The 288,358-nt window shown below is 43.7% G+C and overlaps 1 protein-coding gene across 1 annotated transcript; it reads left to right on the top strand.

Annotated features, from left to right (window-relative positions):
* The first annotated feature begins 50,901 nt into the window (after window positions 1-50,901).
* LOC126195606 (E3 ubiquitin-protein ligase TRIM9) lies at window positions 50,902-233,230 on the top strand. Its single transcript, XM_049934230.1, has 10 exons — window positions 50,902-50,946; window positions 60,068-60,163; window positions 62,813-63,046; window positions 67,366-67,522; window positions 107,098-107,130; window positions 117,865-118,004; window positions 149,311-149,449; window positions 201,846-202,070; window positions 229,816-229,988; window positions 230,441-233,230. The coding sequence occupies exons 1-10, from the start codon at window positions 50,902-50,904 to the stop codon at window positions 230,558-230,560; spliced, it is 1,362 nt and encodes a 453-aa protein (XP_049790187.1). The 3' UTR covers window positions 230,561-233,230.
* The last annotated feature ends 55,128 nt before the right edge of the window (window positions 233,231-288,358 follow it).

The raw sequence follows: 288,358 nt of genomic DNA, 5'->3' as shown, positions 1-288,358 counted from the left end.
GTCGGGGATTTGATGTTTTACAGTATTCCTGATATTCACGGTACACTCGTGAAATGTTCAAACGGGAAAATCCCCACTTCAACGCTACCTCGGAGATGCTGTGTCCCATCACTGGTGCGCCGACTATAACATCAGGTTCAGACTCACTTAAATGTTGATAACCTGCCATTGTAGCAGCAGTAACCGATCTAACAACTGCGCCAGATACTTGTTGTCTTATATAGGCGTTGCCGACCACGGCGCCGTATTCTGCCTCTTTACAAATCTCTGTGTTTGAATACGCGTGTCTATTCCAGTTTCTTTAGTGCTTCAGAGTAGATATGAAACACTGAAAGTCAAATTCTTGTTCCTTCAAACCATCACAGAGGCAACCTGCAAGTGGCGCTGAGTGACCGGGTGAGCGTCTCATAGTAACAGTAAAGTAGATGTAGTGGTTGGCAGATGCACTGCGTGTGACTTAGTGGACTGGTGCAGCCGCTGGGTATGGGGCGGCCATTGTGGCGGGGTTAAAAATGCCGTCGACTCTGGCGCGCCCGTTTCACGCGCAGACAATGAGCGGCAGCGGAGGCCCGCAGAGCTGCCGGTGCATCCATTAGAGACGCCGACAATGCTGGCACGGAGCGGCTGTCCACACAGGACTGTAGCGCGGCGCTGGCGCGTGCCGCTGTAATCCGATGCGTGCCTGTCCGACGGGCTTCCGATTGGCGCGCGTCCGTCCGCCACCGGATGACGTAATTGGAGCACAACGCCTCCCGCAGCTGTCGCGCTGCAGTGTCCGCTGGTCGGCGCTCGCAGCCGACGCGCTAATGCCTTTGTAATGACAGCCCTTTCCGGGATGAACGCCGCGCGCTGATTCCAGCTTGTACCTGCCCGTCACGTCACCCTCTCAGTGTCTGGATCCTAAGAGCCGGGATACTCGTGGGAATTACTTATCTCAAAGTATCATTTATTTAAAATGACCGGTTTCGGCACATACAATAGGCCATCTTTAGACTGATAGCACTGTAAAGATTTTAAAAGTACACGTTGTAAGACGTCGTGGTCTCCTTACCTTCATTGCCTCCATACTCCGCCCTCACAATCATATTCCGCACATCAAGACGCTACATTCGAACCCAAACTCTATAAGATAAAGTCAATGTTGTATGAATTCATGTAAACGATATGCAAATAACAAGTAAGCGCACCGTGGTTGAAACACTCGAGGCTGGCGTACACACACACATTCAAGACACGACGGTCGCAGGGGCTTGCTTTTAGTTCGGGAGATGCAAACCGCATGCCGGGGGGCCGGTCCATTCAGAGGACGACTCAGCCTATCTATGTCGGCCGGTGACAGCACCGTAGATGGTGGTGGTTAGTGTTTAACGTCCCGTCGACAACGAGGTCATTAGAGACGGAGCGCAAGCTCAGGTTAGGGAAGGATTGGGAAGGAAATCGGCCGTGCCCTTTCAAAGGAACCATCCCGGCATTTGCCTGAAACGATTTAGGGAAATCACGGAAAACCTAAATCAGGATGGCTGGAGACGGGATTGAACCGTCGTCCTCCCGAATGCGAGTCCAGTGTGCTAACCACTGCGCCACCTCGCTCGGTCAGCACCGTAGAGCAAACAGCGTTGTTCCGAGTGAAAAGGGGGAACGACCCCGTGTTCGGCTTAAAAGCGAAATCCGCTACATCGTGTGGGAGCGGCCAGCCTACGCATTCTTTACACATAGTATGCAGTTTTAGAGATTTTCACAGAGAGACAGAAAACGCCAAACGCCAATGCTACGGATTTCCGGATTGGTCGCCTTAAATGAAACGTCATTCTCCCGTTTTAGAAGAGCAATGCTTATTGGGAGACGATATTTCTGACGCCTTGAGCTGAAGGAGTAATGGAAGAGACCGAAAGATATACCCCTTCATGTCTGGTGTGGAGAGGGGCCGTTCCGTTGTCGCTCTTGGAGCGAGAACATGTAACGAGAGCGTGCGCGCTCGTATGTGTACTCAAAGAGCGAGGAACAAGTCTCTCCTCAGTACTTCACTGGGAAAGCACCTCTGTCGAGAGTGAATCGAAGTGCGACTCTATATTGAGTCCTTGCGATTAAGCGTTGTTCACTGTGTTGGCCGACACACTTATTGTGCGGTGTGAACGGACAGAATTATAGTTAAATGCCTGCGAGCGAATTTTTGAGTGGCATCGCTGTGGACTGGTTATCTGACCGGTGTACCATGCCAATAGCTAGACTAGGGGCGAATACGAGTCCTTGACTTCATCAAGGCATAGGGAGAGTTTGATTGGCGAAGGTCAATCCAGATAGAACGAGAGTTATCTTATTTGTCAGCAGCGAGCGGCGCAGACAGCAGTCATCGCAGCTTACGGTATTGTGCGATACAGCTGTTGCGAGCCCCATACTTCCTCCACGACAGTATCCTTCACTGCATTTCACACGTGACAGCCTCGACCCTACCTAGCAACATTCTAACGGATAATTATTCAAGTTGAGTAGACGCCGCTCTCAGCCATTCTGCCAAGTCAATAACAATCTTAAACTTTGTATAGAAATTTCATTTGCGAGTCCTATCCATTCCGAAAAGAACCAGGATATAACTTGTTCAATTCATAACTAAAAGTGCCATTGTGATTTCTCAGAATTTTTGCAAAATAAATTATAATTTTCGTTAGTTTCATGTTTTTCTTACACTAACTAGCACTACTCCAGTACCCAAGTATCCCACTAAATGGCTCTGAGCACTATGGGACTCAACATCTTAGGTCATAAGTCCCCTAGAACTTAGAACTACTTAAACCTAACTAACCTAAGGACATCACACACACCCATGCCCGAGGCAGGATTCGAACCTGCGACCGTAGCAGTCCCGCGGTTCCGGACTGCAGCGCCAGAACCGCTAGACCACCGCGGCCGGCAAGTATCCCACTAGTTACGTAAGAAATTTTGTAAATTTTTGTGTCATTTCCTTACAGCGGACGACTCCAGAAGATATTTATTGCTGAAAGTTTTTCAGGCATTTCTCTTTAGAACGTTAGGAGCGTCTGTCTGACTTCTGTAGTAGTGTGGAGGTGGAAATTGCATCTTGCAGAAGCCACAGGGTAAAGGGTACATCTCAGATCAATCCCACGCTCACAACGTTTTCTAGAGTAGTCAGTCTTGCGCAGCATGTACAAAGATTAAGCTAACAAGACGTGATGTTTTATCCATTTGCACAAGCTGGCGATTTGCTGAGCAGCTGCATGTTGTTAAGACGGTAACTGCTGCTAGTGGCTATACTGCTATGCTTTAAATAGCGCTCGATGGCGCGTCAATTTGCTGCATTGCGTTAGCTACAGCCAATGGGGTCTTACTCGACATAAAAATATTTATGACGTGCGAATGAAGTATAATACTTACAGTACAGTTATACATGCGATATTATACAAGTTCTACTGTTTAAATAAATAGTGCAGGTCATTAATAACATTTACTTAACTTAAGTGAACTTTAAATACAAGTTCTCCGAAATAGAATGTTGTCGAACGTCGAACGTCAGCTGATGGTGCCTGTTGGGGCCTCAAAGCGACGCCGTTGCCATGAAATGACTATGTGTTGGCCGTTGCCTGTCAAAGACCATGCTCTAGCACGCTGTCGCCTAGGCGACGTTGTATAGTGCCTATTGCCGACCGAAGATGTATGTAGATTACGCTATTCCCCTGCAGAAGTTGTCCAGGTGGCCTTTACTTTGACTGAATTGGCGATTTGCTCGAAACATTCAGCAGTGTACTTGGAGAATACCGTGATTTATAAAAGACTGGGAGAATTAGACGACATTTGCAATAAATATAATCTATGAGGAAATCAGTGTAACGTGAAGACAAAAAATATGTTTAGATAATTAATTAAAATTTGAAACACGTATGTTGTGCGGCAGCGATGCTGAGACATGCAACTGCTCTGGTCAGAGATTCTACAATGTCTCAGCATCGCTGCCGCACAACATACGTGTTTCAAATTATAATAAGAGTTATGAGGGTATTACAGTCATAAAATAAATACAACTGTGTTTATAAAAGGTTTTTTTTGCTGTAACATACAGCACCAATATTCGTAAAACGATTTAGAAAATAAAATATAAAAACAGTGACGGAATCAATTGGTTACATTATTTCTTTAAAAAGATCGAAAAAGGCAGTTTCCTGAAAATCTAGTTGTTCATTTAAAAGAAATGAAGAATTATTTTTTCCGTGAATAAAAATTTGAAGCTCCTCAAGTGCGATCAAGAGTAACGTGTGTAATATTGCGAGGCAGTTGGTGTCGTCAGCTTCTGTATGTACTTCATTTACAATGTGTTATCCAGACATAAATTTATTTCCTGAGACTCCTGAGATATGTTCCATAAAACGCGTTTTAAGATTACGTCCAGTCCGTCCAATGTATATAGTCTACATATACCAGAGCGATAAGTAATTATCACAAGTAAGATCGCTGACACTCCCAACCATGCTGGTTAAAATATGCCTGAGTCTTTTGCTGTCAGATAATTTGTTTCTCTCAGATTGTACTGGTAGAATTGTTTGCGCTAGGGGCGAATTCTAGCTGATAGTTACTGCCTGATAGTTGTTTGCTAATACTTTCTGTACGTGTCTGGAGATACTTGTTGGTGCAGTCCCTGACTATGTGTAGAGAGTGTCTGTGAGAGCTGAGAGATCACTCACCACGAAATTTGTCTGTCGTAGTTGTGTGCGTGGAGGAAGAGAAAAAACCTAAACGAACGCGTCCTTGTTGGATAAGAGAGTGGATTAGGTGGCGAGATGATTTTGGAGCAAGCAAGTATCTCACTGTAGAGTTTGTGATGGAAATTCATAGCATCATTGAAATTTCACGAAAATGACAGCAGAGGAGAGGAAAGAAAAAATGGATCCAAAATTGCCAATCTAGACATCGTTATACGTAAATCCATTACTGTTAAAGACAGACTGCTTGTGATACCAATATTTCTAGCATCAGTTGCGTTTATTCTCTTTAATATTTTGTAAAGTAAGAATTAAAATGAAATAACATTAAATCAGTTTCATCTCGATACCCACAGACGCCCGAAAGCCAAATAGAGGGGATAGATGGTAGATGATTTCCGGACGTACATTTCTTTGAATGTTTTTACCTGTATTAACTTAACTAACCATTCGTAAATCCCTGAAGGTCTCTTCTTCATCACCCAATATAATAATATAAATAAATACAACGTCAGAACAAATTATACATACAGCTGTATTACGAGAAGTTAAATGTCAGTTGTCCGAGTTCCAAAATGATTACTTTCAAACATATCCTCACTTTTTTCTGTATGTTAATTAATCTTTGTTATAAAACTGCTTTGCTTGATTCCTTGACTTGAGAATATTGTGCTAAATTTCATCTGTGGACGTATTAAAAACTAGTTATTTCAACCAACCCAGTTTGCTTCTCATATCTGTTCCTGTAATCCAGTACCTGTACATTCCATAACTCTGCACTTTCCCCATACAAACTAATTAAATGCACAACTTTGTTCTGAGTCCATTTACTGGCAGCTTACCTCATTACTTTTTCTGTCGACACATGGCTGACATTCACTTACAGTGCGTATCCATTGCGACAGTATTCTCATCTGATCCGACAATGTCGATAAACGATTTTAGAGCGGCTCGTTGCAGTTTTGATGTGGCACAGAGGGTAGTGCGTGGACTTATATATTTAAATGAGTGTGGCTGTACTTAAATTGCTGAGTGACTGAGACTCACAATATCCTAGCGCAACGTAATCTGACTGCTCAAAAAATAAATAAATAAATAAATAAATAAATTACAACCTGACTTCAAATAATTAATACAAAAGAAATGGCCCTGCCAGAGCGGCCTATATGGCTATATAGAATGTAAAAGTGATTTCGTATATTCCTCTCTTTTCGAAAACAGATGTGGTGTCTTTACCAATGGGTAAAAGATGTCCAGTACTGTTGTAGATGTAAAACGTTTTTTTTAAAGATCGTAGATTTAACCTTTCTGGCCACATTCTGGAATTTTCCTAAATATGCAACTGCAGTCAATTTACTGAGATCCTGGGAAGAGGGAGAGGATCGATAACAGAGTATAGAAGATTGGAAACCTTGTTCAGTTGGCACCTCCTCTTCCTGTCATCCCTGGTCTAGTGGCTAGCGTTGCTGCCTCTGTATCACGGGGTACCAGATTCGATTCTCGGCCGGGTTGGGGATTTTTTCGGCCCGAGAACTGGGTGTTTGTGCTGTCCTCATCATTTCATCATCATCATCATCATCATCCTCGACAGTCGCTAGATTCGATTGTATAAAAACTGGACTGTGTGAAAATTGGGGCTATGTATGGGCGCTGATGACCGTGCAGCCGAACGCCCCACAAACCAAACATCATCTACGCCATCCAGATCACTTATCCTAAAATTTACACCGTGATAAATTTCTCCAAACTCACGACGGCTTTTGTCGGTTGCAACATTTACGTCTCTCTTCTGAAAATAAAGACATGTGTTTACTTTGCTGGAATTCTGGCCTGTTCTCATTTATCTTTCGGAAGGCCACACGTCTTCTATCCACTACGTCCAACCTGAAAAAAAAAATTTTTATGCAATATGATGTCCACCAAGGCAGTAGTGTGACCATTGTGGTCTCACCAAAGTTTATTTTGCTCAGTTTATATATCTTCTCTGAAGAATTGTTGTAATTTGTAATGTAGTCCACTATCTCAATGTGTGATACATTTTATCTAAGTTAAATATTTTTTACTTCATGTTTTTACTGAAATAATTCTCCTCTCTTTAGTCTTATATCAAACGTTATTGCTTGTCATCTTTGACAGCCAACTGAGAGACTCTTTCAATACACCTGGTTCAAAATCTTTGGTCCCACAAGATTGACAGCACACATGTTTATCTTCACACCTGATGATAGTGTAACAGTAGGAAACCGATTAGTCAAGAAATAATGAATATTGTAGAATGTTATGCAAGTGTGGCGTGTTTTTCATTCACAATGTATAAAATACTCTACAGTGAACTAACCGAACAACCAGTTAAAGCAAAGATGTCTCCATAATGTCTTCAGTTTCCTCACATAAGTGAATGCATCAGCATGTGACTTTGAATCGTGTTATTGTTTGCGCCGTCCTTTGGAAAAAAAAGTTTCCAAAACATATAGCGGTGATACGTTTTCCGGAGCAATTAAACCAGTCTTCTGTGAACACTGAAATCCCTTTCAACTTTTTATTTTCTAACACAACTTTCGTTTTATTGTTAATGTTTAATTTGCTGGAATTTAATTCTTCCGTATGTGCAGAACGCTCGAGCAATCGAAGCGGGGGGTTTGTAAACTGGAAATAAGCTTTGCTGCATGTGAAATCAGAAAATACGTTTTCCCTGTCGTTTCGCGTTTTCATTAAAGAATTAAATTCGTCCCGTCAGCCGCCAGGGACAATTTCCTGCGTGGCCGGATAGAACCCTTCCCGGAGCGCGTGATTAAAATGTTTAAATGAATAACTGGATTTCGATTAATTTTCGGACATGAAACGTGTATTAAATACTGTTTGTGGTCACGCCAGTACTCAGACGTAGCTGATACGTCGCTAATACGGGGACTGATGTAATTCTCCCAACACAGCGCGTCTCGGTTTTGTAAAGTGAATGTTTGGAATTATTTTTCTTGTTCATGATCACATTTACAATGCTATCCGCTAATTCGACAGATAATGTATTATTACACCGAAAACACTCCGTTAGCATAGGCGTTTGTATGTTTGTCGCTGTCTCCATTCACAACTGCTTTCAATTTCTTGTATATGAACTTGATTATGGTAAAATTACATGTATTCATTTGAATGTCGTCCTTTCGACGCACACGTTTATCCCTGCGCTTACTGTTTTCCACTCCTAAGAGTGAAGCGGGCTGTTCGAGTTCCGGCACGTTAAAGAGTCGCAGATCTATTCTGCCAAGCAGGTATTGTATCAAATGGGATATCGCTGTTGAGAATAAATGGGAGGGGTTTCCAGCTGCGGCATACTCTTTACAATCTAGGGAAACCTCAATAAAAGTTAGTCAGAATCGGGGGACTGGAACCATACTAATATATTTATCTCATTACATCCTTCGTTGAGAACATTGTTGTGTATGTGTTAAGTGCTTATATATTTTGAAGCGATGTGTTGTGACATCAAAGCACATGTTGTTTTCATCATCTGAAATGAATGTTACGACTGCGGGAAACGCAAGTTGTGCACTACAAAGACACAATAATTACTTTCGCAAATGGCTTCTTGTTCTTTTTCTCCTGGTCTTCCAGAATAGGGTAGGACAACTCTGCTTCAGTAACTCATTATTGATGCTTGTAATTTACAACCGTGCGTCTTTCTCGATTTGTCACAACTGCTTCTTCTGTTGGTCGTTTTTATTTGAATAAGTAGTGGCTCTATTGTAATTTTTTATCTAATTTTGACACCGCTTTTGTCTTTATGGGGAGTATACCAAAGGAAGCTTCTCAGACAGTATGTCTGCTGTTTGAATGTGGAACTTGTCGTTCTCTCTGTCTATCCTACTATAGCTCTGATCGTTAATAATTGGAACAGCAGCTGCTATAATAAAAGAAAAATTTACGCTCTTTCTTGTGGAGCTTATTGAACATCGCGTCCCTGTATCAAATTAATTACAGTTACCATTAGTTGAAATGAGGTAGTCACTGAAATATTTCTTTATTTTCGCATCTAATTTCGAATCACTTCTGTGGGAAGCGTGCCAAATAATCGTTCTTGCTGGGCATGGCACTTAAAGAATAGTTTTGTAAGCCTTCTGTACTCTTAACTTGAATAGGAGGATAATATGACCCGAAGTTAATTTTGTAAATAAACCAACACTTCATAACGTGATTGCTTGCCGCTAACTGTAGCTATAATTAATGAAAGAAAAAGAAATTGTGCCTCAGATTGAAATATAGTGGATAATAGCAAAGATTTCTTGCGCTTTTAGTGACAGTATGATGAAAGCAGGGTATAAGATGAACATCAACAAAAGCAAAACGAGGGTAATGGAATGTAATCGAATTAAATCGGGTGATGCTGCGGGAATTAGATTAGGAAATGAGACGCTTAAAGTAGTAAATGAGATTTGCTATTTCGGGAGCAAAATAACTGATGATGGCCGAAGTAGAGAGGATATAAAATGTAGACTGGCAATGGCAAGGAAAGCGTTTCTAAAGAAGAAAAATATGGTAACATCGAGCATAGATTTAAATGTCAGGAAGTCGTTTCTGAAAGTATTTGTATGTAGTGTAGCCATCTATGGAAGTGAAACGTGGACGATAAATAGTTTAAACAACAAGAGATTAGAAGCTTTCGAAATGTGGTGCTACAGAAGAATGCTGAAGATTAGATGGGTAGAGCACATAACTAATGAGGAGGTATCGAATAGAATTGGGGAAAACAGGAGCTTGTGGCACAACGTCACTAGAAGAAGGGATCGGTTGGTAGGACATGTTCTGAGACATCGAGGGATCACCAATTTAGTATTGGAGGGCAGCGTGGAGGGTAAAAATCGTAGAGGCAGACCAAGAGATGAATACACTAAGCAGATTCAGAAGGATCTAGGCTGCAGTAGGTACTGGGAGATGAAGAAACTTGCACAGGATAGAGTAGCATGGAGAGCTGCATCAAACCAGTCTCAGGACTGAAGACCACAACAACAACCGAAGGCTTGTGCACCATTTGTACCTGATGAAGAAATCGAATGCAGGAAGAGAGAGAGAGAGAGAGAGAGAGAGAGAGAGAGAAGAAAAATAACGAAATAATGAAACATATGAATGATAAACTACGATTCAGTAATTTACGTTTATAAAATCTGTAATATTTGCGACTTGGTAGACATCGTAAGAAATATAAAGTAAAGCTGCCCCCAGTCTTTGAGCTAATTTATCACACCGTATTTAAGGGGATCTGAGTTTGACGTAGATTGAGAATACGGCCAAAAGTCACTTGCCTTTTTCAGATACACATGTCTTTCCCAGAAGTGAAGAAAGCGCCAAAGAACCGAAATAATTCGTGGACCAACAGGAAGATTGAACCCTACAACTTATAAGTTGCACTTTGTTCCTACCGGAAAACATGGACTTACAATTTAACGTGGAATTTTGACCACACATTTTTCCAGCGAATTTTCATATCGTTGATAAGATGAAGGCTAAGGTTATAATGAGACTGAGAATTCCGTGGTCCCACCGGGATTCGATCTAGTGACATTTCTGTTTCCAGACATCCGCTTTACCGCTTGAGCAGCTGAACCGACATAATAGCATTAAGAAAAGAACGACAGAGTATTCCATGCAGACCGGTACACTGTAGAACGGCCGTCGCTATTGGATTGGAGTGTAATGCTGGCGCCGCGAGGCAGCAATAGAGGTATAATTTGCAGCTGTGGATTAGATCACAGTAAGTGGACCGAAGTCATGGCGCCTGTTCTTATGGCAACCTGCGCTACACTCGCTCCTTGGGGCGTAGTGGCTGGCGGCTAGTGGCGTGACGAGGGCTGCTCCACATCGTCGCAGTGTGAGAATGTGATGTTAATGCTGCTCATAAGGAGACTGATGCGTTTGCTCTCCGTAGCAACGGTGACACTGAAGACATACTAATTCCCAAAAACTTCCAGTAGTCGGCTTGCCGTTACGAAAAATGTGCAAGGTCAGGCGCTTGTCGGTAGAACAGTGAATACACTTTCAAAAGAGAACGGGAATTTTGTAATTTCGCGTGTTGTTTCAGTAAAATTCACGATGATTCATCGTTGCTGTGTTGGTAAACATGTCTGGAAAGTACATGTACAGTATTAGCCGCACCTGATGAATAGTATGTTGTTAATAGTGTCAGCTATTATTTATTTATTTTTTTATAAGTAGATAAGAAATGTTCTATCAAACTTTATTACAGACCTGAACACGGAATAAAGTTAAGTAACATTTCAGAAATGTAAAATATTGGTTTTCGTTAGTTTTCTTTCAGGAAAAGAAGCAATTACGAATGGTACAAGCGTTTCAAAAAATGCCGTAATAACGTTGAGGATGACGAGCGCTCTGGTTACCGCAGCAATCATGAACCGATGAAATCGTGGAAAAATTGGAAAAATGATCGTGAACGATTGCCGATCATAATCAGAGATGTATCTGATGATGCTGGCAGTCCTGAAGAGCAGCCGAGATGTCAGGCGCTATGAACATTTTTCACCCCACATCTCATCGCTAACGAACTAACCGGCAAGAAAGCTAGCTCATGTTGTATTGTCGTCCAGTTCTGAAACATGTTTAAAATTTCAAGTCTCTGGCTCAGTGATCACACAGTATGCTTATGAACGTGTCAGCTGCCAGCGTCGTATCCAGATGCATCACGGGTCCAATATCACTCCAACTGCACACGCCCCACACCATTACAGAGCCTCCACCAGCTTGAACAACCCCCTGCTGACATCCAGGATCCATGGATTGATGGAGTTGTCTCCATCTGCTCAATACAATTTGAAACGAGACTCCTCCGACAAGGCAACACGTTTCCTGTCATCAACAGTCCATTGTCGGTGTTGACAGGCCCAGGCGAGGCGTAAAGCTTTGTGTCGTGCAGTCATCAAGGGCACGCGAATGGAACTTGGGCTCCGAAAGCCCCTATTGATGGTGTTTCGTCGAAGGGTTTTCTGTCACTTTGGATGATTCTCTTCAGTCGTCGTGGGTCCCGTTCTTGTAGCATCTTTTTTCGGCCGCAGCGATATCGGAGATTTGATTGTTTTACCGGATTCCTGATATTCACGGTGCACTCGTGAAATGGAAGTACGGGCAAACCCCCACTTCATCACTACCTCGGAGATTCTGCGTCCTATCGCTCGTGCGGCGACTATAACACCACGTTCAAACGCACTTAGCCGGCCGCTGGTGGCCGAGCAGTTCTGGCGCTACAGTTCGGAACCGCGCGACCGCTACGGTCGCAGGTTCGAATCCTGCCTCGGGCATGGATGTGTGTATTGTCCTTAGGTTAGTTAGGTTTAAGTAGTTCTAAGTTCTAGGGGACTTATGACCTCAGCAGTTGAGTCCCATAGTGCTCAGAGCCATTTGAGCCATTCAAACGCACTTAAATCTCGATAACCTGCCATTTTAGCAGCAGTAACCGATCTAACAACTGCGCCAGACACTTATTGTCTTATATAGACTTTGCTGACCGCAGCGCCGCATTCTGCCTGTTTACATGTTGTTGGTGTAGTTGTTGTTGTGGTCTTCAGTTCTGAGACTGGTTTGATGCAGCTCTCCACGCTACTCCCTCCTGTGCAAGCTTCTTCGTCTCCCAGTACTTACTGCAACCTACATCCTTCTTAATCTGCTTAGTGTATTCATCTCTTGGTCTCCCTCTACGATTTTTACCCTCCACGCTGTCCTCCAATGCTAAATTTGTGATCCCTTAATGCCTCAGAACATGCCCTACCAACCGGTCCCTTCTTCTTGTCAAGTTGTGCCACAAACTCCTCTTCTCCCTAATCCTATACAATACCTCCTCATTAGTTACGTGATATACCAATCTAATCTTGAGCATTCTCTTGTAGCACCGCATTTCGAAAGCTTCTATTCTCTTCTTGTCCAGACTATGTATCGTCCATGTTTCACTTCCATACATGACTACACACCATACAAATACTTTCAGAAACGACTTCCTGACACTTAAATCTATACTCGATGTTAACAAATTTCTCTTCTTCAGAAACGCTTTCCTTGCCATTGCCAGTTTACATTTTATATCTTCTCTACTTCGACCATCATCAGTTATTTTGCTGCCCAAATAGCAAAACTCCTTTACTACTTTAAGTGTCTCATTTCCTAATCTAATTCCCTCAGCATCACCCGACTTAATTCGACTACGTTCCATGATCCTCGTTTTGCTTTTGTTGATGTTCATCTTATATCCTCCTTTCAAGGCACTGTCCATTCCGTTCAACTGCTCTTCCAAGTCCTTTGCTGTCTCTGACAGAATTACAATGTCTTCGGCGAACCTCAAAGTTTTTATTTCTTCTCCATGGATTTTAATACATATTTGAATATGCTTGTCTATACCAGTTCCTTTGGTGCTTCAATGTACAAGAAAATCGAAGTGGACCTCTTCCCAAGATAGCCCTTTGTGACAAGAAAATCAGGCGTGTACAACGGGCGTTGCATACGAAGAAGCTGCTGAAACACAGTGCGGGACACAGTGGCAGCGAACATTCCGGCGACAGTCTGCACCGGTTGCACCGCCCTCCGACACGGAATCAACCCCTACGGAGTCCTCAGAGCGGGACTAATGTCGGGACAGCAGTAAACCGCGCTGCGGAAACCGCGCGACATGGTCGCCGCGTCCGCAGGGGTGCCAACCCCACCGCATTCCTCCACCCGACAGGCTGGCCAGTGACTGACAGGACGATGGCGGCGCGCAACGTTAAACAGACGCGCTCCGCGAATTCGCCTGCGCGCTGCTCCCCAGTGGGAGCGAGTGCGTGTGTGCGCCGACTAATAACAATAAAGGGGGAGGCAGGGGGGCGGGCGGCGAGAGGGAGAGTTTTAAGTGGGTTATTAGCCGACCTGACAGCGCGCCAAATGAGAACGCGCACCCTCTGCGATGCGTCCCATTCCAACAGCGCCGCGCGCGGATCGTTCCGCCACGCGCACGCATGGACTGGACTGGAATAACGACTCGCGGGTACGGCAGTTTATGAATGCGTCCAGCCTTTGTCTTCCTTCTTCATTCGTTCTGTGTCATTAGATACATATTATTTGAGGGTTCTTCATGAAGTGGTGCAATACATTCGAAATTTTTAAAAAGATTGGTGTGTGCAGAGAGGAAGACGGGTAATATACAGAGTGTACAGGAACCAATAAGGAACAGTAAGAATGGAAGACCAGAAAGTAGGTGTATATTAGAGAGGAAGACAGGTCATGCACAGTATGTATAGGAACCAACATGGAACACTATAAATGAAAGACCATGAACGAAATTCTCAGATTGAAAAGGGTACAGGGCAAGGAAGTACTTTTCCCCATATTGTTCAATCTGTACATCGAAGAATCAATGATGTAAATAAAAGACAGATGCAGGTGTGCAATTGCCGCGCGGGATTACCCGAGCGGTCAAAGCGCTGCAGTCACCGACTGTGCGGCTGGTCCCGGCGGATGTTCGAGTCCTCCCTCGGGCATGGGTGTGTGTGTTTGTCCTTAGGATAATTTAGGTTAAGTAGTGTGTAAGCTTAGGGACTGATGATGTTTGCAGTTAAGTTCCATAACATTTCACACACACACACACACAGGTGTGCAATTAAAATTCAGTGTGAACGGTAAGATTCGCTATGACATGTTATCCTGTCTCGTCCGAAACGTGGGATTTGCCTGGGACTGGTTTACCGGGTTCAGAGAAAGGGTAATAGTCGGTTGGGCTAAGTGAGGGGGAGCCTTGACCTGGCTATGTTGTTAGAATTCTCTTATTAGAAAAGTAACGATTGGAGTTAGTACTGAATGACGAATACGACGAGTATTTTATAACTTCTGACTGTGCTCTAGATGAGTTTTATGCGTGAAGAACCAAAACTTTACACAGAGATGGTGAGTAACTAGCACTGTTACGTTCATTAAAAGAACCTGTCTGTACTAACTTCGTCTGCGCCCACGACACGCACGAATCGTCAGCTACCCTGCTAGAACTCCATCTACTATTCCAAACTACTGCAGATAATTCTGCTCAGCCCTACGCGGCTAATAAGCTTCGCCTGCTTCTGCCAGTAATGCTATCTCTCCACTTCCACTAGGACCAGCCTGTCCTTCTGTGCTCTACTCTGCTCTACTCTTCTCTGCTGTAGCTGCCGTGACTCTCTCTTCGTGGCGTCTGCTTCCGAGTCTTAACCAATTTCCCGTTTGCCCCCACCAGTCTCTGACGTGGCGTAATAATGAAGGGCCCTCGCCTTCCCATTGGCTCTAATTATTCTTTGCTTTTCAGAGGATGAATGGAGGGAGGGAGGCGTCTGTGTAAAGTCACGTTCTGGACTTGCTATAGGCTCTTCATAAAGTCTTTCTGCCTTTTCCACAGACTCTTCCGCTTACCTCTATCTTGCTCTAGTTCTGAAATGATATTTACGGCTTACGGTGTAATTTCTTAAGCGCGGCTGGCGTCTCTGTGGCGCCATCCGCTAAAAATACTTCCTTCTACGTGACTTACAGCGTCTTGACATTTTATGTAAGCTTGTTCTGATACTCTGTGCTCAATACTGCCTGTCTGACTCGTACCTTTTCCCTTATTATGCTGATGAATCTTTCTCCTGCTATTTACTCTTACGACTGGACTGTCATTTTGGTGAATACAAGGCAATCGTAAGTGAAAGCTAGAACTAATTGCAGAACGTTGTGAACGAAATGAACACTCTATTGAATACAGAATGTGGTCTGAGAAGAAACCGAAGAAAGGCGAAAGCGGTGATGAGAAGCACAAATGAGATTACTGATAAAGTTAAACTTAAAAATGTGGATTCACGAAGAAGATGTGAAGGAATTCTGTTATCTAGGAAGCAAAAAAAAAAAAAATGGTTCAAATGGCTCTGAGCACTATGGGACTTAACATCTATGGTCATCAGTCCCCTAGAACTTAGAACTACTTAAACCTAACCAACCTAAGGACATCACACACATCCATGCCCGAGGCAGGATTCGAACCTGCGACCGTAGTAGTCGCGCGGTTCCGGACTGAGCGCCTTAACCGCGAGACCACCGCGGCCGGCTAGGAAGCAAAAGAACAGGTGACAGTCGAAACGAGGAGAACATAGAAAGCATACCACCACGGGCAGAGAGGACATTCCTGACCTGTGGACGTCTGCTGGTATAACACATTGACCTTAAATTGAGGAACAGATCTCTGGGAATGTACGTCTGAATCACAGCATTGTATGGAAGTAAATCATGGACTGTGGGGAAAACTGAAAAGAAGAGAATCGAAGGGAGACGTGGTGCTATACAAGGATGTTGTAAACACAAATGAGATTACTGACAAAGTTAACCTTAAAAACGTGGGTTCACGAAGACTGATAAGAAATGACGAGATTCTCCACAGAATCGGCGAGGGTAGAAATACGTGGAAACCATTTACAAGAAAAATGGACGGGATGATAGCACATCTGTTAATACTTCAGGGGAATAACTTACACGGTATCTGAGGGAGCTATAGAGGGTTAAATCTGTAGTGAAACGCAGCGACTGGATTACATCCAGCAAGTAATGGAGTATGCTGGGTATAAATCTATTCCAAGATGAGGAGTTTGGCACAGTCAGATGAATGATGACTAAAAATAAAAGTCATAAAGTTTTAGTTACCACCTCGTACAAAAATCAAGCTGCGACCATTAAACTTGGTGATGTTTGTCTTTCTCTACAGTATGTCCAAGAAACTGCAAAAAGGTGGGAATTTAAGGAGATGGGACCTGGATAAACTGAAAGAGGAGGAGGAGGAGGAAATTAGTGTTTAACGTCCCGTCGACAACGAGGTCATTAGAGACGGAGCGCAAGCTCGGGTGAGGGAAGGATGGGGAAGGAAATCGGCCGTGCCCTTTCAAAGGAACCATCCCGGCATTTGCCTGAAGCGATTTAGGGAAATCACGGAAAACCTAAATCAGGATGGCCGGAGACGGGATTGAACCGTCGTCCTCCCGAATGCGAGTCCAGTGTGCTAACCACTGCGCCACCTCGCTCGGTAAACTGAAAGAACCAGAGGTTGTACAGAGTTTCAAGGAGAGCATAAGGGAACAATTGACAGGAATGGGGGAAAGAAATACAGTAGAACATGAATGGGAAGCTTTGAGGGATGAAGTAGTGAAGGCAGCAGAGGATAAAGTAGGTAAAAAGACGAGGGCTGCTAGAAATCCTTGGATAACAGAAGAAATATTGAACTTAATTGATGAAAGGAGAAAATATAAAAATGCAGTAAATGAAGCAGGCAAAAAGGAATACAAACGTCTCAAAAATGAGATCGACAGGAAGTGCAAAATGGCTAAGCAGGGATGGCTAGAGGATAATTGTAAGGATGTAGAGGCTTGTCTCACCAGGGGTAAGATAGATACTGCCTACAGGAAAATTAAAGAGACCTTTGGAGAAAAGAGAACCACTTGTATGAATATCAAGAGCTCAGATGGAAACCCAGTTCTAAGCAAAGAAGGGAAAGCAGAAAGGTGGAAGGAGTATTTAGAGGATCTATACAAGGGCGATGTACTTGAGGACAATATTATGGAAATGGAAGAGGATGTAGACGAAGATGAAATGGGAGATATGATACTGCGTGAAGAGTTTGACAGAGCACTGAAAAACCTGAGTCGAAACAAAGCCCCAAGAGTAGACAACATTCCATTAGAACTACTGACAGCCTTGGGAGAGCCAGTCCCGACAAAACTCTATCATCTGGTGTGCAAGATGTATGAGACAGGCGAAATACCCTCAGACTTCAAGAAGAATATAATAATTCCAATCCCAAAGAAAGCAGGTGTTGACAGATGTGAAAATTACCGAACTATCAGTTTAATAAGTCACAGCTGCAAAATACTAACGCGAATTCTTTACAGACGAATGGAAAAACTAGTAGAAGCCGACCTTGGGGAAGATCAGTTTGGATTCCGTAGAAATATTGGAACACGTGAGGCAATACTGACCCCACGACTTATCTTAGAAGCTAGATTAAGGAAAGGCAAACCTACGTTTCTAGCATTTGTAGACTTAGAGAAAGCTTTTGACAATGTTGACTGGAATACTCTCTTTCAAATTCTGAAGGTGGCAGGTGTAAAATACAGGGAGCGAATGGCTATTTACAATTTGTACAGAAACCAGATGGCAGTTATAAGAGTCGAGGGACACGAAAGGGAAGCAGTTTTTGGGAAGGGAGTGAGACAGGGTTGTAGCCTCTCCCCGATGTTATTCAATCTGTATATTGAGCAAGCAGTAAAGGAAACAAAAGAAAAATTCGGAGTAGGTATTAAAATCCATGGAGAAGAAATTAAAACTTTGAGGTTTGCCGATGACATTGTAATTCTGTCAGAGACAGCAAAGGACTTGGAAGAGCAGTTGAACGGAATGGATAGTGTCTTGAAAGGAGGATATAAGATGAACATCAACAAAAGCAAAACGAGGATCATGGAATGCAGTCGAATTACGTAGGGTGATGCTGAGGAAATTAGATTAGGAAATGAGACACTTAAAGTAGTAAAAGAGTTTTGCTATTTGGGGAGCAAAATTACTGATGATGGTCGAAGTAGAGAGGATATAAAATGTAGACTGGCAAGAAAAGCGTTTCTGAAGAAGAGAAATTTGTTAACATCGAGTATAGATTTAAGTGTCAGGAAGTCGTTTCTGAAAGTATTTGTATGGAGTGTAGCCATGTATGGAAGTGAAACGTGGACGATAAATAGTTTGGAGAAGAAGAGAATAGAAGCTTTTGAAATGTGGTGCTACAGAAGAATGCTGAAGATTAGATGGGTAGATCACATAATTAATGAGGAGGTATTGAATAGGATTGGGGAGAAGAGAAAATTGTGGCACAACTTGACTAGAAGACGGGATCGGTTGGTAGGACATGTTCAGAGACATCAAGGGATCACCAATTTAGTATTGGAGGGCAGCGTGGAGGGTAAAAATCGTAGAGGGAGACCAAGAGATGAATACACTAAGCAGATTCAGAAGGATGTAGGTTGCAGTAGTTACTGGGACATGAAGAATCTTGCACAGGATAGAGTAGCATGGAGAGCTGCATTAAACCAGTCTCAGGACTGAAGACCACAACAACAACAACAATGTCCAAAAAGTTCCTGTACCCCTTGGTCAAAACAATTTATTGTATAATGAAGCAGTTACATTTAAAAACTATGTATCCAGCACCATGATAGGTTACATATGCGTTTCCATATCATTCTTGACATAATGCGGACTATTTCAGGAGTTAATACTTCGAAACGCTTTTTCAACACTTTTGTTCATTTGATTTGTATTGTCTAACGTTGAGCTACATGGGACTTTATTATTCCCCGTAATGATATGAGTGGCGTGATAAGGTCGATGTTTCGTGGTGGCCATTTCAATGGGGCTGTGGAAGTCGTTGGACCATGTCCAATTCAGTAGTCTGTAACTGTTCATCAAGGAACTCGCATAACGGAATGGCAAAGTGTACTGTCGCTCCGTCATGTATAACTACGTATGATCGATGGTTTCCTGTCCTGGAATTGAGGTGTAAATCACGTTTCCGACATGTCCAAATAAGAATTTCCATTTACATACGCTTCAAAAACTATTGTCGAACAGGTTTCGTGAGGACATCCCGTCTCATGGCATAACATGATGTGGATTCCTTTTCAGCCGTTGCACTTAATGGGAATTTTCCTAAAGCCAGAAAGCCACACCCTTCCGTGTGAACTGCTATACATCGCACATTTATAAGAAAATATCACTCTCGAGCAACACATGCATTTTAAATTTTGCCGACAAACCACAGCTGGATACAACTCGCTGCTCCACATAATTCAATCACAGATACCGGCCAAAATCCGTTCTCTTTCAGGTGGTTTTGAGTGTGGTCATTAACTAGGCCTGTTGACTGTTGTCCTTCAAGTTCAACTTCTTTTAGATTAGATTAGATTAATTATTCATTCCATAGACCCATAAAAGAGGAAATCCTCCTAGGTGTGGAACATGTCAGATAAACACATTACAAAAATGTAATTAGAAAAACTTGAGTTTCATTAATTTTAATGATCCTCAGTCAATAAACAGTAAAATTATGTACATGAATTAAATTTAAACTTTTAATATTTACAGGCTTAATACTTACATCTGCTTTCATTAAAACCATCATTCGGACATGTGCTAGTTTCTTGGCTATTACAACCAAGTATTGTCAAAAATTAAAGTAAATTATTGATTTCAGTGATCTTCAGTTAAGAACAGTCAGATTATGTGCAAGATTTAAAATTAAACTTCCACTATTTACAGACTTACATCTGTTTTCCATACATCCATCATTCACACAGTAGGTAGTTACTTGCCTGTTACAAACAAGTATAGTCAAAAATTAAAGTATAATAAATTTTCATTATAATAAATTTTGCCAGCGGATTTACTTGGAGATGGAGGCACACGATTCTCTCGCCCTTTTTATGTCCACGACCCGTGTTTGACATTATCTGGGACAAAAGCACGTTTCTCCAATTGGACAGGGATTGTTTTATGAGGTAAGGCCACGCCAAAGGGACCCCAGTGAAACCATTATTTATGAAATTCATTCACAACTGCGAAATCTTTCTGGCATTAGCTGCCTGAGGTATGAAGATATTATCTATTGGCGGCACACAAAAATGCGTGCCGGACCAATATCTGGACACGGATTTCCTCGTTGTAACGAGCAGTCGCCTTAACGCAGCTAATGTCACAAAGATTCCACAAATGGGAGTATTCATAAATTTAGTGCAGCTACAATGTCTGTATCTTCAGACATTGTAAAAATAAGTATTACAAGCCTCTTAATACTAAGGTTTAGTACGTTTATCTTCTTGAAACCCCGTGGCAGGAATTCAGATAAAGTTGCGTTCGATGGGGTGGCATACAGTGTGACATATGGGAATTTGGTTCTGTCTTGGAAGCGTGCTCGGATAGCCGAAGTGCTTAAGTCCACTGCTCGCGACACGCAGGAAATCTGGGTTCAAGTCTCGGCTCGGCACAAATTTTCGTGTGTCGACATATCTAATGCAGCTAATGCCTGAAAGATTCTGCAATTGCACATAAATTTCATAATTTTAGCACAGCTGCAAGACCGTCACCAGTGTCTCTTTCTTCAGTCATTATTAAGAATAAGTAAACTGTTCCAGGATGAGATTTTCACTCTGCAGCGGAGTGTGCGCTGATATGAAACTTCCTGGCAGATTAAAACTGTGTGCCCGCGAAAGGCAAAGGTCCCGAGTTCGAGTCTCGGTCGGGCACACAGTTTTAATCTGCCAGGATGTTTCAAGTAAACAGTTATCTATTTCAGTAATTGTACAAAATCAACAGGTGTACGTGGGACTTCTCGGACACCCTGTACACATTCACCCTTCGATGCGAATTATTTTTGCGAACCGAGGATGAACCGGTGGAGACCTTGTATGTAGGTCTGAATTTTGGACGCTCAGGGGAAAGTGCCATCTCGAAAATTACTTTGTAGTGCTTCTGCAAATGGCTGCCACGTAACAATTTATCCACCAGAGGAAACAGGAAGAAGTCACTAGGTGCCAGGGTCAGGAGAATACGAAGGGTATGGCAAACTCTGAGATCCCAAAGAAGCTCTCCCTGCAGCGTGGCCTGGGCGTTGTCATGGACTGGAAACAGCCCCTTGGAGAACTTCCCGCGGTGCTTTATGTTGGCAGCCCTTCGTAAATTCGTCAGTTGGTTGCAGCAGCTATTGCAACAGTTTGCACCTTTTCAACATAACATTTGAGCACTACACTACGGCACTTAAGAACTACGCAGCACTTTGCCAAGTGACGGATGGGTCTTCACCTGTTTTCGGCAGTGACGAGTCATTTGTCTTAGACCCATACGGATACTCCCAGTACTCATCTACGACGATTAGGCACTGGTCACGCAGGCATTTTCCGCTTTCGCTCTCTGTGCGAAGTAACGACTTTGAATTGGAACGTGGCTGTACCTAGTCACGTGAAAAGTTGGTTCCCGCTACGGCTGAGACTACTGGGCGAGTTGACTAACCTCGGTCGAAAAGTAAGGTAACCAAAGTCTCACGATCACGGCTAAAAGTAGGATGCATTTAAATTGTCTCTGCGATGCACCAACGTTAATCGCCAGTCAACAAACAGTCACGAGCCAACCGTGCATTTGACCAGGATTAACTCCACGTATTGCAATGGAAGGCGCCCTGGAGGTGCAAGGATGTTAACAGAGATATGAATTTGCACATGACCGTCCATGTGCATAAGTTCTCTAGACAATCGCTGGTGAACGACGTCATTGTCACATGCTCCCACTTTCGTCAACATGCAGAAATATGTTTATACCTCACCAGTAGTCTGTTTGGCAAAATAGAAAACTATAGAAGAACACCAAATTTTTCGAGTATGAAGTGGATATGCTTCTGCAATTGCTCAGTGCGAATGCATTAATTCTTCAGAATAAAAGGACGGACGTCCGCAATATAGAATAAGAAATGTTCAGTGCCTCGTTTCAGTCATAATTGTTTTTTTTTTTTTTTCAGTTCAATTTGAACACCTACATCATTTAAATATAAAAGTCGTCAAATGTATGCTAATTAAGGTCTGTAATTGTCATTTGTATGAAAAATGCAAGTCGTCTTATTTCTAATTATACAGTGCTCACAAAATTCCTATTTTTGTCACAAACAGAAATTCTTAGTTACCAGTCTTTTATAAAATATTGCTAATCACGAATCTATGATTAAAAATGCAAATTATTTTTTTATCTTTTTGTAATTTATAATTTACACCTCACATTAATGTCATGGAACATGCACTTTTGTTTAAAAATTTTGAGCCCATCTGGAATCTAACACAGGGCTGCCATACAGCCACACTACTTGTCGAAAAAAATCTTATTGTAGCATATTACACATGGCCAGAAAGCTTAGAAGTCTATTTTCTCGAGAATTTTTGAGAGTAATATCGAATTGCTTTGGGAAAGGTGTATATGAATTTCGAAATGCGATTGCCAAAAATTTAAAAACAATTACATCAAAAATGGTTCAAATGGCTCTGAGCACTATGGGACTCAACTGCTGAGGTCATTAGTCCCCTAGAACTTAGAACTAGTTAAACCTAACTAACCTAAGGACATCACAAACATCCATGCCCGAGGCAGGATTCGAACCTGCGACCGTAGCGGTCTTGCGGTTCCAGACTGCAGCGCCTTTAAAAACATTTACATGTATCCGGTTGTCGTGTGGTCCTCTTGTTACGAAAAAAATAGGCAATGTGGTCACATGGGGAGGCAAAGTTTAGTTCTACTCCCTGTAAGTTTGATTTATAAATTTATTAACATTCTGGTTCTATAATACGTGTATAATACAGTATATGATGCCTTGGGTCTGTCTCAGTTGATCTAAGCACGATGCCGTCTTAATTTCATGTATTCATAATACCCAGGTCATCTCTAGAAAACTGGGCCTGAACCTAGGTCAAGATTATCCACCGTCAGCATTCTCGTTTAACTTTGATTGAGGTCGGTTCAGTTTTGAATCTGTCTCAGTACATCGAAACGCGTTGCCGTCTTAATAGCGTACGCTTATAAATCCATGGTAGTCTCTAGAAAACTGGGCGTGAGCCAAGGTCAAGTTTAAACGTGGTCATCTCCCTTGTTTAACTTTGATCGCGGTTGGTGCACCAGAATTTTGCGTTAAGCAGAGTTAAAAGCCAATATTTTTGCTGTTAATTTTTAACTGAGGTTGGTGCAATGAGCTGTACGGTATGGTTTGTCGAGTTATCGTGTAGATGGTTCTTATTGTGATATTAAATGGTCTCAGTCAGTGGCACTCAGCGCCTTTTGTTACCTCCTGCGCTACGGCGGCAGCGCGACGTGGGCCTCCGCGTCAGCGTGCTCGCAGGTAGCCAGTTGGGCCCGGCAGCAAGGCGTGCTGTCTTATCACGGGACAATTCAATTACTGCAGCAGCTAGCGGGGGCTGCCGGCCGTAGTTACGAGGGCCGCCGCCGGGACGTGCTAAGGGGTGATTATTAATTACGGCACGGCACGGGCCACGCCGCCGGCTGCGACGTTGCCAAGCTGCCGTCTATTCCACATACCCGCACTCCACTCCCCTCTGCTCTCGTCAGCCGAAATTCGCCCACGTTCGTGCATCGGTACAGGAGCAAACGGCACCCCAGTCACTTGGCAGATATTGCAGCACACCATACATCAACAACTAAGGGACAAACATGAAACAGTCTCTTAAAAAAGGAAATGCTTCCGGTCCATATTGTATACCAGTCAGGTTGGTATCAGAGTATGCTGATGAAATAGTTTCACACCCACCGAACCTATACGAGTGTTGCTCAGAAAATAATTCACCGAATTTTTTTCTTCGACTATTCTTTATTTAACATAATGAGAATTACGATCACGAAAGAATGGTCTTTCACCTACACACCTTGTTTTTCCACGTAATCTCCATCCCGTTCCATGGCCTTCCTCCAGCGCGCTACAGGCGTGTATGCCCTGTCGGTACCTATCCCTGTCCTAGTGACGGAGCCAGTGTTTCACTGTGTGGTTCAAAATGATTCAAATGGCTCTGAGCACTATGGGACTTAACGTCTGAGGTCATCAGTGCCCTAGAACTTAGAACTAGTTAAACCTAACTAACCTAAGGACATCACACACATCCATGCCCGAGGCAGGATTCGAACCTGCGACCTTAGCTGTCGCACGGTTCCAGACTGAAGCGCCTAGAACCGCACGGCTACACTGGCCGGTTTCACTGTGTGACTCACCTCCTCATCGTCTTCAAAATGTCTTCAAAATGTCTTCCATGAATGGCATCCTTTAATGGCCCAAAGAAGTTGAAGTCCCAGGGGGCTAGGTCAGGGCTCTAGGATGGATGGAGTAACACTCAAAAAAATGGTTCAAATGGCTGTGAGCACTATGGGACTCAACTTCTGAGGTCATCAGTCCCCTAGAACTTAGAACTACTTAAACCTAACTAACCTAAGGACATCACACACATCCATGCTCGAGGCAGGATTCGAACCAGCGACCGTAGTGGTCTCGCGATTCCAGACTGTAGGGCCTAGAACCGCACGGCCACTCCGGCCGGCGGAGTAACACTGCCCAACCCTGTTTTGCGATGTGTTCAGCAGTCCTCAGACTTGTGTGGGGCCGAGCGTGATCGTGTTGCAGCAAAAATGTCCTGGGTTGCTGTGGCGCCGAAGTCGCCGGAAGCGCGTCTTGAGTCTTGTTAATGTGCTGACATATGCTTCTGAATTAATGGTTCCGCCGCTTGGCACCACATCAACGCGAATCACACCTTCACCGTCCCACAACACGGTCATCATGACCTTAACGGCGGAAGCAATTGTTTTGAATTTTTTCTTCTGTGGGGAGTGGGAATGGCGCCATTCGATCGACTGTCGTTTTGTTTCGGGCTTGGCAGGGGATGTCAAATTGATCCCATGTTCTTAAATTTTCAGAAGGCTTTTAACACCGTTCCTCCCAAGCGATTCTAATCAAATTGCGTACGTACGGACGGTCGTCTCAGTTATGCGACTGCATCCGCGATATTCTGTCAGAAAGGTAACGGTTCATGCTAACTGACGGAAATCCATTAAGTAAAACGAAAGGAATATCTCTTGTTCCCCAAGAAAGTGTTATAGGTTCTCTGCTGTATCTTAACTTTATAAACGATTTAGCCCTCTTACATTCTTAGCTCATGATGTTGTCATTTAACGTCTAGTAAAGTCATCTGAATATCTAAACCAATTGCAAAATGACTTAGACAAGGTATCTCTAAGGTGTGAAAAGTGGTAATTATCTCAAAATCACCAAAAGTGTGAGGTCATTCACATGAATGCTACAGGAAATCCTCTAAATTTCGGTGGCAGGATAAAACAAACAACTACATAGTTAGGGATTACAATTAGGAATAACTTAAATTGGAACGACGACATAGATAATGCTGTGGGAAGCAAACCTAAGACTGCGTTTCATAGGCAGAACACTTGGAAAATGCCAAAGGTCTACTACAGAGATTGCTTGCACTATGCTTGTCCGCCCTCTTCCAGAGTTGTGCTATGCGATGTAGAATCCGCATCATATAGAATTGACAAAGGACATCGAAAAAGTTCCAAGAGAGGCAGCTAGTTTTGTATTGTACGACATAGGGGAGAGAGTGTCACGGATATGATACGTGAATTGGGGTGAAAATCATTAAAACCAAAGCGATTTTCGTTGCGGCAGGATCTTCTCATGCAATTTAAATCACCAGCTTTGTCCTTGGAGTGTGAAAATATTTTCTTGGCGCCCACTTGCATAGGGAGGAAGGATCATCATAATATAATGAGGGAAATCGGAGCTCGTAAGGAAAGAATTACATGTTCGTTTTTCCCGTGCGTTGTTCGAGAGTGGAACGGTGGAAATTGCGTGAAGGAGATTCGATTAACCCTTTCGTACTGTCACTGAGGATAGCAATGTCACTGGCGGATCTTACCGTTGATAGTTTTTGGCCCTCAATTTTAATCCCACTCTTCAAAATTACAAAAAGGCAAAGACTTTATCATATTACCAGTATTTTCGTCGTCCTTCTAAAGTCAGGGCTGTCGTTGTGTCCAGGCCAAGAGTCCAACAAAAGCAATGAATTATTATCTGCAAATTGTAAGAAATCGTTTCGGATGTCCTTTTTTCAAATTTATGGTGGTAGTTTGCGTTGATGTTCCTGAATACAGAGATAAGGTTGTGGAAACAGTAATCTAGTAATATTTATCACTGGCAATGTTGTATACGAGTGCCTCAAAGCATTCATCGACTGCACAAGTGATTCTGTCTTTTCATAAAATGGCTCTTAGCACTATGGGACTTAACTTCTGAGGTCATCAGTCCCCTAGAAGTTAGAACTACTTAAACCTAACTCACCTAAGGACATCACACACATCCATGCCCGAGGCAGGATTCGAACCTGCGACCGTAGCTGTCGCACGGTTCCAGACTGAAGCGCCTAGAACCGCACGGCTACACTGGCCGGTTTCACTGTGTGACTCACCTCCTCATTGTCTTCAAAATGTCTTCAAAATGTCTTCCATGAATGGCATCCTTTAATGGCCCAAAGAAGTTGAAGTCCCAGGGGGCTAGGTCAGGGCTCTAGGATGGATGGAGTAACACTCAAAAAAATGGTTCAAATGGCTGTGAGCACTATGGGACTCAACTTCTGAGGCCATCAGTCCCCTAGAAGTTAGAACTACTTAAACCTAACTAACCTAAGGACATCACATACATCCATGCCCGAGGCAGGATTCGAACCTGCGACCGTAGCAGTTCCACGGTTCCAGACTGTAGCGCCTAGAACCGCTCGGCCACTCCAGACGGCGATTCTGTCTATGCTTTCGCTTGAAATGATAAAGTGCGGTTTGCACGAGACCTGGCCTAACAATCACGTCAGCTACGATTTTCTCCATAGTATTACCTGTTAATGACATCTCTATACATTTGCTTGAGGTAAACTACGGAATTTTGCGACTTCCTTTTTCGTATAATTCCCTGACTCTATTTAACCAGATCGAAGAAACTTGGAAATCAGTAATGTTCATCTCACTTGCAGTTCAGGTTTACGAATTCGTCAATACACGGTGCACCCCCTCCATCAGCATGCCAATGCGAGGCACACACGAGCGCTGCGACATCTGCAGCAATCTGACGCCTCGGGTTGACTGCCATCGATCGTCTTCCATAGAGTCCCGACTTAGCCCCATCTGGTTTTTATCTCTTTCCATATCTTTAAATAACACCTTCGAGGACTTACCTTTGATAGTGATGACGCGGTGCAAGCAGAGGTGAGGTAGTGGCTCTGTCAACAAAGCCAAACATTCTACAATGACGGTACCAAGATATCTACATCTACATTTATACTCCACAAGCCACCAACCGTGAGTGGCGGAGGGCACTTAACGTGCCACTGTCATTACCTCCCTTTCCGTTCCAGTCGCGTATTGTTCGCGGGAAGAACGACTGCCGGAAAGACTCCGTGCGCGCTCGAATCTCTCTAATTTTACATTCGTGATCTCCTCGGGAGGTATAAGTAGGGGAAGCAATATATTCGATACCTAATCCAGAAACACACCCTCTCGAAACCTGGACAGCAAGCTACACCGCGATGCAGAGCGCCTCTCTTGCAGAGTCTGCCACTTGAGTTTGTTAAACATCTCCGTAACGCTATCACGCTTATCAAATAAACCTGTCACGAAACGTGCCGCTCTTCCTTGGATCTTCTCTATCTCGTCTGTCAAGCCGACCTGGTACGAATCCTACACTGATGATCAATACTCAAGTATAGGTCGAATGAGTGTCTTGTAAGCCAACTTCTTTGTTGATGGACTACATTTTCTAAGGACTCTCCCAATGAATCTCAACCTGGCACCCGCCTTACCAACAACTAATTTCATATAATCATTCCACTTCAAATCATTCCGTACGTATATTCCCAGATATTTTACAGAAGTAACTGGTACCAGTGTTTGTTCCGCTATCATATAATCATACAATAAAGGATCCTTCTTTCTGTGTATTCGCAATACATTACATTTGTCTATGTTAAGGGTCAGTTGACACTCCCTGCACCAGGTGCCTGTCCGCTGTAGATCTTCGTGCATTTCGCTGCAATTTTCTAATGCTGCAACCTCTCTCTATACTACAGCATCATCCGCCAAAAGCCGCATGGAACTTCCGACACTATCTACTAGGTCATTTATATATCGGTATACTGTGAAAGGCAATGCCCCCATAACAGTCCCCTGTGGCACGCCAGAGGTTACTTTAACGTCTGTAGACGTCTCTCCATTGAGAACAACATGCTATGTTCTGTTTGCTAAAAACTCTTCAATCCAGCCACACAGCTGGTCTGATATTCCGTAGGCTGTTACTTTGTTTTTCAAGTGACAGTGCGGAACTGTATCGAACGCCTTCCGGAAGTCAAGGAAAATTGGGTCTACCTGGGAGCCTGTATCTAATATTTTCTGGGTCTCAGGAACAAATAAAGCGAGTTGGGTCTCACACGATCGCTGTTTGCTGAATGCATGTTTATTCCTACAGAGTAGATTCTGGGTTTCCAGAAATGACATGATACGCGAACAAAAAACAGGTTCTAAAATTCTACAACAGATCGATGTCAGGGATATAGGCCTATAGTTTCGCGCATCTGCTCGACGACCCTTCGTGAAATCTGGGACTACCTGTGCTCTTTTCCAATCATTTGGAACGTTCCGTTCCTCAAGAGACTTACGGTACACGGCTGTTGGAAGGGGGGCAAGTTCTTTCGCGTACTCTGTGTAGAATCGAATTGGTATCCCGTCAGGTCCAGTGAACTTTCCTCTGTGGAGTGATTTCAGTTGCTTTTCTATTCCTCGGACACTTATTTCGATGTCAGCCATTTTTTCGTTCTTGCGACGATTTAGAGAAGGAACTGCAGTGCCGTCTTCCTCTGTGAAACAGCTTTGGAAAAAGGTGTTTAGTATTTCAGCTTTACGCGTGTTATCCCATGTTTCAATGCCATCATCATCCCAGAGTGTATGGATATGCTGTTTCGATCCACTTACTGATTTACCGTAAGACCAGAACTTCCTAGGATTTTCTGTCAAGTCGGTACATAGAATTTTACTTTCGAATTCACTGAACTCTTCACGCATAGCCCTCCTTACGCTAACTTTGACATCGTTTAGCTTCTGTTTGAGAGGTTTTGGCTGCGTTTAAACTTGCGGTGAAGCTCTCTTTGCTTTCGCAGTAACTAACTTTGTTGAAGAATGAGATTTTCACTCTGCAGCGGAGTGTGCGCTGATATGAAACTTCCTGGCAGATTAAAACTGTGTGCCCGACCGAGACTCGAACTCGGGACCTTTGCCTTTCGCGGGCAAGTGCTCTACCATCAGAGCTACCGAAGCACGACTCACGCCCGGTCCTCACAGCTTCACTTCTGCCAGTATCTCGTCTCCTACCTTCCAAACTTTACAGAAGCTCTCCTGCGAACCTTGCAGAAATAGCACTCCTGAAAGAAAGGATATTGCGGAGACATGGCTTAGCCACAGCCTGGGGGATGTTTCCAGAATGAGATTTTCACTCTTCAGCGGAGTGTGCGCTGATATGAAACTTCCTGGCAGATTAAAACTGTGTGCCCGACCGAGACTCGAACTCGGGACCTTTGCCTTTCGCGGGCAAGTGCTCTACCATCAGAGCTACCGAAGCACGACTCACGCCCGGTCCTCACAGCTTCACTTCTGCCAGTATCTCGTCTCCTACCTTCCAAACTTTACAGAAGCTCTCCTTGCAGAACTAGCACTCCTGAAAGAAAGGATATTGCGGAGACATGGCTTAGCCACAGCCTGGGGGATGTTTCCAGAATGAGATTTTCACTCTTCAGCGGAGTGTGCGCTGATATGAAACTTCCTGGCAGATTAAAACTGTGTGCCCGACCGAGACTCGAACTCGGGACCTTTGCCTTTCGCGGGCAAGTGCTCTACCATCTGAGCTACCGAAGCACGACTCACGCCCGGTCCTCACAGCTTCACTTCTGCCAGTATATCGTCTCCTACCTTCCAAACTTTACAGAAGCTCTCCTGCGAACCTTGCAGAAATAGCACTCCTGAAAGAAAGGATATTGCGGAGACATGGCTTAGCCACAGCCTGGGGGATGTTTCCAGAATGAGATTTTCACTCTGCAGCGGAGTGTGCGCTGATATGAAACTTCCTGGCAGATTAAAACTGTGTGCCCGACCGAGACTCGAACTCGGGACCTTTGCCTTTCGCGGGCAAGTGCTCTACCATCAGAGCTACCGAAGCACGACTCACGCCCGGTCCTCACAGCTTCACTTCTGCCAGTATCTCGTCTCCTACCTTCCAAACTTTACAGAAGCTCTCCTGCGAACCTTGCAGAAATAGCACTCCTGAAAGAAAGGATATTGCGGAGACATGGCTTAGCCACAGCCTGGGGGATGTTTCCAGAATGAGATTTTCACTCTGCAGCGGAGTGTGCGCTGATATGAAACTTCCTGGCAGATTAAAACTGTGTGCCCGACCGAGACTCGAACTCGGGACCTTTGCCTTTCGCGGGCAAGTGCTCTACCATCTGAGCTACCGAAGCACGACTCACGCCCGGTCCTCACAGCTTCACTTCTGCCAGTATCTCGTCTCCTACCTTCCAAACTTTACAGAAGCTCTCCTGCGAACCTTGCAGAAATAGCACTCCTGAAAGAAAGGATATTGCGGAGACATGGCTTAGCCACAGCCTGGGGGATGTTTCCAGAATGAGATTTTCACTCTGCAGCGGAGTGTGCGCTGATATGAAACTTCCTGGCAGATTAAAACTGTGTGCCCGACCGAGACTCGAACTCGGGACCTTTGCCTTTCGCGGGCAAGTGCTCTACCATCTGAGCTACCGAAGCACGACTCACGCCCGGTCCTCACAGCTTCACTTCTGCCAGTACCTCGTCTCCTACCTTCCAAACTTTACAGAAGCTCTCCTGCGAACCTTGCAGAAATAGCACTCCTGAAAGAAAGGATATTGCGGAGACATGGCTTAGCCACAGCCTGGGGGATGTTTCCAGAATGAGATTTTCACTCTGCAGCGGAGTGTGCGCTGATATGAAACTTCCTGGCAGATTAAAACTGTGTGCCCGACCGAGACTCGAACTCGGGACCTTTGCCTTTCGCGGGCAAGTGCTCTACCATCTGAGCTACCGAAGCACGACTCACGCCCGGTCCTCACAGCTTCACTTCTGCCAGTATCTCGTCTCCTACCTTCCAAACTTTACAGAAGCTCTCCTGCGAACCTTGCAGAAATAGCACTCCTGAAAGAAAGGATATTGCGGAGACATGGCTTAGCCACAGCCTGGGGGATGTTTCCAGAATGAGATTTTCACTCTGCAGCGGAGTGTGCGCTGATATGAAACTTCCTGGCAGATTAAAACTGTGTGCCCGACCGAGACTCGAACTCGGGACCTTTGCCTTTCGCGGGCAAGTGCTCTACCATCTGAGCTACCGAAGCACGACTCACGCCCGGTCCTCACAGCTTCACTTCTGCCAGTATCTCGTCTCCTACCTTCCAAACTTTACAGAAGCTCTCCTGCGAACCTTGCAGAAATAGCACTCCTGAAAGAAAGGATATTGCGGAGACATGGCTTAGCCACAGCCTGGGGGATGTTTCCAGAATGAGATTTTCACTCTGCAGCGGAGTGTGCGCTGATATGAAACTTCCTGGCAGATTAAAACTGTGTGCCCGACCGAGACTCGAACTCGGGACCTTTGCCTTTCGCGGGCAAGTGCTCTACCATCAGAGCTACCGAAGCACGACTCACGCCCGGTCCTCACAGCTTCACTTCTGCCAGTATCTCGTCTCCTACCTTCCAAACTTTACAGAAGCTCTCCTTGCAGAACTAGCACTCCTGAAAGAAAGGATATTGCGGAGACATGGCTTAGCCACAGCCTGGGGGATGTTTCCAGAATGAGATTTTCACTCTTCAGCGGAGTGTGCGCTGATATGAAACTTCCTGGCAGATTAAAACTGTGTGCCCGACCGAGACTCGAACTCGGGACCTTTGCCTTTCGCGGGCAAGTGCTCTACCATCTGAGCTACCGAAGCACGACTCACGCCCGGTCCTCACAGCTTCACTTCTGCCAGTATCTCGTCTCCTACCTTCCAAACTTTACAGAAGCTCTCCTGCGAACCTTGCAGAACTAGCACTCCTGAAAGAAAGGATATTGCGGAGACATGGCTTAGCCACAGCCTGGGGGATGTTTCCAGAATGAGATTTTCACTCTGCAGCGGAGTGTGCGCTGATATGAAACTTCCTGGCAGATTAAAACTGTGTGCCCGACCGAGACTCGAAATCTCATTCTGGAAACATCCCCCAGGCTGTGGCTAAGCCATGTCTCCGCAATATCCTTTCTTTCAGGAGTGCTAGTTCTGCAAGGTTCGCAGGAGAGCTTCTGTAAAGGTTGGAAGGTAGGAGACGAGATACTGGCAGAAGTGAAGCTTTGAGGACCGGACGTGAGTCGTGCTTCGGTAGCTCTGATGGTAGAGCACTTGCCCGCGAAAGGCAAAGGTCCCGAGTTCGAGTCTCGGTCGGGCACACAGTTTTAATCTGCCAGGAAGTTTCAACTAACTTTGTTGTTGAACCACGGTGGGTTTTATGGGAAAAATTTATTTGTTACAAGGGTGGCTATCTTCAGAAATAAATGTGTAGACATGAAGAATGAAGATATAGAATGTTAGTAACGTTTGGTTTACTTGAAATGCTTTAGGAATTTTCACATTAAAAATTCGAAGATGTTAAGCTTCAGAATGCCCTCCAAAAGTGACCTGGAAAATAGTTGATGCAGCTTAAGATACGCGGCCCGCCTTACATTACCTGCATTTAGGCTAGGTTATGTAAGTTGCGTGCGTGAAATATTTTACATGTCAATTTTATTTTGTTCACTGTTCGCAAGCTTCGTTGCCGGACGCACCTGTTTGGCGGAAAACGCGCTGCTCTACTTGACCGACACGTTGCGGAATTAGAGTAGGAGGCCACCGCACTCTTCCTCGACCTTTCTGAGTTCCGGAGTTCATGTCTGCTCTCCGTCACGCCTCAGCTCGTGGAGAGCCCGGTAGTTCTTTCCGATCAGAGCCCGCCGGCGCGTGCGAACACCGTGAGGCGACGGGCCGCAGATAATGGCTACACTCTGTGAATCCGGCCATTAATCATTTCGCGGGCGCCAGCGATGGCTGCAGTTCGGCGGAAAAGATGCGCCTAATCCAGCGAGGGTCGACGCGGAGTCTTTTGCGAGCATTATGCGCCGTTGATATGGGTGGGGGGGAGGGGGGGCTCCTTTCAAGGCCGCCCCTACCCTCCCGTCCCTGCGCCAATCTAGATGGATGCCCGCCCCTGCTGGTCCGGGATTACACCCTGTCTAATCAATTACGGTAACCGGCCCTCAGATGGCCTATCCTGCACCCCCTCTCCCTCTCTGTGCCGTCATACCGGTGCCAAAGCGCTCCTTCCTCACACCCGTCAATACTCGTGGACGGTGGCGGTTGCCCTTCAGGGCAGACCGGCGTCGGGTCTGCTGATTGCCTTGGATTGAAGACGTCGTAAGAAAGGCAGCTTGGTCGTTAGGTGCGAACCAGATACCTCTAAGATCTCTGCAGTTTCATCACGGAACTTTGTACTTTATATTGAAACCTGACTTCGCAGCGAGATCTTTAAAGAGTTTCTCAAGTTTCCAAGCATGTGCGTCCGTTTTAAATCGATCAACGAAACTTCTCGTTGCCATTACAACATCCTTCGTCGTGATGCATTTTATCTGGTGCGTCACGTTTTTTCCGGTGCATTAGAAACAGAACGCATATTACCTGCTTATGTAGCGCAGCACTCAGTGCGGCAGTTAAACTAGACCCACAATGAATACGTACGGTGGATCAATGACTGTGGATGGTGCTCCAGCTAGACAGAGTGTGGTTTTCAGGCGATTTCTCACGGTCTCTTAGCCAAATTCTGGGCTGGTTTCCAATTTCCGCCTGGTGTAATACGATACACACACAGTACAAATGCTACCACACACACGCTTCAAGCACAGGTGGTGCACATGTCGCCCGTCCCTTAGGTAGCTGTGGGCTGTGGTGGCAAGAAAGGCATCCAACAGAAATATATATATATATACATATATATATATATATATATATATATATATATATATATATATAGTGTGTCCCAGCTATCTTGTCCACCCAAAATATCTCTGGAACAATAACAGCTATTGGAAAACGACTTTCACTGGTATCAATGTAGGGCTGGGGCCATGAATGTACATATTTGGAAACATTCTAAAACGAAAGCATATGTGTTTTTTAACACAAACTTATGTTTTTTTAGATGGACCTCCTATATTTTTTCTTCAGCAATCCATAGCATGACAAAGCACATACACAATGGCGTTGATTGCATCGCAATATTCCCATTACATCCCGAGACATTAAGACGCGAAGTTGATGCTTGAAATACCCGACATGCGCTGCTAGCGCACGTCCTGAGGCTCAGGCGTGAACCCCATGCTGCACGTAATCGAACATCGAACCACCTTCATGCTATTTCTCCAGCTTTCCACTCTCGAGCAGGGATCGGGAAAAACCAACACTGTAATTTTTCTCTCCATCTGCACCATCATCATCTCCTTCCTTTTAACCAGTGTGGCTTCCGTCCCTCTTTCTCTGCTGATGATCAATTCTGAACGTGACCCACCTCTTATCCCAACAGCTCAACAACCGTCTTTGTCTCCCTTGGCCTGGAGAAAGCCCAAGACCGCTTATGGCATTCCGGTCTCCTTTTCAAGCACCACACGTATGCATTTCCCTTCAACTGTGTCCGCCTTATTGCATCCTTCCTCTCCAATCGCCCGCCCTATGTCCTTGTTAACAACACCAATTACCATACCTTCCACCCCAACTGCAGGAGAGCCCCAAGGTTCCATTCTCTCCCACCTCTTTGACCTCATATACGCTGCTGGTATGCGAAACCACTTCTTCCCATCCATCTTCTTCAGTATACTGATGACACCGCTTTCCTCGTCCTCTATCCTACACTCGAGAAATCCCAACGATCGCTCTAAATCCCCGTCAATCACTTTACCTTCTGGTGTAACCAATGGCTGCTTAAGATCAACCCCTCCAAAACTCAGGCAATAATTACACGACGCACTGTCCTTACTTTCCGTCTCCATTACTTCTGCCTCACCGTTTATGACCGTCCCATCCAGCTAACACACTAAAATGCCTTCGACTAACCTTCAACCGGCAACTAACATGGGAACCCCACCTACTAACCATCCAACAGAAAGACCACAGTAGATTATAAAAACTAAAACTACTAACTGCCCGAACTTTGGGACTACACCCCTCCACTGTTCTTCACATGTACAAATCCCTAATCCACACAACCCTTTGTTAGGCAAATGTTGCATGGATATTCGCCCCTCCCAAGTTCTGTAAGTCCCTCTAGATCCACGATTACCTTCCCCCACAAGGATCCTTTACCAAATCATCACATTCCCGCCTCTCCACACTCACACTGAACAGCTCCAAACAATCTACACCATCTGCAAACTCGACTCCAATAATCCTATCATTTCCCCTCTGTTTCTCCAATCCTCATAGGCTGCCATGCCGTTACCAACACATTCCACCAACCCTCCACCTAGACATCCTCCACATGCTCTCCCGATGAGACTTCAACCATCGCCCCCTCCCCATAACGTGAACACTGCCCCGACATTTATCCATCCTACAAGCTATAGGTCCACCTCATTGAATCCACCTTAGCAGGACTTCCTCTCTTACCCCTCCAAAAATGGTTCAAATGGCTCTGAGCACTATGGGACTTAACTTATGAGGTCATCAGTCCCCTAGAACTTAGAACTACTTAAATCTAACTAACCCAAGGACATCAAACACATCCATGCCCGAGGCGATTTCGAACCTGCAACCGTAGAGGTCGCGCGGTTCCAGACTGTAGCGCCTAGAACCGCTCGGTCACCTCGGCCGGCCTCTTACCCCTCCCCAAACATCATTACCCCCTTTTTTCCCTTCTGAATTTCTTTCCAAACCCCCATTTTCCTAAAAATATTAGTGTCATCAATTCCTCTGTCTACTCCACCCCCTCTTCTGTCCCAGCAGCCACTCGTACCCCATAGCCGCAATGCGCCAGTCCTCGACCCTTACACCACCACATTCCTACCCTCTTCATCAGCCAACCTTTCCCTCTTCAACAACTGACTCCCTATTCCGTGGCAGATCCTTCCAATTTCTAGTGACAGAAAAGTGCTTCTTTTACATATCCGTGTTTCTGCAACGCGCTATAAACTTTTTAAATTTGCGCATTTTGTCTATGATTTTACCCTTTATTATTGCTGATTTCAACTGCCATTGCAAAAAGTCATCCATCCTATGTCTAAATCTTCCATTTTATTTTTCACCCTTAAAAAGTTTTAAGTTTAGTGTAAATATCTCCGCTGACTGTTTCTTGTTTTTTCATATAATTTATCATTCTGCTGTCCATTGGCTGAAGATCGGATTTCGTGTACCACTGACAGCCCACGCCTACTCCCCCCCCCCTCCCCCCACCAATATGAGGCGATGGGGATGAAATAACAACAAAGAAAACAATTGTTATGATGTTAATTCCTCTCTGCGTAGGTGGGCGCCAACAAAATACACTCCTGGAAATGGAAAAAAGAACACATTGACACCGGTGTGTCAGACCCACCATACTTGCTCCGGACACTGCGAGAGGGCTGTACAAGCAATGATCACACGCACGGCACAGCGGACACACCAGGAACCGCGGTGTTGGCCGTCGAATGGCGCTAGCTGCGCAGCATTTGTGCACCGCCGCCGTCAGTGTCAGCCAGTTTGCCGTGGCATACGGAGCTCCATCGCAGTCTTTAACACTGGTAGCATGCCGCGACAGCGTGGACGTGAACCGTATGTGCAGTTGACGGACTTTGAGCGAGGGCGTATAGTGGGCATGCGGAAGGCCGGGTGGACGTACCGCCAAATTGCTCAACACGTGGGGCGTGAGGTCTCCACAGTACATCAATGTTGTCGCCAGTGGTCGGCGGAAGGTGCACGTGCCCGTCGACCTGGGACCGGACCGCAGCGACGCACGGATGCACGTCAAGACCGTAGGATCCTACGCAGTGCCGTAGGGGACCGCACCGCCACTTCCCAGCAAATTAGGGACACTGTTGCTCCTGGGGTATCGGCGAGGACCATTCGCAACCGTCTCCATGAAGCTGGGCTACGGTCCTGCACACCGTTAGGCCGTCTTCCGCTCACGCCCCAGCATCGTGCAGCCCGCCTCCAGTGGTGTCGCGACAGGCGTGAATGGAGGGACGAATGGAGACGTGTCGTCTTCAGCGATGAGAGTCGCTTCTGCCTTGGTGCCAATGATGGTCGTATGCGTGTTTGGCGCCGTGCAGGTGAGCGCCACAATCAGGACTGCATACGACCGAGGCACACAGGGCCAACACCCGGCATCATGGTGTGGGGAGCGATCTCCTACACTGGCCGTACACCACTGGTGATCGTCGAGGGGACACTGAATAGTGCACGGTACATCCAAACCGTCATCGAACCCATCGTTTTACCATTCCTAGACCGGCAAGGGAACTTGCTGTTCCAACAGGACAATGCACGTCCGCATGTATCCCGTGCCACCCAACGTGCTCTAGAAGGTGTAAGTCAACTACCCTGGCCAGCAAGATCTCCGGATCTGTCTCCCATTGAGCATGTTTGGGACTGGATGAAGCGTCGTCTCACGCGGTCTGCACGTCCAGCACGAACGCTGGTCCAACTGAGGCGCCAGGTGGAAATGGCATGGCAAGCCGTTCCACAGGACTACATCCAGCATCTCTACGATCGTCTCCATGGGAGAATAGCAGCCTGCATTGCTGCGAAAGGTGGATATACACTGTACTAGTGCCGACATTGTGCATGCTCTGTTGCCTGTGTCTATGTGCCTGTGGTTCTGTCAGTGTGATCATGTGATGTATCTGACCCCAGGAATGTGTCAATAAAGTTTCCCCTTCCTGGGGCAATGAATTCACGGTGTTCTTATTTCAATTTCCAGGAGTGTATTTTCACACTCTGAGGAGAGAGTAGGTGATTGAAATTTCATGAGAAGATCCTGCCGCAACGAAAAACGCCTTTGTTTTAATGATTGCCACTCCAATTCAAGTATCATATCCGTGGTGCTCTCTCATCTATTTCGCGATAGTACAAAAAGAGCTGCCCTTCTTTGAGCTTTTTCGATGTCCTCTGTCGGTCCTGTCTGATGCAGACCCCACACGGCACAGCAGTACTTCAGAAGAGGGAAGACAAGTGCGGTGTGAGCAGTCTCTTTAGTAGACCTGTTGCATTTTGTAAGTGTTCCACCAATAAACCGTAGTCTTTGATTTTCTTGACCCACAACATTATCTATGCGATTGTTCCAGTTTCAGTTATTCTTAATTGTAATCTCTAAGTATTTTGTTGAATTTCAATATTTAGATTCGTGTGAATTTTAGTGTAACCGAATTCTGCGAATTCCTTTTGGTACTCATGCGGATGACTTCACACTTTTCATTGTTTAGAGTCAGCTGGCGCTTTTCGCACCACACAGATGTTTGGTCTAAACGTTTTGCAAAATTGTTTTGGTAATATGATGACTTTATAAGTCGGCAAATGGCAGCATCATCTGTAAATAATCTAAAGAGTGCTACTCAGATTCTCTAATAAATCGCTTATGTAGATCAGGAATAGCAGAAGGCTTGCAGAACCTTGCAGAACACCAGATACGACTTCTGATTTACTCGATGACGTCTCGTCAGTTTCTACGAACTGTGACCTTTCTGACAATAAATAACGGATCCATTCGCACAATAGAGGCGTTAGTCCGTAGGCACGCAATTTTATTATAAGTAGCTTGTGAGATACGGTGCGAAAAGCCGTCTGAAAATTTAAAACATGGAATAAATTTGTCATTCTCTGTCAACAGCACTTACTGTTTCGTGAGAATAAAGAGATAGTTATGTTTGACAAGAATGATATAATGTTCAAGTACACTAACGTTCCAAAATCCTACTGCAAATCGACGTTAGCGATATGGGTCTGTAATTTAGCGGATTACTCCTGTTTCGCCTCTGTTTGAGGCGTCTTGCCACGGTTCGCGCGACTGCCCCCGTCGGTGGTTCGAGTCATCCGTCGGGCATGGGTATGTGTGTTGTCCTTAGCGTAATTTAGTTTAAGTTAGATTAAGTAGTGTGTAAGCCTCAGCAGTTTGGTCCCATAGGAACTTACGACAAATTTCCACTTAAGCCTATTGTCTTTCTTAAATAGTATTGTGACTTGTGAAACTTTCAAGTCTTTAGTTACAGGTTGTACACGATTGCTTAGTATGGATCTATTGTATCAACATATTCTGAGAGGAAGCTGAGTAGTATACAATCAGGAGCGGAGATCTTACCTTTATTAAGTGATTTAAGCTGCTTTGCTACACCGTGGATATCAACGTGTAACAGAGAGCTACTCATGTTGGGAGTTATTTAGTCTACTTAGCCACCTTATTTGGTGAAGGAATTTCGCAAAACCATATTTAGTAGTTCTGTTTTAGTGGCACTGTCATCAGTAAAATCACCATTATTCCACGCAGTGAAGGTATTGGTTGAGTCTTTCCGCTGTTGTTCTTTACACACGGCCAGAATCTCGAGACAGATATTCGTTGTGGAAAGATTAAAAGCCTCTCGCGTTGAAGATCGCGCTACATTTAGAGATTCTCTAAAATTTCTCCAGTCTTGAGGATTTTGCTTTCTTTTAAATTTAACGTTCTTTTTGCGTTGCTTCTGCAACAGTGTTCCGACCTGTTTAGTGTATAGTGGAGGACGACGCATTTATGTTGCCGGTAAATAGAACGAGAAAAGTTCAAACAGACGTTCTCTATTCAGTCTTCTTCTTGTGTTTAACGTTACGGATGGCGCCCAGCGTGGAGACTGAGACTGATGAATAAAAATAAAAACGGAGAATTGCTTATTTGCTTTATGCTGGTTCATTTAGGAAAAGATCGATAGGCACCTACGGAAATATGGGATCCCATGAATTTCGCTTCAGTCAACAAAGATAAAAAGTCTTCTTTGTAATGTTGAATGGTTATAGCACTCCGATGCCGGGCGTGCACCGAATTTCCCGGCAATATGGCATGTCTTACATGAGGTAGACTATCAGGAAATTTGACGAGATACGCAAGGAACATTAGCGGCAGGTCCGGCTAAAACAACCAAGCAAATCTGCTGTCACCAGGCCCTGCATCGAGCATATCCTTGAAGACGAGTATGAATGAGACTAGCTTCGTGGAACCAACCCCAAGTTTCTGGGACAGCCTAATTAAAGGGTTTAGCATAGTTTACTTGGTAGCCGCTGCACAACAACACGGAGGCATCATGTGCTAGTAGCTGGAGCCGTTTCTTGCCACGGTTATGTGGTGCGTAGCAACTGCGCTGGAGGCAATGTCTGCACGCGGCCAAAACTGCTAACGACCCTCTAATTACAGGGCTACCTCTTCACTATCAGATGGGCCGAGCTGTTTCCCCACCTACCGGAGTAGTCGGGCAAGCCTTCCCTCTTTACACGGTACCCTCCCTCTCTCGGAACCGCTCCTGGCTTATCTGTATTGCAGCAACTGCCTTTTGTTCTGGCCTTTTTTCCTGAATCACACTCCTTCCAGCCGTCCTGCCTACACTTTCTCCCGCTTCATGTAGCATTTGTGGGGAAAATGCCTCGAAGTCATTTTTCTGTGAGCAGTTCCTCTTTAACCGTTACTGAATTTGCCAGCACGGGAATAAAAATTCCACGCGGATAAAATGCTTTTTATTACTTTTTTCGGTGGGCTGGCTCGCGTTTTGTAACGTACAGAGCGCTAACTCTCGGTACAGCGAGGTGAGCGAAACCAGGACCGGATCCGCTCGTGAGATCAACAAGTGCTGGAAAATTAAATATCCTAGCAGGGGAAGTGGCGAAAAGTCTTGGAGATCTGATGCTAGAAAATGATGTTGAACATTAGCTGGAGAGATAGAGTTAGTAATGAGGAAGTACTGGGATGAATACGGGAAACCACATCTGTGTGGTTGCACATCCAAACAAGAAGAGACAAACTCGTAGGACGAACTTTAAGACACAATACGTCGTTGGAGTAATAGCAGAAGGAGCTGTCGAGGGAAGAAATTTCCTGGGACCAACAATGAAGTCATACATGATACAGATTAGGAGGGATGTAGGGTGTGCTACGTATGTGGAAATGAAGAGTAAGGCAGACAGAAGAGTGTAATGGCATACTGCAGCAAATCAACTATTTTATTATCCGCAATTTAGCTGTAAAATTTGGATTTTGATCATCACCTTTTATGTTTTCCGTCGTTCCTTAAATTCTTCGAGTGTTATCTGTCTGTTCAACTACATGGAGGGGTATTTGTGTTGTGCCATACGCGTTTCGCTTATTTTTACTTATGAAGCATCTTCGGTGACATGTAATACATGTGTTTTTATATATACAGCCTGTTAGGAGTATAAATGCAGATATTTTTATTGGTGACTGAGGTCGATGTACCGGACAACATCACATCAGTACTTAATTCATTTGCTGTCTACTAGTTGTAGCTATTAAGTGTAGTATGATTTTGGGTTGGATAGTACCTCCAAGTATATGTGGCAAGAGCAGGCCATTAAAGCTTATTTTTCTCCTGGGCAGCGGGTCAGTTGTTGAAGTGTGGACACATGGACACAAAACGCTTAGTCTATACAGACAGGTGTAATACAGTTAATAGTGCAGTGACGATCTTGTTGAAAACATTTGGTAGTAAATTATGTGACGTGTTTACGAGAAAACTGTTAGACGAAGAGATAGACAACTTACACACTGAGCTGGATAATTATTAAGGTACGAACGATCACATTATCTGTACTTCTACACTAACACCCAATATATTAATTGCTTTGTATAATGATTCCCATTAACTTTCTATAATTATATGTTGAAGTGATTTTTTCTTTCTCTTAGATAAGAAACTACCTTTTGGAGCGTAGGTTTCGTAAGGTTCTACTTACTATTTTATGACCTTATTGTGCTATATCTGTCGTCCTGGAGTAGTAGTTACTTGCCCTGCGTACACTAGAATGCCAAGTTATAGACGTTTTCGAACACATTTATTCGATAGAACACTTCTCCTTCACGTTTTCACTGTGTGTTGGTCGTATGTGTTTACTTCATATTATGTTTCTAGCAGTCGCTGTGTATCAGTATTTTATTTGTGTTGTGGTGTCTTTGTAAAGTTCCATATGAGATTGTTTCTTAAGTGTTGTGGGGACTGCTCTGGGAAAAAAGGAGAAATTTGAGTGGATTGAATCTTAAAACCTTTTAGTTTCTAATGTGTCCGCCCCCCGTAGCTGAGTGGTCAGTCCGGCTTTCGCCGCCGTGCAGTGCGGACGTGTTGTTGTTTCCGCCTGCGGAGCGCGCGCGCTCGCTGTTGTTTACATTTTAACGGCCGTCACTTACGTGTCGCTCACGTGCATTAGAACCATGGCCAACCGTTTTAGAAAATAAACTTTACGATTCACCTTCCGCAACGACTACGCACGACCAAAGGCCTTGGAAGTGGAACGCTTCCTACGCGACGTTGCTAAGATCCCAGCTTCTGACATCTTGGGCATCCATTTGTCCATATTAAGCATTACGGTGTACGTCCAAGTCGTCAGTGACGCGGTATGTGAACGAATACTTCGTGGCACCAACCATGGATTACGCTTTTGCCACGCCGACGGCAATGTCGGAGCGGTCACCGTCGACCACGCCGGCTTAGGAATGCGCACCGTACGAGTTTTCGAACTCCCGTTCGAGCTCCCGGCGGAAGACGTTATCGCGGCTTTCCGCCCATATGGCATTGTACATGGCCACACTGCCGAACGCTGGGCGCAATTCCAAACGTACCCCGTTCTTAACGGTGTACGGCAGATCACCATCGATGTCCATCGCCACGTGCCATCTTACCTGCAAATTAGCGGGTGCCGCGCGGTTGTCATATACGACGGCCAACCCAAGACCTATTCCGGGTGCGGCAAAGAAGGCCACCTCAGATCTGAGTGTCTTCAGCGACGAATCACCCAATTGCCAGCCGCTACCGTGGCACCACCGGCTCCGACGACGGTTTTACCGATCACCTACGCATCAGCGCTCTCTTCTCCTCCCACCGACCGCCGCCCGTCGGACCATGTACCGGTGACCCTTCCAGCTGCTACGGATACCGCCGGGGCCGACACGTCGCGCTCAAAGTCTGGCGCTACTCCGGCGCCACTACCAACAGCGACGACTTCCGACCCCCACCGGCCCGACCATATGGACGCCCCTTCATTTGACGTTCCCGCGACGGCCTTCCTCTCAGAGCGACGCGACTCCCTTCCGTCTTCCGACACGGAGGGACGAACCCGCAAACAACGTTCACCTAAGAGGCGCAAGAAGAGGCGCCGTACGGTCTCGGAACGAGACGGATCACCTCCCCCTGATGCTCCAGAGGCCGTCCGACCCGACGAGGCCTCGGAGAACCTACACGACGATACGAATGAGGACAACATGACGCCGACTGTGACTGTGTCGATGCCTACTCTACTGGCTCGCCCAGGTGCTCCTGAACCAATGGACTCCACCGCTGCGACTGCCGCCGAGACGTCCTCCGCCCCTACGATCGACGTGGAACGTACGACCATCACAACGACAGCGCCTTCAATGGTGTGGAGTGAGGACGTCGATGAGGACCCGGACCACACGCTGGGGACAGAGTTACCCCAGACGGAAGCATCGTTACGCCGCTGATAACGTTGTCAGGTGGCGTACGGCACGACTCGCCGTTACCTCGCCCCTCTTCATCCTCCGCCGGTGGAGTTCCCCTCCACGGCGGGGTACGGCTCCAAACCTACCGAATAGCGACGATCAACACTAACACCATTAGCTCACCCGTGAAACTTCAACTGCTGCGAGAGATGATATGGGCGTCGGACGTCAATATCGCACTACTACAGGAAGTACACTTGGCCACACTTCCAGACGTCGCGGAATATAACACTTATCCTTCTCCTGGTGACCACCTGGGACGCGGCGTAGCCATCTACGCCAGAGAAGGCATTCCAGTGACCGATATCACATACCTTCCATCTGCCAGAGGCATAGCCGTCACCGTCATGGGGACGCGTATCGTCAACATTGACGCTCCGCCAGGCCCCACCCGCAGACGCGACAGGGCACTCTTCTATTCAGAAGAAATCGCTCCTTTGTTCCTTGGACGCTGCGACCACTACTTGCTTGGGGGTGATTTTAATTGTGTCTTGCACCCCTAAGGTCAAATGCCCCACTACAACACCTGTAAAGAACTGCGTCTTGTCGCCCTCGATCTGTTGCTCCGCGACACTTGGGAAGTTCGGCACGGCGACGCGCCTGGATATACTTACCAGACGAGTCACTCCGCGAGCCGCCTTGATAGGATTTACGTCTCTCGGGAACTCACACCTGCAGTCCAAGGTGCAGAACTTTGGCCCCTGGCCTTTTCGGACCACTGTGCCTACATCTGCAACATTCTCTTCCCAAGCAAGTGGTCTGGCGTAGTCGTGCACCGTGGAAGCCAAACACCACCCACCTTCATGATTCCGAATGTCTTCAACGTGTTACCGAGACATGCGCCACCTGTGAACGTCGCTTACCTACATACTGCACGACCTTGACCTGGTGGCTGGAATGTGCCAAACCTGCCATTCGACGTACTTTGATTCAGTATGGAAAGGAAGTAGCTGCGTGGCGCCGGCACACTACCGACTATTTCTACGCCGTTCTCCGCGACCTGGACGCTCAACCGCCCACCCCCGACACCCAGAGGGAACGCAGCAGGATTAAGGCGCAAATTATAACGTTGACACGCCGTAGACTGCAGGGGACTACAGTGCGAACCCGATGTCAAGATTCGGCGGAACAAGAAATCCCACCATGCATCATATCGCCTCCGATAGGAAATATCGACGACAACAACTCATCACCGAGATCAACACCTCTCACGGCCAGCACGTCACTTGCCAAGCTGAAATCGTCAGTGCCTTTGTCGACTACTACCGCACAATGTACCAGGAGGAGACTACCGACAACCATGCTGAGGAGTCTGTGTTACCACACGTAACTCGCACCCTCACCAACGACGAAGCGGACGAGATGATGGAGCCAATTACGCGTGACGAAGTCCATGATGCAATCAAAAAAGGCGCTCTGAATAAGTCACCTGGTGTCGACGGATTGCCGATAGAATTTTATCGCGCTTTCCTCACACTAATGGCGTCACGGTGGAGAACGATGTTTCATGAACTGCTGACGATGGGGAAAGCCGTACCGCCGTCCTTCGTCTCGGGAATTATTATACCCATCCACAAACCGACACCAGGTGTGACGACAGCACATTACCGTCCACTGACCTTGCTTAACGCAGACTATAAAATTTTTACACGCCTACTGGCAACGCGATGCCCCAAGGTCCTGCCTAGCATTCTATCCCCGGAACAGACAACTCCGGGCGGCTCAGTTAATATACAAATGGGCACAGGGGAATGTCGCGATTTAATTGCACTGGCAGCGGCGTGCAGACTCCGCGCCGCAGTGGTTGCCATTGATTTTGACAGCTCATTCGACAAAGTGCGGCATCCTTTTCTGTTCTCAGTGGTGAACCGCATGGGTTTTCCACCAGCCTTTATCGACGTTATCCGGCGCCTGTACGGCACCGCCGAATCGCTGATTCAGGTTAATGGCCGTGTGGCGGGACCAGTGGCGATCCGGCGTTCCGTACGGCAAGGCTGCCCACTTTCGACCCTACTCTATGCCATAAGCCTGGAGCCACTCATCGGGAGTCTGACGAGCCACCTTTCTGGTCTCACTTTGCGACAGCACAGTTTTCGATGTCGTGCGTATGCGGACGACCTCCTCCTCTTGATCCGCTCACGGAGTGAAACACACACGGTACTTGATTCGATATCAACGTACGACACTGCAGCGGGCAGTAACATGAATGTGGCTACTTCCGCGGCGATGCCCATTGGACGCGGCCTCTCACACGACGACTTAGCACCTCTCCCGTTTGTACAAAAACTACGATACCTTAGTATCATTTTCACCTCCACCGTGCGCCGCTCCACTGCCATCAATTTTCTTCGTGCTCTCCAAACTTTCCGCACGACGGTGCGACAAAATCTTCTCCGACGACTCGATTCTTTACAACGTGTCCAATACCTCAATCAACATGTGGCGTCCAGAATGGTCCACATCGCACAGGTCCTCCCGCTGCCGTCAACTATTGGACGCAGCCTCCAGGCTGCCTTCGGGTACTTCCTTACGGCCGGCACGCTCTTTAAGGTCCGCTACGACACGCTCACCCTTCCCATGCGAGCGGGAGGCCTCGGCCTTGTCAATGTGCGACTCCGAGCGGAGTCCTTGTACATGTCCACCATGCACAAGCAGTGGCACGGGGGCACCTCTCTTACGCGCAGCTTGCTGGAAATTCTTGTGCCCGCGACCATAACACCACCAAGATTTTTACACCCCACTGCTTCGTTCCATATCCAGCAACAATACCGAACTCAGACATCCGTCCAAGCGGTGGCCCACGGTTTGGCGTCATATCCACCAGCCTTTTCTTCCCTCCAACGTCCGGGCAACATGGTACCAAGTCGCAAATGAAAAATTCGCCACAAATCATCGCCTTCACGTCATCGGACTAATGGACTCACCACTTTGTTCCATTTGCCACCTCGTGGATGACGATGTCCATCAACTGACTTGTGCTGCCACAAGTGACGTCTGGAAACTAGCCCGACAGTTCGTTGCCTGTTACCTCCGCGTTCCGCCGGACTCGATTGACCCATGGACTTTTATCCATCCTGAGAATACTCATTTCCCCGCCGCCAAAAATCATGCGATTGTATGGGTCAAGGGATGGACGACCACCTACATGTATAACGATGGCGACAAATCACGCCTTGATTTCTGGCAGTACTTACAAACCGCCCACAGTCAAGTCGAACACCGACCGCACTACCGCGCCTTCTTCGCCAATTACCTACATGCGATCTTTACGTCACCCCCGCTCAGTTGGATGGTGCCACACGCCGACAACACTCCCGCCTCCCCCCCCCCCCCCTGCTGACATCTGAGACTCCCCGCGCTACGTTCTATGTATATTGTAACCCACAGTGGAGTAGGCGCATGGACACGCGCCTCCTTTCTTTTATGCAATGTACCAGAACACACTGGTTTTTCCCTCACTCCACTGTATATTGCTTCACACCTCTTAGCTTACATCAGTATTATTATTCTTTTTTACCTACACCTTGTTCATAAAAACAAAACAAAAAATTGCTCGCCTTGTACGAGTATACTGACTTGTGTTATTTTCGCCGGAAGGATGGCATTTCTGTTGTATTTCAGTTTGTACCAATAAAGATCTTTTGTTAATTTCCCTGTTCCTGGTAAAAAAAATAATAATAATCATGATAATAAAATAAAAATAAATATAAAAGCTACTTTGAGGGAGTGATTCAGGGACGGGAGGGGGGAGACATCGCGGCCAGGCCTCGGGTTCCGACCCCCGCCGCCTTGTCTCCACCTACTCATAACTGAACACTCTTAGTAAAAAAAAAAAAAAAAAAAAAAAAAGTTGTCAGCGCGACGGACTGTCAATCCAAAGGGCCGGGGTTCGATTCCCGGCTGGGTCGGAGATTTTCTCCGCTCAGGCACTGGGTGTTGTGTTGTACTAATCATCATCATTTCATCCCCATCGACGCGCAAGTCGCCGAAGTGGCGTCAAATCGAAAGAATTGCACCAGGCGAGTGGTCTACCCGACGGGAGGCTCTCGTCACACGACATTTCATTTTTTCAGTTTCTAATGTGTGTTGTACGAGATTAAGTTATTATATAGTCTGGTCTTATATACATTTCTTTGTTTTTGTTTCAGTGGATAACACGATTAGTGAGTTGAGGAAAGGGGGGGGGGGACAAAATAGGGAAACACCACGAACACAACACATTGCTAAGACTAATACGGTGTAGAAAAACAGTTGGCATTCAAAATAGCTAGCATATCTCTCGGACAAATACAGTTTTTCGTGGTTTTCAAAGGAATCTTATACTATACTTTCCACATAGTAGTGGCAAGTGCATAATGGAGGTGAATAGAGGTCATGTATCTTTCTCTCTAAAGTAAAGTAAACCGCAAAACTTAGTAATATTGACCGTGGTGGTCAGGGGAGAAGCGACAATTCAACCTCGTGCTTAAAAAACAAGCTGTGGACGTTACGGGCTGTGTTAACAGGGGTCCTGTCGTATGGAAAACAGCATCACCACTGGGGAACACACATTGTACCGTGGAAACGACCTGTCAGCCAGAATGGTGACGTACTCATAGGCACTAATGCAACGTTGCAGAGTAACCATGGGGGCCAGGCAACTCCACCATATAGCTGCCCAAACCATCAGCGAACCCCCACCGTGTTTCACTCTTGGGACGTAAACTCGGCTAGGAGTTGGAAAGAGTCGGAGAAAAGACTCATCCGACCAAATAACGTTCTTCCATTTCTCAGACTCGGATCTAGGGGAGGGGGGGCAAACTGGGATATGTGCCCTGGGCGGCAATTTCAGGGGGCGCCAAATTCATATTCTTGAAGAATACCTTGCTTCACAAAGTGCCTAGTGCCCAGCGCACGTTAGTCTATCGATTATTCATGTGATTTAGAAACGCATCAATGCTAATTTTTGAACATTTTTGAATACATTTAAGTTGATTGATGAACGAATTGTAAGCTGATTTTTGAATGTGTGCATAGTGTAGGTGATGTCTCTTCTAGGGGAATCCCCGTCTCGTCAAGACATTAAAAAAAATTTCCGCAGGCAAAAGGGGAAGGAGCTATACGAGCTCAGCCGAATAAAACCACCGAACGGGTGTATGCAAATCGCTGTTTATGTGGTTGACTGGGTGTACAAATGATCAGCGTTGTTATAAAATGGTTCAAATGGCTCTGAGCACTATGGGAATTAATTACTGTGGTCATCAGTACCCTAGAACTTAGAACTACTTAAACCTAACTAACCTAAGGACATCACACACATCCATGCCCGAGGCAGGATTCGAACCTGCGACCATAGCGGTCGCGTGGTTCCAGACTGTAGCGCCCGGAACCGCTCGGCCACCTCTGCCGGCAGCGTTGTTATAATTACTAGCGAAATCCATAGATTCAGACTGTCAGAGTGGAACTGAACGACAAACGGGAATGACAGGTAAAAAAATTACATGTTGATCTTCTCGGTGTGTCCGTCAAAATGAAATCTTGACAGAAAATTTTTGACAGATCACTAAGTTACTAAGCGCCAGTTGTACAGTCCTATTTAGTAGCCGCTAAAGTTCTAGTGCGGAAAACGCCTTGTACGAACACGTAATAACGCCTAACCGGAGAATAAACGAGGGATATATAAACTGTTGATTCTGGCAGAATAAGTTTTGACAATGGCATGAATAATCATAGAAATGGTGATGATAAGATCGTTTGTTAGAACGAGGAAGGGGAAGAAACGTAGACGTCACACAAATTATGTAGAAGAATATGACAATTACAAATTTATATAAAAATTTCGTACTGCTACTTTTCAATCTCATGCCCGAGAAACTGGAGCGTATGAATGATATGTAAATCTGTTTCCAAACACAAGACTTTTCGCTTGTAGTAGGCCTATTAGGCATTCGATATTGGTATATCGTCAATTATATTCTGTCGTGTTATTATGTAAATGAGGTAGATAAAATGACCATTTGAGGCAAAACAGTCTCGCTTATTTGGCCTGTGTTACAATTGCTGCAATATTAGAAAGGATTTTTTCGTTTTATCTAGCACGAAAGAGAAAGTTATTAGTTAATAGGCCAATTCTCTGAAGAGTTCTTATTCTCCCGGTTACAAATAATTCCACCTAGTAGTAATTGTGAGTTCTTTTTTAAGGGGAGGGGGGGGGTTAGGGGAGGTAGGATGTCAAATGGTTCTGAGCACTATGGGACTTAACATCTGAGGTCATCAGTCCCCTAGAACTTAGAACTACTCAAACCTAACCAACCTAAGGACATCACACACATTCATGCCCGAGGCAGGATTCGAATCTGCGACCGTAGCGGTCACGCGGTTCCAAACTGAAGCTCCTAGAACCGCTCGGCAACACTGGCCGGCTAGGATGTCAACCGGTTGACTGGGAGCAGGAGAGGCACCACACGACATTTTAATTACAACTGTCCTGTATAGATTTGATGGCTTCCACTACAAAATATACACGCTTGAATTCCACAGAGCGAAATACAGTGAGGCGCGACAGAAGAATGCTGTGTGAAGAGGCGTGGCACTGCACTTTGGCACACTTAAGACCAAATATCATGTCTTAGATATCCTCGAACATGTATGTTTTATACCACAGTCTTCAGAAAGGTGTGCGGTACAAAATGAATATATTTTTGAAAAATAGAACTTTTATACTTTTTGACAGCCTGTCTTAAACGCTCGAGGGGGCGGGATGGGGATGGAGGAGGCGCCAGTATCAAGTTTTTGCTCTGGTTCGGTAATATCGTAGATCCGGAGCCGCCATTCCTCTACAGCTTCAGCACTACGTTTTCCTGTTACTGCCACTTTCATCGCTGTAGAGTGGTTTTGGAATTTCTGGTCGCCGTGCAGTTACCTGCATTTGGAACTCTCTTCGTGTTCCTTGGGTGTTGATAGGGTTCATGAGTGCGACATTCAGTTCTGTAATGACTATTGCAGCTGTCGTCCCAGTCCTCTTCAGTGACTGTCCGTCACGATCGCTCAGCACACACTTTCGTCTACTTTACGACTCAGCGAATGATTTTTTCCGATTTTGCCGTATGGGACATAATTCTTAGGTACGGTGTCTCTTGAACATCAAACACTTCGACTATATTGGTCACATCATACGAGCATCAACACTTCGCCCACGTACGAACTCACTTAGCTCTGACCACTTGCAGGCTGTTGAGGACATTGCAAAGATGCCGTTCCTGAACAAATACAACAACGTAACCGGTGGGTTTGCCTTGGATCTGTATGCATTTTTCGCTATGCTCCTATATTTTTGTCCATCTCCTGTACGTTGATTTTGTCATTTATTACTTTCCTGTTCACTGCACTGGAATTTATTGTATCCATACATCGATACATATTGTAAAAATGAATGTATGTATGTAAGTGTATACATTTATGTATGTATGTGAGAGTTCCAAATCTCCTCGTAAACTAGAGGGCCGATTCCAACCAAACCGGTACACGTATCACTTACTGTCTGGAAAGCATCGCTATAGGGATAAGAACCACGTACCTATCATCGGGGTGGCGGCGAAGAAGCAGTGTAGCCCATGACTCTCGAATAGCCATAAGTTAGTCATCCAATATTTGAGAATGAAAGCGCTTAGTGACTTGCAACAAACTTTGCACGTAATTTCAAACCATTACCAAGCTTTTTCTCGATGACGACCCCCACAAAATGATGAAAGGAAAAAAAAAATTATCACTTACTACATTTCTGATGTGCATGCAGATGACGTTTTAAGCTATTAATTCTTTAATGCTAATTTTACTCATGACAAATTATCATAAACACTAAGATGCACGAAAAACTGCCGCATCATGCAAGACGTTTAAATTTATTACTTCGTTGCTACTGACTATTCGCAACAAATTTGGCAGACAATATACACTTAAGGTGCTCAATGTATCTACAAAAACATATCATTGTAGGACTCACAATTCAGGAGACATGACATCAAATACTAAGATGTTTGAAAAACTATCGCACATTCCATGATGTTTTAATTTATTACTTCTTTGCTACACGCTCTATTCCAAGCATATTTCGCAGATAGTATGCAAATATTCCGCTTATAGTACCTAGAAACAAATATAGTTGTACGACGTATATTCCAGAAGATAGGACGTCATAAACACTGAAATGCGTGAAAGCTACCGCATCATGCATGACGCTTTAATTTTTTACTTCTTTACTATTAACTCTGTGCACAGCATATTTCGCAGATGGTTGAAACATTTACCATTGCCTATATCTGCAGACTTATATCATTGTATCATCAAGAAATCGACGTCATAAACGTTGAGCTGCATGAAAATGAAACTTCAGGATAAAGTTCGCTGGAGATACAGGTGAAATACGTATACAAATACGTGAGAGATATGTTAAATATATGTGCAATATGTTAGACATGTGCGTACGCGCGAAAAGCCACCGGAAGAAAGCTGATTTTGAACCCCTGGAATGCTTTCAGCCAAATTTGATTCACATGTTAGTAACGATCTGGAAAGAAATACTTTGGTGGTATGAACCACCGGTCTCCTCTTTGGGTGAGCGTGTTACTGTGGAGAGAGAAAGCGGCAGGAGGTGGTGACCAGAGGAAGAGGAAGAGGAGGAGAAGGAGGTGGACTGAGGGCGAGGAGCAGATGGTCAGAGAGAGCGGGGAGGGAGAGAGAGGCAAAGAAGAGGGCTAGGAGGGACGGGAAAAGCCGACCGGGTAAAACCGACACCGTTATTTTAGTTCTGAATAACCGGTGCTTTTCGGTATTTGTTTGGTCTCGATTATAACAGGTATTTCATTTTTATTTGTTAGTAAGCGAGTAAAAGAAACGAAACATTAATTAGCCATAGCGGCAGTGATAAAATTTTTCGTTTTTCGATAACCTGTACGGTAATTTTCTGTAGTCGCCGTTCATCCGTTGTGTATTAAAGAATGGCACCAATCCTAGTCTAGAAATAGTTTTAGGAAGTGACATACCAAAGAAGTTCAATGCTTGATTTGCTTTAAAGGATTAAGAATTTGTCTACCATTTCCATGAAATAACAAAAGAGGAAGGAAACTATGGTAAGAGTCATAAATTAAAAATTTGACAATTCATTCATAGTATAAAATAGAAAGTAGCTGACTTGCTGCCACTGTCCAAATACATGTCTTTATCTGCTAGCTGCCCTTAAAAAAGGACAAATTACCAAATTAACACGAAAAACAGAGTTCTTTGAACTCAGTTTTCACCGTTTAGCAGTGATTATTCGTATCGCCCAAGTAGTGGTACGATCCTCCATTAATACATGATTTTGGAGGAGAGTTACAAAAATTAGTATCAGTAGGAGCTTACTAGCGCTTCTTCGTAGTATTCAGCCATTTATCGCTTATCGAGAAAAGCAGCGAACAGTGGTTCAAATGGCGCTGAGTACTATGGGATTTAACATCTAAGGTCATCAATCTCCTAGAACTTAGAACTACTTAAACCTAACTAACCTAAGGACATCACACACATCCATGCCCGAGGCAAGATCCGAACCTGCGGCCGTAGAGGTCGCGCGGTTCCAGACTGAAGCGCCTAGAACCGCTCGGTCACACCGGCCGGCCAGCGAACAGTGGACGGACTAAGTTATGTTTTATTTTCCTACGTAATGTAATATTTTCATTAAGTGTCTCGTGAACCTGAGATAGCCACAATTTTTCAGTCTTTCTCAGATTTCTACGTTAAATACGGGGAATAATAGGAATGAAGAACCGAAAATAGGTTATTTTAGAAACCGACCACATTGAGCGGTTTTAATAACTGGGTCAAACTGGCGTGAAAAAATAAAAGACGATATAATAGAAAACCGGATGTTTCAGCGATAACCGCCATCCCTAATGGTGTGACAATGGAGGGTGTAAGGGGGGGGGGGGTCGAGGTGGTGGATAGAGGGAGGGAGTGTAGGAGATGTACCGGGTGATCAAAAAATCAGTATAAATTTGAAAACTGAATAAATCACGGAATAATGTAGATAGAGGGGTACAAATTGACACACATGCTTGGAATAACATGGGGTTCTATTATAACCAAAAAAATACAAAAGATCAATAATGTCCGACAGATGGCGCTTCATCTGATCAGAGTAGCAATAATTAGCATAACAAAGTAAGACAAAGCAAAGATGATGTCCTTTACAGGAAATGCTCAATATGTCCACCATCATTCCTCAACAATAGCTGTAGTCGAGGAATAATGTTGTGAACAGCACTGTGAAGCATGTCCGGAGTTATGGTGGGGCATTGGCGTCGGATGTTGTCTTTCAGCATCCCTAGAGATGTCGGTCGATCACGATACACTTGCGACTTCAGGTAACCCCAAAGCCAATAATTGCACGGACTGAGGTCTGGGGACCTGGGAGGCCAAGCATGACGAAAGTGGCGGCTGAGCACACGATCATCACCAAACGACGCGCGCAAGAGATCTTTCACGCGTCTAGCAATATGGGGTGGAGCGCCATCCTGCATAAAGATCGTACGTACCAGCAGGTGTTTATCAGCCAGGCTGGGGATGATGCGATTCTGTAACATATGTAACATATCGACGTACCTCTCACCCGTCACGGTAGCAGTTACTGACGTTTTGCTATCCAGCGCCATCAGTCGGACATTTTGTGAATTTTTTTTTTAGCTCTAATAAAACCCCATGTCATTCCAAGCATGTGTGTCAATTTTTACCTCTCTATCTTCATTATTCCGTGGTTTATTAAGTTTCCAAATTTATACCGACGTTTCAATCAGCCTGTATATAGACGGGTTTCGGAGGAGATGGACAGAGAGAGGGGAAGGAGGAGGTGGGCTAATAGAAGATTAGAATAAATATATAACCGGGCAACGCCGGGTGCTTAGCTGGTGTTAAAATGTAATCGTCTGTACTAAAATGTTTTGCTGTGGAGTCCCTCTCGGACGAGAGCCTGGGTGGAGCCAGTGCGGGTAGTATACCGCGGGAAGAGAACGGAAGAAGAAGAAGGAGAAGAAGAAGAGGAAGATGCGGCACCAGCAGACAGCAGAGGTGTTCCTAATGCGAGCGAAGATGCTTTCAGGGAGGCGTCAGCAGGTCGCTGAGGTATTAGCAACAGCCCGAGAGCGCCAGCCAGCTAGCCAGCGGGGAGTTTTTGTTTGCGGGCCGGCAGTAGAGAGGGAGATGAATGGTGCGGCGGCACGCGAATTCGCGCTTAGAGCGGGATTTTGCCGCGCGGTCCGCCCCGGGGACGCAAAGCCCGCTTAGCGGCACTCCGGGGGATCAGCGGGGGGCCTTAACGAGAGGCGACGTCGCAGAAAACAAGCCGGGCCGCAGTGGTGGCCTTCTTAAGGAGCTCCCGCGGGAACCGCCACGCAAATGTCGCGGCTCCGGCTCCGCTACCTGCCGGCTCTCTCCCGCTCAGCTCTCGGGTTTCTTAACGTCCGCATCTGATAAGTTCCTCGTTATTCCGGCGTCGCGTGTTTACTGCCCGGCGGTGCGTGCGCACCTGTATTAGGCGCGTCAGATGCGTGTGCGTCGTTCTCGTGTTGCACTCTCTGCAGGCGGGGGGGGAGGTAAGAGTTTAACGCTTCATCGACGCCGTAGGTGGTCCGCTGTTACGTTTATAAATTTACTTATTTACCAAATATTAATTCGGTTTTTAGAGCGACCGTGTTTCCTACACCAAATAAAAATCATCTTGTCGACAAAGGGGTTCATTTATTTAATTGTATGTGGGTGTACTCTCGTTTCTTTTTCACTGCTTGAGAAATTAATTAAAAAACGACATTAGTGCAGGTTTTCTTTTTTACCAACATGACAGAGTAAAAAGATGGTACGAGAATGGTTGCGACGACGACGACGATTAACGTTTTTATATGACCGGTTACAACTAAATCAAACATTTTCCACGGACTGACAAAGAGATAAGAAAGTTCCAGAGAGTCACCATAAATAAAAATTTTCCCTCACGCAATTTATACCTACATCTGCATCTGCATTATTAATCTACAGTTTACAATTATGTGCCTGGCAGTGGGTTCATCGAATAACCTTCAAACCATTTCTCTACTATTCAACTCTCGAACAGCACGCGGAAAAACAAAGACTTAAATCTGATTTCTCTTATTCTATTGTGATGTTCATTTCTTCCCATGTAGGTGGGCGGCAACGAAATATTTTCTTATTGTGTAGAGAAAGTTGACGATTGAAATTTCGTGAAAGCATCTCGTGGCAAAGAAAAATGCCTTTGCTTTAATAATTCCCACACCAATTCGCGTATCATATCTACATCTACATCTACATTTACACACCGCAAGCCACCCAACGGTAGGTGGCGGAGGGCACCTTACCTACCACTGTCATGATCTGCCCTTCCTGTTTCAGTCGCGTATGGTTCGCGGGAAGAACGACAGCCGGAAAACCTCCGTGCGCGCTCGATACTCTCTAATTTTACATTCGTGATCTCCTCGGGAGGTGTAAGTAGGGGGAAGCAATATATTCGATACCTCATCCAGAAACGCACCCTCTCTAAACCTGGACAGCAAGGTACACCACGATGCAGAGCGCCTCTCTTGCAGAGTCTGCCACTTGAGTTTGCTAAACATCTCCGTAACGCTATCACGCTTACCAAATAACCCTGTGACGAAACGCGCCGCTCTTCTTTGGATCTGCTCTATCTCCTCTGTGGACCCGAGCTGGTACGGATCCCACACTGATGAGCAATACTCAACTATAGATCGAACGAGTGTTTTGTAAGCCACCTCCTTTGTTGATGGACTACATTTTCTAAGCACTCTCCCAATGAATCTCAACCTGGCACCCAGCTTACCAACATTTAATTTTGTATGATCATTCCACTTCAAATCGTTCCTTACGCATACTCCCAGATATTTTACAGAAGTAACTGCTAGCAGTGTTTGTTCCGCTATCATAAAATCGTACAATAAAGGAATCTTTGTCTGTGTTAAGGGTCAGTTGCCACTCCGTGGGCACTCTCTTCCCTATTTGGCGATAACACGAGATGCACTTCTCTGGAGTTTTTAGAGGCGCGCTGTCAGTCCTATCTGATTCAGATCCCAAACCAGACAGCAGTACTCCAGAAGAGGACGGACAACGTAGTGTGGGCAGTCTCTTTAGTAGATCTGTTGCTTTTTCTAAGTGTTCTGCCAATAAATCGAAGTCTTCGGTTCACTTTCCACACAACAGTATCTTTGTGAGCCTTTTAATTTATTTGTGATTCTAATCGCAGAGTATTTAGCTGAACTGACATCGCGTAGATTTGTGTGACTTACCGTGTACCGAAATTTAGCCTGTTCCATTTAGTACTCATATGGATGAGTTCAAGCTTTTCATTATTTAAAGCCAACTGCAACCTTTCGCACAATACAGATATCTTGTCTAAATCATCTTGCTATTAGTTTTGATCATCAGAGGACTTCACGAGACGGTAGATGGCAAACAACTGAAGAGGGCTGCTCAGGTTGTCCCCTAGATCGCTTATACATATCAGGAACAGCAGAGATCCAGTAAGACCTTCTTGGGTAACGCCAGATTTTACTTCTGTTTTTCGCGATGCATTTTCGTCATTAATACGTACTGCTACCTTTCTAACAGCAAATGACGATTCCACTCGCTAAACTGAGACGATGTTTCGTAGGCACTCAATTTGATTGGAGACCATTTGTGAGGAACGGTCTCAAAATCTATCTTGAATCTAGAAATAATTAGCTACTTGTGTTTCACAAGAACGATTGTTTGTGAACCCGAGCTGAGAATGTGTCAATAGATCGTTTTCTTCGTAATATTCGAACACATTATATGTTCCAGAATCGTACTCCAGATCGATGTTAGTGATATATGTTAACTGAATCTTCCGTCTTTCTTGGTAGAACAACATTATAATAAATGAAAAGCACTAGTTTGGTTTTGTTCTACATTATTACTTTTATTGTGTTAACCGGTTTTCGGCTTACAAGGCCATCATCAGACATTTACTCAGTATTGTCACCAAAGAAGTTACAACGTTTGTAAACAACATTGAAAGAGAGCCACACCCTCACACTGAAGCAGGAACACACAGTAAGTAACATTTTTGATAGTGTGGTGGTAATGCAATGTAAAAAGTAAAAAAAAATTAAACAGTAAATAAATAAAAATAAAAACGGAGTAGTCAGGAAAATACTTTAACATTAAGAAAGAACAGGATGCCTACATAACAGTTTCTATTAATAAACAAAACTAATAAAATAAAATAAAATTAATACTTGACAAGCCTACTGCAGGAGGTAGAAAACATGGAGAGTGTTACACAAACCAATTAATAGAAGAAATAATTCAATGTTACTTATAGTCCGTCTTGATTGCAAAATATTTATTCACATGACCGGTTTCGGTTCCTCTAGAAGCATCTTCATGCTGCGTCACATGTGAAGGTTGTTGAGTGTGGACTGGTTACTCCTGTAACCGAAATTGCAGATCTGAAGATGGTTCTAGAGGAACCGAAACCGGTCATGTGCATAAATATTTTGCAATCAACACAGATTATAAGTGACATTGCAGAAAAGGGGATTGCGGCATCCCTGCAGGCATTATGTCTGTTTTTGCGAAGAAATAATTATCAATGTAACTACATAATATATATAAGAAACTTAAGCAATATCACTAAGATAAACAGAAATGAATAAATGCAGGAAAATGGAGAAGCGTGAGGGAACATGCTGTAAATGCAATCTTTGAGAGTGTGGTGGTACTGCATTTCCTGGAAAAACTGTTTGCTCCTTTTGTATTTGTGTATTTCTCAGTCTGTTTTACTTTTTAAAATGCAGTACCACCAAACACTCAAAGATTGCATTTACAGTATGTTCCCCCACACTCCCAAAGTATGTAACTGATTTTCCGATTACAAATTTTTGTGTTAGAAAATGTTTTAAAAATTACTTATAGCTTAATATGGAGGTGAAACGTGAGAGATAAACATTATTTATAACACCAAAATTTCGTCATTCAAATTTCCCGTCGTTTATAGCTTTTTTTGCCTTTATTTTCTGCAAACTTCATTACTATTTAAACTGATTTATTATACGAAAAAGTATCATATACAAGGAATAACATGCGTGATAAATTGCAGTCCAGTTATTTGTTTTTATAGTTTAAAGTCTTTTCGTCTTGCTGCTAACAACTTCTCGAGTATCCTGACAATTGAAGGGATCGGCGGAAGTAAGTGCTACGGTAACCCTCAATTTAGCAAGGATTAATTAGTCTCATCTTGGAATTTATTACCATTTTCACCGACCCTTTCAGTTATTAATAAGTTAACCTTTCCCCATGAATTGTACTTGCAGAGAAGTAAATCCATTTTTCCTATCTTCAGTTTTCTGGCTGGTTATTTCTAAAAATTTATAAATTATTCGTGTGAACGGTTTGTTACCGAAATGATGTAACTCACGTGTCACTATACAGTATGTTGTTGTTCAGTGACGAACTGTCAGCAGCGCTAAGGATAAACTAAATAAATTAAAGAAATAAATTAATTTTTAGATTCATAATACATTGTGTGGGGAATATAAATCCACGGTAGCTCGTATATCATATCTCCACAATACTGTATTCACATCATGATTCTGTTAAACGGCCGTTAGAAAAGGACTGGAGGTTGGCTGTGGGAGGGAAAAGTCAAGAAATTATTTACGATGTGTGTGTGTGTGTGTGTCTTGATGAGTTTTTAGTTGATGAAGGCGGAGGTGCTATTTTGACACTTGCATGTAATTGTTAATTAACTTAAATTTTTCTTTGTTTGGGGAGATGTAAGTACCATTTTAGTTGCGGCGACGAATGCATCGTCAGCACCGTGTTAACATATTTGTCTTTTTGTCTTGCAGACGGAGCTGTCGCAGAACCTGCAGCAGCTGTCTGAGAAAGCCCGATCCACCACGGAGTTCATACAGCGGCTCAAGGGCATGAGCGATAAAGTGAACGTGAGTACTCACACCTAACATGCCTCTCATATGATGTACATACAACTAGTTGATTTGATGCTGAAATACACTGATAAGCCAAAACATTATAGCCATTTACTCAATACTGTGTTTTTCCGTCCTTGGAGCACAGGACAGTAGCTATTTTGCGTAGTATTTGTTCGACAGGTCCTTGGCATGCGGCATCACATTTGTAAGCACAGGCCACGCAGTTTCAGTAAACTATGGGTTAATGATTTGTGGGAACGGAGCTAGAACACTATAGCGACCCAGACGTAGTCTAGCGTGTTCAGATCAGGCGAATCTGGTGGCCAGCACATCAAGTGAGTTCACTATCACGCTCCTCAAACCACTGTAACACGATTCTGGACTTGTGACACGGACAGTTATCCTGCTGGAAAATGTCAACGCTTTTAGGGAAGGCATCAAGCATTATCGGATACAGGTGGTCCCCAATAATGTTCAAGTTGTCCAAAGATATCCTGGTGTCTTAGATTACTAACACAGGTACCATGGAAGCCCAGATGAATATCCCCCTCCGCATAATACTTCCCTACCGATGTTTCAAGTAGCTGTTCGTGAGGACGACAGCCTACCACAGCTTACCTGGGCCCAACCATCTATCTGGTGTAACAAGAAACGTTATTCATTCGACCAGGTGACACGTTTCCATTGATCCATGGTCCAATTTCGAGGGTCCCATGTGCATTGCAATCATCTTTGCTATATCACTGGGTCACCATAAGAAAATGGGGGTCGTCTACTGCAGACCCCACGTTCAAAATCGGCGCCGATCTCTGTGTTTCGGAACAACCGTGCCTGCACCAGTACTAAACTCTGTTGTCATACCTGCCACTGATCGCTGCCTATTCTGCTATACCTAGGAGGCAACCTCTGCGTTCTATGATGAGGCCTGGACCTCCAGTATCTTGTCACCTGCCCATGGTTTCACTGTCCTTAAACCAGTTTCCACATATGCTCACGACAGTAGCACGTGAGGAGCCAACCAGCTTCGTCGTTTCAGAGATGCCCAATTCCAAGTGTCGAGCCATAACAATCTGTCCGGTGTTAAAGTCGCTTATATCGGTGGATTCTCCCACTTGAGGTCCGTACCGTCGCTAGAATGATTTTCCATCCGTCCACGTTCGAGTTTGTGACAGTTGTGCGAGTGACACTTGTGTGGAGATACAGTGTGTTGACATTTCTGCAGAGTCCACGATACTACAGGTGGTTTTTCGCTTTCATATTCGTTGGCCTTATCTACTCACAACCAAACTGTCATATGCTAAGGTAGAATATTCAAACTTTCTAGGTGTATGCATTGATGAGGGGTTGAACTGGAAGAAACACACTGAGGATCTGCTGAAACGTTTGAGTTCAGCTACTTATGCTATGAGGGTAATTGCAAATTTTGGCGATATACATCTGAGTAAATTAGCTTACCACGCCTATTTTCATTCTCTGCTTTCGTATGGCATCATATTCTGGGGTAACTCATCATTGAGTAAAAGAGTGTTCATTGCACAAAAGCGTGTAATCAGAATAATTGCTGGAGTTCATCCAAGATCATCCTGCAGACACTTATTTAAAGAGCTATAAATCTTCACTGTAGCATCACAATATAGATATTCATTTATGAAATTTGTTATTAACAATCCGAACGAATTCAAAAGTAATAGTAGTGTACATGGCTACAACACTAGGAGAAAGGATGATCTTCACTACTCAAGGTTAGATCTAACTTTGGCTCAGAAGGGGGTAAATTATGCTGCCACAAAAGTGTTTGGTCACTTACCTAATAGCATGAAAAGTCTGACAGATAGCCATATAACATTTAAAAGGAAATTAAAAGAATTTCTTAATGGTAACTCATTAGATGAATTTTTGGATATAGTAAGTGGGTAATTTCCCAACCACCACAAAAAAAAAAAAAAAAAAAAATATTGCGTGTCATGTAATATTTCGTCTAATGTAATATCTTGTATAGACACCTTTTATTAACCTGACACGTTCCACATCATTACGAAGTGTCGTATTCATGATCTATGGAACAAGTTCTAATCTAATCTAATCAAAGTAACCTAGACCTCGGTCTAAGCTACACACCAGTGTGTTACGACAACGAGGATTATTCCGTGCACATTCATTGGCTACACCAACTAAAAACAGAACTGCCACATTCTGACCAAACCTAGACCTCTCAGTAAACTACAATCAGTCTGTCACCACAACCAGATTTTTTTCTTTCACATTCAGTGGCTTCGTCAACTCATAGACAACAAGCAATAAGCTCCTTATCCTTGAAAGAGCGCCAGACTCTGCAGAAATGTCTGTCCATAGAAATGTCACCCCATAGAGGTTAATGTTCCAAGCCCTCTGTTCCACTTCTATATTTTCATTTTCTTTCCCTACTGTGTCATGTACCCCATACACCACTATGCTATGGGAAGTAGTAGTTATGTTTTCACTCAGTGTTGTACATAATAATAATAATAATAATAAGATATTAAAAATGAAAAAAAGCTTGTGTATTTGCCGAAAGACCGCCAACAGGCCACTTGCTTTCTAGTTTGCCTTCGCTGGATTGTGTGTGATAGTGCACATCGAGAAAAGGCGTTGATTGTGTTGTCCTTCGCTTGTGCCTACCAGGAGAACTGTGCGGAGTTCGAGGCGACGGTGTCGGCGCAGTGCGATGCGCTCATCGAGGCGATCGAGGCGCGGCGCGCTCAGCTGCTGGAGTTCGTGAGGCAGCAGCGGGAGCTGAAACTAAGGGCGCTGCGGGACCAGGTGTCGGCCTGCACGTGCCGCCTCCAGGGCACCACCGGCCTCCTCCAGTTCTGCATAGAGGCCCTCAAGGAGACCGACTCCGCGGCCTTCCTGCAGGTCAGCATACTGCAAAACTTAGTACATCTGTAAGTAATGCCTTTATGCTTACGTCTAGGGCGCATCAACTTTTTTAATTTGCTAATACAGAATGGTCCTTAGTGGTAACGGACTGCTGGTAATTGATTTTTCCATCCTGCAGAAGATATTCTGCAGAATTGTCCGTTGCTCAGCTATCTGTTGCCTAACTGTCAGTTGCTTAACTGCCTGTTTCTCAACTGCCTGTTTCTCAATGAGATGTTACTCAACCATTTGTTACTCAACTGTCTATCACTCAACTGTCTATCACTCAACTGTCTGTCACTCAACTGTCTGTCACTCAACTGTTTTTTGCTCAACTGTCTGTTGCTCAACCATCTGTTGCTTAACTGTCAGTTGACCAACTGTCTGTTGATCAACTATCTGTTACTCAACCATCTTTTGCTTAATTGTCTGTTGACCAACTGTCTGCTGATCAACTATCTGCTGATCAACTATCTGCTGATCAACTATCTGCTGATCAACTATCTGCTGATCAACTATCTGCTGATCAACTATCTGCTGATCAACTATCTGTTGATCAGCTATCTGTTGATCAACTATCTGTTGATCAACTATCTGTTGATCAATTGACCATTGATCAGTCAACTTGTTGATCAGTCACTTGTTGATCAGGCATCTGTTGATCAGTCATCTGTTGATCAGTCATCTGTTGATCAGTCATCTGTTGATCAACCATCTGTTGATCAACCATCTGTTGATCAACCATCTGTTAATCAACTGTCTATTGGCCAGTTAACTGTTACACAATTGACCATTGTGCAGACACCCATCTCTCATGTAGCTATAAGTTTGTTGTGAAACTGTCAGCAGTAGAACTGACTGCCTGTTGTCGTGATTTCCTTTTGTTGTGCAACAGCCTACCTGTTGGGGAACTGTGTGATTTTTGCACAAGGCTGTTGGGAAATTGCTTTCCTAGTGCACAACTGTCTCTTCTGGAACCATCTGCCTTGTTGTGCAACTGTTTTGGGATGTTTTTGCTATTCTTGTAGTTGTTTCAGCACATGACAAGGTAGTCATACACTGGTGCGTATCATACTATAAAATAATCAGGTTGTATGGTAGTAATAAAATAACAAATAATGTCTGTTTGAAAATACTTGAAGTGCTATAGGCACGCACATTTTCTTCTTAACAACTGCCTGCATCTGTCAGACAACTGCCCACATCTGTTTCATGACTGCTTACATAAATTATAACTGATCTGTGGACTACTTTCTCCTTAGCGAACTGGAAATGTCACTACAGAATGTAGGATAACGATGTTTCTCTACCACAACTGCTGCATATGATGGGTCCTATCAGATCAATAGGTAACCAAGTGTAGTGTGGTAGATGCGACACCAGACTCACATATGGGGATACTGACGTTCAAGTCTTTGTCTAGTCACTCATATTTATGGTTTCTATAGTTTCTGTAAATGCCACATGGCCAGTTTCCAAGAGCTGTGCTTTGAAAGGGCCACAGCCGATTTCCAACCCTTACCCTTTAACATTCTGAGCTCCTGCACCGGATTCACTAATGACCTCATCATATTATTGTTACCACGCATCGTATGACTGTGTCTGTAATGGAGGCGAGTTGGTGGGACTACGTTTTTACCTGGATGCCTGCAAGGAATCATAGCTGGCTGCACCAGTTGCAACTTGCTGTCCGTTTGTCGTGAGAGCTACTTAAGGCGTTTTATCTCCTCCAAAATATCTAACTGCGACCATGATACACTGTAAATCCACCCTCCAAGGAGACACGTTTTTCCTGATGATGGCTGACTTTGTGGTGACTTTTATTGTAGAATTCTGCATATTCATCGTTCAAGAATCGTGTCGTTCCAGAAATTACTGCCAAGCAATGGTTTCCTCGTCCGAGGGAAGAGGAAACAGTCACGGTGTGCTTCATCAGGAGGCAAAATTTGGTAGCGCAAAGAAGCTTCATCTGTAACGGTGTTCTGTGCAGAATTAGCTGGGGCATTGTCGATGGCGTCGAAAATTGTGGATGGTACTTTTTCGGCTGCAGTGGATCAACATCTTTCCACTGCTTGTTTTGTTGTTTAGTATTGGGGTCGTAGCGATGCACCTAGCACTTGCCAATGATGATTTTGCGGCTAAAGAAGTCATCTCTATTGGCTTGACACAGCTGCAACATTTCCGATGTTACCTCGATTCAGCGGACTTTTTCAGTGGGTATTGACTGTCACGGAACACGGTGAGCTTCGACATTCATCATGTTCAAAACGTCACGCAAGATATCGAAAACAGATCCATGCATGATTTTCACTTTTGTCTCATTTGTGATTTGCTGATCTACCACCAAGGCCTCCAATTCTCTTGTGATTCTTGTTTCTTCACAGAGAGATAGTCGGCCACTTCTTTCTTCGTTATTCGAACTTTTCTGACCACATTAGAAGCGTCTGCATCACTTGACCACTGTATCATATTATGCTACAGTGTTGCTGTCCACTTTCACCAACTAAATATGAATTTTTCGTGATGAATAAATCCGCTCCAGTTATACCGGACAAAATCGTTTATTTAGATAAAGTAACCCGCGTTTCAGGATGTAAATACCATCTTCATGCACTACAAAACAGATGAGAAAGTAAGAGAGACACTATTATTAAAATTCATTTAAAAGGATTCATAAAATGTAAAAACCTTGATTGCGCATGAGAAAATCGTACCAGTCATGTAAAAAATCCACAAATTTATCGAGTAGCATACGGGATTCAGTGCAGGTGAGGCATGAAAAGGGTTTCTGGGACAAGCAGTACCACACTGGATGAATGAGGCCTACCTGAAAAAATCATGAATGTATCAATAAACACTCATTGCCAGCCTAATGTAACCTACAAACTGCTTTGAACGACCAGACTTAATAAAGTAAAATGAAGGCATAAATGCCATAGAATGCCAATCTGTAAACCTCAAAAGTAGCTTACCGAGTATGTACCCAGACCGTCGCATGTTGCAGACGTGCAGTGAGACGGGTCAGCTGACTGACACATGAACTGCAGGGAATCGCCTCAGTATACTTACGTGGTACGTTACTTCTGAGGTTCACAAATTGGCATTCTGCAGCATTCATGCCTTCTTTTTCTTTCTTAAGTCTATGCCTCATGTCTGGTCGTTCAAAGTCGGTTTGTAGGTTACATTAAGCTGGCGATGAGTATTTACCTGTTGATACATTCGTGGTTTTTCCGATTAGGCCCAGTTTACTCGTTGTGGTACCAGTTAGCTCAAAGAACCTTTTCATGCCTCACCCACACAGGATCTCTTATCCTGCTTCATAAATTTAAATTTACTGGATGTTTTACGAGTGGTACGTTTTCATACACGCAATCAAGGTTGTTGTTGTTGTGGTCTTCAGTCCTGAGACTGGTTTGATGCAGCTGTCCGTATGTAACCTGATAGTCACATTTAAATGGACCCTCTTAATGTTAATTATATGTCGTATCTCTCACGGTTTCCTTCTTTTTTCTGCAGCGCCTCAAGATGGTGTTTACATCCTGAAACCCGACCGTGTGTACGATTTTATCCTGGTAAAAAATTTGTTAAGCACAACTACAGCAGATTTATTCAACATGGAAAATTTTACCAACAGTTGTGGATGCCCTGCAAAGAGTTGATTATGTCATCATGAACTCTTGCAGCGTTTTTCCCCTCCAAATGCAGAAAACGAATTACCACGCGGTACTCAACTATATCATCGGGCACTGGGCTGTACAGTTTTGTTTTGGTTCCTCTAGCGGCGTGGACTGCAGGCATGAAACTGGAATAAAAAGGAAAACACACACAAACACACACACACACACACACACACACACACACACACACAGAGAGAGAGAGAGAGAGAGAGAGAGAGAGAGAGAGGATGCGAAAGTTTATAAATTTTTATGTCTGCGCTTCGTATTCTGACCACACCAATGAAATGTTGCCAGTGTAGCATCATCAGGCCTGGTGGTCTAGCACTCGTATCAAAGATCGTGTCTGGAAACTGTGAGGTCGCAGATCGAATCTCAGTGGCATCACGAATTTTTCTGTCTGCATTTTAGCCTAACGTTCAGCTCTCAATGATATGATAAATCGCGTGGAAAGATATGTCGTTAACATTCAACGTTAAACTGTAGGTCTCCTTACTATTGTTGGGTAACTGGCGTAGCTTAGAGACACGCAAGACATGGCACGGATGTGGCGTCCAACCGAAAGACTTGCACCAGGTCATCGAGCCACACGAAAATATTATTGTTTGAGGGATGCATTTACTTAGGTGTCTCTTTCCACAGGTGGGATCGATGCTGATCAACCGCGTGGCGAACGTGGACATCACGTGGCACAAGGACGTGGTCGCGTCGCCCCGCCTCAGCCACGAGTTCGACCTCACGCTGGACGACAAGTCTGTGCTGCGAGCCATCGAGCAACTCAACTTCATCCAGATGAAGCGTAAGTCTCCGCTGCCCACTTGCACCCAAACAGTGCGACGAGTGGCTGGCCAGTGGGACGGAGCGTCCAGTATCAGAGCATACTTAGTGAAACTTCCTGGCGGGCTTAAAACTGTACGCTGGAGTTGGATCCGAATCTGGACTCTTCTGTTTTTAGGGAAATACCCCTAACTACCGCTATGTCCAGGCACCATTACTTTCCAAACTGCACACTTGCTCTTTGGGACTAAGCTCTAATCTGTCAGGAAATTTCAGAAAAGCATTCATTCTTCTCCAGAGGCGACAATTCGTGAAGAGTATTTGAAAACCCTGAAATACTTAAGCAAGATTTCCTACGAAATTAACTTGTCACATGGCGACTTAACGATGGAGCAAGGTTTAGTTAATAAATACCAGCAATCCCCTATTAAAGAATGGAACTCTCACGGATTAAAAAGACCATAAAATGTCGGATTACTTTAAAAAACAATTAATGTGTTATATATTTAATGTTATGTATGTAAACCATCTATGAAGACGCAGAACACTAATTATATTTATTTTATTAACTCCTTGTTAGTCACCGATAATCATTTATGCATAAAGGACAAGTTTTGGAAAGGTCCTAAACCATGTTTCAAGAAGGTTAAAGGTCGTTAAGTACTATCATTAGTACTCTCGTAAAGAGCGCTTCGTTTTAAGAACGTTCCACGTATCTCAGTGTTTATGACACCATATCTCCTGAAAAATGTGTTGTACATTGATGTAATTTGGCAATTACACTGCGGTAACAAGAGTCATGAGATACTCTTAATATCGTGTTGGACCTTCTTTTGCCCCGCGTAGTGCAGCAACTCGACCTGGCATGGACTCAATAAAGCTTTGGAAGTCCTCTGCAGAAATACCGAGCCATGCTGCCCCTGTAGCCGCCCATAATTGTGAGAGTGTTGCCGGTGCAGGATTTATGCACTAACTGACTTTTCGATTATTTTCCATAAATACTAGACAGGAGTCATGTCGGCCGATCTTGTTGCCCAGATTCAGGGAGTTGTCCAGAATGTTCTTCAAAACAAATCCGAATAATTGTGGTCTGGCGACATGGCGCAATATCATCCATTAAAATTCTATTGTTGTTTAGGGACATGAAGCCCATGAATGGCTGCAAATTATCTCCAGGTAGCTGAGAATAACCATTTTGAGTCAATGATCGGTTCAGTTGGACCGGATGACACTGTCAATTCCATGTAAACATGGCCCATACCGTTATGGAGCCACCACCAGCTTGCACAGACAACTTGGACCATTCGAACCCTACCATCTGCTCTTAGCAACTGAAATCTTCACCAATTTCACCACGCCATGAACTTCCAGTTGTCTCGGATCCAACCGATATGGTGACGAACACAGGAGAGATGCTGCAGGCGGTGTGTCTGTCGTCTGCTGCCGTAGCCCATTAAACGCCATATTTCGCTGCACTGCCCTAACGGACACGTTCGTCATAGTCCCACATTGATTCTGCCATTGATTCACGCAGTGTTGCTTGTCTGTTAGCACCGACGACTCTACACGAACACTGCTGCTCTCGGTCGTTAAGTGAAGACTGTCGGCCACAGTGTTGTCAGTAGTGATAGATAACATCTGAAATGTGGTATTCTCAGTACGGTCTTGACACCGTGCATCTCGGAATATTAAATTGCCTAACGATTTCCGACATGTAATGTCCCATGCGTCTAGCGCCGACTACTATTCCGCATTAAGAGTTTGTTACTTCCCTCGTGCGACCATAATCGTATCGGACTTCTTTTCACATGAATAATCTGAGTACAAATAACAGCTCCGCCAATGCATTATTAATTGGACACTATATATCGTGGCAGTCGGCCACGGGCGTAAACAAACGAGGACTGCGGCCGTAGAGGGGGAAGAGAGGCGCGCCCCCTTCTCACAGGGCGTCGAGTCTACACCCGTGTGACACGCTTCAGTGAAAGCAGATGTGAAGCATGGTGTTAGTGAATGCCGAAACTAGGGAGAGATCTATCGTTAAAAAGTGCGTAACAGGTATCAGAAATGATATAAATTACAGACAAACACAGTTACTACAGAAAAACGATGTAATTCAATTTATACCACCTTCACATACTGCATGAAACAGTTTGAAGAATTATTTTGGCCACTTTCACCGTCACTCTCGACTGTGTCGGTACGTGAAGACTCATTACCTGCGGTGTCCGTGCGGGATCAGCCCTCCTGTCTGTATTAGTTGAATCGTAAGTGGAGTCATTACCACGTATAATAATGTCGTCAATTGCAATCACTACTAGGCCATCGCGACTCCTGCAATCATGCTCCACCTTTTGCACTTTTGTGCAGTACCCTTCCCAGTCTTTTGCAGTGACAGAATTGAATGCATTGTCCGTTACCTGTTTGAGATTGGCTGCAGAAATGCAGTCAGAGATGTTGTGCTCCCTCACGTACTGTTCAATTTTCGCCCATGCAAGTTCAACTGCGTTCAGGTCGCAGTTGTACGGCGGTAGGCGAACCACAGTCTTTTCACTCGGCTTATTCGCCTGCACAAGAGCGTACAGATCAGCCTTTGTCATGCTGTCATTGCATTTAACTTTCCTTTCTCGCAATCATTCTACCATCGCCACCCTCGGATGGTATACTGAATTTGTTGTTTTGTCCACCAGTCTACAATGATGCGACGCATTGTCCATAACAGTGACAGAATTTTGCGGAAGATTTGGAATTAACATCTCCGAAAACCACTTCTAGAAATTCTCTGAGTTCATTTAACCATGATAATCTCCTTGCGTCGATTTCGCCCAGAACTTTAGCTCCTTTCTCTTCTCTAACCAGTCTTTCGAGCCGATACTTGCCACTATCATCCTTCTGGAGGCACTTCCCACATCCAAACAACCAATAAATCTTGTGGCCTCTGCCAGTATTTGCATGTCAGATTGCTATCAATCCACGACTCATCAAGATAAAAAATATTTGTTGAGCTTTCCTGATGCTCCTCATGTGTGCAAGGACGGCCAAATTAAAATGTCACCACGTTGAAACAAGAGATTTCGATTGTTCATTATGGATTTCCACAAGAATCCCATCGACTCAAGTAAAGTTTTTAATGAGGCACTGCCCCATCTACAATTTATCTTCTCACGCAGCACTGGAAGAAGTTTTGCCACGCTAGGTACTACTTTCTATTGTGTGCAGAACTCCGCTATGGTATTCCTTTCAACTAATTTAATGAGTTCGACGACTTCTTCTTGAGTATCATTGCGTCTCTTCCTATGTGAAACAAAATAAAAATGAAGTAATTTCAACCTAGCAGTTGCCTGGTTGGAAGCATTGTCGAATATAAACAGCTTTACACTTGTACAGTACAAATTACAACGAAATCTGACGTTTTCTTTCCTGGAATATCAGGCGATTCGCCCGGATGACAGCTTGCAAACTCCCTAATCCTATCTAAAGTTCGTACACTTTTGCCGGTGTAAGTGGCAGCTATCTTACGGGCTTGAGTGATAGGGTATAGCAGCTTTCTGCGTTCAATTCCACCTCACCGCCCTCCGTCACACTATGCATAATTTTACGAGCACCACTTCGCACTAAGAATCTCCATTTCCTTTTAGTGGTCGCGGGAGTAGTACTCCAACCCTGTGATAGATCTGGAGCAGCGTCTTCACTCATTTCAAAATACGACGCGAGCAACAAGCAACGCACAACACAAAGCAAAACAAAGCGGAGAATACACGAGGCATTCGGTAATGGTTGGTAGAACTGTAAAATAGGTGGGACAGGCCCGACCTCTACCGGTAACTTCAGCAACCATAAATCAAACTACCCCACCTAAAACTCCCACGATGTAAAGTCCGAACAATACCCTGTTATCTCTTGCGTACTCGACACTACCGCCATCTGTGTAGGACTATATGCATATCGCTCCGCCATGGTTGTTGTCATCTCAGTCTACACTCAGTGCTGTATGTGGATACTGTTAGCGAATTTTGTTTGAAACGGAGTTAGTAGCAAAGAAGTCATAAATTTTATCGTCATGCCAGGAGCTGAGGTTGTACTGCATGACTACGAAAATGTATTAAGCGATAAACATTTGTCATTTTTCATTTCATTATTTTACGGGGTAGGGCGGTGCCAGCGAGAAAAAGTTTCAGAAATGTCTGCAATCACGTGTAAGGTTTGTTAAAAGTCGGTAAGCGCTCTGATTCTCAAATACTGGATGCATTCAGGATGTTTCAGAAGTGATGGTCAATAATTCACACATGGAAAGTACAGGCCAAAAGTAATTAAAAAGCTCCAATAAACATGGGACCACAAATCAACCGTTGTCGAAATACAACACATTTTCTGTTGCGCTTCATCAGTGTCTAGGAACTATGGCATCTGTAAACGTTGAAGCAGGTGTTCGAAATGTTCATGCCTCTGAATGTCTGTATGGAACACTGTAATCGTCTCTGAAATGAGTTGCGAATCCTCTCAGGCAGTCCTGGGGAATTCTGTAAATGCTTCAAGGCGGCTTCAATTCGCAAATGTAATTCCTCACGAGAGTTGACCTCGGTAGCGTAGACCAGTCTTTTGACATGACTCCACACACTGAAATCCGTGAGATTTAAATCCGGAGAACTTGGAGGCCATGGCACAGGCCCTCCTCTATCTATCCAATGTCGACCATACGTCCGAGTTAGCAGCCGGCACACTCGTAAATGAAACTGTGCTGGAGCTCCGTCATGCATGAACCACATTTTCATGTATTGGTTCAGTAGGACGTCATCATGTAAATCTGGAAGTAGAGTCCGCAGAAACCGCATGTACTGCTGTCCGGTTAGTATGAAGTGGGGTCCAATTATGCAGTGTCCGAGCAGTCCTGTCCAGACGTTCAACGAATAACACTGCTGATGTCGTGATACGTGTGTTACATTAGGATTGACATCGGCGCAGATGTGCAGTTATGGTTGATAATAATACCGTCACGGGTATATCCAACCTCATCCGTTAACAGAATACTGCTTACAAACAGGCGATTCAGGCTACACTGTTGTTGCACCCATTGGCAGAAATTGTCTCCAGAAGGAAAGTCTGCATTGTTGAGAACTTGATCTCACTGGAGGTGATAAGGAGAGAGTACTTGCCGATGTAAAACCCGCCACACACTGCGGTGGCTCAGGACACGCTCCTCCTTGTTGAAGTAGTCGGTCGTTCGAGTACAATGCGTAACGCCCTTTGTTAATGGATCTGGGTCGACCTTCTCGTACGTGGAGTGGGAAACTCCCGGCTTCTCTAAGGCGCTCATGTAACTGGCTAAATGTACGCCTGTCGGGCTGCCTGCAGAGAGGAAAAGCTTCTCCATACTATCGTGCAGCCTCAAGGGCACTGCCATTAGCTTTACCATACATTAAGTGCATGTCAGCGTACTCTTCATTGGTCCATGGTGCCTTCACATTCGGAACTGATTGTGAGGCTGGTACGGCACAGTGCACGGAGGGGGAAAGGGAAGTAGTTGCGCGTGCTTAAACAAACAGAATGTCTATCCCAAACCATGAGATACCAACGTAAATATCGCGGTATCCGGAGGTGTTTACAGTTGGTTCCCAACTCGAATTAATGCGCTACCTTGGCAACGGTTGATCTGCGGACCAACGTGTATTGGAACGTGTATTTTTGGCCTGTATTTTCCATGTGTTGATTATTGACCATCTCTTCCGAAACATCCTGTATAGTATGGGTCATTTGCGTACCGTCAATTATGATGCCTCAAGGCATGTACACAGTTTGTAACTTTAATTTCTAACTTTAATACTTGACTGTATGTTGAATATTTAACGTCAGATTGCAGCTCTGAATAATCAGGTTATGACAGCATTTTAAATATTTAAATTCGGTCAATAATTATGTGAAATACTGAAAATCAAATGTTTGTAATATTCTACAGGCTATAGTTTGGCAATAGGGTACGAAGCGTTTACTTTTTTGTGGCTGTAACGTACAGTGACGGAAGCAGCTTGCGGACACATGTGTGATACTATACTTACTATGTTTCATTTAAGTGCACAGATTTTGTTAAGGCTGTAGTTGTTTAACTGTTGGACAACACTCTTTTCTTTTCACGTGTTCGTTGCAGCGCTTCGTTCAAAACTTTATTCCACGCGGCACCGACCTCAGTACGTCTGCGTGCAAAAAATTACGTGAAACAGAAATGGTATAATAAGCCGCTTCTGGTGATGCGAAATTTACGTGCAGCATCCACAGTATGTATACAAGATAATGGCGGGGCTTCACAAGTTCGTGTAATTTCTTTCTTCGCTCCAGCTGTGTCAGTAGCATCTGCCCAAGATTGTCTCTCTAGTTATAATCACAGTTAGCAGCGTATGCAGAGTGTGTTTCATGGCGCACACGCACACGGTAATCACATTCCCACCAGACACAGTGGGGCGTATCCTCTGTGGCGACGTGCTCTGCATTTTATTCGGTCACAGTGTCTCCGAAGGCGGCTGAGTCTCACTGCTACGAATACACTCTGGTCAACGTCTACGCCAAGCGTTCGAATGCTTCGTACTGGAGGCGTACAGAAATCGAAAAACGTGGGTTTCCTATCTGCAGCATGTTCACTCAAAGCCTGTCGTCAGTTTTTCTTAGAACGAACTTTCACATTTATAAAACGAGGTAATTCAGCAGTCAAGAGCTGCTGATCAATAATAGTTAATTCACAACCTGTTTCGGCCCTCAAATCATTTTCGCGTTATACGTAAGATACTAAAACTGTCAAATACCGTAAAAGTCATCCAAAATTAACTGTAAATTTCGTTACTTACTACAATCAGGGTCCACTTTTTAGTGTGGCTCTTTTTCACATGAACTAATGAGTGCTATCGATAGGTAACATAGATATTCAGAAGGCTTATGACACCATAGCTCACGGGCGGCTTCTAATCAAACTTCGTATGGGGTATCACCGCAGCCGCCAGTCTGGATTCACCATTTCCTGCCAGAAAGGTCAGTAGTTCGTAGAAATTACTGGAAGTCGTCCAGTGAAAGAGAAGCGGTACCTGATATTCTCTAGGGAAGTGTTGTAATCTTTCTGCTTAACATATACGAGGCCTGTTCAGAAAGTAAGCTCCGATTGATTGCCAAATTGAAACCACAGTGAACATCAGAAATGTTTTACTTGTAACAATTAGCTACACCTTTCAGCTACTTCTCTACGTAGTCGCCGTTCTGACTTAGACTTTTGTCATAGCGTTGTACCAACTTTTCAATAGCCTCATCATAGAAGGCAGCCGCCAGTGCTTTCCGCCAATTCTCCACGCTGGCCTACACCTCGTTGTCTGTGTCAAAATGTTGTCGTCAAAGACAGCGGTTCATGTGACCAGAGATGAAACTCAGGGTGAGACAATTGCGGACTGTATTGTGGGTAATCTAACATTTCCATTTGCAAACGATGCAGGAGCATCTTCATTGCCCCTGCAGAATGCGGCTGAGAATTGTCTTGAAGACGAAACAGCACGACAGTTATGTAATGTTAGCTGCATAGCTTCAGGCGAAATTTCTCACCAGGCCCTCGTACTTGGCGGCAGACACTATTTTCTAGACATCTTTACGCACTCACTGCGAGCTCAGAAATGAGAAGAGCGACGTGATGCTAACTGGGGTTATACTAGAGACACTACCCAACACATCTGTGCAAAGCTTTATCGGATTTTCATAGTCGTTTCCATTTCGCGACCGATCGGAGCTTACTTTATGAACGCCCCTCGTATAAACGGCCGAGCGAGTTGGCGAAGTGGCTAGGACATTGGACTCGCATTCGGGAGGAGGACGGTTCCATCCCGCGTCCGGTCATCCTGATTTACGTTTTCCGTGACTTCCCTAAATCGCTTCAGGAAAATGCTGGGATGGTTCCTTTCAAAGGGCACAGCCGACTTCCTTCTCTGATCCGGTGGGATCGATGATCTCGATGTTTGGTCCCTTCCCATGAACCAACAAACCAACAATACATAAACTACTAAGGAGACAGTGTAAACAACCTTCTTAGATTTTCTGTATGTGATGCTGCCATTTACCGTCTAGTAATGTCATCAGAAGATTTACAGATCGGTCCATTCTGCAGTTACAGATCGTTCTGACTACTCGCCCTTTTTATCAGAGAGAGAATACTACCAATTAAATATGAAGTATGCGTTAAGATTTTTGTAGAAAATTTAATATAATGTGAAGCACTGTTTAAGCCACGCGGTTATCGTAATGAGAGAAGTGATGTTCAGTCAGTGTTTCGATAATGTTTATGTTCGCATCCTTTCCCGCCAAACTAGTTTCATTACGTTACCTATAACCTTTATTTAAATCCGAAAGACACGAACCATGTGCGGTAAGGAGACGATCAAAATTCTGCTTCCCATTGTTTTTCTCCTCTGTTATTTCCGTCTTATAAAACTGAAGTCTGTTAGTACGAGGATGCAGAGAAACGAGGTGAATTTACAATCGTTCTGATATCTGTGTTGCCAGAGTTTGGTGTTTCGTGCAGACGGTGCTCCATCATGAGTCTTTTGTTCTAGCCGGAGACTCCCACTCGGCATGTAATGGTGCGCGGTAATCTACGATCCGTATTGTGCTCGTGTCTTCACGGACAGCTGCGTCCGTATCTCTTCATCTACGTGCACCCACGGCCACCGAAATGCATATCAGCAAAGTAATATGTGTCGCTGATGGTATCTGGGTCTCACGTCCTTTCTGCTGCTAGCCTGAACAGAGATGGGTGAAACCACAATCGTGAACATATCAACGACCTGTATTGTGTGGCGGAGCAGGTGTGAGAACCTATGGAAGAGTCAATGGAGAGACTTACGACTGCTTTAACTCGTAAGAATAAATTCACAAATTGCGATTGTAGTTCCGGATCAGCTGTAGAATATTTCAGAACAAACGAAAATTTGAGCTGGACCGGAACAGGAATCAGGATTTTCCGCTTGTTGGGAGCGGTCAACTCCGGCTATCCTAGCAAATCTCCAAATATCCTCGTCATTGTCTTGCTGTGGCATGAGAAATTGCAGTACACTGTCTGATATACTGCGTCGACAGTTAACAGCCGCTTTTAATTATGAAAAACCCATAAACTGCGGTTGTGGTTCCGCATCAGCTGCAGAATATTTCAGAACAAATGAAATTTGTTGGCGACTAGGACTGGAACCAGTATTTCCTGCTTGTCGCGAGCGGTCGCCATAACCATTTCGGCTATCAGTAGCGGCCCTGATCTTCATTTACCCTGGTGCCTACACTCCCTTGTGCTTGCTCTACAGTACCAGGTTTCCCACAATGACGACACACTGTCTTCTCTCGTCATTGCCTTGCTATGGCATGAAATACTGCAGTGCAGTGTCTGAGAAACTGCGTTGACTATCAACAGCCACATTCAATTAAGAATGATGCGGCACCATAATTGCAATTTACGAGCTCATTCTTAGTTGAAAGAGGCTGTTGATCATGAACGCAGTGTCTCGGACAATGCGCTGCTGTATTTCACGCCATAGCAAGGCAATAACGCGAGAAAACTGTCTTACCCTGTCCGGGAATCAAGGTAATATGGTGCAAGCGCAAGGAAGAGTAGACACCAGGACAAATGAAGATTTTGGCCGCTCCTGGAAGCGTACTCGGATAGCCGAAGTGGTATTGAACGGATGCCATATGACGTCCACCCAGACCAAACGCAACGAACAATATCGAACAAAATAAAAAGAAAGTTGTTAAGGCTGCCGCTAGCGAAGTGGGAAATTGGGGTTCGAGTCCCAGTCCGGCATAAATTTTCATTTGTTCTGAAATATCTATAGCTGATGCGGAAAGGTAATCGCATTTTGTGAGTTCATCGTTGATCGTCAATGCAATGTCTCAAGGTGCTAGACTGCAGAATTTAACTCGCTATTGACACCTACGGGATAATCTTGACCTGGTGCCACGTGTCGTTTTCACGGTGATAGGAAGGACTTCCCCGACAGACTGTCCACATTCGGGGTTTCTTTGGTTTCCCTGAGTTTTGAAATATATTCCGTGTTGCAACATTATGAAGTAACATGAAGAGAAAGATATTTTGACATATAGCCAACATGGACTCAGAAAATATCATTCTTCTGAAATACAACTGGCACTTCATTCATACGAAGTAATGAGTGCCATCGACAGGGCGTTCCAGATTTCTAGATTTTTAGAATCCTTTTGACACCTTGCCTCCCAAGCGATGTGTAATCATATTGAGAGCCTATGGAATATTGTTTCAGCTGTTCGACTGGATCCGTAATTTCCTGTCGGAAAGGTCACAGTCCATAGTAAGTAACGGGAAGTCGTCTAGTGAAACAGAAGTGGTGTCTGAGCGTCCCCACGGATTTTACAGGCCCCCTGCTGTTCTTAACATACATATAAACCGGCCGAAATGGCCAAGCGGTTCTAGGCGCTACAGTCTGGAACCGCACGACCGCTATGGTCGCAGGTTCGAATCTTGCCTCGGGCATGGATGTGTGTGATGTCCTAGGTTAGTTAGGTTTAAGTAGTTCTGAGTTCTAGGGGACTGATGACCACAGATATTAAGTCTCATAGTGCTCAGAGCCATTTTTTTTCTAGGGGACTGATGACCAAAGAACTTAAGTGACCTTAGTGCTCAGCGCCATTTGAACCATACATATAAATAAATGAATTAGGAGGCAATCTGAGCGACGCCCTTAAATGTTTGCAGATGACGATTTTATTTACCACCAAGTTAAGTCATCAGCAGATCGAAACAAATTGCAAATGATTTAAAACAAGACATCTGCATGGTGCAAAAAGTGGTGATTGACACCAAAAAATGAAAAGTGTGAGGTTCTCCACAAGAGGGCTACAAAATTCAGGTAAATTTCGGTACACGATAAATAACAGATTTAAAGGGGGCAGATTCAACTATATATCTAGGGAATACAGTTACGAACAACCTAAACTTGAACTATCACATGGAAAATGTTGTGGACAAGGGAAACGAAATATTGCATTTTACTGGCAGTATATGTGGAAGATTAAACAAATCCAGTTAATAGCATGTCTACACACACTTGTTCGTTCTCTTCTGGAGTATTCTGTGTGGTATGGGATCATTACCAAACAGGGTTGACGAAGGACATTGAAAAAGTTCAAAAAAGATCAGCGCGCTTTGTATTATCATGAAATAAGAGTTATGTTAAGCGAAATGGGGTGTCTGTCATTAAAACAAAGGCGTTTTTAACTGTCGTAAGATGTTTTCACGAAATTTCAATCGGCAACTTTCTCCTTCGCATGCGTAAATATCTTGCTGGCTACCGCCAACTTGGGGAGAAATATATTTCTTTTATTTCAGTCTATGAGCACAATTTTTTTTTTGTCAGGCAGGTTTCGGTCATCGCTAACCATCTTCAGATCTGCTTGAAACATGTGCTAATATAATATAATGAGAGTAAAAAAATAAAAAAAATCGGCTAAGCGGTGTCGAAGATAATTAAAAATATGGTGCGCAATAGGTTGCAGTGATGGCATAGTCATTATGTGAACGGCGGTAGTGTTTATAACAACATCATTTACTATATTAAATTTTGCTATAGGAAAGGAATAAAGCGCAGAAGGGTGTTAAATATTGCTTTTGGTGTGTCTACCTGGGTTTTATGAGCGTTATAAGAGTTTTGTACAATCCCATGAAGACGTTGAAGATGATGTGAGCCCTGATCGCCCCAGCACATTATTAACCATTGAAATCATCGAAAAAGTGAAATAAATGGTCATGAGCGCTCACCGTATCACAATAAGAGTTAATGGTGGCACATAATTGGCTCATGCTGAGAAATTATTTTCTCGGATGTTTTGGGTATGAAACGTCTGACAGCAAAACTTATTCTAAAGTTATTAAATACCTAACAAAACGTGCCAGAATCAAAGTTGCTCAGAATTCGATAGATGAAACAAACAAAGATGCAGAACTACTGAAATGTGTATAATAGGCGATGAAACATGGGTTTACGAATACGACCTTGAAACTAAGGGTCAATCGTCCTGATGGAAGAATTCTGGATTGTCAAGTCGTAAAACCGCCCGACAAGAGCGGTCAAATGTGAAGGTAAAATGTAAATGTCGTGTGACTAGGGCCTCCCGTCTGGTAGACCGTTCGCCGGGTACACCACTTTCGATTTGACGCCACTTCAGCTAATTGCGCGTCGATGGGGATGAAATGATGATGATTAGGACAACACAACACCCAGTCCCTGAGCAGTGAAAATCTCCGACCCAGCCGGGAATCGAACCCGGGCCCTTAGGATTGACATTCTGTCGCGCTGCCCACTTGTTTTTTTTTTCATTTTGTTCTATGTTGTTCGTTGTATTTGTTCGGGGCGGACGTACGATGACACCCGTTCAGGTTCTTTGTTGATCCGTTCACTCAGTTTTTTTTTTTTTTTTTTTTTTTTTTTTTATTACAGAGGGTAGCTAACACTCTGACCGAACACGCTGAGCTACCGTGCCGGCACCACTCAGCTACCGGGGGCGGACAATGTGAAGGTTATACTCACTAGGTTCTCGATTTTAACGACGTAGTACACTTTGAGTTCTTGCCAAAAAATCAGTCCGTAAGGAATACTACGTAACATTCAAGTACCTAGAAACTGTATCGAAGCAATTCATGGTTCTTTTACCACGATAATGCACCTGTCCACATTTCTTTGCCTGATCGCGAAATTTTAATCAGAAACAGTACTGTTGTCCCAGTCTCCATGTTCAACAGACATGGGCCTGTGCGACATTCTTCTGTTCTTAAAAATGAAGAAAACCTTAAAGGACCGCCGTTCAAAAGTGAGAATGAGATTAAAAACACATAGCTGAGAGCTAAAAACAGTCTACTCAAAGATCGAAGTCCAAAAGCGTTTCAGGGAATGGGAAAAAGTGCAGACATAAGTATGTAATACATCGATGGTAGGCAATGAAAACGTCGTACCTCCATTTTGATAAATTTTACAGGAGAAGCAAAGACCTTTCTTAAAAAAATATACAAAGTGAAATAGATAAATTTGCTACATTAGCAGCAATATAGTGGAAGCCTAGTGATTTAATCATTAGAGAAATCTTTGAACTTTAAAATCTCCCTTTGATAATGGAGTTACTGGTTACTGGAAATACGAGGTTTTGCCAGACGAGGTCTTCATGGCCTACCATCGATATAGTGTGATAGGGGTGTAAGTGCAGATATAGTGATCATTGGTACCTTAGTATGTACCCACTTCGGTGTGTTAGTTATTTCCTCCGTGCGACTAACAGTCTTCCCGCAGGCGCTTTACATAATTTGGTATCTGATCTTTTCTACACGGTCGTAACTGCAGCACTAAGTGGATTATGTCTATCAGTGTAGACTAACCATTGCTTCCACGCATATGCACTTCAACATCTGACCTGCTGCCCAGGGAAAAATAAGCGTTAATGCTTTGCTCTTACATGTACTTGGAGGTAGTAACCAACTTAAAAAATTCTGCACCTAATAGCTATAATTATTAGTCTAAAAGTGAAATAAGAACTGATGTGTGGTTCAGTACGCTGTCCTCAGTCACTACTAAAAATATCTACACTTATACCGCAAATACCATGTATAATGGGGACTATTCTGAAAGGGACAGCGTTGATTTAGACGAATAAATAAAATTATTTGAAAAAATCCAAATTTCTATATTTTTTGTACACGGCTCGTACAGAATACCTAACTTACTTGTGGAACTGAATGCCACTTCCTGTCGTCCATCGATTACTGCATCGGGAGGCAACTCTACTTCTAACAATTTTTGTCCAAAGATGCACACATTCAATACAAAGTCGTGAGGAGTGGAACGAAAATTAATTCTGAAGACTCCTCGCTAACATGGCGGCTCCAGAAAAGGCCGTCACAGTTTTCTAGGCAAAAAGTCTTTTGAATAGTCTGTCCAGTGTAGTACTGAGCTCACTTACAGACCACTGATAGTGATCCACATGCAGTGAGCAAATACATATCCCAGGCCAGAGATAGCAGAAACATATACATTGACATCAGAACAGTCCAACAATGTCTTAGTTTCTCTACACGCCGCTTCCCGCTTGTCATCACTCCTACAGCAGACACTCTCTCTCCGCCCAAAACGCGCGCGCTCATACACACACGCACATACACACAGACACACACACACACACACACACACACACACACACATCTCTCACACTCATTCTCCATTCTGGTTACCAATGCGCTGCTGCAGCGTCTCGGCCGTCCACAAAAAAGAAAGCGAAGCAGCCCTTTGTGTAGTCCTGACGAGACGCCTTATTGTGAAGGCAGCTGGCCTCAGCTTGAATTGTGTTGTATCTCTATCACATTGACATCTAATTTACATTGCGCTCCGTGCCCGCGCTCTTCGTTCTGCTTTGTGTGTTGTCCACAGCGGTGCTTTGGGACGGGGACCAGGGAAGCCCATGTCTTCCTGCGCACCAATGGAGCTTTTGATGCCAGTTTCGTAACGCCTTTATACACATAGATACACATAGGTACAGGGCCCAAGTGATTTTCATGAGCTCAAGGGTGTTGGCCGAATACTAATCATATTGATACGTTCAGCAGTATACCACTTTGTTGTGTTACACTTTACATCAGCTGTTACGTGCTAGGTCGTTCCTGACAGAGGGAAGTGATCAGATATTCATTACCATTTGAGATATACATGGCCGCCTCATGAGTAATTAATTGACTTTATGAAATAATGATAAACGCCCATAAAACCATACGAATAAGATTATTACCTTCGAAGAAAACCACGCCGCTGTTAAATATGCTGTGATACTGTAAGCAGCAACGACCGAAAAATACACTACTGGCCATTAAAATTGCTACACCAAGAAGAAATGCAGATGATAAACGGATATTCGTTGAACAAATATATTATACTAGAACTGACATGTTATTACATTTTCACGCAATTTGGGTGCATAGATCCTGAGAAATCAGTACCCAGAACAACCACCTCTGGCCGTAATAACGGCCATGATACGCCAGGGCATTGAGTCAAACAGAGCTTGGATGGCGTGAACAGGTACAGCTGCCCATGCGGCTTCAACACCATACCACATTTCATCAAGAGTAGTGACTGGCTTATCGTGACGATACAGTTGCTCGGCCACCATTGACCAGACATTTTCAATTGGTGAGAGATCTGGAGAATGTGCTGGTCAGGGCAGCAGTCGAACAGTTTCTGTATCCAGAAAGGCCCGTACAGGACCTGCCACGTGCGGTCGTGCATTATCCTGCTGAAATGTAGGGTTACTCACAGATCGAATAAGGGTAGAGCCACGGGTCGTAACACATCTGAAATGTAACGTCCACTGTTCAAAGTGCCGTCAATGCGAACAAGAGGGGACCGAGACGTGTAACCAATGGCACCCCATACCATCACGGCGGGTGATACGCCAGTATGGCGATGACGAATACACGCTTCCAATGTGTGTTCACCCCGATGTCGCCAAACACGGCTGCGACCATCATGATGCTGTAAACAGAACCTGGATTCATCCGAAAAAATGACGTTTTGCCATTCGTGCACCCAGGTTCGTCGTTGAGTACACCATCGCAGGAACACCTGTCTGTGACGCAGCGTCAAGGGTAACCACAGCCTTGGTCTCCGAGCTGATAGTCCATGCTGCTGCAAACGTCGTCGAACTGTTCGTGCAGATGGTTGTTGCCTTGCAAACGTCCCCATCTGTTGACTCAGGGATCGAGACGTGACTACACGAACGTTACAGCCATGCGGATAAGATGCCTGTTATCCTGACTGCTAGTAATGCGAGGCCGTTGAGATCCAGCACGGCGTCCCGTATTACCCTCCTGAACCCACCGATTCCACATTTTGCTAACAGTCATGGGATCTCAACCAACGCGAGCAGCAATGTGGCGATACGATAAACCGCAATCGCGATAGGCTAGAATCCGACCTTTGTCAAAGTCGGAAACGCGATGGTACGCATTTCTTCTTCTTACACGAGGCATCGGAACAACGTATCACCAGGCAACGCTGGTCAACTGCTGTTTGTGTATGAGAAATCGGTTGGAAACCATCCTCATGTCAGCACGTTGTAGGTGTCGCCACCGGCGCCAACCATGTGTGAATGCTCTGAAAAGCTAATCATTTGCATATCACAGCATCTTTTACTGTCGGTTAAATTTCGCATCTGTAGCACGACATCTTCGTGGTGTAGCAATTTTAATGGCCAGTAGTGTATTATGGCTTTCGGTCGCTAGAGAATCACTTTTTTTAACAGAGCAGCAGAAATATAAACTCAGTGCCCACGTTGTCAGTTAACAGGGGACAGCAGAACAAGCTGTGATGTAGAACTCTAAACGTATAAGAGGCAGTCGAATGACAACCTAAGACCCACCACAAGGAGACCATGGGATGATTCCATTGAAAAATAATCACCACACACCTTAAGACATTTATCCCACAGGCAATCTGGACGGGCCTGTTTCGTATAATGCCATCAGCCGCTGACAAATCCACAACAGGACCCACTTTTGCACTTACTGGTCGGAATGAAACCGACGTCCACGCACTTCTTTCTGCAGACCATCAAAGATGTGAACATCATACTGCGAAAGATCAAGGTTGTACGGAGGATGTAGCAGCGTTTCCCAGCCATATCGCCGAAGCGTAGCCTTCGTCCGATTGGCAGTGTGGGGGTGGGCCTTATCGTCCATCAGCATAATTCCCGTGATAGTCGAGTTCCATCGGCGAGGAACCACTATCAATGTGCAGCGCTATGAAGACACTTTGCAGAAGATGCGGCGCGCCATGAAACAAAAACGCCCAGCAATACTGCCTGACAGAATCATCCTGTTACACGTTAACGCCTGTCCCCACAATGCCAATAGGACGTAGGCTACGCTTCAGCGTTTTGTTTGGGAAACACTGCTACATCTTCCATACAGCCGAGATCTTTCAAATGGTTCAAATGGCTCTGAGCACTATGGGACTTAACTTCAGAGGTCATCAGTCCCCTAGAACTTAGAACTACTTAAACCTAACTAACCTAAGGACATCAGACACATCCATGCCCGAGGCAGGATTCGAACCTGCGACCGTAGCGGTAGCGCGGTTCCAGACTGTAGCGCCTAGAACCGCTCGGCCACCCCGGCCGGCCCAGATCTTTCAAGATGTGATTTTAGCATCTATGGCGACCTGAAGAAAGACGTACATGAACGTCAGTTTCAGTTGAACGAAAAAGTGCAAAGGTGGGTACGGTTGTGGATGTGTCAGCGGCCGACAGCGTTCTACGAAACAGGAATTGGTCGTCTCGACTCCCAGTGGGATGAATGTCTTAACATGTGGGGTGATTACTTTTGAATGAAACCATTCCATGGTCCCGTTACTGTAGGCGTTGACTACCACTTATAAAATATGCCAACGTCACATTGTTCTCTCTCTCTCTCTCTCTCTCTCTGTCTAGAGCGACGGTTCGTAGTAGTGATCACCTCATTGTTCCAAATCAAGTCAGTGACTGTACCTACCATCGATAGCTGACCAGACTCCTTTGACAGAATGAAATATTAAAATATTAATGCAGATAATACCACATAGAAGTATGAGGCCTGTTCGTCTATTAAGGTCCGATTAGTCGCGAAATGCAAACCGCAGTCAAAATGTGATTAAGGTTTGCACAGATGTGTTGGACAGTGACTCTAGTACGCCCAGCATGCTTGTGAGGTCATTGACCCCAGTGGTTCAAATGGCTCTGAGCATTATGCGACTTAACTTCTGAGGTCATCAGTCGCCTGGAACTTAGAACTACTTAACCCTAACTAACCTATGGACATCACACACATCCATGCCCGAGGCAGGATTCGAACCTGCGACCGTAGCTCGGCTCCAGACTGTAGCGCCTAGAAACGCACGGCCACTCCGGCCGGCGATCCCAGTGGTATTAGGAGTGTTAAACGATTGAAACCACCTTTGAGCTGTGCTACAGGGAATAACAGACTCTCCATAAGCCTCCTGTAACATTGCATAGACGTCAGCTGATGGTCTGTTGAGACGAAAACAGTATTTCAAAGCCGCATGTCACGTCCGCTGTTGCGGTAGGCGATAGTGAATATGTCTCAGCTTGCTCCCCTCTTACAGGTGTGAACCAGCAGTACCAACAACGAAACTACTATGTCGTGTTTGCTGCACATTAAGTTAACAGAATATAATAAGATTAAGTTCCAGCGCGAGACATTATGACCGTAAAAATTATGTTTATTCTTCCAAGAACAGCCCCAATATTAGTATGGTGTCTGGAATCCGTGTCAAACAGGCATGGCAATGGTCATCGAACGAATTGAGATAGGCGCTGATAGGGTGGCAAAAGATTGGCGTAACCCACAAGAAAGGATAACAGAAATTTTCTGGGAACTCAATGGAAATTCTTGCAAGAAAGGCAATAGTGTTTTCTCCATACCCTTTAGAGAACCTATATTGAAAGAAACTGTGCGACCACTTCGCTGTCGCCATTGTAAACCACACTAACATAAAAGAAATAAGGGCACGTGTAGAGGTAGCGTGTACAAGGATAGGACAAAAATGTGGAAAGATGGCCAGATATGCATGCTTGATCATAAATGCAGATGCTAGACAGGCCTGCAAGTTGTGTTCATGTATCTCACCACGAACGGAACTCGAAAATTTGTCCTCAATACGTTGCAAGCGTCAGTTGTGGTTAGAACAGTGTCCTGTACAGTTGTGAGTGAACTATGTCGGAGCTACGTCGGTTCGGAACGAGGGCATATTGTTGCTGTTCGTATGGTGAGTGTTTCCGCAACCAAGATACCGGATATATTTGGAGTTTCAAGAGGCACCGTATCGAACATTTATACCTCATAAAGGAAAATCCGAAAACCATCATCCGCCAAATCACAACGCGTACGAAAGTGCGACAGACGGTTACTGAAGAGGATTGCGACGAAAAATAAGAGGACGATGACTGAAAAAGCCACTGCAGAAATGAATGTGGCACCCTCGATCTCTGTCAGCGCCAAAACAACTCTAAGGCAGTTTCATAAGCAGAAAATTGCAAGGCGAACTGAAATTCCAGAACCACACATCAGTAATGTAAATGCTCGTAACAGAAAAACGAGGCAGCGAAGCCGTAAAACTTGGACTTTGGAGCAATTGAAGGAACCCATTTGGTAGAATAGGTCGTGTTTCACAATTTTTCAAATTATGGTCATGTTTAGCCCCATGACGGCGGAGGTCTGGTGATCATTTGATCAGCAATATTGTGGTATTTCGTGGACCCCATAGTTACTCTACAAGATGGAATTACTGCCAAGTATTATATGACTATACTGGCTGATCAGGTCTATCCCATGGCACAATGTTTGCTCCCCAATGATGATGATGGTGATTGATGATGATGGTGTGTTTCAAGTCGACAGGGTCCCTGCTTACACAGCTCGTATCGTCCAGGCCTGGTGTGATCACGAGGATGAACTGTCGCATCCCCATGTCTACAACAGTCTCCAGACACAAGATTATTCAGACTTTGTGGTTTACTTTGGAGAGAAGGGTGCGTCAGCGCTATCCACCTCCGCCATTCTTACCTTATCTGGCCTGTATTTTGCAGGACTTATGGTATAAGATTCTCTTGAATCCAACACAGGATCTGTATTTATCCATTCAGAGACGACTGGGTGCTGTTTTGAATGCCAACGGGTTTCCTGCACCGTATTAGGCAGAATAATGCGTTGTGTGTGTGGTGGTTCCACATTTTCGTCCAACCTCTGTAGGTTGTTATTTTCCGTCGCTTAGTACGCGTATAGAATGGGAAAGAAAATCGATAATACTGGTACGATGTACCCTTCGCCATGCACTGCGCAGTTGGTTGCGGAGCGTATATTTAGATGTGGATGGAGCCCAGGATGCATCGTGTAGCCCACGTTCCTTATTAAAAACGTGCGCTATGTGCCTCGCAGTACCCGCCTAATTTCACCATGTTCCTCCACGGTCACGTTGTTCAATGAAGTGAGAGGAACAGCAATAATAAAAAAGCGGCCTCTTTTGCGCCTCGGGAGCAATTGGCCGACACCCCAGAGTGCGCCGTTGTTCACGCGAAATGTACACCATTAGGAGGGACTCCTTACTGCGGGACAAATGCCCCGCGGGCTGGCATTTGCATAGTGCCCGGTTGGGTGCAGTTTTACGCCTCACTTGAGACAAAATCGATTACGCCCTTATTGCCCATATAAATTACCTTCATTACCTGGGCAAACTCCCTCCTCCCCGCCCCACCCCCGCAGGCAGCCGGGCGTGGCGAATATTGCTCCAGTGTCATGAATATTGCATCCCGAATGTCTTCCCGTGCCGATTTGTCAGGCCACCAACGGAAAATGGATTTCCTTAACGGGGCCGGCGCTCGGTCGTGCAAGGAATTAAAATTTAATAGTAGCGAGAGAACCGTTACACGGTTTCATTGTGTCTGACGTAAGGTGAACGTTATTTCACTGGGCAGCGTGAAAGAGGATACGTCATTATCACTACATGCCCACTCCCAAGTAAAACTGTGCCGTAGCAGGCTCCCCACGTCGTTTGCTGCACATGACAGCTTGATACTTTTACAACGACGTCACAAACAGCAGTCGACAGATGGTCCAGAGTCTTATTTAAATTAGAGCAAGTTCCCGACTACGCAGCTTGCAGATTATCCGGCACAGTTCGGCGATTTTTGAGAATAAAATAAGAAAAACCAAACCTGGTATCACTTTTTGAAAGAAATATCAGAAATTGCCAGTTAACGGGGAACACAATTTGAAGCGTGTGATTTGGAATGAAAGAAATGCAGGAGTGACAGAGAGGAAACCGGCAATGTCACATTGTTTAGGCTTAGTCTCTCTCTCTCTCTCTCTCGATGGTACAGTGGTTAAAAGTTCCTCTTTTAGTTTTTCCATGGTTTCCCGGGACCGCTTAAGTAAATTACAACACGGTTTCTTTGAAAACGGAAAGGCCGCTTTCCAACTGCATCCTTGCCTCTGTCGCTAATGACCACATCGTCGACGGAACGTGCAGCTCTAATGAAGGAAGATGTGACATATTGCCCTCCAGATAAATTAACTGATTTGCGTTCTTTTATTTTTATATTTGTTTTTCGAAACAATCACATAGAGATTTCGCAGTGCAGTTAGCAGTTTCCACCACCCAGTTTAGCGTTTCTTCCTATTACAGTAACATACGGAGCAAGGGAAGAATGAGTGCTTTAATGCCTCTTTGCGGGATGAAATTAATCTGGTGTTTTTTGCGGTAACTACGGGAGAAATAAATAGGAAAATGCAGAATATTTCTAGATATTCCACTGAATTCTGGTTCTCGGAACTTTGTAAGCAGTGTTTCGTGGGATGATTGGTGTCTGTCTTCAAGGGCCTGCCAATATAGTTTTTCCAACATTTCCGTGACCCTATTCCGCGAGTCGCACAATTCGTATCGTCCTTCATTGTACTGTACATGTTCAACGTCCCAAGATAGTCCTGTGTGGCATTGGTCCCACACACTTGAGAAATATTCTAAGATGGGACGCACGAGTCATTTTTAAGCAGTGTCTTTCGAAGGTCTACCACTTTCCTCACCTACAGCCAGTTCTTGCCGCTCCAAACTAAACCTCAGAATTAGTGGCCACAAACTAGACGAGGTTAAGAATTCTGATACTTTGGAAGAAAACTAACACAGGCGGACGAGGGAAGGAAGACGCAATAAGGAGATTGGCACGGGCAAAAAGGGCATTCGTGGCAGGAAGAAGTCTATTAGGGTCAAATATAGCTGTAACTTGAGGAAGAAATGTCTGAGAATGTATGTTTGGAGCACAGGATCTACGGTAGTGAATCATGGACTGTGGGGAAACCGGGAGAGAAGAGAATCGCAGCTCTGAGATGCCTTGCTACATAAAGGTATTGGAAATTAAGTGGACTGATTAGATAAGAAATGAGGAGAGTCTCCGGAGAATCGGCGACGAAAGCAGCATTTGGTGAACATTGACAAGAGGGAGGGATGGGATGATTGGACATGTCTTATGTCATCAGGGAATAACTTCCAATGAAAAGAGGGAGCTGTAGAAGGTAAAAACTGCAGGGGAAGACAAAAATTGAAATATGTCCAACAAATAATTGGGGATTTGGGTAGCATGTGCTAGCCTGAGGTGAAGAGGTTGGCACAGGAGAGGAATACGTGGTGTGTCACCTCAAAGAAGAATGATGACTAAACAGAAAAGAAAAAGTACAAATTGTTAAGCTCGGTTCTCACAGTTGTGGTGTCACCACCAGACACCACGCTTGCTAGGTGGTAGCCTTTAAATCGGCCGCGGTCCGTTAGTATACGTCGGACCCGCGTGTCGCCACTATCAGTGATTGCAGACCGAGCGCTGCCACACGGCACGTGTAGTCTAGAGAGACTCCCCAGCAGTCGCCCCAGTTGTACAGCCGACTTTGCTAGTGATGGTTCACTGTCTACATACGCTCTCATTTGCAGGGACGACAGTTTAGCATAGCCTTCAGCTACGTCATTTGCTACGACCTAGCAAGGCGCCATATTCAGTTACTATAAACTGAACAGATAATATTGTGAATCATGTACCGTCAAGAGCGACGTTCATCATTACTGGATTAAACTTAAGTATCAAACTAATTATGTCCGCTTTCTGAATTCTCATTCCTTGTGTTGTTCCAGACCTCACGTCACTATAGTTCTTCCCTCTTCACGCCAGCCTGCGTGAGCTAAAACGCGTGCATTTCGGCCTCCACTAGTAACACAGTGTTGGCTCTTCTGCCAACAAAACAACAGTGGTGATAGGATATGCTATACAACATGTTGCAATAAATGTCGCTAAACGCGACGATTATTTGTGGGACACTCATGTGCATTCAGTCGTGATATGACAAGTAACAACACACAGCAGGCAGCAATAGCTTCGTGTGTGGCGTGTTGCTGCCAGACTCGACACGGACAATTTGCAAATATGTACCTTATTTACTCTACAATGGAAAGACACATGACTCTCCTTCCGCCGGCCGCTATGGACAGGAGGTTCTAGGCGCATCAATCTGGAACCGCTCGACCGCTACGGTCGCAGGTTCGAATCCTGCCTCGGGCATGGATGTGTGTGATGCCCTTAGGTTAGATAGGTTTAAGTAGTTCTAAATTGAAGGGGACTGATGACCTCAGATGTTAAGTCCCATAGTGCTCAGAGCCACTCTCCTTCCAGCGTTAAAAACAATTTCGATATTCTAGATAGATAATTTTGGTACACAGCACTGTACGACCTTAAACGCACCAAACGTAAACTGACTAGCGACTACATTTTTTGCCGCAAGCAAAAAACAATATTGGCTGTTTTGTACTAAAATTCGAATTAACTATGAGAAACAGCAAAAAGAAAACAATTTCATTACCAAGCCGTGATATCACACTGTAAGATGAAAAAAAAAAAAAAGATTGTGTAGTTAAAATTCCTCAAGATCGAATGAGAAAAACTGGCTGGTTTGTGGAGAACATGCATGAATGCTAAAAGAGTGATTTTTCATTTTTTATGCAAAAAGTAAAAGTTTTACTGAGAAGTTAACAACAGAGGAGGAAGTAGCATTGCTTCATGTACACAAAACATTTTTGTAGTCGCATTAGATGACTGGATACAGCAACCAGCGCTCCGTGTTGCGCTGGGCGATATGACAGGAAGTCATGTCGGTGTTGTGTCGCAGTTGTTCCAGTGTGAACCAGTTAAGTCGCTGCCACAGATTTTCTATCCGCCCCACCGATGCGGGTTGCTTCTGCGTCGTATCACGATTGCATCGCGTGTTTTTGAGTCACCAGTCTTCTGCCTGGTTTGATGGCGGCTCGCCACGAGTTCTTCTCCTGTGCCAGCCACTTCACCTCAGAGTAGCCCTTGCAAGCTACGGCCTCAATGATTTGCTGGACATATTCCAGCCTCTGCCTTCCTCTATTATTTTTATCGCCCACAGCTCCCTGTAGTACCATCAAAGTTATTCCGTGATGTCTTAACAGACGTCTTACCATCCTGTCCCTTCTTCTTGTTAGTGTTTCCCATATATTCCTTCCCTCGCCGATTGTGCGGAGAAGCTCCTCATTCCTCACTTTATCATACTGCATATCGCATCACGTCAGTGAAAAACACGCCCTTCACCAAGCTGTGCATACAAATTTTGATTCCTGCTGTGACTCATTCATATCATAGTCGTGAAATACAACGTTTGTTTCTTTCGATTTCTGAAGGGCACAATTTTACATTTCTGTTGGTTTAGAGTAAGATGCCCACCACTACACGGCTTTGAAACCTTACTTGATTGTTGAGGAGCTTTTTTTCAGGTAGTAATTCTTTATACAGGGTGTTTCCGTAAGAGCGTGTATAAGTTTACCGGGACATAGATGATGCTCCACTGGAACAGTTTGAGGTAGGGAACTTGGGGTTGGAGAAGCCAACTTAAGCAGATAATAGGAATAAAATCACAATTCTGTTTGTAAATAAATTATACGCAACTGCAACCAGTCACTTTTTTCATTAATAATGCTTTATTACATTAACCGGTTTTCGAACCCTTTCAGGTTCATCTTCAGATGATTTCGGGAGAATCCGGGAAGTTACATAATTACTGGTAGTAGCATAATGCTGGGTGCTGGTTCTATGGCAGAAAGATGGGTCACACTTTAATGTATCGCCATGACTATAGATTAAATGTCGATATGGATGTGAATTTAGTTTTTACTTACTGCGACAGTATAGGCGGCTTTTTTCGTATCTGTCTGCATCCATTTTGAAGTCCAGAACACTTTCACACGAACTATATTAGTTCACACTTTAACATTGACACTTCACCAGCATCCAGCATGCGCTTTACAACTGTTGCTTATAACAAAGATCTTGACAGAGAGATATGGCATAAGCCTACTTTGTACAGAGATGAAATTTGTTGTTCTTTACATGTGTTAAGGTCGATATAAGGGCAAGTTTTTTCATCAGAATGGTGATAACATGAGAGCACTAGAGAAAATAATAATAAATTACTACAAGAATAAATTTCAGGTGATCTGTTATGTTATTTCTATTTGTATGTTACAGGCAGTTTTTTTTTAACCATGAACAAAAATTCTTTAGCTGTTGACTTATTTTTATTTTAACATTAGAGTGATCTGGGATATTGGTAAAGGCAGCTTATGTTTGTTCTAGCTAGAATTAATATGTATACAGTACTGATTTATGTTAGCAATGGAGGGCTTCAACATTTAGAGATATGGTACATGCCTTATTCTGTGGTAGTATATTACATTGACACCAGTGTGGTTAGGATGTAAGGAGACGGGGGGAGGGGGGGGGGGGGGTCATTGGGAGGGGGGGTTGGGGAGCTCATGGTTAAAAAAAAAAAAACTGCCTGTAACATACAAATAGAAATAACATAACAGATCACCTGAAATTTATTCTTGTAGTAATTTATTATTATTTTCTCTAGTGCTCTCATGTTATCACCATTCTGATGAAAAAACTTGCCCTTATATCGACCTTAACACATGTAAAGAACAACGAATTTCATCTCTGTACAAAGTAGGCTTATGCCATATCTCTCTGTCAAGATCTTTGTTATAAGCAACAGTTGTAAAGCGCATGCTGGATGCTGGTGAAGTGTCAATGTTAAAGTGTGAACTAATATAGTTCGTGTGAAAGTGTTCTGGACTTTAAAATGGATGCAGACAGATACGAAAAAAGCCGCCTATACTGTCGCAGTAAGTAAAAACTAAATTCACATCCATATCGACATTTAATCTATAGTCATGGCGATACATTAAAGTGTGACCCATCTTTCTGCCATAGAACCAGCACCCAGCATTATGCTACTACCAGTAATTATGTAACTTCCCGGATTCTCCCGAAATCAGCTGAAGATGAACCTGAAAGGGTTCGAAAACCGGTTAATGTAATAAAGCATTATTAATGAAAAAAGTGACTGGTTGCAGTTGCGTATAATTTATTTACATTAATATACAGTCACGGTTCTAAAATATCCGTAATGGATAAGCATAATCTAACAATTCTGTTTACTTCTCTATTTACATCAGTTAACTGCAAATACCATCAATGACACAATGAACCTACCATCTTACAAAATGTGCTGAAACTGACGGCCATCACCCTCAGTGGAAGCATGACATCGGCAAATAAGATTCTGACGCACCCTGACACATATCCCTGGTGTGATTCGAATCACATCGCATCCAGCCAGAATTCTGGCAAAGAATTCCATCTCCGTATTCACTCGGGTCTGATACACAAATGACTTCAGATATGCCCGTAGGAAATAATCAAGAGGATTCAGGTTAGCCGACCTCGCAGGCGATGGCATAGGACTTCCCTTCCTGTCCAGTGACCAGGAAATATTGTACCGGTGCTGTCCCATCGTATTGTACTCTGCGTCTCTGAAGAGCACTGAGTAATGAATGTGCCTGTCGTTCATTCATAGCAAGTTGTGACATAGGACATGTAAATACGATATAACAGACCCACCTTAAGACAAGTAATGTAAACAAAACTTGCGTCATGACTTCTTAGTAATCAGGCTTGTTCTCCTCGTTTCATTGCAGAAAATAAAGAATGCACATGTAAATAAACAGCACAGTACGCTTAAACTTATACGTATGTTAGTTGTAAAGAAGCTGGAAAGCAGTAATACTAGGCAAAGCGGTACACAAGTTTACCTCCATATCTCCTTAAATTGGCCGAGCGGCTCTAGGCGGTTTAGTCTGGAACCACGCGACCGCTACGGTCGCAGGTTCGAATCCTAGTTAAGTCCCATAGTGCTCAGAGCCATTTGAACCATTTTTTCTTCCTCAAATTAAGGCCTATGTTTCATACTAGTAGACTTCTCTTGGCCAGGAATTCCCTTTTTTCCATTGCTAGTCTGCTTTTGATGTCTTCCTTTCTCCGTCCGTCATTGGTTGTTTCTCTGCCTAGGTAGCTGAATTCGTTAACTTCATCTACTTCGTGACCATTAATCCTGATGTTGAGTTTCTCGCTGTTCCCATTTCTGCTACTTCTAGTTACTTTCTTCTTTCTTCGATTTACTCTCAATCCATATTTTGTACTCATTCAATTGTTCATTCCTTTCAGCAGATCCTGTAATTTTTCTTCACTTTTACTCAGGATAGCAATGTCATCAGCGAAACGTATCACTGATATCCTTTCACCTTGAATTTTAATTCCACTCCTGAACCTTTCTTTTATTTGCGTCACTGCTTGTTCGATTTACAGATTGAACAATAGGGGGGGAAGACTACATCCCTGTCTTACACCCTTTTTAATCTGAGTACTTCGTTCTTGGTCGTCCACTCTTATTATTCCCTGTTGGCTATTGTACATATTGTATATTACCCGTCTCTCCGTATTGTTTACCCCTATTTTTCTCAGAATTTCAAATATCTTGCGCTTTTTACCTTGTCGAAGGCTTTTACCAGGTCGACATATCCTATGAACCAGTCTTTATTTTTCTTTCGTCTTATTTCCTTTATCAACCGCAACGTCATTGTCTCTCTCGTGTCTTTACTTTTCCTAAAGCCAAACTGCTCGTCATCTAACACATCCTCAATTTTATTTTCCATTCTTCTGTATATCATTCTTGTCAGCAACTTGGATACATGAGTTGTTAAGCTGATTGTGCGATAATTCTCGCACTTCTCAGATGTTGCAGCCTTCGGAATTGTGTGGATAGTATTTTTCCGAAAGTCAGATCCATGTCACCAGACGTTTTGTTGCCACTTCCTCCAATGATTTTTGAAAATTTGATTGAATGTTATCCATCCCTTCTTCCTTGTTTGATCTCAAGTCCTCCAAACGTCTTTTTAATTCTAAATCTAATACTGGAGCCCCTATCTCTTCTAAATCGACTCCTCTTTTCTATAACCTGAGAGAATCTGTATTCGAGGAAGACTGTGGGAGCGTTATGTCGCCACCAATGTATATCTCACGTGGAGATCATAAGACTAAGATAAGAAATATCTGTACACGTATAGAGCCATATAGACAGGCAATTTTCCCTTACCCAGTACATGAACGACATAGGGAAAAAAATCGCTGACATTGGTACGACGTACCCTCCTCCGTCATTGTAGGTACAGTGGCTTGTGGAACATATATCTGTGTTTTCAAGAAGAATGTAAAAGATACAAAAAATATACCTTCATTCGTTTTCAAATTAATTCTCTTTTGCAATAATACACTATCTGCAACTTTTATAAAGCTGCTGTAACTGTCAGCGAATACTGATTTAGAACAGAACGAACAACTGACGTCGCACGTCGTTTTAAGGTTGTCGAAATGTGTGTGATAATGACAGTTGGTAAACACTGAACTTGCTGATACCAACCTCCTTCTTTGGCCACTGAGATATCATGACATAACAATTGTTAACTTCGCCGATTCAACCTGACGTGGACTTAGGTCTACGATACTGATCAGTCTGCGACCGCAACCTACATCGAAAAAATAAATACGGAAATAAAATAAATATTGTCATCGTTGTGTCTCTATTTGCACACGTATTACGTCACAGGGCACTTCAGCGTTACGTCAACAGTTGTATTATTTTCTACGGTTCGGTAAGAGTTTTATAAGATCAAGCAATGATGCGCGAAATGAAAGCTGTAAATCAGATTAGTCAATTACGGTTTAAAAAATTTCGTTATTATTATGTCATTTCTTACACGATCACCAGTAATTTAAAAATTCACGACGTCTGAAACTGCCTATATGTTACGCTTTTCGAGGAATTCTTTCACACTGAAACGTAAACTCAGGCACAAATCCTACAACAATTAGTAAATCCAATATCGAACTTCCCACCTCAAACCATTCTTAACGTGACAATGTGCCATGAGTGGCAGCCTCGAGAACATTTTCCCACCCAAGCGACATATTCGGCGCACCATGGCTCGGAGCACTATGGGACTTAACATCTGAGGTCATCAGTCCCCTAGAATTTAGAACTACTTAAACCTAGCTAACCTATGGACATCACACACATCCATACCCGAGGCAGGATTCGAACCTACGACCGTAGCAATCGCGCGGTTCCAGACTGAAGCGCCTAGAACCGCTCGGCCACACCGGCTGGCGGCGCACCACGTCCCTCGCATTCTTTCACTCGTGTCAGCTCTTGTTGCTAATTATGGTACATTCTGTATCGCAATTTTAAACTTGAGTGGGCGCTTGTGAAGCTTGGGTCTCAAAGCAGCCCTTGGTGCCGTGGGACACATATCGATGCGACCTCACTTCGTGAATGCTACCAACCAACTGTACTTGGCGAATGCAGCTCACTCAGGTCTTACGCCCAGGGCACACACAGCGGCAACGCCAGTAAAACTCCGCGAAACGTTGTCGACAGGCAAAGGTTATTTTGCACCACTGGGCACAGCTTGATCAGGTGTAGCTGGATGACTACGATACATAAAAATTGATGCAACTACAGCAAATAATGAGCTTCATAAAAAAAAGCACACCGTCTTCAGGCCGCAAGTGGCCCATCGGGACCATTCGACCGCCATGTCATCCTCAGCTGAGGATGCGGATAGGAGGGGCATGTGGTCAGCACACCACTCTCCCGGACGTTATGATTGTTTTCTTTGATCGGAGCTGCTACTGTTCGGTCGAGTAGCTCCTCAATAGGCATCTCGAGGCTGAGTGCACCCCGAAAAATGGCAACAGCGCATGACAGCCCGGATGGTCACCCGTCCAAGTGCCGGCCACGCCCGATGGCGATTAACTTCGCTGATCTGACGGGAGCTGATGTATCCAGTGCGGTAAGGCCGTTGCCAGCTTCATAAGAAAATACCAAAAATTACAGTGACCTATGACGTGTGAGGAAGTAAGATTCTGATAACTGCATTTGCGCTTAAAGGTAATTAAGCGGTTGGGAAGACTGAGGATTTTTAAGCATTTATAGCTGGAACAATTGTCCTATTCACTGTGTTTGGCGGTCACTGACTTCCACCTATTTTTACGTTAAAAAATGGTAGCTGGAAACTGCTTCGTTCGGAAGAAGAGATTGTTGAAATAGTTGATGGATATTTTTACGCCGGCCGCGGTCTCGCGGTTCTAGGCGCTCAGTCCGGAACCGCGCGACTGCTACGGTCGCAGGTTCGAATCCTGCCTCGGGCATGGATGTGTGTGATGTCCTTAGGTTAGTTAGGTTTAAGTAGTTCTAAGTTCTAGGGGACTGATGACCACAGATGTTAAGTCCCATAGTGCTCTGAGCCATTTGAACCATTTGGATATTTTTACTGACGTTCCAGAATTGCATATCGGGCGTGGAACTTAACGCATTGTCAAAAACTGGAGTCATATGAACCTTCCGATACCGTATGTCTCTTGACGTAATGCTGATTTAGCACGCGAGGTTGTACGCGTTCATGCGCAGACAGAATTTGAGAAAGACGTTGACGAAATATTTTGCATTAATACTATTTTTTGGAACATAGGTTTTGTTGATTGACTGATCTGTACAACAGCCCTAGGTATAGCTTAGGCTGAAAGGTGATAGTTCGCTTGTGAGTTGGTGAAGCGGTATCGAAGGCTTCAGTTAATGTGAAAATTGGTAAAAGTGTCCCAGAGGTATTCTTGCTCGTTCCTGTCAGCAAATTCTAGTCAATCTGGAGAGAAGTAATCCAGTTTCACAGAAAAACAGCAAGGGTGTGAGGCGTAAGCAAATTTAGCGAGTTAAACGCACGGGCAGGACAGTTTATCCCGGTGCTCCGAACAGGAACGCCTGGCACGCACACGCAACCCGCACCTGCGGACACGAGGCACGGCGACGCATTCCGTTCCAGCGCTTAACGGCTGCCTGGCACGCGCCGGGGCGCAAACGTGGCGCCCTGTGCCCGGCGGCCGCGTCTGTCACCTGCTAGTCGTGCGGAGGCGGCGTGGCTGCCGCGACTACTGGCCGCGCGGGGGAAACACTGTCTGACCAGAAGTACCCGCACATCCGTATGTAATACGAGACTGACCACTAGTTGCCACGAGAGGTAGACCCGCCGTTTTAAAATGTGGTGGGGAGAACTGTGTTGCCAGTAGGGAAGCAGTAACAGTGGAAAAGGTCAGTCACGATAGCTCAGTGACTTCTAAGGTGGACTAGTCACTGAGTGACTTTTCAAACCTTCTAAAACTGCCCATGTCGACTGTTGTTGATGTGATTATGAAGCAGAAACGCGAAGGAACAACCACAGCTAAACAAAGACCTGGCAGACATCATCTACTGAAAGGTAGGGACCGTCGGGCATTGCGGATGGTGGTTGTAAAAAAAACCCTCATGAAATCAGCAGAAGAATTCACTCTTGAGTTCCAAAGTACTACCAGCAGTCCATCCAATACAATGACTACCCGTAGGGATTAAAAGAAATGGGGAGGAATGATCAGCTAGCGCCTCATATGCCACACCTTCGTGTCATCATCATCATCTTCATCATCAGCCAATTCAATCATTAAATGATGTGGCCTCTTCGAGTCGTGGATTCAAGTAGGCTTTCAGCAGTCTTATCCAAGTGGGACGGTCTTGGGCAGTTCTCTGACAGGTGTTACCTGCTATGTTCTTGATGTCTTTGTCCCATCTGTCTGGTGGTCTTCCTCTAGGCCTCCGGTGCTCTCTCGGACTCCACTCCAGAATTAGCTTCGTCCATCTGTTGTCTTTTCTTCTTGCGACGTGGCCAGCCCACTGCCATTTCAAGGAACCTACTGTCTCTAAGATGTCGTTAAACTTCGTCACAGACCGGATGTCATCTGCCCTTTTCCTATCCTTTCTTGTATAGCCCAGCATTGATCTCTCCATGGCTCTCTGTGCTGTCCTAAGTTTTCCTTTTGTAAATGAGCTCAGTGTCCAAGTCACACAGCCATACGTCATCACAGGAAGAACGCATTGATCAAATACTGCTTTCTTCAGATTTACTGGCGTTTTTGATCTGAATACTATTGAATTCTTCCCAAATGCTTGCCAGCTAAGCTCGATGGGTCGATAGATTTCTGGCCTTATGTCTCTCTTCATATTTATAATCTGGCCAAGGTAGACATATTCACTGACCTCTTCTAATAGACTGTCCTTGACTTTCACATCTCGAGCTGGGACCCATTTGTTGGACATTACTTTTCTTTTAGAAAGGTTCATGTTCAAGCCAACCATCTGACATTCCGATGCAAGATCTGTAACTAAGTTTTGGAGCTCTGCGAAGTCTTTGGCCAGTAAGGCAATATCATCAGCAAATCTCAAGTTGGTATGCCTTCTTCCATTAATTCTAATTCCCTTACCTTCCCAGCTCACCTTTGTGTAGTCACTGCTAATTTACTCTTGAGCTTGTTAGAGGGCGATGAGGCTGAACAGTAGGTGAAGAGCGATGACGATGAACAGTAGGTGACTGGAATCGAATAATGTAGCATGATGAACGACGCTGTTTCCTGTGGAAATCCGCTGGAAGGGTTAGGTTCGGCGAATGCCTAGGGAGTGCTGCACCACCCCATCATTTAGTGCCGACAGTAACGTACGGAGGAGATGATGTTATGTATGGACGCGTTTTCGTGGTTGGGGTGTGGTTTCCTTATTGCGCTCGAGAAAACACTGAATGTGGAAGAATACGAACATATTTTTCACCATGGTGTACTTCATACAGTAGAAGAACAGTTGGGAGATGATGGGTGTAAAAGCCAAGACAATATACCCCTGTCGCTGAGCAGCATCTATGAGGCATTTGTTTGTGGACAGTAACGTTCTTGAAATGGACTGGCTTGCCTAGATTCCCGACCTGAATCCAATATAATATCTTTGAGATGAGTCAAAGTGTCGACTCCAGATCCTAGTGTCCTTCATCACTGCCTTATCTGGTTTCGGCTCATGAGGAAGAAGAGGTTGCCATTCCTCCACAGACTTCCAGACACCTCACTTAAAGTGTCTTCATCAGAGTTCAAGCTGTCATAAAGACGAAGGGGTGAACACATCCCATATTCCGGAATGAAATTTGCACTCTGCAGCGGAGGGTGGGCTGATATGAAACTTCCTGCCAGATTGAAACTGTGTGCCGGGCCGAGACTCGAACTCTGGACCTTTGCGTTTCGCGCACAACTGCTCTACCTATCGGGCTACCCAAACCACTCACGACCCGCCTTCAGAGCTTTACCTGGCCAGTACCTCGTCTCCTACCTTCCCAACTTTACAGAAGATCTCCTCCGAAGGTAGGAGACAAGGTACTAGCGGAAGTGAAGCTGTGAGGAAGAGTCTTTAGTCGTGCTTCGGTAATTCCATCGGTAGACCACTTGACGGGGAAAGGCAAGGGTCCCGAGTTAGGGTCTCGTTCAGGAACACAGTTTTAATCTGCCAGGAAGTTTCACACCCTATATTAATTTCCACTACTAGGGGTCCGGATACTTTTTATTTGATTGTGTATCTACGAGTTCTATTTGTTTATTACGGTCCTATCAATGGAAATCACAGTGAAAATTAAAAATATTTTTTATTTGGAACAGTTAGCTACATCTTCCAGCTACTTCCCTACATAGTTATCAGTCCGTCGTAGACATTTGTCGTATCTTTTAACCAACAGTTCTGAACAACTCAGTCTCAACTTGTTAACTGACACCGAGCAAGGACTTGTGTATTTAATTTGTTGTCGTCGATTGTTTCCACTTTTACTTCCGTAGTATCGAATACTGTACAGTTATTGTGGAATCGGAGATGCGGATTAATAAGGGCAGCATAAACGAGGTTCCAGTACAGTTTTCATGATAATGTGTTTTGTGGTAGTGATGCGCCGTCTTTCTTTAACACGTTGTTGGTATCCCACCGCTGGATGGTGTATCTAAAGACATGTCTTCGCTGGTCATCGAGGCTCAGTACGAAGTGGGACTCATCACTGGAGAAAATTCTACTCCAGTCAATGAGATTTCAGGCCTCCGGCAGCGGTGAGATACCAACCTGATTGTCGCCCACTATACGGCCCGCCAACCAGAAATGATGTTCTGCGGCTATCATCCTCGGCACCCTTACAGCACAGCAGTAGATCGAAGATAGTCTACGTCTTCATTGCGAGCCATCCCGGACTTACATTTCAACAAAATGATGACTGCCCGCACACGACGAGAGTTTCTGCCACTTGCCGTCGTGCTTGCCAAACCCTATCTTGGCCAACAAGATCGCCAGATCTCTTCCCTTCTGAGAACGCTTGGAGCATTATGGGAAGGGCCTTCCAACCATCTAGGAATCTTGACGCTCTAACCCGCCAATTGGACAGAATTTGGCACCATATCCCTCAGGAGCATGTCCAATAACTCTCTCAATCTATGCCAAGCCGAATAACTGCTTGCATAGGGGCGAGAAGTGAACTTGTTCAATATATGACTTGCTCAGTATGTGAAGCTCTTTGCCTTGTATAAATTATCAATTTTTCTGATATTTTAAGAATCTCTTTGTGTATATCTGTGGCCGGCCGCGGTGGCCGTGCGGTTCTGGCGCTGCAGTCCGGAACCGCGGGACTGCTACGGTCGCAGGTTCGAATCCTGCCTCGGGCATGGGTGTGTGTGATGTCCTTAGGTTAGTTAGGTTTAAGTAGTTCTAAGTTCTAGGGGACTTATGACCTAAGATGTTGAGTCCCATAGTGCTCAGAGCCATTTGTATATCTGTGCATTACATCTCCCGATTTCCGATTAAATTCGAGTAAATTATTAATGGTGCGTCGTTTTTCTTTCTTTTTTCGTGGTAGAGTGTAATTGTTATTCAGTTAGCGGTTTGGATCACTCTGATTATCCTCAGATTGATCTAGATACAGAAACGGGCAAATGGTATAAAAATGTGCATAATGGTAGGCTATCAACTGTAAGAAGCCGCATCATAATATACATAGACTTCATGAACTTAATAGAGAAAGCAATAAAAATAAAAATAGTTGTAAGTGGCATTGTGACGTAGAGTTAAATCATGATAAAATAGTACCATACAAGTCGGGTCATCGCTTGCGTATTGTGATTGCAACACCGTGCAAACAGCTAAGGAGGCTTGGGCGACAGACGTAAATGGCCGACTACAGTTTGCCAAGGCATAATACAAAGTTAGAAATGTAATCTTACACTACGTCTGGGTACATATAAAGTGAATTCATTAAAATACAACTAAAATGGACCAAGAGTTACAGCGTGGTTCAACAGAGAAGTATTAGTTTAAATTCTAAAGGGTAGCTGCAAATAAGTGTATGCGCCATATGCATTACAATCAAGTTAATTGACTGCAGCTTGTCAAACGATAAAAAAGTCGCCGGCACAGTAGGCATACCAAAATCAGATACGAGTAACTGTTGGCAGCACGGAGCCAACGCATAATGAAAATGGACAGAGTGAGTAATGAAATTAATAAAAGCTCCACGGCTGGAAAAAGTATGACATTGAGCTATCGTTAAAATGTATCGTAAAAGGTAGCGCTTAAAATCGGATTGTGACATGTACAATACATAAATAAGTGAACTGTAAGCAGCATATCGGCCCAGGATAAAAAGAATGCAGGCACAGCAGATTCGCCGAAACCGAGACAAGAACAATGTGTGCAGTAGAGGGAGTAGCGTATCTGTACCAGGTTATAAAACCTGCAACAGCTTCTCATATAAAGAAAAATAGGCACTGGTCGTGAATTCACTATGTTCATTAAGAAGTTTAGAGGGGTCAAGTTTCCTACTCCCATAAATTTGTATCTCCTCTTTTAGAAAAGTTTACTTAACTCTTAAGTTTATCACTATAGATGACATTTTCGTCACGAGAGAGAAGAAAGTGCCTTTCGTAGACTAGATCCCTTTCAGTTCACGCCTCAGCGATCGTATCAGCAATTTAAAATCAGCAAAATCTTCTTCCTTCCCTTGCAAAGTTTACAGAAGATCTCCAACGAAGCCTGCAGTACTGCCAGGACTGCCCGTATAGCTCAACTTCAAGACTAAAGCCGGCGAAAGACTGGAGTCTGAGTTTGACTGCCAATATTCGGCAGATGGGAGAAGTCCTGTCTACAGAAACAAGTGTTTAACTGTTAGCTGCTCCAGGTATTTCAAATTGTCTTAGTAGGCAATAGTCTCCACCAGTAGTTCCCAACTTGAGGATAACAGCCCCCAGCGGAAAAATGTTATTTTCTGAGGAGGAAAAACAAAAATTCAGTTCTGTTTCAGTAACGAAATTAAATTTTTAAGAAAATCATTACTGTTATCACTATTTCGTGAAACTCTAGTCCTGATTACATACGTTACCAATAATTCCTTTGTTTCAATGCGTAACACAACGTGGTTGAGGTTATACCTCGTGAAACAAATGTACGAATATCTTCCTCTCGTAGTCCGCCCACTACGCATATACTTCGTACCATGCATGTATGACACTGAAAACGAGATACACTGAAGAGCCAAAGAAACTGGTACACCTACCTGATATCGTGTAGGGCCCCAGTGAGCACGAAGAAGTGCCACAACGCCACGTGCCATGGACTAGACTAAGCAGGACTGTCCATAAATACGCAAGAGTACGACCTCTTCTGAAAAGCATGTTGCAAGTTATCCCAGATGTGCTCAGTAATATTCATGTCTGAGGAGTTTGGTGGCCAACACAAGTATTTAAACTCAGAAGAGTGTTAGTGGATCCACTCTGTAGTAATTCTGGATGTGTTGCATTGTCCTGCTGGAATTTCCCAAGTCAGTCGGAAAGCACAATGGACGTGAATGGATGCAGGTGATCAGACAGTATGCTTACGTACGTGTCACCTGTCAGAGTCGTATCTGGACGTATCAGGGGCCCCATATCACCTACAGCTGCTCACGCATCATACCACTGCAGAGCCTCCACCTACTTGAACAGTCCCCTGCTGACATGCAGGGTCCATGGATTCATGAGGTTGTCTCCATAGCCGTACACGTCCATCAGCTCGATACAATTTGAAACTAGACTCGTCCGACCAGGCAACACGTTTCCAGTCACGAACAGTCCAACGTAGGGTTTGACGTGCCCAGGCGAGGCGTAAATCTTTGTGTCGTGCAGCCATCAAGGGCACACGAGTTGGCTTTCGGCTCAGAAATCCCATATCGATGATGCTTAGTTGAATGGTTCGCACGCTGACACTTGTTGATGATCCGGCGTTGAAATCTGCAGGAATTTGCCGAAGGGCTGCACTTCTGTCATTGGTCCCGTTCTTGCAGGATCTTTTTCCGGCAGTAGCGATGTCGAAGATTTGATGTTTTACCAGATTCCTGATATCCAAGGTACACTCGCGAGATAATCGTAAGGGAAAATCCCCACTTCATCTCTACCTCGAATATGCTGTGTCCCATCGCTCGTCCGCCGACTATAACACCACGTTCAAACTCACGTAAATCTTGCTAACCTGCCAATGTAGCAGTAGTAACCGACCTAACAACTGCGCCAGACACTTGTTGTCTTATACAAGCGTTACCGACCGCAGCGCCGTATTCTGCCTGTTCACTTATCTCTGTATTTGAATACACATGGCTATACCAGTTTCTTTGGCGCTTCAGTGTAAACACAGGCTATTTCACAATTAATGTTACATACTTACAGAGGCTGTAGAGGGGACTCAGTATATATATATATATATATATATATATATATATATATATATATATATATAGAGAGAGAGAGAGAGAGAGAGAGAGAGAATACGTGATATTACAAACTTTCTAGGATGATGGAGAATGATAAAGGTATCAATTTGAGGTAAGGGTCTCTGGTTCGGAAACGAGCGTGACGAAAGTTAAAATCGAAAATTATTCTGATAACTCTGACAGGTGAAGACATGTACCGATACTATTGTTGCTAAGAATGTAAGGTACGCAACTTCCTCAAGTTGTGGTATGGACCAAGACAAGCAAAGAGTCTAGAAAACATGGGCTCTAAAATGCATACCTTAGGAGTTATGAGTATGTGTTCATCTTCGTTGCTGTGAAACAACCTTCTCAATTGAACACTTGCTAATAGCTCTTACGATGTGCATTGTAGAGCCTATGGTTTGGAGACATTTATCTTTTCTTGGTCCTTACTACTACCTCTGCAAGTTGAATACGCTGTAGTTCAAATGGTTCAAATGGCTCTGAGTACTATGGGACTTAACATCTATGGTCATCAGTCCCCTAGAACTTAGAACTACTTAAACCTAACTAACCTAAGGACATCACACACATCCATGACCGAGGCAGGATTCGAACCTGCGACCGTAGCAGGCGCGCGGCTCCGGACTGAGCGCCTAGAACCGCTAGACCACCGCGGCCGGCAATACGCTATAGTCCTAGCAACAACACTATCATTACTTGTACTCCACTGTCAGACATATCACAATGGATTTCGCTTACAACTTTCGACTCGTTCGTTTCCAGTACAGGAAGCCTTACCTCAAATTAATACATTTATCCTTCATCATCACTGAATCACTCTGTATATACACACTCATTTACAGTCGCCGGAGCCCATAGCTTTGAGTTTATATAGTCTCCTTGGATGACGTTTCCGTATATGGGTCCCTATGTAAAACGTGACGTACTAAGTCCTCTCTACAACCTCTACAAGTGTGTAACATGAATTGCGAAACACCCTGGACATCACAAATGCTTAAATGTCTCCTGAAAATTTCTTCTCCTCGTTGTAGGTAGTTTCCGCAATACACTAGGAACTGCTTTATTTTTCACTTTGCAACAACATACGAACTAATTGACAACACAACAGTAACTATGAGATGGATACCACACCGCTGTAGAGACTACACATTATTATTATTATTATTATGAATGGCAATCGTAATTTCTTTCAGTTCAGTAGTAAAGAGTTCAGCAGTGAAGCGATTACACACAGTAGACCTAAGCATGGTGGACACATTTTAATTTGGTTGGTTTTAAAGGGGGAAGCAGGGTGTGGGCGAAGCACGTGCCACCGTGGAGATGAGTGGTGCGGAAAATCATGTTTTGTTACAAGTGTCTACCCCCAATATGACTAGTTAACTGTACTTTGTTGAGGAGGAATTGAAGGTAGCACTGGCAATGCGCTGAAAATTGCTTTAAAATTCTATTAAAAAAAGTTATTAGAACGAAGCAGCAGCAATTGTCTCACTGGCTTACTAGTTCGTGGTGTAACAGAATAGTCAAAAACTAAATATCATTTATCTTTAGTTATTTTAAAGAAGAAAGTGTTCAAAGAAAATTCTTTTTCATTCTATAGTGTCGTTAGGTACTAATAGTCAAGATTATGGGAGTAATATCTAATATCTGATTGCACTCAGGAGTAAGGGTTTCAGAAAGGTTGGAACAACTGGTCTATACCAACACTAATGTCGTTATTATCATATAAACTACATCCAGTCACTCGTCGCACTTGAAGCGCAAAGCGATAATTTTATGATTGAAATTGATCTGCTACGCAGTTTCTTTCTAGTTCTTTGCTACGCATGATGACCTCTCTCGCACCTGTCGCTTTATTGCCCCCTTTCTATAATGTGTGTTTGTTTTCTTCTCTTCTGGGCCGCAGCTGCCGCGGAAGGAGAGGAGAGGCTTCCTGCAGGTAAACTAATGTTCTCTTGTCTGCACTAACACGTAGCTGTAGTCTGTAGCGTACAAGTATGCAGTGTGAGTGCATATCATATGTCAACTGCTTTGAGGAAATGTGATATCATTTGATAATCACACTCCTGATGAACTTTTCTTCTAGGAGTAATTGTGTATCATATTTGGCATTCAGTATGTCTTGAAATTTTCATTGATATTATTTATTTATTTATCAACATAAAATATAGGAAGCACTTTTTCACTCACTGCTAATGACGTTGTGTTGGTATATGCTTTCAGTAGAATTTGGAAAACGCAGTATATTAGCACCATAAAATTTTTTACGTAGCTGTAAATTCGCACTGTTAAATTTCTAATTTTCTAGTTAGGAATGTCGTTGACTCAGTCCACTCTAGGATCTTACTGTAACGAACCTAGAGTCACTTAATGGTCTGCCCTGTCCATTTGTGTGGCGACTGAGATGTGTCAAAGTATAGGATGAAGACAGAATCATTATTGCTATGTGAAACATTTTCCCGCACATTACTTGTGAGCAATTTGATTTGATAATCCTTTTAAATCTGTCACATCAATAGGATTAAGGTGTCGTATTGTACGTATGCAAGCTACTCACAGATTCATTCTTTTATGGTTCTCGACCTAAACTCTGAATCTGGCTGATATCTTTGATTACGATAAATGCCACTTTTCCAGAATGAGATTTTCACTCTGCAGCTGTGTGTGCGCTGATATGAAACTTCCTGGCAGATAAAAACTGTGTGCCGGACCGACACTCGAACTTGGGGTCTTTGCCTTTCGCAGGCAAGTGCTCTACAATCCGAGCTACCCATGCACGTCTCACGCCCCGTCCTCACAGTTTTACTTCTGCCAGTATCTCGTCTCCTACCTTCCTAGGAGACGAGGTACTGGCGGAAGTGAAACTGTGAGGACGAGTCGTGAGTCGTACTTCGGTATGTCTTTCGGTAGAACACTTGACCGGGAAAGACAAAGGTCCCGAGTTAGGGTCTCGTTCCGGAACACAGTTTTAATCTGCCAGGAAGTTTCAATGCCACATTTAAAAGCGGCATGTGTTCAGATCGCTTTGAAGATCTCCACACAAATGATATTTTCAGAGTAGGTTGTCTAGTAGCCGGAAGCAACATTGTAGTAGTAAGTCCGACGTTACGATTGGTATTGGAGGGGGGGTTTGGGTGAGATATGCCCTTGGCCCAGCACTGCTGCAGGGTAGAAAACTTTTTGTAGTCCTCTGTCTTATACTCAACATTACAAAGGCAACATCGTGAAGCAACACTAGTCAAAAGCCCATTACGTAGCTATTTTGTGTAGCACAAGCTGTGGGCGTATCAGTTTTGTTTCCAAAAAACGATGGTTTATCACCACAGCTGTTACAGATATTATTGATGAGGCATTAACAGCTTCTGAGATTAAGTAAGAACTTGGTATCGCATGTTTTGAATGATACGAGCAAAGCATGTGATTCAATTTCATCGCACACCTTACTAGCAAAATTGGAAGTTTTGCGACGTACGTAATAACGCACTGGCAGTAATGGCATAATACACTGTCCAGTCACGTTAACTAAAGCACTTGTCAAAAGCCTGAATAGACGCCTTTTATAGTTCGGACCACTGTGAGACGTGCAGGAAGAGAGCAGTGAGGCTGTGGAAGGTACCGACATGGATGAGGAGCCATGTTGACACCAGTGCAATGATCAACTGAGCTACGTTTCTCGATTGAGGATCAATGGCGCGCACAGCCCGGTCGTGGTGGCCCTACACATTCTCGATTGGGCTTAAATCCGGGAAGTTTGGTGGCCAGGGAAGTACAGTGAAGTCACGTACAATTCGAGGTGTGTGACGCGTTGCGTTGTCCTATGGGTGGATGGCATCGTGCCGCGGAAAAACAAACTGCATGTGGCGGTGGACAGTGTCTCCAAGGATACGTGCATATTTGTATTGATCCACTGCGCCCTCCAGAAGCACAAGATTACCCAGGGAATGCCCTCTGGCCTGGATACTTCCGACGACTATTTCAGGGCCGTACATCTGTCAAAACGTGATTCGTCTGAAAAGCCCACCTCTCGCCGTTCAGTGAACGTCGGTAATTGTGAGCAACTTCCAGCCTTCGTCGCCAACGGTCAGCAGTCAGCATGGGTGCATGAACCAGGTGCCTGATGCACAGGCCCATACGCAGCAACGTTCACTAAACGGTATTTGAGGAGACACTGTTGATGGCTCCTTGGTTCATCTGGGCGGTCAGTTAGTCAACAACTGCACGTCTTTTCGCCCGTACACATCTCCACTGCCGTCATTCACACTTGTCGTCTATGGCCCATGTTCCATCACAGTTCCATCTGCGCCGATTTTGGATAGCGCCATTCTGTCATGCGTGGAACTCTTTTACCTTGGCGGCACGCGATCAGTTTAGTAACTTAGCCGTATAGTAATTTTTTCCAACCTTGGACCGAAAACTAGTGATCATGGTCTTTTGGGCGTCAGATAAATCGCTTCATTACCGCAATACTACAACGAGTGCACTGTTTTCCGCGCTCCAGATACGCTTTATATACTCTCCACTGCTAGTGCTGCCACCTGTCATCTGTGAGTGATTATTGCACGTTGGCGTTGAACGTAAGCTGTTGTCACATTCATTTGATTGGGCCTAGTATTTAGGTAGCAGAAGACAATTGGAAAATTCCTGGCAGATTAAAACTACGTGCCAGACCGAGAGCCGAACTCGGGACCTTCGCCTTTCGCGGGCAAGTGCTCTACCAACTGAGCTACCCAAGCACGACTCACGCCCCGTCCTCACAGCCCCACTTCTGTCAATACCTCGTCTCCTACCTCCCAAACTTGCAGAAGCTCTCCTGCGAACCTGTGGTAGAGCACTTGCCCGCGAAAGGGAAAAGGTCCCGAGTTCGAGTCTCGGTACGGCACACAGTTTTAATCTGCCAAGAAGTTTCATATCAGCGCACACTCCGCTGCAGAATGAAAATCTCATTCTAGAAGACAGTTTGTCTCATCAAAAATAGGCATTCCCACAATTTGAACTGAGAACTTGAATACCACAGATTAATATTCTCGAACCCTGCGTATTTTATTACTGTGATTAAAGATTCATCCGATTATGTGGCTCAATCGTTTTGCTCTCCTCTAACAGAATACCACGTGATAAAACAAAGCTTCTTTTGGCGTATTTATTGTTTGATTGCCGACTTACGAAAGATTTCAAGCACTTTTTTTAGTGTAATAGCTTTCCATCGGCTTGGGTAGCAGCACTCCAATAGGAGCGCAGATGAAAGTGCTTTGGTGGTGTTACCAAAAGTTTGACGCTATCCCTTGTACGGGAGCGCAGAACATTCAGTTCAATGATGTACCGCCGCACTCGCTCTCTCGCACTTATAAAAACATACAGAGATGAGGAGCACCTTCTGACTGGCGCTAATGACCTCCGCAAGACATCGACAAGAGGTCAACGACCGTGAAGGCGAGAGAGCTAGCGGTCGTATACAGAGCCGGCAGTCTTCCGGTGATTCCGGCCGGCGCCGCCAGGGTCGCAGCTGTGGCGTCGGCTCATCGCTTGTAAGGCGATATGTATCGGTCGGGGATTAGCACCGGAGATGCAGACGTAAGCAACATGACCCTCCTTCAAAGGCTTCACTGCTGAAGGCTATGTGATCACAAGACACACACACACACACACACACACACACACACACACACACACACACAATCACAAAGAGAGTGAGTGAGTGAGAGAGAGAGAGTGAGAGAGGGGGGGGGGGGGAGAGAGAGAAGGGATGACATCATCGATAAGCTTTATCCTGGGTAGGACGAGACACGAAGAATCGATGATATTCGACGTCATTCTAGGATTAGGGCATGTCAAGATTTGTACGGGACTAAGAAGAAGCTACAGTGCCGAAAAAAGGCTCAGTCGTTTCTTTAGACAGCACAATGGAAAAAACGGACATCCATCATACTTGAAGCTTCCAGTAGTGGACCTGTACCTTTCAGCAAATGAGAAGCATTCAGTTAAGGACTGTTCGAATAGTAGGACCTAAATTAGACAGGTGAGGTGGAGTTTACGGCGAAAATTGTCAATACATGTGATCTGGCAACACTAAGGATTTGGTTAATATTGGTATAGAAATAAGGAAATAAAAGAAATTTGTGCGTCTACTGAGCCTCTTCGCTCACCCGATAGTGGAGTCGACTAAAACAAGGAGTAGCTGATACTGGAACAAGACACACCCCACTGTGTTCTGCGCAGTGGTTTGCAAAGAATATGCAGGCTGTCCCGTCGATCTTGGAATAACTTTTTGTGAAGAAGCAAAATAACGAATGTATGAGGCAGATATTGTTTAGCTTCGAGGGGGACAATAATAAGCATCATTGTATCTCTTGCCTCTTTGTTCGTTACGAGAATATGAACAATTGTACATCTTTTTCAAGCAGCACCCTATCTTTTTTAGTTAGTATTCCATTTTTCCCCCTCAGCACATGTTCAATAACGTATTACATATTCACAACATTCTACATAATAAGAAACAGAAACGACGATCTTTAATACTACTTTGTCGTACTGTAAACCACTGCGGACACGAAATGGTTGAAAGGTGCTGAAAAGTGGTGATGATGGACAGTGGTACAGTGGTCCAAGCGATGGATGAAAGAATTCATCCCTGCTTTCAGTGTTGCCTGGTGAAGTGAACTATGTAGAAACAATCACGACACTTCCCTTCATCTTCTCTGGAGTCTTTGAAATATCGTATCCCTAAGGAAAAAAAGCCGAGAGGAGTTGCGTCAGTAGTCTAAAGTAACAAGGCCAATTACTGTTCCTCTACGACCAACCAGTCTGCCAGGTTACCTTCGGCTCAATAAACGCCATACACAGAATTCATTATGTCCTGGACATCCACCGTTTTGGTACCACATAAGCGTTATTGATCTTAGCGGCTTTTCATTCAGCAGACGAGGAAGAATTAACTTGAGAAAGTTAGCGTGTGACCCGCTGTTCAGGTTACCATAGGTGACATAAGGGCTGATAATAGCAGTACTGAACTGATCATCTCATTTAAGACATTATCTCGCCATTGAGTTTGATCTTCAACCTCTTAAAACAAAGTATGTTTTCACTCGACCAGTATTGTACGTTCTTTGTTTGTACCTGTTCTTTGTTTCGGAAGGAACATTCATTGCTAAAAACATCGGAGATGGTGTTCTGGCTAGTGCGGATTTGCTTCTGTGTCCACTGGAGGAACTATATATGATTCTGGAAACGACTCCCGTGCAATTGCATAGTACAAGGTCCAGTCACGTTAATAGCACCCCTCTCAAAAGCCTGAATAACTACTTTTTGTAGCGCGGATGTGCAAGAAGAGAATCAGTCGGATTCTGGAAGCTACTGACACGGATGTAGAAACATGCCTACTGTAGTGTCTTGACCAGCTGCGCGAACGGGCCGATAGAGATAGTCAAACAGATTCTCGATTGGGTTTAAATTGGTGGGTGTGGTTGCCCGGGGAGTATGGTAAACTGATCCTGGTACGGTTCGCACAACGCACGTATCCTGCGAGTTGCTTGACACGCTGCGTTGCCTGCTGGTAAATGCCAACGTGCCGAGGAAAAACAAATTTCATTTAGGGATGAACTTGGTCCCCACGGATAGATGCAAACATGTGTTGGTCCATTGTGCCTTTCAGAATGACGAGATCACCCAGGGAATCCTACGAAAACAATGCCCAGGTCGGAACACCTCCTCCTCCGGCCTAGACCCATCCGAAAGATTGTTGCAGGGCTGTACGTGCCAAAGACGATCTGTTGCATGGAGCACCAAATGTGATTCATCTGGAAAGGTCCCCTCTCGCCACTCAACGGAAGTCTAGTTGCGGTAATGGCTTGCAAATTCCAGCTTTCGCAGCCAATGAAGAGCAGTCAGCTTGGGTGCAAGAAGCAGACGGCTGCTGCCGAGACCTATACCCAACAACGTTCACTGAACGGTCGTTGGGGAGATACTGTCGATAGCCCCGTTGTTCACCTTAGTGGTCATTAGCTCGAAAGTAGCGCGTCTATTCGCCCGCACACATCTCTGCTGCTGCCGTCATTCACCCCTGTCGTCTGTGACCCGTGTTGTGCACAACAGTTCCCTCTGCACCGGTTTTGGACAGCACCATTTTGTCATCCACGGTATACTTTAACGATGGCGACATGCGAACAGTTTGCAAATCTAGCCTTTTCGGAAGTGCTTCCACCTTTGCCCCGGAAGTCAATGATAATGCCCCCTAGGATGTCAGATAAATCGCTCCATTATCGCGTCAAGACGACGACTGCCCTCTTCTCATCGCCCCCTCCCCCTCCCCGTTCCCCGCGCCCGACCCCCCCTCGCAGCCCCATACACTTTAAATATCCCCCTTCTGCTACTGCTGCTGTATGCCGAGTGATTATTAAACGTTGGCGTCGAACATATACGGTGGTCGCATTAATGTGAAAGAACCGTCTAACTATGGCACTGGTAACGTGTTAGACTGCGACGTACAATGGTTTTAGCAGCAGAGTGCTCACGTGCGTATTCAATGCAGCAGAAGCGAGAACACATAACTTCGGTGGCTCCATCCGTGCTAGAGATACGACTATCTCGTTGCCTTTGGTCGAAACTCCCAATCTGTTGAAGCACCACTACAAGACGAGAAAATTATCGTTGGTTGGGAAGATGGGTTCTAGTCAGGAAATCGCCCTGTTTAGACTTCCTTTCCCTTAGCAGCATTACGGCTATCTTCAACCACAATAAAAGTAATGATGCAGTTTTTAGTCCAGGACAGCCTTTCCTGTGCACAGCATATCTTTTAAAGAGCATGTTCCAGTCACGTTAATGTGACAACCGCCCACGTTTGAGGTCAACGTACAATAACTACTCAGCGACGGCAGATGGTAGCACTAGCAGTGGAGTGTATATAAAGCGTGGCGTGAGTACGCGGAAACAGTGCAGTCATCGTCGAAATGAGGAAACGGAGCGATTTATCTGATGTCCAAAAGGGTATGATCATTGGCTTTTGGGTCAAAGATGGAAGCGTTTCCTAAACGCCGGTCAAAGTATACCGTGCGTGTCAAAATGCCGCTATCGAAAACCGGCAACGAGGCAACCGTGGCACACCACGGGCCGTGGATGACAGGGGTGAACGGCAGCTGTGGGCATGTGTATGGGTGAACACACGCGCAACTGACCACCTTGATCGATCAATAGACTATCAACAGTGTTGCCGCAACGACCATTCAGCGAACGTTGCTGCGTATGGGCCTCCGCAGTAGGTACCTGGTTCATACACCGATGTATGTGTGCATGGAGACGGGGACGTAGAAAAATGGCTCTGAGCACTATGGGACTTAACATCTGAGGTCATCAGTCCCCTAGAACTTAGAACTACTTAAACCTAACTAACCTAAGGACATCACACACATCCACGCCCGAGGCAGGATTCGAACCTTCGACCGTAGCGGTCGCGCGGTTCCAGACTGAAGCGCCTAGAACCGCTCGGCCACACCTGCCGGCGGAGAGGCTTCGTCCCGCCATAGCCCTCAGTGCTTTACCATCCCACTAGGCCACAGCAATCCACCCACTTCACCGCCGCCCCAACATAACCCATGGTTATTGGGCCGTCCGCGCTGTAAAAGGTAATTATTCGATCTTTTGACAGGTGATTGGACAGCGTACTACAGTACTGTATACTACAGTTGGTGTACCTTGAACTCACACAAACCTCCATTTGTGCGTCAACTCCTGCAAGTCGACGAGTTACGTCATCCCGGTTATCTGTTCTGCGTGTCACTACAGGAGAGTAAAAGTCTGTTTTGTGTTACGTTTCCAACAAGTCATGTTTACGTGAATTGTACGTCGTGATGCCTTTCTGAACTGGTGGAATACCAAATAAAAAACGTACGGTGCTATCTGCAAAAGACCCACTGCTATACGTATCTTCCTAACAAACAAAGATACGAGAAAGGCAATCATATTGGTTAATTAACTTCTCATGGTTGGGATTCACAATCACATAATATTTCTTAAAAGACATCATAGTCGCCGTTGACTGTATAAAATATTTATTGTCACTATTGCAATTTCGGCCTTATGGCCATTTTCAAGTAACACTGCAGTAACTTTCCAGTGTTACTTGAAAATGGCCATAAGGCCGAAATTGCAATAGTAACGATAAATATTTTATACAGTCAACGGCGACTATGATGTCTTTTAAGAAATATTGGTTATTGTTACCCTGGTAATTAAACAGCGTTTGGTCGATACAATTTGTATGCTGCCTCTGAACAAAAAAACTTTTTGGGGTGGTCAAGGTAAGTGGGACGCTCTATGTATTGATGTGGAATCAGGATAAAGAGAACAAAGAAAAAGTGTATATATCATGGAATCCGCGATACAAATGATTTCAGCCTCTACTATGCACGACAAATCAATGTTAAATAAAAGCCGACTTCAGTTACAAAATGCTTGTTTGTTGATTCTACAGGGGTCCGCTTTTGAATCATGTGGCCCTGTCTTTCGGTGCTAATTGTAGTCACAACATACCTTGGCATTGGCTGTAGAATTTTTGTATGCGTGTTACAGAAGTATTTCTATGATTATATATGTCTATATCTTCCGTGGTCGTTTATCATTGAAGGTAAACTCTTCTAAGTTGGTTAGCTGAGACGTGTTACTTTTCAAATATCTTCCCTTCAAATCGACGACCCGACCCGTTTGCCGGCGCCTTCTTCGTGACATTGTGGTGTACCTGTTTAGCTCAACTGTGTCATGTGACAGCTAACTTTTCCGCGCATGTTCTGAACTAGTGAAGTTACTGTGTAAAATTTTTCCAGGCCATTGTCGCTGAGCTGTTGTCATTGGTAGCGACACAGGCAGAGGAAAACAGGAGAAATGTTTACACAAATATTATTGCCGTGACGTAGAGGTGGCTTCCGGATTCCTCGCGCACCGTGCTGCATATTTGCATTCTACATAGCCACGACGCTCTAACTGGGGGCACCAGAAGATCCTGAAAAATGAACCCCTCACAGATGGGTGAAGAAGAAACACGCTATCTGATCGAAAGTATCCTCTCACTTATTAATAGACGTTAACAAGGAGTGTGTCCGACCATTGCTTCTATGACAGCTGGAATTCTGCTGGGGAAACTTGCAGTGATGTGTCTGGATGTCTGTGGAGGAATGGCAGCCCATTGTTCCTCAAGAGCAGAAACCAGAGTACGCTGGGGTCTGGAGCGAAGACGATGTTCCAACTCATCGCAAAGCTGTTCCATTGGGTTCCTGGCGGAGCTCTGGGCACCGTAGTACATAGCAGGAATGTTATTTGTCACAAACCATTCTCTCACTGAGTTTGCTTTATGACGTGCATTGTCAGGCTGATAGAAACAGTCATCGTCTTCGAGCGTTTCCTCTACAGCACACAGAACACAATGCTATAAAATATGTTAATAGCCTTCCCCATTTATCGTTTTATTTGGGACCATACCCTAACCACAGAGATCAATCTCATGCCTTAACACCACCTTCTCCGTACTTCACTACATATAAAGGCATTCGTCGAATCCTAACCCTTCCATTGGTGCGCGATAGACTATAGCGTGATGCATCACTACAAACTCGTTTCCAGTCATCCACTGTGCAGTGGTATGGCTCTTTGGACCACTTCAAACATCACTTAATACTGAATACTGAAATGTGTGGCTTACGAGGAGCTGCTTGACCATTGTAACTCATGCTCTCTAACTCCCTACGCACAGTCAATGTTCCGCCTGGACTGCTGGTAGCACTCTGGAACTCACAAGTGATTCTTTCCCCTAATTTCATGCCTTTCTTTTTTTTACACAAACCTTTCGCAATGCTCGACAGACCCTGTCCTTCATTACAGGAGGTCTGCCTTGCCTTGATTTATTTAGCTGTGGTTGTTCCTTCGCGTTTCGATTTCAGAGTCACATCAACAATCAATTTTGGGTGTCTTTAGGCTTGAAATGACCCCGATAGGTTTGTTACTCAGGCGACAGCCGGTAATTATTCCAAGTTCAGAGTCGCTGAGGTCTCGTGACCGACCCATTCTGCTATTACTTCTCTACTGAGAATAGAATACACCGTGCCTGGTTTTAGACTGTCGGGTCCGCCTCTCGTGAATCTGGTGATAATGAGTGAGGTGGCGCAGTGGTTAGCACAGTGGACTCGCATTTGGAAGGACTACGGTTCAAACCCGCGTCCGGCCATCCTGATTTAGGTTTTCCGTGATTTCCCTAAAGTGCTCTAAGCAAATGACGGGATGGTTCCTTTGAAAGGCCACGGCCGACTTCCTTCCTCTAACCCAGTGTGACCGATGACCTCGCTGTCTGCTCCGCTCCCCTGAATCAACCAAACAGCACCTAATGGTAAATTCTCCATTACGTAGTCCTGATAGTTTTGATCAGATAGTGAATGAAGAGGAACGCAACGCGTCCTGACAACCTAGACGATTTCACATTATTTGGTTCTATGCATGCAGCGTGCTCGTAGCTGATTTAAATCTAAAGTGTGGAGCACATTTCCCGTTTGGTCTCAGTCCGGTTTTCGTGCTTGATTGTTAACAAGAGAAACTATTACAACTGTGCAGCGTAAATCGGTAACAGTATATCACCTGTGTGTTTCCAGTGTGCACTGTGAATGCTGAAGTTGACTTATTCTCGTGTTGGTTTCGGCAGCTCCCGCGGCGCCCATCATCATTCCCGAGGAGTGCAGCGCCGAGAACAACAGCGTGACGGTGGCGTGGCAGCCGCCGCCCACCTCCTTCGTCGAGGGCTACGTCCTCGAGCTGGACGACGGCAGCGGCGGCGAGTTCAGGGTGAGTGCCGCCAAGCTCTGCCGTCACGCCCAGGAGGCCGCGCAGCCGCCGTGTCATCCCCTGCCAGATAGGGGCATTAGGGTGCGGTGTGGAAGGGCTTAGGATCAACACATGTCAGCCCTTGTCAGCGTCAGAGCCCCTGCTTCCCATTCAAGTAGTTCCTTAAAAAAAAAAAAAAAAAAAAAAAAAAAAAAAAAAACCTGACAGTACCGAGAATTGGACCTCTGTCTTCAGCAAGGAAATCAGGTGCACTGACCGTTAAGCTCTCTGATCTTTGGTTTCTTGTATTTGTAAATTTCTGTAAATGTGCAAGATCCGCTCCTGAACTAAACCTCAATGCGTCTTTCTCAGTATAGCCACGAGTCCGTAGATGGTGAAGCAGGAGCAGTTGAGCTAAACTCAGCTTGTTTTTTTTACGTGAGACAGCAAGGAAAGAATTACTCGCTCTCGTGTTATTTTCATTTTATTTTATTTGGTGCCATTACAAGTGACCTACCACCTTGTTACTAAGACAGGCCGTATTTTCACAATATGAAATGTGAATCTTATTCTCCTCATATAAAAGTGGATGCATGTGTGTTTGTTCCACATCTCCTCCTAAACCACTGAATCGATTTCAACCAAACTTGGTACACATCTCACTTACTGTCTGGGAAGAGCCACTGTGGGAGTAAGAACCACCTACCTCTCAGACGGGTGGGGATGACGGTGGAAAATAGGCTTAGATGACGACTCGTAAATAACCACACTATATTCACCCACTATTTGAGAATAAGAGCACTTGGTAACTTTCAACAAATTTTACGCATAATTTCAAACGTATACGAGAATTTTTCTAACTAATACCTACTCCTAAATGATAAAAACGAAAAAAGTTTATCGCTTATTACATTATCACTGTTCATCCATCAGGCACGACCTCCCAACTTGTTACTTCTTTAGTACTAACTCTGTTAGCAACGTATTTTGCTGACCATATTCGCATGTGCCACTTAATATACCTGTAAAATTATATCGTTATGCGGCACATAGTCCAAGAGGCATGACGTCATAAACATTGATCTGCCTGAAAATAAAACTGTAGGGCGAAATTCGCTAGAGATATAGGTGGAAAATGTGTACAATATTTGTGAAATTTGTTAAAATATGAAATACGCGTGACACGTGCATACCCGGGCAAACCACGAGTAAAAATCTCCCCCTAAACCCTTGGATCGATTTCCGTTAAACTTGGTACTCATATTACTTACTATTTGAAAAGAAATACTGTGAGAGTAATAACTGGCAACCTGCTGTTGGGGTGGGGGCTATAACGTGAAGCTAAAAGGGAGATGCAGGGATGGACGTACAGAGAGGGGAAAGGAGAAAATGGACGAGTGTGGGAGGGAGGAGGCCGTGGACAAATAGAAGGGAGGGGGAAATGGACACAGAAAGGGAAGATGAAGTGATGGACGAGAGAGGGTAGGACTAGATGATGGAAGTAGAGGGGAGGAGGAGCAGATGGATAGAGGCGGATGGTGCAGCTGGACAAAGGGGAAAGAATGGAAGGGAAGGGGCGGATGGACAGGGAGAGTGGGAAGGAGGAGACCGACTAATAGAATTGGAATAAATACATACCCAGGCAACGCCGGATACTCAGCTAGTATTTTAATAACAGTAAAGAATCTTTAATAACTCCTAGACTCCCCCTGCCACTTGTTATGTTCAAAGTGGCTTCTTGTTATTAATATTTGAGACAGAAAAAGTAGCTGTTACACGCTTGCATGTCGGGTACCACGGCGTGTATAACAGCTCTGCTAGATACACTCTCATGCAATGGCCGGTTCGTCATACACAACAGCTCTGCTAGATACACTCTCATGCAATGGCCGGTTAGTCATACACAACCAGCGCCATACGGAGATAAACGACGCGACCATTCTCCTTCGCCACTTGCCGACTGTGCAAATGGCCTCCCTATTCTTTGCAGTACCACTCTATATTACAGCTCATGATAGCAACTTATCCACCTTACGTAACGTCCACATATAATGCTAAAAGTGGTAAATAAATGATGCCAGAAATAAGATGTCACTAATGGTTTTCAAGAGGATGTCAAGTTAAACGCTTTTCAGCCATCAAATTTCCAACCTTTTTTTATTTGGCAACCAGTTCCAGCGTTCATCTTCAGGCCCCTGACCGACGTCTAGGAAGAATCACCTCGGTTGTGATCAAAACAGGGACCAGGAATATTGGTATTACTCGACATTTGCTACAGTGATCACTTCAACCATAACCTGCCGACTGAGTCGACAGGTAATGGTACTCAGTCGGCAGGTGATCACTGTAGCAAGTATCGACTAATACCAATATTACTCAGTCGGCAGGTGATCACTGTAGCAAGTATCGACTAATACCAATATTACTCAGTCGGCAGCCATCAGTGATCACTTCAACCATCACGTGTCGACTGACTCGGCAGGTGATGGTTGTAGTATCGGCTAATACCAATATTGCTGGTCCCTGTTTTGATCAAAACCGAGGTAGATTCTTTCTACACGTCGGTCAGGGGCCTGAAGATGAACGCTGGAACTGGTTGCCAAATAAAATAAGGATGGAAATTTGACGGTTGAAAAATGTTTAATTTGACATCCCCTATCGAACAACCGAGTCCCGTAACAATCTCTAAAAGATGGACATACAGAGTCACTAGCAGTTTGGTTTAGTTCTTCTCGGAGAGTCTCCAGATGGGCTTATAAGGGAAGGGAGGACTGTCTGGAAGGCTAATTTCTGCCTGAAAATTGCAATAAGCATTTCAGGAATGTGGCCATTTCCTACATACAATGACTGACACCCACTTTTCTTATTATTTATTTATTTATTTTTATTTATTTATGCATTTATTTTACCTGGCAAGATTAGGGCCTTCAGGCCCTCTCTTACACCTAACCAGGCATACTCAGATTGAACGAATTTCAGTTTGTACAGAACATTATGGACATACCACGTGTTATACAGTGTTAATGTTAAAGAAAAAATAGAGATTATAACTGTAGTACAAGGATAATTTCAACAATCAAAAAATAATTATAACAATCAAGAATAATAATAATAATAATAATAATAATGCCTATGTATATGAAAGTAAACATATTTTTCTTTTATGAATGTCAGCCCTATTGCTAGTTGGGAATTTTCTCTTTATGTTCTTGCAGATTGTGAGTTATTCACATCGAGCAGAGACATAAGAAGATAGAATGGGGTGAAAGAGATATAGAAGAGGTAGCTAGGTTAGAGGAAGAGAAATAGGATGGTAAAATTCGAAGCTATGATGGAGAGGAGAAAGAGATGAGAGGGGCACAACAATGGTGGCTATACCGTCCCTAATATGTAAGTTTTGAGTTCCCTCTTGAATGTTGAGTGGTTCTGGATAAGACGCAGATCACAAGGCAGCGCGATCCATAGTCGTATGGCTGAGATGGAGAATGACACGGAGAAAGATTTTGTGTTATGTAAAGGTACAGCCAAGATGCTGGACGTATCCGATCTGGTATTGCGGTTGTGAAATGATGGTAGGTGTTTAATGTGAGAAGATAAGTATTGGGGGCACCAGTGACTAAGAAATCGATGAAGTAAGCACATCGTGTGGAGATCGCGTACCTTATGTGGGCGCATCCAACCTACCTGGGAGTATGAAGGACTGATATGATCATACAACCGTATATTGCACACGTATCAAACGCAAGCATTCATCACAAGCTCGAGGTATCTCGAATTTTCACTATTTGTGCCGTGTTGAACTACATCACAGTAGTAAAGATTATGCAAGACTAGTGTTTGGACTAATTTTTGTTTAACATGGGTTTGAAATATTTTTCTAAATTTTTGGATTGCATGTAGGGAGGAGAGCGATTTCCGGCAAGCTGTGACTGTTTGTTATTCCCAGTTTAGGTGTTCATCCAAGATTATTCCAAGGTCTTTTACTGTTTTTTGGTATGGTAGTTGGGTACCATTGAGGAGTATCTGAGGGACTGTTTAGCGAAAGTACCGGCTGATTTTTAATCCATAAACTAGGGACATTGGATAATAAATTAGTCATACCCAGGAGCCATCACGCTAACACCTTGTATGACCGCCAGGAGCAGAGCTACTGGTATTCAGTTCGTCGAGGTCGGGGATTCACAAGTTTCTTCAAGCATGCTGAAATTACTCTTTGATGATTAGATTTCGTAGAGTTATCATACTCTGCGGATGAACCTTCCTGGCAGATTAAAACTGTGTGCCGGACCGAGACGCGAACTCGGGACCTTTGCCTTTCGCGGGCAAGTGCTCTACCATCAGATCTACCCATGCACGACTCACGCCCTGTCCTCATAGCTTTACTTCTGCGACGATCTCGTCTCCTACCTTCCAAACTTTGCAGAAGCTCTCCTGCGAACCTAGTTCACTTGCTCGCGAAAGGCTAAGGTCCGGAGTTCGAGTCTCTGTCCGGCACGCAGTTTTATCTGCCAGAAAGTTTCATATTAGCGCACACTCCGCTGCAGAGTGAAAATCTCATTCTGTAAACTCTGAGGATGTTGATTGCTACGTTTCACCCACTGTTCACAACAGTTCCAGACATTTTCTGTATTGGGTGATCTAGTGGGCCAGGCAAGGTGGGCTACGGTGACTGAGTGTTTGTTAAACCAGGAATGAAAGTGCAGAGTTCTGTGAACACCTCTGTTGGAGGACGGAAGCGCCCACAGCTTAATCGTCAAGCAGATGTAAGAGAAAGGGTTAGATTTGGTTACCAAGAGTTTTGTAATAAACGTTCTGTTTGATGTTCCTTGTAAGGTAAATGAGTGAGCCCAAGTATCGGTACAAAAAACAGGTTCAGAGTTATCTAAAAACTACTCCCACTTGGTGAGTTTACCGCCTTATTGGGCTGTTGTAGCACTCGACTCTTTGTGTCTGAAGAGTGGAATTGCACTCGGGTGGGTGAGTGGCAGTGGTGATGGGCCGAATGGCCGTGTGGGAGCACTGCTGACAATAAAGAAGACTTTGTTCAGTATTGATACATGCTCCATCATGGCTTGGTGAGGCAAAACATGCCTCACTCGGTTGACCCTGACCGGCCCTGATATACGGTCGCTGGCTTCCATGCTGACGAGAGAATGGTGCGTAGGCACCCCGCAATGCTGACAGGAGGTCCATCGACGACCGGTAACCAGTGCAGGCCATGGTCACGATGTCAGCTGCACACTCCTCCTCCGTCGTTGATGACGCCTAGGACGGCCCCTCGACTCCATATGTGGCCACTGCAGCGGCGTGTGAGGATTGCTGCTTGCGGGATCCGACCCGTTGTTCACTGGCAGGAGTGAGACAGCGGCTGCAGCTGTGGCATCGTGTCCCGGGGAGTGAACTCAGCGCTGGCGGCAACAGGAGCGGACGCAGGTTGTCAGTGCTGTGAGGAACTTAGTGCTGGCAACGGCAGGCACAGTTAGGTCTGAAATCAATGGCTGCTACCGGCAATGCTCAGTTGTCTGCTGTCCAGTGTGTCCCTGGCACCCTGGGCTCTGGCGACGAGAAGCGCTACTGCCCCAAAATCCAGACGTATTCATATCGCAACGAGACGCGTTTGTTTCATTTATTCTGACCCACATGTCGCCATACTGCAGCTAGAGTTCGTGCAGAACACTGTGACCGGCAGATACGCATACGCCGGGGCACGTGTCGGGAGAGCGGTAGTTGTAAATGTTTAGTGGAGCCCCTGCAAACCCACACGTGCATGGTCACCATTAAAAAAGACCCACTACCACCTCTGCTTTGATTAGTATCTAGAAAGAATTCCGCTGAAAATGCTATAAAAGCAGCGGTATATTTTCGCCTATTTTGTTAACTATTTCTAACTGTCAGAGAAGTGTCACTAGTGGCGAATTTTGAGTAAAAACTACACATTTCTCTTGTTGCCGTGTTAAAACTTACCCTCTTTTGGTAAAACACAGCAGAGTTTATACAGTCTCACCTCACTAACATTGCGAGAGAATTCTGAGGCTGGCTGGTGTGGCCGAGCGGTTCTAGGCACTTCAGTCTGGAACCGCGCGCCAGTTACGGTCAGAGGTTCGAATCCTGCCTCGGGCATGGATGTGTGTGATGTCCTTAGGTTAGTTAGGTTTAAGTAGTTCTAAGATCTAGGAGAATGATGACCTCAGATGTTAAGTCTCATAGTGCTCACAGCCATTTGAACCATTTGAGAATTCTGAAATAGTCGTTTAGTAAGTTTATTAAATAAAGAACTGAGGAAAAATAAGGTTAGTATCTGAAGCAAATCTTCAGTACAAAATAAACGTGTTCTCCCAAAACATAGAATTTCTTGTTTGACTGGCTATCGATGACTCTTAAAAATCACATTCTCTCATCGAAAAAATCTATAGTTAGTAGAAAAACACGCTAGGTAATGAAGATTTACTTAATAATTATACCGAAAAATACTCTCCTCCTTGCATGCTATCATTTGCCAAAATCTCATTTCGATATCTCAAACCGTTTATGAAATATGAGGAATGTTGTGGTTATTTCACTCTCGCTTTATCGCCAGCGCGGCGCGGTCGTGGGTAAGTGTGCTATAGATCAATTTTTCGAGATTGGTGGCAGATATGGATCTCCACCCATGTGTAAAGCAAAATTCATTATGTTAGCTAAATTTCATATGCAGTATTTTTTTCTTTATTGTTATTTCACTCCGCAGAATGGGGCGGGCTGGCAGCGGCACAATATACCACTCTTCAGCCAAGAGAGTTACAGAGAAAACGTAGACAAATGAGAAAATAACACATACATAGAATCGTATAAAGTGATGAATAAACAAGAACAAAAATAGATGAGTATAAACGGTAAATTTAAAAACAACTTAGACAAGAGCCACACACGCATGCAGAGAATGAACACTGTGAGTCGACACGAAAACAAAGAAACACCACAGTGGGAACACAAATGAATAACGCTGGCGACACTGTTGGTGCTGGTGGAACGTGCTACTGCACACGGCACTGGAGTAACACTGACACCACAACGAAAACGTTAAAAATCACTGGACTGAAGGAGACCTACCACTGGGTGAAGGGAGGAGGGGGCGAAGATAAGGGGGGGAGAGAAGGTAGGGGGAAACCAGGAGGGGGCAGATGAGGGGTTAAGGAAAGGAGCTGGAAGCCCAAGGGGGGGGCGGGGGGTGACAATGAAAAACGAAGTGTTCGGCATCGGAAAAGGAGGAAGAAGGGGCCCTGAGGAGAAGGGGGGAGGGAAGAAGGAGGGATTAGATCTGGTAGGAGGGGTAGATGGAAGGCACAAGGACATCATCGGGGAGGAGTTGGTGGAAGCCACATTGGGCGATGGTATGGAGCGTGTGGTGATGGAGACCACACGGGAACTATGGTACAGGTGCAGCAGTGGGCTAGGGTGGGAGAGGATGGAGGAAACCAAAGGAGGGAGGGGGGATTCAGTTTGCAGGAGACATATAGGATTCGTATTCGTCATATGCAGTAACAGTAACAGTAACATATCATGCAAAATACATCAAACGCAAAATCATACTTCCTATTTTTCATTGCAAACTTTTTCGAATCTTGCGCAGTGTCTTATTTTCACGTAAATATTTTTTTTTTTTTTTTTTTTTTTTTTTTTTTTTTTTTTTTTTTTTTGCTGAACAGTTTCTGTCAAACCGTTTGAAGAAGATTGCAGGGCGTGTGCCTCGATTCTGTCACCGCCTACCTGTCGGAAGGTGGCAGGCAGTGTCGGCCGGCCCTTCCGAACAAACGAATGAACTCGCTCAGCGCTTTGGAAGAAAATTGGTCACTGCGCATTGGCCACTATATCCTGCGCGGACTCTACCAGCCTGCGGCTTCTGATGCAATACTTCACACTGTCCTTCTCACTAGTTTTACCGAAACACTTGGTAATGATACTACACGTAATTGACAAGAAGCAAAACTGCAACTCTTGCTACCGCACCTCATGCTCCAAGTCAGCCACTGTATAGTTTCTGTGCTGTCTGGCTCAGTAAACGTGCAGCTTTACGTGTCACTTTAAGAAACAGTGGCTTTTTGGGAGGCACACGAATCCAGCTATTTATTACAAGCAGTTCCCTTCGCTATGTTTGCTGAGAAGCTGGTTGATGGACTGACATTCTTTCACAGCAAAAAATTTCTTTCAGGTTTGATTTTGATTTTCCTTGAGAGGAGTGACACTCTCTTCTGTTCCAGTCCATTAGGATCATATTACAGCCACTGGTCTTACGTTGTGTTACATGGCTCTGTGGGATAGACTATTCCCACTGTAAATGTTGGACGGTTCAACGTTGCTACTCAAGAAAATCTGGCACGTCCAAACACGATAGCTGATTTCTGCCATCTGTAACGTCTCAGTGTTTGTTGTTGATACGCATCAAAGTCAAACCGTTCAAATGGTTCAAATGTCTCTAAGCCCTATGTGACTTAACATCTGAAGTCATCACTCCCCTACACTTAGAACCACTTAAACCTAACTAACTTAAGGGGATCACACACATCCATGCCTAAGGCAGGATTCGAACATGCGACCATAGCAGCAGCGCGGTTCCGGACCGAAGTGCCTAGAACCGCTCGGTCGCAGCGGCCGCCCATTCAGACCGTCTCACAACATTTATTTGCGCCCGTTATATAGCGATGGCGCATGTGACAAATGCTGATATGAACCATATACGCTCACATCCTTTTTACTTTCTTTATTAATGTTAGCTACTGCTGTCTTTTCAGTGTCTTAACCGTTTGATAATGACTTAAAGTCGAAATTACAATTGTCCAAATTATAATGAATATAACAGTCGATGGCGAAGACGGTATCTTTTGAAAAAGTGACTTTGCTATGTGTGAGGGCGTGCTGAAAAGCAAAGCCTCCGAACTTTTTATACTGTTTCGATATCGGATGAGGTACGCTGTTGACTTTCCCGCTTCGCTGATCCAAGTTGCAACTCACCGCTGCTAGCTGGCTCCGAACTGTAACGTGTAATACGGCAGTGTGTAACGTAATGCTGTTGGAGCGCGAGAAAGAGTGAGGTGTGTTAGAAAATGTGCTGCCAACTGAATACCGTAGAAGAATGAAAGCTATGCACAGTGATGATTGTATCAACAGAAGAAATTTGCGATTTTGGGTTGTTCGTGCTCGTAATGAAGGAAACGGTGGTGATGATCACAACGTGCGTTACAGAGCTCGGAGTAGACAATCGCGTAAGGCAACCGACGACAATCATCGGAATCGGGTTGATGGACTCACAGTGCTTATGGATGTTGGGGTTGTGGTGTGTTTGGAATTCATGTCTAAAGGCAATACAATAGGACCGTTGCTATTCACAATATACATAAATGATCTTGTGGAAGCCGGCCGGTGTGGCCGTGCGGTCTAGGCGCTTCAGTCTGGAACCGCGTGACCGCTCCGGTCGCAGGTTCGAATCCTGCCTCGGGCATGGATGTGTGTGATGTCCTTAGGTTAGTTAGGTTTAAGTAGTTCTAAGTTCTAGGGGACTGATGACCACAGATGTTAAGTCCCATAGTGCTCAGAGCCATTTGAACCATTTGATCTTGTGGATAACATCGGAAGTTCGTTGAGGCTTTTTGCGGATGATGATGTAGTATATCGAGAGGTGGTAACAATGGAAAATTGTACTGAATCGCGGGAGTATCAGCAACGAAGTGACGCATGGTGCAGGGAATCGAAATTGAATCTCAATGTAGACAAGTGTAATGTGATGCGAATACACAGAAAAAAAGATCCTTTATCATTTAGGTACAGTATAGCAGGTCAGCAACTGGAAGCAGTTAATTCTATAAATTATCTGGGAGTAGGCATTAGGAGTCATTTAAAATGGAATGGCCATATAAAATTAATCGTCGGTAAAGCAGATGACTGAAATTCATTGGAAGAATCTTAAGGTTCTCTGCTTCGTGATGACTGGGTGTTGTGTGATGTCCTTAGGTTAGTTAGGTTTAAGTAGTTCTAAGTTCTAGGGGACTGATGACCATAGATGTTAAGTCCCGTAGTGCTCAGAGCCATTTGAATCCTAAGGAAATGCAGTCCGGAAACAAAGGAAGTAGGTTACAGTACACTTGTTCGCCCACTGCTTGAATACTGTTCACCGGTATGGGATCCGCACCAGATAGGGTTGAAAGAAGAGATACAGAAAATCCAACGGAAAGCAGCGCTTCGTTACAGGATCATTTAGTAATCGCGAAAGCGTTACGGAGATGATAAACTCCAGTGGAAGACTCTGCAAGAGAGACCCTCAGTAGCTCGGTACGGGCTTTTGTTGAAGTTTCGAGAACATACCTTCACCGAGGAGTCAAGCAGTATATTGCTCCCTCCTACGTATATCTCGCGAAGAGACCAGAGAGATTAGAGCCCACACAGAGGCATACCGACAATCTTTCTTTCCACGAGCAATACGAGACTGGAATAGAAGGGAGAACCGATAGAGGTACTCAAGGTACCATCCGCCACACACCGTCAGGTGTCTTGCGGAGTATGGATGTAGATGTAGATGTATAAAATGTGCACGGTACTTCGAGACCCTCGGAAAACTGGAAGGACGTATTCGACAAGTTCGTCCTTATATGGAGTACCCACTCCTTCAACGTGACGCTACCAGACTACACACGAGCGCAGCGAAATCTGCTACAATCCGACGCCTTGGGATCACCGTCATCGATCATCTACCGTACAGTCCCGACTGGGGCCCATCTGATTTTCATCTGTTTCCAAAACGTAAGGTACAACTTCGAGGACTTCAAAGTGAAGAGGTGCAAGCAGAGGTGAAGTTGTGGCTCCGTCAAACATTCTACCAGTGACTGTATCAACAAACTGGTCTCTCGTTGCAGGAAATGCGTTCGTCGCCGGGGTGACTATGTTGAACAATAAATATGTGGGCATGAAGAAAAAAAATGTAGAATGTTAATAACAGTTGTTTTGTTTAAAAAGGTTGAAGAGCTTTCACAAAAAAAAAAAAGAAAAATAGGAGGCGTTACTTTTCATCAGGCTTTCGTATATCAACACGCTTGTTTGCAACCTCATCAAATGAGAGCTGACAGCAGTATTCGTTTACTTAAATAGAATCAGGGATTCTTTGGGTATTTCCATTATGATATTACGTTTGTGCCTCAGCGATAGCGCACAGGGACACGTGTTATATTTCTTATGCGGCAATTTTCCCAACGGGTACCTCATTCGACCTGGACGTATTCAGTCTTTCACGATAAAATATTCCGACACTTTAATGGGTGAAAGCTGACGGGACAATAAAGCCGGAGCGAGACGCCACCTCATTACGCACTCTACCGGCACGAGGTTCCGCTGCGCTATTCATATGCAGGAGGCGGGCGGATAGCTGGCCTTCAAGAAAGAAGACGCAGCGGCGCGGAATTGATCGGAAGGTGCGTAGCCTTTGCGTGTAATCAAAGCCGTGATCAATGGAAATGACAGGGCTCCGATAATAGGAAACCGGCGTGAATACCGTTAAAGATATTATCTGCTTTCTGCGTGAAGGGAGTGCCGCAGTGTAGAGCGGTACCGTGTAGAATAAACAAGGCTTCACGGGATGGTCCTCACTTATTGTTGGATGATGTAAGCTGTTCTAGTGCGGCATGGAGGGGGCGCACTAAGCTATAAACGAGCGGCAGGTCTGACTTGAAGGAGGGTGCCGCAAAGAACCGACTCATAATGCAGCACAGGCGGCATTAGATTCCGGTCTATTATCGCCATCCAAAGTTAGAGGTACAAAGTGAACATTCGGGGTGTCGAGATAGTATTCAAAACTTCTAATCACCACCAAAAACACAATGATGTGGCATAAATTTCACTGAGACCAAGAAACTGGGCAAACGAATCAGACTGGTAGTAGGGAAGGCGAATACTCGACTTTGCTTTATTGGGAGAATTCTGGGAAAGTGTAGCTCATCCATAAAAGATACAGCGTATAGAACGCTAGTGCAACCCACACTCGAATACTGTTAGAGTGTTTGGGATCCCCACAAAGTCGGATTAACGGAATATATCTAAGCAATTCAGAGGCATGCTGCTAGATTTGTTGCCGATAGGTTCTGTCAGCACGAGGTGCTATCTTCATGAACTCAAATGGGAATCCCCGGAGGGAGGGCGATGCTCTTTCCGCAAGGCACTACCGCAGACATTCAGAGAACCAGCAACTGAGGACGACCACAGAACGATTCTTCTGCCACCAACGTACATTTCACGTAAGGACCATGAAGATGAGATACGAGAAATTAGAGCTCATAGGGAGGCATTTCCGAGGCCGTTTCTCCTTCCCTCCATTTGCGAGTAGAATATCAGAGGAAATAACCAGTAGTGGTACAAGGTACCTCCGCCATCCACTGTACGGTGGTTTTCGGAGTATATACGTAGATGTAGATGTGGATGACTTTCAGAATATGACATGGCTGCTAGTTCTCTACGTAGCCACAAGTAGCCAGCCTCTGTAACCGAGCGGTTCTAGGCGCTTCAGTCCGGAACTGCGCTGCTGCTACGGTCGCAGGTTCGAACCCTGCCTCGGGCATGGATGTGCGTGATGTCCTTAGATTAGTTATATTTAAGTAATTGTGAGTTCTAGGGGACTGATGACCTCAGATGTTAAGTCCCATAGTGCATGCGCCACTTGAACCATTTGTAGCCACAAGTGGAATTTGTGTCTTAAAGAAGTCCACTAAAGCTCACGTATTTGGACCTCCATTTTTACTGTTGTCAGTTTGATGGCACTGTATTAGTTTGAGCCACAATTTCGTCGTATCCCGTTAACATCGAAGGACTGACAAATAAGAAAATCCTTTCTTCAATAAAAAATGGATTATACTTTAGGCTTTTATGTATACTTAATCCTAATCCGATAACGAGTAAGTCATATAATCCACCAATTTTCTGTTGTTTATGCCCAATATTACAAAACGGATTTTTAACCAGTTTACTGATAGGATAGCCCAAATAGCCGAACACGTGAAGCGCCCTCTTCCGTGACACAGCACTAAATCGAATCCGCCCAGCAGTGTGGAGGCCACACTGGATTTAGTTTTTAGGTTGTTTTCCACATGAAACTAGGTGAATAACGAGCTCTTACTCACGTCTCGCCTCAGATAGTCAATATGCACACATTTAGAGAAACGGAATCATACTTGAAGAAGAGGTTTTCACTACACGTAGGCTGATGGGGTATACGCACAAATTCCGTCCCCAGGGAGAGGCAAGGGAGAATGGGGGAGGGTGTTGGTGTCAGGAAGGGCATGCTACAATCAAATTACCATTTAAGATGCTAAAACCATATACCAAAAGCCGATCCCGTAGAACAACTGGACAGAGCAAAGAAGAAGCCAATTTAATGATAAATATATACTTTCAACTAAGAATATTAATTGTGAATTGTATTTTAGGGCAAGAAATCAGTATTGGTCCAGAATAAACTGGCCTGAAAGAAAATCTTTATTAAAGTGTATAGAGAAGAACATTTTGCGCAATAAGTTCATGGATACAAAAAATATGTTACTGCCCCTGTACGTTAAGATGGGCCTAATGAAACAGTACATGAAAGCCTTACCTAAATATGTAAAATGTTTCCACTCACCTAAAAGACGTCTGGTTTTTTTACTTGACATTTTAAAAATGACGTTCGATTCTTACTGTGAGTCAAAAATTGCTACGCACGAGACGGAGGCTTGGGTTTATTCAGTGAGGTGAATACGGAATTCTAAGACAGCAGGAAGCACCCACATTAAATTATAACGCTGCTGTTACAGCCAATATGCACTTTGACGAGTTAGTCTGTTTGGTGAGCCTGAAGATTTACGTTTTTGAACGCTCACCTCGATTCTTCACTCCGAAAATTTAGGTGAGTTCAATGAAGTAGAAGGCGAGGATAGACTTCATAGTGATGGATATGCGAGTGTCGGTATCAAGGCCGCTGGAGTACCTGTGCGATGGGAGACTGCTGCTGTTTGAGAATGAATTCTCGCTTTTCTGCGGAGGAGTGTGCATTCAACGAAACCTGCAACTGGAAATTCAAGGGGAATAAGCTATATTAGGTTCTATAAGGGAAAGGCGAAAACGAAATGTAATTCAATCGGCAAACAATTCACACCTAATAAACATCAATTTTTTATGTTTATTTGGTAAAACACTGAAGTATTGAAAATAGTATTATGTTACACTACAATTAAGCTTCTTTTTGTAATTTCCTTTCCTAGTTAATGACGAAATCACATAGTCAGAGAATCCTCCTTGATAAGAAAACAACCGAGTTCAGATAGGGATTCACTGCTGAAAAAAACTGTACAAGTAAGCTATTACGTAACAAAAAGTATATGTTGTCAGTGGCCTATGTAACTGACGACAACGACGCTGTGGACACTGTGTCCTAAAGTGAACTGTGGTGCGCCTCCACAGCACGACATGTGTCTGTCACACAGAGGACTCCTCGAAGGCTAACTGTGAGCTACTTGAAGCAGAATTGGTGACTCCAGTTTAACGGTTGATGAAGTGATGCGCTGACCGTACACACTTCCGTTGCTATCAATCAGTGACACCTAACGAACAGAATGAAACTGCAGTCATTCACCCTAAGCCAACAAAAGCACCTCCGAGGAGTTTGGTATTCTGACTTTCACCACAGTCTATGAGACCGATGATCACCCCAGATTTGGGAATCATCGGATACTTAATTCCACTTTGCTGCGGCTGTAAAACGCAATACATATAGACGAACGTAAACACAATTGCCGGCCGGAGTGGCCGTGCGGTTATAGGCGCTACAGTCTCGAACCGGGCTACCGCTACGGTCGCAGGTTCGAATCCTGCCTCGGGCATGGATGTGTGTGATGTCCTTAGGTTAGTTAGGTTTAATTGGTTCTAAGTTCTAGGCGACTGATGACCTCAGAAGTTAAGTCGCATAGTGCTCAGAGCCATTTGAACCATATGTAAACACAATTACTGCGTTGCCGAATCACCAGGTTTAAAAGTTATCTGGCATATTTGGTCGATTTTGAAATAGATAGCACCCAGTTGCATAATTTCTACTCCAACATCGCTCACCGAAATAAATTTGCCCTCTGTATTTATGTATAAAAGCCTTTCTACTTTTAGATAATTATTTTCGAGGTGTATTTTGAAACGAAAGTTCCACCGTCAGGGTTTTCGATATTCGCTTGCGGCTTTTCGTTATGACCTTGTGAAGCAGTCATGCTGAGGAAGAGTCTCAAGTGAATAGTGGACATGCTGACTACGAAACTTTCGTTCCGTAATACATATTGGAAATAAAAGTGTAAAAAACCGAATTTCTGACAGTCCACAGAATTTCATTCTTAAATGTATATCTTGGTCGTTTCCGTTGATACCCCTCCGGGTTTGTTTTCCTTTAAAGACTGCCAGTGGTTCAGCATTCCCTGGTTGCTTTACGGGCTCCGCACAGCAGTGGGGCTGCCAACTCACTGCCTCTCAGTCTGCAGGATTTGCCTTCCGGGCTTTCTCCGCCAGGGAAGTTGTCTCCTCTACGCCTATAGAGACTGACCAGCCGCGATTTCCGAACACCGAAAAGTTTCGGAAGCCAATATCGGTTTAGGAATGAAAAAAATGGAGAAGAACTGTATAATGAAGGGATAGACAACACAGTAGAGAAATACAGAAAAAGGTGGAAAGAGCATGTGAGCAGAATGCCAGAAGAAAGATTGACGAAACGATTATGAAGATATAGTGTGAGAAACAAGAAACTCTGGTAGGACCAAAATGGGGTGGGCTCAGCAATAACCATTGAAGAGGAAACTGGTAGAGAGCCTAGTTCCTGGAAGTGTTCGTGATGGTGGTTGTGGTCCTGGTATTGATGATGATACCTTAGATTCTCTGAATACTATAGATTCTTAAAGAAAGGAAGAAATACCACGTTGCTCTCCTTCAGGACTGATACATATACGGTCCAGTCACATTAGAGTGGAAACTTGCCAAAAGCCTGAATAACCACCTTTTGCAGCGCGGACTGCTGCGAGATGAGCAGGAAGAGAGTCCGTGAGTTTCTGGAAGGCACCAACAGGGATGTGGAGCCTTGCCACAATGCAGTGCCAGCTGCCCTAGGTTGCTCGGTTGGGGATCCTTGGCGCGAAGAGCCCGACTGAGGTGATCCCACAGATTCTCGACTCTGTTTAAGTCTGGGGAGTTTGTTGGACAGGGGAGAACAGTAAACTCATCCTGGTGCTCTTCTAATCACACATGTACACTGCAAGCTTGTGTGATACGTTGTATTGTCCTGCTGGTATATGCTATCGTCCCAGGGAAAAACAAACTGCATATAAGGCGTCAACATAGTCCCCAAGAATAGATGCATTCTTCCGGGATGGCGAGATAACCAAGGGAATTTCACGAAATCATTCCCGAGATCATAACGCTCCTTTCTCCAGCCTGGACCCTTCCGACGATTGCCGCTTCATCTGGAAAGGTCACCTGTCGCCTCTCAGTGAATGTCCATTTGCGGTATTGGCGTGTAAATTCCAGCCTTCGTCGCCGATGAACAGCAGTGAGCATGGGTGCACGAAACAGGCCCATATATAGTAATGTTCGCTGAACGGTCGTTGAGGAGACACTGTTAGTAGCTACGTGGTTCATGCGAGCGGTCATGCTCAAGAACTGCACGTATATTCGCCCGTATACATCTCACCAGCTGTCGTTCACCGCTGTCATGTATGCTCCTTGGTGCACTGCAGTTGCGTCGGCGTCGGTTCTGGTTGACGCAATTTTGGCTAAAGCCAACGACCATGGCCTTGTGGAAGTTAGATAAATCGCGCATTTTCTGCATTACAACTGGAACTGCACCGTTTTCCTTCTCCGTGTTCTCCCCTCCCCCGACACGGTTTATACAACTTCCACTTCTGCTGCTGCCACCTGCCGTCTGTAAGTGGTTATTGCACGTCGACTTCGAATATAGACGGCGGTCACATGAATATTACTGGGCCGTGTAATTTCTCCGTGGGAAACCTACGATTGGCGCGGTTACATTAGGTGATATTCGCTACAGGGTACTGGCAGTGCAGATTCATGTTAATAATGATCAATGTCTACAAATGTTTGTAACTTTCCGTTAGAAACTTTTTGAATACATCATAAGTAACAGCTCTGCTTTCACATTAGACTCGTCGAGACTGTTACATTCCCCGCCACAATAACGTCTCAATTGAGTCCCGAGCGCCGTGCTATGCCGCTAGGAATCCGCCCAGTCACGGCATCTGCTCGTGGGGAACGTAACCACACCGGAAGATGGGAAGGAAAGACGCCCGCATGCCTTCACTGCCGACGCTATCTGATGTCTGCCCGCATGCTGCCTAGAAACGGGACTCTGACCTGGCTTATACTGATGCGTACGACAGGGTCAGTACCTGTCAAACAGATGGGGGGAAGGCTGTTGGAATAAGGATAGTTCTTCATTGCACGACTTCCGGCGGCATCTACTGCGAGGCAAAGGGGTTTTATCTAGGTTACGCTGGAAAAAGAATGTCACCTTCAGAAGGGCAGTATAACTAGGAAGAGCGTGGGTTTGGTAAAATATTGTTTGTTATTTACTCGGGATGCAGAGTCAACCACTTGCGAAGACTCCAGGCTTTCGTTGAATTCGGTGAATGTACTGAATCAGACGGCAAACGTGCATGTAGAATCCATAAATGTGTCATCTCTGTAACAGATATACGAATTTTAGATGAACTTTGAGAGGAGGAATGTAGTTTGATAGCCACGGGTTATTCTTCGGTCCCATTGCGCCTCCACGTATTTACCCAGTGCCCCTGACGCTTTGTTATCCCTGTAGAACGGAAGTTTTCCTTCTGCATTAGCAAATACACTTCAACAGAGAAATTAGCGTCATCATAGGCGGCTCACGGGTGTTTAGAGCCGGCCGCTGTGGCCGAGCGGTTCTAGGCGCTTCAGTCCGGAATCGCACTGCTGCAACGGTCGCAGGTTCTGATCCTGCCTCGGGCGTGGATGTGTGTGATGCCTTAGGTTAGTTAGGTTTAAGTAGTTCTAAGTCTAGGGGAGTGATGACCTCAGATGTTAAGCCCTATGGTGCTTTGAGCCGTTTGAACCATTTTTGGCGAATATATTCAAATTGGAATCAAACGGTATGGTATATGACAGAATGGGAATACGTCCGTGTCAAGTTGACAAAGGACATAGTTACGTGCATGAGTATCTGGAGTGTGGAGTAAAATCCTTTCTATAACAAACAAGGTGTGATGAAAAAATACGGTGAATAATTGTATTAGAAACAAAGTAATAAGCTCACATGGAATTTAATTTCATCTGCGTCACAGTGCTGTTCCACTCTAGCAACGTACTTATCCCAACCCTGAATTTATGACTGGAAGCATTTCTGGAAGGCTTATTTTGGAAGGGTGTTCAGCTGCTCTGTCGTGGCTCTCTGCGTCTCAAAAAGTTTTCCTTTAAGTACGGTTTTAATTTTTGGGAAGAGCCAGAAGTCACATGGTGCTACATCGGGTGAATACGTTGGATGTAGAGAGACAGGAACAACACTTGTTCCAGACAAAACTTGCTAACTAAAAGCGAGGCATGGCATGGCGACTTGTTGTGATCAAGAAGTAAGCCATTGTCCCATTTTTCTGGTCTCTTTCTTCGTTCATCGTTTCGCAAACGTTACAGTACACCCTTCTAAAATTCGTATTTTACAGTTGTTGCCCTTTTAACTAACTCTGATCGGACCAATCCCTCAGTATCGGCAAAAAAAGAATGAGTATGACCTTGATATTCGATTTTGACCAATGTGCCTTTTTCTTTTTAGGGTGACGAGTTTCGCTGGTTGTCAGTTGGGAACTCTGAATTTTCGTGTCAAGGTCAGCTCCAGTTACAACTTAGGGCGTAAGTTCGGATCTGAATGAAGACGATCTTTCAACTTCTTGCCAACTGACATACTATTTCTTTCTGTTCATCACCCGAAAGTCTGGGGACAAATTTTTCACTCTCTCGTGTCATTTGCAAATTATCGGTTAAAAGGCTCTGCACGGACCCCTACAGAACGCTCAGTTCTTCGGAAAGGTCTCGAATAGTTATTTGCCAGTTTAAGCGAACAATTGTTGCAACTTTCTGCACGTCTTATTCTGTTTTTGAGGTTAATGGACGTCCTGAACGTTGCTCGCCTCCTACTGAATCCTTTCTGCTTTTAGATCGCTCTTACTACTTATAAACAGTCTTCAGAGCTACAGCATTATCGTCATACACTGATTTCAATATTTCATGAGTTTCCCCGGCAGTTTTTTCGCAATTTGAAACCGAACATATCTAAATCCATGATGCGCGACAGACGCAGTAAATACAACCTCACCCTAGCGTATTCAATGAGCTGTGGATGAAGCCCGACCAACAGGCATTACATGCATGGATCAAAAATGATAGTGCATTGAAAATGGCTAGTTACTAGCTGAAATCTAGATCTGCCAATAAAAAAAATTAAAAAGGACGACTGATAGCTGAAATCTATTATTTACAAGTCAATATAACAGTCGCTGAGTGCAACAGCCTTGTGAATGGAAGGCAACCCGAAGTCAGGACGTGTTCGAACTTGACGCCGCCTGTCTCAACGCATCAGGCTGACGGAAAAATTACATCATATGGTTGTAACGTGAGCAGTTTACGCTAAAAAAAATCCATTCACCGTAGTTTTTGATCACACCTAGCATGGACGACAGAGAGAACCTAAAGAAAAACGTTTAGGAAACGCTAGAGGTTTACGAAGATGCTCATATACTCCCGTGGCAGACGCTACAAGACAGCTGTTGTGATGCACGGAGTTGTTTACTCTAAAATTCCGGGAGGAGACTTTCTAAGAATACTCAGGCAGAATATTACTTCTTCCCAATTTACATTACGAAGTGTACACGACAATAAAATAAGAAAATTTAGAGTTCACACGAAGGCTAACCGACAGTCGTTCTTTCTTCACAAAAATGGCTCTGAGCACAATGGGACTCAACTTCTGAGGTCATTAGTCCCCTAGAAAGTAGAACTAGTTAAACCTAACTAACCTAAGGACATCACAAACATCCATGCCCGAGGCAGGATTCGAACCTGCGACCGTAGCGGTCTTGCGGTTCCAGACTGCAGCGCCTTTAACCGCACGGCCACTTCGGCCGGCCTTTCTTCACACCATTCGTTAATGGAACAGGAGGGACTGATGATACTGACCGCGAAAGTGAGTGTCACCACACAACGTAAAGCTGTTAACAGAAAATAGATGTTGATTGAAAATTTTATAATTGTCTGTTTGTTTATATTTTTTGTACGGTTGCAACTCCACCCTGAAGAATAGCGCCGGCTGTTCAATCAGACTCCAGTTATTTTCAACAAAACGCCAGGCAATGTGGTAACAGGGCAGAGAGGTCCAATTTGGTAATATCACGGAGTATTTCCATTCCCGGCATTGAATTTATGAACGAGGTAATCTCCCGAAAACGTTTGGCGGAACCGGAAGATTAGACACATTTTTAAATTATTTTGTGGAACATTACCTCCCACAGACAAACATGCCGGCCGGAGTGGCCGAGCGGTTCTAGGCGCTACAGTCTGGAACCGCGCGACCGCTACGGTCGCAGGTTAGAATCCTGACTCGGGCATGGATGAGTGTGACGTCCTTAGGTTAGTTAGGTTTAAGTAGTTCTAAGTTCTAGGGGACTGATGACCTCAGCAGTTAAGTCCCATAGTGCTCAGAGCCATTTGAACGATTATGAAGGCCTGTGGTCCGTACGGGCAAAGAAAACCCCGGACAGTGTACATGGCCTTGGTGCAGTTTCTTCCCGCGTCTACCACACAGTGTACATGGCCTTGGTGCAGTTTCTTCCCGCGTCTACCACAGAGGTGAAAGTATGTCAGTGAAAAGATTCATTGATGGCATAGCCATTCTGAGGGAAAATAAGGATGGGCTGCAGGGCCTGTTGAACTGAATAAACAGTCTAAAGAGGACGCTCTACGGTTTGATAGTAAACCAAAGAAAGACGAAAGTAGTAAGGAGTAACAGAAACGAGTTTAGCGATAAATTTGACACAAACTGAAGGATTAAGGAAAACAAACAGCTTGACCCATTTTTGAGTTTTCAAAAAAAAAAAAATGTTCAAATGGCTCTGAGCACTATGGGACTTAACATCTGAGGTCATCAGTCCCCTAGAACTTAGAACTACTTAAACCTAACTAACCTAAGGACATCACACACATCCATTCCCGAGGCAGGACTCGAACGTGCGACCGTAGCGGTCGCGCGGTTCCAGACTGCAGCGCCTAGAAACGCTCGGCCACCAGCGGCCGGCTTTGAGTTTTCACCGGAATATGAAAGTATGAAACAGACCCAAAACTTCTTACTATAGTAAGTGCGAAAAAACAAGCTCATTCATACTGTAAATGAGCTTTGGAAAGAAGCTGTACAAGGAAAGGAAGAACTAAGTGCAAATGGAACAGGGAAAACAATGCTTAGTCCAAGAAGTGCTGGTCTTTAAAGTAGGGACCAGGCAATGATACAGGTTGCAGATCTGACAAACATTTGTTCTCAAACATTGTTGTCATTCTGTGCATTATTTGGCACATTAAGTATTTACGTAGAGGTCTTTATGCAATGGACCAATGTTCCCGGATTTTTGTGAAAATGCTGATATGGAAGATGAGCCACCGGGTGATGCTTGTAGTGAAAGTGTCAGGTTAACAAGAAGATTAATCACTGTTCCATGAGTTGGGACAAAACTGCCATTGTACGTTACAAAAGTTTTGACAACGAGCCTGAAGATAGCAGTCAACTTATTTTAATAGAATTCAGCTTAATGGAAGCTGTAGATCTGCATAATGCTTATTTATATGATGTCATTTATGTACTTAAAATACACGCACAAGACCTAGGGGAGGTGAATGTGGAGGAAGTTTTAACAATACACCTTACAAGCAGAACTCGAGAACAAACAGGAAGTGACGTGAAAGAAGCTGTAGTTACCGTAACATGTATGATAGTGCACAGAATATCAAAAAGGAAGCTACACTGTTTAGTTTCTAGTCTTCAAACTGCTGGGAATGCCCCTATAATAAGAGAAGGAAACACGGAAACAGGCCTAGGAAATTAAGTGATGAAGCAGTTAATACTATAAGCAACAGACTGCCCCCTTTACGGCCATAAATAGTCATTACGGGTAAAAAACATACAGCTAACGTATATCATATTAACAGAATCTTCCGTCGGTTCTTGTTAGAACAACATTATAATAAATTAAAAGCATCAGTTTTTCATTTAATATAAGACACCCCAATAGACATATAAAATCATGCGCAGACTCAAATGAGAAGTTATGTCAAAATTCCAGAGGAATCGGAAATTTAATATATCGAACAAACGAGCTTGAGATTTTTTTACTAACAACGTATCTCCATCGTCACCTTACGTCTCCCAGCGTCACCTTGCGAGGAATGACCGTTAGTCAAACACACGCACGGTGCATGTAGTATCAGTGATCGTGCTGTCTGTGAGTACAATGGAGAAGGCGCGCAATCTGAGTTTGACCGAGGTTAGATTGTGATGGCCCGGGGTTCGGCACGAACATTTTGGAAACAGCACGACTTGTCGAGTGTTCAACACGTGGCGAAACCAAGGTAAAACCGCTTCCAGAGGTCGTCGGGTTGGGCTGCCACCCCTCATTACAGATGTCGGACGTCGTAGGCTGCGCAGACTGTTAAATCAGGACAGGCAGCGAACTGTGGCGGAACTAACATCAGACTTTACTGTGGGGCAGAGTACAAGTGTGTCTGAACACACAGTGCACCGAACAGTCCTAACGATATGTATCCGCAGCCAACGACCCTCGCATGTGCCAGTGTTAACACCACGATATCTGCAGCTACAACTGAAAGTGGAAGGTGCACATCGGCACTGGACGTTGGCGCAGGATCAGAGCGTTGCACGGCTTGATGACTCCCGATACCTTCTTCACCACGCCGATGGGTGGGCGCAAATCCGTCATCTTCCAGGCTCCTTGACACCTGTACTGTGGGCTGGAGACAAGCTGGCGGCAGCTCCATTATGCTCTGGGGAACACTCACGTGGGCATCCATGGGTGCAGTGGAGTTCATAAAAGGCACGTGACGGCCAAGGATTATCGTACATCCCTTCATGACTGAAATGTTTCCCGGCGGCAGTGGCATTTTCCAGAAAGATAATGCGCCATGTTGCAAGGCCATGAATGTGATGGAGTGGTTCGAGAGAAAAACACTAATAGGTGACTGATCGTGGCGCCACAGATCATCGCCCCTTAGTTTATGGAAATTAGGTGACTTTTATGTGACGGTGTGGTGGTAACTCCCTCCAGCGATCTACCAAGGCGTCATTGCTACCACGCCACGTCGCGTCGCCGTTGTTATCCGTGCCAAAGGTGGACATACCGGATATTACGTAGGTGGTATTAAGGTTCTGACAGATTAGTGTATACAGGGTGGTCCACTGATCTTGACCGGGCCAATCTCACGAAATAAGCATCAGACGAAAAAACTACAAAGAACGAAACTTGTCTAGCTTGAAGGGGGAAACCAGATGGCCCTATGGTTGGCACGCTAGATGGCGTTGCCATAGGTCAAACGGATATCAACTGCGTTTTTTTAAATAGGCACCCTCATTTTTTATTACATATTCGTGTAGTATGTAAAGCAATATGAATGTTTTAGTTGGACCACTTTTTTCGCTTTGTGATAGATGGCGCTGTAATAGTCACAAACATATGGCTCACAATTTTAGACGAACTGTTGGTGACAGGTAGGTTCTTAAATTAAAATACAGAACGTTGGTACGTTTGAACATTTTATTTCGGTTATTCCAATGTGATACTTGTACCATTGTGAACTTATCATTTCTGAGAACGCATGCTGTTACAACGTGATTACCTGTAAATACCACATTAATGCAATAAATGCTCAAAATGATGTCCGTCAACCTCAATGCATTTGGCAATACGTGTAACGACATTCCTCTCAACAGCGAGTAGTTCGCCTTGCGTAATGTTCGCACGTGCATTGACAATGCGCTGACGCATGTTGTCAGGCGTTGTCGGTGGATCGCGATAGCAAATATCCTTCAACTTTCCCACAGAAAGAAATCCGGGGACGTCAGATCCGGTGAACGTGCGGGCCATAGTATGGTGCTTCGACGACCAATCCACGTGTCATGAAATATGCTATTTAATACCGCTTCAACCGCACGCGAGCTATGTGCCGGACATCCATCATGTTGGAATTACATCGCCATTCTGTCATGCTGTGAAACATCTTGTAGTAACATCGGTAGAACATTACGTAGGAAATCAGCATACATTGCACCATTTAGATTGCCATCGATAAAATCGGGGCAAATTATCCTTCCTCCCGTAATGCCGCACCATACATTAACCCGCCAAGGTCACTGATGTTCCACTTGTCGCAGCCATCGTGGATTTTCCGTTGCACAATAGTGCATATTATGCCGGTTTACGTTACCGCTGTTGGTGAATGACGCTTCGTCGCTAAATAGAACTCGTGCAAAAAATCTGTCATCGTCCCGTAATTTCTCTTGTGCCCAGTAGCAAAACTGTACATGACGTTCAAAGTCGTTGCCATGCAATTCCTGGTGCATAGAAATATGGTACGGGTGCAATCGATGTTGATGTAGCAGTCTCAACACCGACGTTTTTGAGATTCCCGATTCTCGCCCAATTTGTATGCTACTGATGCGCGGTTTAGCCACGACAGCAGCTAAAACACCTACTTGGGCCTCATCAATTGTTGCAGGACGTCGTTGACGCTTCCTGTTTGCTTAAATAACGTAACTATCCGGCGAACGGTCCGGACACATTGATGATGTCGTCCAGGATACCGAGCAGTATACATAGCACACGCACGTTGGGCATTTTTATCACAACACGATGTCGACCTTTTCGGCAATTGGTAAACGGTCCATTTTAACACGGGTAGTGTATCATGAAGCAAATACCGTCCGCACTGGTGGAATGTTACGTGATACCACGTACTTATACGTTTGTGACTGTTACAGTCTCATTTGTCACAAAGCGAAAAAAGTTGCCAACCAAAATATTCGTATTTCTTTACGTACTACACGAATATGTAATAAAAAATTGGGGTTCCTATTTTAAAAAAAACGCAGTTGATATCCGTTTGACCTATGGCAGCTCCATCTAGCGAGCCAACCATTGCGCCATGTGGTTTCCCCCTTCAAGCTAGACGAGTTTCGTTCTTTGTAGTTTTTTCGTTTGATGAGATATTTGGCCCGGCCAGTATCAATGGGGCACCCTGTATATTTAAGTACCATATGGTGCTCTAGTAGATGTATAAAAACATGCATGTATTCGAATGCAACGTTGTTTAAAATTTGAAAGCAATCGGCGAAGAACTTTGAGAAATTTAGGATTTTGTACAAACGAACATCAATATTTTTATTTATATAGAAGATATATGTACAATATACTTACCCGCCGTCATCAGCAAGTAGCTGTACATAGCTAGTGTAAGATAGACTTGGTGATGGAAGGTGACTGCTACGTTTACAGCCTGTAGGCCTGCACGCAGCGCATTGTAATGAGAGACGGCCGGGGTCATGCGGGACCAACACCTGCCAGTTGTTACGAGCACGGAGGGTCGAGCGGAGCCGTACCGACACTCACAATGTATTAGCCACATCTATCGCCGCCGGCCGCTTTAAGTAACAGCATCTCATTGTTTGTTATTCTACCCGTCCGGGCGGACAATAACCGCTGCCCGTTGTTGTACTCGAGGCGAGATAACACCGTTGTCTAAACGTAAATGGGGAGTAAAAGGTTAATTCGTCGCCTTTCTTTTGGGACGGAGCGGTCCCGCAGGCTCTGCGAGCGGGATCGTTAATGCCAGCCAGCCAGCCCAGATTAAGTTGCTCCGGCGAGAGGTTGGGCCGAGGCGACGGAGCGGCGAAGGAGCGGAGGGAAGGCAGCGAGAGGAGGTGGAGCCGTGTTGTACCTCGCCTAGTGGGCGCCGGAGAGCCAGAGCCTGGTCTCGCTGTGCGAGGGCGCAGGTGCTGTTTCCCTGCTGCGGAAATGCCTCGCTGGAGACCCGCCACAGTTATATCTTCTCGAGCGCTCCCTTTCCCAGCTGTTTCGTTTAAACCCCCGGCAGACACTCTGCAGGTGTAGTGGCGGTAGTGTCGCAGCAGCGATTCCTTGTCGAGATTTTCCACTGCTGTCTTTGCCGCTGCTGCTGTTGTTGCAACTACTTTAGCGTGAAGTAACACTGGCTACGCGCCGTGTGTGTATGTAACAGCAAGCTCTTGCTTATCCGGCTTGTGAATTCTGCGTACATGGATCTACGAATTTGGGAAAAATATATGAAGTATTCCGTAATAACATTAATTGAATTTTCTGTCAGTATTCGTCAGAACAGGCCAACGGCCTGGCCGCAATGGTAAAACCGGTCCCCGTTAGATCACCGAAGTTAAGCGCTATCGGGCTGGGCTAGCACTTGGATGGGTGACCGTCCTGTCTGTTGGCAAGCGGTGTGCACTCAGCCCTTATGAGGCAAACTGAGGAGCTACTTGACTGAGAAGTAGCGGCTCCAGTCACGAAAACTGACAACGGCTGTCGGTACCGTAGGGGCTTCCAAGGCCTCTTCGGACAGAGAATTCGTCAGAATACGACAATAGTATTAAATAGGAGACACTTAATAATGATCTGAGAAACTGTATGTACCGAGTGCCTCAAAAGATACGGTACCACTGTAGAATGTTAAAGCATACAAACTAATTAAGGTACTCATACCATGTTCAGCTTATGTAACGTAGTATCTCACAAAGTTTTTATGCCATTTATCAATTCCAGCATATACGCATTTGGTGATACGCATAACATCCAGTGTTTATTCATGCTCTATCCACACTCGGCGCAGAATGTCCCTATCAAATGCGGTAATGGCAGCAACAGTTCCGTTCTTTAAATTACTAATTTGGTCGACGGGCATTTGGTACACTCCATCCTTGACCTACCCCCATAGAAAGAAGTTGGTTCAAATGGCTCTGAGCACTATGGGACTTAACATCTGAGGTCATCAGTCCCCTAGAACTTAGAACTATTTAAACCTAAGGACATCACACACATCCGTGCCCGAGGCAGGATTCGAACCTGCGACCGTAGCGATCGCGCGGTCCCAGGCTGAAGCGCCTAGAACCGCTCGGCCACACCGGCCGGCTTGAAAGAAGTCCATCAGTGTAATGTCAAGACGACCTAGGAGGCCAGGGAATTGGACAACCCCTACCAATCCACCGATCTGGAAACATCTGATCCAGAACACCTCGAACAATCTTAGCCCAAATTGCGGTGCGCCATCTTGTTGGAAAGCGACTGTGTCTTGGCGGTCAGCCAGTTGTGGTAACGCAAAACATGGTAATTGTTAGAATTAACTGTTTTGTTCGAGAAAAAATTATTCCACAATGCGATCAGCCGTCAAACATCACCACATATTCACTTCCGGGCTGTCACGTACATCTTCTGTCACAGTATGCGGGTGTGTTGTGCCCTAGAGGCGAACATTGTGTTCGTTTACCTTATTACACAAGTGAAATGTTGCTTCACCAGAAAATGCTAAGTTGTTTAGAAAATTTCTATCCTCCGCTATACGGCGAATGACGTCCACGGCGAACTGCATAAGCTGTGGCTTATCGTCTGATTTAAGTGAGTGCAAATGTTGCCGTCGGTATGGATACATCTGCAAAAGCGTGCGGCGGGAAACGGTGCATTGTCGCCTTAGGGATTCGCGGCTCTTGCGACGCCCTCCGAAGAAACTTCTGCGATGAACTTTGCAAGGCCAACCGTGAGGCTTCAATTGTTCCACGTCGTCCAGTATGATGTTTGACATCAACGCTTCCTGTGTGCATAAAGTTCCTGTACGACCGGCGTATCGAACGCCGCGACATGGGTGCTTCCTATACCGTATATGGAAGTTCCTTTGAACCTGAGGGTTATACGTTTGTGAGTATTACAGCGCCATCTATCACAAAGAGAAAAAAGTGGTCCAACTAAAACATTCATATTTCTTTACGTACTACACGAGTATGTAATAAAAATGGGGGTTCCTATTTAAAAAAAAAACGCAGTTGATATCCGTTTGACCTATGGCAGCGCCATCTAGCGGGCCAACCATAGCGCCATCTGATTTCGCCCTTTAAGCTAGACGAGTTTCATTCTTTGTAGTTTTTTCGTTTGACGCTTATTTCGTGAGGTATTTTGCCCGGTCACGATCAATGGACCACCCTGTATATAAATATTATTTGCTCACGAACTACACTCCTGGAAATGGAAAAAAGAACACATTGACACCGGTGTGTCAGACCCACCATACTTGCTCCGGACACTGCGAGAGGGCTGTACAAGCAATGATCACACGCACGGCACAGCGGACACACCAGGAACCGCGGTGTTGGCCGTCGAATGGCGCTAGCTGCGCAGCATTTGTGCACCGCCGCCGTCAGTGTCAGCCAGTTTGCCGTGGCATACGGAGCTCCATCGCAGTCTTTAACACTGGTAGCATGCCGCGACAGCGTGGACGTGAACCGTATGTGCAGTTGACGGACTTTGAGCGAGGGCGTATAGTGGGCATGCGGGAGGCCGGGTGGACGTACCGCCGAATTGCTCAACACGTGGGGCGTGAGGTCTCCACAGTACATCGATGTTGTCGCCAGTGGTCGGCGGAAGGTGCACGTGCCCGTCGACCTGGGACCGGACCGCAGCGACGCACGGATGCACGCCAAGACCGTAGGATCCTACGCAGTGCCGTAGGGGACCGCACCGCCACTTCCCAGCAAATTAGGGACACTGTTGCTCCTGGGGTATCGGCGAGGACCATTCGCAACCGTCTCCATGAAGCTGGGCTACGGTCCCGCACACCGTTAGGCCGTCTTCCGCTCACGCCCCAACATCGTGCAGCACGCATCCAGTGGTGTCGCGACAGGCGTGAATGGAGGGACGAATGGAGACGTGTCGTCTTCAGCGATGAGAGTCGCTTCTGCCTTGGTGCCAATGATGGTCGTATGCGTGTTTGGCGCCGTGCAGGTGAGCGCCACAATCAGGACTGCATACGACCGAGGCACACAGGGCCAACACCCGACATCATGGTGTGGGGAGCGATCTCCTACACTGGCCGTACACCACTGGTGATCGTCGAGGGGACACTGAATAGTGCACGGTACATCCAAACCGTCATCGAACCCATCGTTCTGCCATTCCTAGACCGGCAAGGGAACTTGCTGTTCCAACAGGACAATGCACGTCCGCATGTATCCCGTGCCACCCAACGTGCTCTAGAAGGTGTAAGTCAACTACCCTGGCCAGCAAGATCTCCGGATCTGTCCCCCATTGAGCATGTTGGGACTGGATGAAGCGTCGTCTCACGCGGTCTGCACGTCCAGCACGAACGCTGGTCCAACTGAGGCGCCAGGTGGAAATGGCATGGCAAGCCGTTCCACAGGACTACATCCAGCATCTCTACGATCGTCTCCATGGGAGAATAGCAGCCTGCATTGCTGCGAAAGGTGGATATACACTGTACTAGTGCCGACATTGTGCATGCTCTGTTGCCTGTGTCTATGTGCCTGTGGTTCTGTCAGTGTGATCATGTGATGTATCTGACCCCAGGAATGTGTCAATAAAGTTTCCCCTTCCTGGGACAATGAATTCACGGTGTTCTTATTTCAATTTCCAGGAGTGTATTTAAAATACGCCGATGTTCAGATTGGACCTTTAAGTTGTGTGGAGCTTGTACTTCGTTGGAACAACACGAGTTCGAAAACTGGGACGCCTGTGTGTTTTTACTTTGCATTAAAAACTGTTCTTTATAAACGACGCCTTTGTTCATCTTTCAGTTTTAATTTGATGCGGATGTCTTTTCATAATGGAACCGGCCCAGTTGGAAAACTGGATAGTAATTATATGTTTTTAATTTAGATTACAATCTTATCTTTGTACTTTACACTCTTATTATTGTTCTGTTATGATAGTCACGCTAATGTTAACTTGGACCTTTTGTAACTGCTGCTGGCTGTATAGTGTTCGGCTTTTAGTGTTTCAATTTTACATTAAGAACTTATGTTTGTACTTCGAACTCTCTTTACTATTCTACTTCGGTAGCTGTAGTTATTTTAACATGGCACTTTCGTAACTACTGTTGGCTGTATGGAGTACAGAGGGGTCCAGAGAAATCTAGACACTCTTTGATAGTATTAATGGAGCTAAATGACATACCATTACAATTCTTGCACGGAGGGAAGGTTATTTCATGTGTTCAAAGTGACCCCCCATTAGCAGCCAAACAGCGTCGATGCCGCTGAACTATTGACCGAACTGTGTCTGTCAGTGTTGCCAGTGTGATAGCTTCACAGGACGCCTCCATGGTTTCTCGTAGCTCGAACAGTGTATCTGGCTTCTGTTGATAAACTTCATTTTTCAAGGTCCCCATACACAGAAGTGAAGAGGTGTAACGTCTGGAGACCGTGGTGGGTATTCAACAGCTCGTCTTCGACCTATCCATCATCAAGGTAGATTTTCATTCAAGAAGGTTCTGACATCTCTGTGGTAGTGAGGGGGAGCCACATCTTGTTGCAGGTAAAATTTTTCATTTCCAAACACCTCTCGGATAGTACATAAAATGGATGCTTGCAGCGTATGAAGGCACACCTCACTGGTTACGGTACCTTCGAAGAAGAATAGGTCAGTCAGACTGCAGGATGACACTTCACAGCACACATTAACACCCAGTAGATAACATGTTTCTCCATGTGAGTATGAGCATTTCCAGGATCCCTTTACACGCAGCTGTGGCCATTTACAGTCGAAGAAACAGTGCGCTACGCTACTGCGGAAAAATTGGAACCATATGTCATTTTGTTCCATAGATGTTAAATATCAAATAGTGCCTACATTTTTCTGGACCACTCTGTACTTGATAACTTGAACATCCGCAACTGAGAAACATATTTGTACCGTAGGATAAAAATCTGATTCAGTTGCCAGTGATTTTGTAAATTTACTCCATGAGCGGTTTCGAAGCTTAAAGCTTCATCTTCAGGTGCCTCTACATAATTATGAAAACACATGTTGCGGTCGAGCCGGTCAGTGACTGGGAATCACACGCCCGTCAAACGCATGGGAGCATGTCGTGCTGTCCAGGCGGCCGCTGTCGTTACTGGTCCTCCACATTTAAAAAATTATATGAACACTAATCTGTTGATTGTAGCGATTTGTGTCTGTGTCCGCAGGAAGTGTACTGCGGCAAGGAGACGATATGCACCGTGGACGGTCTGCACTTCAACTCCATGTACAACGCGCGCGTCAAGGCCTTCAACAGCACCGGCGAGGGAGACTACAGCGAGCTGATCGGCCTCCAGACGGCGGAAGGTGAGTCCCACCCTTCATTGTCGCTTCAGTCGCTTCCACCAGACCAAGTATGGATCCGTGGCCAGGTTATGGGTCTCGTGACTTAAACCACGAACAGACTGTGAGTCTGTTCGTGGTTTAAGGGGATATTGGAAACATATTTCCAGCGTTTCTGTGAAGGGAAAGTGGGAACAGGGTAACGCTTAACCTCCTCCAGCAAGATTTTATTGTTGTTAAGTTTGTGAACTACTTTGCCTGACAAAAAATGTGAAGTGCCCATAAGATACAGTCGATGTCTGTGTAACGTCGAATACGTGCACACTATCGGTGTGTAACTCAGTGATTAGAGTTGAATTTCTCTGTGACTGATAGAACGACACCAGAGTGTGTTAACTTTGTTCGTGTTTAGAGTTGCTGCATGATCTTGTAGGGTATATAAAGAGTTTGAACATCGTCAGATGTTAAGTGACCACTGGGAAGGAAACAAATGAAACCTAGCTTTATTATCAATTAGATTGATGGCGATTTTTTTAAATTGCAGTGGCTCCACTTACAAACAAAAAAGGTACGAACACTCTTTTCGGATATTCTGTCTCAAGTTTCTGTTGTTTATTTCGTTTTTGTTCTCATTATGAATTCGTAGGCTTTTTTTCTACGGTAGGAGTTCCTTCAAACTATATGTGTAATTTATTACAAATATCACTTACACGTGAGGCTTAGCGTTCTCAATTCCCAAGCTGAAATAAATTTTCTTTCTACGAGGGCTACAGTTTTTTCAAGATTTGATCGGTCGCGAAATTAAAATCACAGTGGAAACCCGCTGAAGCTTTGGACCGATGTGCTGCACAGTGTCTCTAGCATGCCCATCCATCTCGTAACATCGCTCTTCTCAGTCCTAAAAGCGCAGTGAGCACATGAAGAGGCGCAGAACGGTAGATCTCCTGCCAAGTGGGGTAACGACCGTGTGAGGGCGAGTATTGCCGTGTATTCAGTACTGAAGTATGTGCGATCAGTACTGATTCCGGAAAAAATATGTTCAGTAACACCAATACACAGAGAGCATGTTAATGAGAGTGACATCGGTTTTACAATTCGCCATTTTGTTGTTCATATTTTTGTACGTTGTCTTCACATAATATAGCTGATATATACTATGTTAAAGTGAATCAGACTTTTGAACTTCTTAAAATGAACGAATCTGTGGTGAATTAATTTATTTAATGTTACAGAAACAATCCACGCCAACACAAACAGTCACGAAAAGATTTCTGTGCCTGTTTAAAAACGCTTGCTAATAGTGTTTGTGGATATTAACACGTTCGAATGACGTGCCTGTTGCCGAACGCCACAGAGTTCCTGCTAATTGCTTGTCGGATGGATTGCCTATTTGATGGCCATATTTTGTTTTTCTGTACTTCCTCGTATTAAGATTAGCAAATAATTCTTGTGCATCATGGATGCATAAAAACACTGCAGCTGTTGAAATTTAAAGCAATTTATAAAGAAGTAGCCGCAACCACTTCCTTTCATAGGCGTTAATTTCTGTTTGATGACATTTCAGTATGGCTAACACCTCATCTTCAGATGTTTATATTTATTTACGTGTTGTCAGCATTATTTATTTAGCAACGGGTTTGCCGAATTTTGCAACGGAAGTTTTTAAGACAGTTGTTGTAAATCGTCGTAAGCAACAAACAGCGTTCACGACGCTTAAGTAAATGTAAATACTGAAGATCGGGTGAAAATAAAATGAATCTATTTTAAGGCATAATTTGTCAGCGTGACGTACCGAGAAATGGGTGACATTCATTAAGATACGTTAAGCTTTACATACACTATGTGATCAAAAGTATCTGGACACCTGGCTGAAAATGACTTACCAGTTCGTGGCACACTCCATCCGTAATGATGGAAATTAGTATGGTGTTGGCCCACCCTTAGCCTTAGCTAAGTGTCAGTTAGACCGTCAGCGAGAGCGCATCGCTAGCTCCTGCTACTACTAAGGCGAGTACACCGTTTGCTTCTTACATATTTTACAAACAGCAGCGACTTATTTTCAGTTATCTGTGTAATTACTAGTTTATTTTTGTAATTTCTTGCGTGTTCGAGTGCTTACTAGGTAGAACCTTTTATTTCAATAACAGTGTTTTTGTACTTATTTGCTGCGCTTAGCTTTTAAATAGTTTTTCTGGGAAAACCTAGCGTAGTTTTCGCGTCTCGTATTTCAGTGAGTGTTTCTTGATTATCAGAGTAGCTCATCAGAAGATTATCTTGGGAATTTGTCACCGTATAGAGTAGGGTAAACATAGTCATGTGTAGGGACTGTGGTTGTTGTGAGCGGACGCAAGGAGAATTGGCCACTCTTCGGGGACAGGTGGAGGCTTTGTCTGTTAGGCTCATCGAGCTCGAGGCGCAGGCGTCGGCTCGTAGTGGCGTTGGGGCAACTGTGGTGAGACCTATGCCTACTTCGGTGGCCTTGGAATCACATGGAACCCCTGATGTCGCTGCGTCTTCCGGCAGTGAGCATCTTACCGGTCAGCCATCACTCCAGGGTGAATGGCGGACAGTGGTGGGCTCGCGCGTGCCTGGCCGAAAGGCGAAGGTGGGATCTGGCCGCGTGGCGGCTGCCTTACCCCTTTCCAACAGGTACGGGGTGCTTCCTAGTGGTGATGACATCGTTTCCGAGCCACCACAGGATGCCTCGCCTGTTGGGCCAGTGGCCGATTCTCCGGCAAGGTCCCGACAGTCACAGAGGGCGGGCCTATTAGTTATAGGGAGCTCCAACGTTAGGCGGGTTATGGAGCCCCTCAGGAAAATAGCGGGTAGGTCGGGGAAGAATGCCAGTGTGCACTCGGTGTGCTTGCCGGGGGGTCTCGTCCGTAATGTGGAGGAGGCCCTTCCGGCAGCTATTGAACGCACTGGGTGTGACCGGCTGCAGATAGTAGCACATGTCGGAACGAATGACGCCTGCCGCTTGGGTTCTGAGGCCATCCTTGGTTCCTTCCGGCGGCTGGCTGATTTGGTGAAGACAACCAGCATCGCACGCGGAGTGCAAGCTGAGCTTAATATCTGCAGCATAGTGCCCAGAGTCGATCGCGGTCCTCTGGTTTGGAGCCGTGTGGAGGGTCTAAACCAGAGGCTCAGACGACTCTGCGACTATAATGGTTGCAAATTCATCGACCTCCGTTATTGGGTGGAGAACTGTAGGGCCCCCCTAGACAGGTCAGGCGTGCACTACACACCGGAAGCAGCTACTAGGGTAGCAGAGTACGTGTGGCGTGCACACGGGGGTTTTTTAGGTTAGAGGGACCCCCCCTTGGGCGAAACGATAAAATACCTGACGGCTTACCAGAGAGAACATTATCATCGTTGATAAAGAACGTCCGTCCTCAGAGACCAAAAACAGGAAAAGTTAACGTAATATTGGTAAACTGCAGGAGTATCCAGGGCAAGGTTCCTGAATTAGTATCTCTTATTGAAGGAAATAGTGCGCATATAGTATTAGGAACGGAAAGTTGGTTAAAACCGGAAGTGAACAGTAACGAAATCCTAGACACAGAATGGAATATATACCGCAAGGATAGGATAAACGCCAATGGTGGAGGAGTATTTATAGCAGTAAAGAATTCAATAATATCCAGTGAAGTTATTAGCGAATGCGAATGTGAAATAATCTGGGTTAAGTTAAGTATCAAAGGTGGGTCAGATATGATAGTCGGATGCTTCTATAGGCCACCTGCATCAGCAACCGTAGTAGTTGAGCGCCTCAGAGAGAACCTGCAGAACGTCGTGAAGAAGTTTCGTGATCATACTATTGTAATAGGGGGAGACTTCAATCTACCAGGTATAGAATGGGATAGTCACACAATCAGAACTGGAGCCAGGGACAGAGACTCTTGTGACATTATCCTGACTGCCTTGTCCGAGAATTACTTCGAGCAGATAGTTAGAGAACCAACTCGTGAAGCTAACGTTTTAGACCTCATAGCAACAAATAGACCGGAACTTTTCGACTCCGTGAATGTAGAAGAGGGTATCAGTGATCATAAGTCAGTGGTTGCATCAATGACTACAAGTGTAATAAGAAATGCCAAGAAAGGAAGGAAAATCTATTTGCTTAACAAGAGTGATAGGGCACAAATCGCAGAATATCTGAGTGACCACCATCAAACGTTCATTTCTGAGGAAGAGGATGTGGAACAAAAATGGAAAAAATTCAGAAACATCGTCCAGTACGCCTTAGATAAGTTCGTACCGACTAAGGTCCAAAGCGAGGGGAAAGATCCACCGTGGTATAACAATCATGTACGAAAGGTACTACGGAAACAAAGAAAGCTTCACCATAGGTTTAAGAGTAGTCGAATCATAGCTGATAAGGAAAAGCTGAACGAAGCGAAAAAGAGCGTAAAGAGAGCAATGAGAGAAGCATTCAACGAATTCGAACATAAAACATTGGCAAACAATCTAAACAAGAACCCTAAAAAGTTTTGGTCATATGTAAAATCGGTAAGCGGATCTAAATCCCCTATTCAGTCACTCGTTGACCACGATGGCACCGAAACAGAGGACGACCGAAGAAAGGCAGAAATACTGAATTCAGTGTTCCGAAACTGTTTCACTGCGGAAAATCGTAACACGGTCCCTGACTTCAGCCGTCGCACGGACGCCAAAATGGAAAATATTGAAATAAACGATATCGGAATTGAAAAACAACTGCTATCACTTAGTAGCGGAAAAGCATCCGGACCAGACGAGATACCCTTAAGATTCTACAGTGATTATGCTAAAGAACTTGCCCCCTTTCTATCAGCAATTTATCGTAGATCTCTGGAAGAACGTAAAGTACCTAGCGACTGGAAGAAAGCACAGGTCGTTCCCATTTTCAAGAAGGGTCATAAATCAGATGCGAATAATTATAGGCCTATTTCACTTACGTCAATCTGTTGTAGAATAATGGAACATGTTTTGTGTTCTCGTATTATGACGTTCTTAGATAATACAAATCTCCTTCATCATAACCAACATGGATTCCGCAAACAGAGATCATGTGAAACCCAGCTCGCCCTATTTGCCCAAGAAATTCACAGTGCCGTAGACACTGGCGAGCAGATTGATGCCGTATTCCTGGACTTCAGGAAGGCATTTGATACGGTTCCGCACTTACGTTTAGTGAAAAAAATACGTGCTTACGGAATATCGGACCAGGTTTGTGATTGGATTCAGGATTTCCTAGAAGAAAGAACACAACATGTCATTCTTAACGGTTCAAAATCTGCAGATGTAGAGGTAATTTCGGGAGTACCGCAAGGAAGCGTGATAGGACCTTTATTGTTTACAATATACATAAATGACTTAGTTGACAACATCGGTAGCTCCGTGAGGCTATTTGCAGATGACACGGTTGTCTACAAGAAAGTAGCAACATCAGAAGACTCGTACGTACTCCAGGAAGACCTGCAGAGGATTAATGAATGGTGCGACAGCTCGCAGCTTTCCCTAAACGTAGATAAATGTAATATAATGCGCATACATAGGGGCAGAAATCCATTCCAGTACGATTATGCCATAGGTGGTAAATCATTGGAAGCGGTAACGACCGTAAAATACTTAGGAGTTACTATCCGGAGCGATCTGAAGTGGAATGATCACATAAAACAAATAGTGGGAAAAGCAGGCGCCAGGTTGAGATTCATAGGAAGAATTCTAAGAAAATGTGACTCATCGACGAAAGAAGTAGCTTACAAAACGCTTGTTCGTCCGATTCTTGAGTATTGCTCATCAGTATGGGACCCTTACCAGGTTGGATTAATAGAAGAGATAGACATGATCCAGCGAAAAGCAGCGCGATTCGTCATGGGGACATTTAGTCAGCGCGAGAGCGTTACGGAGATGCTGAACAAGCTCCAGTGGCGGACACTTCAAGAAAGGCGTTACGCAATACGGAGAGGTTTATTATCGAAATTACGAGAGAGCACATTCCGGGAAGAGATGGGCAACATATTACTACCGCCCACATATATCTCGCGTAATGATCACAACGAAAAGATCCGAGAAATTAGAGCAAATACGGAGACTTACAAGCAGTCGTTCTTCCCACGCACAATTCGTGAATGGAACAGGGAAGGGGGGATCAGATAGTGGTACAATAAGTACCCTCCGCCACACACCGTAAGGTGGCTCGCGGAGTATAGATGTAGATGTAGATGTAGATGTAGCTTCCACTCTCGCAGGCATACATTCAATCAGATACTGGAAGGTTTCTTGCAGAATGGCAGCCCTTTCCTCACGGTCTGCTGCACTGAGGAGAGAGGTATCGATCTCGGTCGGTGAAGCCTGGCACGAAGTCGACGTTCCAAAACATCCCAAAGGTATTTTATAGGATTCAGGTCAGGACTCTGTGTAGGCCAATCCATTACAGGGATGTTATTGTCGTGTAGCCACTCCGCCACAGGTAGTGCATTAGTAACAGATGCTCGATCGTGTTGAAAGATGAAATCGCCATTCCCGAATTGCTGTTCAACAGTGAAAAGCAAGAAGGTGCTTACAACATCAATGTAAGCCTGTGCTGTGATAGTGCCACAGAAAACAACGAGGGGTGCAAGCCCCCTCCATGAAATACACGACCACAACATAACACCACAGCCTCCGAATTTTACTGTTGGCACTACACACGCTGGCAGATGACGTTCACCGGCCATTCACCATACCCACACCATGCAATCGGATCGCCTCATTGTGTACCGTGAGTCGTCACTCCACACAACGTTTTTCCACTGTTCAGTCTTCCATTGTTTACGCTTCGTATACCAAGCGAGGCGTCATTTTGCATTTACCGGCGTGATGTGTGGCTTATGAGTAGCTACTCGACCTGAAATACAAGTTTTCTCACCTCCCGCCTAACTGTCACAGTACTTGCAGTGGATCCTGATGCAGTTTGGAATTCCTGTGTGATAGTATTGATAGATGTCTGCCTATTACACATTACGACCCTTTTCAACTGTCGGGCCGGCTGGTGTGGCCGAGCGGTTCTAGGCGCTACAGTCTGGAACCGCGCGACCGCTACGACGCAGGTTCGAATCGTGCCTCGTGCATGGATGTGTGTGATGTCCTTAGGTTAGTTAGGTTTAAGTAGTTCTAAGTTCTAGGGGACTGATGACCTCAGAAGTTAAGTCCCATAGTGTTCAGAGCCATTTGAACCAATCAACTGTCGGCGGTCTCTGTCAGTCAACAGACGGGGTCGGCCTGTACGCTTGTGTGCTGTACGTGTCCCTTCACGTTTCTACTTTACTCTCACGTTGGAAGCAGTGTGGCTAGGAATGTTTAGGAGTATGGAAATCTCGCGTACAGACGTATGACACAAGTGACACCCAATCACCTGATCACCTTCGAAGTCTGTGAGTTCCGCGGAGCGCCCCATTCTGCTCTCTCACGATGTCTAATGACCACTGAGGTTGCTGAAATGGAGTACCTACCAGTAGGTGGCAACACAAAGCATCTAATATGAAAAACGTATGTTTTTGGGGGTGTCCGGATACTTTTGACCACATTTTGTATTAATGTCAGGGACGCCAGTCTTAACTTCATGCGCTAGGGGCGCTGCTGTCGCGTCTCGTGGCGAGATGACTCTCGAGCTTAATCAAGTATATGAATCAGCACCGCCGTCATCAAAGGTTGGCCATGCTTGAGTTAGTGGATTTACATGTTAATTCGTATGTTACATAGGGTGTTCGGAAATTCACGTTACAAACTTTTAGGACTTCTAGGGCAGTGAGTACATAATATGTCCGAAAAGGTTCTGTTTCCGTGCTACAGCCTTTTGAAAACATGTTTGGTTCAAATGGCTCTGAGCACTATGAGAGTTAACTTCTGAGGTCATCAGTCCCCTAGAACTTAGAACTACTTAAACCTAACTAACCTAAGGACATCATAAACATCCATGCCCGAGGCAGGATTCGAACCTGCGACCGTAGCGATCGCGCGGTTCCAGACAGTAGCGCCTAGAACCGCTCGTCCACTCCGGCCGGCGAAAACATGTTTGCTAGGTAGGTATGGAGGAGGGTAGTCATTGTGGGAATGCCAGATGTCATCTGACGTCCACCCTACCTGTCTGACCTGGTTACAGCCTCATTGACAGTTCTGTGAGTTGTTTGACCAGCATGATTGAGTACACGTTTGCAGAAGGTACCGACATGATGCTCCTGAATGGCGAAGTTCACGGTAATGGAAGAGCTGCACGTTGCAGTTATCATGATCTTTCTCCACAAGGTACGACTCCACCGCATACCCTTTTCGCCGCAATTACGGAACAGCTTCGGGAAAGGGTACCTTCAACGTCAGCAGGCGTGACAGTGGTGCTACAAGGAGACGCCTCGCACCCGAACTGGAAGAGGCCGCACTGTGTCTCGCTGAAGAGAAGACGTCAACGAGTAAACGAGCTCTTTATTTGGCTATTAACGAGTGGAATTGTAAAACAAGTGATGTACTGGGTCACCCCTAAACAATTACTTGTTAAAGTGGTGGCGTTACCAACATGTTTTCAAATGGTTATAGCAGTTCACAATATTACACTACTGGCCATTAAAATTGCTGCACCACGAAGATGTCGTGCTATAGACGCGAAATTTAACCGACAGGAAGAAGACGCTGTGCTATGCAAATAATTAGCTTTTCAGAGCATTCACACAAGGTTGGCGCCAGTGGCGACACCTACAACGTTCTGACGAGAGGAAAGTTTCCAACCGATTTCTCATACACAAACAGCAGTTTAGCGGCGTTGCCTGGAGAGACGTTGTTGTGATGCCTCGTGTAAGTAGGAGAAATACGGACCATCACGTTTCCGACTTTTATAAAGGTCGGAATGTAGCCTATCGCTATTGCGGTTTATCGTGTCGCGACATTGCTGCTCGCGTTGATCGAGATCCAATGACTGTTAGCAGAATATGGAATCGGTGGGTTCAGGAGGGTAATACGGAACGCCGTGTTGGATCCCAACGGCCTGGTATCACTAGCAGTCGAGAAGACAGGCACCTTATCCACATGGCTGTAACGCATCGTGCAGCCACGTCTCGATCCCTGAGTCAACAGATTGGGACGTTTACAAGACAACAATCATCTGCACGAACAGTTCGACGACGTTTGCAGCAGCATGGACTATCAGCTCGAGACCACGGCTGCGGTTATCCTTGATGCTGCATCACAGACAGGAGCGTCTGCGATGGTGTGCTCAACGACGAATCTGGGTGCACGAATGGCAAAACGTCATTTTTTCGGATGAATCCAGGTTCTGTTTACAACATCATGATGGTCGCATCCGTGTTTGGCGACATCGCGGTGAACGCACGTTGGAAGCGTGTATTCGTCATCGCCATACTGGCGTATCACCTGGCGTGATGGTATGGGGTGCCATTGGTTACACGTCTGGGTCACCTCTTGTACACATTGACGGCACTTTGAACAGTGGACGTTACATTTCAGATGTGTTATGACCCGTGGCTCTACCCTTCATTCGATCCCTGAGACACCCTACATTTCAGCAGGATAATGCACGACCGCATGTTACAGGTCCTGTACGGGCCTTTCTGGATACAGAAAATGTTCGACTGCTGCCCTGGCCAGCACATTCTCCGGATATTTCACCAATTGAAAACGTCTGTTCAATGGTGGCCGAGCAACTGGCTCGTCACAATACGCCAGTCTCTACTGTTGATGAACTGTGGTATCGTGTTGAAGCTACATGTGCAGCTGTACCTGTACACACCATCCAAGCTCTGTTTGACTCAATGCCCAGGCGTATCAAGGCCGTTATTACGGCCAGAGGTGATTGTTCTGGGTACTGATTTCTCAGGATCAATGCAATGAAATTGCGTGAAAATGTAATCACATGTTAGTTCTAGTATAATACTCGTATATTTGTCCAATGAATACCCGTTTATCATCTGAATTTCTTCTTGGTGTAGAAATTTTAATGGCCAGTAGTGTATCTACTCACTCCCTTCCACAAGTTCTAGAAGTTTGTAATGGGGATTTCCGAACATCCTGTATTTTTTTTAAATCTGAAGTCTAGATTTTGTTCTACACGTACGGTCGAACATTGAATAAAAGAATCAACGTGATGAAATTGCTGCGTGATGCCAGTGGGCGATCTGCAGTTTCCGACCTCTGCGCTCGTCCGCCTGTCGCGGCTGTGGACGTGGCGACACGGGCAGATTTGTCGGTCCCCCGCGGTGATTTCCAGCAGGGCAGTCACTGCGGCGAATTTACACGCGGCAGATAGGCGGCGTGACAAACTGCACGGCCGGACCGCTCGCCTCCCCAGCGGCTGCCCGCCGGCAGATCGATGCACCTGGCGTGACGCCGCTGCCTCCCCTTCAGAACGGGCCCACGCACGTGCCATTGCTCTTACATTAGCGCCCGCCGCACCCCCGCATTAACTCTAACGGGAAACGGCAAACCTTTTCATCTGCGCTCGCACGTGCGCGAGCGGAAAGTGATGATTCGTAAATGCCTAACAGTCGTAGCCTTATTATGTCTCATAAAAAGTAATAAGGAAGTGTTTTAAACACATGAAATGGCAGCTGACGCTGTAGAGAGAAACACTCGAACTTGTAGTGCGAGGAAAACAATTTGCAGTCGCGGCGAAACGGTAATGTCGGGGTTTGAGACCCCGCCCATCCAGTGTAAAGTTGCAGTACAGTAAGCGACCTAGGAATCTAACTTAAAACTGAAATATATGAGATGTTTATTTGCTTTAAATGACTGACATAATTCATACAAAATTAACAACCAGACAGCAATGTTCTCTGAAATCTTAGATGAAATTACAAAATGAAGCTAACACTGTGCGATGGTACCAAATTATGTGGAAGACTATATAGAGAAAACATAACAAGATCTCCTCATCTGGGCAGCCTGTGAATTCAAAGTTAACGTCACCAGAGGTTGGCCCATGTTATAACCAATTAAGCAGCACAAGTTGCGTGGGAAATCAAGTAGGAGTGCGCCGCTCAGAATATGGATAACGCTTCCGCAATTGTGAGACATTTTTCCAAAATCAGCTAGTTGGTGCAGTCAACACCAGAGAGCGTCCGGGACCTAAATCACCAGAATTTTTGATCTAAACCCTCAACTGCTAATTTAAAAAAAAAAAAAAAGAAAAAAAAAAACATGTCCACGGAGATGGCCACTCAGCGGTTGGTTGGTTCATTCGGGGGAGGGGACCAAACAGCGAGGTCATCGGTCCCACCAGATTAGAGAAAGATGGGGAAGGAAATCAGCCGTGCCCTTTCAAAGGACCATCCCGGCACTTGCCTGAAGCGATTTAGGGAAATCACGGAAAACCTAAATCAGCATGGCCGAACGCGGGTTTGAACCGTTGTCCTCCCGAATGTGAGTCCAGTGTGCTGATCACTGCGCCACACGCGACTCAGTGTTGTTGACCATGTCATAAACGAGAATATTATTTATTTTACAAAAGAAAGGGGGGGGGGGGAATGCAGCAGAAACTCCCACTCTTGGCATACAAAACGGACGTTTACAAACAGGAGTTGGATCCTGCCCTGGAGCAGTGAGTCCTCGGTAGAGTGGCCTCTTCACACCAAGAACTGTGGAGGGGGACGGGTGGGGACTACTCATCTGATTATGACACACCAAAATTTTGGAGTGGAGGAAGCTGACTTTCCTACTCAGGTCGGGTAGTGCCACGGCGTCCCCTCCTTTGATGTTCGTGTAGAAAAGGCCAAAATATCATCTTCAGTTATACTCTTAGGCCGTCAGTGGCCTGCAGTCATGGACTGTGCGGCTGGTCCCGGCGGAGGTTCGAGTCCTCCCTCGGGCATGGGTGTGTGTGTTTGTCCTTCGGATAATTTAGGTTAAGTAGTGTGTAAGGTTAGGGACTGATGACCTTAGCAGTTAAGTCCGATAAGATTTCACACACATTTGAACATTTTTTGACGTCAGTGGCGGCACGGTGTCTTCTGCCCTAAGTGAGGACAGGAACCAGCTCTGCCAACAAAAGTACAGAGCAGGCCATGCGTGTACTTCCGCGAAAACTGCTCAACTCCCAGTGGACGTTCGCCCCTCCTGACGAGATTTACTGACTACTGCCTTCTGCTGACAAACAGGAGCTTGAGGCGAAACCTTCTCAACGAGAACAAAACAAAACTTTACCCTCAGGTGCACAAGTCCAGTGCTCACAATAAAATAACCACGAAATAAGCGGAGAAAAATGAAACAATAACAAGAAGCGGTATGTGGCAGTCACGTCACAATGTCTGTAATCTTGGTAGGAATTGAGGTTAGGTTAGTGTTGTTTAACGTCCCGTCGACAACGAGGTCATTAGAGACGGAGCGCAAGCTCGGGTTAGGGAAGGATGGGGAAGGAAATCGGCCGTGCCCTTTCAAAGGAACCATCCCGGCATTTGCCTGAAACGATTTAGGAAAATCACGGAAAACCTAAATCAGGATGGCTGGAGACGGGATTGAACCGTCGTCCTCCCGAATGCGAGTCCAGTGTGCTAACCACTGCGCCACCTCGCTCGGTGGTAGGAATTGAAAACACTGTGCGACAGTGCTGTAGTGTGCTCCTAGAGGGGTTTAAAGAGTATTGTGGAACCTGTTGATAAAGTGAAGTAAGACTGAGGCTTTTTTGTCTTGGTTCCTCTTCATTCATACATACTTTCGAAGAGATTAGCAGCATTATTATTTTCTTACTTTGATTTTGTAGTGGCGTAGCATGACAGCCAAGCCACTCGGAGGTAGCCGAAAGGCACGCGTTAAGCTCACGTAGATTGGCGTGAGGTATGGAACAAGGTAAAGTAATTATCCTATAAAGAAAAGAACGTAGTTCTTGGAATACTTAACTTTAATCCGCAATTGGAGAACATCGCTCTTGTTTAGACATTATTACACTGAATATAAACTGGTAATGGCGCCTTGCTAGGTCGTAGCAAATGACGTAGCTGAAGGCTAAGCTAACTATCGTCTCGGCAAATGAGAGCGTATTGGTCAGTGTAGCTTCGCTAGCAAAGTCGGCTGTACAACTGGGGCGAGTGCTAGGAAGTGTCTCTAGACCTGCCGTGTGGTGGCGCTCGGTCTGCAATCACTGACAGTGGCGACACGCGGGTCCGACGTATACTAACGGACCGCGACCGATTTAAAGGCTACCACCTAGCAAGTGTGGTGTCTGGCGGTGACACCACAGCTTTCTTTTCTGTAGAGGCAAGGCAGCTGTGGCTACGTTGCCACTCCTTGGTCTTTCACTTACAAAAAATAAGGATTATGAAAGATAGAGTGACGGTACACTCTAAGATATAAATAAATAAATAAATCAAATAAAAAAGAACGCCCCAAGAAAAAATTATCCAAACTGGACGGATATCGGTGGATCTGATGTAGTTGTACGGACAAAAAAGATAACAATTTTTTAAAAAGTGGATGAACTATTCAAGAAAAAGAGGTTCACGAATTAAGCAAGTTGGAAATGTGTTGGTCCACCTCTGGCCTCTTGCTAGCAATTATTCTGCTTGGCATTGATTGATGGAGCTATTGGACATCTTTTTGAGGGATATTTTGCCAAATTATGTACAGCTAGGGCGTTAGATCGTCACAACCCCGACCTGCTTGCAGGGCCCTATCCATAATGCTCCCAACGTTCTCAAATGGGAAGAGATCTGCCGACCTTGCAGGACAAGGTAGCGTTTGGAAAGTAGGATGATAAGCAGTAGAAACGCCTTCCGTGTGCGGGCGGGCGTTGTCTTGCTGAGATGTAAGCGCAGGAAGGGCAACAGAACGGGACGTTGAGTATCGTGGACGTACCTCTATGCTGTAAGGGTGTCGCGGATTACAACGGAAGGGGTCCTGGTATGAAAAGAAATGTCACCCCGTACCATCACTCCTAGTTGTCAGGCCGTATGGCGGGCGACTGTCTGGTTGGTGTCCCACAGCTGTCTGTGGCGTCTCCATACGCGTCTTCACTGATCATCGGAGCTCTGTTCGAAGCGAGACTCATCACTGAAGACAATTATACTCCAGTTAAAGAGACTCCAGGCCGAAGACGGGTCTGGAGACGCTCTGGACAGCGCTGGGATCCAACATAACTGTCGCCCGCCATACGGCCTGACAACCAGGAGTCATGGCCAGGGGTGACAATTCTTCGTATTGCAGGACCACTTTGATAGTCATCTGCGGCATCCTTACAACACGTCGGTACGTCGACGATATTCTACGCCCCGTCTTCTTGCCCTTCATGGTAAGGAAACCTGTGGTTACCTTTCAGCAAGGCACTGCCCGCCCGAACACAGCAAGAGTTTCTGCTACTTGTCTTCCAGCTTCCGACACCCTACGTTGGCCAGCAAGGTCACCGGATCTTTCCCCATTTGAAAACTTTCGGAATATTGTGGGCAGGGACCTCCAACCATCTCGGCATGCTGACGATCTAACACGCTAGTGGACAGAATTAGACACGTTATCCCTCAGGAGGGCATTCAACAGATCTGTCAGTCAATGCCAAGCCGAATAACTGCTTGCGTAAGGGCCAGAGGTGGACCAATGCTCTATTGACTTGCTCAGTTTGTGAAGCTCCTTCTCTTGGCGCAATCATCAAATTTTTCTGAAACTGTAATCATTTGTTTGCCTTTATATGTACATAACATGCACCGAGTTACTTCCCATTCGGATGGTTCTTCCGTGGTGCGTCATTTTTTTTAAATCTTTTATTTTCTTGTTAAGCTCTCTGAGGATGAGAACCGAGGGTGTCTTCTGAGAAATTTGGTGTAATGAGGTGTTGGAGAGTAGATTCTGTGAAGACAGGTGAGCATGGGGGAGGTAACTGATAGATGCGCTGCAGGTGTTTGGTGATGAATTGCATCTCAACAAGGTTGGAAAAGTTGAACAGAACATGTTTGATTTTAAAACAATTATCTGAGTCTTTATAGCCTCTGATGATGCCTGCAGAATTAAGAGCCGAAACGTGAGGCACAGAAATATGCCTTTGATCACAGCGAAATTCCAGTAAACAAAAGTCACGAAGGATTCAAATGCAGGGAGTGAGAACCTACGCTGTTTGGTCTGTACGAGCAGATCTCGGCACAGGCGATCTTGTATCTACATTAAAACACTGGAGGAACTTTGTTGGCAGAATTCACTTCCAACCTCCAAACAGAGAATACATTGTAGTTCGACTTCGTTCGCAGAAGTGACGCAATTCTTCGGTGTTCGGTGGTAACGAATGCAGATGACAGCAACAAGCACCCCGCCAGAGGCCACCGCCGCGGGCACTAGCTGTTCGGGGAGCAGACGGCAGACAGCCCAGATTTCCAATTTAAATTCAATCTGCCGCGTGACATAATTGACACCAGTTATCGCTCCGTCTGGCCCGGGCCGGGGGTGGCGACACCAAACACCGCTGACTCACCCCTCCTCCTTCCCCTCCCCCGAATCCCGCATCCGAAACTCTCGAGCAGTAACCGCCCTCCCTGTTACTGCGCCCTCTCATCTGCATGTCGAGTTCTTTGTCTGGGTAATTTTGTTGCCTCACTTACAGGAGCGAGGCTGCGGCAAGGCGTGAATACTATTGTGTATTTCAAACACTCCTGACTCTCGTCGTTAGAAGAGTGGGACGCCAGAAAAGACCGACGTAAACTACTACCAAGAAAAGTGCATTAGCTTTAATTTCTGCTTTGCGTTTAGATGAGACACAGACTCTTCTCACCGTCTTTGATGTTGCGGCGAGAGTTCCGACTTTAATGCACATTCACTTGACGTTAAGTTAACCTGCAAACTCTGAAGTTTTAAAAGGATTCTACAGATATGCCTGTATTCTTGGGAAAACAGCGGGTAGTTACCCAGCCTTCAACAGGGCGTTAGTGCTTTCCGTTAGATGAACTTCACGAACTTTGTAGCGTGAAATGCAACGGTGTTAACGTGTATCGACAAGCATGTCCATCGTTCGAGAAGAATTCTCTTTTGATTCACAGGAGAGTGTGTATCTCTATATAGATAATGGTTCAAATGGCTCTGAGCACTATGGGACTCAACTGCTGTGGTTATCAGTCCCCTAGAACTTAGAACTACTTAAACCTAACTAACCTAAGGACATCACACACATCCATGCCCGAGGCAGGATTCGAACCTGCGACCGTAGCAGTCGCACGGTTCCGGACTGCGCGCCTAGAACCGCGAGACCACCGCGGCCGGCTCTATATAGATAGTGTACTGAAATTCCCGTTAAAACTTCTAGGACTTATACAGGAGAATGAGTACATAATATTCTAAATGGGAAACCATGTCCAGAAATATACCGTTTCCGTTGTACAACATTTTCAATTCAGATTTGTAACCATCCAGGCCTGCTGACGGAAAGAGAAAAGCTTCAGAGTTGTTTGTCCTGGTATGCAATAGAGTAGACAGAATGACGTGTACTACGTCAGACGGTCATCTACTGTCACTTAACGGCTGCCTTGCTGCGAGACTCCTGCAGAGACAGTGGAAGATCCGCTAGCACGATTTCTGGCCGCTGCACTACAAACTGAAGACACACCAGGCGGGATGGAGAGTGCGCACCAGAACATGCTTCATAGGTATAATGTTTGTAACAAAGTTGGGGTCGCCACATCGAGCCGCTGTTGTAATGCATCAGCACTGTCCTCTACATACAGTATGCTGGGTTCTTTTTTGTTTTGCTACAATGTAAACACGTAATGTTTAAGTGTTAATGCAAAACAATGTCCTTAAAAGATAAATGGATGTTTCGTTATGTTTCCTTTCGAATTGTTACCTAATAATTATGCTGCGTCACGCCTAATTCAATACTTCAAGCGGAAGTGGATGAGCTAAACATCTGAATTGAAATCGTCGTGGAACTGAAACGGTGAGTTTCCAGGCATTGGTTCCTATTCACCAATATTATATCCTCACTCCCCTCTACAAGTCCTAGAAGTTTGCAACGGCAATTTCCGAACATAGTGTATAAAAATTCAAGCCACTTTCTCGCGTCCGTGTGTATATCTAGCCTAATATCAGAAACAGATATAGTGACTCACGAGGAAGGTTTTTGTATGTAATTTGTAAATATCTCGTAGAAATTATGTGAACTGTGAGGTGGATTAAAGGTTCAGACGTGGAAACGATGCTACTGCCACCTAGCGAACATTCACCATAACTCGAGAGAGCATCAGTCTCTTGAGGGATCAGAAAGAGTGAACTAATTCGCATCTGGTGTGATGGTCTAGAGGCAGAGCGTTTGGCTACAAACTGTATCAGTAATGAAAAGATGAGCATCTCATCATCAGGTCGTGATATGACACTTACAATTTGCAAAAATCAAATATTTTAACCAACAGTTTCCTTGCAATAATTTGAGAACAGTTGCATGGCGAGAAACCATGTGAATCCCCCCCCCCTCCAAAAAAAATGGTGTTTTACTTTTGTGCTACAAGTAAAACGTTTACCGAAAAAGTACTTCAACGGCTTTGCTTTGTTTGCGTATAATACCTCAGCAACGCAATATATGACTCAAATTCCAGCTTTCTGTTTCCTTGAATCAAACCTAGATGTGGACACGATTCTTTGCATGGCACGCCAAAGAAGTCTGCCATAAAGAGTCCACAACAAAGAATTTCGGACGTGACTCTCAACAATGCAACACTAAGGTTCACAAGAGGGAAGCACTGCAACAAAAGCTAATCATGTACGTCACGTGAGTTTTTTCTTATCTTTTCTTTTATTTGTGCCACCTCAACCAGAATACGGTATACATTGAGTCACTCACACACACACACACACACACACACACACACACACACACACACACACATTAATTCCTGACTGGCATAGATTCGCACACAATACTTACATAGGTTCTTTACGATGTGCTTCCATCACTGGCATGAGATGTCACTCCAAAACCCAATTCCATATTAAACACACCAACATTCATGCTGCCGGCCGGAGTGGCCGAGCGGTTCTAGGCGCTACAGTCTGGAACCGCGCGACCGCTACGGTCGCAGGTTCTGATCATGCCTTGAGCATGGATGTGTGTGATGTCCTTAGGTTAGTTAGGTTTAAGTAGTTCTAAGTTCTAGGGGACTGATGACCGCAGCAGTTAAGTCCCATAGTGCTCAGAGCCCTTTCAACATTCATGCTTCCACACAATTTTATTGGCGTGTGCTGGTCACATCGCATAAATTATAAATGAAGGTGATGATATTCACTTACTAAACGTTGCTTTCTGAATTTTATTCTTGACCCGAAACAAAATACGCTAAGCCAGTCAAGTCATCTGGCCTTAGATACTGAATGCTACCCGTGCAAAGACACGCCGGGTCGCTAGTTTCTCTCTCTCTCTCTCTCTCTCTCTCTCTCTCTCTCTCTATATATATATATATATATATATATATATATATATATATATATATATATATATATATATATATATGTGTGTGTCTGTGTATACCTTCCATGTGAATCAATGTATCTATTAGCGAAAACCAGATCAAAATCCCTATTGCACGTCCTGAGATTGGCCTCCACATACAGAGGGATCACCAGTTTAGAATTGGAGGGAAGTGTCGGGGGTAAAAGTCATTGTAGAGGGAGACAAGAGAGGAATGTAGTATGCGGATTTAAAAGGAAGTAGCTTGCAGTAGTTATTCGGAGATGAAGATGTTTGCGCAGGATAGAGTAGCATGGAGAGCTGCATCAAACCAGCCTTCAGATTGTAGACCATAACGCTAACGACAACATGTGTACGTAGGCTGATCGACGACTTGGTAGATATATATTTAGATACATCTGCCACGACTACAGTTTGGTTATATAAGTAACTGGATTTCTCCGATGTACGTAAACGGCAGAACACTTTAGTAACTGTGAACTGTTGCAATTATCTACAATGCTTCATACAAACCGTGATCCACCGGCTGCAGACAGAATAGTTGCTTCACAGTATGGTGCATAGTTTTGTTGCTGATTGTTGTGTCTTAGAACTATCCAAGTTTAGCCATTTCCCACAATCGTATTCAAGCGTTATTCACGGCTTTATTGTGCCCCAGTTTGTCGCTGCTTGCGTAAACGTGGAGTTTATGGCGGAATAATTCATATTGTCGGAAGGTTTGCGCCGCTGTAAAAACATTACGATCCCCCGCCAGCCGCGGCCGGGCGCCGTACACGCTGCAAGGCGACCACGCACGACCCCGTCGTAAAATGGCGAATCGCCCCCGTCCGTTCGCCGAGAAAATCTGGGACCGCTGGCGAGAAACGGCCGTTAAGCTGAAAGATCTTTATTGAAATCTACATTTTATGCGAGCGGAGAATGTATTAAAGAGGGACAATTGCGGAACTGACAAAACATAGCGTGCTTATATCCGAACAAAAACGTGGTTCGCGAAACAGGGAGCGAGGTATCTCATAAGAGGCACCAGAACGAGACAAATTTGAATGGCACAGAAATACGTACAGGTGTTTCAACATCTACATGTGCATGTTTATCCACCAATTCACAATTAACTGCGTGTCAGAGGGTTCGTCGGACCACCCTCAAGCCATGTCTGTACCGTCACACTCCCGAGCTGCATGCGGGTAAAACGAACGCGTAAATATTGTTGTGATTTCTCATGTTTTATTACGATCTTCATTTCTCCTTACGTAGGTGCCCGTCAACAAAATATTTTTGCATTCGGAGAAGTTAGTTGGAGACTGCAATTTCGTGAAAGGATCTCTCCGCAACGAAAAACGTCTTTCTTTTTACGATTACTACCCCAATTCGCGTATCATATGTGCAACACTGTCTTGCCGCCTCAGTTCTGGATAAAATCTCGAGCTTTCGACGATTACCTCCATCGTCATCGTCAGGAGCTGACTGTCTTCACTGCTGCTGTGGTAGCCTCTTTATAGCTCGTGGAAGGTTTCTGATTGGTCGGCCTGTGATTGGTCGCCGATTACGTACTACTGTCGCAGACGGTGTCACTGTGTGCGCCGGTGGCGCCACCGCTTCCGTTGGAACGTAAACGTTGGAAGGAATGTCTCTGCTGCTTCTCTGCATCAAGCGCTCGTTTCCATGCACAGCTCAGATGGTATCCGCTATCGCTGTTAAAGTTCTTTTTGCTCATTCTTATTTCAACAGCCTCCTTAATAACAGAATCCTAATACGTGCAGGCATGGGACCGAATTTTAGTTTCATCGAACAATATTTTATGTTTGTTCGTGATGCAGCGCTCCGCAATTGCCGATTTCTCCAGTTCTCTATTTTTAATGTGGCGTTGGTGTTCTGAACAGCGGCCGGAAACGGTACGAATCGTCTGACCTATTTAATTGCTTCCGCACTCACAGGGTATATTATAAACTCCAGGGACCCTGAGGCCGAGATTGTCCTTAACAGGGCGTATCATATCCCTAATTTTCTTAGGAGGGCGAAAAATCGGTTTTATACCTCGTCTACGAAGGAGTCTTCCGATTTTGCTGGAAATCGCGCCACAAAAAGGAAGAACTGCAATCGGTGTTTCATCCCGTGAGTGTGGGGCATCGGCAATTGCGGAGCACAGCCTCACGAACAAACATAAAATATTGTTCGATGAAACTAAAATTCTGTCCCATGCCTCCACGTACTGGGATTCTCTTATTAAGGAGGCTGTTGAAATAAGAATGAGCCAAAAGAACTTTAACCACGATAGCGGATACCATCTGAGCTGTGCATGGAAACGAGCGCTTGATGCAGAGAAGCAGCAGAGACGTCCCTTCCAAGGTTTACGTTCAAACGGAAGCGGTGGCGCCACCGGCGCACACAGTGACACCGTCTGCGACAACAGTACGTAATCGCCGACCAGTCAGAAGCTATCCACGGGCTATAAAGAGGTTACCACAGCAGCAGTGAAGACAGTCAGCTCCTGACGATGACGATGGAGGTAATCGTCGAAAGCTCGAGATTTTATCCAGAACTGACGCGGCAAGAATACCGATAATTTTTTTATATACTGAAATTATTTCTCTGTCTGATTGCGGCTAATGTCGCAATTTCAATTTCGTCGCAAAACGGCGAGCTGCGTTCCCTTGCCAAGCGGTGATGACGGAGGACGGCGGCCGCCGCTGGTAGCAGTTCCCGCACTGTGACGCCGCACTCGCTCGCGGCTCCACCCGTAGAGACGGCTGCGGATGCGACGCCGGGAGCCCCTCGGCTGCGGCGGGTAGGCAACCCTTCTGGCGCGGCAGCAACCACAGAGACGCGACGAGGGAGCAGGCGCGCGGGCGACACGGCCGTGCAGCGTGTAGTGCGTGCGGCGCGTGCACGGCCGGCCGCCTGTCATGATCAATAACGCCGGCTGCGGCGCCGCTGCGACCCTCGTTCTCGTTCGTCCGCATTCCAGGCGCCCACTGCCGCGAGCGCGCCTCTGCCTGCGGGGGGAGCCGCCCGCCAGCGACGCTTCTGTGGTCTGCCGCCTCCTGCTCCTTCTGCGCTGCGTACGGGAGAGCAGCAAACTGAACTTCTCGCATGCAGCCCAGGACTGTCGCGTACAGGAGAGCAGCAGACAAGACTCCTCGCTGGCAACTCAGCAGTCACACACTGAGGAGCAGAAAAATAAACTTTTCACGTGCAACAAGCCTGCATCAGGTTGACAGTTTTTATCCTTTTTGGGTGCGTCAAGAGATTACCTCTCTATTCTAAATGATTTCTGTCTTTCCTTAGTTGCTTCTAACTTGTTATTACTATTATCTTCAGGGAGATTTGATCCATCTGCGCGAGTAAATGTAAGACTGTTTATTTTATGCCATATGCGTTTCGATTTTTATTTACGAAGCATCCTCAGTGGCCTGAAATACATACTGTACAGGGTGAAAAGTATTTAAACCTACAAACTCTGGGAGGTTGTAGGGGACATCAAAACAAATATTTTTCCTTAATGTCATTTTTTCCTATGTGGATTATTTAAACCGGTGAAGGTTGTGTTACGCTCTTCAGTTGTAGGCAGCTGCTGTCCACCAGTGTAGTAGTGCACTGTCTCTGTTTACTAATGGAGCGATACACCTGGAGTGAGTACATTGATATGGTTGGTGCGCACCACAACGGACGAGCTGCACAGCGGGTTTATCAACAACAATATCCTAATCGTCGTGTCCCGCATCATTCGACCTTTGCTGCTGTGTACCCAAAGTCTGCGTGAGATCGGGTAATTTAGTAGATTACCTGGACAGGTACGCCGTCGCACGGTAAGAACGCTGCAATTTGAGGAAGCTGTCTTGCAGCATGTGGAGCGGGATCCTTAATCAGCACTCGTGCAATTGCACGTAACATGGGGATGAATCAGACGAATCTAAGAGCAGTCCTTCGATAGCAATTGTTACGTCCATTTCACTTACAGCGTATCCACAACCTGGAACCAGTTGATTATCCACCCAGAGCACAGTTTTCGCAGTGGTTCCCAGAACAGTGTGAAATGCGCCCTACATTTCCATCCTCTGTGTTGTTTACCGATGAAGCAACGTTCGGGCGTGATGGAGTCTTCAACATGCACAATTCGCATGTTTGGAGTGAGGATAACCCACATGCCACAGTTACTAGCGCTCATCGAGTGCGGTTCTTCGTTAATGTGTGGGTCGGTGTTGTTGGGGACTGTTCAATTGGACCGTATTTGCTACCTAGGCCATTAAATGGCAGGCATATTACAATTTCCTCGCCAGAGCCTTACCAGAATTACTGGAAGACGTGCCGCTCCTTACAAGACAACGCATGTGGTTCCAACTTGACGGGGCGCTGGCACATTTCAGTCGTCGTGTGCATCGATTCCTGGACCGACGGTTCCCAGAAACGTGGTTTGGCAGAGGTGGTCCTGCACCAGGGCCTGCTCGATCCCCAGATATGTCCCCTCTGGACTTCTTTGTTACACCTGTTGTTTACGCAGCTCCTGTTGCATCAGAAGAGGATCTGGTTCCCCGGATAGTAGCAGCAGCAGGAACAATTCAGATACTCTTGGGGTTTTTTCCCGTGTCAGACAGAACATGATCCGACGGTGTAACCTTTGTTTACGTGTCAATGGAGGCAATTTTGAAAATCTACTGTAACTGAAATTGGGTAGTGTTAATGTGTAGTCCCTTGGTCATAAAAAAAAATAGAAAAGTGTTTGTTGGTTTAATTAATTTGCCGCCAGATAAATCTTCCTCTACCGGTTAAAATATTCCTCATAGGAAAAAATGACATTAGGGAAAAATATTTGTTTTGATGTCCCCTACTACCTCCCAGAGTTTGTCGGTTTAAATACTTTTCACCCTGTATATGCTATGTGGAAATAATAAATGTGACATACACAAGCGTCACGAAATTCCACAATGAAAACAAACGTTACAATACACGCAGAGACAGACAGAACAGAAACAATCAAAGCAGGGCCGGCCACGGCGTGCCACACCACACGCGTCCCAGGAGTGCCGGCTTCATGCTGCCTCAGCCTCGGCCTATCTCGGTCGTTCTCGGAAGTACTCGATGTAGCGCGAAATTTCACTAAGTATGGGACATGTCATTTTTCTGTCGGAACAATTCTCTTCAGTTCAGCAGAATAATGGTGTCAGTGCTGCTTATCCTTCACTGCATGTTCGTGTCCGCCCCGACAGCTGAGTGGTCACTGTGACGGATTGCCTTCCTACGGGCCCGGTTTCGATCCCGGCTGGGTCGGAGATTTTCTCCGCTCAGAGACTGGGTGTTGTTTTGTCTTCATCATCATTTCATCCCCATCCGGCTCGCAGGTCACCAATGTGGCGTCGAATGTAATAAGACCTGCACCAAGGCGGCCGGACCTGCCCCGCAAGGGACCTCCCGGCCAATGACGCCAAACGCACATTTCCGTTTACTACTTGTTCGTGGTATGACGTACGTTGACAGGTCCAGTGGCCGCTTACACAAAAAGAGGCAGTTAGCGATCAACCGTCACAAGCCTTTAAAACCGAATGGGAATGAAAGCAGAGAGAGATGAGAAATATCACTATCTACTGTGCAATCGCGTAATCGACTTGTACAGAACGACATTACACTACTATGTAGAAAGAAGTTAAGGATTTAGTTGAGAATGAAAGAGTAAAAAATTACGACAATCACCGGTTAGGATTCACCGTTCTATACATCAACAAATTCTTTATTCTAGATTTGCGGGTGTGTAAAGAAATTCGTGGAAAGAATTATAAAATTTCTGACGTCACATGTGTTATTCCACGTGCAGTTGCAACAGTTTTCGAAGAAACTGAACGAAGCATATGGAGATTTTATATATTATTGTAAAGTATGTTGGTTAAGTCAGCGGGCATGCCAGGACGATATTTTGATTTAAAACACACTGTTGTCAAATTTATGAAGGAAAGAGTGCAGAAACGGAAATTAGAACATCCGGATGGAGTGCAGACGTTACAGTGTAAGTGCATTCGACTGTACACTGCCCACAGTAAGACACTGCAAGATGTTTAACAACTTATTTATGATCTGATTGGGACACATTTAAAAAGAAAGAAGGGACAAATTCTGACACACAATCAAGTTCCCTAAGCTCACTTATATTAAAGAAAATACGAGGTTTCAGCTATTTGTCGTGGTCCTCAAAGAATTACAAGGATAGTCTTGTAAGAGTTTTGAGGACACTGCCCATCTTACATTCAGTTTCAAGCCGAATTCGACACCGTTCGCCGTTTCAATCGAGAGAGCATACGCACAAGTCCAAATGTAACTGGTTGATCTGCAGTGGAAGCCTCCTTTTAGAGACAAATCATTTTAGGTTGAAATTGTCCAGGACGTCTAAATTGTTCTTCTAAGGTAGAGTTTCCTCTTCTCCATAACGAAGTTTCAGAAGTGCTACAATACTTCGATCAATGTATGTGTGTGAAAGGCTTCTTTCGATTATGAAACTAAATAAGTCACATGGGTGCGAAGACCTGTGAAACTGTTTGTGTCTTTCTGCATGCCGACAGTTTGTCCCAGAAGAAATGATACTGTGTCTTCAGCATGGCAAAACGTATTAAATTATACTCAGCATTTCTTTTGTGTGTGATCAATGTTGTCGAGAAATGTTGTTGTGAAATACCAAGTTGTATGCAGTGTGACTGCACTGCCATTTAAATGTGGCGGATTCACAGTTTCCTCCTCCCCAGGCTCGGACAGCGTGCTATAGCAGTGAGGGAAGTGTGCAGCTAGGCTGAGAACTGTGGTATTCGTGCCAGAGCACAGCTCGCGAGCCGAATTCGTGGCCGCCCCTACTCGGCAGCATATGTCACGACTGTTCTGAAGTAGCTGTTTTCACGTTTCTTGGCACTGTGAGAGACCATACAACCGTTGTAACCTGTTGATAGAAGGATGAGCTCCTCTAAACGCTATTTACATTCTCTTTGGCGGCTAAATCGTCTCGAGATACTACACTTCGAAGTTAGGAAAAGTTTTCCACAGCTTCCAGGGTGTAGTTATCTAGCTTGAAGTTTCTTGGTCGCCCTTGCTGTTCACTGGCGTTTATACTGGTATGGTTTTCACTCACTTTAATGGTGTACTTCTGGAATTATTTTGTCTAGCCTTAATGGCACTACCAGCTTTGTTTTTCCGCAGATCACATTATCATCAGCAAAAATCTAGGTATTTTGCGTTGTGCTTTCGACTTCTTGGTCTTTTTTGTTTTTATCACAGCTGAGACTGTATTTCAAATACACCCACGAAATGTCAACACTTAGACCAGTTTAAGTGCTTCTGCAGCCTAACCACAACTGCAGAATGTTTCTTAACATCGAACATAGGAAACATTACACACAAGGTGGTAAAAAACAGTCTGAAAATTTGTAAGAGTGTTGTGGGCTACGTTGTGCCGGTAAATAATTGTGAAGAAAGAATTTCGATACGTTTCACCACTTCCGAGTTACGTAGCAGTGATGTTAGCGACTCAGGTCGTTGCGCGTGTAGATTAAAGCAGTTGAAGCCTAAAAACCGATAATGTACAAACGTCTGTGGGGCTGTAAGTAACCACTTGTTGACATGTCCACTTCTTCGGAAGTGACGATTTTAAGTCAGGTGAGCGAAACGTAGGTTTGTTCAGTTTGAGGAAATCAAACGAAGAACGCGTTTGCCGACACCGTCTCTGACAGGCTGCTTGAATTTGCGGTTGTGACGACCTGATTGGCTAATGCTAAATAACTCGGAAAAGGCGCAACGTATTGAAATTTAGCACAATCGCCGCTGCAATATTGATCTTACCTACACTCCAAACCAGTCCTCTCTTCCTGTCTCCCCAACTACTCCGTCTCCATCCATATTACCAATTAATGCTCTATACTTGTAACGACACCCTCCGACCGTCATAAATACCTAACATTTTCCCATCCTACAACAGACCATTTTTCTCAGGGCAGGTCCTTCTACTTTTAGAGGCAGTAAAGTGCTTCATTTTCATAATCACAAGTTTTATACAGGGTTTTAATGTTAGAAAAGTTTTTTTAACGTTTTTGTTTTACCTTTTAGTTCTCCTGTTTTAAATTTGGAAAACGAAAAAAACCAGGTTCCTTCAGTATAAAACATTCACGAAATTTAAACTTACAAATTGTAAAAAGCTGTTGTTGATATATCACCTTTAAATTTATAATTTTTCGTTATAAACTACGGCGGCTGCGATTATCTTAATTTTTTTAAATTGTCTTGATCGCAGTAATACGTTAGTTTACAATTTGTTGATTGCTAGTTTCGGTTGCGGGACAACTATCCTCAGAGCCGTAAAAATGACAATAAACAGAAAATTTCCTGTAAGTTAAAATGAATAAAACTATATTTAAGAATATATATTACTTCAAAATAATAAAACGTAAAATTGTGAAAATGTAACAGTCTGACTAGAGAATCAGTGTTTATGTGGATGTAGGCTACAACAACATCATCAGTGAATGTATCTCGGAATCATGTAAATAAATGGAAAATGCCTATAATCCGTAATATATACATTATTTAAAAGGTGTTAGAGCGTAAAAATAGCAAAAACCACCATGTTCACTAAAGAGGCATCCACTGAATACACCATTTGTCATATAAATAAGGTTATTAAGTGCCATTCTGAACCTATGGAGTCGTTCGGAAAATTACGTTTCCCTAAAAGTGAAAAATTTAACGAGATGGAAGACATAAATTATTTGTAAAAGCATTAAAACAAGAACAAATTGATAGACATTAATAACGTTCCACATAAATTTATGTATTATTTTGATGACAATTAAAAATAAACTTTGCCGGCCGCGGTGGTCTCGCGGTTCTAGGCGCGCAGTCCGGAACCGTGGGACTGCTACGGTCGCAGGTTCGAATCCTGCCTCGGGCATGGATGTGTGTGATGTCCTTAGGTTAGTTAGGTTTAAGTAGTTCTAAGTTCTAGGGGACTGATAACCAAAGCAGTTGAGTCCCATAGTGCTCAGAGCCATTTGAACCATTTGAACCAAAAATAAACTTTAATAAATGTAATAGATTGCTTATTTCCGTCGCGTGACGATATAATGTCTTCCAAACAGCGGTTATGTTCGAGATGCACTTGACAATGGCCCATGTGCCGAAACTTGCAATTGTGCACTGAAAAATGAAGCATTTCCGTCAACGGCGGAAAAGATGGTGTCTTTCAAAATTTCATTTCACAGTGAACGCCAAGCACGGGGCGTCATTGGATGTGTGGCAGCGGGGTAGCACCACAGCGGTAGCAGTGCAGTCAGAGCGCCTGCCGTGGCGTCGCGACGTACTGTAGGACGGGGGCCGTGACGCGGCCGGCGCGGCGGTAAGATAAGGGAGACTGGGTGGGTGGGCGGGTGGGCGGTCGCCCGCTGCGGTTTAAAAACGGGCCGAGCCGCGGTGTGTGGCGCGGCGGCGGCGGCGGCAGCGAGGGCAGCGGCGCGTGCCGGCCGGCCGGCTGTCTGCCGCCGTATCGATCTGGCGCCACTCTGCCTCTGCGGCGCCTCCGCCTCGGCAGAGGTGCGAGGCCGACAGCTTCCTGCCGGGCCGTCTCGCTGGACGACCACCGTGCGTATTCGTTACTGAGTAGCGAGTATCCCACGAGATACGAAGTACCGTTTTGTTACTGCCTATGACGTTTCGCTACTCGCATGTCTTCTCGTGTCATGCAGTTCGAGGTCGACTCAGCATTTTTCGTATTCGGCAACTTCGTTTTCCTCGAACGACTCGGAGTAAGGCAAACTTTTCGTGACCCAGCTATCTTCTTTGCCTGCATCTTTGCGCCGATTATGTATTTATTTATAAGCTATTCCCCGCCACACGTTGTTATGGCTCAGGCTGGTGGAATGGAAAAGAAATAAAAGAGAAAGAACACATGTCTAATATGTATGGGAATTGGTTATAAGTTCTAATCTCCTTCTCCGCCATCTGTCTGTCCATCTCGTCCTCCTCCTCCCTTTGTCCAACCCCTCCTCCCTCCCTCCCCTCCCTCTGTCCTTCACTTCCATCCCTCTTTTCTGTCAATCTTCTCTCTCCTCTCTGGCCATCTGCTCCTGCATCTCTCTCTCTCTCTCTCTCTCTCACACACACTCACTCTCTCTCCTTTCTGTCTTTTGTGTATCCATCACCTCCCCTCCCCTTTCTATGTCTGCGTTTTTCTCCCCCTCTCTCTACCCATCTCCTCCTTTCCCCTTTCTGTCTCCATTTCCTTGCATCCCTCTGTCCATATCCACTTCCCTCCCTCTCTCTGACCATGAGTATTGTACATTTTTATTGCATATTCAGAATTTGAAGTAGTATTCTAATCATAATATTCTTCTTTGCTAACGACGTTATATATATATATATATATATATATATATATATATATATATATATATATATATACGTCCGAATGTTTATTAGAGCATTGAAAGTAAACTGTTCAAGAACTCCTCGAGGTGTTTGGTAATATATCCACTGTGTACGTTATATACCTATTTATGAATAATCTACCTGCATTAAAAATAACTGTATAGAAACACACGGGTATTCGAATGCAACGTTGTGTCATAATTTCGCAGCAATCGGTGAAGAACTTTCAGGGATTTAAGATCTTGAATAAATGAACATTTACATTTTTATGTAGAGTTCCCCTATACTTATCACACAAACGTTTATGTATTATATGTGGCGTTCTAGCGCGTTATAAAACCATGCACCTATTTGAATGAACGTTGCGTCAAATTTTCAAAGATATCGGTGAAAAACCTACGGCACCTTACTATTTTGCACAAACGAACTTTTATATTTTTATGTATGTAGATTGCTGTTATACCGGACTCCGCCGTCTTGTGAGGCTACCACGAGTTGTTAAATTCTGTACATTTTGTATTTCTTTCATTATGACACTGAATGTACAGGGTGTCCCTCGAGGCATGGTCAATTTTCAGGGATATGACTGGAACGAGAATTCGAAGCAGAAATGTCTAGTGAACATGAACTCTGAAATGCTTATCTTAAGTACTATCATTCGTTCATCTTCGCTGCTGTGAAACACATCTCTTCTACTGAGTAAGTGTTCATACCTCTCAAAGTATCCTGTTTAGAGGACATGTTTTCTAGACTTCTTTGCTTCGAAAGATCGTTGCTGTCATATCCCTGAAAACTGACCATTCCTTGTGGGACGCCCTGTATGATATTGAGCACCAACACCGAAATTCTACAACTTTACCAACAGAAAAATGTACAAATGAAAGGAAACAAGGAGAGTGAAGTAGAAGTGAAAGAAAAATCGATCACCACGGGACCGAATGTCACTATTACGTTACAATGGTAATTAGAAATATTGGGATTGCTCAACATTAGCGACCATGGACTTCTCCACATCTAAGTTTATTCCATATATTAAACTACAGCAGAATGATCATGCGTGGCTCGGCAGCACTAGAGCTTTCCCGCTTCCATTTTAGTTCCAATGACAAACTTTTTGGTGCAGTTTAAACAACTGTGCACTCTAGATGAATACATTACATTATTAATTGTCCCACTCATCAGTAGCCCATTCTGGTTCATCGTCTCATTTCGGACTTAGAATGTCCGTTGAGCTTTCTCTTCACTTTTCCAATGCTGAACTCCTTCTCTAGATTATATTATTATGCTGCTGCAAACTTCGTTGACCTTATTAATTCTCTTTAGACAATTACATCGTTATCAGACACCTAAAATGAATCAACCAACATGGGACGCACTATAACTTCAACACATACTTTATAAAAACTTAAAAGGGATAATAACAATCTTGTCACAGATCTGGCATAAGCCTTTAACGCTGTTTACTCCTGGATGACATAACATGATGCACCACATCAGATGTGGCACGTATCTGAACTTCCTACTCCACACTTGAGGTCACATTTTATATAGTCCATATCCAATATTACACAGGAATTAGAACGTATCTTTGCATCTACATCAACACTTGACAGTACGTGTAAGCTGAAGTCACTCTCTATGTAGACTGAAACTTACAATCACCTGTTACTCTATGTTTTCAAAGACCTCCTCCATACAAGATGTCGACGTCTATCGATTACGGCTTGCCACAGAGAATAAATTTCCTTGCTGGCGCGTCAGAAAAGCCCAAAATATTTTACATTCCAAACAAACACATATGTCATTCAGTTACGAAACACAGATGTGAGTTAACGATTACATTAAGTCCAATATACCATATACAACATACGGAACAATTAAGCTGAAGCCCGCATCTCGTGGTAGTGCGGTAGCGTTCTCGCTTCCCACGCCCGGGTTCCCGGGTTCGATTCCGGCGGGGTCAGGGATTTTCTCTGCCTCGTGATGGCTGGGTGTTGTGTGATGTCCTTAGGTTAGTTAGGTTTAGGTAGTTCTAAGTTGTAGGGGACTGATGACCATAGATGTTAAGTCCCATAGTGCTCAGAGCCATTTGAATTAAGCTGAAAGTCTACTCAGGCTCAACTTCTCCGACAGTTTTAACTTATGAATGACCAGGTTGCCCCGATTTGGATCACGATAAAAAATTAAAATAGTAACGATGGAAAGACACATCTCCGTATACCTGTTGCTAAACTAATCCACTTTAGTGCATGTATAAAATAACGATGTGCTTATGCATACATATTATATATACCGCGTGTTGACGAAGATGCTTATACGTTTACACAAGGATAGTAAGCCACATAGATCTTTGCTATAAATATATAAAAATATGTAGTCAGTAATTAAAAGAGATATTACGCTCAATGTTGATACAAGCAACCAAACCGCAACTTTAATTAGGCTCTGAGCACTATGGGACTCAACTGCTGAGGTCATAAGTCCCCTAGAACTTAGAACTACTTAAACCTAAGTAACCTAAGGACATCACACACATCCATGCCCGAGGCAGGATTCGAACCTGCGACCGTAGCAGTCGCGCGGCTCCGGACTGAGCGCCTAGAACCGCTAGACCACCGCGGCCGGCGCACACAACTTTAATTCATTTAGGCTAATACATTCTGTCAATTTTTACATTAAAGACAGATACTTTATTCACGTTTGTATCGTAATTGAATCATATGTAACTGAACTATAATTATAATTGCCGGTTGTAACTATCGTTTGGCAACGAAAATTGGTAGATATTCCAATACGTTAATGCGGAACCGATTTACGCTGGAAAAACATTCGTTCCAATTATGGTCAATAGGTGCATATCTGGCGCTGCGAATGCAAGAAAGACGCATAGAAATGTCTACGTATGCAGTAAATTTGGAACGGGACGTAAAGAGAAAAGGTCAAAGAAGTAAGAGAGGCATAATATTGATCCTATTATTACCGCCGCTGACGCAGTCTATTCAGTATGAACAATGGAGGCATCGTCGAGATGCTGTACAGCACCAGATCTGCGCCTGGTGGCCAAAATTGGAATATGCAGACTAAAGCGAACAATGTTTCATTTATAAAATATCTAAAGGCTGTGACCCCGTGCAGAAACAAAATTATAATACAAGAATGACACGTATCGGTGGTAGAGCATATCTCCAAGTGTCGATACGCGCTGTGACTTGGAGGCAAGTGTGTCAGAAGATGTCGAAATATCACCCGTGCCACATTGTTGTGTCGAATTAGGTCGAGCCTGCAGATATGCAACCCACAGAACAGTTTTCTGAAGCTGGCCGCTGTCGATGAGCACGCGCGCAAGTCGGACGCAGGTGTTGTAGTTCGTCGTATCTGGAACTGTGCTAATATAGAGCACTGTAATGTGAGCTAAAAATTTGAAAAGATGCTCTGTCCACCGATATTTGTCTATTTTCTGTACGTCTTGCAGTTTTCGTGAAGTCATCTACTGAAACTCCGGATTTACTGAACGGTTATAATCAAAGTGCAGCTGCTCAGCTGCTCACAGAGGTCCAGTGTGGGCTGTAATTATCAAATGGCAGTGAAACTTGTTAGATATACTAATGCGTTAATTCGGGACCAATCTACGCTGAAATAAAAAATCAGTTACAATTCTGGCAACTAGGAGCAAATCCAGCGCTGTAAACGTTTTGTGTGACGGTATCACATTCATACCCCTATTTGACGAGTCATATCCTGAGTGAACAGTATCGCTATCGAGAAGAGAAGACGTGTGCTGTAAGTAAAATTGCTTTATGTGAACTGCAGTAATTAAAGTCTGCATTGAGACACTGACGAAGTATCTCCGACTGAAAGGTCTGTGGAGAAGTCCGATGTCATTAATTGGTTGAAAGAAGAAGACAATGAAATTTCGAAAGCATCGGTGAGCATGGTTTGGCACCTGGAAGGGGAAGAAGTCCTATCCCGATAGAAGTTACTAGCGAGGTTGCTGTTGCTGTAACTGACCATGCACCACGTGCCCCGGCTAGTGTTAATGCTCGTCTAGTGTCACGAGAATTGTCCACGTCATAGTCAACAGTACGGAAAGTTTCTCGGTCTATGTTACATTGGTACCAGTACGAGATCCAGATGGTGCAGCGACTGAAACCTAATGACCCGTAGCATCGTTCTCAAGTTGCTCTTCGGTTTCTGGCACGGATCGAAATTGATGACATGCGGTAGGTCACTGTTCTATGGAGGCTCATTTTGCACTATAGGTTGCACTGAATACGCAGAACTGCCGAATTTGGGGTAATTTTAAGTCGCGTGTTGCACACGAAGAGCCACTGCACTCGCCGTATCTGACCGTGTGGTATGGATTCACAAACACCTGTATTCTTGGTCCGTTCTTTGAAGAGAATACATCCAGAAGGCCTGTCAGGTATAACGTGATGTATGCACGATGTCGAGACCACCTTGTACATCAGGTGATTCCTGCTTTGGAAGAGCGCAGCTGTGTGCAAATAACCGTTTTCATGCAACATCGGGCTACATCTCATGTCATTCGACCAGTCCCATTCGGCCAGTGGAAGATTCACTTAAAGCAACCTTCCACGGATGTGTTACATCCTGAGGTTTTCGAGATGCATGGACTCCAAGATCACTTGATTTGAATCTATGTGACTTTTTGCTCTGGGGATATCTAAAAGTACGCGTTACCAAGGACAATTTTCGGTTTCTACATAATCTGAAGGCCAGTGTACAGATACGCGTTTCTCAGTGCTCAGATTGCAGCAGAACTGCTTCGAGCCACTGTCGATCACTTCGTTTTGCGAATGCAGCATCTCGTCAACGTCTCCGGTGCTCATGTTGAACAAATCGTGTAAGTAGTGGTTAAGAATAAAACAACATTACGCCTCCCTCACTTATTTGACCTTTTCTGTTCACTTCTTGTTCGTAATCCGTTACATATGGAAGCACTACCTCTCGGCTCTCTTGCGTTCACAGCGCCAGATTTGCACCTGGTGGCCAAAATTGAAACTAATGTTTTCCCAGCGTAAATCGGTTCGACCTTAAAGCTTTAGCGTATCTAGCAACTAGCGGCGCCATACGGTAACTACAGCCCATAGTGGATATGTGTGAGTAGCTGCCAGGTACTTACGAATAACACCGTACGTCACAGAGTACGCGACGGGAGCGTGTGTCGCCGGTGTTGGCGCTGTTGCTCTTACCGACGTTGTGGGGGTGGCCGTGGATGTGGCAGGCACGCAAATTGCGCGGCCCGTCCCTAATGGCGTGCTAATTGTGCCCACCAGCGCCGGCGACGGCGACGACAGCGCTGAGTTACGGGCCACCACTCTGACAACCCTCCCCTCCGCTCCTAACCTCACCTCTGGACACGTGGCGGCTGACGCTGCCACCTCCCGCGTCCCGTCTGCTTCGTCTCATTTCCCACACACTTAAGCTGGGTTCACACAAGCAAGTTACGTGACGCCTTAGCTAGTGGCATGCTGTAGTGGCGCCACAGTTGCATATATGGACACCCAGTTTTCAGTGGCGTCATTCAACAGATTCAACTTTTTTCGTGCCACAAAAGGTTCAATTTGGTTGTAGTTTGTGTCGCAACTAGACTTCTCTCGCCACTAAAAAGCGTCATTCAACTGCTCCCTGGTGGCTGTACTTCGAAAAACCGGCAGTCTTTGGTAGTTATCATGAATAATTGCTGCTGTTCTCCATTCGATTTCAGTGAGTTGTCATGCACTCACAGTAAAAAAAAAAAAAAAAAAAAAAAAAATCTCGAAACCGTAATCCGAAGGTACACTTTTGCAGCTTCAGAACTACAAGAACGACAACCTATAGCAGCAATTGTGTGTGTATGTGTGTGCGTGTATACAAGCACGCGCTTCTTAACAACACAGTCACTGCAATATCGTGTTTATGCGCTGATATCAGGCACTGACTTTCATTTAAAATGTTCTCCCCTCCCCCATACGGGAATTACATAACATGTACAATTGCACGTCGTAAAGCATGAACGACGACATAGGAAAGTTTGGCTCTGGCTGTCATTCGTGCACAGATAGCCAAAGCGTTATAACGACTGCTTGCGTAAAGCGGCAAATTCGGATTCGAGTCATGGTTGGGGACGAATTTTCATTGTCGTCAGTCCGTTATACATGTGATGGCTACCCGTATTCGCAACTGCAAATGTATTTCACGTAAATGTATAAACTTCGGACTTTGAGAGGCCAAGCAGTGTATAAATTATGGATTGTATGCGCGAAACAGCCCCCGAGTGTGTAGTGGCTGCTGTGAAACTAAAAATTAGAGGTATCGTACATTAACGAATATAAAAAATTCTGAAATCTTATTTATATGCCTGCTGTTGGTAGGTTTGCTTTAGCAGACAGCATTTTCGCTTTCAACAGTATTTATTTTATAAATGTGTTTGTTACCTATTTTATTGCTGCGTGACATCTAATTTCGGATCAAACATATACGTTCTTTTTTCCTTGTATTTAAGTCTTGTCGCAGCTCTAATGCCATAACCTGCATTATAACTTTAATATCCGCTTATATGATTTCAGCTGCCGCCATGCTGAAAACTGTGCAAGCACGTAGAATTTGTCGCGTCCTGTGTGAAGGGTAGCTCGCGGTGCCTCTACGGAATGCCACGAGCTGTGGCGCCACTTTAGCTGCATGTGTGAACCCGACGTTACATTCGAGTCGATCCAAATTACTCCACCTCAAATAGAATTCGTCGTGATCAGGTACGCCAAGAACACAACTTTTTCACTCGTTAGACAACCGTCGCCACCTCTCCGTAACATCATTAAATGTCTAATAATAATAATTTCACGTGGCTCAAAGGCCGGTTGCAGGTCTTTCAATTGGAGGCCAATTCGACGACTTCTGTTTCGCTGACCCACCCCAGTTATATAACCAGGGAAAGGTGAGTTATAGTTTAACAAGGAATCCGAACCACGTGTCGTTCCTGCCGACTCCTCACATTTTTGAGAGGTGAAGGCTTGATTAAACGCATACGGAAAATTTCAGCAATCCGACGGGGATTCAATCCCGCTACAACTCGGTTTCTAGGCACGCACTTTACTAGTACATCAACAGGCCCGACGCTGTATAAGGCTGTCTTTAACGACGATAATAGCTTGCGAAACCAAGTTTCGAAAGCACGCTATTGCGCTTTGCTCATGCGCGGAGCTTTGTTGCTAAAGTCGCTGGTGAAACTAAAGGCTTCCGGCTTATTCCTAATTTGGCGACACGAAAATAGTATTTCCGCTTGGTTTGGGATTAGGAGAAATACAAAATTGGAAACGGAGAAAACTATTCGCTTCTTGGACATTGTTGCTCTGCTTTAAGTTTTCATGGGATTTCAATGATACTGACTACAGAAACAAGCAGCGACGTATTGATGCACTTTACGCAGTCCTACGCGGCCTGAACATGGATGTATTCACAATAACTGCGCTGGAGAACAAAATTAATAACATTGCGAAAACATACACAAATGAATTACTAAAAATACAAGAAAGTTAAACATGTAAGTGTAGAACGGACATTATCTAGTGTACAAATGCATTTGAACCCCCACTTGCCAAAATCCGCAATGTGATCTATAGCTCCACTTCTGGTAACAATACTTATTACAAGATCTTTCGTACCTGTCGCGTCGCTAATTATTGAGAACAAACCTGAACTGTTCTGGTAACGTGATAATTATTAAGAACAAAATTGAACTGTTCAGATGGTTAAAATTACCTCTCACGTGTTCCACAATAATTTCTTTCAGCAAGGTAGCCGAGCAACTGAGCTGACGGCTTTTTCTTTTCTTTTCTTTTCTTTTTTTTTTTGAACTCCATCACTACTCGTACAATTGCCAAAACTTTAATTTCCGAGAAGACTACACCATTCACAAAACGACGAAAGTGAACACTGATATCGCCGTCTCTATTGTCATATACGAAACCAGTTTCGTGAAACTGGTTTCACGAAATGAGATTCGCGACCTAGAGTCATCGTGTAAACTAGCCTTCACTTTCGTTGCGACTGTGGTGTCAGAACCCCTTTGACAGATCTGTTGCTATGATGGGTGGAACTGCTGAGGCATGAAGTAATCGCACGAAGTAACAGCCGTGGGATGGTTTCACGTGCACGATAGTATGCTGGTCGGCTGTAGCCTACGGACGTGTGTTATGGTGAGAATGAGGTGGGATGAGTAGCTTTCTAAGAGGAAGGACGTGAAATATGAAAAACAAACAGTTATATTCGGATGTTTATAAAAAAAAATGGTTCAAATGGCGCTGAGCAGTATGGGACTTAACATCTGAGGTCATCAGTCCCCTAGAACTTAGAACTACTAAAACCTAACTAACCTAAGGATGTCACACACACCCATCATGCCCAAATGCCCGAGGCAGAATTCGATCCTGCGACCGTAGCCGTCGCTCGGTTCCGGACTGAAGCGCCTAGAACCGCTCGGCCACCACGGGCGGCGATGTTCATCAGATGGCGCTGTTGTACAGTGCGTTTCAAATTGAATATATGTTTTTTAAGGCTTTGTTTCATCTGTTACATTCATCTAACAATTATTAATAATACATCGAGTGAAAGAGCAACTAAAACACTTTTTCTTACACAGTCAATAGGTGGGCTATTCCCAAACCTCAAACCTTGATCGGTGTCTAGAGTAATTGTTGCAACAATGCTGTTTCTAAAGTCCGGTAGATCAGCTGGTAGCGGAGGCACATACGCATGACTCCGTATGAACCCCAAAGGTAAAAGTCTCATGGAGTCCCATGGCATCAGGTCGTGTGTGACAAGGAGGTCGTGTAAAAAAAAAAAAAATCCTCTGTTACCCGGCCCCTGGTCGCCAATCCCGCGGGGTCGGGTACAACGTCGTTTAACCAATCGCGCACTGTTTTATGCAAAGTTATGCTAGTCAGGCGGAGCACCATCTTGCTGCCACACGAAGTTCTGCGGTTCAGCTTCGCATCAAGGTAAGAAACACCAGTTACAATTGCTTCACCGAAAAATGTGGCCAAAAACTTTTCGGCCGGATATCGCCCAAAGACATTTTTTTTAGGGAAGCCTCGTTACAACGGTACCATGTGGTGAGACATTGCTGACCGCCATATGCACACATTACGAGTGTCCACATTTCTAGTCATGTGAAATATCGATTCAGTAGCGAAGACGACAGTAGCAAAGCCGGCACGTAAACCTTAGTCTGTAGGCTTTATAGCTTGTAAGAAGAGCAAACGATAAGGTGTCTCCTTAAAAATCTCCACAGAGACGTTGCTGGAACTTCCAACTCACGACTAGCCTTTCGAACCGATTTCTTGTGGCAACGTGTGAATGACTCTCACTCGCTCAACACGTTCTTCAGTCACTCTTGGTCGTTCCATGTTCATCCCTTTGCGAACTGCTATATAATGCAAACTGATTGAGTTGCTCTTTCATTTGGTGTACTATTTACATATGTAAGTTGAATTCAATAAATGCTACAAAGCCTAAAATCCGTATATTCATTTTGAATTACCCTGTACATAGCTGAAGCGCCTAATTTTAGCGAAATTCAGGAAAACCTACAGATGATAGACGCTGGGTGCAGGGATTGGTCGTTGTTGTTCAACATAAAAAAGTGTGATGTATTTCCCATAAATAGGCGTAAAGATCCGTTACTATATGATTACACTAGGGACGGCCACGGTTTCAAAACGTAACGTGTGCAGAATGTGCTGCCCGGTTGGCCACTACTCTGTACATCTCGGTATTGCTCGGTCTCTCGGTATGGAGCGACATTTCATTTAGCAGTGCGATGCGACACTATCTTCCAGTGTTTGGTGCGACTTATTTTGGCCAGCACAACTTTTCTCAGTTCGGGAGAATCGTTGTTCATCCTTCGTTGTTTCTTCGTGGTGTAAAGGAAGTTCATAGGTCCACTGGCTATTTCCGCAAAAAGGGCAAACCTCGCTATCTACCGTCGCAGACCTTTAAAACGCTATCGGAACCACAGAGGAGAAGAATGAGGACTCTTAATAACTATTACACAGTCGCATAATCGAAGGGTACCGCAAATATCCTGTGAAACGTCATTACGTCACCACGGAGAGAGAATTAAAAAATTTAGTTGACGATGAAAGAGCTGTAGATCGACAGACGATTTGTACGGGCTTCATTGTTCTCTACATCAACGAGCACTTGGTGTTAAATATGTAGGCATAGAACACGTAATGGGACTGGTGGTGCAAACAGCAAATTTTATGAAGTCGCACGCATTAAAATTTGCCATCTGCAACAGTTTTTGTTAGAACTGAATTAAGAGTATGGAGGCTGTATCTTACTGAAAAACGTTAGTTAACTCAAAGAACATACCTGGAACGAAATTTCGAATTAAGAACCACTACTGTTGAATTCTTGAAGCAAAAAGGAACATTCCATGGCGAAAGTGAATTCATTTAAAAAGAAAATCGCATTGTGGAAGGGACAACTTCTGACAAGGAACATCGTCAATTTCCTGAGCTCACTGGCGTGAAAGGGAAAGCGTATTTTGAACAATGCATTCTATAATTGAAAGAATTACGCGAACAGCTTTCTAAAATATTAAGGACACCGCCAATTTTCAATCAGTTTTTAAACTGTTTTTGAGACTATTCGCCACTTCAGCTGAAAGCACCCTGTACATCTTCAGATGGAACTACTCGACCTAGAATGTAATTCCCGTTTTAAAGACAAATTCTCTTACGTTAAAGCTATGCAGGAGTTCTACGTTGTTTCCCTTGTGAAGAGTTCCCACATCTCCATAACGAGGTTGCGTAAGTAATATCAATGTTTTGATCAACATATCTGAGTGAAATACTTTTTTCGGTTAAGAAACAAGATAAGTCACTACTGCATGGCCACCTGAGTAACGGAAATCTGGGAAACTGTCTGTCTGAATGCCTACAGTTTGCGCCAGATATAATTTTTGTTGTCTTCAGGGTGCTAAAAATTGTTCAGTAATACTGAGAATTTGTTTTCTTGTGATCTACGTTGTTGATAAGAATGAAACATATCCTCATGCCACCTGCAGAGCTTTCGCACTGTCCCCCCCACCACCGCTCCCTCCTCTTCACCTCCCCCACACCGCACCCCTCTCCCCTCCATCCTGTCATACAGGATGGCGTGGTAGAGGGGGAAGTGTGCACTCGGGTTAGAGAGACTCACACACATGCCAGAGCACTGCACACGAGCCAAGTACTTGGCCATTTACACGAATGCCAGACAGTCATTGAAAGCAGTCACGTCAATTATATCTAGGTATAGGCGTACGGAATGAGTTAAAGTGGAATGACCGCGCAAGTGTAATTGTAAGAAAGCCAGTGTTGGGATAGTTGTGAAACTGGAATGAGATTTTCACTCTGCAGCGGAGTATGCGCTGATATGAAACTTCCTGGCAGATTAAAACTGTGTGCCGGACCGAGACTCGAAAGGTCCCGAGTTCGAGTCTCGGTCCGGCACACAGTTTTGATCTACATCTACATCTACATACATACTCCACAATCTACCATACGGTGCGTTGCGGAGGGTACCTCGTACTACAACTAGCATCTTCTCTCCCTGTTCCACTCCCAAACAGAACGAGGGAAAAATGACTGCCTATATGCCTCTGTACGAGCCCTAATCTCTCTTATCTTATCTTTGTGGTCTTTCCGCGAAATGTAAGTTGGCGGCAGTAAAATTGTACTGCAGTCAGCCTCAAATGCTGGTTCTCTAAATTTTCTCAGTAGCGATTCACGAAAAGAACGCCTCCTTTCCTCTAGAGACTCCCATCCGAGTTCCTGAAGCATTTCCGTAACACTCGCGTGATAATCAAACCTACCAGTAACAAATCTAGCAGCCCGCCTCTTAATTGCTTCTATGTCCTCCCTCAATCCGACCTGATAGGGATCCCAAACGCTCGAGCAGTACTCAAGAATAGGTCGTATTAGTGTTTTATAAACGGTCTCCTTTACAGATGAACCATATCTTCCCAAAATTCTACCAATGAACCGAAGACGAATATCCGCTTTCCCCACAACTGCCATTACATGCTTGTCCCACTTCATATCGCTCTGCAATGTTACGCCCAAATATTTAATCGACGTGACTCTGTCAAGCGCTACACTACTAATGGAGTATTCAAACATTACAGGATTCTTTTTCCTATTCATCTGCATTAATTTACATTTATCTATATTTAGAGTTAGCTGCCATTCTTTACACCAATCACAAATCCTGTCCAAGTCATCTTGTATCCTCCTACAGTCACTCAACGACGACACCTTCCCGTACACCACAGCATCATCAGCAAATAGCCGCACATTGCTATCCACTCTATCCAAAAGATCGTTTATGTATATAGAAAACAACGGCGGACCTACCACACTTCCCTGGGGCACTCCAGATGATACCCTCACTTCCGATGAACACTCACCATCGAGGACAGGAAGTTTCAGTTGTGAAACTGATTGACAGTGTAGTTCACCATGGAACGAGGTAGCTTTTAAAACTCTCGTTAGACCGAGGATTGATAGAGGAAATAGAGGATACAAAGCAGGACAGCGCATTGTGTCAAAGTCTCGTTTAGAATGAGCAAAAGACACTGTGGTAAGATAAGGTTCTATGGGGTCAAACTGTTGAGGTAATCGGTGAGACACTGTGGCTTCATGACTATGTTTAATGTGTTTTATATTGTTTCTTGTAACGTGTTTTTCAGACGCAATGAGGGTCTGAGTTTCAGTTTTGCCCATGGATCATTTTTACGCATAACACTACTCTCATATTGACGATCTGTAAGTAGTGAGACTGAGGAATTACCTGACCGAATGGAAGCTGTTGACAGTATAGCTTGGTTCAAATGGCTCTGAGCACTATGGGACTTAACTTCTTAGGTCATCAGTCCCCTAGAACTTAGAACTACTTAAACCTAACTAACCTAAGGACATCACACACATCCACGCAGTTCCAAACTGTAGCGCCTAGAACCGCTCGGCCACTCCGGCCGGCGACACTATAGCTATCAACCTCTCATCTGCTCTTGGGTTGTGGCTCGTTCTTCAGTATTTCTTGTAACAGCGCCCATACGTAGGATGGCAGGAAACCAGTATATGGGCCCGCCGAGATAGCATACAGAATTCATTGTGTCCCTGTCGTGGGATCTTAAGCGAAAACAATAAACGTCGATAATAAATAAAGGCAATTAATAGTTCTGTTGGTGGCGAGGTTCCTGCACGACTGTGGAATATCTCTGCAGCATTATGAGAGATTACATGCCACTCCGTCTCAGCTTGACGCATTTCAAGTCCGGAAGAGACACGTGGCGCGTCATACGAGATCTCGTGTAAAAACACACCTCTCCGGCGCAGCGCAACGCAAGTTTGTATCCAGGTGCGGGATGCGACGTCGCGCCGTGATGGATAGGCCGAGCGCCAATTAGCGGCGGGTAATCTCCCCGGGATATCCATCATGGCGCTGACGCGGCGCCGTCTCCGGGCCCGGGAGGCCTCCGCTTCCTACAGGTTTTCTCCTGGCCGTCAAAGTGATTACCTAACCAGGCGGGAGGGCGCGCAGCGCCAGCTTAAAACTGTCTTTCCTGTTGGTACCGCTCTCCTTGTTAATCATGAAGTTAACAGCTTCACTTCCTATAGTTTCCCTCCTGGTTGCCATAGTGATTACTTAACGTAATTGGAAAATGTTTGGCGCACACTCAAATTATCTTCTTTGCCGAAATGTAATGCTACAAATTTTATAATGAACAATGACGTATTGTTAGCGTTTGCTATTGTAAATAATTATACAAGGTGAATACGAACTCCACAGACAAAATTTCGAATCTTGTTCAGGAATGTTTGCTTAGTATTTTGGTGTAAGACACGCTTGATATCTGGTGGCTCGTTACAGAGTAATCCCATTTCACTTGAGTTCTTACTCTCATTTATCCTTATATTTGTATTGAACTGAAAATACGAGGGCAGTTCAATAAGTAAGGCAACACATGTTTTCCTGAAAGCCGGTTGGTTCACTACTGGCTATTAAAATTGCTACACCACGAAGATTACGTTCTACAGACGCGATATTTAACCGACAGGAAGAAGATGCTGTGATATGCAAATGATTAGCTTTTCAGACCATTCACACACGTGGTCGTGCGGTAGCGTTCTCGCTTCCCACGCCCGGGTTCCCGGGTTCGATTCCCGGCGGGGTCAGGGATTTTCTCTGCCTCGTGATGGCTGGGTGTTGTGTGCTGTCATTAGGTTAGTTAGGTTTACGTAGTTCTAAGTTCTAGGGGACTGATGACCATAGATGTTAAGTCCCATAGTGCTCAGAGCCATTTGAACCATTTGAACCAGCATTGACACAAGGTTGGCACCGGTGGCGACACCAACAACGTGCTGACATGAGGACAGTTGCCAACCGATTTCTCATACACAAACAGCAGTTGACCGGCGTTGCCTGGTGAAACGTTGTTGTGATGCCTCGTGTAAGGAGGAGAAATGCGTATCATCACGTTTCCGACTTTGATAAAGGTCGGATTGTAGCCTATCGTCATTGCGGTTTGTCCTATCGCGACATTGCTGCTCGCGTTGGTCGAGATCAAATGACTGTTAGCAGAATACGGAATCGGTGGGTTCAGGAGGGTAATACGGAACGCCGTGCTGGATCCCAACGGCCTTGTATCACTAGCAGTCGAGATGACAGGCATCTTATCCGTGTGGCTTGAAGGGATCGTGCAGCCACGTCTCAATCCCCGAGTCAACAGATGGGCACGTTTGCAAGACAACAACCATCTGCACGAACATTTCGACGAGGTTTGCAGGGACTATCAGCTCGGAGACCATGGCTGCGGTTACCCTTGACGCTGCATCACAGTCAGGAGCGCCTGCGATGGTGTACTCAGCGACGAACCTGGGTGCACGAATGGCAAAACGTCATTTTTTCGGATAAATCCAGGTTCTGTTTACAGCATCATGATGGTCGCATACGTGTTTGGCGACATCGCGGTGAACGCACATTGGAAGCGTGTATTCGTCATCGCCATACTGGTGTATCACCCAGCGTGATGGTATGGGGTGCCATTGGTTACACGTCTCGGTCACCTCTTGTTCGCATTGACGGCACTTTGAACAGTGGACGTTACCTTTCAGATGTGTTACGACCCGTGGCTTCATTCGATCCCTGCGAAACCCTACATTTCAGCAGGATAATGCGCGACCGCATGTTGCAGGTTCTGTACGGGCCTTTCTTGATACAGAAAATGTTCGACTGCTGCCCTGGCCAGCACATTCTCGAGATCTCTCACCAATTGAAAACGTCTGGTCAATGGTGGCCGAGCAACTGGCTCGTCACAGAATGCCAGTCACTACTCTTGATGAACTGTGGTATCGTGTTGAAGCTGCATGGGCAGTTGTACCAGTACACGGCATCCAAGCTCTGTTTGACTTAATGCCCAGGCGTATCAATGCCGTTATTACGGCCAGAGGTGGTTGTTCTGGGTAATGATTTCTCGGGATCTGTGCACAGAAATGGCGTGAAAATGTAATCACATGTCAGTTCTAGTATAATATATTTGTCCAATGAATACTCGTTTATCATCTGCATTTCTTCTTGGTGTAGCAGTTTTAACGGGCAGTAGTGTATTATTCAGGATTTCAATACACCATAGCTTCCCCACTGTCTTTGGCTAAAAACCCTGGTTTTCAACTAAATCTCCGTTCAATGCGACGGCCTTAACGCCACCTTACTGAGAGGGCCTGGATGCCCTTATGGTGCGAGTCTACTGGTCGATGTGGGGGCCAACGTCTTGCTGTATCAATAACCTCCATATCATACACATACTGCTTCCTGCGGAATGCATCCTTGAGTGGACCAAACAGATGGAAGTCAGAAGGCGCGAGATCCGGACTGTACAGTGGGTGAGGAACAACTACCCGATGACATTTCGAGAAACTCCTCTCAGGAGTGTAGACATGAGTGAGCCCTTATGTTGTCATGGAGAAGAAGAAGTTCTCTTGCATGCGTTGACCACATCGATTGAGACTGTCCACACGTTCTGAAACTGCAAGACTCACAGGTGTGTGCAACCGGCCGGCGCGCGGCGGATCGGACCATTTTCGCGACCTTCTTTTGATGATGACAGAAGCGTTGCTCAATGACTCACCATGGTTTTGTTGCCAGATCTCTGTAGACATTCTAAAAGTGCCTATGAATATGTGTGTTGCTCAAAGAACGCTCTCTGCTTGGAACGTACCTCCGTTTCAGATGCCAATTTGAAGTCTACGTACAGCGCCTCTACCTATCGTAACTTCATGAAGTTGTAGGAGCTTAAACGGGAATATTCCACGAAGCGCCACAATAAATTCCGCATTTTTTCAAACGAAAAAAATGTGTTGCATTAGTTGCTGAACGCCTCTCGTATATGCACGACAGCTTGTCGAGGTACATACTGTGTCCCTTGTCTGAAAAGAAATTGGTTCTGTTCACTCACACTTGTTGCTGTTGACAACAGTAATACCAAATGGTTCAAATGGCTCTAAGCACTATGGGACTTAACATCTGCGGTTCAAATGGTTCAAATGGCTCTGAGCACTATGGGACTTAACATCTGAGGTCATCGGTCCCCTAGAACTTAGAACTACTTAAACCTAACTAACCTAAGGACATCACACACATCCATCACCGAGGCAGGATTCGAACCTGCGACCGTAGCGGTCGCGCGGTTCCAGACTTAAGCGGCTAGAACCGCTCGGACACTCCGGCCGGCTAACATCTGAGGTCATCAGTCCCCTAGACTTAGTACTACTTAAACCTAACTAACCTAAGGACAACGCACACATCGATGCCCGGGGCAGGATTCTAACCTGCGACCGTAGTAGCAGCGCGGTTCCGGACTGAAAGGCCTAGAACCGCTCGGCCACAGCGGCCGGCAATAGTAATACCCACATTACTCTTTAAAGCTTGAGTTGAGTACTGCCGAATTCTGTCTCGGAATTGTTTTCCAGGCTGTGTCAGGCATACGTTATCTGTAATACACTGTGGTATGGACAGGCTTTCTGATGAAGAGATATCCGATATGCTGTTTCACTGTAAGTAGGACAATTGGGTAAGAAAGCGAAAAAATCATATTTAATTGTCACTCCGTATGGAACTAACGGCGACCGTGGGTATCTTATATCAAAATACTCGAAAATCTTCCTGAACAATATCCGAGATTTTTTGGTCGATTTCGGGTTCTCCCTGTTTCGTTTATATAGTATTTTATGTAATGTGCTTCATTTTGGAACATATGCAAATACGTTAATGTTTTGAGACTATTTAAGACTTTGAATAGATTCTTCGCGGCGCTCCTGACGTATTAGATTTTTCAGTGTCCAACCATCGACGACTTCCTGCAGCGTTTTAAACAGGAGATTAGATTTCAGTAAGCTGTTACGAATTTTATTTGGCTGAATTCAGCCACGGAGACGTCACGAAGTCACGGAACTTCCATATGCTGCCAGAGATTATGTCAATGTTTGTAGCTGAAGAATAGTGGTAGGGATGCTGATTTCGTCAGATGGTGGAAGACGTAGTAGATTTCTCTTTTGCGTTGTAGTATCAAGTGCCCGTTTCAAGCACCACTAAGGGTGTAGCCACGGTCTCGGTTAAAGCTATTGTTACATATTACGATTTCACCGTCTTCTTAGATGGCAGAATCCCTGTAGGTGGAAGCACGGGACAATATTTTCGTTTTTCAAACAAGTTGTTCAGTACCTGGCATTGCGTGGGTATGCATTTATTACAATCTTCTATTAATCCATTGCCCCCTTTTCTCCACAATCTATCCATCTCGTCCTCTCCCCTCTCCCCCTCACTGTCCAAATTCTCCTGCCCCTCTCTCCGTCAATCTCTCTCTTCCCCCCTCTCTCTGCCCATCTGCTCCTTCCCCCTCCCCCCCCCTCAGTCTGCAATGTCCTCCTTCTCCCTCTCTCTCCACGTTATCACTCCCACCACAATAGGTGGTTGCTGGTTCTTACCTTCACAGTATTTCATTCCAGATAGTAAGTAGTGTATGTACCAAGTTTGGATGAAGTCTGTCCAGGGGTTTAGGAGGAGCCTTTTACCTGTTACTTTGCCCGCGTACGCACATGTCACACTTCGTTAACATATTTCACACATGTTTGTACAGATATTTCACCTATATCTGTAGAGAATTTAGCCCTGAAGATGCGTCATCACGCATTTCAATGTTTATGAAGTCATATCGTCTGAAATAAGTATCGTAAAGTCATTGTGAAAGTACATCCAGTGATATATGTGATATTGTCTCCGAAATGTGATGCGAATAGTGTCAGCAGTAAAGAAGTAGTAAATTAAAACGGCATGTGCCGGACAATGACACTTTTTCTCAGCAGATTCAACGAAATATGTGGATACTGTCTCTAAAATATGTTTCGAACAGAGGCACTAGTAAAGAAGTAATAAATTTAAACGTCATGCACGATGCGGGAGTTTTTCACGTATCTTAGTATTTATGACGTCGTATCTCCTTAACTAAATGACATACAATGATGTGGGTCTGCAGGTACATTCATTCAGCGATATATGCGAATACAGTCTGCAAGACGTGTCGCGAATACAGTTAGTAGAAAAGAGGAAATAAATTAAAACGTCGTAACTGACGCCGCAGTTTTACTGCATGAACAACGAAAGTGTAGTAAGCGATAAACTTTTCCGTTTCATCTTTTTGTGGGATTGGTCAGCGAGAACAAGTTTTGTAAGACTTCGAATTATGTGTAGAGTTTGTTGCAAGTCACAAAGCGCTCTTGATTCTCAAATACTGAATAACTAAAGTAAGGTGTTTGGGCGTCTTGCGCTACACAGCTTTTTCACCCCAGCCGCACCCCTTTGACTTTCACAGTGATTGTTTCAAGATAGTGATATGTGTTCGAACTTTGGTCCATTGGTTTAGGAGGTGACCTAGCCGGCCGCTGTGGTCGAGCGGTTCTAGGTGCTTCAGTCCGGAACCAAGCGGCTGCTACGGTCGCAGGTTCGAATCCCGTCTCGGACATGCGTGTGTGTGATGTCCTTAGGTTAGTTAGGTTTAAGTAGCTCTAAGTCTAGGGGACTGATGACCTCAGATGTTAAGTCCCATAGTGCTGAGAGCCATTTGAACCATTAGGAGGTGACGTGGATCATTCATATATACGTATAGAGGGTGGACACTAACAGCCTGCAGAGATGGGATGTGTGTTGCGGGTAGTTTGTTCTGAGAAATAATTCTTAAGAAAAAAATCGAAATGTTGTGCAGTGTCTGAGTTAATTACTATTGAAGTTAGCCAATCAGGCAGGTGCTCGCGCAAATTCAAGGGATCTGTCAGAGATGGTGTCTCCGAAGGTAGTCTTCGTTTGATTTCCTAAGACTGAACAAGAGAGCGATACAAAAGTAAGACATGGGGCGGCAATAAGAATCGAACCCGAGCCATAGGCTGAGTATCCACGTACCCTGTCAACTACGCTACTATACGACGGCTGTTCGGAAGCTAAGGTCCGATAGATCGCGAAATGGAAACTACAATGACAATCCGATGAAGCTTTGCACAGAATAATTGCTGGAGCTCATTCAAGATCATCCTGCAGACACTTATTTAAAGAGCTACGGATCTTCACTGTAACCTCACTATATATACGAAATTTGTTATTAACAATCTGAACTACACTGCTGGCCACCGTAAATGCAACACCCTGAAGGAAGCATCCGAATCAAATGAAATTTACACCATGGGTTTGCAGCGATGAGATATGCAACTGATTAGAATTTCAGCGCAGACGCACATCACGCGCGCCTGTGGCGCCACCTCATAGCGCCTTTTAAGGCTTGGCGATTTCGACGAGTGTACGTTCGGCACGTGTGTTTACCTTGTGGTTGTTTCACAAGACGATCAGTTATGCCTCGTAGACAACAGCGAACATCGTTTGATCAAGTATCCGAGTTCGACAGAGGAAGGATAGTGGCTTACCGAGATTGTGGATTATCATACAGAGAAATCGCTAGTCGTGTTGGACGAAACCAAACAACTGTAATGCGGATATGTGACCGTTGGATGCAGGAGGGTACGACGGACCGACGTGGTCGATCGCATTCACCTCGGTGCACCACTGCACGTGCTGATAGGCAAATTGTGCGCATGGCAGTGACGGATCGCTCAGTGACATCCCGAACCATAGCACAGCACATTGCGTCTGTAACGCATCATCCAGTGTCTGCGCGTACCATTCGACGCCGTTTACAGCAGAGTGGTCTGTCCGCAAGACGTCCATTGCTTCGTCTACCATTGACGCAGAACCACAGACGTCTCCGTCGCCAATGGTGTGATGACAGACGGATGTGGACGGCAGAATGGAATGACGTTGTCTTTACTGACGAGGCACGCTTCTGTCTGCAGCAGCACGATGGTCGGATTCGAGTGTGGAGACACCGTGGAGAGAGGATGCTGGACAGCTGCATTATGTACCGCCACACTGGTCTTGCACCGGGTATTATGGTATGGGGCGGTATTGGATATTACTCTCGCACGCCTCTAGTACGCATTGCCGGTACTTTAAATAGCCGGTGCTACATATCCGAGGTGCTGGAGCCAGTTGTCCTTCCTTACCTTCAGGGCTCGGTCACAGCCATATTTCAACAGGATAATGCGCGACCACACGTGGCACGCATTGTCCAAAGGTTCTTCGTCAATAACCAGATTGAATTGCTTCCCTGGCCGGCTCGCTCTCCGGATCTTTCGCCGATAGAAAACATGTGGTCCATGGTTGCTCAACGAGTGACCCAGATTACATCCCCAGCTGCCACACCAGATGATCTTTGGCAACGTGTGGAAGCTGCTTGGGCTGCTGTACCCCAGGAACACATCCAACGTCTCTTTGACTCAATGCCGAGACGTGTGGCAGCGGTGATCTCCAACAATGGCGGCTACTCTGGCTACTGATTCTGGCAGGAACCACATGTCACAGACGTCTTTAAACGTAATCATTTGATACTTGGTCAACATATTATCTACAAAATAAATTTTGTTGTGCTACCTCTTGTCTTTCTTGGTGTTGCATTTACGGTGGCCAGCAGTGTAATTCAAAAGTAATAGCGGTGTACATGGCTACAACACTAGGAGAAAGGATGATCTTCACTACTCAAGGTTAAATCTAACTTTGGCTCAGAAGGGGGTAAGTTATGCTGCCACAAAAGTTTTTGGTCACTAACCTAACAGCATCAAAAGTCTGACAGATAGCCATATAGCATTTAAAAGGAAATTAAAAGAATTTCTGAATGGCAACTCCTTCTACTCATTAGATAAATTTTTGAATACAGTAAGTGGATAATTTACCCACCCTCACCCCAAAAAAAAAAAAAAAAATTAAAAATATCAAGTGTCATGTAATATTTTGTGTAATGTAATATCTTGGATGTACACCTTTTATTAACCGGACACGTTCCACATCATTACGAAGTGTCGTTTTCATGATCTATGGAACAACTACTAATCTAATATAATCCAAACAGATGTGTTGAACAGTGTCTGCAGTATGCACATCGATCGCGTCACGTCGGCCTTTTCAGTTCTGAGCACACAGTGAGCAAGTAAAAATGCGTAAGACCCTACTCTCTTCCGCCAAGTATGGGTGCGCGCTGCGAGGTTTCCCCTGCTTTCATGCACACCACATAGTATACCGGTCATGCCTTTCACTCTTCATGACAATTCTCGGCCGCAGGCTGAAATAGCAATGAGGACGCTCTTGCGACGCTTTCGATGGGAAGCGTTTGATCGTATTCCATACAGCCAGAATTTGACTCCTTCTGGTGTTCATCCCTGCTCACATGGACAGCATACAACATATTGGCACAGAACTACAGACCAGCGTAAAGAAGTGTCGGAAGGCACAGGCGGCTCCCTCCTTTGACGAGGTATTGGAAAGTTAGTACAACGCTACGACGGATGTCGAAGTCGGAGTGACGACTATGTAGAGAGGTAGCTGGAAGGTGCAGCTGACTGTCGCAAATAAACCATTTTTTATTTTCACTGTGGTCTGCATTTCGAGACCGATTGGACCTTACTTTCCTAATAGCCCTCGTAACAACTGATACTAATTGTATCTGGCGCTCCTCTTGAATATGCGCACTCAAACGCCTGATTAGGTAACTTCAATTATAATCGACTCGGAAATTGTGCAACGTATCGAATTTTTTTTTTTCTAGACAAGTGTTTCTCAGCAAAATCTACCCTGCAACACCCTTACGAGCTTTTCAGGCTGTTTCTGACCACCCTGTATACGAGTACGTTGGTCCATTTATATAATATGTATGGGTGCATAAATCTGGCTTTGACAGTAAGCTTAAGTAATAGATAGTGGAAGTTAGTTTTGTTCCTGCTGTTATGTTTATGATTATATATGAAGTCTTCACGGGTTGTCAGCCGAGTAGCATCGTCGTCTCGTAGCAACGTTTCAATGGAATGCGTCTCCATCATCTTCAGGCGAAGTGTCGGGATATCGTCGGTCACGGGCTTATATCTCTGAAGGACCGCTCTCCGCTTCCCGCGGCCGGCCAATCACGCGCCCGCGGAATCGCCCGACGCGCTTGGATCGTCCGGCGGTTGGGGAAGGGGGGGGGGGGGGGTACGCGTGCGCGGGGTTCGAGTCCCGGCGACCGTCTCTGTCTGCTCCGTCCGCGGCCCTTGGTGGAACGGAACGCTCTTATGTGATTTTCCTGATTGCAGGCTCCCAGGCTGTGCTGAACTGGTAGCCACTGTCGCGGTTGATTAGGTTATCGTGTAACCGTATTCCTATGGATTCTTTGATTACTGAGTCCCAAAATCCGTTTGTACTGTATATTTTCTTTGTGTCCTCGAAATCGAAGGTGTGCTTCTCGTCAATACTATGTTCCGTCACAGCAGATTTGTTGGTCTGACCCAAGCGTACGTGCCTGATGTGTTCAGTGCGGCGCTGTGAGATGCAACGCTGCGTCTGTTCTATATATTGCATCCCACACTCGCATCCGATCTTGTACACACCAGGTGCCGTCAGACCTAGTGGATCCTTGGTTGAACCGAGAAGGTCTTCGATTTTTCCTGCTGCGCGGTAAACGGTCTTCACTTAATGTTTCTTGAGAATTCTCACGATCTTGGACGTCGGAGGACCCGCGTATGGCAAGAACGCACAGCCCATTGCTTCGTTTTCATCTGGTCTCTCTTCTCTCTTCTTGTGGTCGGTCTTCAGAGCTTGTGTCTTACTGTATCCATTTTGTGATTGGCCGGCCGCGGGAAGCGGAGAGCGGTCCAGCAAAGATTTAAGCCCGCGACCGACGGTATCCCGACATTTCACCTGAAGATGATGGAGACGCATTCCATCGAAACGTTGCTACGAGACGACGATGCTACTCGGCTGACAACCCGTGAAGACTCCATATATGAAATTCGCCGAGTAAGCCTGCACTCGTATGTTTATGATTGCTGTAATAATTTTAAAATTGTGCCTGATTCTTCACAACCGACTTCATTATGTTCTCTGTCATGTCTCTCGCTCCGACCGTAGGAACGTTGTTCTCCCTCCACTGGCGTGCTGGATGACGTGTTCCCGTCATGTTGTATTGTGCAGTGGCGTGGTTCACGCTGGACGCGTGCGCGCTGCCCCCGGAGCTGCGGCTGTCGGAGGACAACTGCACCGTCACCTGCGACGGCTACGAGCACCGCGTCGCGCTGGCGGGCGTCGGCTTCTCGCGCGGCGTCCACTACTGGGAGTTCACCGTCGACCGCTACGACTCCGACACAGACCCCAGCTTCGGCGTCGCCCGCATCGACGTCTGCAGGGACCAGATGCTCGGTGAGTCTCACTCACTCAACACCTCACTTAGTATCATGACGTGAGGAACCAAAACAACCTACTAGAAGAATACCATTCAGGTTTCCGTAAACATCGCGGCACTCCTGCCATAACAGTTCGTAGTAATAGACGACAAATCATCGAGTAAAACTGAAGTGATATCAGGTGTTCCCCAGGGAAGCGTCCTGGGACCTCTGCTGTTCCAGATCTATATAAATGACCTGGGTGACAATCTGAGAAGTTCTCTTAGGTTGTTCGCAGATGATGCTGTAATTTACCGTCTAGTAAGGTCATCCGAAGACCAGTATCGGTTGCAGAGCGATATAGAAAAGATTGCTGTATGGTGTGGCAGGTGGCAGTTGACGCTAAATAACGAAAAGTGTGAGGTCATCCACATGACTTCCAAAAGAAATCCGTTGGAATTCGATTACTCGATAAATAGTACAATTCTCAAGGCTGTCAATTCAACTAAGAACCTGGGTGTTAAAATTACGAACAACTTCAGTTGGAAAGACCAAATAGATAATATTGTGGGGAAGGCGAGCCAAAGGTTGCGTTTCATTGGCAGGACACTTAGAAGATGCAAGTCCACTAAAGAGACAGTTTAAACTACACTCGTTCGTCCTCTGTTAGAATATTGCTGCGCGGTGTGGGATCATTGGCCGGCCGCGGTGGACTAGCGGTTCTAGGTGCGCAGTCCGGAACCGCGCGACTGCTACGGTCGCAGGTTCGAATCCTGCCTCGGACATGGATGTGTGTGATGTCCTTACGTTAGTTAGGTTTAGGTAGTTCTAAGTTCTAGGGGACTGATGACCACAGATGTTAAGTCACATAGTGCTCAGAACCATTTGAACCATTTTTTTTTTGTGGTATCCTTACCAGGTGGGATTGACGGAGGACATCGAAAGGGTGCAAAAAAGGACAGCTCGTTTTGTATTATCACGTAATAGGGAAGAGAGTGTGGCAGATATGACACGCGGGTTGGGATGGAAGTCATTAAAGCAAAGACGTTTTTCGTCGCGGCGAGATCTATTTACTAAATTTCAGTCACCAACTTTCTCTTCCGAATGCGAAAATATTTTGTTGAGCCCAACCTACATAGGCAGGAATGATCATCAAAATAAAATAAGAGAAATCAGAGCTCGAACAGAAAGGTTTAGGTGTCCGTTTTTCCCGCGCGCTGTTCGGGAGTGGAATGGTAGAGAGATAGTATGATTGTGGTTCGATGAACCCTCTGCCAACCACTTAAATGTGAATTGCAGAGTAATCATGCAGATGTAGATGTAGACAGAGGCAACAAATGTCCTGAAGCTTGCCATGGATGTACGAGGGAACTCTTAGGCTTCAGCAAAGCTTCTGGCATTATCAACTTCGAAATTTCTCACCTAGTGCACTGCAACGGTTTCGCTTATACTCGCCAGTAATGCGCCACGTCTGGCACAATAAAGTCACAATGGAGACAGGTAGTACCAGGCGTCCTCCAGGGTGTGCAGCTCGTCGTCTAGTGGCTAGCGTTGCTGCCTCTGGATCATGGGGTCCCGAGTTCGATTCCCGGCCGTGTTGGGGATTTTCTCTGCCCGGGGACTGTGTGTTTGTGTTGTCCTCATCATTTCATCATCATCATCATCATTCCTGTCAGTGGCTACATTGGACTGAGAAAAAACTGGACTGTATAAAAGTAGGGACTTTGTAAGGGCGCTGATGACCGCGCAGTTGAGCGCCCCACAAACCAAACATCATCCTCATCCTCCAGGGTTTGGTATTAGACCCTGTATTCCTCTCAATGTATGCAAATACCACAAGTACGCTGATGACCTCCAGCTGTCTCTAAGTGCAAAAACAATAAATCTGAAGACAGATATGGGGACTATCAATACCACTATCAAATACCACTATCAAGATATTCACTGGATTTAGGGTTAAAGCTCAACTCGTACTAAACTCAAGCGGTACTCTTTGCTCATTCTAGGCTCGTTAGCCCGAAATATCGGTAATCCCTACCATTTTTAATCGTAAATGGGACAAATGTAATCTCTCCCACTCAGCAAAGAGTCTAAGAGTAATGTTGTTGTTGTCGTCTTCAGTCCAGGGACTGGTTTGATGCAGCTCTCCATGCTACTCTATCCTGTGCAAGCTTTTTCATCTCCCAGTACCTACTGCAACCTACATCCTTCTGAATCTGTTTAGTGTATTCATCTTTTGGTCTCCCTCTACGATTTTTACCCTCCACGCTGCCCTCAAATGCTAAATTGGTGATCATTTGATGCCTCAGAATACCGATCCCTTCTTCTAGTCAAGTTGTGCCTCAAATTTCTCTTCCCTCCAATTCTATTCAACAACTCCTCGCCCGCATCTCGTGGTCGTGCGGTAGCGTTCTCGCTTCCCACGCCCGGGTTCCCGGGTTCGATTCCCGGCGGGGTCAGGGATTTTCTCTGCCTCGTGATGGCTGGGTGTTGTGTGATGTCCTTAGGTTAGTTAGGTTTAAGTTCTAGGGGACTGATGACCATAGCTGTTTAGTCCCATAGTGCTCAGAGCCAGCCAACAACTCCTCATTAGTTATGTGATCTACCCATCTAATCTTCAGCATTCTTGTGTAGCACCACATTTGGAAAGCTTCTATTCTCGTCTTGTCTAAACTATTTATTGTCCATGTTTCACTTTCATACATGGCTACACTCCATACAAATACTTTCAGAAACGACTTCTTGACACTTAAATCTATATTTGATGTTAACAAATTTCTCTTCTTCAGAAACGATTTCCTTGCCATTACCAGTCTACATTTTATATCCTCTCTACTTCGACCATCCTCAGTTATTTTGCTCCCCAAATAGCAAAACTCATTCACTGCTTTAAGCCTCTCATTCCCTAATGTAATTCCCAAAGCATCACCCGATTTAATTCGACTACATTCCATTATCCTCGTTTTGCTTTTGTAGATGTTCATCTTATATTCTCCTTTCAAGACACTGTCCATTCCGTTCAACTGCTCTTCCTGGTCCTTTGCTGTCTCTGACAGAATTACAATGTCATCGGCGAACCTCTAAGTTTTTATTTCTTCTCCATGGATTTTAATACCTACTTCGAATTTTTCTTTTGTTTCCTTTACTACTTGCTCAATATACAGATTGAATAGCCGGCCGGTGTGGCCGTGCGGTTAAAGGCGCATCAGTCTGGAACCGCGTGACCGCTACGGTCGCAGGTTCGAATCCTGCCTCGGGCATGGATGTGTGTGATGTCCTTAGGTTAGTTAGGTTTAATTAGTTCTAAGTTCTAGGCGACTGATGACCTCAGAAGTTAAGTCGCATAGTGCTCAGAGCCATTTGAACCATTTTGAACAGATTGAATAACATCGGGGAGAGGCTACAAACCTGTCTCACTCCCTTCCCAACCACTGCTTCCCTTTCATGTCCCTCAACTCTTATAACTGCCATCTGGTTTCTGTACAAATTATAAATAGCCTTTCGCTCCCTGTATTTTACCCCTGCCACCTTCAGAATCTGGAAGAGAGTATTCCAGTCAACATTGTCAAAAGCTTTCTCTAAGTCTACAAATGCTAGAAACGTGACGAAAATCTAAGCTACACGTAACACGTAATTGCAGTTCACAAGAAGGTATCAGTATCTGACCATGATCTACAAAAATGTAAAAAAACTATCCCTCTTGACCTGAAAAACAAACTTATACGAACACTTATACTTCCAGTTACTGATTACAGTGATGTTATCGGGAAGGACTTCTCACGAAAGGTCACGGAGCCTGGAACTAGTTATGATTGCATGTGTTCGTTATATCTTTGATGTTCGACTCAGATCGTATTTCACCATCATAATATGCACAGCTATCCCGGTTGGGTGCAGACAAGCGCAGAGACTTCCACACCCTGTATCTTCTCTACTCTATTATAAAATGTACACGGTCCCTCATACCTCTCCCCGACTTTAACGCTCTTGTCTAAACAACATGGCTGGAACACCCGTTCACATCAGAGCAAATTCTTTTCTGTCCCTCTCCATCGTTCAGCCACTTTCTCGAAGTCCTTCTAAGGAAAAGGAACTTGCATCTGGAATAACCTTCCGCATTGTGAATAACATTCCCACCTTCAGAAGACAGTTAATAACTTACGTACTAAAGCAACGATAATGACTAGAATTGTTCCTGTACGCACTAGTCACACCTGTACATTCTTCTTCCCAACCAGATCTTCTCCATTTATTCTTTCCAACTAGAACTTCTCCATTTCCCTGTATTCTTATCTGGTGCAGTTTCCTTAAATTTCCTCGCTAAGAAAATATCTAATTTGCTCACCTATAAATTATTTTTATATCCACCATTATCATTATTATTATTGTCGTTGTTATAAAAATTATTATTATTGTTATCATTGTTAGTGGCAGCACCGACAGTAGTACAAGTACTGGAAGTATTAACTTTATTACTTCATAGTTTGCTACGGTCGCAGGTTCAAGTCCTGCCTCGGGCATGGATGTGCGTGATGTCCTTACGTTAGTTAGGTTTAACTAGTTCTAAGTTCTAGGGGACTGATGACCTAAGATGTTAAGTCCCATAGTGCTCAGAGCCATTTGAACCATTTTGAACTTCATAGTTACTATTACTCACACACGTTGTCTCTACAGACTCTCAAATCATTTTAGTACCATTTATCACGTTGACATTGTTATTTCTTAGGTAAGTATGATTAAAAAAATGTATTTTACGTATGAAATCCTCGTCCGATGTAAAAGAAGGCCTGATGGCCCTAATCAGGTTGCGTTAAATACAGAAATAAATAAAATATATTTGGAAATGAATATTGAATATGGTGGGGATATAGACACCTTTCGTTTTGTTTTGCAATCCGTTACTTCCATGGAAAAGTTCATGGTACCATGTGTGACTACGAAGATTAGGCGCACTGTTGTTCTAGAGCAGTCGAAAAATGTTCACACGTTCGGAGCTTTATAAGCATTTTCTCAGAAATGCAACCTAGCGACATTGCCATCAGTAGCTTCATAATATCGATACCCTTGTAGGTTAATACCAAGGGTATGAAATACAGGCAGAATAAAGTTCTTGTTCCAACAAAATAAGACAGTTTACTATCTTAACATGTATCAAAATACATATACAGCATATTATTTGAAAATGATGTCTAATTTGGGAAAAATAACTCACTTCAGCTCTATTGAAACTTGTTCTGCGGATACTTGTTGCTCATGGTTTTCATAAGTTTATTTTACAATTTCTGTACCTAAAAACCCGAATGTCAGTCTTCTCTAGCCATATTGATAATTTTATTTACATTATGGTTGAGGTGTAGTTTATCGGCAAATTCATAAGCAATGCGCCGCAGCTCAGCCAGAAAAATACCGTAGAATAATTGTGCCAATGTTCACACACGGTTCACTAATCCTTGTTCCTGTTCAAGAGTGCTAATTCTTGTTCCTGTTCAAGAATAAAAAGTAAAATTCTCCCCAAAAAAGGTTTCTTGTCTGAACTTGATTTAATCGATCATGAAGAGTAATTCTTGGCGTGTTCAGCTCCATTGATATCCTATTCAGTGATATCACGGACTTCACTAAACTTAATGCCTTTTTATAGTGTTTCTTCAGTCCATTCAGGCATCTCTGATTTAGTTTTCCTTGTGTTCGTCATCTGAAATTAGATTAAGATCATACTTAATTGTTACCAATTTTTTTCTTAAATTTAGAGTATGGGGAAATGTGAACACCCGTCGACATTGCCACATATTCTTCTGCCGATGTTACCCGACTCAGATATCATGGCGGAGACAGACTTTAATAGCTTTACTAACGCTTGGCCGCGCGATTAGATGCACCATGTGACTGATTGTGCGGCCCCTCCCGCCAGAGGTTCGAGTCCTCCCTCGGGTATGGGTGTGTGTGTGTTGTCCTTAGCGTAAGTTAGTTGAAGTAGTGTGAAAGTCTAGGGACCGATGGCCTTAGCAGTTTGGTCCCTTAGGAATTCACGCACATATCAACATTTGCTAATGCTCGAAAACTTACAAAACTCATGCCAAAAGACGCACTTGAAAATTTACTGTCTAGCGACATTATGGTTATTATAGTTAAAAAAGTATTGAGACTCTTACCTTTGTTTAAGGGCAAACCAGAGATGCATTATAGCAGATACTGTTCTAGAAATAATTGTGATCAGTCCTATTCCGTCATACAAACTGACAGCCCACTTGAAATACGTACTGTGGACGTATGGTAAGTGGTTCAAACTAGTGCAATCCACTCCACAAATACCAGAATTTCCTGAGCGGAAGAAATTTATGCAAACTGACGATTGTAAATGGCATTGCCGTGTGGCTAGGGCCTCTCGTCGGGTAGACCGTTCGCTTGGTGCAAGTCTTTAGAGTTGACGCCACTTCGGAGACTTGCGCGCCCATGGGGATGCAGTGATGATGATAAGGATAACACAACAACCAGTTCCTGAGTGGAGAAAATCTCCGACCCAGCCGGGAATCGAACCCGGGCCGTTAGGTATGACATTCCATGACTGACAATTAATGGTGACAGAAGTAAAGTATCCTTCTGGTCGTGGGTTAATTCTCCCTTTCGCTCAAACGCTGCATAGTTCACTCACAACATCACATTTTCAAATGAAGCACCTCCCAGCCGTTGTTTATAGGAACGTACACTATGTGATCTAAAGTATACGGACACCCCAAAAACAGACGTTTTTCATATTAGGCGATTTTTGCTGCCAGCCACTGGCCGGTACTCCATATCAGCGACGTCAGTAGTCATTAGTCATCGTGAGAAAGCAGAAGGGGTCGCTCTGCGGAACTAACGGCCTTCGAAAGTGGTCAGGTGATTGGATGTCACTTGCGTTATACGTCTGTACGAGTTTTCCACACTTCCAAACATCCCTAGGTCCACTGTTTCTGATGTGATAGTGAAGGGGAAACGTGAAGGGGCACGTTCAGCACAAAAGCGTATTGGCTGACGTCGTCTGTTGTCTGACAGAGACCGCCGACAGTTAAAAAGTGTCGTGATGTGTAAGAGACAGACATCTATCCAGAACATCACAAAGGAATTCCAAACTGTATCAGGATCCACTGCAAGTACTATAATATATAGGCGGGAGGTGAGAAAACTTCGATTTCATGGTCGAGCGACTGCTCAAGAGCCACATATCATGCCGATAAATGCCAAACGACGCATCGCTTGGTGTAAGGAATGTAAACATCGGCCGATTGAACTGTGGAAAAACGTTTTGTGGAGTGACGAATCACGGCTCGCAATGTGGCGACCCAATGGCATGGTTTGGGTATGGCGAATGCCCAATAAACGTCATCTGCCAGCGTGTGTAATGCCAACAGTAAATTTCGGAGGTGGTGGTGTTATGGTGTGGTCGTGTTTTCCATGGAGGGGGCTTGCACCCCTTGTTGTTTTGGGTGGCCCAATACAGCACAGGCCTACATTGATGTTTTAAGCACCTTCTTCGTGCCCACTGTTGAAGAGCAATTCGGGGATGGCGAATGCATCTTTCAACACGATCCAGCACCTGTTCATAATGCAATGCCTGTGGCGGAGTGATTACACGACAATAACATCCCTGTAATGGACTGGCCTGCACAGAGCCTTGACCGGAATCCTACAGGACACCTTTGGGATGTTTTGGAACGCCGACTTCGCGCCAGGCCTCACCGACCGACATCGATACCTCTCCTCAGTGCAGCACTCCGTGTAGAATGGGCCAGCATTCCGCGAGAAACCTTCCACCACCTGACTGAACGTATGCCTGCGAGAGTGGAAGCTGTCATCAAGGCTAAGAGTGGGCCAACACCATATTGAAATTCAGCATTACCGATGGAGGGCGCCACGAACTTGCAAGTAATTTTTAGCCACGTGTCCGGATACTTTTGATCACATAGTGCAATTTACATAAAAGCTCACTTAATAGCTGCAGCTAAATATTCATTTAATAAACTGAAAATAGCTCCGTTGTATAAACACGACCTGATTGGAATTATTTTGTCTACTTACATAATAGAACTGGACGGGAAATGCTGGGCAGTTATAGTCTGTAAACTGAGAAGCAAGTAGTGTCCGTAGTGGAGGATGTTGCCTTTTCCAGAACAGATTGCAGAGGTTGAAGTAGAATCTGTCGATTTGCATTATTAACAACTCATGTCTGTATTCAGTGCAGTGTAAATACACTTTTGGAAAATAACCTGCCCCCTTCCCCTGGGAATGTCTGAGATTTGTGCCACCAGTGATTCAGAAGGCGAGTTGCGGAAATGTCGATATAACACCCTTTAGTTGCATTTTGTGATGTGGTGTGGTAGAGAGAATTTAGAAATGCCAGCTCGCTCTTAATTTTGAAGTCCTATGAAGGAGGGAAGTGCATGACCACAATCTGGCGACCTAGCTTCCCTCACGCTTCTCACCTCCACCCAAATCTTTCTACCATGTTGCACCCACAGGACAGAATTTATCCCGTAATACAGTTCTACTGAACGTTTATGTGCTACACATATTCAATAGTCGTTCTTAACAACGTTATTTAACATTAAACATCAATGCTATACCATTAAAAAACTGTTTTTAATAACTGCGATTTTTCCACCATCTGCGACACGGAAACTATTAGCCCTAAAAAAATGGAAGTTCTTTTGTAAACAATTTAATTTAGTGTAATTTTTTACTGGTAAGCATTTTCGCAAAGTGCCGCAAATTCCGAGATACCAAGGAAAACCCGAAAAAAATACAACCTTTAAACGCAACCGCTCCCCCTATCCCCTGCAATACTCCCACGCTCAAACCCACCGTTAGAATTTATAGTACTGTATGTGTCTCATGACCTGCGGGCCGAATTAGGCACATCTTAAGATATTACTGTCCCTGTCAGTATTTTTGTTAGTTACTGAGCCGGAACACTACTCCCTTACGAAGATGTTAACGTTGTAAAACACCGCTGAGAACAGTGACGCCAGTCAATTCGCCCGCGAGCTAAGTAAGGTTCACCGCCTATCTCATCGACAGAGGGATAAGTAGCGCCGCTCGGAGTGGCCGCGCGGTTTGAGGCGTCCTGTCATCGATTGCGCGGCCCCTCCAGCCGGAGGTTCGAGTCCTCCCTCGGGCATGGGTGTGTGTGTTGTTCTTAGCGTAAGTTAGTTGAAGTAGTGTGTAAGTCTAGGGACCGATGACCTCAGCAGTTTGGTACCTTAGGAACTCACAAACATTTGTATATTTGGTAAGTTCAAGTGGTTCAGAGCACTATGGGACTTAACATCTGAGGTCATTAGTCCCCAGAACTTAGAACTACTTAAACCCAACTAACCTAAGGACATCACACACATCCATGCCCGAGGCAGGATTCGAACCTGCGACCGTAGTGGTCGCGCGGTTCCGGACTGAAGCGCCTAGAATCGCTCGGCCATACCGCCCGGCATATATTTGGTAAGCAGCTGGGCCACTGCGGGGTTATAGGATGTGAGAGAGGGAAATATTGTTTGTCTTCGATTACTGACAACACACGGGCGTGCGCGATCCGTAGTGGGCGGCTACTATTGTATAATTTTTGACACGGACGTAACACGAATTCGTGAATGTGCATTACAGAGACGATCATTTTCAATTGCTGTACTTATTTATGGCAAATAACATTGAATTAATTAATAAAATGCAGTGAGTAGAAGAAAACTGGAATTTTATTTATCAAACTTTGTAAGGACAAATATTATTATTAATCAAAGTCATTCGCACGCATAGTGAGATAAACAAAATTTCACAGTACAACTATCGTGACACAACTGGTAGATTGCTCAGGTTGGCAGAAATCTGAAATAGACCACAGTCAACACAAAGTGTTGCGAATTCTACCGACATGTAGCGATCAGTTTAAATGGCTCTGAGCACTATGAGACTTAACTTCTGAGGTCATCAGTCCCCCAGAACTTAGAACTACTGAAACCTAACTAACCTAAGGACATCACACACATCCATGCCCGAGGCAAGATTCGAACCTGCGACCGTAGCGGTCGCGCGGTTCCAGACTGTAGCGCCTAGAACCGTTCGGCCACCCCGGCCGGCTGTGGCGATCAGCACTTTGGGGCTGCCAGCCAACTTCTAACGTGTCTACTATGGAAGCATACTGTCATCAACAAATGTAACCAATAGGTATAGAAGTCCAGTTTCTGAGTGCTTTTTAAATCACACTGACATGTGAAGTCAATGTTTTATTTAAAATTTTCTCAATGTACTTACCACTGTGTAAATGGTTAGCATGAACAGATAAGTTTACCCAGTGTATTGTAAATGTAAATTGCCCCTACAGTTCAATTACTGTTGTTTTGCACTTATCGGTTTACAGCACGTACAGCCTCTGACTGGGCCAGTCATATCTTGCGGTGTGGCACACGAATTCTGCGTAGTTGCCATCAGTCCGACATGCACTCTACTGTAATTGTCGGTGCACTGCTAGTGCTGGTAACACTCTGCTTTCCTTTCGTCTGCTAGCAGGTACAAAATAATTTTAATTGCAATATAATGAGAATACTTTCCCGCATGGTACTCAAACGTTCCGCATTTAGAGGGTTCAATATGGATTGTACACATTCGAATTGCAGTAAATACGGACGAGAAAGCCAAAAAAAGTACATCAAAAGACACATTAATTAAATACATATTATACTTAAATTTACCAATAAAGAATAAATAATTGCCACCTTCAGTTGTTGGCTGTACCTGACTCCGTTGAGGAATCACAAATATACTGGGAAGTTGGTCGGTCATCTCAAGGACGAAGTTGGGTGCAGGGACACACAGATTTTTCGTTGCAGGGTGAGGCGGCTTCATGGGGAGAAGGCTTCCTTGTTCGTCTTCCAGAATATGAAATTAAATTAAAGCTGTTGTAATACAACCCAGTGAGCAGAAGAAAAATAAAATTCAAAACATTCAACAAATATTTGCGATTGTATCTCCTATTGTATAATGAATTTAAATATATATGTACAGTTACTGTTATTAATCAATTAATCATCCGGACACACGGACAACACAACAACAAATGGTCACGGAATTACAGTGTTAGAACTTTAGGGTCGCTGAGGGTGACAGCAGTCTAAAGCGGAGAATAGATGACACGAAGTCTTCCGAATGGTGCCGATTTTTAACGATCAGTTCTTGGGATCCAGCGGCAAACTAATTACGCCCTTACTGCAGCTAATGTATTGATTGCTCATATCATACGAATTTATGTAGATTACCAATTAACAGTAAGATAAATACATTTGTAGTCCGACGAGCAACTCTGCAGTGTCAGTATCAGTTCTTGAGCAAGTGACTTAATACGAGTGCCGTTGCATGCGTATTGGGGGTTCGACACATGTTGCCGCTGATGTAGACGACGTCAAACGCGCCAGAGAGGTCCAAGATGCAGAGGTCAAGCAGAGGCTGTGCTTCGGCCTCCAACATCCCCTGACCTCAACACATGAAAGTTAATAAACCCGCTAACAGACCTTACGTGGGAATTATGTCTTCCCAGCATCTTCTGCAATTATAAAAAAACATATCTGATTCATCCTCACCTCTGACAGTCACGACACACTGTCTATATCTACCAAGGAGTGTAAATCAGCACTTCCTCCGGTGAAAAGCGAAAATTTGCTCTAGTAACGATCAATAAATACACTACTGGCCATTAAAATTGCTACACCAAGAAGAAATGCAGATGATAAACAGGTATTCATTAGACAAATATACACTCCTGGAAATTGAAATAAGAACACCGTGAATTCATTGTCCCAGGAAGGGGAAACTTTATTGACACATTCCTGGGGTCAGATACGTCACATGATCACACTGACAGAACCACAGGCACATAGACACAGGCAACAGAGCATGCACAATGTCGGCACTAGTACAGTGTATATCCACCTTTCGCAGCAATGCAGGCTGCTATTCTCCCATGGAGACGATCGTAGAGATGCTGGATGTAGTCCTGTGGAACGGCTTGCCATGCCATTTCCACCTGGCTCCTCAGTTGGACCAGCGTTCGTGCCGGACGTGCAGACCGCGTGAGACGACGCTTCATCCAGTCCCAAACATGCTCAATGGGGGACAGATCCGGAGATCTTGCTGGCCAGGGTAGTTGACTTACACCTTCTAGAGCACGTTGGGTGGCACGGGATACATGCGGACGTGCATTGTCCTGTTGGAACAGCAAGTTCCCTTGCCGGTCTAGCAATGGTAGAACGATGGGTTCGATGACGGTTTGGATGTACCATGCACTATTCAGTGTCCCCTCGACGATCACCAGTGGTGTACGGCCAGTGTAGGAGATCGCTCCCCACACCATGATGCCGGGTGTTGGCCCTGTGTGCCTCGGTCGTATGCAGTCCTGATTGTGGCGCTCACCTGCACGGCGCCAAACACGCATACGATCATCATTGGCACCAAGGCAGTAGCGACTCTCATCGCTGAAGACGACACGTCTCCATTCGTCCCTCCATTCACGCCTGTCGCGACACCACTGGAGGCGGACTGCACGATGTTGGGGCGTGGGCGGAAGACGGCCTAACGGTGTGCGGGACCGTAGCCCAGCTTCATGGAGACGGTTGCGAATGGTCCTCGCCGATACCCCAGGAGCAACAGTGTCCCTAATTTGCTGGGAAGTGGCGGTGCGGTCCCCTACGGCACTGCGTAGGATCCTACGGTCTTGGCGTGCATCCGTGCGTCGCTGCGGTCCGGTCCCAGGTCGACGGGCACGTGAACCTTCCGCCGACCACTGGCGACAACATCGATGTACTGTGGAGACCTCACGCCCCACGTGTTGAGCAATTCGGCGGTACGTCCACCCGGCCTCCCGCATGCCCACTATACGCCCTCGCTCAAAGTCCGTCAACTGCACATACGGTTCACGTCCACGCTCTCGCGGCATGCTACCATTGTTAAAGACTGCGATGGAGCTCCGTATGCCACGGCAAACTGGCTGACACTGACGGCGGCGGTGCACAAATGCTGCGCAGCTAGCGCCATTCGACGGCCAACACCGCGGTTCCTGGTGTGTCCGCTGTGCCGTGCGTGTGATCATTGCTTGTACAGCCCTCTCGCAGTGTCCGGAGCAAGTATGGTGGGTCTGACACACCGGTGTCAATGTGTTCTTTTTTCCATTTCCAGGAGTGTATTATACTAGAACTGACATGTGATTACATTTTCACGCAATTTGGATGCATAGATTCTGAGAAATCAGTACCCAGATCAATCACCTCTGGCCGTAATAACAGCCTTGATACCCTTGGACAGTGAGTCAAACAGAGCATGGATGGGGTGTACACATACAGCTGCCCATGCAGCTTCAACACGATACCACAATTCATCAAGAGTAGTGACTTGCGTATTGTGACGAGCCAGTTGCTCGGCCACCATTGACCAGATGTTTTCAATTGGTGAGAGATCTGGAGAACGTTCTGGCCAGGGCAGCAGTGGAACATTTTCTGTATCCAGATATGTCCGTACAGGACCTGCAACATGCAGTCGCGCATTATACTGCTGAAATGTAGGGTTTCGCAGGCTTCGAATGAAGGGTAGAGCTGGTCGTAACACATCTGAAATGTAACGTCCACTGTTCAAAGTGCCGTCAATGCGAACAAGAGGTGACCGAGACGTGTAACCAATGGCACCGCATACCATCACGCCGGGTGATACGCTAGTATGGCGATGACGAATACACGCTTCCAACGTGCGTTCACCACGATGTCGCCAAACACGGTTGCGACCATCATGATGCTGTAAACAGAACCTGGATTCATCTGAAAAAAATAATGTTTTGCCATTTGTGCACCCACGTTCGTCGTTGAGCACACCATCGCAGGCGCTTCTGTCTATGATGCAGCGTCAAGGGTAACCGCAGCCACGGTCTCGAGCTGATAGTCCATGCTCCTGCAAACGTCGTCGAACTGTTCGTGCAGATGGTTGTTGTCTTGCAAACGTCCCCATCCGTTGACTCAGGAATCGAGACTTGGCTGGACGATGCGTTACAGCCATGCGGATAAGATGCCTGTCATCTCGACTGCTAGTGATACGAGGCCGTTGGGATCCGGCACGGCGTTCCGTATAACCCTCCTGAACCCAGGGTTCCGTATTGTGCTAACAGTCATGGGATCTCTACCAACGCGAGCAGCAATGCCGCGATACGATAAACCGCAATCGCAATAGGCTACAATCCGACCTTTGTCAAAGTCGGAAACGTGATGATACGCATTTCTCCTCCTTACATGAGGAATCACAACAATGTTTCACCAGGCAACGCCGGTCAACTGCTGTTTGTGTATGAGAAACTTTCCTCATGTCAGCACGTTGTAGGTGTCGCCACCGGCGCCAGCCTTGTGTGAATGCTCTGAAAAGCCAATCACTTGCATATCACAGCATCTTCTTCCTGTCGGTTAAATTTCGCGTCTGTAGCACGTCATCTTCGTGGTGTAGCGCTTTTAATGGCCAGTAGTGCATAAAACACTTGTGCAGTATCCCGTATAGATGACTCTGAAGATGGCAAGACGATTCACAACCGAAATACCAAAAGAGGAGCGGCTTGCTTGCATTCCCAGAACTTCATGGATCAATAAATAACAATAGTGTACAAATTACGCTTTGACTAAAACACATTCGAACACGCTCAAAACGGGTGTACCATTTTCCACGAGTATCAGTAATGATTAATGACGGTCTGGCAGCAATACATGTAATACGAGCGACAATAACTCGAAGAATGAATAAGAAAATGGAACTGCGGTTGGTCTACTACGAATAGTATAATAAACAGGTTATTGTAGCCAAAAGAGGCACGAATGTAACTCCACAATTTGAAAAAAAAAAAAACCTGATGTTTTGTCGCCAACAGCTGCTGGTGTTATTTATTAAACAACCAATTTCCGTCCGAGGATCTCATGCGCTTCATAAGAAATTTACATCATACTTGGACGTATAAAATGAGTGGCGTCAAAATAATAAACTCCCAGAATTCGTCGCGGTTGTCTAGCGGTAATATAAATTACACAGTCAGTCATAAGAATGTGCCATTCAGCGCACTGATTCATATTATATAAACAGTCAGCATTAACGTTAGGGAGGCATTATATATACTGCAATACTAATTCATGGCTTTTATTATTTGACGCAATTGAACGTGAGGACGAACGAATGTCGTGAGTTTTATAAAGCTTACTACATGAAGTTGTAACAGCGAATAGATTATTGAAGAGGAGCCTGGTGGAGGTAAAAGAAAGTAACCTGATGTTCCAGTATGAACCGGCATGAGTATAATTCAACGAGTAACTCAAAAAAAAGTAAATACACTTGGCTTTTGCGTTCCGTCGAAAAGTCAGTTCATTATTTCTGGCAATTCTTTGCATTAATTGTTTTGAAAACCAAAGCACTCACGTAATGAAGTACAGACTCATATTGGACCCATTACTTTGAAAGTTTTGTTAATCCATTTGTAGTCTATAGTTGTGCCGTCCCTAAAATAATTCTCCGCGGACGGCAAATGAGATTGAGCGGCTGGTCGTTCACCCTTCATTGCATCCCAATTATTCTACCAGCAAAACAGTAATGTATAATGTATTGCCTATCAGCCAGGCGCAGCGAACAGTAGTGAACACAATAATTTGCCGTGACGCTTCAGCGAGAGAGCTTTCTAAACAAATGTGATATCGAATAATTTGTGGATATTTTCGTAAAGGTCAATGCAGCCTCCGGCGTCAGAATACAACCGCCACGCTACGACGAGAAATAGATAAAGCAGCGCCGTTAGATGGAATAAAGTATGAATATGTGCCGCCACAATGCGAGAAAAACATCTGTCAACGCCCACGTGAAGCTGTTAAACATAATTGCAATAACTAATATTAATCAATTAATCATTCTCTCACACAGACAACACAACAACACTTCGTCAGGCTACTACATTGTCACAACTACTTGTCACTAATTGTGGCAGCAATCTGAAACACTTAACACTTACTCACGAAGTGTTACGAATGCGCAGACTTTTACGATCAGTAGGGGTGCGAGGGGCTTGTTGTAACAGTTTTCATGAAAACTAATATATCTTGAGATCCATTGATGAAATGGCTACTAAATAAAGATGGATGGATGCTGTAACTCTTCCTCTACCAAATCAAGTAAAAATAACGCCACAACTATTGGTCATTATCTTACAATCAATTATTTGCTAGAAGAAGTGCGGTGTTACAACTTACCTCGTGCTTGGGGCAAGTTGTAAAAAAAAAAAAATTACCTCTAATCATTTATTCTTTGTTTATTGTTAACAAAATTGACATCTTTCCTAAGGAGGTATTATGTAATTCTTATCAAAAATCAACTTAAATACACTTTTTAAGTAATCAACACCTAAAAATTAAGTAATTGTTTTAGAAGCCATCTTACCATCTTCTTTTGCAGTAAATACTTGTCTAGGCTTGACATGACCAACTCTTAAACATTCATTATTCTTATTTTTCTTTATGTATCTATAAAGAGAGACGTGATATAATCCGAAAGTCTGACTAGCTTTCCGGATACTTCATTTTTTTTTCTACAACTTCTGCTGCCGCTAACTCGTACACTTCTTGGCTTTGTGTTGCCCGCTCTGACTTTCTTTTATACACCCTCATTCTGGAAGAAAGGAAAAAAAGTAGGTATCTACATCATAACGTGGGGCATGTTGTAACATGTTACAACAAGGCCCGGGATTTTGTTACAACTAACCCCATGGTATGATTTGTAACATTTATCAAGATAACTATTTAAACAATTTAGCAATCTGAAAAACTGTTATACATTAACAGAGATAGATAAATTTGAATGTAAATAAGATATAGAAAGTTTGCAATTAGTCGATAATAATAATGCAAACCAAATTGTTACGACAGTAAAATTTTATATTACCTGGCAAAAGTGAAGCTCGTGCACACTTTGGCTCACTGCGCCGGCCGGCGGGACACTGGCTATGGCAACATGATGCGGTGCGGTTTATAGGTCAAACTGAGTCAAAGAAATACGCTAATAAAGTTTAAGATCGTAGTGAAGAGAGCCTGTTACTACTTACCCCTGTTACCACAAGCCCCTCGCGCCCCTATCTGGGGGCCGGCGGCCTATATATTCCAGTCTTACTATAGTTAGTCTTTTAGGGGCTCGTAACATGCTGATTCGTGTAAGGTACCAATTAGTAACAATAAGATCGCTGCACATGCGGCCCGAGGTGCCTCCGTGACCAAACAAGTTTGACAACCACTGCCCGTGACACTCCCCCCTATAACTGAGCAAAAATTGTGATTACTCGAATTTTTCCTTCTAGTCGATACTTTTTGATCTTTGTTGACTGAGATAAAAGTAAAAGAATGACTGTAGTCTACGTAAGGTGATTTTCTAGAATGTGTGTTTTCTAATGCTTGATCTGAAAAATAAGAAATAACACGAATCAAATATATAAGAATTTCACAGCCTGGCGTTTGTAGTGCTCCTGTAGACAGGCCCATATTAAAAAGGCACATCACTGCAATTTTTTTATTAATCACAACAAGACACTGTAACTATTAACTTTGAAGGTATTAGCGTGGCCGTCAGTAGATTATTTTCTTATTTGATTGTTTAGCTGCATTGAGTACACCGAACAGCGTCGCTGAGATGTGGCGAGTTATGTTTCTATTACTTACACTTATGTTTTAAAGTCTTTTGGTTTAAATTAAAATGTGATTGCCATACTACTCTTCAAACGTAACTCGCAATTTTTTAATTTAAAATCAGAAAGCTTCCCTATCTAAGTGGAAGTAGCGGACATGTAACTTACCATTTCCTTTTCTTTCACACTCACGTGGCAGTGATCCAAGCAATTAGTCCGCGTCATACGTAAATGTTTGCGTCAAGTAACCTTGCAGTCTTTGTACGCCAGGGGCCACTGCATTCGCGTAACGTGACCCTGCTATATAGCTAGTCCAGCTTTTGTTTAACTAATGACCCATAGTACTGCTCGGAATCCGGTGACAGAATTCGAAAGTTTTCGTCACGCTTTCCACCGTACTTGCACGTCTACACCAACTGCCACTGCGCTAGCCATTACGTGGTGAACTGTTTGACCTTGAGCTGTGACATTAATTTACTTTCATCTCGTATTCACAAATACAAATAAATAACACATGCGAAGAAGGACGTCACTATAACGCCCTTTCACGGACCTTTGTTACGTCCTTGCCTAATTTCTATCACATCAAGTGGTCAGATTTTAGCACGAGCTGCAAATGTTGTCAGCACTGCGGGAGATTTCCCTCGCAACATTCCACTGAACAAGCTAGGACCGTAATACTGGATTTACGTGATTTCGCCTTATTCAACAGTTTACTTCACCATGGTCTTAACTTTTACTGTTTTTCAGATGAAAATAATGTTGAAAATGCTGTCAAAACGGAGTGTTTTAAAGCATAATTTGTATGTGTCCTGTATCAGGGAAAGGATTGGTAGCGCTTTTGGACTGTTACCTGTGTGTTTAGGTATACCAAACTACAGAATGATTTGTGGCCTTCCCCTCCGCGCCCGCAGGCACTGTGGGAGTTATAATTACGTCCCTGTAATTAAATGAGCAATTAAACATTTTACGTTTGTTTACGACTCATTAATTACACTACATATACAATCACATTTCCATTGTACAGTCTTTTTCCCCAACGTGTCTGTCTCCTGGAGCATTATTATCATTTCTAATGTATTTAAGAGGTCACTAGGAACAGAAAACTTAATACTGAATGGATGGTACCAAAGTTACATTTATAGTTATGTGAGGTTAGCATTATGAAACTAACGCAATTATTTAATAACGCTCCACTATTCCAATATATAAATAAAAAACTTAACGTGCAATGTCACTTCAGTTGAACTGCACAAAGAACTGTATTTCAGTCGAGCTAAGTACTGCAACTCTTTCCTTGCAATAAGTACTACCAAACGGTTTGAAACTTACGCATACTCTATTCGCCGTTTAAGTCTAAGTGACCCTGTGGAACAGTCACCAGGTGTTGTTACGCCATTTTAAGTACGCCCAACTGAGGTATTGATATACTCATGGGCGTCCACAGAAACTGAAACTGTTTCAGTGAGACAGGAGAGGGTGGTAGAGGGGGGGGGGTTGTGGGGGGTCTTGGGGGAGGGGGGGGGGGGCAAGGGGCAAGACTCTTTAAAATGAAAATATGAAAATTTTTCTTATAAATGAGTTGGTCAGTATCAAGACATGACATGCAATAAGAACTAAAATGAGTAGGTGACACAAAAAAATAATTATGTCACAGAGACTTAATGGGTATTCACTCAGTATGCAAATAAAAACTCTGCACTCCAAATTCTAAAGGTGATTCACGTCCTCTCTTGGCTTCCCCTGACGGACGCCTATGAGTACACTATTGTTAAACCACTACGAATAAGTCTCTGAGACACTGAAAGTTTTTGGTAATTACTATGTTGTTTAACCCATGCTTCTTTTATGTAAAGCTTTATTGATTTCAGATGCCGTAGTTCCTCTCCATAGATATCGACACAAGTCGATATAGGCTATCGGTGCTAAGTTCAGCTTCGAGCTGAATGCAGTGTGAGGTGGGGAGAAAGGAGGAAGGAGAATTTTTTGCCCACGTTGAGGACAGATGCAACGTGGGGAACGTTATCTGCCTGATATACAATGAAGCTACTTAAAGCAAGTGTGCATAGATAATCAGTAACTATGATACAAATTGCATATGGAAGTAACAAGATTATGTGAAAGCATGTCATACAGGTGTTCATTTTCAAACGCAATTGTTGTGCCATTTATTTTTACGCCGACTCTCAAAACACGAGTTCGTCGTGTCACTATAGTGTTACAACAGTTAGATCACTAGAGGTGGCAGCGGTAGTAAACATAAGACTGTCGACAAAAGGCAGCAGTTAGATAACTAGAGGTGGCAATAGCTGTAAACATAAGACAGTCGTCAAGAAGCAGAAGTTAGATCACTAGAGGTGGCAGCAGCTGTAAATATAAGACAGTCGACAAGAAGCATCAGTTAGATCGCTAGAGGTGGCAGCAGTCGTAAACATAAGACAGTCGACAAGAAGCATCAGTTAGATCACTAGAGTGGCAGCAGTCGTAAACATAAGACAGTCGGCAAGAAGCATCAGTTAGATCACTAGAGGTGGCAGCAGTCGTAAACATAAGACAGTCGGCAAGAAGCATCAGTTAGATCACTAGAGGTGGCAGCAGTCGTAAACATAAGACAGTCGACAAGAAGCATCAGTTAGATCACTAGAGTGGCAGCAGTCGTAAACATAAGACAGTCGGCAAGAAGCATCAGTTAGATCGCTAGAGGTGGCAGCAGTCGTAAACATAAGACAGTCGACAAGAAGCATCAGTTAGATCACTAGAGTGGCAGCAGTCGTAAACATAAGACAGTCGGCAAGAAGCATCAGTTAGATCACTAGAGGTGGCAGCAGTCGTAAACATAAGACAGTCGGCAAGAAGTGTACCGAGATGTACTACTGGTAACATGTAGGGAACGGGAGCTCAACTTAGTATCGACAACTTATACATATGTGCTACTTCTAGCTGCTGCTGCTAAACTTCGGGATCTAACATTCATTGTAAGTGTACAACTGATAATATTTAATCTCATATATGATGATGGAAAATGGATATCTCAACTTCTCTTAGCTACTGTAGGTTCTCTGACGCGCCAAGTTAGCCGAGAGCGTTAATGCGCTGCTTCCTGGACTCGGGTAGGCGCGCCGGACCCGGATCGAATCCGCTGGGCTGATTAACGACGAGGGCCGGTGTGGGCGCCAGCCTGGATGTGGTTTTTAGACAGTTTTCCACATCCCGCTATGTGAACCAAAATTACTAATGTTGTGTAGGTCTACAGCACATACCGCCTCAGTTACACGACTCGCAGACATTTGAAACACGTTTGCATTCTTTCATGATTTACTCTAGACGCAGACAGCTGGGGTACACTGATTCCGTCCCGGGGGGTACGGGGTGGCGACAGGAAAGACATCTGGCCACCCCTTAAAATTAAGCATACCAAATCCTATTGTAACCGTGCCGACTCTGCGAACAGCAGGACAAAGGCGCAAGCGAAAGAAAGACTGCAGGTTCTCTAGTTTTCATTATGACCTATACATATATACAGGCTGGAGAAAACTTGTGTCACAAAATTTTAACCCTGGATAGGCGATGTCAGTAGGAACCAAAATTACTAATGTTGTGTTGGTCGACAGCACAATTTTTAAACTAAGGAAACTTGGCGCCATGAGCTCCGATTGGCCGCGGAGTTACCCTGTTGCCGGATGCTCTGGACAACGCATGACCATAAACACTTTGGCTGCCGGAGATCGCGATGTATCCAAGGCCACGCTCGGTAAACCGACAACCATAGCGCTGCCCATCAACCGACGAACCGCAACAGGGCAATCCCACGGCCAATAGCAGCGCGTGGCGCCAAGTTTCCGTGGTTTATAAATGGTGCATTGTCGACCTACACAACATTACTAATTTTGGTTCCTTCTGGCATCAGCTATCCAGGGTTAAAATTTCGCTACACAATTTTTCTCCATGCTGTGTAGATGTATCTGCTCGTACTGATTCATATCATTTTATCTTATCTTGTATCAGTCGAACTGCAGTACTTGGAACATATAATTCTGTGAGCCACACGCTAAATTTAATGCAAAAGTGAATTTCACAGTTTCTGATTGAACTTATTCAAAACTGCACTTAATGATTTATTTCTGTAGTTTATACTGAAGTGTTCTATTTTTAGATTAAACCTACTTTGTGACATTTAGCACCACAAAACGAAATTAAATTGTAATAGCAACTACACTGGTGTGCAAAACTTGCAGACGAAAAAAGCTTGTGTGTCACTGCCAAACAACATAACTCAATGAAACTTGGACCATACATAGAAAACATTGCCACAGTACAGTACAGAAGGTAACTGAAAGAAATGGGCAAGGAGATCAATACAAATGACACTTCTATTCAAGAACAATAACTTGGAGATTACAAAACAGGGGACATGGTTCTCATTGTGTTCGCCACAGAAGGCAGCGCATACCCTGCAACTTGCTCGCATGCTAGCCATATAATTGGAAGGGAGCTCTTGTGGTATGGCGTTCCATTGCCCCACCAGCGAAGTTGAAAAATGTTGGATGATCGGTGGTGCATGCGGACGTGGTGGAGTAAGGTTCCATAATGTGTCCCACAGATGCTCAGTGGGATCTAAGTCGGCAGAACGGGCAGGCCAGTCCATTCGCCAAATATCCTCTCGTTCCAAAAGTTCATTCTTCTGCAGTCTTCGATGCAGTAGCGCATTAACATCTGCACCCCTGAAAAGACGCTCAGGGGGAAGGACTACAGTGACAGGTGAGTCTACCGCGTTCAAAGATTTGGTGGTCAGTACGCCCATGCAACACTATGCCTCCCCACGCCATAACACCTGGACCACCAAAACGATGATCTTCGACAATGCTCTTGGATGCGTTAAGAGTTCCCACCTCTCGCCGTGTAAGAGTACTCCCATAATCATCATTCAGACTGAAACTGCTCTCATCCAAGAAGAGTACGTGCCCCTTTTCCTCGTTGGTCCAGTCTGTGTGCTCTTTACACCATTGCAGATGGTACTACCGATGTGTGAGTGTCAACAGAACACAATGCACTGATCTTCGGGCAAAGTGACCACTCTCATATAGTCGCCATGCCATTGTGGAGCGTAATATTACACGGCTTGCAATCCTGCTAAGTGAGGTTGCAGTTGCACCTACTGTTTGACGTGGGTCCCCTCTTGCCTTTGGTGCACTGTAGCGGTCATCTGCTGCGTTAGTTGGTAATGCTCGACCATTTCCTCTCCTTCTGGCAGCAGTGCCTATGGTTCAGAACGCTCCCAATGCACGTGAAACTATGCTATGAGAAACAGTGTGCGATTTGTGCTTTTACCAGTGGGGGGGGGATGACTTAGGGGGTTAGTATAATTATATATGTTACTAGCTTGGACCGTGGCGTTACCCATGGATAAACAGTTATTTATAAATAGATGTTAACGCCGAAACTCACTATTCACGCGTATGCACTATCAGAAAAGCCACTTTGTGAGATGTTTTACTAAACCTTCAAATTTAGATCTCTCCTGAGTTGATCAGGAACCATCATGTCTCAGTTTTTCAAAGAGATGGACAAGAGAACTGTGACTTTCAAGAAATGCTCGAAAAGCATTAAATGAGGAAGCAACCCAACGTACGCGAAGAATATGGCCTAGTTGTAATAGCTGCGAGGATAATTCTTGTGAAACACTTCGTAGTAGTCTGATTTTTGGGACTCCGAGAAAACACAGAATATAAAGAATCTAAAAAAACCTTTATATGGTATACATCTGCTACATCATTCTTAACATCGTGGACAGCTAGTTTCATTTTGTGGTTCATACAATGAACGACAGTTAAATCCTTATGTAAATGACTACGCAGTAGAGCGGCTACACCTTTGTAAGGTACAAGCATTGTTGAGCCACCATCTGTTACGACACCTACACGGTGGTTTTTTAGTTCATCATTTGAAATGCCAAGCACCTCCCTCAAAGGACAAACGTATATATATTATTAAACAAGTTTTATTGGAAACCGCTGTACTTTCGTCCATCATGATACAAGCTCGCAAGTAAACGGATGACGCACCTTAGACGAAAGCAACAATGACAACATGTTAATGATGATTTAGTTCTAAACGTTTTGAAATGCTTAACTACTACATGCATGGAGAGCTGCATCAAATCAGTCTCTGGACTGAAGACAACTACAATAACTACTAGATAACACTTTTTCAAAATTAATAAGCAAACATATTAATAGTATTAATAGTAAGACTGTATTAAAAACTGTCAGTGTTCGGCTCCACAAATTTAAATTATATGTAAAGTTTTACTCCAGTGCGTGGGAAACAAACATCCCAGGTTGGGATGCATAAACTAAAACCAGAGGAGGGGATGGTCTGATGTAGAGAGGGGGAAATCCCCCCCATCCCCCCCTGAAAATCGCGCACTGATGAGAAATACCAAACGCTTGGGCTACACTCGTCACACTCCTTATTTCTTCCAGTTTCCCGTTGACTCTTCCCGGTGTGAAGTCATCCAGTTGTTGGCTCCAGGCTATGTTATAATCAAGACTACTACAGTACTCGTTGACTGAGACATACTGTCTCTTCCCGTTCCTTCAACACCTTCGTGTTGGCAGCAAAACATCTCACAACGCGTTATGTAAATGTACTTAATGTGTCATTTTTCATGCTGAGTTAAAGTTGAAGGACACAATAAAAAATTAGGCTAGATATGGTTTTATACAAAAGTAAATCATCCCATAGTCTTATTATATTAGCATTGACTTACGAACACAAGGGTGAGAGTTTAGGAATGACTTTAAGATAGCGTGCCTATTTAATTTTAATTAAAAAACGGAACACTTTAAATACTTCAGAAAAAATCTGGGTCAATGAAGCAAGAAAAGGGACACAAATTATGTAGACAAAATTTAATGGACATTCAAATTTATCTTTGTGCACACGCACGCAGATGATACCAAATGGTTTTTTTTACAGTTATTCTGAGTCAATGTCACCGTACTTTTGACTATATGTGTTTTATCAAAATTTCCTTTGAACAATCGAGCGATGTTTATTCGTCTTAACGATTCACCATACCAGACCGTCCACCAAGTCCAATAGCAAAGTCTGAGTTGCACATTGCACCTGTACATTTTACTGTTTCTCCTCTGCTAAAGGGAAATGGAAATGAAGTCCATGCTTCTTGACAGACCGTAGGGGAACAATGCAGGAGACCCGCACCGCCGTACTAGGCAAGGTCCTAATGGTGGTGGTTTGCCGTTGCCTTCCTCCAACCGTAATGGGGATGAATGATGATGATGAAGACAACAACAACCAGTCATCTCGGGGCAGGTGAAAATCCTTGACCCCGCCAGGAATCGAATCCGGGACCCCGTGCTCGGGAAGCGAGAACGCTGCTCCGAGACCATGAGCTGCTGACCCTCTGCTAATAGTGAAAGTAATTTCATTTTTATATTGCTGTTAAAATTACATCCGTTTTGTCATGTTGAAACAGTGAAGGTAAATCGGTACTACCAACAGCGCAAAATATTGAAATGAATGCGGTCCAGTGACATGGCGCACTGTCATCCATAAAAATTCCATCGCTGTTTGGGAACGTAAAGTCCACGAATAGCTACCAGTGTTCTCCAAGTAGCAGAACATAACCGTTTCCAGTCAGTGATCCGTTCAGTTGGACCAGAGGACCCAGTACATTCCATGTAAACATTACCCACACCATTCTGAAGCCACCACTAGTGACTTGTTGACAGCTTGGGTATATGACTTCATTGGGCCTGCGCAACACTCGAACCCTACCATCATCTCTTACCAACTGAAATTCATCCGATCAGGTCACAGTTTTCCAGTCGTCTAAGGTCCAATCGATATGAACACGAGACAGTAGAGGCGCTGCAGTCGATGTCGTGATGTTAGCAAAGGCACTCGCGTCGGTCGTCTGCTGCCGTAGCCCATTAACGCCAAATTTCGCCGCACTGTCCTAACTGATATGTTCGTCGCACATCCCTCTTGATTTCGTTATTTCACGGAGTGTTGCTGGTCTGTTAGTACTGACAACTGTATGCAATCGCCGCTGCTCTCGTTCGTCCGTTAAGCGAAGGCCGTCGTCCACTATGTTGTCCGGGATGAGAGGTAATGCCTGAAGGCTTATATTCTCGGAACACGCTTTAACTGTGAATCTAGGGGTACTGAATTTCCTAGCGATTTCCGAAACGGAATGTCCCATGCCTGTCACGCCAACTACCATTCCGCGCTGAAAGTCTGTTGATTCCTGTCGTGTAGCGTAATTACGCATCGGAAACCTTCCGACACGAATAACCTGAGAAAAAGGACGCGCAAAATGCCGTGGCCGCTAGATGTGCAGTCGGCTGGGGAAGCGTAGAGAGAGCGGCAGTGGTGGGGGGATGCTCAGAGCGCTGGAGAGTAAATGCCGTTCTAAACTGAAGCTGACACTCACATTTTTTAAAAATATTAAGTGGGGCTCCTCCACGGCCACACCTGCATGGTGACCATTCAGAAGGATCTCTCACCTCTTCTTTGGTTAGTGACTAAAAAGAATTCCGCCGAAAATGCAGCGATTTATTTTCGCCTGGTTTGTTAACGATCCGTAACTTTCAGAGACAAGTCACGAGTGGGGAATTTTGAGTAAAACCTACACCTTCCTCTTGTTGCCATTTTAAAATTTCCTTCTTTGCTAAAATACAGCGGAGTTTACACAGTCTCACCTTCTATCATGTTGTGAGGACGCAACTGTGAGAGAACTCTGAAACGGTAGTTTATTAACTTTATTAAGTGAGGAACTGAGGAAAAGTAAGGTCAGAATCTTATGGAAAGGCACATACTAGATATGAAACAAACGTGTATTGACTTCACTAATGCTGTTCCAAAGCCGACAGCATTTCTCGTTTCACCAGTTATCGATGGCCCTTAAAAATAATATTTTCACATCGGAAAATTCTCCAGTTAGTGGAATAACACGGTATATAATGAAGTTTTACATAATAACCGTATGGCAAAATATTTTCTCTTTGTGTGATATCATTTGCTAAAATCTTATTTCGATATCTCGAACCGTTTATGAAATATGAAGAATTTCACTCTGTCTTTATCGTTGGAGTGGTGCGATCGCAAATGAGTGCGCTATGTCAGATCAATTTTCTCAAGATTGGTGATAGATAGAGACCTCCAACCAACTCTAAAGAAAAAATTCAATATGTTAGCTAAATTTCATTCGCAGCAACATATTATACAATATGCACCTATTTTTCATTGCAATTTTTTTCGATTTTCTGTAAAAATTTTTGACAAAGACTGAACGGCATGCGCGTCGATTCTGTCATCGCTGACCGGCCGAAAGGTGAAAGCGCTTTTCGGCTTCCCCTTCTGAACACTCGAATGAACTCGCCCAGCTCTTTGGATGACAACTGGAAACTGTATATCGGCCACCCTATCCTGCTCGACCTAACAAATGACAGCTCCACCAAAGCACCGACCTTTCATACCTGGTGCACACGATACTACCACCATGTTTATATGTGCATACTATCCAGTGGCTTTTGTCCCCTCAGTGTATTTGCACAGTGCGCAGCATATTGATAATCTAACGTCAAGTAGCATAAAATACTTTAACCAAGCGGAATCGCAAAAAAGTGGGACACTTAAGCGTCCCCAAAAATACTTTTGGGACAACGAGACATTTCCGAAGAAAAAAAAGGGCTGTCCTGGGAAGAATGGACACCATATTTTAAGAACTCAGGGATATGATTAATAATAAAACTCCCTGAGTTGACCTAAAATGCCCTACTCCTTACATTATAAGTTGTTTATATGAAATTAAATTAATACTGTATTCAAGTTATATGTGATTATTACAGTCCTGATCTCTAATGCACACTGTTATCAGCAGAGTAAAAGGCTGCGTCGAGAGTGTCAGAGCTGAAATGCTCCAATCATCTGCATTGTGTGTCACTGCTTCCCTGCCAGCAAACATTCCTGAGCTACATTATCTAATCCTCTGTAATATCAAATACATAATAATATAATAATCATTACTGGTACCTAGTAACGGTTTGTTATACGTGTTTTGCAGGTAAGGACGACAAGGGGTGGAGCATGTATATCGACCGCCAGCGGTCGTGGTTCATGCACGACAGCGTTCACGAACAGAGGTGCGAGGGTGGGATTCAAGTTGGCTCCACTGTGGGTGTGCTGCTAGACCTGGAGCGGCACACCCTCAGCTTCTACGTCAATGAGGAACCACAGGTACGTACTGGGGCTCTCAGCTCTGGGTGTGAGACACACTAGCAAATTTTGTTGCCCTCAAAGTGGAATTTCCAGAGTCTCAATATGATTACCAGTTTTGGGGAAGGTTACTCTATAAATTAATTCACTCACTTCCTTGCTAAAACTGACAACATTCATGACCAAAGTTGGTAAACTGGTAAATCGTGACACCCAGACAGAGCTTTGGTTTATTACTTACTTTTTGATTCACAGATTGTTCTACAGTAATATTAGACATGTCGTTTTAGTACAACATTAAAACATAGCTTTCAGTCACCAAAATATGCAACTCCATAGTTACTTATCGTTCTGGATTATTCTGATAGGTTCATGCCACCCACCAACTCTATGTTTCCTATTATATTTTAGCCAGCATGTGCCCATTTTTGATGGCATGAAGGTATTAAGACCAGTTTGCTGTTGTGTTGCAGGGGCCCATAGCGTTCCATGGCCTCTATGGTGTCTTCTACCCAGCCGTGAGCCTCAACCGTGGAGTGGCCGTCACCCTCCACACGGCCCTGGATCCACCATCTGACTCGGACGAGAGCTGAGGACAGCTGTTCCCGGGTCTCCCGGAGGCACCAGTAGCAGAGGCGGCCAGCAGTGCAGTTCTTCCTCCTGAGGACACCGAAGCGCCGGAACGCCACCCATCCACTGACACTGACCTCTGAACAGTGGTTCCTTTCTAGATTATAACAGACACTCTCCGACGATGCGACATGTTTCACTTCCTCACTACCGAGAGCATTCCAGATATCACTGTAGACTCTTTAGATCTAAGCAAATTGCTTGGTTCCATTTTAGATGCTTTGAGATTTCATATTCCAACCCATCTTTATTTCATACTCTTAAAACGAGTCGACATATCAACAAAGACGTGTTCCACTGTTACATTCTTCAAAGAATATTAAGTCAAGCAGACCTTAATCCTCCTATTTTTCTTTACCCTTATGTAGATTCATGAAAGACATGTGCATGATTAAATGCATGGATAAGATAAAACATTATGTGCACAGGATTAATATGTGTACACACAATATTTCCTGCCCAAAGTTGTCATCACATTGAATGTTTTAAACATTCAGAATTGACTACATGACTGACAGAGCAATGATGTCTGTAGTTAACACACTGAGATACTGTTGAGCATTTCCACAATAAATACTGTCTATTTTAGCAACCAGGTTCTGCAGCAATGGAAACAGGTAACTAATGATGATAGAACCTTGATGGTCTGAGACTATGAAGGACTACCACACAAGTTCTCTGAATCAAGTGGAGATGAAGATTACATAAATGTGGAAATTATATTCATCCGCAGAGAAAGAGATGGACCTTAATGAAGGATCTCCCACTGCCCCTTATCCTGCCCTTTCTTCCTGTCTTTAGGAGGGAAATCCAGTCTAGTGAACAAGTGGGTGATACATTCTATGAAAGGTAGTTGAGAAAAATTAGCTCAGAACTGGGGCCTGATAATTAGATTTTCCTGTTATAAAATTACCTACACTTTGTAATTATTGTAATAGAATTTATGGATGTTGCACTATCGTCCAAAAGAAATAATATCCAGATGCCATAATTATGTTATTGTATGTAAATATTTATCAAATGGTACTTAAAACAGATACATAATTTTCATTATATGTAAAATCCACACCTGTCATAAGTTATTGGTAGTGATAAACAAGAGCAATCATATTGATGTATTTGTCATAGTTCCAATGTGTGGATTATTTCATTTGTATTTACTAGTGGGTGAAATATGTAGTTTATTTTATGGGAGAAAATAGACTTGAAATTAACTTTTTCAAGTATGATATTTGTTTATGAAAGAAGACACAAACATTTTTAAAATTAAAAGTAATTTTTTAAAGTATATCAGCTCAGAATAATGGTCTGACATGCTTAAAAGATTGAATTTGGGGGGTGGGTATCACCTACTGCTATATACTAAAATGGTTCATTGTCAGGCATACTTTAAACCCCTTTATCCTATTTTTATTGCAAGGCAACATGAAGCAATGACTGCTGTTAGATAATACATAAATGTGATGACTGATTTATTTGACTGAATTCAATTTACATTTTTAAATTCATAAGCAAAAGCTACATAGACTCTTGATGTTATGAATAACTTATATGCTCACTAAAGCCATCACCAAAGACTGATATTCAGAAGAAAGCTAAAACTGCCTAGACTAAGAAAATGCTAACACCACTGGTTTTATAAGTTTTATGACTAGTAATAAAATACCATCCACTTCAAAACTTCCAGAAATTGTATTTAAATGTTTTAAAGAATATAAGTGTCATTTATATTTGGTGGATTTTTTATTCTTAAAAGAACTTCTATTTGGTATTGTCACTGCCAGAAAAATAGTTTTTAAAATGGTCATTATGATGAAAATTAATGTACATCATAGCTGTATATAGAACTGCATTATAGCCTATAGAGATGCAACTGCATTGCTGTGGCTATTAAAAGTTTTTGATACTTTTATTCTATTGAATTTGAATTGTATTTGGTGTTAAGGGATGAGTAATTATCCCATTTTCCATGATACTTCAAGATGAATTGCATTACTCACAATGAGATTCACAGAGGTAGAATAAAACTGGAAACTTTTATGAGATTCAGATATGTTTGTAAGGTGAAATTTTGTCGATACACAGAAATTTACTATTCTGCCATTGCAAAGTTCATGACTAACTCTTGGATGTGCTAGTATAAAGTTATATTAGATGTATCCATGTCTTTAGAAAACAGTTTGTCTGTAAAGTAAAATGTAACTATATGCTTGATATACCTGCAGAACATGCTGCCAAAGATTATTCCTTCACAAATTAACTTATAATATTTTTCTCCCACTGAATAAACTATAATGTAATTTAGTGACTATCACACAATCTGTTCACACTTCATTGTTTAGTATATATATCTGTTTGAACAACATGTTTCCACAGTAAATTTAGTGACTGTTTCTTGTTATAATTGCAGTTCTTGTCTGTTACAGTGAATCAGTTAATATTAATTTTATGTGGTACATAACCTGCCATGATATACATTCTTTTACATGGTCTTCAGTCTATAGAGTTGAAGAAACAGTGATCCTCATGTTTAACTTACTTGAAGTGTTACTAATATTTTATAAGCACAAAATTTGTATCCCTTGTAAATTTGTATATTGAAAGTTATTGCTAATAAAATAGTTAAAATGCAACTGAATATAGTTTTGCAAGTCCCAGAAATCATATAAGTTGTAAATTTCAAATATTTGTAAAAATGTTCACTTCTTTATATAAATTACATGAGTGGGGTGTAGAGGATAATGAAAGATGAAGTATTCCACACTATTGCAAAGTAGTGTAACTATTTACTTCAGATGGTCCTAAACAAATATAATGACAGGTACTATGAAAATATAAACTTCATAATGTGAGTGGGTTACCTCAGTATGGTCTACTTAATGTTAATATATACAAATAGAGAATCAGATTTTATTATATGATCACCTTTGATTAAGTGTATTATTATAACATGTATAGCTTGGGTATTCATCCTGTTGCCTCATCCAAAAATATGATTAGCTGACTGATTTACCTTTCACAAAGAGATTACCCTTATACAACTTTCTTGATGTATGGAGACCAAAGTTAATTCTAGATTGCAGCAGGTAAATTAGGTAGAATGATTCTTTCAGCAAGGTTGTGGGTGACATTCTTCTACCAATGAGACAACAACTGGTTCTACAGGTCTAGTGACCCTTGGTGTGATACTAGATCTCTCTTGTCATAACTAGAGAGAAGAAATGTATGTAGCTGAGGTGTGCTGTATGCTGCAGGAAGTTACATATTTAAGCATAATCCATGCCCATTCTTAGAAATTCACAGGAACTAAATAATATGCATATTTTACAATAAATTCTAGTATAAAGAAATGAAATAAATATTATCTTTGTGTATATTCATTACAGATAATATTCTACTACACTGATATTTCTCAAAGTGTTTATGAAGATGGTTTTTGAGAGGACTTTCACTTTGCAAACTGTCGCTAAAGTAAACACATTATAATAATTTCTGGTAGTGATCTAGAATGTTAGTTCCTGTGTCCGTGTCATTATACAGCCATATGTTACACTATATCTAAGGTCCTTCATCACATTATTGCTGCAGAAATCTGTGGAAATCTACATATTTACATTAATAGAGTATGAGATCACTGCAAGCACTGAAACAGGATATTTTATTAGATTTATTCAGTTTCATACATACTGGTTATTTGGATCTTTTTTCGGTGTGCAGTCAATTTTTACATGAAAACTTAAGAAGGTATTAAGAGGACCTGGTTGTAAATAATAATGTATCAGAAGACAGGCAGATGAGTTTAACATAGAAGATCTAGAAATTTTAAAACTTTTGATTGATAAAAGAGCATATGCCTGATCTGAAACTCTAAAAGTGGATTTTTTCTGAGTGTTTTGATGACACAAGGAGACAGTAGAATTACCACACTATGGTACTGCTCCAGGTGATTTTTTTGTAGCAATTGTTTGCAATAAATAAGGCCAGTATCTCTTTTATTGTTAATGTAGACAAAACAGGAAACAGACTGTTTCCAGGACTGACTTATATGAAAATAATCTGTTGGTATCTGTTGTGATGTTATCTGCTTATGTGGAGACTCATACAACTAACTGAGTCCAATATGATTAGTGATGGATCTTAATGACAGGGACAAACAGAGCATGGCTGCATGCTCGTTTAAATATATGAGTTGTTAAGTCACAAATATTCATTATAATCCATTCATAATAATTAAATTATGATATAATACCTACTTTACAGTCTGTATTTTCTTTCTTACTGCTAGTTCTGTGTTGCACAAGGGATGGTGCACCTGCATGGGCACTTCCTTGTGGTAGTTCTTGAAATGTATAAACAAGGCAATATAGTTGTCTAAACTCCCATTGACTGGTCGGAGTGGCCGTGCGGTTCTAGGCGCTACAGTCTGGAGCCGAGCGACCGCTACGGTCGCAGGTTCGAATCCTGCCTTGGGCATGGATGTGTGTGATGTCCTTAGGTTAGATAAGTTTAATTAGTTCTAAGTTCTAGGTGACTGATGACCCCAGAAGTTAAGTCGCATAGTGCTCAGAGCCATTTGAACCATCAACTCCCATTTGGCCATTTGTGACATCACACAAAGCTCACGTGAAACACTGGTAGATGATGAAGTTGGATTCAGCATGTTTTCTCTTCTGGAACCCCTCAAATGCAGGCAGAAGTAGTGAGTTTAGCGACAGATGAATGAATCGTGCTTAATGTGTCTGAATGATACTTTTTCCAGCCATTTCACTAAGCGAGTGATTGTAATAGTTAGGTTACAATAAGTGTTTAAAAATGGCTGTGCTTCAATGAATTTCAAATAAACTTATATGTTACAATTGACTGGCTGTTATTTCTAACCCTTTGAAGTGGTTGTCATAAGCATTTTTAATAAATCTTTGCACTCATGCATTAAGTGATGTAAGTGATACAATGGGTTTAAAAAAATATGGTGCAAGGCTGAAATCATATGTGATACTCCAAGGAAGAGATGAAAGGGAAACTTCACAGAAACATATGTGAAGGATGACTGCAGAAGGATTTACCTTGAGATATTAGATACTAGAATCATGCAGTTAAATGTCAGATTTGATTCGCTGTGTGACTGAAAGCTTATTAAAATATTTGACTGAAAGAAGTTCTCAGTTCTTGCAGAGGTTTTTCCTGAGAAGGTGTCTGAAGACTTAAGAAGAATATAGGGTCCATAGGAAGTTTTTTTGATATTTTTAGATTAGAGTTTGAAGTGAGTGCTGTGTCCACTTCACAACATATTGGAGCCATGTCTGTGAAGAGAATTCAGAGTTTCATGTATCAAAATGAACTTCACACTAGATTTCCAGAACTCTATAAGCTCTGTGAACTCGTTTTAACCATACTGGTGACTTTGTCATCAGTAGAATGACCACCTTCCACAATGAAAAGAATGAAGACATTTTTTAGGAATGTACAAGTACATAGTCATCTGTTTCCACTCTCTGTCATGTACATAGAATTAGTTGGTGCAGGTGAAAGTTTGAAACTCTAAATGAGTTTCAAACTTACTACAGCATTACTGAAGAATTCTGTAAGGAGGACTGCAGAGAGGAGCTCCACTTCAGAGAAAACCATGGTGGGTGTGCAATTAAGACATACATGCAACTGATAAGATGGATATTGCATGCCTTACCAACATATCCAGGATAGGCCACTGCTTAGTGAGAGTATCAAAGATAGATGATCTTCTCAACTGAGCATGTACTCAAGCATCACAGGTATACAGTGTAGGTAGGAGTATGTCACAAGGAATTCATTTCAGTGATTTGTAAGAACTGCTTCAGAGCAGGCTTGTGCTTGCCTTAATTCAAACTCATTGTCTGTCTTTGAACCATTTGTGTTTCCACTGGCAAGTTTCTTAATGTCTCAAAGTAAGATTGAAATGTGTCAAGGGTAGTACTCCTGCGAATTGCTTAGATATTTTAGTTCAGCAGACTCCATGAAGGTGTAAGCATCTTGACAATACTAAAAAATCCGGTTAGTATATATATATATCCTTTACAGATGAGCTTCACTTTCCAGTTATCAAATTATCCCTTCTGACACAAGATTTGACCCAATAATCGTTCCTGCATGAACTTATTCCTAGACACTTAAGACATATAGTGCAGAACTGTCCAATGATTTACATCTTTGGCAATAACATGTTTATCCACGCTTTATGGCCTAGTGCACCAGTCTCAAACAGAAAGAGATATGAATTTTCACACAAACGCCTATAAACATTAGTTTTCTAGACGATCGCTGGTGAATAATGTCATTATCACGTGCTGCCACTTCTGCCAACCTTGCTACTACTCAGTTCGTTTTTGTTGGACGAAATAGAAAACAAAAGAACAACACAAGATATTTAAAAGTTTGAAACAGATATGCTTGTCGAATTGGTCAGTGTAAATGCCATAGTTCTTGAAAATAAAAGGGCTGAAGGCTGCAGTATAAAAGAGAAAATATACAGTGTCTCGTTTCAGATATTAGTTTTTCGGTTTTTTTTCCCCACACAGTTCGAATACTTACTTTATTTAAATAATACAAAATTCATAAAATTTATGCTAATTAACATATCTATCATTTTTACCAGAAATGCATGTCATTTTGTTTCTAACTGTATACTGCAAACAAAAATCCTTATTACTAATCTTTTATAAAAGATCCCAAATCAATGTTGGATAGTTAAAAAAACTACAAAACAAAATTTTTTCCATCTCTTTGTTTTTTACACTTCACGTTAATGTTCATACAACTAGCACCTTTGTTTAAAAATTTGAATCAACTACGAGGCGAACCCAGGCCCTCCACGCAGCGAGCAAGCAAGCTGGCACAGTACCACCCTGCTTGCCGAAAAAGATCTACCTTATTTTAGTACATTAAACGTGGTCGAAAATCACAGAAAACGATTTTTTTGAGAATTTTCGAAAATTGCAGTGAACTGCCAGAGGAAATATATATTCAATAATTCGATTTTTGCGTGGTCCCCTTACCAAAGAAAAACAGGCAATACTAGGAGGCACATTTAGTTTTACTCCTGGTAAGCCTGATTCAGAATGTAATAAACTTTCTGGGTTCGTATTACATAAAGGGTATGGGATATGAAACCATGAGTGTCTCAGTACATTGAAACATGTTGCTATGTTAAAACCGTATGGTTATAAAACCCTGATCATATCTAGAAAACCAAGCGTGAGCCATGGTCAAATTTAACTGGGGTGAACTCCCTCACTTACGTTTGATTGAGATCGGTGCACCATAGTTTTTTGTTGAACGTGATTAAATGTCGACATTGACAGAATTAACTTTTAATCCAGGTTGTTGCACTCGGCTGTTAGTGTGAGTTTACCACGAATAGTGGTTCTGAATTTCCTTACAGTTGTGAAACGATGGTATCGCTTGTCCAGAACAGCTCACTAGGCGAAATATTAATTACCCCTTCTTAAGAGAGCATACTGGAAAGATAGGTGTGCTGTAGATGGTACAGAACTGGTGTCACGTAGTCACATTACCCTCCACCGCTGACTAAAGTCCTGTGTGTCTGAATCAGCTGTTTGTATGTACTCAATACAGTAAGAGAGTTCAATGCCGGGACACGAGCGCGACTGCTACGGTCGCAGGTTCGAATCCTGCCTCGGGCAATGATGTGTGTGATGTCCTTAGGTTAGTTAGGTTTAATTAGTTCTAAGATCTAGGGGACTGATGATCACATATGTTAAGTCCCATAGTGCTCAGAGCCATTTTGAACCGGGACGCGACAAAATAGAAGAGGGATCTATCGTGGTGGGAATGTCCATGATCAGACTGTGAAGGGAGTTGTCCAATTTTTGTTGCATCAACAAATCGTGTCTACAAGAAACGGTGTACCACTTGTACCTATGTAACACGGCGTAGCAACAGCGGCAGTAAACAAATGTTAGCTGATAGGGACTAGGGACGAATGTAACGCTTTGTCAGTGACGTTCAGTTTCACAAATAACAAGAAGTGCTGTTGCCACTGAAAGCAGCTCCATCTAAAGCATTTTACAAGCGAACATTGTAAAAGAAACTATATGAAATTGTATTAAATGGAGTAGGTTACTATACAATAGGTCGTTGCTCATAGCGGTGCCTAAAACAATTCGTCTTCAATGGGCCAGGCATGAAAGAAACTGGACAATAGCTGACAGGAACTGAGTATTGTGTCCATCATAATTATCCGGGCTGTTATGGCGTGGTCGGTTGATGAATTCAGTATTGTGGCCCGAAGAATAGTGATTTTTTCAAAAGATGTAAGACATCCAACAGTGCGGTGATGGTTCTTTGATCGTTTGGGGTGTTCTTCATATCATGAATTGATCCCACTGGTTCAGAGCTACTTGGAAATGAACCGGGATCTTTACTTCAGTTATCTCGGTGACTAAGTTTTATTCTTTCTTTACATCTTCATGATGAGCATACTGCATACATTTCCGTCATCTAATATGACACCAACAGTTTAACGAGCAGTAAGGTGTCCTATCACATTTCAGATAATTAGCTAAATCACAGTCTTAATCGCAAAGAGAATGATTGGTATATTTGGGACAGCAGGTGGTAGTCGACATCCCCACAATCTGGTAGCTTTACTGGATATTATCGTCAATGACTGACTTCAGCCAGCTATGGCGAGACTGCATACTGTAACATCCGAAGCACCAAAAATAAACGCAAAAATGTCCATTTAAAAAAGCGAAGATGCTCGGTGGTTTCCTAAGAGACAGTCTCCATGCCTTCCAAATTACAATGGTGTGCAAAACGTAAGAAAGAAAGTAACTTTCGCACGATGTGCCACTGTCGAGTAAAATAGCTCAATGAAACTTGGACAATACATGGAAAGAACTGCTACATTGTAGTACATTAGGTAACTGAAAGGAATATGTAACGAGACGAACAGAAATGATACTTTTATTCAAAGACAATAAATACACTGATGTCACCGCGATTCATGATAGTGTCCTGGACATTACAAAAAGGTGGACTATGGTTCGCAATAGGGTAAATGATCACCACAGACGACAACGATGCTATGCAACATGTTCCCATGCTGGCTACAAGGTAGATAAGGGGGTCTTGTGGAAGGGCGTTCCATTTCTCGACCAACGCGGTTAATAACTGTTGGATGGTCGTTGAAGCATGTGGATGTGCTGCAATATAGCTCCAAATTATCCCATACGTGCTCAATGCCATCTAAATCTGAGGAAAGGACAGGCCAATCAAAATGGTTCAAATGGCTCTAAGCACTATGGGACGTAACATCTGAGGTCATCAGTCCTCTAGACTTAGAAACTACTTAAACCTAACTAACCTAAGACCATCACACACATCCATGTCCGAGGCAGGATTCGAACCTGCAACTGTAGCAGCAGAGCGATTCCGGACTGAAGCGCCTAGAACCGCTCGACCACAGCGGTCGACACAGGCCAATCAATTCGCCGAATGTCCTCTTCTTCCAAGAGCTGCTTCACCTGCGAAATTAGATGTGGTAGTGCATTTTCATCCATAAAAGTGAAGTAATGGCAGAAAGAACGCCGGAAATGACAAACATGGGGAAGGAGTTCAGTTTCACGAGCACGTTAACAGATAAGTGTATTGTGTTCAAAGATCTGGGTTCAGTACGCCGATGCAACGTTTCGCCAATGCACTTCAAAACACCTGGACCAACAAAACGGTTACAATGGATAGACCCTCGTATGGCGAGGGCTGAGAACACATATTGCACTCAGGAACTTTGTCAAACAGTTGGTGCAAAACCAGACGTTCCTTGAATTCAAAGAAATAGTACTGATGGCAGTTGAGAGATTCATACCAGATAAATTAATAAGAGATGGAGCAGACCCTCCATGATTCAAAAAACAGATCACGAAGTAGTTGTAGAAGCAACGTAGCAAGCATGCCAGATTTAAAAGATTTTGAAGTATCCAAGATTGGCAATGTTTTACAGAAGTTCGAAATATAGCGCAGACGTAAATGCTAAATGCTTTTAATAGTCTCCAGAGTGAAAATCTATCTCGAAATCTGGCAGAAACTTCGAAGAGATTCTGGTTGTCCATAAATTTCACCAACGGCAATAGACTCTTATCGATGACATCGATTTGCAGTAAGATTTTTGGAACATATACTGAGTACCAATATTATGAAACATCTCAAAGAAGACGATCTGTTGACGTACAGTAACCACGGATGCAGAAAATGTTCTTGTGAAACACAACTGGCCCTTTATACATGCTAAGTAATGAGTGCTATCGACAGGGGATCTCATTGATTTAGTATCTGAAGATTACCAAAAGGCTTTGGACACCGTTCCTCACAAGTGGCTTCTAATCGGATGGTGTGCCTATGTATCGTCTTAGTTTTGCGACTGGATTAGTCATTTACTATGAGAAAGAGAATAGTTCACCGTAATTGACGGGAAATCGTCCAGTGAAGAAGAAATGACATCTAGCGTTGCCCAAGGAAGACGCTAGGCAATTAAATGGGGTGCCAAGAAGTTCAACCTTTCAAGGCGTGGATGTTTCCCTTAAAAAAAAAAAAAATTATATTAGTGTGATAATTTATTTTTAAAATGGCTTTCTTCGAATCAAGTACAAAATTTAGAACGTTTCAATAACAGCTGATACTACGAAGACAACTGAGGTGTCACAAAATTTATCTTATCAAGATCTAGTTATTATGCGCATAAGAACTTACATTGGTGGGATGATTAACTCCCACAATAGTTTCCTTCGAATCAAGTACTAAATTTAGGACATTTCGGGAACGGAAGACGCTAGGAAAGCAAATAAGGTACAAACATAATCATGGTTTTCGACCATAAGTTAAAAGTCAATAAAGAAGGAACAAAACTCAGTGAGTTGTGTCATGAAATAATTTGTATAAACATAAAGACATAAAATAGAATAGAGAAACATTTGACGTGATTAGAATGATGTTCGAAATTATGTTCAGCAAATGTCAAATGTTTCTCCAATCTGCTTTATTGCTTGCTGACAACCGACACAAAACGATGAAAGGAAAAACATTTCTCACTTACTACATTTTCGTTGTTCATGCCGTGACATTGCCGCATCAGGCATGACAGTTTGATTTATTACTTCTTTACTACTAACTGTACTTTCCGACAATTTTACATATAGTATTCACATTTACCACTGAATGTATCTGCTAAATTATATCGTTTTACGACATGTAGAATTGTACAACACACAGTTGAGGAGGTATGACGTCGTATACATTGAGATGATTGAAAAATGCCGCATAATGCACGACGTCTTTACTATAGATTCTATATTACGCAGCCGGTAACCACACATTCCTCTGTATGTACCTGCAAAATTGTATCACTGCACAGCACATAGATCAGGAAATACGACGTCATGAACATTGTGGTGCGTGAAAATGAAACTGCAGGGTGAAATTCACTAGAGATACAGAGCATACAAATAGGTAGGAAATTTGTTAAATATATTTGAAATACGTCTGACATGTATGTATGCGGACAAACACGAAATGAGGATCATCCTAAACTCCTTGGACGATTTCAACTAAATTTAGTACAGTTATTAGTTACTATCTGGAGAGAAATACTGTTGGCTAAGAACGACCAGTCTCCTATTGGAGCGAGAGTGATAATGTGCAGAGAGAAGGGGAGGAGGAGCAGATGGACAGACAGCGAGCAGATGGACACAGATACCAAGGAAGAGGAGATGGGCAGAGAGAGGGGAGGGGGATATGGACAGAGACAGGGACGGGAGGAGATGGACAAGCAAAGGAAGGACTAGAAGATGGGCAGGAAGAGGAGGATGGGAGGGTGGACAGAGAAAGTGGTAGGAGGAGATGGACAGTGAAGAGGGAGGTACAGATGGACAAAAAGAGGGGGAGGGAGGAGATGGAATTTTAGGGGAGAGCAGGTGATGTACAGATAGGGTAGAATTGAATGGAATTTAAGGGGAGAGCAGGTGATGTGCAGATAGGGTAGAAATAGATGGAATTTTAGGGGAGAGCAGGTATGTACAGATAGGGTAGTGGTAGATGGAATTTTAGGTGAGAGCAGGTGATGTACAGATAGGGTAGAAGAAGATGGAATTGACGTAGTAGCAGATGAACAGAGGAAGGGTAGAGGAGGAGATGGGCAGGAAGAGGGGGATGGGAGAGTGGACAGAGAAGGGGGTAGGAGGAGATGGACAGTGAAGAGTGAGGAGCAGATGGACAAAAAGGGGGGAGGGCGGAGATGGCGTTTAAGGGGAGAGAAGGTGATGTACAGATACGGTGGAAGTAGATGGAATTTTAGGAGAGAGCAGGTGATGTACAGATAGGGTAGAAGCAGATGGAATTTTAGGGGAGAACAGGTGATGTACAGACAGAGTAAAAGTAGATGTAATTTTAGAGGAGAGCAGGTGATGTACAGATAGGGTAGGAGTAGATGGAATTTTAGGGGAGAGTAGGTGATTTACAGATAGGGTAGAAGTACATGGAATTTTAGGGGAGTGCAGGAGATGTACAGATGGATTAGAAGTAGATGGAATTGTAGAGGAGAGCAAGTGATGTACAGATAGGGTGGAAGTAGATGGAATTTTAGGGAAGAGCAGGTGATTTACAGATAGGGTAGAAGTAGATGGAATTTTAGGGGAGAGCAGGTGATGTACAGATAGGGTGGACGTAGATCGAATTGATGTAGTAGCAGATGGACAGAGAAAGGAAAGAGGAGAAGATGGGCAGGAGGAGAGGGATGGGTGGGTGCACTGAGAAGGGGGTAGGAGGTGATGGACAGTGAAGAGGGAGGAGAAGATGGACAAGAAGAGGGGGAGGGGGAGATGGAATTTTAGGGAAGGGCAGGCGAAGTACAAATAGGGTAGAAGTAGATGGAATTTTAGGGGAGAGCAGGTGATGTACAGATAGGGTAGAAGTAGATGTAATTTTAGGGGAGTGCCGGAGATGTACAGCTGTGGTAGAAGTAGATGGAATTGTAGGGTAGAGCAAGTGATGTACAGATTGGGTGGAAGTAGATGGAATTTTAGGGGAGAGCAGGTGATTTACAGATAGGGTAGAAGTAGATGGAATTGACAAAGTAGGAGATTGACAGAGAAAGGAAAGAGGAGGAGATGGGCAGGAAGAGGGGGATGGGAGGGTGCACAGAGAAGGTGGTAGTGGAGATGGACTGAAGAGGGGCGGCAGATGGACAAAAAGAGGGGGAGGAGGAGATGGCATTTTAGGGGAGAGCAGGTGATGTACAGATAGGGTAGAAGTAGATGAAATTTTAGGGGAGTGTAGGTGAAGTACAGATAGGGTAGAAGTAGATGGAATTTTAGGGGAGAGTAGGTGATGTATAGATAGGGTAGAAGTAGATGGAATTATTTTGGAGAGCAGGTTATGTACAGATAGGGTAGAAGTAGATGGAATTTTAGGGGAAATGGTGATGTAGAGATAGGGTAGAAGTTGGCGGAATTTTAGGGGAGAGCAGGTGATGTACAAATAGGGTAGAAATAGATGGAATTTTAGGGGAGAACAGGTGATGTACAGTCAGGGTAAAAGTAGATGGAATTTTAGGGGAGAGTAGGTGATGTGCAGTTAGGGTAGAAGGTGATGGAATTTTAGGGGAGAGGAGGTGATGTACAGACAGGGTAGAAGTGTATGGAATTTAAGGGGAGAGTAGGTGATGTACAGATAGGGTGGATGTAGATGGAATTTTAGGGGAGAGGAGGTGATGTACAGATAGGGTAGAAGTAGACAGAATTTTAGGGGAGAGCAGGTGATGTACAGGGAAGTAGATGGAATTTTAGGGGAGAGCAGATGTACAGATAGGGTAGAAGAAGATGGAATTGACATAGTATCAGATGAACAGAGGAAGGGTAGAGGAAGAGATGGGCAGGAAGAGGGGGATGGGAGAGTGAACAGAGAAGGGGGTAGGAGGAGATGGACAGTGAAGAGTGAGGATCAGATGGACAAAAAGGGGGAGGGCGGAGATGGCGTTTAAGGGGAGAGCAGGTGATGTACAGATACGGTGGAAGTAGATGGAATTTTAGGAGAGAGCAGGTGATGTACAGATAGGGTAGAAGCAGACGTAATTTTAGGGGAGAGCAGGTGATGTACAGACAGGGTAGAAGTAGATGGAATTTTAGGGGAGAGCAGGTGATGTATAGATAGGGTAGAATTAGATGGAATTTTAGGGGAGTGCAGGTGATGTACAGATAAGGTAGAAGTAGATGGAATTTTAGGGGAGAGTAGGTGATGTTCAGATAGGGTAGAAGTAGATGGAATGTTAGGGGAGTGCAGGTGATGTACAGATAAGGTAGAAGTAGATGGAATTTTAGGGGAGAGTAGGTGATGTGCAGATAGGGTAGATGTAGATGGAATTTAAGGGAAGAGCAGGTGATGTTCATATAGGGTAGAAGTAGATGGTCTTTTCCGGCCTTGGGGACCGCTACAACTTCCGCATGTTTCCATGCAGATGGGAAGCTGCACGGCCCCGCGTGCGGCTATCACACAGTGAGACTAGAATGCGCTGCATACACCGTCCGCGCCGGGAGCAGCGTAGTCTGACCTGCTACGGGCAGCCACAGCTGCCTGCACTGCAGGCGGCAACGGAGCCTTACTAGGTAAGAAGAGCAACGCGATGACAACACAAGTAGGAACACACACGGCGCACAGCTGCAGAAGATATGGAGGCGGAGTGGGTTAAGCCTACTAAAAGTCCTCCTCTCCCGGCGTCGAGGGGATCCCTTGATGAAGCCCTATCCGTCTGTCTGTCTGGCTGCTCATATTCTCGATATACGTAAATCTTGATACGTTATCTGGCGAACTGGGTGAACAGCAATTTACGGCTCTTTGTTGATGATACTTGGCGTATGGGAAGATGATGTTGTTGAGTGACTGTAAGTGATACAAAATAACTTAGACAACATTTCTAGTTGGTGTCACGAATGGAAGTTAGCTCTAAATGTTGAAAAACGCAAGTTAATGTAAATGAACGGGAAAAACCATCCCATAATGTTCGAACACACCATTGGTACTTTGCTGCTTGACACAGTTCCGTCGATTAAATAGCTAGACGTAACGTTGCATAGCGATACGAAACGGAACGAGCATGTAAGGACGGTTGTAGGGAAGGCGAATGGTCGACATCGATTTAATGGGAGAATTTTTAGGAAAATATAGCTGATTATGTAGTTTTTGGGATCCCTCACCAGGCCAGATTGAAGGAAGACATCAAAGCAACTCGGAGGTGTGCTGCTAGATTTGTTACCAGTAGTGGCAAGTGTTACGAAGGTACGTCGTGAACTTAAAAGGGAATACCTGAAAGGGAGATGACGTTCATTTCGCGAAACACTATTGAGAAAATTTTGAGAATTGGTATTTAAAGCTGACTACAAAACGATTCCAAGTACGTTTTGTATAAGGACCATGAAAATAAGACCAATTAGGGCTTGTACGGAGGTATACTCGTCTTTCCATGGCTCTATTTGTGAATTGTACAGGAAAGGAAATGAATCGCCGTCGAATCGGGTATCCTCCACTCTGCGCGTTGTAGTGGCTTGGGGATGTTTATAAAGATGTAGAGCCAGCCATGACAAGACTATTCAACCTGGTATGCGAGATACGTCAGTCAGGCAAAATACCCTCACACTCCAAGATGAATGCAATAAGGCCGATTGCAAAGAAAGCTTGCCAGCCATGACAAGACTATTCAACCTGGTATGCGAGATACGTCAGTCAGGCAAAATACCCTCACACTCCAAGATGAATGCAATAAGGCCGATTGCAAAGAAAGCTTCTGCTGCCTCCACTCTGCGCGTTGTAGTGGCTTGGGGATGTTTATAAAGATGTAGAGCCAGCCATGACAAGACTATTCAACCTGGTATGCGAGATACGTCAGTCAGGCAAAATACCCTCACACTCCAAGATGAATGCAATAATGCCGATTGGAAAGAAAGCTTCTGCTGCCAGTTATGAATTTTACCGAACATATCAGTTTAATGAGCTATGTTTGCAAAATACGGACACAAAATAGCTATAAAAGAATGGAAAATCTGGTAGCAGCCGACTTTTTGGAAAATCAGATCCTACGACTTATCTTAGGAGATATAAGGGGCGGTTAGATAGTTTTCCTTCGACGACCGTACAGTTGAGATTCGTTATGAGCATTAAGCATTGAGACAATTATCCAACCAACGCATCAGGTTGAAGAAACCCGTTTGGTAAAACACTGTGTCCTGTTATGAGAAGGAGTATGTAGCTGTCTGCTGCACATTCTTGCCCGATAGGAATCTTTGACCATTCAAGGCCTTTTTTTAAGGGACTGAAGGCATGATAATCGAATGGAGAGAGATCAGGACTATAGGACGGTTGCTCAAATGTCTCCTGCTTGAGTTGGCGTATTCTATTTGTTACGACGTTTGCGATCTGGAGACGGGGGTTATCATGAAGCGGCAGCGCCCTTTGTTGCAGCTTTCCCTTATGGAGGCAGTAGACAGCCATACTGCCCCACACACTTTCTCCATTCTCTGATGAATGTCTCGCAGTGTTTGTTCTTCGGCAGCCAAGAAAAAAATAACAGCATGTTGGTCCTGTTTAGAAGCATTTGATAATAACGTCACTATAGTTCACATTTATGTAATTACTGCAAACACACAAGAAAGACACGAATACCACACTAATTCTTTGTCTATATGTCGGTGCTTAGAACCCCCACCGAAATCGCGCTACATTGCATATACGCTGCAGCAACGTCCTCAAACGGAAATTTTTTGATTACCCCTTATATATTGAAGTACGGCAAACCTACGTTTATATCATTTCAAAATTTAGCTAAAGTTGTTGATAATGTCGACTGCAACACGTAGGAAATCTGTAGGTAGCAGAACCAAAAAAAAAAAAAAAAAAAGAAGTTTCCTACAGCTTGTAGAGAAACCAGATTACAGTTGTAGCAGTCGAAAGATATGAAATGGAAGTAGTTGTTGAGAATGGAGTGATGCAGGGGTTTAGCGTCTATCCGATTTTTTTTAACCTATACGTTGAATAACCAGCAAAGGAAACCGAGAAGAAATTTTGTAAGGGAATTAAAGTTCAGGAAGAAGAATTAAAAAATTAGACATGTGCTGATGATATTGTAATTCCATCAGACACGGCGTTCTGAGCGGGGTAGAAGTACAAACGGAGTCCACATCTTAATTCGAAGATAAGTACTCAGTCGCCTGCACCTTTCGTGGCCAAGCCGCGGCCTCACAGTCTTGAGCCTCAGTTATTGAACAAGCTGCAGTTTTTAAAACTTGTGGTGGCCCTGCAAGGTTGTCCGGGTTAAATATTTGTCTTAAGAATGTTGAGGGATTTCTAGAAGAATGTGTCTTAATTGACCTTTTTTTTTTTTTTTTTTGTGCGATTCAGCCGTAACGGCGTATGTCAATTTTGAGGGGGAAATAATTTGGTTATTACTGATCAAACTGTCTATAACCTTGTAAAGTTGTTTGGTAATATCTCGCCCGCCCGGGAGGGGGGGGGGGGGTGGCGGTTTTCAATCTATGTAGAAATAATAATTGTTGATTATTTGATGTAAGGCTTATTTTAAATGATTTACTTGGCACGAGTGGCGTTTATTTTTATAGTTTGCTAAGACATTAATTCGCTTGTGGTTTCACATAAGAAGCAGTTTGTAAAATTTGCCTGAGTGGCGGGTTTTTAAATGCTTTCAAAGAGATTAATTCATTTGTGGTTTTATAACAAGCAGTTTGTAAAGTTTGCCTGAGTGGCGTTCCTTAAACAAATTATTATCTGATATGATTGTAATCCTCTTAATGGTTTATCTATGATGCAAATAAATATGTTGAAATGAAATGGTCACTGTATGGGTCAAGTCCTTCCACTCCACACCGAGCGAGGTGGCGCAGTGGTTAGCACACTGGACTCGCATTCGGGAGGACGACGGTTCAATCCCGTCTCCGGCCATCCTGATTTAGGTTTTCCGTGATTTCCCTAAATCGCTTCAGGCAAATGCCGGGATGGTTCCTTTGAAAGGGCACGGCCGATTTCCTTCCCATCCTTCCCTCACCCGAGCTTGCGCTCCGTCTCTAATGACCTCGTTGTCGACGGGACGTTAAACACTAATTTCCTCCTCCTTCCACTCCCTTTATATTAAAGGTTAAAAAAATTGCAGTTCAAAATAGAAATAACGTACCATCGACATACAGCGATGAGCCGAGCACTATCACCACAGCCCATCTTAAGGCACCTGGTTATGTTATAGGAACGTTACGCGGTAAGGAAGGTACATAGGCGGAGCAGAGACGAATGGGGAATCACTCTAGCGACGATACGGACTACAAATGGGGAAATCCACTGACATGAGTGGCTGTGATAAAGGACAAAGGCGCCCACGAATGAGAAATTCGGAAACGGTGAAGATAGTCTGCTGTTCGCGTACTATTATAAAAAAAAAATGGCTCAAATGGCTCTGAGCACTATGGGACTTAACATCTGTGGTCATCAGTCCCCTAGAACTTAGAACTACTTAAACCTAACTAACCTAAGGACATCACACACATCCATGCCCGAGACAGGATTCGAACCTGCGACCGTAGCGGTCACGCGGTTCTAGACTGAAGCGCCTTTAACCGCACGGCCACACCGGCCGGCAGACAGGATTCGAACCTGCGACCGTAGCGGTAGAAGTTTGGACGGATGGTGGGCGGGGGTGGGGGGGGGGAGAAGGGGTAAGGGGGGTTAAGGGGGGTTAAGGTCATAACTAAAACAATTAAAATGCCAGGTTTAACGGAAAAAGTAGATGTATTCAAAGATAATAGGTTCATAATATTGAGCCGAGAGATTCCTTCACTAACTAAAGTGCACAAAAACTGCACAACTCGATGCAGATTTACTGCAACTATACAAAGGGTGGTTCTGTACTAGATGGAGAAAGGTTAGACACACACAACAATCAGTCGCAATCCAATTAGTTGCTGTTACTCTTGCATATCTAGATTTCGGCCATAAATAGTCATCATGAGTGCATTCCAGTTACATTCCAACAAACTCGCAGCATTACGACTCACCACACGATCTGTTCGCCCCTGGTAGCTGAGTGGTCAGCGCGACGGAATGTCATACCTAACGGTTCGGGTTCGATACCCTGCTGGGTCGGAGATTTCCTCCGCTCAGGGACTGGGTGTTGTGTTGTCCTTATCATCATCATTTCATCCGTATCGACACGCAAGTCGTCGAAGTGGCGTCAACTCGAAGAACTTGCACAAAGCGAACGGTCTACCCGACGGGTGGCCCTAGCCACACGCCATTTCCATTTACCACACGATCTTACTGGTGTATAACTACACCATTAAGATCCTATGGTGACGTGTACTGCCTCGAATTTGTTGGATTGTAGCTCAAAATCACTGAAGATGGCTATTTATAGTCGGAATCTAGGTATTCAAGAGTAATGAAAACTAACGGGATTGCGACATAGTTCAAATGGCTCTGAGCACTATGGGACTTAACATCTGAGCTCATCAATCCCCTAGAACTTAGAACTGCTTAAACCTAACTAACCTAAGGACATCACACACATCCATGCCCAAGGCCGGACTCGAACCTGCGACCGTAGCGGTCGCGCTGATCCAGACTGAAGCGCCTAGAACCGCTCGGCCACACCGGATTGCGACACATTGGTGTGTGTCTCTCCTTCCTTACAGTCTACGGTCACTGCGCACAACAGTTCCTTATGGAATCAAAGTTGGTCTAGATGGAGAATGTTGAAGGGAATTCGCTTAAGCGAGAGAGTGAGCGAGGGAGTGAGTGAGAGAGAGAGAGAGAGAGAGAGAGAGAGAGAGAGAGAGAGAGAGAGAGAGAGGGAGGGATGGAGAGAGAGAGAGGGAGGGAGGGAGGGAGAGAGAGAGAGGGAGGGGGGAGGTAAGGGGCTAGATATTATAATTTATGTTCTATGAATACATGCTTTTCCTTAAAACCAGCACATTAGGGGTCCCGAAAAAGTGTCGGTATTGTTACGATTTTTTTAAAAATTAAATAGAAGATAGTGCAAAATGGACATTTAAAAACTTCATCAGACGTTATTTAAAGAAGACAGTCATGAGCTGATGTATTCATGGTGGTGTAGATGGAAGAGTTATGAAGTGAGCTTTAGTTGGTGCGCTGGTTCATGTTCTTCTACTTTCAGTTTTTTTTATTCTTTGTTTTACTAAAATATTCTGGGAATTCCTCCTTAATTTAGTATGTTTCTTAATATGTGCTGTTATGTACCTATGAGTGTGCTACCTCGGAAGAGTGAGTTGTAGTCGTCCATAACTTACAAACGAAGCATAAAACACGCGAATACGAGTAAATATTCAAAATTCGTTGATCATCCCGTAAAACAAGCTGCCATTCGAATAAAAAGGTAGTAAGCCACTCACAACACATCTGAAAAATAATGAAATGGAAACGTAGTCTCAGCTATCTAGAAAAAATAAAAATAAATTTACGAGCTATTTATTTTAGGAGATTTCTTTTCGAAACGAGAAAATCTTCAATTAGAGTAGGCATGCAAACGAAATGTATTCTGGTACCAGTACAGCAATGTTCCATGTGTTTTTCTCGTTGTTCCAGTTACTTTCAAATACAAAGGAGAAGTTTATTTTCCTCGCAGCGCTCGAGTATCGCTCACTTGAGTTGGTGTAACTTTTGCGTTACGATATTTGCAATATGCCACCATACAAATTATAACATATTTTACACAACCAGCACACTTTTACCATTGGAGGAGATTACTGTTAAGTACTTTTCGTAATAAATATGCATACTTTTCGAAATACAGATGTGAATAATGAGTGTGAAGTTGACAGTGTCTCACTTTCAAAGAAAGAAAAGGCAGGAATAGTTTCCAAAATTCCAGTGAAGTTTTTACTTGAATATATGGTGAATTGCTGCTTTAACTCGTGTACAAGAGCGGCTACCACTGCCACAACGATACTCCGTATTTATAGTGCCAGAAGAGTGTCGTGGTAGCACCTTACTTTTTTTTCATTCTGGTGTACGAAGCACTTAAGTCGACGGCATTATGTTATGCATGTAGTCCACAAATAATTAAACAGATCAAATGAAACGAAACTAACAAATAGGTCCGTTGGAGATGCAGGAGGACGGCATAGGTTATCTACAGCCAGAAAGATTCCCAACAATTAGCAATAAAACGATATTTATTAAATATGAAGAAATACTCATATTAAATGATGCTTCTTCGTGTGAAATTTCCAGCACAATTAGACATTTGAAATTCGGTCCCTTAAAAAAGACCTTGAAGGGTCAATGATTCCCGCAGGACGAGGATGTGGAGCAGGCAGTTACAGATTTCTTCAGGTAGCAAGAACACGCTGTTTAATCAAAGGGGCATCTTCAGTCTGATGCGTCGATGGGACGATTGCATCAATGCTCACTACAGTTTTGGCTGATCGGCAGACCGATTCTGGATTGTACGGTCTTCGGACGGAAACTCTTTGATAGTTCCTTATACGGTTCCATTTATTAATACTAAGAGGTACACAATGATTGCACATTTACAGACAAAATTTTTAAAACGAACATAATCTGATGAGCCGCACGCTACTTTAATGTTCGTAAATAATTCGATCCCGAAAACCGTAACCAGACACACCATTTCCAAGAATCATGAAGTCACGACAGCAAACATACTAGATGCGACGAGCTACATTACTTTCATAAGATACTTACAGTTTAATATAAATTGGTAAACTGCTATTATGAAAACGTTCCCTAGGTGATACATTTCTGCCAACACCTTATGAGATGTTCACCTGGTTCTTACATCTCAGAACTCGACAGGACCACGAAAGTCGATTGACAACCCCCTTCACTGCGGTGAGCCTCTCTTCCTAAAACTGACTGCAGCTGGAGTGGCGACAGCGCGGCTTTTTATGGCTCCAGACGTGCCACCCTCTACTGAGATCCCGCTGCCAGCTTACGGGGACGGGCAAGGGTCAAAGCCTACCTGCTGTGACGTAGAAAACTGACCACGTTTCTTGCCGATACAACTTTCACATTCTGGTTCAGTCCTAACCGTCGGAAAAGCGATACTCGCTGTGTTACTACATCCCCACATGGAAAAAGAATGACCTGTAGAAAACCTGAAGAGTTCCGGCATTTGGAGTAGATTAACATCATTCCAAATGTCTCCACAGTGTTCTGTCGAGTGGAGACATGTGAAACTATTGATGGTGGTCTTTCTGTCGAAGGGGACGTTAAGTCCGGCGGTCCTCATTGTTCTGTTCGAGGCGAGAAGGCTACGTGCCGGTTTCAGTTACACACTGACATTCATACATAGCAACACAGATACATACTATACTGTTCAAGCACCCATAAAAAGTCGGAGAGTGGAACGGCAAACCACCTCCACCAGGACATTGACAAGGAAGGCAATGTAATGTAGAATTTATTTAGCTTTGTTTGACCCATGGAAAGCTGTCACGTACCAGTCTTATACTTAGATATTTCTTAATCTTTGCCTTATAGAATCTATAGAATAATCAGAAGTGCAATGTAATAATGTCACTCACACGTGACGTTTCGCCAGCAGTGTGTCATATCTGGCCCATAAAATCACAATGGAGGGCGCAAAATTGGTTCAAATGGCTCTGAGCACTATGGGAATTAACTTCTGAGGTCATCAGTCCCCTAGAACTTAGAACTACTTAAACCTAACTAACCTAAGGACATCACACACATCCATGCCCGAGGCAGGATTCGAACCTGCGACAGTAGCGGTCGCGCGGTTCCAGACTGAAGCGCCTAGTGGAGGGCGCAAATGACGTGTCATCAGTTTTGTGCTACCGCGAATACCACATGAATTCTGATGATCTCCAGTTGTATCTAAGTGCGAAACCGATAATCCTGAAGATAGCTATCGAGAATTTTAATACCGACATGTGTGCAGTACCAAAATGGACACAGTCAATATAGTTAAAGCTAAGCCCATCCAAAATCAAAGCGGTACTGGTTGGTCATTCTAGGCTTATAAGCTCGAAATATGCGGTATACCTACCTCTTTAAACCTAAATGGGACAAATATCAACATCTCTCCCTCAGCAAAGGGTCTAGGAGTAGTAATAGTCGAAATCACTGCCTTGTGCAAGAAGACGTCGGCGTCCCTCCAAGCCTCAAAAAAATTTAAACGTTCTTCCCTCTTGACCTGAAAAAGAAACTTGTACAAACTTTTATGGCTCCAATTACTGATTACAACGATGTTATCCATACTCAGGAAAGAACGCCGCACCTTCATGATCACAGCTAATCCGGCTGCGAGGGTCGAGCACAGAGATTTCCAGGCCTTCTGTCATCTCCACTGCCTTATCAATGAAGTGCCTCTCATGTGTCCCCTCGACCTTAAGATTACGTTGCATTTACACTCAAATAATCCCTCTTGCTTTATTCATAATTTTAACATTAACATTTTTCATCTCTGGAAATGGGGATACTCTGTAGGTGGATCTTTGATCCAAATAAATTTCACTGCACCACATAATTATCTTTTTACCTAATGATGGCGTAACAGCCGAAAACAGGTTCTCGAAAATAAATAATAAACATGACTAATACACGAGTGTTGTGTGTCATTCATAATGTATGACATATTCTATCAAAAATCGGAAGAACTATCAAGCAATCTATTAAGGTTGTAAAGTAACCGAAATGTTGCACAACATGGGGAGAAATCAAAGTTACGCTGCGTGGAACATTTTCACATTTAACCAGGTGGATATTATTTGCTATCCACATCCTCATGCAACTATTTTTAATAATCATGTGCACTACTTATGTGATAGAGTGCTGGCAGCGTGTAATCTGCATTAAACGCCAATGAAAGGTAAATACATGAGTAGATAAAATGAGAGTAAAGCGTTGCAGAGAAAAGGTAATTTTCCTAATTGTTTGTGCAGTATTTGACACCGTGTAGCGACAGGTCAACTTCCGGATATGAGCATTGAGTTGTATTTGGTAAGGCTATACACTTGTTCTGCCACAGGCTTGCTTTATAAGCCGGGACTACAATCCCGTTACCCCTCCGTAATCAAAAAAGGCCACAGCCTAATTTTTATGCAAACAACAGTGTTGCGGGAAGGACTCCCAAGTTTTTAGCAAACATTCTCGCTAATCGATACTGAAGGAGACGGATTTTTTGACAGCATCCTCCTTTCATTTCCAAGTCGATTAGGCGGAGGGCGCTCCGTTCCTCCCTACAGAGGAGAGCTGTCTTATTATTACCAAAAGAGCGAGGAACTTTTTAATAAGAGTACACGGCGAGTAAACCAGAAGGAAAAGTTGGTCCTTTATTAAATTCCAGAGGCGAGCTGGGCAGGGCACGGCCGCACCTGGACAGGGAAGCCTGGAGAAATGCCGCAGAGCCCCTGGGCCGCCCCTTTGTGCCTCCTGACCGGGTGGCGCACCCTGGATACCGGAAATTGTTCTCAATTATTCAGGGCCAAAAATGGCGGCGGCGGCCAAGATAAACTCCGCGGAAGAGGCCCGTAGCGGTAGCGCTTCCGGTCGGCTTGGAGTGCTCTTAAGATTTCAGATGCCCCTCATCGAGCGCTGCCTCGTTCCGTCTCATGGACACACGCTACGGCTGCTGCTCACGGTCGAGGCAGCGTGAATGCTTCGCCGCCAGCACCAGACGGTATCAGCCGTCTACGTGTAGCAGCTCACCCCGTAGTTGGTAGAAAGTTGCATTTACACCTTGAAAGTCTTGTCCGTTTTATTAAGTGGGCAACTTTGCATCCGCCGTTTATCCTCAAAGATCGAGGCGTTTCTGTGAAAAAATTACAAAAAATTTACGATTCAAAGTATTGGTCATCGCTCATAATACGGGGGTGAGTCAAATAAAAACCTTAAATACTTTTTAAAGTATTATTTATTGTGCAGAAGTGGTACAAAGCTGTATCACTTTTCAACATAATCTCCCCCACGCTCAATGCAAGTCCTCCAGCGCTTACAAAGTGCACAAATTCCTTTAGAAAAAAATTCTTTTGGTAGTCCGCGCAACCACTCATGCACCAAGTGGCGAACCTCTTCATAAGAACGGAATTTTTTTCCTCCCATTGCGTCTCTGAATGGTCCGAATATATGGAAATCACTTGGGGCAAGGTCTGGTGAGTATGGTGGATGAGGAAGACACTCAAAATGCATGTCTGTGATTGTTGCAACTGTTGTAGGGGCAGTGTGAGGCCTTGCATTGTCATGATACAAAAGGACACCTGCTGACAACAGTCCACGTCGTTTTGATTTGATTGTAGGCCGCAGATGATTTTTAGGGAATCTGTGTATGCAGCACTGGTGACAGTGGTCCCTCTAGGCATGTAACGCTCCAAAATGACGGCTTTTTCCTCCGAAAAGAGAGTCAGCATAACCTTTCTTGCTGATGGTTCTGTTCGAAACTTCTTTGGTTTTGGTAATGAGGAATGTCGGCATTCCTTGCACGCTCCTTCGTTTCCGATTGGTGGAAGTGAATCCAGGTTTCGTCCCCAGTAACGATTCTTGCAAGGAAGCCATCACCTTCTCGTTCACAGTGCCGAAGAAGTTCTTCACAAGCATAAACACGTCGTTCTCACATTTCAGGAGTCAGCTGCCGGGGCACCCATCTTGCAGACACTTTGTGAAACTGGAGCACATCATGCACAATGTGGTGTGCTGACCCATGACTAGTCTGTAAACATGCTGCAATGTCATTCAGTGTCACTCGGCGGTTTTCCTTCACTATGGCTTCAACTGCTGCAATGTTCTGTGGAGTCACAACTCGTTGTGCCTGAACTGTACTACGAGCATCTTCCACTGAAGTCACACCATTTGCGAACTTCCTACTCCATTCGTAGACTTGCTGCTTGGACAAACATGTATCATCGTACTGAACCTTCATTCGTCGAAGAATTTCGATAGGTTTCACACCTTCACTACTCAAAAACCGAATAACAGAACGCTGTTCTTCCATGGTGCAAGACGCCAAGTGGGGCGGTCATCTTTATACTGATACTGCGACGGTATGTGTGCATCTGCACTATGCTGCCTCCTACAAGCCATTCTGCATGCTGTTTGTAGCACGCTTACCAACTTACAGGATAACGGCGCGAAATTTCGATTTGTTATTACAAATTTAAGGTTTTCATTTGACTCGAACTCTTACTTTCTCTTGTCTTTCGGACAGCATACGAATCCCACGGCGGAAGAACTGGATGTCTTTGGAGGAGATCCATGAATCTATCTAATTTTTCACTTGTTCACATGACCGGAGGTGCTGGTCAGCTGAGCCGTTTGTCAGCGGGAACAGTGTCTGAAGCATACGGCTGGTGGGGTAGAACTTCGCATTTCAACGATTCCAAGAAAGTTTTGACGTGTTTTGCAACATATGGTCGAGCACTGTCATGCTGCGAAGTCACCTCCCTATCGCTGTATTGCGGCCGTTTGTCTTTCCAGTGCATTTGTCTCAGACAGATGGATAATGAATTAAGTGGGGGGTGGGGGAGGGGAGGTAAAGATTATGAAACTCTGAGTGCGATGTAATTGGTCTTGTAGAACGGCCTACCAGGCAATGTAGGTGTTTATGCAATTTGTTTAGCCAGACAAAACTGTGAACATTAGTTAAATCGCCTGAACACACGAACCACTGCTTTCCTCTGAGCATTCGGTGAAAGTTGATGTGATGTGTGTGCTAGAGCCGCTGCTACGTTTGTCGTCAGTCTGCTGTGCAAATACTTAACCAGAAATGCTGAAAAAATCGCTTAATACAAAACAATGCTGGGGATGTAGTGAGTTACAGTGCATGATATAGAGGAATGCAATCATTGTTTGGCCTATTGGAGACCCTGAACTCATACGAGGGCTACTCGGAAAGTAAGTTCCACTCGGTCACGAAATGGAAACCATTATGAAAATTAAAAATGTTTTATTTGCAATAGGATGCTATACCCTACAGCTATTTCTCTACAGAACCGCCGCCCCGGCTTAGACGTTTGTCGTAGCGCTGTACCAACTTTCCATAACCCCAGTCATAGAAGGCAGCCGGCCGTGCTTTCCGTCAATTCTCTTCGCTCATATACAGCTCGTTGTCTGTGCCGAAATGTTGTCTTCATAGCCAGCGGTTCATGTGGGCGGACATGAAACTCAGGACGAGCCAATCACTGGCTGTACTGTGCTGTGGCTGATCAAACACTTCCCATCGAGAATGCTACACGAGCATCTTCATTGGCCTTTCAAAGTGCGGCAGAGAATTGTCATGAAGAATTATGAGAGTGACAGTTATGTTATGGGGGCAGCACGACACTGGGCAAAAGCTCTCACCAGGACATCACACTTAGCGGGAGACACTATTTTCTGGGCGCCTTTACGTAGTCACGTGTCAGTCACAATTGAAAACAAGAACGCGTCGCGATTGACGACCATACTAGAGACACTATCCAACTCATCTGTACAAAACTTCATCGGATTTTCACAGCGGTTTCCATTTCGCGAACGATCGGAACTTACTTTTCGAAAAGCCCTCGTATAACCACATACTTGCAAAGGGAAGAAGGAAGATCTTAAGAACAAAAAATAAAGCAAATTAGTGTTCTGACGTCTTATTGACATCGTTGTGATTAGAGATGGAACACACGCATGGATTGTTTTATTAACAACGGGGAAGGACATCAGCCACGCCCTCCAAAGGAACCATCTCAATATTTGCCTGGACCGATGTAGCAGTCTCACGAAAAACCTGAATCTGGATGGCCGGTGTAGCGTGAAATAATAAAAAAATAAATGCTCTTTACATTATTGTGGTTTGTTATGATTCTCAGCACAGCATGAAAAATACTTGGTGAATATTATTTTTGCTTTAAACACGTTGTAGTTTAAAATGCAAATGGTAACTTTAATGATTTCACTTTTAAATAAACTTTGAGAAGAATTACTTTCAATATTCCTGTTAAATGTCCTTGCTGAGCTGTGGTATTATTACGTTATACGCAATCGTATTTTCACATCAGCGGCTACAAATTATTTGAAACGTCAGCTCTGTTATTCATATCAGGTATCTGGTTCGATGTATATGAAGAAAAAACATATTTTACTTGGTTAAGCTCATTGAATATCATGTAAGATTTCCCCGTTCTAGCTGTTTCTACATAATTTACTCTGCAGACGCAGTCCGGTACGAGTAAAAGTTGAAGCAAAATCTGAAAATTCTTACGGCTGTTATTCAGTACTTCACTTCTCTTTAGCAAAACTTTGCTCTCTGGGCCGTATTTCACAAAACTGATTCAATTAGCAATGGGAATAGATCACTAATCTTAACGACAAGACGCTACTTTTACACAAACAAAAGAATATTATCTTAAATTTTACAGTAATAAATGTATTTTAAAACACAAACCAAGAAATTATTAATTGTTACAGACCTTGAGAGACATACATCGAGCAAAATGTTAGTGCGTCCGTTCAGTTCAGCGATACTAGAAAGAGATAAGAAACATTTCATCAAACAAAAGATTTGCCATCTGCTTTTTGTAATGCCTGTGTCTTTATCTGCGAGATCGCACACTCACGTTACTCTATATTACACTACTGGCCATTAAAATTGCCACACCAAGAAGAAATGCAGATGATAAACGGGTATTCATTGGACAAATATACTATATTAGAACTGACATGTGATTACATTTGGGTGCATAGATCCTGAGAAATCAGTAACCAGAACAACCACCTCTGGCAGTAATAATGGCCTTGATAGTCCTGGGGATTCAGTCAAACAGAGCTTGGATGGCGTGTACAGGTACAGCTGCCCATGCAGCTTCAACACGATACCACAGTTTATCAAGAGTAGTGACTGGCGTATTGTGACGAGCCAGTTGCTCGGCCACCATTGACCAGACGTTTTCAATTGGTGAGAGATCTGGAGAATGTCCTCGCCAGGGCAGCAGTCGAACATTATCTGTATCCAGAAAGGCCCGTACAGGACCTGTAACATGCGATCGTGCATTATTCTGCCGAAATGTAGGGTTTCGCAGGGATCGAATGAAGGGTAGAGCCACGGGTCGTAACACATCTGAAATGTAACGTCCACAGTTCAAAGTGTCGCCAATGCGAACAAGAGGTGAGTGAGACGTGTAACCAATGGCACCGCATACCATCACGCCTTCTGATACTCCAGTATGGCGATGACGAATACACGGTTCCAATGTGCGTTCACCGCGATGTTCCCAAACACGGATGCGTCCATCATGAAGCTGTAAACAAACATGGATTTATCCGAAAAAATGAGTTTTGCCTTACGTGCACCCAGGTTCACCGTTGAGTACACCATCGCAGGCGCTCCTATCTGTGATGCAGCGTCAAGGGTAACCACAGCCATGGTCTCCGTGCTGATGGTCCATGCTGCTGCAAACGTCGTCGAACTGTTCGTGCAGATGGTTGTTGTCTTGCAAACGTGCCCATCTGTTGACTCGGGGATCGAGACGTGGCTGCACGATCCGTTACAGCCATGCGGATAAGATGGCTGTCATCCCGACTGCTAATGAAATGAGGCCGTTGGGATCCAGCATAGCGTTCCGTATTACCTTCCTGAACCCACCGATTCCATATTCTGCTAACAGTCATTGGATCTTGACAAACGCGAGCAGCAATGTCGCGATACGATAAACCGCAATCGCGACAGGCTACAATCCGACTTTTATCAAAGTCGGAAACGTTATGGAACACATTTCTCCTCCTTACACGAGGCATCACAACAACGTTTCACCAGGTAACGCCGATCAACTGCTGTTTGAGTAAGAGAAATCGGTTGGAAACTTTCCTCATGTCAGCACGCTGTAGGTGTCGCCACCGGCGCCAACCTTGTGCGAATGCTCTGAAAAGCTAATCATTTGCATATCACAGCATCTTCTTCCCGTTGGTTAAATTTCGCTTCTGTAGCACGTCGTCTTCGTGGTGTATCAATTTTAATGGTCAGTAGTGTACATCTATGGTTTAGTTCACCTTGCGAATTAGACAAGAGTAGTTTTACCGTACATTTAACGTTTTTATAAAGTCAGTTCTAGGATACGGTACAATGCCGCCTGGAAGATTAAAGCCGTGAAAATAACGTGTTGTGGCTTAAGCGTTCCACGTATCGTCGAGTTAGCTACACAACCTAGAATTGCTAATTCTTGAACTTTCGACAATAGACAATTCGTTTATATTGATACGATAAATACATAAGTAATTGCCCTCAGGCATGTGTGGTACATAATTTGCTACTGTAGAAGAGTTACGATTTTGTCCCTGATATGTGGTGTAAACTACTATGTAGTGTGTGTCAGAATGGATATAGTCCTGAAAAGACATTGGATACTCCTAGGGAAATAAGTAAATTAGTGTTCCCCCATTTTGTCTACAAATCATGGGAAAACCAGAGATGGAAAATCCTCCTGGAGCCCTCAGACTACAGCATCTGACTTGTTTAACGTGCTGTGACTTGTATGTGTATGTGTCAAATGGTTCAAACGGCTCTGAGCACTATGGGACCTAACATCTGAGGTCATCAGTCCCCTAGAACTTAGAACTACTTAAACCTAACTAACCTAAGGACAGCACACACATCCATGCCCGAAGCAGAATTCGAACCTGCGACCGTAGCAGTCTCGCGGTTTCGTGTCTATGTGTCAGATTACCTTAATATTGAAATCACATATACCACAAAAAAAAATTATAAAAATGGTTTGAAAGACACCAGTTATGGTTGAAAACTTCAATTTGTAACATATTGAGAACATTTACGCAGATATTTCGAAAACACACGTAAAATTTCAGTGTTCTTTAACGATTTGGAAAGACTGCATATAATGGAGAAAAGTCCAGATTTCGTCCTGTTCTTGGGACTCATTTTTTAAGTGAACATACTTTTTTTTGTCCTTCATTAATGACGACATTGTCAGGCCACGCGACGCTCACTTGGACGGTACACACTGTCTGCGGTTATAACGATATCTTTACGTAATATGTATACATAAACATACAGTTATAAATGTCCCCGTTTGTAGTCGCTAATTATGACAATATGTTTACTTTTTTGCTGTAACATATAGCTATAATCAGCGGTGGAAATATACTTGCGAACGCCGACCGTGTGCGGCTGTTTCTTGTTGGATCGTCTGATCAGTCGGAAGTTGCATTGCAGAGGAGAGTAAATGCCTATTCAAAATATAATTATTTTTGGATAGCTCAACATGAATTTCCTAAGGGACCGTAGTTTATCATGCATTTACCAGTAGAATATGGCGCGGAGAAAATATTTCGCCGCATGCAACTTCCGTCCGATTTCGACGAAAGAATTCGTGACTGTGAACTCTCTATTTGGCAGAAACATAAAGAAAATTAAATAACTTCGTGAAGGAGTGAGACATAGATTCTATATTAAATAAATAGTCCATACACCAGTTCCATTTAACTCTGAATTTATGGCAATTAATAGATGAACTTACACTGCAATGAAGAATTTAACATGGATGCCGTTCTGACTGGCACTTCTCTTAATGAAAATAATTCCTTTGACGTTTGCACATATACGTCGCACAATAAATCTACTGCTGCGCAGTATTGCACTTTTAGTATTGCACTTTTACTTTACACTAAAATAATATTATTTTCACCCTAATAATACGGCGGCAAGATATGCGCGTCCGACACAATTTATAAGAGACAAGAGAAAAAATGAGTAACTGTTCATCGAAAATATCTCGTACCTCAAAAAAAAAAAAAATAAATAAATAAATAAATAAATAAAAATGTGTAAAAGTGTTCTTCTTCTGTCCGTTTTTTCGCACCGCGGTTTTCAAAGTCAATAACTCACAGCATCTCTGACGGCGCTTCGACAATAAACAAGTTACGTCACAGGTCGTTCCCCTTTTACATTCTCGCAACATTATTTGCTAACTGTAGCTGTTGCCGAGCGACTGCTTCATTAGTGAATGATTTAAAATGATAAGGCAATCACATAATGTTACACTGCCTTCCATGGAAATCTTGGAAATCAAGATTACCAAGATTCACATGTCGCCATTAACATTATGGGATTGAGTACTTTACAGATTTACATTTATCAAACACAATATTCCTGTCATTTGATTATTAGGATTACTCAAATATGGTGATCTCTCATTCACAGACTAAGACAATTCTTCAGGTAAAGATACACAAAAAAATTAAAAAACTAAGACAGTAAATCTACAAAGTTTACAATGGAGATTATACATTATGCTCATAACAGTCTTTTTTTTACAGAGTTCATAACGACCATCTTTGTGGCCCCAAGTTATTGTCCAGAGCTCATAGGCGTATGAGAAACATATTAATAAGGTGTTAACTTATAAAGTAGGTAAGTTAAAATTTGATTCTTCTGCAGCTGAAGGTTATCCCTTGAGAAGTTGGATCGCTACTTTGCGTTCTCCGAGTAGAAAACTTTTCATCAGTTTTGGTCGGCGAGTCTCGCTCGCACGTTAGGTACACACGTTACATGTAGCAAAAGAATATAAGTACCCATTAGTCGAAGAACTAAGCTTAAATCTAATTTTAGGACTTGGGATTCATAGGAATTTGACTTTGTCACCATTCGCGTGTGGTTTGGGTGTTTGCATTTCATTCTCGGGATGTAACATTAGCATAGTATGTGATATGTTGTGAACTCATATAAGAGTCTTTTATTTTGGGAGAGGCTTTCATGGAAAGTCCGTTTCGTCGACCTGCAGCGGCAGTGCTGTGCTAGTACATCACTTTAAATTTAACGCGTTTGTTGCGTCGATGGACGTTGGCACAGTCTGATTGTTAGAGCTGAATCGCAACTCGAGGCGCTCACTAGCCTCCACGCGGTATTTCAGCTTTTCCGCGCACGGTTCAGTGAACACGTTGCGTCGATGGTATTGTGGTATTTTGTGGTTTGCTGAGCTGGTGCGGAGGGACGAGGATTACCAGGGACAGAGACTCCATTAAAACCATCCCTGCCTCCACATTTTCCAGCCGATTTTGAAGATTTTAAGGTAGGCTAGCGCTCGCACTTTGCAAAGCAGCTAACACACATGGTTTCCGATGCACTGCACGTAATCACATCACCGCCTTCGGTTACACAACCGGAATATCACTGTCCGTCGGCGTATCTGCACGTTTAACACTTTTTATCTTCATCGTGAATGAAACTATCACTTACTTATAACAACGAAGCATTGCTTCGTGTCTGTGGCAGACTTCCAGAGCATTTTAAGCCTTCACTTATACACTACTATGTACAACAAATTTTTACAGTTTATACTCAAATAGTTTGTCTCACTTTGTAGCTTGCTAATTGAGAGCTTCGATTATCATGTCCACTTCAATTTCTGTTGCTTTGTTGGTAACTACCTTAACATCTCGCTTTACATTGTTCATCATCTTTCTCTAAGACTAATTATGCTTTTAGTTCACAGTCACAATACATTAGTTTCTCCGATCTGTTAGGAATTATTATTATTATTATTTTAATTCATTTGAATCGTTCTTTCTATTCATTAGATTCATTAAAGTTATCACTGTCATTTCAACAAAAATTTCCTTTTTACTAGATGTGAGGATCAATCAGTCACATTTCATCGCCCTCTCGCATGAGAACAGAACACCATTCAAGAAAATATTCAAATTCCTTATCGCGATCTCGGTTTGCGTCTCGGATTGACTTTAAAAGGAAAAATAAAGACTTTCAAAACTAGCTTTTCCCGATTTCGTTCACGCGTTTCCTTTTGAAAATCGTATGCCAAACCAGCCTTCCACGTCAACCGCATTTCTCAATCTGTGACGTCAAGTCTACGGGACAGGTTTAGGCGGATTATGATATTTACACAAATTCAGAAGAAAGACATAGATATAACAGTACATAGAAGAATAAATCTAGCACTCAACTCCTTGTTCCTTATGACTTAGAAATTAATTTTCCTTTGCGCCGTACGTCTGCGTACGCGCTGCAGTTAAGAACTAGCTGCTTTGTTTTGCCGGCGGTTTCATTGTCATTTTATTCTCGCCTTGACGCCTGCTTGCGCTACACTGCATTGACCTCTATATATGACCTTAAGTCATCATTGCTTTGTCCTTGTCACTTACACTCTTATACTTGGCATTTATTTCACTTATGGCTTCGAATGTATCTGACCTGCGTATTGTAATTACAATTAATGCTACTTTGTTTATCTAGCTGAAGGATAGCGCTTTCGCGGTCATAATGGTACTTATAAGTAAATCACATGCTTCGTAAACATTACGTTATTTTAATGCAGAGATGAACCTGTTCCAGATTTCTGTGTACATTAGAACTTAATCTAGACATAGCTGACTTAGAAACTAGTCACTTGTTTTCCTTTTTAGTGGGATCAGGAATCAATAATTGTCAAGCGACTGTTGTCCTTGACGAAAATAAATTTAGTTTCTCGATCATTGCTCCTTGAACTTAAAAAAATTTCTTACATAATATGTTTTATTTTCACTTCTTTACTACTTCATATCGCAGAAGCCGGCTTGTTAGGCACTTCCTTCGCTTCATATTTCATTTTTCTCTCTTAAATGTTATCTCCTTAAAATTAAATCTTAAAACTAGAGTTCTTGGAGTTGATCACTTTCTTTGTTAAACAAGATTTTTTTTTTATTTATCAGCTTGTCTGTACTTAAATTATGGCTCAAAATAACATATTTTAAATTCTCTGTTGTATAGCAAGATAGACTCACTGTCGTGTAATTTGTTCTAAGCATTTTTTTTAACGAAGTCAGATCAGTTGTCACTTAGTCGCTAGCGGCTAACTTTCTCTTGTCATTAAAAAGCTTTCCTTTTGACTCATTCTGTATCATGATACTTTTTAAGATCAGAGTGATGGTATAGCCCTTTTATTTTTCCATGTGCGGAATCAGAAATTAGATAACAGCCTGTGTGCGGTATACGAAGGATCTCGTAAGGTCCCTCAAAAAGACTTTGCCATTTTCGATTTTTGCGTAAGAGCAACGATGGTTTAAAGTGTGTTTTTAGCAAGACCTTTTCGCCTACTTTATAAGTTAACACCTTATTAATATGTTTGTCATACGCCTTCTTGCGTAAATTGGCTTGGGTGGTCAACGTTGTTAGAGCTTGTCTTATTCTGGCGTCTAAACTAGCGCTTGTGTTGTTACACTTAGGAATTGAATTGACCCATTCATTTTACTCTTGGTCAGAAGACATCAGCTCACTCGGAGTCAAACCAGTAGACAGGTGTGGTAGATTATTCACAATTTCCTCGAAAGGTGACACAAAGTCAACCCAGCGAGTCTGCTGATTTGATATATACGTACGAATAAAACGATTAAACTCCTTGAACACCCGCGCAGTCGGGTTCGACTGCGGTCTAAACTTGGAGATAAAGATTTGCCTAATTTGATGACTAGCAAGGAAAAGTCTCCATCTTTTGCAGACCAAGTTAGACCCATTGTCTGAGAGAATTTATTCAGGTATTCCGAATCTAGGAAAGTAGTCACGTTCTAAACGATTGATGATTAGTTGAGTGTTAGCAGAGCTCATAGCGTACAATCTCAAATGTTTGGTAAATAGATCAATGACAGCTACAAGGTACCTTAGTCCTCCACGACCTCGTGGGAGGGGTCCTGCCAAATCTATGCCTAGGATTTGTCTAGGTTTCTCTGTGATAATAAGATTCAAAGGCAGTATATTCGAAAGATTAAAAGGTTTTGCCTTTTGACAAATGATACAATGTTTCAAGAGTTTGTGAATTCTGCTATGAAGGTTAGGGATGTAGCAGTACTTTGCTATTTTACGCTTACACTTTTCTGGACCAAAGTGTCCCCAAGAAATATGTGTATATCAGAGTAAGTGCTCTACATATTCCCGCGGAATGCATACTAGCCAATTTTCTGATGACAATGATGTTCGGTGGAAAAGAACTTGATTATGCAATTTGTAATATTTGCACATGCGATGGGTAGGATTAGTTTCGAGGATCTGTTTCACACCTCTCCATTTTGGATCAGTTTCCTGCAATTGGACAATCTGGTTACAAAGACCAAGAAAAAATTTCCGATGGACTGGATCCTTCATCAAAGGAATTCTGTAATTTGGCATTTGTTCCAAATGTTCAGTACTGTCCGAAGAGCCTTCAGGCATGCGAGGTAGAGCATCCGCAATAATGTTATCTTTGCCTTTTATATAGATTATTTCGAAGTCCTATTCCTGTAAGAAAAGACACCACCTCGTTAAGCGAGGATGTAGGAGTTTACACGTCAGAAGAAAACTAAGAGCCTGATGATCAGAATAGACTTTGATTTTCTTGCCATTGATGTAGTAGTTGAATCTCTTGAAAGCCCAAACTACCGCAAGAGCTTCCAACTCAGTAACAGAATAGGATCGTTCAGTTTCTGTAAGAACCCTACTAGCAAAACTAATTACTCTGATGTCTGGTTTTCCATTGGCTTCATGGATCTGGAAGAGACATGCGCCTAACCCATGAATTGCGTCAGATGACATACAAAATTCCTTTTCCATATCTGGATGATAAAGAATGTTGCTATTTAACAAAGCTTCTTTGATATCGAGGAATGCCTTTTGACAGTCGTCAGTCCAATTCCACTAAGTATTTTTCTTTAATAATTTCAACAAATCAGGGTTGTTCATTACTTGCTTTGGTAAAAATCTTCTGAAGAATGAAGCGAGACCAAGATAACCTTTAAGTTGTCGTTTTGAAGATGGGATAGGAAAATTTTTAATTGCACTTAGCTTAGCCGGAACAGGACGGATTCCGTCAGATAAAATGACGTGTCCTAAGAATTTGATTTCGGCTCGGTCAAAGTGTGACTTTTGCAAGTTGGCAGTGACTCCGTATTCCAGGATTCGCTGAAACACTTTCTGTATTAGTTCAACGTGGCCTTTCCAGGTTTAGTGGCAATTAAAAGATCATCAACGTAGAGAGTGACTTCGTCAATAAGATCTGGAGATGAATACTCCAGAACTAACATTCAATCCAAAAGGCATGACCTGAAATTGTTAGGATCTGACGGCGAAGACAAATGCCGTATACTTTCGTGAGTTAGGATTTAGTCTCACTTGCCAAAATGACATTTTCAAATCTATGCAACTCAAATATTTAATTCCATAAAATCTCTGCAGGTGTTCTTCAATCGCTTCAGGTCTCGTTCGTACTGGCACAACAATTTTATTTATGTTTCGTGCGCCAAGTACGAGTCGTACGGTGTTATCCTGTTTCAAAATCGTCAACAAGGGGCTACTATATGGTGAATTAGAATACTCTATGACTTTCCAGTTCAGCATTTTCTTAATTTCATTATGAACTGCTTCCCTTTATGATGTATCATGCAGCGTAACTTGCTGTGACAGTGCGAGACAGAGACAAAGATATTGTTTATTACCCTGTGGCGGTCAGCGCTCACATAATTATTCTTAGGATATAGTGTTTTTTGTTCTTGTTAAGAGTAATTTTAGGAGAGGAGAGCCATTCTTGTGATGCAAAAAATCTACGCCATTGCAAGTTTTTGATTCGCATTGTAAAATATAAGTGTATATGGAAGGAAATCAGTTAATAGAACAATAAAATATTGTTCATTTCAAGAAGGTACGTCTTATTATACACCCAGCGATATACTGCTATTGTGATTTACTAATAAACACCAGCTTGAGAACAGTTCCGACGGGAGCGTTCAGTTTTAGTGAAATAGTTCGATGTTTTCTTCGGAAAAGAAGTCACTTCATGGATCATTCAAATCCACAATAGTAACTGGACATTTCTCAGAACTGAAAGCAATCTGGTTGCTATGCAACAGAGCCCCAAAGAATATTTCTCCGTACTTTGGTTACCACTTTCAGCTCAACACAGTATCTGCAGCATCTGGAGCAGATTTCTACAACAGCGGAAGCGTGTAATCGCTATCAGTTTCACACACCGCCCTGTATGTGCTGTATGTATTTACCCACAACAGTGAACATACAGTTACTCACGCACATAGAAAGACAATACTAGGTGGTGTGGGGAAACATTTCAGTATAAAGGCCCTGTAGAGCTAAACAGTAATTAGCCTAGTAAGAAAAGAGTCTTTAGAGATGGCGACCATGACAGGACACGATCCTGATACAACACTCATAGTGAACCTGCAATATAACTATGTTAGTAATTTAGTAATTAATGTTTCATTGTGTGCATATATGTCCAGTTTTATAGAGTAACTACATTGTGGTCCTTTGTATGTTTCATGCTAACTGAACGTGCGGGAGTATCTTGTGAAGAGAACGAGTGCGCCGTCCCAGTAGCCGAGCAGAAACTTCAAAAAGGCCAGAACATTTGAATTACTATCTTTCTTGAGCATTTATGCATTGTAGTGACCTTTCATGTATTAATTTTCTAAGTATAAATAGTGTTGCTATATTACTTTTACTAGAATTCCAGTATTTCAGTAGATATAGTAAGACAATATTTTATGTGTTATCTATGCACTGTGTTTGTGTCACATTATAAAGTGTACATTAACAGCATTAGGACATTAACGTTTTTTGCGTGTGTAAAAGTTTAATAGTCACTTTTGTAGGACTTATTTAGAGGAGAAACTGTAAATTGCTCATTTACATGGTGATAACTAGATCTATGTTCAAAGCCAATAAGCAAGCACGCATCACAATGCCACAAAATGAATTAAATAGTGTGAATGCATCGTCAACTAGTGCCACAGAATTTAATACCGCCGTAGTTAGCGATATGTCGATTACGGCTGAGCAACCAGCAGTAATTAATGTGCTCACGCCGTCGAAACAAACGGTTGCTAGTTCCGACATTCATATGTCGAAAGAAGTCCAGAGAAATATGCAGCAACCAACAAACAACATGAATTTCATCTCTGACACAAACGCGTGCGAAAACGAAATGACTGTACCGAAAATTGTGTCGGTACAATCCTCATTAAGCCCAGTGAAATCGCCAATTGCTGAGAATACCGATTTGTTATCCCAGCTGATGTCAAGTTTGACTGTCATAACACAAGGGATTAAAGCATTGGAAACCACGCAATCCACGTTTGCAAATGACATGAATCGTAGATTCCAGGCATTGGAAACCACGCAATCTAATCTTGCAACGGGCACAATCCACTTTTGCAAACGACATGAATCGTAGATTCCAGGCATTGGAAACTACGCAATCCACTTTTACAAATGACATGAATCGTAGATTCCAAGTATTGGAGAGTGCGCAATTTAATTTGGCCCAGGAGCAATCTAATAAACTAAAAGAAATAAATGATAAGATCACTGAAAAATTCCAGAGTTTGGAAACAAAGCAGAGTCACTTGATTGCCAGTCAGGCACAACTCATAGTTACACAAGAACAACAGTATCAGGAATTAACAAACAAATACAAAGACATCTTATGTCGTCAAGATACACTAAATCATCAAGTGCAAGAAGTTATTCATGCACAGAACACTATTGTGCAAGACGTGAATACAATTAAGCACGATAACGAGCAAGCTGTCCTTGAGCTTACTCGGAGGATAGACACTCTCAGTCTCGAAGGCGAGAAACACATAGAGAAACTTTTCAATGAACATAAGATCGCATTCTCTAAGGACATTGAAGATTGGGCGAAAGAGCAAACCGAGACAGTGAGAAATTATGTTGACAGAACATTGAAAGAAACGGATTCTAACGTGCAAGTTAACAACTTAAAGCAGAAGTTAAAGAGATTAAGGAGAATATAGGAGATGAATTTCCTGCTTGGAAAGCAAAGATAGAAAATACATTAAAAGCATGCCTGCAGGGTTTAGTTAATACTAGAGGGGCACATACTACTTGCAGTTTATCAAAAGCAGACATTATTCCTGATGAAACCAGTGAAACCGAATCCATGCAACAATATCCATGTATTGGTGCATATTTACGTAACCAACCAGAAACAAATTATCGAGATTATCATTCACCGCGAAGTAGCCACCAGAATACACCTGTGACTATGAATGAAGAAAAAATGCTTAAATATCGTCAATTCCAGATATTTTTTCCCGAAAGGAAGTCGATCAATCCCGTGGTATTTATCAAGCAATTTAAAGGGATATTGCCGCGAATGTGGACTGAGCAACAAAAAATTATGTATGTTGCAGGATTCATACATGGAGATGGATCGATGTGGGCGTCAGAAGCATCCGATTGGTGTCAAGATTATGACCAATTTGAACGCGCTTTCTTTCACAAATACTGGAATAAGGGAGTACAAGAAAGACTATGTAAGGAAGTTTTTGACCCACAACCTTTTACTTTCAAAAATGGATCTTTAAGAAAGTATTTCGAGAAGTATATAAATAAAAGCAAATACTGGAATGAACCAATCCCGACGCAGGATATCATTCGAATATTAAAGGGCAAACTTCCACTTGAAGTTAAGGAAAAACTTCTACATGTGCCTGAACAACATGTGGAAGATTTTCTAGCCACATTGGATTCAATAGACATTCTGTTCGAAGAATCACGTGTGCGCTATAACCAACCAAGTTACCAACCTAACAAATACAATAGTAACAACAAACAGTATGGAAACAAACCTTTTGCACACAATTCACCAAACCCACAGGTGAATTATTTCCAGAAAAACGTGAAATTTGGTAACGAAAATCCCGACCAGTGTAATCATGACCAACAATGTGAACAAACATATAAACGGAAATGGAGGAAGAATAATAAGAAGAGGAAAGGATACTATCAAGAAGGGAATTATCAGCAAAAACGCCGATATCAGCAACCAACCCAAGAATATCACAACCAACCACAAACTTCAGGTTGGGTACCAAATGATAATGCAAATGAATGGAGAAATCAACCACCAATAATAACCGACGTAACGGAGCAGACATCTACTAATAATGGACAATCGTCAAACTGAACTCGACTGTCAGAAGCCCCGACGGTGCAGTCGAGGAAGTTTTCAGGGGCGAAAATTCAAGCGTCTATTTTTTTCGGTACAATGATGGCAGATTATTAATAGAAGAACTTCAGCAGGATATGATGCCTTGTCAAGAGGAACATATCACTGAACCTGTTGCGAAAATTCAGGCGGCAATTGAAGGCATTACTGTGCAAGTTACTTTAGATACAGGAGCAGTAGTAAATGTAGTTTCTGAGAAGTTATTTCAAAGAATACTTCAGAAAGCAAATCCACCGATTTTTCCTGTTCAATGTTGTAGAAGTGTAGGTCCTACTGGTCATAAGTCTTCTCAGGTTAAAGTGCAGACTCAACTCCAGTTAGATATAGGAAATGTAGTTATAAATTGCACGTTCCTTGTAATAGAAAAATTGGTTGAGGACTGTATCCTGGGTATAGATGAATTTAGAGAGAGAAATTGGCATATAGCTTTTTCTCTAGGCCGTGCCAGTTTTACAATAATGGATCAGAAACATCAACTGAATCTTCTCAGGGAATTTAGTACCCATGGAAAGTATTGTCAGGGACGAAAGCTGCAAATAAAGTGGATACATAGCAAAACTGTACGGTATTACCAAATTAATTACTTGCAACCAGTTTTAAACCCTGAAGATATGGTATATGAAAAGGTGCAAGAACCTGAATATTTGCAACAACACCAAAGAAAGCAATTATATGATCTTCTACAGGAATATCATGAAGTCTTTCAAGAAAGACCTGGTGTAATCAAGGGATACACATGCCATTTAGATGTGATACCACACCAAGTTTTCTGCCGTATTTTTTATCCTGTACCGTGGCGCCAACGAAAGGCAGTTGATGCGGAAATCCACCAGATGCTTGAGTGGGATCTGATCGAACCTTCGACGAGTCCATACTGTAGTCCGCTTCATGTTGTCTCGAAAAAGGGAGGAAAAGTTCGTCTCGTGCTAGACGCACGGCAGATAAATAAGATTATCGTGCCCGTGCGAACTCATCCGGAATATATCGATGAGCTAATTCAAAAGTTCGAGAGGATGAAATACTTAACAAATATTGATCTGAGTTCATTTTGGCAGGTGGCTCTAGACGAACCATAAAAAAGTACACCGCATTTGTACATGCAGGTAGAAGCTATCAATTTAAGGTTTTACCTTTCGGGCAAAACGTGAGCTCAGGAGTTTTTATAAATGCTCTAGATTATGCATTGGGACCTGCACTTCGAAGAAATTTAACTTTGTTTGTGGACGACATGCTCATAGCTACGACCACATGGAAGGAGCACGTTGATTTATTGAGAATAGTGTTAGAACGTTTCAAGGAAGCAGGCATAACCGCAAATCTGCAAAAGTCCCATTTTGCTCGAGATAAAATCAAATTTTTGGGTCATCTTATAAATGGAAAAGCCATCTTACCGGACTCCGAGAAACTAAAGGCAAACAAAAACTTTGCAGTTCCAACAACAAAAAGGCAGTTAAAGGGCTTCCTCGGAGTGGTCTCTTTTTTCAGGCGTTTCATTCACGACCACTCTATTAATGCAACAATGCCATATGATGATCCAGATACCTTTCTGTCGATATTAGATTCCCTAGACCTGATCTATGAGGACATGAGAGCTAACAAACCGCGGAATACTCCGCACAATTCTAGGCCACAACATTACGAGAGTAACGGCTATGAAAAGCCAGGGAACGGTTACAAAAATAGTAACGATTGGCAAAACGGAAATAAAGGCAATGGGTATCCGCACAAAAGGAATAGACATAATCAACACAACCGATTCAATCCCGTGTATAACACGACTGGTAACCAGTACGGCAATCAACCGTACAAACAGAAGTTTGGAAATGGTTTCAGTCAGAAAGGTTGGCAACAGCAGAGCGATTCGCAATGGAATGCACCGTACTCGCGCAGCCAACACTCAGATTACGGGCAGCAACAAACAGCTGATAACGCCCACTCATACCAACACAACTCCGCGCATAGTAAAAATCAAGCGCAGGGAATGTACAGAAGCACACAGTTTAACGGCAAACCACAGTGTGAAGGTGGATTTCACAGTAACAATTCCGGAAATCATAATAGTAATAAAAATCATCAGACCCCGCGAAGGCAGTACAATCCCCCTGTATTTTTCGCAAACGCGGAAGACAGAAACACGTATTGGACACCAGAACAGACGCAGCAAAATTTTGACACAAGGTTTGTGCATAACAGTAATTTTGTTCCTCAGTGTTCTCATAATGTCAGATTCGTCGAAATTTCTAATGATGAAGGCCAATCAAAAACACACAAACAGGAAAACTAATTTCAGCATCTGAAAGCTCCCTAAGTTATGCTGTGAGACAGAATGGGGCGACCACTTCGACGGAGAGACTAACCATGACGTACTTGTACTGAGATACAGTGACGGGATTGACATGAGACAAGAATAACTACAAGAGAAAGAGACTACTGACGGCGATGAACCGATAGATGACCAAGTGCAAGTTATGACAAAACTTCCTATAGCTGGAATTTTGACGACTGTAATCCTAGATACAGGTGCAAATATTAATGCTATGTCCTTATGTTTCTGTAAGCAAATTAGTACATTAATTAAAATTCCAACATTACCCGTCCAAGGATGTTCAATAACAGGAGCCATCGGCTCCCAGACACAAAAGATCAGTATACAAGCTTGGGTACCACTGGAGATTCAATCAATACCCATAAATGTATTTTCCTCGTTGTCAAGAATTTGGCAGTGCCATGTCTCTTGGGAATGGATTTTCTACGACGATATAGAGCCCGAATACATCTTTACACAGGCATTTGCACACTGTTAGTACAGCAAACAGAAGTTGCACTGGAGTTAGTGAAAGAAAGAGTAAAAATCTCTGGCACTTGTAATAGCATTAGATTACAAAGGATAGGCAGAAAACCTCCTTGTTGTAATCATTTCAATTTGTTTTATGGTAACTGTGATACATTTAATGATACAATAACAGTGACCTACCCTCTCAGCAGGAAATAACCAATAAGACTACGGAATCAACAGAGTTATCCGAACCTCAGCGACAGGAATTATTCAGTTTGTTGTCACACCATATCAACGTGTTTTCAAAACGACCCGGTATTATAAAAGACTGTGAATATACTATGGATGTGGTGCCGCACCAAACTTTCTGAGCACGACATATCCCATACCGTATGCAAGAAGGTATGATGTATCATGCAGCGTAACTTGCTGTGACAGTGCGAGAGAGAGACAAAGATATTGTTTATTACTCTGTGGCGGTCAGCGCTCACATAATTATTCTTAGGATATAGTGTTTTTTGTTCTTGTTAAGAGTAATTTTAGGAGAGGAGAGCCATTCTTGTGATGCAAAAAATCGACGCCATTGCGAGTTTTTGATTCACTTTGTAAAATATAAGTGTATATGGAAGGAAATCAGTTAATAGAACAATAAAATATTGTTCATTTCAAGAAGGTACGTCTTATTATACACCCAGCGATATACTGCTATTGTGATTTCCTAATAAACACCAGCTTGAGAACAGTTCCGACGGGAGCGTTCAGTTCTAGTGAAATAGTTCGATGTTTTCTTCGGAAAAGAAGTCACTTCATAGATCATTCAAATCCACAATAGTAACTGGACATTTCTCAGAACTGAAAGCAATCTGGTTGCTATGCAACAGAGCCCCGAAGAATATTTCTCCGTACTTTGGTTACCACTTTCAGCTCAACACGGTATTTGCAGCATCTGGAGCAGATTTCTACAACAGCGGAAGCGTGTAATCGCTATCAGTTTCACACACCGCCCTGTATACGCTGTATGTATTTACCCACAACAGTGAACATACAGTTACTCACGCACATAGAAAGACAATACTAGGTGGTGTGGGGAAACATTTCAGTATAAAGGCCCTGTAGAGCTAAACAGTAATTAGCCTACTAAGAAAGGAGTCTTTAGAGATGTAAATGGAAATGAAGTCCCATGCTTCTTTACAGAACGTAGGGGAACGATGCGGGAGACCCGCACCGCCTTACTAGGCAAGGTCCTAGTGGAGGTGGTTTGCCGTTGCCTTCCTCCGACCGTAATGGGGATGGATCTTCATTCTGTATTTTTTCCATGTTCTTACACATGTCAAGAAAATGTTTCCTATATATTCTATCAGTCATTATAAGAACATTAAATTCGGACGGATTGTCCGTGATGTTGATAGTTGACAAATCTCCATCTGGCATTCTAGACAGTGCATCAGCGATGAAATTATCCTGCCCGCTTAGGTATTTAATTTCAAATTGAAACTCTTGGAGTGAGAGCGTCCATCTTGCTAATCTTGGATGTAATAATTTACATGTTTGCAAAAAACTTAACGCTTTGTGGTCACAGTATACTGTTGTCTTCGCTCCATATAAGTAATAGTAAAATTTCTTAAATGACCAGACTACGGCCAATGCTTCCCTTTCGGTAGTCGTATATGTTCTTCACAAGCAGTTAAGAGTCGGCTAGCAAAAGCTATTGGACAGAAAGTTGATTTTCTATCTATCATCTTTACTTGGAAGAGGCATGAACCTATTCCAATTTCCGAAGCATCTGCCATTAAACCGAATTCTTGGCTCATATCTGGATGATATAATATTTGTGAATTGACTAAGGCATGTTTTATTGCTTCAAATGCGTTCTGACATTGTTGCGTCCTCACCCACGGAGTATTTTTGCGCAACAAGCTGTACAACGGTTCTGCATTAATAGAGTGGTCGTGAATGAAACGCCTGAAAAAAGAGACCACTCCGAGGAAGCCCTTTAACTGGCTTTTTGTTGCATTTCACGAATCGATCTGGGTAATTTAGACTTGAGAATCATAATTACATCTTTACTATTAATAGGGTTATCCCAATACCTGATTTTGCCAAGATATTTTTCGAAGTACTTTCTCAGGCTACTATTCCTGGGGTCATGGCCGTGCGGTTCTAGGCGCTACAGTCTGGAGCCGAGCGACCACTACGGTCGCAGGTTCGAATCCTGCCTCGGGCATGGATGTGTGTGATGTCCTTAGGTTAGTTAGGTTTAATTAGTTCTAAGTTCTAGGCGACTGATGACCTCAGAAGTTAAGTCGCATAGTGCTCAGAGCCATTCCTGGGGTCAAATTGTTCTTCTTTACGAAGGCGCTTCTGAACACCTTCGCTCCAAAATTTGCTGAGGAAACAGTGCTCAAACTCCTCATACGTTCGACACTTATCAACCATTTCGGTTCCCCATATTGCCGATTCGCCACCTATATATCCGGTAAGAAACTGGATACGCTGTCCATCAGTCCACGTATTTGGAAAAATGCCAGAGAATCCACGAAGAAAAACAATTGGGTGGATATTTCGTTTTTCCGGGTTAAAGGTTTGAAAAACTCGATGCTTTATCATGCTTTCTTCCTTCATCATTTTTACTACTGAGTCAGATTCTTGGTTTCGGTGACTAACTTGCATATGTGGTGGTGAAGTGTGTTCATTAGATACGACAGGTATTCGGAATTGCCGAAATAATTCGTCTTCTTCCTCTGAGGCTAAAGAGTTAGGATAATTCGGTCTGTGTATTCGGGAACTACTACTCACTTGTGCCTTCAGGTTATTTAGCTGCTCCGTTACCCCTTGCTTCCAATTTGGTAATTCTTGCTGAAGGGTACGCCTAATGCTACCGAGTTCAGACATTACAGTATCTCCGGAGCTTACAGGAGCTGACAAGATACTAAGAGTGGTTGCTTTCGCAGTCTCTACTAGGTCTTTGTTAATTTTATTTTCGACAAATTTGTCCTTTCCAGCAATCCAGTTCTCATACTTTTCTCTAAATTCTCTCTCATGACTATCTAGCCTCTCCTTTACTTTCGTTTCAGTTTCCAGAGTCAAGTTTGACATTCCCTCGGTTAGTTTTTCTACCTGCGTAGTTATTCTGTCTAATATGTGATTAACCGTGGTTACGGTGGAGTCAAGATTCTCCGTTGCGTTTCGGATATCAGCTGTCTCGCTTTGCATGGTTGCAAAAGTGTCATTCAGTTCGAAAATTATTCCATTTCGCATTTGAGAAACAGCATCCTTAACTTGCTTGCTACTTCCTTGGCTACGTTTTATCCAACAGTTTTTATTTCTTCGCTTACTGTAGAAAGTTTTTCAATTACTGTAGAAAGTTTATCTTCAAGCGAGGCTAACATTTGTCTATTTTCGTCTTTCATTTGGCGATTTCCGTCCTGCATCATTTGACTTATTTGACTCAGTAGCTGTTTGAATAGATCGTCTGTCACTACCCTTGAATTGCTTTCACCTGCCTCCCTTGTAACCGGTATATGGCTACGAGTACTAGTGGCAGAAACTATGCTGGCATTGTCTAGTTCAGTACCGGTAACATTATGGTGTGAGGCATCAAAGTCCATAAGATTTCCCACTTCACTTTCTACAATTGTTTCGATAGGTGTCTCAGCCCTACTAATTATCCTGCGGGACCGTAAGCGACGCGACACTTAACTAGTTTCGTTCTGTTCATTTGAATCTAGTGATGACATATTTTCGTCTGCCATAGCTCACTTATTTACAACAGTAAGTCAATGAAGTTCGTTTCAGTTACGGCCGTCAGCTGTCGACAGAGATGTAATTTATCGGTTGCGAGTCGGTTGTCACTGCTACGTCACAAGATCGGAATGTCGGGAGTTGCACGTCACGAGAGCAAGAGACTATTCTGGACAGAAAAGAAAGTATGGCTGCACACTGGTCAAAATAAATGAAAACTAAGGCTGGTCTGTTCCGTGAACAGGCAGCAGGCATTTAAAAACAAGTGAAATGCAATACACAACAATGGAATTTAAACAATACTTAAAGAAATTACCAATCTACTACGTAATGTGTATACATAAACATACAGTTATAAACGTCCCCGTTCGTAGACGCTAATTATAACAATATGTTTACTTTTGTGCTGTAACATATAGCTATAATCAGCGGTGGAAATATATTTGCGAACGCTGACCGTGCGCGGCTGTTTCTTGTTGGATCGTCTGATCAGTCGGAAGTTGCATTGCAGAGGAGAGTAAATGCCTATTCAAAATATAATTATTTTTGGATAGCTCAACATGAATTTCCTAAGGGAGCGTAGTTTATCATGCATTTACCAGTAGAATATGGCGCGGAGAAAATATTTCGCCGCATGCAACTTCCGTCCGATTTCGACGAAAGAATTCGTGACTGTGAACTCTCTATTTGGCAGAAACATAAAGAAAATTAAATAACTTCGTGAAGGAGTGAGACACAGATTCTATATTAAATAAATAGTCCATACACCAGTTCCATTTAACTCTGAATTTATGGCAATTAATAGATGATCCTACACTGCAATGAAGGATTTAACATGGATACCGTTTTGACTGGCACTTCTCTTAATGAAAATAATTCCTTTGACGTTTGCACATACACGTCGCACAATGTGCAGTATTGCACTTTTACTTTACTCTAAAATAATATTATTTTTAACAATAATAATTACGGTGGCAAGACATACGCGTCCGACACAAGTTATAAGAGACAAGAGAAAAAATGAGTAACTGTTCATCGAGAATATCTCGTACCTCAAAAAAAATGTTTAAAAGTGTTCTTCTTCTGTCCGTTTTTTCGCGCCGTGGTTTTCAAAGTCAATAACTCACTGCATCTCTGACGGCGCTTCGACAATAAACAAGTTACGTCACAGGTCGTTCACCTTTTACATTCTCGCAACATTATTTGCTAACTGTAGCTGTTGCCGAGCGACTGCTCCATTAGTGAATGATTTAAAATGATAAGGCAATCACATAATGTTACACGGTCCAGTCAGGGATCCTGCTGCGAGACGGAAGGATGGAAACTTGTGTCGCACTCCCGGTCGCGAAGTCCAGGCCACAAGACATCTCGCCTCTCCGAGAGGCCATGAAAAGTTAAGGCTAGCATCAGCTCACAAAATAGGTCTTAATCACACCTGTGAAGCAGTGATTGGTGTTTTTCATTCACACTAGTTTCACATATTTCTTGATAAATTTATATCCTTCTTTGAACATTGTTTCCCAAAGAAAATTACTAAATGTAACGCCACACATTTTTAAAATAAACCTTGAATTACTAAAGGTATTAAAGTATCGTCAGAAAGGAAAAGATAACAGTATGAGACAGCAAGAATTAGTAAAGATCCAGAAGTAGTTGTACACTATAAAAATTATTGTAACATACTGAGAAAAGTTGCAAGAAAATCAAGAAATATTTGTGTCAGAGAAGAAATTAACAACTCTGGCAATAAAATAAAATCAATATGGATATTATTAGGAGGGAGACAGGAAAAGTAACCACTGGGGTAGGTGGTATTACTATTAAAGATAACTAGACCATCCTAAACAACAGTACTCAAGTAGCTAATGTATTTAACAACCATTTCTTAAGGGTAGGAGAAAAAATTGATGAGAACAGTTCAAAAGAAAAGGCAGGCAGTACATGGAAGAGTCTGTTTTGAAAAAAATTTGTCAGATTAACTTTCACCTAACAACCTCTTGTGAAATAAGTAAAATTATTATATCTTTGAAAAACAAATGTTCTCTTGGAGTAGATGACATCTCTAATAAGATATTAAAACAATGTGGAACAATTACGGCTGATGTCCTGAGTTACATATGTAATGCGTCACTAACTCAAAGTATTTTCCCAGACAGGTTAAAATATGCTATTGTCAGGCCTCTCTACAAAAAGGGGGACACCACAGATGTCAATAATTATCGGCCAGTATCCTTGCTTTCAGCATTTTCAAAAATATTCGATAAAGTAATGTACTCAAGAGTGGTTAGACATCTCAACAGTAATGGGATACTTGGTAAATCACAGTTCTTATCTCAAAAATGCTTTTCCACTGAGACAGCAATATACAATTTCACTGTCTACATAAATAAGTCTTTAAGTAGTAAAATTTTACCAATAAAAATTTTCTGTGACTTGTACAAAGCATTTGATTGGGTGAACCATGACATTATGTAACAGAAATTACAATTCTATGGTATACATGGAATAGCATATGAGCGGTTTAAGTCATACCTACAGAACAGGAAGCAAAAAGTTTCCTTATATGCGCCAAGTGATTTAAATAAGTTTGACACTTCATCTAACTGGGGTGAAATTACATTAGGTGTTCCACAGAGTTCAATCATGGGTCCTGTTCTGTTCTTGATATATGTGAACGACCACCCTTCCTATCTGAAACAGGAAGCTGAACTGACACTGTTTGCTGATGATACAAACATAATTATTGATCCAGTGAAAGATACTCAAAATTAAAATGATACAAATGAGGTCTTTCGAAAAATCATTAATTGGTTTTTTTGCAAATGGGCTTGCTCTAAACTTTGAAAAAAACACAGTACATCCAATTTTCTGTTGCAGAAAGTACAGCTCCTTCAATAAATATAACACATCAACAGAAGTCAGTAGACTGGGTAGAGCATACTAAGTTTTTGCATGTACAATTAGATGATAATCTTAATTGGAAAATTCATGTTTTGGATCTTATAAAGCGACTAGGTTCAGCAACTGTTGTAATCAGAATAATTGCCAATTTTGAGGATATAGAAATTAGTAAGCTAACATACTTCGTATACTCTCACTCTCTGATGTCATACGGAATAATATTTTAGGGTAACTCAACATTTAGACAAAAAGTATTCACTGCTCAAAAGAAAGTGGTTAGAATAATGTGTAGGGTTCATAGTCACACATCTTTTAGGCACTTTTTAAAAGATTGGGGATTCTTACAACAGCCTCACAGTACATTTACTCACTAATGAAATTTGTTCTCAACAACATGGACCAGTTTAAAAACAACAGTGACATTCATGATTATAATACCAGAAAAAAGAAAGACTTACATTATCCTTTACTCAACCTATCTTTGGCACAGAAAGGGGTAAAATGTGCTGGTATAAAAATTTTCGCCAAATTACCAGATGAAATAAAATATCCGACAGACAGCAGTAATATCTTCAAAAATAAATTGAAATCATATCTCCTTGACAACTTCTTCTATACCATAGATGAATTCTTGAATAGGAATAAATAAATCTATAAATATAGTATATGGATTTTGTGTCATTTAAGGGAATGGGGTAAATAATATAAATATTAAACTTTAACTTTGTACTGTATATATTAAAATACCTGTAATCTAGTTTCATATGTGCATTGCTTGTGCACTTGACACGTTCCAAATGATAACGGCTACCGTACTGTGCGGTTGATCAATGGAACACGCGACCAACTAACTAACTAACACGTGTTTTGTAGTATCACTATTTATGTGGGTGCTGTGCTTAAGTACTACATAGTCCACGTTCCATTCGGAATTTTATTGTTCGTTTCCGGCTGATCATAGTCTCGACACCCTTTCCACAACGATTTTTCTCTTGAATCAGTATTCCTGGCGATGCACGTCTCTGTCTGTTTACTTACATTTTGCTTCGTCGGCTTGCGTGGTGCTCGCTGTTTCCGAGAGACCGTTTGGAATGTCAATTCAGCGCTGCACAGACACAGTGTGTTCCAAGATTTCCGACACCGTACATACTTTTCCACACGCAAATCCTCATCTCTCAGATCTGAAATATCTTATTATTTGTTTAAAAAGTTATTATCTGGGCGTCTTTCTATTGAAAAGAAAGCAAAGCACTAACTTCCCAAATTATTACTTCTTCATGACAAATTGACTTATTACTTAATATAGGCACGTTATTTACTTCATATTTTTCCTTAACTGAAATCGTTATCATTTCACAGATCGTTATGGAAGGGTGATGTGTCAGTTCAGTGACCTGGTGACGCTAGATAGTGGCCAGACGGAGTGGAGTCATTCCTTCTTTGGAATAGACCGTTCTTACGGCGCAACCCACCCCACCTTATTTATCTTCACTAAGAGGGGAAGACAGTAGTCATAGCAAATATAAGATCTACAGTTCGTTCACAACATATAATTTCTTTCTTGGAGTACTACTCGCAGGGAAATAACTCGAAGCAAACTCGATCTGTCAAACAAACTTTTACGGTTTTCATTCACCACCTGCAGTATTTAATTTCACTGGGTGGGAGAGTCTCACCCTAGCTGTCCGAAAAGTGAAGATATGTTGTGTAAAAGCACGACACCGATGCAGGAGCTGACGAACTAGGTGCATATCAAAATGGGTATAAGAAAAGGAGGTCACTGCAAAAATAAGCTGGAAGTTTAAAATTAACTACGATCATTTATTGTGAGGAACTATCTTGTTTCCTGGACGCTATCCATCACCCAGCGTGAATGTTCATGTTTCCTAATAAATTTGAATTATTACAACAAGAAGCGAATACAATTTGTGTTGCTTGTATTTTCCTTGAAACGTAGTCGGAGTCTCTTATGCAGCCATAGTATCCTATTTAGTTTTCACTTTCCTTTCAAAATTTGTTAAATATCATGTTTCCGATAGTGATACTTCCAGTGAAGAATTAAAAAGCTGAAAAATTATTTACCGAACCTGCCTCTTGAAGCTGTAATCTTTGCATACTTTGGTTCTAATATGTCTTCTGGATCAAAAATTAAAATAGCGAATGCTTTTAAGACACAATCATCAGACGAAGGCGTAATTATAGTCTTGGGAGCCCAGCTGTAAGTACCTAAAATGATGTCACCTCCCCATTCTGCATGCGTCCTGTGTGCGTTCACGGTTCACATCTCGACGAAACATCGCCCACACATCGTGTCTCAGCACTTCAGCATACTGAATGCTACACTCTAAGGACTAGACGTAAGCTATTCATGGACTTCATGTTGCCAACAAAGATGGAATTTTGATGGATGACAGTGCGCCATGTCACCTGGTTACAACTGTACACAATTGGTTTGAGGAACGTGAAAGTTTAAGCTGATTAATTTTTATGTGAGAAGTATCTCACGGTGCTCCATGGTTCCCGTTTCTACCGCTATGTGTCTAATTCTTTCAATTAGGCCCGATAAATTGAGATGTAGGTAATCAAACCCGCTAGAAAAGATAGTATTCTAATTTATAAATGAAGCAACGGATAACGCAACATCGGTGAATTGCCATGGAACAAAACGTGCACATTAGGGACTGTAAGACTTCCTTTTTTTTTGATACTATGAATTCAGTTAGTCGCATGAAGTGCATAATGCATACAATGGATATGCCTGGATTGAAAATTCATAGAATATAGTCATTATCTCAGTGGTATGGATGAAGGATACTAAATAACGCTAAGAGAGAATTTCAATTATCATTCTGATCGAAATTAATAAAACTATTATTCTCTGTGACAAAACATACATGAAGTCTATTATATTTAAGAAAACTACCACTCTCAGTAACAAAACCTTCATGAAGCACTCACTATCTCTTGCATCTCGTCATACCGGAAACATAGACAACACTCCGTTGTCAATTACATCCACTAATGATTAAAATGGGTAAAAATGAATGTTACTGAATGGTGGCCTCTTAACACCATTTAGTTATTGTCACACCTATTTAACGCGCGGAGAAGGGAAGGATACCACCTTTCACTCTCTCAACCATTACTTGTGTTACTTCACATGCAGTACCATGCGGATAAGTTCATGTTGAAAATGCGTATTATGCAACCGCAATACAACGTGAGCACACCAGCCCAGGCTTCATGACTCCACATTATTCATGCTATGATTACCGAAAGGCAAATCTAGTGACTACCGTTATGAATGCTGGCAACACGTGGCCAAGTTCGACAACAAAGAAACGAATAAAATAAATCGTTGAATCATGGAAAATTTATATTGCTTGTATCTGGAACTAAACTATGCAACAAATGAAACATTAATGAACCTATCTGCTATTGACCTAAGAACAAGAACCGTTGGTTCAAGCCATCAATCACCTCGCGCCCAAGTTCGCTAGTTGAAACACATTATCTGAAAAATTTCTACAAATACAATATCGCTGAACGTTTCCCGGTATTAATTCACACCTGAACATGTTTCATAATCAATGTTACCCCAAAAGACCTACATTATGAATAACTTTTCTCACTATCCATGACGAGCGCCGCACCCCTGCGTCCGTCTCGTTCAATCGGCGGCCCCAGAGTGTCCTAACATGGGTCGTTCCAGGACCAACCGCCAACCGTTCAAAAAACTGGTGGTGGGGGTAGGACGTCAGTGACAACCAACCTCACAAACTCTGCCCTTCTCATCCCCACTACCTTTGGAATCACGAACTCTCTGCCGAATCTGCTCACGTTGTTATGTTGGTTCTAAACTACCCTACTGCTACCATCTTTGACTAACCCAGATTATTATGTATTCTATGCATAATTACGTTTATCCATCCACATACATCACGGGATCAAAGGATGAGAGAGGAGGTGTGATACCAACAGAAGAAAAAATATACACGGAAGCATTCTTGAATCCAGAGGTTAATTAACTAGGTGAAACATTGAAAGGACGCTCTCGGCGTAAAACGAATTATTAAACACGTAGAAATTAATCAGTTACTTATATGAAGCGTAAACCTGTGACGTTTCAAACGTTCTGGACATTTCGTGCGAATGATTTTGCGACCCAGATCGTCCAACCTGAATCCCATCGAAGATTTGTGTGACCGCCAACAGTTTCGCAATTATAGACGGCTCTAGAATCAGCGTGGCTCACTATTTCTGTAGGCGACTTCCATGACTTGTTGATTCAATGCCACGTCGAGTCACTGCACTACTCTGTGCAACAGGAGGGTAGACTAAATATTAGGAGATATCCCATGACATTTGACACTACGATGTATTTTCAACATATCCTCTTGGAGGAAGCAATATATCGCGGTGTACTGCAGTTCTCAACAATACAGAGGTTTCTGCAGCGGCTCTCAACGTTGCTCAGCGACAATCTGAAGGGAGGCGACACGCGAGAAAAATGAATGTGTCCGTTCCCAGTCATCAAGGTCTTAGGAATACCGTGAAATTCAGTAAGAGCATGGAGTAACGTTAGCAGTCAGAAGGCTTAAGACATCAACTAACCTCTGAGTTCTGCCAATCTGTGGCATCCAAAACACAGGCGTCAAATTGATTACATCCTCCTACGGACTAATAACAAATAAATAGGCTGCACATGCTCGTAGGGAACGATTTGTCATCGATGAATAGAAAAATCTTCTGTAACCAAGTTCGACTGGTATGTTTACTTTATTTCACAGTGACCGATTTCGACAGAGCCTTGCTGTCATCTTAGGATCTTCGTAAAATTCTTATCAAAGCGTGTACATGTATGTATGAAAGTTGATAAGAATTTTACGAAGATCCGATGATGACAGCAAGGCTCTGTCGAAACCGCTCACTGGGAAATAAAATAAAAATACCAAACCTTCTCTGCTGCAGAAGATTTTTTTATCCGGAATAACGTAATGTCTCGTAGGCATCTATACTTAATAAATATGGAGATCTTCGACATTGAACTTATATTTAGGGTAACTGATTGGAGAAGCACTCCTTCAGACTGTTTATCAAGGATTGTCTGAGGCAGTTTGTGTTGGAGAAATGTGATTTTTAAAAATCTTGTCATTGTAGGAAAATCAGAATACGAAAATTGTACATTCTCACACGCAATTTCCGTGACAAGTGATCTCTATACAGGGTGAGTCCGGAGGCAAGGTGCATACTTTGAGGGGTGATAGTATTGATGATTCTGAACAAAAACCTTAATTAACATATGCCCTTTTGCCAACTGTATCCGACATTCAGTTGTTTGAAAATCACGCCCGTCAGTCGCATCTCATTCTTCACCAGCACTTACATGCAAGTACAACCAATACGGAATTACGCTACGTGGTGGTGTCCTTGCTGACCATAGGTAATTTTTCTGAAACCACACTTCTCTTTTTAACATATACACATTGACTTAGTCGGCTAGCTGCTTCCAGCAGTAGATTCTGATATGTATTCGCAGCAATTGATTTGTACACCAGTTGAGCTAATGCTGCTCCAATTACGGATATGTCGATGGAAACAACAGCCAAGGCATTTCTTGTTACATGGAACTTATCACTCGCGTTTTACATGCATGTGCTCAAGTAAAGAACTGTACAAATGGGCACAGATCAATAACACAGCAGCAGTCTACAAGAGGTGCAAAATGCATTGCAGTTGACGGTGGACTTCTTGAACTGTGAGGAAATGCACACAATTAAAGAAAACATTACGTCACTATGTTTCAATTACTACTATCTACATTTGTCTTTATTTTTACTAGTTTCCTTAGAAACTAACGAAGTGCAACAGTGCAAAACGTATGTTCGTTTGATGCCTTTCATTCAGAATCACCCAAACTGTCACCCCTCAAAGCGTGTAACTTTCCCCTGACCCATATTGTATCGATCATATAGAGACTGTTCAATATATTGCGTGTGTCTTGAAACATGTGTTTCCAAGTACATAGAATGAGAAATAATACATTTTCTAACGATAATAGACGAATTTGAATTTTAAAGCCGTATTTTTCTCAGAAAAACAACTTGCTTTCGGAATCATAGGTGTCTTATCAACAAAATGAAATGCAGTTTGAAATTGTCGTTTCACCATGCGTATGATTACATAAGGTGGGACAGCTTTCATCTCTGTACCAGTGCCGTTGGTATTCTTAATTCTAGTACAGTGTGACCTGATTTTCTTAGCTTACCGTCTTGCTAATACTGAATCGGTGGAGGAAGCTGGACTTCGGGCGCCTACTATTTTCAGACTTCTTGCTGCCAACTTTGACGATCAACTGATACTGTACGCAATAGACCTGACTCTACAGCAATCTTTGTTTAATGCTGCTTTTCATTTCTATGTTACGTAATTTAGAGGTAGCTGTCAGTATCACTTGTACATTACCTCGTACGCCATTGTGTGCCCCCTGATTTGACACAACAGATAATTCTGTTGGTCACTTATTTATTAATCGCCCAACAGACGAACATTGTATTGCTCGTAATATAGCGAGCAATTATATTCTGAAACAGGCCAAATTAGTGATTCGCCAAGCGATTTGAACCAACATTTCGAACGCCTCTGTGTCAGGAACTTCTGTTATCGAAAATTATTTGCTATGTTTAACAAAACATCTAATACACTTAAAAAGGGGGTTAAAATGTGTTAACCTTCTTTTGAAAGCCTTTTCCTTGAAAACTATAGCCTGTTCACTAAGAAAAGTCTCAAATTATCTGCTAGTTCCACAATTCTGGGTTTGTCTTCGATCGGTTCAAAACTAGCCTAAAAATTTCCTCATCTTTTTGAGTCCTCATTCGTGTCTCACTTTTTACTATGTTATCAATAGTTTTTATATTTTTGCTGAAATAATTTATTTTGTCTTGAAAATACATGTATTGGTAAGACACTGTATATGTCTTCGGAAGAACAGTGGTTCAAATTCCCACATCCGGCCTCCCAAATTAAGGTTTTCTGTGAGTTATCTAAATCGTTTAAGGAGAATGCAGGGATAGTTCCTTGAAGAGGGCACAGAGTATTCCCTTCGCTGTCCTTCATCCAATTACAGTTTGTGCTCCATCTCTAATATCCTCGCGGTCGGCGTGGAAGTACATACATTCGGATTTATGATGACTTTGGTTAGAATTTTACAATGTAATTTAAAACATGATTTAAGCACCTTGGGGCTTAAAAATGAATTAAACATGGGTCTGCCTTTTTGAAAGTATGCAATTATTGTTTTGCATTTATACCCAAATATTTCA

The sequence above is a fragment of the Schistocerca nitens genome, chromosome 7, assembly GCF_023898315.1.
Source record: "Schistocerca nitens isolate TAMUIC-IGC-003100 chromosome 7, iqSchNite1.1, whole genome shotgun sequence".
Lineage (NCBI taxonomy): Eukaryota > Metazoa > Arthropoda > Insecta > Orthoptera > Acrididae > Schistocerca > Schistocerca nitens.
This window is presented reverse-complemented; position numbering and strand designations above follow the sequence as displayed.

Excerpts from the sequence above, each read along its gene's own strand:
- LOC126195606 (XM_049934230.1), top strand. The coding sequence starts at position 50,902 with ATGGGGATGGAGGAGGCGCCAGTATCAAGTTTTTGCTCTGGTTCG. Across the intron at positions 60,164-62,812 it reads GCATGAGCGATAAAGTGAAC|GAGAACTGTGCGGAGTTCGA; the intron begins GTGAGTACTCAC and ends TGTGCCTACCAG. Across the intron at positions 118,005-149,310 it reads GCAGCGGCGGCGAGTTCAGG|GAAGTGTACTGCGGCAAGGA; the intron begins GTGAGTGCCGCC and ends CTGTGTCCGCAG.